The following is a 214,195-nucleotide window of genomic DNA, read 5'->3' as shown; positions in this document are numbered from 1 at the left end:
GTATTAGGATCATACATTACGAGGAGAGTGAGAACTATAATCAGTGGAGGTTAAGAAGGTGTCCTGGAATTAGAAAGAAAAGCTTCCCTAGCTTTAATAGCACACATTTCTGCTGCGTTTGGGCAAGAGGCTTCGTTTCTATGAAGAGTCTCCCTGTAGTTTTTCTAGAAGGCCTTCCTGAAACAGTCTGCAGGGATCGATGGGCTGGGACACGGATGCGTGACGGGATACCATTTCCCACCCACTTTGGAAGTGCAGCAAACGGTCCCTCTCTGGCCCAGAGAGGACCCCGTGTGGAGCCAACACTCGTGGGCGTCCGTTCGAGCGTAGCGACAGAAACACGGCCTGGGGCACGCCGTCCTCAGCCTGCTCGGTTACCAGGAGCCCCCGTGGCTCACATTTTGCCCTCTGTCCCTCTCAGTGTGGATGTGGCAGCCCCCGTGCAGTTTGGGGGTGAACCCTGGTACTGAGGGCTTCAGGCAGGGTCTGTGACCTTTGGGGACTCTCTGGGCCATGCTGTTCTATCAGGCTCACCGTTCTGCCCAGAGCTCTGCCAGGTACCCTGAATTGCACTGGCCCTGTGGCCTCCTTGTCTGCAAGAACTAATACCCTTCGAGGGGCTGGTTCATGGCCTGGTTGCAAGAAGGCAGCATCGGGAGAGTGGCCCCGGAGCAAATGTTACTGCGGCCACCATTAGACGAACAGAATGGACAGATTGGTGGGCAGGTGAGCTATTTCCCCTCCCCAGCTGGGATGCTGCCCATCCTGGCACAGAGGGCACTGGTGCCTCCTGGCTTTCCCGGGTACGTGGGAGGATCAGGGACAGTCGCCACGGTTCCCTCCGGCATATTGGACCTGATGACACGCAGTGACCACCAGCCCGCAGCCCCCACAGCAAATGTCCTGTTGCGGTTCAGTTTTAGAGAAGATATTAGCTCCGGGGCCGCACCCCTCACCGTCCCAGTCCACCGGCCTCATTGCCCACCTGGCCGGGGCTGGGATGACGGGTGTGACCCTGTGACCCTTGAAGGCGCCACCCCCCGCATGGCCATCGTTTCTTGCTCGCCACGGCGTTTGCGTGTCTGTTTTGTGACACCTTCAGCACTCTTGCAGGAGGCGGTTTAATGTGTCGAATCCCTTCCAGGGATGCGGCGACAAGAAGCTTGAGAGACGATTGTTGGTGGGAGGTCCCATCAGCACAAAGCTCGTGTCTGCTTTTGCTTTCTGTTACCTCTCTTGGAAGTGTTTCGAATCTTCCTCATTTGGAAGCTGCCACCACTCTCTGCGCCACTCGGTTCCATTTCTTAGCCTCCTCAATTGCTCCTGCTCTGAATTCGCTTCCTGTCTTCAGAAGAAGAAAGTGTCTGCGGAACAGCGTGGTGGCGCTCCAAACCAGAGTCTGTGGCCCACGGCACCTTCGTCAGCAAAACCCTTTTCCCAGGACAGAGGCTACCATCCGGCTCTGGAAGCCCTCCCCTGAAATGCCCTGGGAGGGCAGCCGCCAGAGGTCCCTGCAGTGGGGGCCAAGTTCAAGTTCAGGGTCAGTCTACGGGTGGCCCTGCCCACCAGGCGAGGCCCATCACCCCACACATGTGCTTCCCTAAAATGCTAAATCCCGTGTCACAGGCTAGAGCCCATGTTGTCAGCGAGCCGAGACCAAGGGCAGGCCGACTGGAGGCTCGGGGACGCACTTGCTCGCACCCGTTCCTGATGGCTCCCCCGTGACCTCAGGCTCTTTTCTGTATACATGCGGCAGGTCCACAGGCCCAAGCCTCACCAAGCAACAGGCCCGGCTGCCAAGGACCATGCCAGTGTCAAACCAGGAGTCTCGGCATCAAACCTGTCCCCAGTCCCAGGCAAACGGGTCAGCTGGTCACCCTCCACACCTCCAATGGGTGCCAGATGGAAGCCAGATTTGAGACCTCAGAAAGCACACAAAATTCATAACCGGCAGAAATAACTGGTGCCAGTAGAGCCTTAGTGACAGGAAAGAGGCCAAGTGTCCTGGCTGCTCAGACTGCAGTCCTTCATCGCTGCTGGTGGCGGCCAGGCTCCCTCCTGAAGGTGCTGGGAGCTTGCTCCGTGTGTGCGACACGCGTCAATGCAGACCCAGACGGGGGGACAGGGAGATTCGGGAGGAGGACGGAGAGACAGAGACAGGCAGAGAGATGGGGTAGAGGACAGAAAGGCAGAGAGGGACAGACACAGAAACAGAAAGGGAGACCGAGGGACAGAAACACAGATGACAGATGGAAGGATGGATGGATGGATGGATGGACAGACATGAGTTCACAGCCTACTTTTTTCAATCACTGCAGTGATTCCAAAATACCTGATGCGTATGAGACATAGGTTTGGTACTGCATGGACAGCACTCATTAGAGGAAAAGCACAGGGGCCTGGTGTCCAGAGGTGCCAGGTCTGGCGGGAGCTGCCCTCTGCTGGACCAGCACATACGTCACACTTCCATAGCACTACGCATCTGTGCTCCCAAAACGGGGCGGGGAGACATTGTTCAAGCTGCACGCAGTAACCGTGCGTGTTTCCAATGACTCCTCCCTGTATTTACATGTCCGAAGACCTGGTGCAAAGCAGACTTCTTTATTGTAAGACTGTGGGGACTCCTGCCGATGTATCACATTGTATCCACACAAGTATGACGACTCCAGTCGACGCCTGGAGTTGCCCAGTTAGACTACCTCTGCCCCATCTCGCTCTCGGACTTGGCCTGTGAACAGGGGGATGACAGGTGTAGTAATGGGAGTCACTCCACATCTCAGACCGGGACCCAAATGATGAGCACAGACATAACAGCCCCTCCCTATGTCATTGGGAGGGACAGTGAAGGTGCCCTGAAGAGGTGATGTGGGAGTTGAGATCTGAAGCGCCTGACTGGGGAGGAGTGTTCCTGGAAGAGGAAGCTGCATGTACAAAGGCCCTGAGGCCAGAGGGGCCGTGAGCATGGGAAGAACGGAAAGAGGCCAGGTGGCTGGAGAGGAGGGGAGAGTAGGCCAGCAGGGCAAGCCATGGCAAGGCTTTCTTGGACACAGAAGTTTCTGGGCCTTGTTCCTTGGTGGAAGCCTCCGGAGGCTCTCGAGTGGGAAGTGAGGTGGTCTCCATGCTCTGTGTGGAGACAGACCAGAGAGACAGAGAGGACTGGAGGACCTGGCAGGAGGTGAGTGCCTCAGGCTGGGAACAGGATGTCACCCAGAAATGGAGGAAGGAGTGGGCTCAGTGGGAGGCAGGAGGCGGGAGTTGGGGGTGAATCTCAGCTGGAGCGGTGCCTGATTTCCAGCTCACCTCAGGGGAGCAGCAGCACCACGGAGGGCCGGCTACTGGCCGCCCTGCGCTTGGTCTGCAATGCTTGAAGCCCACCTCTAGCACAGCATCGAAACAGAGGTTCTGCGGAGTCACAGAGTAAGGTGGGACACGCAGGGGGCTTTTCTAAATGGTCATTCCTGACCCCAAACACAGCTACGTGAAACAAGAGCTCGCCGCTTCTCGCAGGCTCTTGGTGCCTCACCCCAAATCTCCATCCAGGGGTCTCGGGAAGGCGGGAGGACGGAAGACCGCGCCACCTGCGTGTCCTGAGTGTCCGTGGTGAGGGGAATGTATGTGTCTGTGGGATCATCTGGGGCCCACCAGCTGCTCCTTTCACACCTCAGACCTACATCTGTGGAGAACCCCCATCGCTGGGATTGGGTTCCTCACAAGCGACAGACTCCAGACATGTTTGCTTCCCCCCTACCTCCCAGGGAGAGGCTGATTTCGCTCACGCATGAATCCACCCATGTTCCAGAAAGCAAGAAGGAGACAAGACTGAAGACAGCACGGCCTGTGTGCTGCTGCATCCTAAGGAAGCCTCCAAGACGGTGAACAGAGCTGGAGCCGTGGGACACCCAGAGTTGCAAGGGATGCTGGGAAATGTGGTCTTCACTCTGAGCTGCAAGCCCCCCTCACGGTCCCCTCCCTCAAGAATGGACCGCCAGTCGTGACAAACCCTGACTTCGTATGGCACCTTGTCAGGTCCCAGTGTTTCAGATTCTCCGCATCACTTAAATTCCGGTGATGATTTTGATGCTCTCCATGGGTTCATTTCAACATTTCCAAAACACTTCAATGGTTGATGACCACCCACGGTGGATTCTAATTTTGTATTTCATCTACCTCTGTCCAACATTCTACAAGTTTAAAAATATTATCGATAAAATTTTTTTTTAAATATTGTAAACTAAACATTGGCACTGAATTTGCTCATCTTCACGATACATATCTCAGTCAAGACCGTTCAACGCAACAACTAGTGGACCGCCGCGCTGTTGGCCGTCAGTCACCGCCATTCTCAATGGCAGGCATTTTTGAAATGTGTTTATTTTAGCCTGAATGTTGCTTCAAATTTCTACACCAGGAAGACACTTCCCTCTCAGTAGCCCCATCTGCTAATTGAAATTTTGTTTTAAGAAACCATGGTAACACAAGCTTTGCCATAAACACAGAGTGCAGGAATGAATTCCAGGTTCTTTGGGTAAAATCGAGCCTTCTGTGGAACACGAATGACATAACGTTATCGGGAGAGAGATTTCGTGCAACTTCTCCACTCAGATGCTTTGTGCTGAGCAGACCACCATCAGGCAACAAGTCACAGGCTAGAGGACCTTGGCAAAATGCTGGTTTTCAACTGACGTCAAGTGAATTGAGTTGATCACACACTCTCGTTTGTAGACTATAATCAGCATCAGTCTGTGTGTGCGAGGAGCCCTTCTTGTCTGCAGTCCTCGCCGGGCCCCTCGCCCTCCGGTCCCCACCTGTCAGGCTCCCGTGAGGTCCTCCCATGGTGGTGTTGTGCAGTGTGTGTGTTGGAGGGTTGCACAAATGGTTCTGTGCCTTCTCCCTTGCGTCTCCCCGCTCCTGCAGCATGTTTTAGTGCCCTCCGCGTATTTCTGAGCACGCCCTGACGCCTTTTTCATGATCCACCCTCCGCCAGATCAGCGTGCCGGCTGCCGGACTCCCCGCCACATCCCGCCACCAGGAGACTGAGCCGTGTGTCCTCTTGTCAGCCCGCATGGGGGTTCTCCAGGGATGGGGACGGAGGCATCTCAGAGACAAAGCCCAGCGTGATCCCACTCGTGTGACATGCCTAGAGGAGTCAAATTCGTAGAGACCGAAAGTAGAATTGCAGCGCCCAGGGAACAGGGGAGGCCCAAAGGATCGTCGTCACTTAGTGGTCTCTAATGTGAGAAAGTTCTGGAAATGGACGGTGGAGGTGGTCGTGGTGGCAGAACGCGAAGGTTGTTAATGCCACAGAACTGGACACTTAAAATGGTAAAACGGTACATTTTATGACCTGTACCTGTTACTGCCCCCACAAGAACAGAAGGAAGGGCAGCAAGCCACAAAGAGAGGCTCCGGCCTGCTGTCCCAACGGCATCACGGCCCTGGGCTGCCCGAAACACCCCTTTCTCCAGTCGGTTTCTGTTGCTTGCAGCCAGCCGGATGCTAAGATCCCCCTACTGTGGTCACAGAGGAGGTGGTTCCAATTCACGGTGGAAACGAGATGATTGCGGATGAAAAATAAATGGTATGCAGGCGAGCGCACAGAAGGACGCCATTCCCGCAGGCTCTCCGCGCCGCACGCACGTCGGCGCCGCGGTGGCTGCAAGGGCGCCCTTGCACCCGGGGAGAGGCAGCGGGCAGCTTAGGCTGTGCGGCAACACATTGAGAGCTCCCCAAATTCATCAAGGTGAGAAAAAACCGCTTTCCCTGGAAACTAGTTCCTGCGATGGAGAAGTAAGCCAGAGACCGAGCGGAGGGAACAGAGCACATCTGCAAGTTGGCTACCTGGACCCTTCTCAGTCACCATGGTAACTCCTCATGTGGGTAAAAATGAAACAAAAAGGCATTAACTTTTAATGCCTGTGTAGCTAGTTTAATCAGTCTTTGCCTGAGCACCAGCCATTTCTACCAAAAAAAAAAAAAAAAAAAAAAGGAAGGAAGGACTGAATCATAGAATTTTCATGAGGACATTATGAATTACCGCAAAAATTAGAAGCTGTGGGTAATTAAAACTTGTATGTTCCAGCCTCAAAACTAGCCAGTCATGTGGACTGTGAAGTTGACAAAAATGAGATGTTTTTAAGGAGCTGACTCATCAGAGCGTTTTGGAGAATAAGGAGCCTGGACGGGAGGACACAGACGGGAAGTCACATGTTGTGTTAAAGTTACGGGGCCTCCTGGAGAGGGTCTAACTAATCCTACGGACCCTAAAGCAGCTGAAACCGAGCAGACATGTAAAAGCCCCACAGCCCCCACGCCCCCGCCCCCTGGCCTCTGTCTCAGAATCCAGACGCTGGCAATATCCTCCTTCCTGATCGGGGGTCGGTTTCATCTCTCACCTTTTAATGTCACACATGCGTTGAGTACTGTCTTTTGCAATTTCACTTATTTCGTAATGAAATTTTATGGTAGAAAAAAACAGTGGGGGGGCGCCTGGGCGGCTCAGTCATGAAGCGTCTGCCTTTGGCTCAGGTGATGGTCCCAGGGTCCTGAGCCCCACATCTCCTTCCCTGCTCAGCAGCAAGCCTGTTTCTCCCCCTCCCATTCCCCCTGCTTGTGTTCCCTCTCTCACTGTCTCCCTCTCTTTGTCAAATAAATAAATAAAATTAAAAAGCAAAACAAAAACAAAAACAACGGGTGGGAGAAGTCCGCATAGGGCCTGGGGCTCAGGCCAGTCTAGACTATGGAGAACACAGGTGACCACTCAGACAGGAAGGAAACAAACCTTGTTGAAACACATAAGCCCTGGAATTTCTAATCCCAGGGGTCCAGGGTGGGCCTGAGAATCTGCATTTCTAGCCGGTTCCAGGGGCTGCTGCCCCTCCTTGCTCTGGGCCACCACTGGCTTCCCAGCGTTTTTCTGCAAACGACGAAATTCACTCCGTCTTCCTCTTGCTCCAACTTCTTCCCTTCATCTTCATTTTGTTCTTGTTTTAACTTTTACCTAACCCAGTTAGTGGGCTCAAATTACTGGAAAGTCCAAGAATTACAGGATTTTCCTTTCCCGCTGGGGTACAGGAGACATGGTGTTTATACCACAATACGAAATATACGTAACATACCACACTTAAACAGTCATTCCAGCCTCTGGCCCTGTGCCGTGGTTTCAGCGATGCATTGAACCGGTAACTTAAAGTCCACAGCAAACGTCATTATAAGAAGCTAAAACAGCGTTGTATTTCCATAGAGTCCGCATTCAGCGCCGTGATCCGAGTTCTCAGTGTCCTTCATTCCTAGGAAGGACGCATCCTTTCCTGGGCAGGAGATATAAACCTGGATTCAAGAAAGGCGTTCTCCTATTTTCTGCTTTCCTGCTGCCTGTTAGTATTATTATTTTTTTTCTGCTCATTTGCTAGTTTAAGAGATGCTCATGAGAAAAGCCCACACTTCAGGACAACCCTTTCCCAGCTACGAGCCCTGGGCCATGGAGGCTTTGTCCCGGGGGTGGCCAGTCTCCTCCCGGAGCCCCAGCCTCCCTGTGCCCAGCACTGCCTCCCCGCCCCTCTGCCCTCCTGACTTAGCCCTAGGAGAAATGGGGACAAGAACCGGTCACAAGCCACCTTGTGGCTGCCGCCGGAATTGCAGAGGAGACCATGGTCACGGGACAGGGAAGGCTTTAGAAGCACTGGCTGTGGGGATCGCTCAGGTCAAGGTCTCCCGCTTCTCCCGGGAGCGCCTCTTGAACACACAACAGTGGGAAATGGCTTCTTAGAAGAGTAGGCTCACCCTCTATGCGTACAGAAGGACAACCTGATTTCTTGATTTCTCTAAGAACGTGCGTTTTCTGTGGATGAGTGTGGGCACGTGGGCAAGGTAGTGTGCCCCGGCGTTCCCTTGTGCACCTTCGCAGTCCAGGGGCCCAGTGAGAAGTGCAGACCAGGCATCACCGCCCCATCGGGCCACCCCGCTCCCTGTCACCCCCACCCAATGGTCTCCCACTGGATCTACAATAAAACCCAGCTCCTCTCTGAGCCCCACTAGGCCCTTGGGGACCTAGATCTTACGGTTCCCATGCTCTGCTCTGCCCTCCTCTCCCCCACAGTCCCCTTTCTGCTGTCAGTGCTCAGACCTATGGCCGCTGCCCAGTGGGGCCTCTCTTGGGGACCTGCTCTAAGCCAATGCCCACCCAGCCACCCACCCATCCATCAGGCACCTCACCAGCCCGGGGTTCCCGCCAACCACTTACCTCTGTCCGGAATCAGCCCCACTGGCTCCACGTTTGCCATCTGACAGCTCCGTGGGAACAAGGTCCACGTCCTCGTTGCTCTCGCTCACAACATTTCCCCCAGGGCAGGCCCCTGGCACGACTCATGGGGAAGGCTACAGACATCCACAGACGAGAGAGCCAGGCCCCTGTGAGCCTCCCGCGGGGGTGTAGGGTGACCTCGCCGTCTGCCTCCCTGGGGCTGTCCCTGTCTGAAGCATTGAATGTCACCATCCTGGAGCACTGGTCCACTTGCTGATACAGTTATTTGGGCTGACTTAGAATAAGTGACGTCCCGATAATGTTGACGTACGTAACATCTCCTCTGAATAACAGACTTAAACTTGCAGATTACCCTGCTCGAAGAGAACAGGCGCTTGAATTAGCGGAATTAGCCACCTCAGCTTCTCCGTTTGTTTCTGTCTTCCCACTGAAAATGCATCCGCAACATATTATTAAAAACAGGATCGCATTGCGTTTCACAGGTAGTGTTTTTAGTCTGAAATGTCACTGCCGATATAAAGTGTTGCAAACACTGCGTGCGTGACTCACGCCAGCAAGGCCTGAGACTTCCCACTTGAAGTCATTTCGGTTCCTAAAATAAGTTCATTCGTGTGCTCTGCTTTCATTACATCTTCCTGGGAGAAGAACTCCAAATATTGAGGTTTTCGTGTTTTATTTTCAAAAGACATCTTCTCCGGCATTTCGATTCCTCCTTGACGTTGGAGGGGAGACTACTGTCTGGGGAAGTCACGGTGATGACGGTGCTGGGCTGGCCGCCGGCGTCACCGAAGCCGAAGCCGAGGAGGGATTGGGTGGCCTGTTTACATCGCTCAGCATGACTCCCTGAAGGCGCCACGCGCTTCCCAAGATCAATCTCACATCTCTATTTGGTGAATTTGGAGGCAGCTGCGTGCACTCTGAAACCACCCACCATGTGCCAAAGAGCCTGTGACTCCTCTCCCGTGGCTGAACACGTGTTAGAAGCCAGCCAAGGTGTCTGACCATTGTTCGACCGGTCCTGTGGGCGCCACGGCGGTGGGGCAGGTGGGAGTGCCCCGGAACGGACGTGCCCCGGGGGTGAGCCTCAGATCGTGGCGAATTTCCCCAGAAGATATGGGTCCCCGGCAAACAGCCATCCTTGCGGTCCCCGTGAGGAGGGCCCTCCCGACCTTCCTCTGGAAGGAAAACTATCATGGGTCCTAAGGATGTGGGATTAAACACACACAGAGTGCTTCCCCGGCCTCATCTCCTAAAAGGCAGAAAGTAGCCCATCTGCCTGGAAACGTCCCGTCTGCGCAGGACCGGGGCTCCCAGCACACCCGCAGAGACCAGACCTCACAGTAGCCAGTCCTCGAGCCCGTTTTGCTCTGGCAGACAGAGGACGGGCTGCCTGGCAGGTGCGCGCTCTTTTTTGCACAAGGTGCCCCCCGGGCCGACCACAGACACAAAGCACATGACTCTGAGGCCGTTGCCCACGCTTATCACTTTGGCAACGTCCTGGACGTGTTTTTAGAAGCAGGGATTCACCGGACACTTGGCAAGAGGAAGCCAAGAAAGTGTAAGTGAGTCAGCGATAACTAATTTATACCCGTAACGGCAGTAAGGAATAAGGCCACGTACAATGGAATGATCTAGAGCGGTAGATGTTAAAACTGCCCGCGTGCAAATAAATTTTACAATAGATGTAATTTTAAAATACTTTATAATGATGACGGGTAGGAGTTAAGGGTTGATTTTTATGGATGGTTTCTGCTTTGTCTTTTGTACTCCATTCTTCTGGAAGTTTCTGGAACTGCAAAATCCCAACGAACCAGCAGGCTGGTAGAGACTCAGAGTAAGAGGCGCCTGGGGGTCCCAGTCGGTGAAGCATCTGCCTTTGGCTCAGGTCATGATCCTGGGGTCCTGGAATCGAGCCCCACGCTGGGCTCCTTGCTCAGTGGGGAGTCTGCTTCTCTCTTTGTCTCTCACCCTGCTGTCACAATCTCTCTCTCTCTCTCTTTCTCTCTCAAAAAGCAAAACAAAATAGACACTCAGAATAAAGGTATCTGGACGGCGACAATAGATAGCACAGAATTCTTGCAGTCAACCCGGAAGCCTCTCAAACGGTCCACAGACCACGCCAACTCTGCCGCGTGGGTTTCCGCGCTCCCCCTGGTCGCAAGCATAGACGGTGCAGAAGTGACCTCTTCTGTTACAGAAAAATGACTCTGCCCATGGTTAGACAAAGCAAAACCAGGAGCGGCTCGGTGCCCGCCACACACCAGGGGATGTATCGGCCCTGGGGACACGAACATGAGTGAGACCTTGACCTTGCTTTGCGACTTACACACACTGTACATAAGCGATTAACTTGAATGTTGTGAAAACAAAGTGTAAGGCACAGCAGTTGGGAACAGGTGTCAAAGCCCACCTAAGTCCAGCAAAAATGGCACTTGCTGGAATGGGATTGGGTGACTCACAAAATTATTGGTCAACCTGGGCAACCAGGCCTCAAAAGGGACAAAAATTACAGCAACCCAAAGGTCTCTGTGATGTGATTCCCACGCCACCACCAACGGTCATGGTCACTCCAACTGCCTTCCGTCCCTGGGGATATCTGTTCCAGATTCACATTCCTGCAAGAGAAGATGTTTTTATTCTAACGTGGGGTATTGAGCCCTGTGGCTGGGGGACAAAGCCCCATGGGCTGCGGCCCAGGAACTGTGTGGACGGAGGGCTGAGGCATGAACGCCCTGCCTTCCAGCGCCCATCCGGAACTGTCTTTCCACACACACGTCCAAGGGGCCTCTGACTAGCATCTTGCAAATACCACAAACGCCCTCGCCTGCTCCCCATGGAACCCCACCCGAAGTGACGTCTGGCCACTGCGTCCACAGCAAGACATGGTGCCCTGTTGGGGCCGTACGTGGGTGTGTGGCTGGCAAACTGGACACATGGCTGTGGCCGGATGAGCTGCATGGATAGACTCTGTGTTTGGGGACCCCAGAGAGCAGAGACAGATGTTCGGAGCCGGTCCTCCAGCCCGTGGAACTGGTGTGTCTCTGCTACAGTGGGAGACTCACGGTGAGCCTTCTACTGAGTGCAAGTAGTCCTGGGTCCGGGTCTCTTCCAACAAGTGACTCAGTCTCATGTGCCTGCAGAACTCTGGTCTGGGTCCCTCCAAGTCCCTGGCCGCTGGCAGGCCCCGTGCGAAGGAGGCAAACAAGCAGGACGGAGGCGTCCCACTGCTCCCTTGGCTTCTGCCTTAGCCCCTTCCAGTCCCTGTGACGGCCTCCTGCCCTTTACCCCGCGGCCACGGCTAATCGACGTGCTAATGGTCGCCATGATTGTCCCAGGAATATGGCATGAACAGAGCCACGGCAGCCCCCCTCCAGCTCTGGTTACCATAGAAACAGCTGCAAGGGGTACAGGGTGCCTCGCAGCTGGGTGGGAAGCTAACCTCCACCTACCGTTGTGCTTTCTTCCTACCAGGAGCGCACACGGCTCTGGAGCTCGGGCCACGTGATCTGCAGGCTAAGAGGATGTTAGGCCTTCTACTCAAACCTCTCCTCCTCCAAGTGTCCCTGTCTGCTGTCCCCCAGAGCCCCTAAAACAGAGGCAGCACCCAGCGGTCACTCGTCCAGGGACAGCCACAGCCTTACACCAGGCTCCCTGCTGTCTCTGTCCATCCCGGTCAGCCCATCACAAGGCTGTCCTCACGTGGCTCTGCACAAGGAGAGGCAGAGGGAGGGGGCCACGTGGCTGCCCCAGCATCCCGGGACTCACAGGTGCTTCCTGTTGTTCTTGGGGGTTGGCAGGCCCAGTTCCCCACTGACCACAGCCACGTGGTGTGGCCGTGCCCCAGGCACAACACCACACCCTACCCAATACCATGTGCTTCCCACACTCATACCCATACCGTGCGCACACTGCGCGCACACACACACACACACATACACACACACACTTGAGGCAGGTTATGTGCTCTAAGTGATGTGGGAACAAAGGCAGAAGAGAAATTATTAAATGTCCTTACCACGTACAGCCCAAGACAGTCCTTGAAACAGGCGGAGTGACCTTTCTCTAGGGACTCAACTGCCTCGATACTGACACGTTGCTGAAGGCAAAAGTCCATTTTAGCCTGACATATAAGATCCTGTAAGTCTACTTTAACACAGAAAAATTCTTTTAGAAACTTCCTTTATCTCTAGTCCCCCCTCCAAGATATGTGTTGGCAATCACCCCTAAGCATATGGCCCAACGGTATACATCTGAAGGGTCTCATGACTAAGGTAATAAATAACCTTCTCCCAACAACAGCCAACCCCTCAAAGTCCTGGAAATCTTGCTTTCAAATTCTTTAGATACTTATGCTCTCCCTAACCCCCTTCCACCTTGAAAGTATATAATGGGCCACTCTTCGCGACCCCAGTGCAGCCCTTTCAGACCACTGGTCCCGTCCCCGTGCTTTAACAAAACCACCTTTTTGCATCAAAGGCATCTCAAGAACTCTTTCTTGACCATCAGCTTCAAACCCTGACATCTTTCCTCTATCACTTAGCCAAGTATCAACATCGAGGCAGCTGGGGTCCCAGAGGAAGGTCAGTCTGTCTGTCTCAAGGACGAGTCAATGGGCTGTGAATTGTAAGGAAAGCTAATAGTTTTCCTTCTGCCTTTGTTTTCCACATCATGGGTGATGTGCATTTTGATCACTTGGTTAAGGTGTGGTCCAGTTTTCCTTTTATCATTATGATTTTTCTCTTTTGTAATTAATTATTTGTGTGGGAAATTGTCACACATCTTACCAAACTATCAGAACAGGGAGAAAACACTTCCCGCGTGTGCTTTGGCGCACGGACATTACCTCCCTAAATACTTAACAGGATCCGAGGTGGCAACGTCACAGTACTTTGCAGGTGAGTGACCGAGGTCTGCCGCTCGCGGAGGCCCCAGGATGGTCAAGTCTTAGCTTTTGATCCAGACTTTCCTTCCTGTTTGGCAGATTCCCTCCCTTCCCTTGAGAAGCTCCAGGTACCCAGGCACTCCCTCCAAGGGCTTGTCTCTGGACAGGCCTCCCTCTCCTCCAGTGAAATTAATTTACTCCCTTCTCCCACGTAAAAATCTAAACCCACAGAGCAGTGCATTTTAGCTGTGAGCTCGTAGTAATGTGGTTTGCAGTAGGGTCTGTGAGCCAACCACCCAGAATTCTTTCTTGAGATGTTTTTCGGTGCAAAAACGGTGGTTTATTAAAGCACAGGGGACAGGATCTGTTGGCAGAAAGAGCTGCCCTGGGGTCACGAGCAGTGACTGATTGCTTAAGATTTTCTGGAGAAAATCCCATGGAGGGACCCTGGAGGCTGGGGGGATGATGTTAGGTCTCCAGGAAATTGAGTCTACAGATTTCTGGAGATTGCTTTTTTCTCGTAAATCCTTAAGACAGTTGCAAACTTATGGACCTGTGATCTTTATCAGTTGGCATTTTGTTTTTTCCCCTTTCCTTTGTTTTAGGGCCACCTGGAGCACCTGAGGAATGTCGCACTTATCCCACCTTGGGGGATGGGGCGGTTTCTAGGGTGTCAGCTTCTGCTTTGTCCTCAGCTCACCTTCTGCTCCCTCGTAAGAAGCAGAATGATTAAATGGAGTCCGTTCCTCAACCCTCCAGCATTTGCATTCTTCTAAAACTTGACTTTTCACCACGGACATCTCTGGTCATTAGGACTCTGGGTGGAATGTTTCCCCTTTGGGGGAAGGTTTGTGTGGTGTGCAGCGGAGGCAGCCCGAGCCCCTGCTGACAGACAGCCTGGCATCCGCCCCCCTCCCAGAGGCACTGCCCGTGGGTGGACGGAAACCTGCCTGGCTGCTAGGGGGGGGGGGCTGCCCCCCATGGTCTAGTGAGCTTCAGGCCGAGAAGAGTAAGATGGTTTGTAAATCTCCCAGATCCCCTGTGTTCACTGCACATCCATAATAGTGGGGAAAAAATCCCCCCATTTTCATTATAATGTTACTTAAATGGAGACAAAACCAGAGTAAGATTTATATCTCTTAAACAATTAAAAACAGAAGCATCGATTAGATTCAAAATACAGGAACTTCAGTTTAAACACAAACAAGCTGACCTACATTTCATGTGATGGGTGATGTTATTCTGCTGAAACCGATCTGTCAACACAGAGCTCGTGAACCGGCCCAAGGATGGGCTTTCGGAGGCTGGCGTGACTCACTGGCACCACGGGGCTCTTCGATGCTTCAAATTGTGACATTGTGATTTACAATTAAAAAAAATACGTATTTGGTCTTTTAACCCAGTCCTGGCACCGAGCTCCTAAAATTCTAGGAATTTCCAAAGTGAGGAGGGTGCCAAAGGTGTCTTTTGTTTTGTTAATGGGACTCTTGGAATGCCCAAAGGTCGCCCAAATGTGTGTGGGGGTGTCGTTGCCAGGAGGACCAACAGGTGTCCACAGGGTGGGGACTTTCAGCTCCACCCCCGGACTTCTAGGGAGGGGAGAGGGATTGGAGGTCAGTGACTTAATCAGTGGAACCTGAGTAGCGAAGCCTCCATAAAACCCCTCAAGAACGGGGTTTGGAGAGCTTCCGGGTTGGTGAACTCGTCCGTGGAGATTCCGGGAGAGGGAGGGAAGCCCCGCTCCCTTCCGCGTCGCTGGCCCCGTGCGTCTCTTCAGCGGGCTGCTCCTGACTTGTGTCCTTCTTGGATAAACTGGTGACCTAGTAAGTGCCACGTTCCCCTGAGTTCGGTGAGCCGCGCCAGCAAGTGAAGGGACCCAAGGAAGGATGGTGGGAGCCTGGGATCCGTAGCCCCCCGGCCGGGAGCGCAGGGGACAAGGGGGTTGTGATCCCCTCCGGAGCTGGAGGAGGCTGTTGTGACCCGCGTGTGAAATGTGGGGCACGCGGTGGTCTCGTGGGATCCGACGCTGCGCCATCTCCTGGTGGGTGGCGCTGGAACCGAGCTGACTTGTCCGATGTCCAGCGGGCGTCCTCCCGGCAACTTCATGCTGGAAAGATCCGAAACAAAGACACACCTCTTCCAGCTTTTCCTGACAGCCGCCAGCCTGCCCTTGGCACACCTGTTGTGTTCGCTGGACACACTCTAACTCGGGGTTCTGAGTGGCCACAGCAGTTCACGAGCTGCCGGTGCAGAGTCATTCTGTGGCTCCGCCTCAAATGTGAGCAGTCTGGGGGGAACCCGAGGACCCCTCAGAAAGTGGAACCTGATTTGAGAAACACTTCTCTTGCATGGCTTCTTCTGTTCACACACGTAAGGAACTTTTATAAGAAGGATTCCACAGTCCTGTGGAATTACTTTATTATGTAATTAATACAAATCCTTAGCAGAATTCTATTTCTCATCTACAAAAAATTAACAGAGAATTAACAGAGAATGTTACAGTAAGAATAGTAATAACTTGGTCATGTAGCCAGACCTTCAGTTTACAGAGCCGGGGAATGTGTCTGGACCACACGGGAAGAGAACTGAATTAATCGCGGGTAGAAAACTGAATTAATCACGCTTCTCAGGTGATGGGGTAGTATTCTCACTGGCCCGTGTAATTCCTGGATTGTACTCCCCTCCATTCGCCCTCTGTGTTCGCACGTCATTCTTTCGTATGGGTACCCACGAACGTGTGTTACAAATAGGACCTGGGGATATGGATACAAATCACATTTGTAAAATACATAATGTTTTCCATATATTTTCTGTATGGAAAAAAAAAATTCTGGTTTGCATTTACATAAATGATATTGAGTTTTGATTCTATCCTTTTCCATTTTTTTAAACTATTTTTGCTTAATGTTGTCTAGATCTAATTGTGTTGGCATGGAGAAGGACAGGTAGTAGATACATAGCTATGGAAACCTGAACCTTATGAATCTGGGCAAGCTGTGTTCTGGGGTGTAGAATGCATGGTGGGGTGCTGTGTCAGAGGGAACACACATCCGTAATTTCACTAAATACTGCCAGCCTGTTTCCAGGAGGGATGTATGAGCTTAATACTCCACTAGTAGACCGTGTTCCCATGCTCTCATGTCCTTATGACCACTTCCCTAATATTGGACTTGTTGACTTTTGCCAATATGATGGATATAATAAGGAAACAGCTATGGTGGTTTTAATTTGTATTTCTCTGATTACAAATGAGTTTGGTCATATCTTCATACACCATTAGCCTTCCAGATGTTTCCCTTTTGTGAAATGCCTATTTATACTTTGGCCAAAATTCTGTTGGATTTGTTTTTTTGTTTTTGTTTTTGTTTTTTTTTCTTATGCTTCTATAGATGTTCTTAGTAAAATCTTGATATTAATTCCACATTGGTATTATTTTGCAAATATCTTGTGTCAAGCACCTGATAGAGTTGATTGTAAACATATCTTGTCTCCCATCAGATATTGTGGTCCAATCTAGGTGTCTCTGTTGAACGGAATTCATCACTCTTCGCGTAGTCAAATCCATCAATGGCTTGCCTATGGTTACATCATGTAGCATAAATATTCTGCCTCCTGTGGGCCCAAGGTCATAAAGACCTCTTCCCACATTTTTTATCTTTAGTCTCGTAGTTTGATTTTTTTTCCCCACATTTTCTCCCATACATTGGGATTGTTCTCTCAGCTGTGCACTTTCCCCATGGATATATGACGCCATGATTATCAAAATATGCACTCCCACTGTACAGAGATTTTCTTTTCTGCCCCATTGTTTTATTTGTCCCAGGGCCCCTTATCATTTCCAAAACTAATTTAGCTAATTGTGCATCTTTATTCCTCTATATGAGTTTTAGAAAAAGTTTTTCAACTTCCTTAAAAAACCCTGCCACTTTTATCGGGATTGTGTTGACTGTACACATTTACTTGGGGAGCCCTGACATTTCCCCGTGTTACGTGGGCAGCCCCTCAGTTGTGGTACTTTCCATTGCTGTAGATCTTGCATTTGTATACACCTTCTCTTGCCCCCATAAAGGCCCCGTGCATTCATTGTTAGGCTAAGGCTTAGCTACTTGGGTCAGGTTCGCAACTTTTCCCCATCACGGTACCCCTAGGAAATGACCCGCAGGTGATGATGGTGGGTGTCTTTGTGCTCTTTCCACTCTTAAAGGGGACATATCTAAAGTTTTTCCATTAAATATGTGTTTCCTGTTTTGGTATGTAGCTTCTATCAGGTAAGAAAGTTGTCCTCTGTGCGGATAATGACTATTCTAAATTAGAGCTCGACTTTATCGGATTTTTTTTCTGCATCTGTTAACATGGCATTTCCTTTCCCTTTTGTCCATTGTGTGTGAATTGCGTTGTTGGATTGGCTCACTGCCATTACACTCGTTGCTATTTTGTTTTCGAGACAAATTCTCCTTGATGCCGTTTTTTAAAAACACGGGAGTTTCACTCAGCTAAATTCATGTCCGCATTTAAAATGGAATGACTTTTGCTTTCATTGTTCTCTTATCACCCTTCCCTGATTCTGGTATAAAGATTGCAAAATGAGACCGTTTTCCTTCTCTTCTGGACCAACTTGCTTAAAGACCCATCTTGCTAGGTTGTCAGGTTAGTGTGTAGTTCGGGATTGAGTCGCGCTCATACCGAGCCCAACGTCCTCCCGGTGTGGCGGAGGCTGGAGAACAACAGGCGCGTCCAGGGTGGCTGTGATGCTGTGTGCAGCCTCCTCTTCCCTGGTCAGACTTCCTGATGTGACATGTAAATCTGAAACAAGACGGGGAGCCTGTCAGTTGACTGTCTTTGCAAAGTAAACTACCCCCGCCCTCAGATTAGTGACTGGGGACAGTGATTTATTTTTTCTCACGATTCTGAGGGCTCATTGGCAGTTCCCTTCCTCGTTTTTGTTGGTCTCACTCAGATGCTGCATTCGGCACCTCAGGTACATATTTGGTGGCTGGTGCCAATGGCTGGCTGGTTGGCTGGACAGATGGGTGGGTGGGTGGCTGGCTGGCTGGCTGGAAGGATAGATTGCTGGGTGGATGGCTGGATAGATAGACTGATGCCCAGATTGGATGGCCGGCTGGCTGGCTGGATTGATGGCTGGATGGCTGGATAGCTGGCTGGCTGGGTCCACCTAGTTCTCTCCCTGGCCTGTGGACCCAAAGATCCAGGGCGGCATTCTAAGAGGAAGAAGCAAAAACTGCAATGCCTCTTAAGAACTAGCCTGAGAAGTCTCATAATGTCCCTTTCACCACATTTTGCTTGTGAAAGCAAGTCACCAGGCCAGACCAAGGGTGGGGAAGAGGACTCCATCTGTTGACGTGAGTGTAGAGCCACACTGTGAATCAAGGGCATGTGTCCTGTGATGGGAGGTATTTCTGTTTGTAACTTAAGCTTTATGGTGTGGTGTGCAAGCATCTAATTTTGCTACTGCAGATGGTAGCAAGAGCAAAGCGATCGTAGCAGACTGTTCTGGTGATGGGTTCTTAATCTTCTTCAACAGCCTAAATTTACCAACAGCTGCAAGGATTCAGTACCTTGGTGTGTACTCACTTCCCTCTGGTCCTTCTATTCCAGTCGTGCTGGCTGTTGAACGGTTATGTCTTGTACCTCCTCCATCGATGTACTAAGTTACTTGCTTTGCTTTACAAACTACATTGTGAATTTCCTCCCGCATTGATTTCTTGTCCTCCCATCAATACTTCGTGCAGCAACGCGTGTGCTCCCTGAACCCGGCGGCTCTTCTGGGACAGCCGCTGTCCACCTCCTGTTGCTCTGGAAGTGCCATCTGATTTCTCCCTGGAAGCTCCCAGAACTTTGCTCTGTCTTGGTGTTCGTGAATCGCGCTGGAATCTCTCTGTGGTTGTGTTTCCTGATACATATATCAGACGGTGCTGGTGGGGAGGGATTCACAGCCATTTTTTGTGCTTGTCTTTCTTCCTCTCCTCTGCGTATTTTTTCTCTCCCTTTGGGACCTCTCGTCAATGACAGTCGTCACTTGCCTTCCTAGCCTGTGTGTCTCTTTACTCATGTCTTCTTATCTCTCTGTCCTTGCTGGCGTTTCCTGAAGTACTGCTCGGGCCTAGCTCTGAGCTCGCCGGTCAGTCCGTCGTTAGTGCCCACAATGCTTCCAGTTTATCACATTTTTTATTTGGCGCATCCTGGCGACTGCAGTTCCTGATACCTTTTCATCTCTTACGACATTTACGACTTATGTTCATAACTCAAACAAAATCAAACATAGGTGCAATTAAAATCTTTGATGAAGTACAGTGTCTATTTATGATGAACGTTTAGTGAGCTGGGAGGGAAAGGGCACGTTCTTGCACGGAGAAGGGCACCTGGGACAGCCACAGAGCCACGGCGAGCGCTACGCTGGCCGGGCTGCCACCTCCCAGGGGCAGCTTGCCCGTTTCCTGCCGCCTTATCTCAGCTTCTACAAGCCCCTGCCACAGTCTTCATTAGGACCATTTCTTCACGAATCATGATCTCTGAGCAGATGACAGAAAAACTCTCGAAGGGCCTGAAAGACAAGGGAAAGCCGTTTTAGGTTTTCCAAGTCAGCATGACTGTACATAAACCTTGTTTAAACCCAAAGCCCGATTTATGGCCCGTCAAGCATGCATCGTCCATCTGCTTTAGGAACGAGGAGCCTGAAGGAAAACATCTTGTCCTTAAGAAACCGATCCATGCTCCTGCTTTCCATGACATTAAAACGTGTGATTCCTGCCTACGTGTTCATCTACGGTCTTTTGAACTTTTACAAGAATGGACTTCTGACATATTGATTGAGGGCTCCTGATGTAAAAAGGCGGTAACTCCGTAAAAACCGTTCGTGCTCCAGTGCACTTTGGTCCCTGTGAGGATCGCATTTCCCAGACAGCGGTCCTAACCGGGGCTGAGAGAAAACAGTTTGCTTCTTAGAGCGCTTCTGGCCAGTTCGCGATGACACAGTCCAGGGAAGTGTCTCTGCTGTTCCAGGCCCTTTTCTCATCAAAGGAACTTATTCCTCAAATGTGGTGTTTTATTGCAGTTGGACTGACATTATGATGAGTTCGGAGGGAATTTGTATGTTAACCGTGTCACGGCTTCCCAAGCACGAGCACAGTATGTCTCTCCATTCGTGCAAGTCTATGCCTCCTTAAGGTTGACAGTTTTGCTTTTCAGGACTTCGTGTATTTTTTCTTGGGCTTATCCCCAGTATGTGACATGTGGTGCTGATGTAAGCATATTTCTTTTTGCATACGTTTTCTAGTTATTTGTTCCCAGTATGTCATAATGCAATTGATTGGTACATTGATCTTATGTCCAGATGTGAAGATTACAAAGGAGCTTTACTTCTTCCTTTCCAATTATCATATCTTCAATTTCTTCTTTATTGTGTTGGTTCTGACTTCCAGCAGATTGTTCAATATAATTGGAGATAATAGGAAATTTTAAAGAGAATACTTCTGATGTTTCTGCATAAGAATTGTTAATTTTTTTTTTAGCTGTCTTGATGAGGTTAACAAAGCTTCCTCCTACTCCTATCACGAAGTGTGCTATCACCAGTGGGTGGCGGGTCCACAGTGTTTTGTATTCTAAAAGAATGGTGAATTTATCAATGTTTTTTTCTGCTCTTCATCTTTTTTTCTCCTTTATGCTGTTCATGTGGTGTATTACTTTAACAGATTTTCTCATATTACACCATCTTTGCATTTGTAGGATGGCATGCCATATTTTAAAAAAACACAATGGACGGGGCGCCTGGGTGGCTCAGTGGGTTAAGCCTCTGCCTTCGTCTCAGGTCATGGTCTCAGGGTCCTGGGATCGAGCCCTGCATCGGGCTCTCTGCTCAGCAGGGAGCCTGCTTCCCTCTCTCTCTCTGCCTGCCTCTCTGCCTACTTGTGATCTCTCTGTCAAATAAACAAATAAAATCTTAAAGAAGAAAAACCACAATGGGATGCAGCTGGCCAGCATTTTACTTGCGTGTTTGCGTGCTATCTGTATGCATGAAAGGGGCATTCCTTTTCTTTCTCCTTTGTCCATGTTTGGTTTTTGAATCAACATTATTCTTGCCTAATAAACTCTTCTGCTTTTGGTAGAAGTCTTCCACAAGGCCTTTAGGTCTAGTGTTTTCTTTAGAAGACTTTTAATTACTGCTTCAATTTAATGGATATAGGAATCTTCAGTTTTCTACTGGCTTCTGGAGCCCCATACAAGAAGACAGTAAAGGGGAAGTAGAAGTTAAAACAGAGACTGAGCAGAAACACAGAAAAATGCCAGACTTAACGCCAAACATCAATAATTATAGTCAGTGTGAAAGGCCTTAAGTACCAATGAAAAGATGAAGATGGAAAATAGATAAAACTAGTTTACCTATGTGGTGCCTATAAGAAATTCACTTCAAATATAAAGATCGAGGTGGGTTAGAGGTAGAAGGATGGAAAAAGCTGTGGGATACAAACTCTAATGAAAAGAAAGCTTCCGTGGCTACATTTCTATCAGACAGCGCAGACTTCGGAGCAAAGAGAATTCCCAAGACAAGGACAGACATTCCGTAACAAAATGTTCTGCTCCCAAGAAGACGGCCTTCTTACGTGTGCCAGGGTAACAGCAGTAGAACCACAAGGAGAAGCTGTCTGAGGGCTGAGCCCGGTGGAGCTCCCACGTGGAGAAGAACCAACAGGGACCAGGAGAGGTCAGTAGAAATGGAAGGAGACCATCTCAGACATCCTTGCAACACAACACTGATGGCCTCGGTAAGACCCCTGGAAAGAGCATTCATGTTATTGGGGCCCCAGGAAGAGAGTGAAAAAAGCAAGCTGTAGATTATTTTATGAAGTAAGGAAGTACATACGCATCCCTAGTTCTGACAGTGATGTGTCTGTATTGAACACACAAAGTCCAAGTGGATAATGCACCATAGTGGTTAATTCTGACTTGGGATTGTTGAGAAACAGAACGGGCAAGCATCTTATTTCTTTTAACAAGGACTTTTTATTTCTGTAATTTTCAGACATAAATTGAATAAAATGTACTACGAAGGGTGCTAGGAGTTTGGTGGGAATTAAACTTTTAAAATAATTATATACAGAAGTACATGAAACTGGCCAGCACGGGCGCGCTCACTGAAAATGGCGTACACAGTCTGATTCTTCCTCAGGCACAATTAGTAGCACAACGTCAAGAGGAGAGTAACCCTCTGGAACTCTAACTCGAGCTCTGTTCTGTGTGCTCTTGGTTCCAAATGAGTTCATGACCTCGTGCTCGTATTAGTGGAGCAGAAACTTGTATTTTAAGTTACATGCTTATTCATACTTCTTACACATGGAATGGACGGTCAGAAATCTCTTCCACTGACACAGTGAACACATGATTTTTGTACAATAGGCACATTCAGAAATGTAACTTGTCTGGAGTAGGAACTGTTGGTCAAGGAGGGCTTTGTAGCTGAACTGCTTTTATCTACGCTGCCATCTTCACAGGATTGACGTGGGAGCCCAGAAGCGACAATGAAGAAATGTTTATGCCAAACTTAAAGTGCCTCCTAGACAGGCAAGCTTATCACTGGAGTGGGACAATCAGTGCTGCCCCCAGGGGTAAGGCTCTCCTAGCACACTGCCGGTCTCCGTGACTGAATATGGACCAAGAGGGGCTACTCTTACCAGTGGCCTCTTTGTCGTGGGCCACTGGCAGGGCAGAGCGGTTCCCCTCATTCTATCAAGGGCCATGTCTTTCTAAAAGGGAGCCCCCCCGGGAAGGTGATGCCTCCCAGTCACCTCTGTCAGTTCTCATCTGACCTTGCTGAGGACATCTGCAGTCTCCCATTCATCAGAATGCCCGAACTGATCAGAAAGGAGTCAGAATCCCTTCCCAGTCCGGCCTAATTCACCCTTAGCTTCCTACTGCTGTTTTTACAAATTACAACAAACTTAGTGCCTTAAGACAACACAGATTTATTATCTGACCGTTCCAGCACTCAGAAGTCTGAAATACTAAGCTTTACCGGGGTAAAGTCACTGTGCAGTAGAGCTAGCTGTGTTTCTTCTGGGGGCTTTGGGGGAAAACCCACCCATTCCCTTCCCAGGATCAAGGGACCACCTGTGTTCACGGCACTTGGACCTCTGCTTCTGTTACAGCTGCTTCTCTGACCCTCTTGCCTCCTTCTCATAAGGACCCTCGTGATAACGCTGGACCCACCCTATAATCTAGGATCATCTCCCCACCTCAGATCCTTGGCTTTGTCACATCTGCAGAGTCCATTTTGCCAAGTAAGGTAACATATCCCCAGGTCCCAGGGATCAGGACCTGGACAACTCTGGGGGCTATTTCTCGGTCCATGACACTGATCCTCCCGGATTCCCTTCCCACAACTTCCTTTCCAACCCACTCTAAATCCCCAGCATATGCCACGTCCCTTGTGCCTTCACAAACCTACGACAGGTTCCTCTGTCGTAGGGTCCTCGACAGGACACAGCCGTGGGGAAGACACCTAACTCTGAAGCCACACTGCGCGGGCTTAAGTCTGAGTCTACCACTTACTTGCTAACTGGATTTGGACAAACAGATTACAAGGAAAAACAGTAAATTACACAAGGGAGCGTTACCCAAATGCAGACTGCAGGGTGTTCCACCGGCAGCAAGCCTGGTTTCTCGGAGAAATCCCTATTTTAAAGGGTAGTGTGTCAGGGGGAGGGGATTGTTTTAAAAGAATAAAAGAGACAATAACCAAATGCGAGGTGTAGGCCCAGGTTTGGATGTGGATTTGCCAACCATCAAAAGGCTTCTGTGAGACAGGGAAGTCTGAATGCAAACCGGCTCAGGATCACGAGGGATTATAAGTGTAATAATAGCATAGTGCTAAATATTTTTAAAGTTTCCTGGAGACCTACACCATAAATGCAGCGATATATGCAAAGGTACCCTTTCATAGCAAAATGACACTATATTTGGGATCTTCTTAAAGATGTGCTGGGGGAAAAGGAAGGGGGGAGTAGAGGAAACAAGAAGGCCAAACGTTAACTGCTGAAGCTCCGTGACTGGCACCTAGGAGGTGACATTACTCTACTTTTCCACTTGAAATTTTCCTCAATACGTCTTCGTAAAAATAAATCTCCTAGGAAGCTTTTCTCTCCCAGGCTCAGCTAGGTCAGTGGTCCCCCCTTTACACTCCCCACCCCCGCAACGGTTATCCCCTCTTTAGCCATCGCGGCATGTCATGCCGCCACCAAGCAGGTGCGGGGCTGGGCAGGTGGCGGCGGCAGGTAGGTTGGTGGCGGGGGTCAGGCGGGGCCCGGCAGGTGTAGGACCGGGTGGGTGGGCGGGGCGGCCAGCAAGCGGCGATGGCAGGTAGATGGGGGTCAGGTGCGGGGCCGGGCAGGTGCGGGGCCGGGTGGTGGGCTGCGGCGGCCGGCAGGTGCGGGGCCGTGCAGGCGGCGGCGGCGGCGGCTGGGACCAGACACTGCGGTGAGAGGGCTCCCGGCCCGCGCCCGCCGATGCACCTGTTCCAGCGGCGAACCCGGTTCCCGCACGTGGCACTCGCGGCCGCGGAGCGCGGGGACACACCACCCAGGCGCTTCTGACAGTCACCGGAAGGCAGCCGGCTCCCGGGTCGGTGTGCTTCTTCCTCCGGCCCCTCAGTCTGCTAGACGTGGGCTTTGACCGCGCCCCCCGGGGCCTTTCCACGCCCTCTCACCCGCCGCGAGCGCCGTCGGCTCCCGGACCTCGGGTACCCGGCCCGCGGCGGGTGGGAAGCCGGGCCCTCTCCCTCCCCCGACCCACGGTCTCACGTCCGGTACTCTCCACTCCCTTTCCCCGCCGCCGAGATTGCGCCTGCGCGGGGGCGGTCGCACAGCAAGCAGCCCCGCCCGCGCCTCGCCAAACCTCGCGATACTTCAACCCCCCTCCCCCCACGCAGGTCCACCCACCCCAACTGCCCGGTCGACCTGGAAAGTTCTAAAACCCTGCGCACGCTCTCTGGGGCGCTTAACGTCCGGGCTCCGCCCTCTTCTGACCACGCCCCTTTCCGTCCGGGAGCTTCCCTTCTCCCGGTCTTGCCAATCATCCACTTCTTCCCTAGGGCAACCCCGCAACAGCTCTCTGATTGGCTAATCTTGAGAGCCGGCGCCGAGGAGGGTCGGTGACGATAGGCTGTAAGCCGGTCCCGCCTACCGGCAGTTTGCGCGGGAGGCAATTGGCTGACGTCTCCGTCCAATCGGCGGTGGGCTGTCGGATTCAAACCGGGATCGTTGGGCCTGTGGTCGGTTGGTCGCAGTCGAGTCGTTTCCTTGGCGTGAGGCGGACGTGTGGCCCGCTGCGCCCGCTCTTCGAGCCCCGACGCTCCCGCCCGCCCGCAGGATGGCCCACAAGCAGATCTACTACTCGGACAAGTACTTCGACGAGCACTACGAGTACCGGTGAGAGCGGCCGGCGGGGCGGGCTCCGCTGCGGAACGGGACCCGGGTCGGGGTCGCCGCGCGTCGGCCGGGGTTCGGGTCAGGGCCCGAGGTCGGGGGTCGAGTCAGGGTGGCTGCCCGGGGCGGGAGCGCCGGGGCCTGCGGCCTCCCGTTCCCCGCCCTTTGTTCGCCGCGGCCGAGCGGGGCGGGGGCTGCGGGGTCGGCTCTACTTCCTCGCCCTCCGCGGTCCGGCAGGGACTCCGCCGGCCTCGGGGCGCGGCCGGGCGGCTCTAGGCCTCGGCGTCGCGGGCAGCTGCGTCGGGGTCGGGCGGGGGATCCGGGCGGGGGATCCGGGCGGGGGCGGGGACGCGAGGGCGCGGCCGCCGGGGACCGGGCTTTTGTGTGGCTGCGCTGCGCGCCCGGGGCGAGGCGGGGGAGTAGCCGGCGTTGGTGCGCTGACCGCGCGCTCGGCCGTCGCAGCCCGGAGTCCCCGGGCCCAGCAGGTGCCGAGGCTGCTCGTGGGGTGCGGGCTCGAGCCCCCGCTCGTGAGGCCCGGACCTGAGCGCGACTCCGGGGCGGCCCGCCCGCGGTGGCGCCGCAGGCTCTGCCTCCGTGTGCGCCTGCACGTTGGGCCTCGGGTCCTGTGTTCCTCGGCGGGGGTCCTCGGCGGGGGTCCGCGTCGGTGAGGTCTGTTGAAGGCCCCGGGTCGAGTAGTTGGGGGACGGCGTGGACCGAGGTCCTCAGAAGCTGTACGTGAGCTTTTTCCAGGCCCGCTCCTCCGGGCACCGTGCGCCCTCCGGGGCGGTGTCCTGCGGTCCCCGAGCAGCGCCGGTGTAATCGGCCTCCCCGGTCGCCCTCCCCAGAGGCTGGCTTCGTGTTGGCTTGTTGGTTCGGAGGAGCGCGCTGGGCCGGGAAGCGCAGTGCGCGGAGGTGGGGTCGTGTGAGCTTGAGGCTGCTGAAAGCGTCCCCTTTGGCGTCCGACTTCGTGAAGGTGGGCCTGTTTGCACGATCGAAGGGCGAGGAGGGGTTGTGACCCCGGAGGAGCACGCGGGCACGTTTATGCGGCTGCAGGTGATCCGAATGCAGGCGCCGGCCTGCGCTCGATTCTGAGGCCGGGGGAGTCGGCGTGGGCGCGGGAGCAGCAGTTCCGGGTGACTACGGAGCGCGTGCTGAGCGGCTGCTGACGCGGTCCGCAAGGCTCCGGTCAGAGGTTGGCGGTCAGTCACTAAGTTTGGCGGAGGCAGACGTTGCGCGGTGGGCGCCCCTGTCGCAGTGCTGTGGGAGGTCAGCTGGCGTTCCGGCAGTTAGTGGAAACCGCGTGATGACCTGGGGTGGCCTCGGGGCAGACCTAGCAACCTGGCACAGTCGTTCTGGGGCGGACGCAGGCTGACGTCTTCTGTGGGAATAACACCAGGTGGGTGTGTAACTCACCAGCCGCCGGCCAGTTTACCTTGACGACTGTTCAGGGCTCGTTCTGGGTTATGGGTTCAGTTTGGGATTAGCCGTATTCGCGCCTCGGATGAAGCTCATGGGCGACGATCCCGCCACTGTGCAAAGCTTGGGTTCAGTTTTCTTTTGTGCCAGAAAGTGTACCTGACCAGAGTGCGCATTTCTCATCCCCACAGCCAACTGACTGTCCGGTAGATAGAGATTTCTATCCGTCCAGAAATTTGGTTCGTGCTTGTTGATGGCTGTATAATTTACTGCTACTGGAAATGGTAAAATGCGTCTGGGAATTGTGATTTGTAAAGAACTTTTTAGTGCTGTTAAGAGGGGTGCAGACTTGTCTTTTAGAATTTTACAAAGCTACAATTGTATATATTCTTGATGTTTTTGACATTGAAGAGTATTACATATCTTCCTAAAAAGAAACTTAATAAAGTTTTGGATATAGGTCATTCGGATAGAAGTCAGTAACTTACTGGAAAACTCAAAGTCTTTGTGCAAGGTTGCCAGGTACACATACATACGTGAGACTTGGGTTTGTTCTTTTGCTTTTTAATTTGAACAGAGCAACTTGTAGAGTATGCAAGGACTCATCTACTACAGATCTAGAATGTTGAGTAATGGGAAACCCAAATTAACAAATTATTTTTCCTCTTATACAGAAGTCTCGGTGGGTCTGGGATGTACGTTTTACAGTCAGGGTTCAGCCTCAGTTTAGGCTTCTGTGGTCTTAGATGGCTTCTCTGGCTCCCTGATCACATTAGCGGCTTCATAACCCATCAGGAAAGACTGAGAAAAAGAGTTGGGTATGTCTTTCCTTTTGAAGACAGTTTTATAAGTCGTGTATTTTTTGCTTATATACTGTTTGCCAGGATTTAAGTCACCAGAGGTTAGCTGTAGGGGAGGCCGGGATGTTTTGGATAGCTGTGAGCCCGACTTGGATTTCGGGATTCTATTCCTGAAGAACATTGAAACAGCAAGCAGTCTCTTAGAGAAGAAAAGGCAAATCCTAAACAAAGTACTTTCTGCTTTTGGACTGTTTTGAACATTAGGCCATAAAAAATCAGAATTAGAGGTAGTAGTCAGTCCTCAAGATTGATGCCAACAGTAATGTAACAAGGGTTGCTTTAAAGATTTTTATTTTGAACTCAAATGTCACACGTCCTAAAAATGCATCTCTGAAGTGACCATATTTGTAGGAAAGGTGTATTTGCTAACACTTGGCTATATCTTTTTAACAGGCATGTCATGTTACCCAGAGAACTTTCCAAACAAGTCCCGAAAACCCATCTGATGTCGGAAGAGGAGTGGAGGAGACTTGGCGTCCAACAGAGTCTGGGCTGGGTTCACTACATGATTCATGAGCCAGGTAGGGGGTGCCATTTCGGAAAGCATCCACCGAAACCAAAGAAGTAGTGGTTGTGGTTGTTGAAAATTAAGTAATACTGACATTCAGTGCTATTCCCAAAGCAACCCTGGTAAGTTTGACACTTCTTGAATAGCTGATTCCTTTCTTCCCTAGGAAGAATTTACATTTTCTAGTAAATAATACCACATGAGTGAATGGAATGCATTATTCTACCTGCAGAGAGGAGTTAAAAAAAAAGTCAATTCTTTTACTTTAAAATGTGCCATTAATAAAGTATTTTACTGTAAGTATAAGTAATTCTGGTGACCCATCTCTTTAAAAACTAAGGACTTACTTTAAGACACTTTTAAGTGTCCCTAAGTTCTTTGCGTAGAAGTTAACGCAATTTGGAGTGATTTGTTTTTTCCTTTAGTATTCTATTAAAGGATGATTGGGATCTGCCACACCAAGGCGAGATAAGGTAACCTAGTGAGTGAACCTTGCTATGCGTTTACGAGTGTTTTATTGTGTGGATTTTACCAGAGTTTCCCGGATATGAAATGTTAAACTAAAGCTCACAGGGTTCAATTCTGCTTTTGTGGTATCCTTAAATAAATCTAACTTAAACAATTATAATGCTTTGAGCAAATTTTGAGGGCATGATATAGAAACCGAATTAGGTGGAACAGAGCTTGTTTTCTGCTCTTAAAGAAAAGCAGCAATAGCATCAGAAAGTGACTTAAAACTTTTTTGGGATTGGGGGCATCTAATTGTACTGGAGTTCAAAACTCTGGAACCCAGGGCTCCCACCCAATGAAACAGATCCCAGGAGCCGGCCCCTGGGATCTGTGGTTTTTGAATTTGGTGTTAGGGGTCTTTCCTTTTCACCGGAATTGAGATCCTAAAGGTAGAAACTGTTCTCCTCAAAGTGGCTTTCTCCACTTGACATCTCTTTTTCCAGGGTAGGTAAAACACTGTGGGGAATGTTCTTCTCCATCAGGTGGTTTTCTAATGTTTATAGTTGACAGTGACTTTTTTTTTTTTTTTTTAAGATTCTGTTTATTTATTTGACAGATCACAAGTAGGCAGAGAGGCAGGCGGGTGCCGGGGGGGGGGGGAAAGGGGCCCCGCTGGGGAAAAACCCCCCCCCCCCCCACCCCCACCCCAGTGAACTCTGGGATCATGACCTGAGCTGAAGGCAGAGGCTTTAACCCACTGAGCCACTCAGGGGCCCCGACAGTGACTTTTGAAGCAAAGTTTATTTCAGATATTTTGATAAGTGACAGTTGTTCATAGATTTATTTTGGTTTGAGAATTTCAAATTTTGGTTGAATGAATGAAAATTAACCATATTTTAAAATTATATATTTTGTTTTCACAGAACCACATATTCTTCTCTTTAGACGACCTCTTCCAAAAGAGCAACAAAAATGAAGTCTACCTGGGGATTGTCAATTAAGTCTTTCTCAAATTTAATGTATATGTGTATATAAGGGTAGTATTCAGTGAATACTTGAAAAATGTACAAATTGTTGATCCATACCTGTGCATGAGCTGTATTCTTCACAGCAACAGAGCTCAGTTAAATGCAATGGCAAGTAGGTTACTATAAGGTGTTTAAGATAAAATTTCTAGTCGGTTTTTCTCTTTAATATAAATGCCTGTTTGACTTTACCTGTTACTTTTGTTAAATAAAGTTTGTATGTTGCATTTATCATTGAAGTTACTGGGGTTTATTTTCTAAGGATGACTTGTGTCTATCAAGGATAGATGATTTCAGCTCTACAGTTTTGGTCTGGAGGAAATAAATTTAAAGAAATGGGATTAAATGGGTTTAAGATAGCTGTGGTTTGGGGAAGGTGTGACTTAATTCACTTTCGAAGAAACAGCTTATAGAGACAGAGTTCATAGCTCTATTGCTAGTTTAGTGTCTGGAGAATTGTGCAGTTCTAAGGACTGCCACATCTGGTGGCCTTGAGGGAAACCACTTATCCTTGCTTCTGTTTCACTGCATGTGCCAAGTAGTGGTAGTGTTTCCTATAAAATAGCAGAGCATTTTAAAATGTAAAACACCATTCCCTACGGAGTTGGTGTCTGTTTGTAAATTGTCTTTTTAGCTGCTACAGAAATATTCCTGAGCTAATTTGCTGTGCTGGGGAACACTTTGAAATGGAAGCCCCCGAGCTCGGTGGTCCTCCATATGCTCCTCTCCCGAGAAAGGGGCGTCTTTATACAGGAACGGGACCGGAAACGCTACAGGTGGTGCTGCGTAGCCGCCCAGATCCTACTTGTGCCCCCAGGGACCCATCCTGTAGCCAGCCCAGGAGACTCAGGGATTGCCAAGTAAAGGGAGCAGTGACCCCGCGGCAGCCCCCCGCAAGGGTAACTGCAGCACACCAGGCCTATGCGGGCGCGTTCAGGCGTGTTTCCTGCGCCTGCGGGTTGCCCGGGAGACCACCTGGGCGGGGCGGGGCAACTGGGCGGTGCCCGCATTAGCCGCTGTGAGTAGTACCTGGTAGTGAATGAACCCAGGCTCCCCTGCAGGGCAGCTCCAGATTGCCAGCCCCGGTACCCTCACCTAGCTCCCAGGCCCCACCCGCTCCCGCGCGGACCCGCCCCTGCCCAGCCCCCGCCGGGCTGTTCCCAATACTTGAAAGGACTGAGCAGTCTGGGAATTCTCGTCCTTGCTCACTGCCCAGTGCTCCAGCCCCTGGCGCTTCACTGCGCCAAGTCCTCCCGGCCTCCTGGGCCTGGAGTCCACGTCCTCCGCTTCGGGTGCCCCCGGCCAGGCAGCGTCCCGGGGATGACCAACGTCTTTTCCTGAGGGCAGCTGCCGCCATGCGGGACCAGGGCCGCTCGCGCGCCCACTTCCGGTGGGAGGCAGGGGCCGGGGGGCGGGCCTGGGTGCGTTTCTGTGACGCACTTCCTGGCGTCTGCTCGGAAGGCGGAAAAGCGGGGAGTCCGAGCGCCGCGCGTCCGTGCCGCCGGCGGACGGGGCGGCTGCTGGCCTCCGGGGCCGGGCCTCCTCCGAGCTGCGCGCCATGGCGTCGGAGGGGCCTCGGGAGCCCGTGGGCGAGGTGAGGACGGCGCCCCGGAGTGGGGGGCGAGCGTCGGGGCGGGCGCGGGCGGGGGACAGCGCGGGGCGTCCGGGCGGCCGCGGTTAGCCGGGGAGGACCGGGCGCCCGGGAGTGCGCCCCCGCGCAGGGTCGCCGCGCTCGCGCCGGGGAGCTCCCGCAAACGGTGGCTGGAGCGCGGGCGTCCGCTCGGCCTGCTCGGCCGCACCGCTAGATGGAGCCCTGGCGGCCGCCGCGACCCGCGCTCGGACGGATTGGAAGGCGCCGAAGTCAGTCTCGCGGGGCGGCCGCGGACGCGGGAAGAGCCGCTGCTACGGTCACATCCCAGGGCTTGGTGACAGCACAGTGTCCTTCTGGCAGGGCTGGCTTTGGCTCTTCAACAGAACAACTCTTGGCGGTTCGCTGAGGGACAGGAAAGGGTTTATATAACTTTTCTTTGAGAAATTCGATGGAATAAAGCTCCGCACTGCGTTTGAGTGTTCGAGGCCGCCATGCAGCGGCCGGGCTTGCCCTCGGCGGTTCTCGGTTCTCTGTGACCGCGGCGGAGACGGCGGCACACCCGCACGCAGGTCGAGGTTGTCCCAACTCCGTCAGCTGGCTTGGATTTTATTTCCACTTTCCCCGCTGGCTCTCCCCCGCCCCCACCCCGTCTTTAATATTTAGTGGACCGCTTCTTTTACTAAGAAAGGACTGGGGGAGAGGTTGTTAGCCGCCAGATTCCTGCTTTTATGAGGCCGAAGTATTTGAACAATAGACACTCCTGGGACAGGCATTTCTGGGGCTGCTAGAACCCAGCGACTTTCCGTGGGTTTTTTGTTCACATTTGCTTTACATCCAAATGTTTGGAGTCAAACCCCTCCCCCCACCCCCCGTTTTTTCCTCAGGGCATCAAGTTGTCAGCAGATGTGAAACCGTTTGTCCCCAAATTTGCTGGGCTCAGCGTGGCATGGTCAGAGCCTTCCGAAGCTCGTGTGTTCCCTGGCTGTGCGGCCGCCTACTACCCGTGTGTTCAGGAGCTCCCGGTGCCTGAGTACGTATCCTTCATGTCTTGCCCTCCCCCGGGGGACTGAGGGGATTCCACTTTGAAGTCGCTGCAGCTGACATGGCCAGTGTTCTCAGTACGAGGCTGCTTCTCAGTCAGGAAGGGCCTGAGGCAGTGGCACAACTTAACTGCATCCTACCCCAAAAACAGAAACCTCAGCTCTCCATACTCACGGTTATTTTGGGCAAAGGAAGTGTGGAGGTTGCCTTGCATTCCCTAGTAGGAAATGCAGTTTTCAGGGTTCATTTGTGCATGGGGTCTGAACTGTATCACGTGTCCAAGGAGAGATGAGATGGCTGGGGGTGCAGAGAGGACAGGGGGCAAAGGCAGGCCCAGAGAAATCAGTGTGCGCTGTGGGTGTAGGTTGTAACACTGTGAAATCTTGCTTGGGGCTGGAGCGCGCTCGCAACCGTGGCTGCTCTTTTTGTGGGGTAGTTCTTTGGGAATTGCTGAGTTTTGCTTTCTACCACTTTTCTTTATAAATGTCCTGGGCAATGTCTAGAAGCTTGGGTTATAAAATTCTAAATCTGTATTGAAAGAAGGCTTACGTTGGTTTGGCAATTTTCCTTTTTCTTCTCAAGTTTCATTCTCTAGGTATTTATACAGTGGTTCCCATTAATAGCTGAATTTAGAAACCCGTGCCTTAAACCCTGCATGTAATTGTGTAGACTACCTGACTTTTTAACGGTCTGCATCACCTTTGTGCTTATGTAAGAGTCCTTGTCTGTATGTCCCTTCGCTGTGGGTCGTACTTGTTTCTTTTCCGTGCCTGCGTAGAGTCGGTTGTACACTTCATACAAATTCTAGGCTTGTGTTCACAAGGACAAAGCTTGGAATGAATAAGAAACCATTGAGTTGTTTGCTATATAGAGGTTGTATCTTTTGACCAAGTTGAAATTCTGCCTCTCTGCTTTGCTAGGAACACTCAGGTTTTCCACGGTGATTTCATCCTTCGTTAGAGGAAGGTTGGCATGGGTCTCATTCGAGCTGTTGCCTACCTTGGGTGGTTCACAAAGTAAAGTATAAAATATATTTCATTCAGTGACAAGGATTTGAAGCCACTTGTTTCGGGTGGGACTCCAGTTAGCCTAAGTAAAGGTGGGAAACATTCCTGCAGCTCACGTAATGTTCTGGAAGTAGCATGAATTGAGAAGAATCAGAAGCTTAAGGGTGTGCACTGTTGAATTTGAAAACTAGGTTTTGTTTTTTAAAGATTTTGTTTATTTATTTGACAGGGAGAGCATGAGAGCAGAGAAGGTCAGAGAGAGAAGCAGACTCCCTGCTGAGCAGGGAGCCCGATGCGGGACTCCGGGGTCATGACCCGAGCCGAAGGCAGTCACTTAACCAACTGAGCCACCCAGGCACCCTAAGAATTAGGTTTTTTAAACTCTTATCTTTTTTTAGGTTTAATTATTTTTCTTTTAATTACATATAACCAAGGAAAAGATTGGCTGACAGTATTCCTGCCTGATGAGAAAACAATTAAGGACAAAAGAGGTGTGAAAGCAGAGGGGCAGGGTTAGGAAGGAGAGGAGCCTTTGAAGGGGACAGAATGGGGATATTTTACGCATCTGAGAACCTATGACCTCGTGCATTCTGATGGAGGCTGAGATGTCTGCCCGAGCCGGGTTTCCTGTGAATGGGGCTCTCCCCTGCGCGGAAAGAGCCGAGTGCGTTTTTCCGTAGGGAGCAACGTTGTCTTTCCTGCCTTTCCCGTGCCTGTGCCAGTCCACAAGGTGGGCAGGTGGTGTCGTGTTATTTTTACACCTGAGAATCTGGGGCCAGAAGTGTGTGTTCAGTCATTCAGGTAGGCGGTGCCCGAAGCAGAATGACCGTCTGTGCCTCGGGCCTGTACTCCTCGAGCTCCCCAGAGCTGCCGCTGCCACGGGGACGAGTGTTTGCTGGGCACTTCAGCTGTTGCGATCCGTGGCGGACTCTGGGCACTGCTGAGGGAGTCTCGGCTGTGCCAACTAGTAGTCCTGGACGGAGTGTGGCTGGAGGAGCTGCTGGCGCCTGAGCACTGCGCGACGGCGGGGGCGACTGGAGGGCGCAGGAGCAGGCGCTGTGCTGGGAGCAGCCCCCGGTATGGCTGCAGGGAGCAGGCGTGCTGGGCCGGAGGTGGGGCATGGCTGGCCGTGTCTTACGCACTTTCGGGGCGCTCACTCCTGGATTCTTTCCGCTTGAAGGGAGAGGGGCTTGAAGCCTCGGGCTGGGTTCCAGGCACTGAAGCTAGGGAAGAAATACACGGAGCCCCGTGGCCTGGGCAAGGCCTCCGGGGGGCCCGGGTGGTGTCGGCGGGAGAGAGGCTGTGGCAGTTGCTGGCTGAGTACCTGCAGGGTCAGGGGTGGGAAGAGGGGCCATTCGGGGTCCAGCAGCACAGCCTGGACTCCGGTGCCCGTTAGGGGACAGGGAACTGTTGGGTGGGAGCCACCTGGGGCTGAGTGAGGCCTGGGGCTGGCCAAGGTGTGCGACTGCGAGTCCGTATGTGAAGTCGGAGCTGGCCGAGGAGGGGTCTGGGCTCAGTGTGACTGGAGAGGAAGGGGGCGTGGGGGAGGGTCCTCCAGGCGGAGCCTTTGGAAGGGGGGATGGGCTTGCGAGTCCAGGCTGGCGGGATTTTCAGGGGGTGTGACAGAAGGGCCAGTCCCGCAGATGCTGTGGTGAGGAGGCGGCGGGGCTTGCAGGGAGGATGTCCTAGAGACCCGGGAGCAGTTGGGAGGGGTGGGGCGGGGGGGGGGGTTGTGTCAGCAGTTGTTGTGGGTGTGGGGAAGGCAGGACGGAGTTGCTGCAGGAGAAGCTGCTCTTGTAAAGGGAGGCGTGGGCCGGCGGGAGGGCGGGCGGGTGTGCGTTGGTGCTGGGGGCCGGCTGCGCAGTTTGTGGCAACTGGAATTTTACACACAGGCTGCTGCGAGCCCCGGTGGGTGCTGGGAGTTGTTGCCGTGAGATTTTACTGGGTGTCGTGCTCTGCATATAACTGTTTTGGCCTTGTTTGGAAAGCAAAAAACCAACTTCCCAGAGGAAGAGACACCAGTGAGCACTTGTCCAAAGTCGAAGACTAGATTTTGAATCGAGCCAGGACACACGCCCAGGGCTTTGGGGTCGCGGACGTAGGGTCGCTGGAGGACGCAGCCTTCACAGCCGCTGGACCCTGCCTCCCTTTCCTGCTTGAGCTAAACTTCATCGGTCTGTTCGTGTATCTGGCGTCTGGAGTTGGAATAGCATCTTTTTTGCCGTGTTTTGCTCTCAGCCCCTCTTTGCCCACCTGCCCTCATGAGGAAGAGATCCCCCCTCCACCCCCCGCACCCCCCTCACCCCCGCCCTTAGATCTTCTGAGCTTCAGATAGTCAAACAGGAACTCGCATCTGGGAGCAGGACGATGCTTTAAATCGTTTTCTTTTCTGCAAAGAGCAGCGCTAGGGCAGGTGTGCTGAGAAAGGTGCAGTGTACCGGGTTTTTCTTGGGTTTTCGTTAGGAAGAGTTCATTACTGGAGTTCGTAAACGGTCTTCCTGGGTGTGAACTTCCTGTAAAGCGTCGCGGGTTCAGAGGCGTGACAGCAGGCCGTCCAGTTGGGCACTGCATGCAAGTGGATGCAGGGAACCTTCTGGCAAGTGTGTCTCAGGGGTGGGTGGTGACTCCTTCCCTGCAGTGCAGGCTGGGCCCTTCCTTGCCCCAGAGCAGGATGGTGACTGCGCTGGAGGGGGCTGCCTGTGTGTGCGCCTGCCGGCGGCCCAGCTGGGAGAGGGTCGCCCTGGTGCCTCGTCAGCATCTCTGGTTTTCCTGCCTTTCTGTGGGCCAGCGCGCTTTGGGATTCTGTTGATTTTCTACAGGAAGATTTTCAGCTCTGGGAAGTCCCAGAAACATTGGCTGGTGCTCATCTGTGGGACGGGGAACAGTGTGCTTTGTGTCTCCGCTCATCTGCTCCGTGTTTGGCCATTGTATCGTCTCTCGTTGCTGGAGGATTGAAGCCTCTGGCTGGATACCAGATTTGCTCACAAAATCAGTGTTAAATTATGTTTTGGCCTCGCCTAGCAGTTTGAGCAAACGGGGGCACAGTGGTGTGCACAGACGGCGCCCATCTGGCCGGCGCGCTGCAGCTCCAGGGCTAACGGGCGCAGTGTCCCCTTCGCAGCTCTGGCCCTGCGAGGCCGGAAAGCACAGGATGGGTTGGTCGGGCTGGAGGTTGGATGGGGGCGGCGGGGGCTCTGTGAAAGCCCCCTGTGCAGGGAGAGTGGTCTGGGTGGCCCTCTGGGCCCCCGGTGGCTGCCGGAGGCTTTTGCAGATGTTTGTCAGTGTGGCGGTGCGGAGCTGCGGAGGCGTCCCTGGGCTTCGCTGCTGCCTGTCGTGCCGCCGTCGAGCTGAGGGCGTCAGCCCAGCAGTGAGCACGCGGCGCCGGTGAGGAGGCCGGAGCCTCTGTTCACTCTTCGAGGCATCTCCGTGCCAGAGCGAGCGACCTCAGAAGCACTTGAGGGTTTAACGGTGCTTCTTACGGAAGAGCTCCTTGATCTGTGATTGAAACCCTCACCTCCAACCTACCTCCTTGTTTAGGCAGAAGCTGTATCCTGAAGATGGGGCCTTTGGAGCTTCCACTTTTCCTCCTCAGTATCTGTCTTCGGAGCTCGCTCTTCATCTGGGCAGCCTCTCTCCCTGCCCCACCGAGTGTTCACAGAGCGTCTGCCCGGTGCCCGGCTCACCCTATGCTTACGGCCACCCTGGCGCCTACCGAGCTTTCCAGACCATGAAGCCGCGAGCCGAGCAGATGTACCCTCTCCCACAAGACCCGAGAGCCCCGTTCAAGGTCAGCTCACCGCCCTGGTGGGGGCACCGTAGAGTTTAAGGTGGAAAGAGCTGGTTGGCTCTCACGTGGTATTTAAGTATGTTTATCTTTTTTGTATATTTAAGAACTGATTTTTGTTTATCCGGTTTTGAAATGGTTGTTGTGGATACTTAATAGGGATTTCCTGCTTTAAGCCTTTTCTCATGGTGCTGGTTTGCTTAATTCATGGGGCTTTTTAATTCTCCCCGCAGAAAAAAACGTTTGAGGAGCAAAAGTTTGACAGCAAGAAGGCGGACGGCTCTCTGTCATCTGATACAAAATCAGTTAGAGGTTCACATCCTGTGTCCATTCACGCGGATGCGACCTTGAAACCAGGTGAAAACGACATACTGTCTGATGTTCTGTTGTCCTTCCCCGCCCGCCCCAGAAGTGTCACTGTTCTTTGTACACCTGTTTCTGAGGAGACCGTTGGACTCTGGTCGATCCTGGAGGCCTCTCCGCCCAGGGAAGGGCCTCTCGGGGGGGGGGGGGGGAGTGCTCTGTGGTGTGCCCTAGCGTGGTAGGACCTGGCCCAAAGCCACATGGCAAGTAAGTGGCACCCACAGGCCTCAAGACATGTCCTTAAGTAAAACATAGGCGCATCCCTTGGACTATATTTGACTGTATTCTTTCCTGAAGTAGCTTCTCTGGTGTTCTGTTGGGACGCTTTTTTTTTTTTTTTTAAAGATTTTATTTATTTATTTGACAGACAGGGATCACAAGTAGGCAGAGAGGCAGGCAGAGAGAGAGGGGGGAGCAGGCTCCCCACGGAGCAGAGAGCGCAGTGTGGGGCTTGATCCCAGGACCCTGAGACCATGACCTGAGCCGAAGGCAGAGGCTTTAACCCACTGAGCCACCCAGGCGCCCCCGTTGGGACACTTTTTAACAGGTGAGAGAGTTTGTATTTTGAATCCCATCCTGAGCAGCAGCCAGCCTGGGGCAGTGTAGTTACTCAGGGACATGTCTGCTCCGGCCTTGGAAACTGCTGTTCCAGGCTGTGGCTGAAAGCTAGCGGCTGCAGGGTGGCAGGTATGGACTAGTGCCGTTTGATGGCTTATTTATGAATAAATAAATCTTATTTATGCAGAGAGCTACAACTTCTGTAATAGTGTAGTTACTAGGAATGGCCATTTTATTTACATGTATAACTTACATTACTTGGTATATAAGTTTTTCTCTTTGTGTTGACTTCACTCAGAAACCATTTGGCACAGGGCAGTTTGCAAGGAAAGTTGTACAGTTAACCGTAGTGACTGGCTTCATGGCCTTACAGCCCACATCAGGATTCCAAGTTTACTTCTGCCTGCTTGCTTCCAAAGTTCCTCTCACGTGCGGGAGAGGTATCACTGAGAAGAAACTCGTTGGCGTCGCTGTAAGTCTGCAGAACTCTGCAGCGTGTGTGGAGGGTAGTTAGATCAGGCTGCAGTAACTGGTTCGCGAGCTGCAGAATTCCGCCTCAGAGCTGCAGTGCGCTTTGCTTTCTCCTGCCTGCGGGCCCGACCCCAGCCGCTGGCGCTTCCGGCCCACGCTGCTTCCCGTCGCTCCGCAGGTGGCGTCGCTGGCAGATGGCGGAGGGCCTCGGACAGGCCCGTGTGGGTGCGTCGGCAGCGAGAGACGTCCCACCCTGTGGCTGAGGTGTGCGTACAGGTCTTCACACCACACCTAATTGTCACCCCTTTTGATTCTGTTCATACAGACAGTCACCGGAAACGAACAGACAGGAAATCCAGAATCGTTGAGAAAAGTGTGTCTGCCTCCAAACCCGGGTTTGAGTTTACCAGGTTGGACTTTCCTGAACTGCAGGGTGCAGAGACCAGTGAGATCGCAGAGACACAGAAGCAGCCCAAGTGGGGCCCTCTGTGCCCCGCCTCAGCCGACCTTTCTCTTCTCCGAGAGGTGGTGAGGCCTGCCGAGGTGAGTGCGGGGCCCCCGCTCTGTTTCCCTCCTCGCCTTCTCTCCTTTCCTTCCTTCTCCCCACGCACCTTTGCAGGTGCCTCTCCATCTTGCCGTGGGGGCCTGGCCGTGCACACAGAGGACCGTCTGCTTGGACTCTTTCCAGCCTGGTGTGGGCCCTAGTACAGCTGATTCTAAAAGAATCGTCGAATGCGCCTCCTGGTGCTTGCTCGCTGCGGGGGGCAGGGGGCGGGCTCCGGCACGGTCCGCTGCATAGACGGCCCCCGGTGGTCCCCTCACTCCCAGCAGTGCATTCCGACAGCACGTTTGCAGTAGAGACAAACGGATTCTTTCAGTCCGGCAGTAGTATGTCAGACTGCGCAGGGTAGCCTCCGATTTTTCCAGGCTTTCTCTCCGTACCGCTCTCATTGACGCCATCACAAGCTCAGCAGAAGCATAATCACTGTGTGTTTTGTTTGCCATTTAATGATTTTTAAAATACGCCGTGCTCCGCATTTGGTCTTGGAGTTTCAGTCCATCCAGCTTCTAGGAAAAAGCATCCTGAGGTTAGTAGTCCCTAAGGTGGCTTCTCACCAGTTTCTGCCAAGAGAGGGTGGGAGGGCGAGGAGGAGGACACGTGGAAGGAGCCCCACGGCCACCTAGCGGTGGAATGGTGGGGGCTCTGCTTCTTCAAATGCGCTTGGGTGCCGGGCCACTGACACCCAGCGGCGGGCAGGGTGGCTTGCCATGTGCAGAAGGTACCGCATCCTGCACGCATTGACTATGATGCTGTGCGCCGCGGCGCGTGTCTCTGTGGCTTAGCCGTGACGAGGGAGGCAGGCCGGCCGGCCGGGCTAGAGGACTCTGGTTTGGCAGCTGTGTGACCCCTTTGGTCCTGCTGCGTGTGTGGAGTAGCTGAGGCTCGAGGGGCTGCCCGTCTGCATCCCTGGTGGTCAGTGCGTAACCCAAGCCTGTGAGCCTGTGGGGAAGTAGGACAGGCCGGCAGGGAGCTGTTGTATCATGGTCACCGGCCACACACGTGTCCGGACACGAAGTGAGGCACGTGGCACCGGGAGGAGGGGTCCGTCTGGACTCCTTGCCTGAGGATGCGTTCACACTCTTGAGTTATACGGGGACTTCTAACTTCTTCTTGTAGAACAGACTTTTCTCACTATTTAAGGGGTATCTTTGACCATGAGAAATTTTTAAAACAGCTGACCCTGAACAGCAGGGGTTTGAGCTGCATTAGACATGTGTGTTTTTGATAAACACAGGATAGTATGTAAACGTTTTCTCTTCCTCGTGACTCTTAGTGATTTTCTCTTTCGCTTACTGTACTGTTAGGATACAGGATGTGTGCGCTGTGGTGTTAACTCTTTATGTGGTCGGTCGGGGTTCTGGTCAGTAGTAGGCTGTTAGTCATTTTGGGGGGTCAGAAGTTCCATGTGGAGTTTCGACTCTCCAGGGGTCAGCACCCCAACCCCCATGTTGCTCAAGGGTCACCTCTAACTGTGTGAAGTTGTTCAAGAGAAAACCATGTTAATCACCTAAATCTTTTTTTAATGGTGCAATGTGGGGCCTGAGGGGATCCCCTCAGTTTGAAGATAGGCACATGTAGGACTTTGTGTTTGAGTTTTTAAGACTTTTGGCATTTTTCCATGTCATTAAGTAGTTTCTGAAAACCTGTAGCACTGACCCTTGATGGATGTGTGTAATTTCTGTAACGCTCTCGGACAGGTGAGCCATGGTGAGCAGGTAAGTTGTATTCAGAGAACGGGCTGTTTCAGTAATTTTACTTCTTGTTACTGGGCTCCGATTTAATGAATCGGACAAGTGGGAAAAGTTTGGAAGGCTCTGAGCTTTAGAATTGAAGCCCGTTCAGATCTGAATGGATCACTTTCCTTTTGCCCTGAGTGCTGTGCTCACCCCGAGCTCACCCCGACGTCTGTCTTCGTGTGCTCACCCGCCCGTGTGTCATTTGCTGCCTCATGTCCTTGTACATTTGTTGTCTCTGTGGACCTTCTCAGGGATTTTTTGGGACTTCGGTGCATGGCCATGGTGCACGGTGCCCCCCCGCCGCCAACCCCAGGCAGGGGCCCTGTGGCCTCACATGGTGGAGGCACACTTGTGCTGATGCAGAACTTGTCTGTTATGTAGTTTAGGAAGTTGTGTGGTGCGCGTGCTCTGATCCCCTCCGTGGGGCCTGTTCTCCCACTGGCAGGGAAGTAGGGCGACACTGCGGGCTCAGCTGAACACTGTGGGTGGTTTCTCCTACAAGGAGTGAAATTTGATGTTACATATGTTTTTACTTTTTTGGGATCTTTTTTTTTTTTTTTTAGAGCTTGAGAGCTGGGAGGGGGCGTGATGGGACGGGCAGAAGGAGAGGGAGAGAGGGAATCCTAAGTAGGCCCCACACCCAATGCCGTGCCCGACGTGGGGCTCAGTCTGACATCCCTGAGATCATGACTTGAGCTGAAACCAGGAGTCGGAGGCTCAACAGACTGTGTCACCCAGGCAACCTGGAATTTTTAATTAGCATTTATTTTGGAGATTTTACAAGTGGCAGGGGAAGCTGTATTTAAAAATTAAGTGATTACTTTCAGTTTGAAATAGTTAAGAAGATGCTGGTTTGCCTTTTAGGGTGAAGGGGCGGTGAGAAGCACGGGCGCAGCTGAGTCCATGACCAGCCGCGCTGTGGCCCGGCCCTCTTCCTGCACCAGAGGTAAGAGGGGCTGCCGCGGCTTTAAGATAGCAGCACCCGGTTGTGCCGGCCCAGTGCCTTAGAAGGGGTTTTGTTCTGAAGCCTTATCTAAGACAGCTGATGGGTGCGGACAAAGTGGTCTCACCGTGAGAAGCTGTGAGTGATACATGAGATCCCACATCGTTGGGCGAGGAGTGTAGATTGGGAGCGAAGAATTCCAGGTGAAACGTCTGGTTTGTTCAGTTAAGGGAGAAATTTTATGAACCCAGAAATGACTATTTCCCGAAGTGTAGCCTGCACCAGTGGTTCCCATAGTTCTAGGTAGCAGGACCCCTCAGCACCCTTTAAAAAGCCCCAGAGAGCTTCTGTTTATTTGCACAATAGTGATTCGTAGTCACAGTATTCAAAGTTAAAACTGAGAATTTCTTAAAATTACTTCATTATTCTCTTACAAGTAACAATGATAAACCATTACCTCTTAATGTAGCATTTTTTTTTTTTTAAGATTTATTTATTTATTGGAGAGAGGAGGAGAGCGGCAGGGAGAGAGAATCTCAGGCAGACTCCCTGCCAAGCACAGAGCCCAGCACGGGGCTCAATCCGAGGACTCCCAAGACTGACCTGAGCGGAAGTCAAGAGTCAGATGCTCAACTGACTGAGCCGCCCCGGTGTCCCAACATAGCATATTGTTATGAAAAATAGCTTTTCCAAAGTTAGACCGTGGCGAAGAGAGCAGCATTTTTTATGTGTGCAACTCTGCAGCCGGCCCAGGGAGGCCTCGGGGCGTGGTGGTTTCACTGTCGCGCGTTGCGCGGCGTCCTGGAAACCCCACTGGACACTCAGGAGCAGGAGCGCGGGGCGGTGCAGGGCCCATTCCTCCCGTCGGGGAAATGGTTTTGACCTCGGACCCCTGGAAGGCTCTTGAGGGCCTCAGAGCGTACTTAGAGATCTGGCCGGGCTGCCCCAGAGTGATGTATCAGAGTGCGTTCAGTTAATCTGCCATTAACCTTTCTGAGCAGCTTGTCCTAACGAGACATTTTTACAGAATTATCCGTGATGTGTCCACAAGTGTGTGTTCTTTTCGGTTCTCAAGTGTGGTACATGGATGCTTTGGTAGAAACCTTCATATAAAAGGGGACTTGAATGGTGTGTAGTTCTGGCACAAAAGTGTTCCATCTCGTCCACTGGGGGGACACCACTGGCTGCCCAGGGTCGGCCCCGGTCCTCTTCTCTCCGGGCCGCCTGGGGAGAAGCGTGGCTGTACTTGGGCCTGAGGTTAAAAAAGAAGTTACCACTTGTTCTGGTAGCTGAGGACCATGATCTTTGACTTTCGGTGTTACTGGTACACAGCAAGGTTAGTAGGGCCAAAACTTGATCTTTGCCCTATTAATTTTTGTGTGTTTGTCATGTGGACCTAATTGTGGATTGTTACTTTTTAACCAGAACTATGGTTTGTCTACCCACCAGCACCCCCAAATTAAAGAGCCGGTTGCTAGGAAAATCACGCAGCCTGCAAGTTAACTCAGCACGCGTGCTCCCAGAAGAAAGCTTAGCAAATGCTCTAGTTTCCAAGAGAATGTTTTGAGCACCAGTCTGAATTTAATCATGCTCTGAGTAATGACCTCACGTAATGTGTGTTTAGAATTGCTAAGCGGTTTTATTTTACCGTTGGGATGGCTCACGCACTTTGGTTATCTTCGAGCAGAGCTCTCTTGGACACCAATGGGTTATGTTGTTCGGCAGACGCTCTCTGCAGAACCGTCTGCAGCCCCTAAAAACGTTGCTTCCACGGTAAACCTGGAGACGGTCGCTTCGTCAGCAGACCCTCAGAGCGTCAGTATGTCACGTCCTGAAGTTTTATCTTCGGATCCTTCCTGCAGAGAGAAACACGTCCACTCCGCTAAGAAGGTATGTGTCGTGTTGGCTTACGTTGGTCTTCTGTGCCCCCGGCTACAGATTTTTTTCTCCGATCCTAACAGTGTTGCATTCTGTGCTGTAGTCGCTAATGTGAGTCGGTTGTACTCGTGTCTTGAAGAAAGCAGACCCTCCGTCAGGGAACACAAGTGGTAGCTTTCCGAGTAAGGGGCGGCGTTGCTTTTCCACCCGTGCTCTTAAAGCACCTGTGACCCCGTTCTGGAGTCTTCAAAGGAGGGATGCTGCAGAGCTTCACACCGGCCTGTGGACCCTGCTCTCCGCCCCCTAGTCTTCCATCTGTTGTATTTAAATTGCTTTTACTTACTAGGGTGAGGCCAGCAAGACAGCTGAATTCCACCTCTTGTGGTCGCCTGGTGTAGGATACGGATTTCTGGTTGACGGAGCTGTAGTAAGAGCGCATCGCAGAATCCTTTTTCCATTTCAGTTCAGACGTTAAGCTGCCATTTTCATCGGTCGCTGGATTTATTTCTCCACGAGCCTTTCTTGTCTAGATTTTGTTCTTGGTTTTCATCGTGTGTGGGTACATTACTTTAGGTGGGGATGTGGCCGTGTTTGTTGACGTGCAGTGATGCCCTTTCTAAGAGAACAGTTTCTGCTCCCCAGAGTGTCACAGATCACCCCGAACAAACGGGGGCTGTGCTGACGGAGGGGAAGTGGCTGCTGACAGAACGAAGTCAGACCTGGGAGCCTGTCCTCACAGCTTATGAGCAACGTGAAGGACATGGGAGCCGCAGGCGAGACCCTCTCTGAGCACACGTGGAGCCACCAGCTGTGGGCATGTGGGCATAGGTGGCACGGCAGGGCTCAGGCTGGGGCTGCCGCTTGGCTGCCGTCTCGCTGTCTGAACCAGGCTTCCTCATGCACGGTTCAGATTCTCAGAGTTAATATTAATGATTTTGTTTTATTTTCCCATAACCTTTTTTTTTTTTTTTTTTTTTTAAAGATTACATTTAAGAGAGAGCGAGAGCACAAGCAGGGAGAACCAGGCTCCTTGCTGAGCAAGGAGTCCGATGCGGGGCTTGATCCCTGGGCCCTGGGATCATGACCTGAGCTGAAGACAGACTTTTAACCAACTGAGCCACGCAGGCGCCCCTAAAATTGACTTTCTAAATATAAGTGTGAGGAAAGTTTATTTTAGGAAAGTTCTAAGATAAAAATTTAGATCGCCTGTAGTCTTCCAACCCAGGGGTATGGTCTCCTGCGTAATGCGGGTGGTAGGGTCAGGATGGTGTTTCCCTCGGAAACTCTGTGTTGTGAGCTCTTATTACTGGAATAGCAAACGTAAGCCACAAAGAGCGACTTAGGACCGAGGCCGTCTTCCCTTTGTTGCCCGCTCCGTGGAAGCCTGTGTTAACGACAGGATATATATTCTACCTCAGGCTTCTCAGAACATCAGCACAGAGAGCTTTGTTTTTTAAGGTTTGTTTTTTTTTTCTTTTAAACAAAAATGAGACCATATGAGACCATTCTACACTCTCATCTTTCAGAGTTTACCTTTTCACTTCACAAGATGTCAGGGGCAGGTCCTCTAGGTCAGGAGTGAACGTTCTTAGGGACAGTCCCCGCCAGGGATAAAGCAGGGCCCCCGACGAGGAAAGGCCCTGCTCTCTGGTAGACCGGCGTGGCGCAGACTGGTCGCGATGAGTGCTCCGGAAGGCATGGCGGGGGACATGGAGACGGGCCGGCTCTTGAGCTGGAATGACAGCGCAGCCCTGGCCGGGTCCCGGGGTGAGGCCGAGGTGTGTTTGAGCTGACAGAGAGAGGGGGTGGGAGCTGTGGGGTCACATTCAGCAGGTGGGGGAGGGGCGCAGACGTTTTTCTGACTTGAAGGCTCCACAGGGGATGCAGATGTGTGATCGGGTTTAAGGACCACCAGGCTGTTAGGAATGGCCCCGTCCGGGTTTATTTTATTTACTTTATTTTTAAAGGCTTTGTTTATTAAAGAGCACTCAAAAGTGCGCATAAGCAGGGGGAGCACAGAGAGAGAGAGAAGCAGACTCCCCGCTGAGCAGGGAGCCCAATGTGAGACTTGATCCCAGGACGCTGGGATCATGACCTGAGCCGAAGGCAGCCACGGAACCCACCGAGCCACCCAGGCGCTCCCAGCACACCTGGATTTATGCCAAGACTTCGGGTTGGTATTAGAGATGGTCAAATGATCTCTTCCGGCCCAGAAGTAGGTATACCAAGTCTGCCAGTTTCAAAGTAATTGGATAGGACCGCTTTTTCAGCAGATTTCCTTTCCTTGAGAAATACTGTCCTGAGTGCTGGTCTTCGGAAAACAGAGGTGAGGAGCCCAGCTCTGAACAGAGCCGCCTTCTGGCTGAACAACTTGGTATCTCCAGTTTGCTCCGGTTCGTGGAAGGAAACATTCTAGCGAGCGTCTTGTAAACCCATGACTTTGCTGTGTTTTTTCTCTCTAGTCCAGAGCATCCCATGGTGGCGATCCTGACCAGAATGAAGCCTCCAGAAAGCACAAGAAAAAGAAAGAGAAGTCTAAATCAGAGTACGAAGTCCTGACGACGGTTCAGGAGCCGCCAAAGATTGAAGTACGCTTCTCTTTATTACGCTTTCGTGGTCTAAGGAGCGGGCCCGGCCCAGCAGACGTACAGACCGCACGGGCTTCCGGAGCGAGACTCTCCAGAGCCGCCTTCCGTGCTCCTCGCCCTGTGCTAAAGGGAATAGGTGCCCCCCGTGTTCCCCCCTTGGGCGGCCCCGCACGGCGGCAGGGTGCGTGCCCAGTCGAGAGCCGCGTGCCTGCGGGGAGAGCTGGTGCTGCGGGTGCCGTGGTGCTCACGCTGGCTCCTCGGTGTCTTGGTCACCTGTTTCTCCTTGCTTTGGCATGCTGGCGTTTGCAGGGTCTCCTTTTCTATCCAGAAATGTGACTGTAGCGTGCTTCACTCAGGAGGAAAATTAGAATCCCATAACTCCATCGTGGGCCCCGGCCGAGAGAATTCCACAGACCTGCAGAAGCCCTCTGGGCACTGTTCTGCGGTACCACAGGACAGCCCCTGTGCTGCGGGGAGTCGCCCCGGGTGCACACTCCGTGCCAGGCTCAGCCTGACTCCCGGTGCTCGGCGCTGCTGCCTGCCCTCCGGCTTAGGGCCAAACATGAGACTTTCCCACAAACCTGGGGGCTCCCAGAGCTCTTGGCGCACTCCCTTGAGGACACTAGGGTCGCGTGTGAAGACCTGTGATCCTGGCAGAGTGTTAATGATTTGGGCCCACAGATAATTCATGGAGTTCTGCTCCCCTCTCTCACGTCACTTCTCTGAGTCCTGTAAAATGCTAACAAAAGCATCTAAGGTGTTTTTAAATGACTTCACCATTGTCATTAGAGGGCTGTTGCCCTATTTTCTATTTCATTTCTATTTTCTAGTCTGGGAGCAGCGCACGGGACTAGGGCAGCACTCCCGAGACTAGACTGACGGGTAGTCTAATGGAAACGCAGTTGAAGGCTGGGTGCTTGAACACTGTGCCCGGGGGCCCAGGGCCCCCACAGCCTTGGGGCCCCCGCCCACTTGCTCTCTAGGGCAGTGGGATCGGAACTGTGGTCTTTAAATCAGTTTCTAAGAGTAAAACGGTTTGGGGAGGTTTGAGGTCCCCTTGTGAGCTCTGTGGGAGCTGGTGACAGAGAGCCCGGGCAAGGAACAGCTCGCACGTGGGCACACTTGGGTCTCGTGATCTGCAAAGAGCTCAGGGGTTTGTGGTTTACTTAGGATGCCGAGGAGTTCCCCAATCTGGCTGTTGCATCTGAAAGAAGAGAGAGAGTAGCGTCTCCGAGATGTCAGGCCAGAGAGCAGGCACAGGTAAGTTTTAGATTGACGCGGTCTTTGCTTTAGGCTTAACTCTTCCTGCTTAACTAAACTCTTGAGAAAAAAGTATCTTCCAGACTTCTTTATGTGCGAGAAAGGTGGTTTTGTTTTGATTTCTTTCTTCACTGGAGACTCACACGCAGGGTGTCGATGCTCTGAGCGCGCACGTTTTGTCACCGTCGTGAGAAGACTGCGGTACTGCCACTGCTGCATCAGGAGGCGGCACAGACTGCCTGGGGGTCTCCGACGGAGAGTGGGAAAAGTGGGCTGTTTATTTGGGAAACAGGAATTCCGTTGTGAGGTGGCAGAGTCTGACAAAACAAAAAGGAGACCCCCCTCCCCCCCTCGCAAATTTAACCCCGAGCGCTCAGTGCCAGGTGAAGAGGGGGCTCTCCTTGAGCCCCTGCCCCGCGGGGGATTCGCGGATGAACTTGTGATTCGTCATCCGGGTGGAGAACTCGCACACTTGGCCCCATTTCTTCTCGAGTCTCCAGCACTTTCATGTCATTTGGCCTTCTGGAGTGGGGTGGGATTTTCACATTTGTGAGCAGTAAGACTGAACATGGTGCAGATTCCCTGGGATTCCCGTGGTCCAGTTCGGTCCTCTCCTGTCCCTGCCCGCGGAGTCTCCGTAGCCACCTGTGTGGCACGTCGCGCTCGCCTGGTGACGTGGGCCCGCGGCTGGGCAGGAGAGGACGTGCCGAGGGCAGGTGTGCTGCGGCTGCCCGTGTCCTCAGACCCCTTTCAGAGTAGCATGTGTTTCCAGTAGAGCACACTTCGTGCCTAAATTCCACGCCCGCCGCATGCATTTCGGACTTGTGTAAATTCTTGGTCCCAGCCCTCTGATTTCGTGGCATCCGATTGGCTCCCCGAGGCAGTCGGAAGTTGCGTGGTGCCCGTGAGTCAGTTACAGCAATCAGTTGGCCTCACTCACGGACTCCCGTTGCCACAGACTCCGCACGCGTCCTGGTGTCCTACCTGGAGGTGTGCGCCTTTCACCGTGCGGGTGCAGACCGAGACCTGGGGCTGGGAGGGGAGGGGGAAGAAACCACCGCAGTCACCTTGAAAGATGATGTGGGATTATCTGGATTTTTTTTTAATTTTTAGATTTCTAATGGTTGCTATAAATAGGTTTCATTTTATCTTTTATGACTTTTTGTTGTGAAGTGAAAAGCACGGTTTGTAAAATACGCCATCCTAAGAAAACTTCCGACTCTTTGATTCTTTAGAACAATTATAAAAATAGTGGAAAGAAGAGCCAGATTCCAGTGCAGTTGGATTTGGGGGGCATGCTGGCGGCCCTGGAGAAGAAGCAGCACTCTCAGAGCGCAAAGCCGTCCTCCAGACCCGTGGTGTTCTCAGGTAAGTGCAGCTTTCGGTCTCCGAGGGATGGCCGGGCGTCTGGCCGGCAGGCCGCTCCATGCCGGTCTCTGTAGTCAGAAGCGTGTGTGTGGTGGGGTCCGAGCGGCATGGCACTGGGGTAGGGAGAGAGATACTAGTGGGATAGCTTGGGAGTCCAGAAATAAACCGACATAACCATGGCCAGTGAGTTTTTGACCAAAATGTGTTCGTTAAAAGAAGAAGGAACAGTTTTGAAAAACGGTGCTGGGACAGCTGGATTTCCACCTGCTGGAGAAAGCCAGGCTCCCACCTCACCCCGCGTGCGGCGGTTCCCACGGAGCGATGACCCGATTCAAGCACAAGGCCTGCAGAGGCCTTAGAGGAACACGGGGGGGTGCCTGGGCGGCTCAGTCGGTGAAGCGTCCGAGTCTTGGTTTTGGTTCAGGTCGTGATCTCAGCTCGGGCTCGTGCTGGGCGGGGAGTCTGCTCGGGACTCTCTCTCAAAACAAAAAGTAAATTTCACGACCTGTGCTTAGGCAGTGGGTTTTTAGCTAGGACGCCAAAAGCACAGGCCACAAAAGCAAAAATAGATAAACAGGATTACATCAAAAACAAGGATTTTTGCGTAGTAAGGGACATTATCAAAAAAACGAGAAGAATTTACTTACAGAAAGCGAGAAAATGTTTGCAAATCATATACCTGATAAGGATTTGCTGTCCAGAGACCTACGAAATCCTCCTACAGCTCGACATTAAGCACCCACTAAAAACAGGCAGAGGACTTGACGGTGCTCCGCAGGAAGACACTCGCGTGGCCGGTAACACGTGAGAAGCTGCCGGACGCCCTCAGTCTAGACGAGCCGAGCCAGCGCCGCAGGGAGCTGGTTCTTCGTGCCTGCCGTGGTAGCTGTCGTCGGAAATTTGGAGAAACGGGGGAGGGCGAGACCGCTTTGGGAGGCCGTCCGGCAGCTCCTCAGGACGCTGGACCCGGCCCCTCGCAGGCCCCTGCTCACAGCAGCAGCCTCCCGAAGAGCTGAAAAGGAAACAGCCCCTGGTGTTTTCGGCACAAACGGGTCACCAGGGTGCGGCCCGGCCTTCGTGCCGCCTGCCGCGACCTGCATGACTGTGCTCTCGTTCTCCGAGATGAGCCCGCAGCCACGGGCCCGCGCTCCGGGAGAGATCCGGAGTAGATAGTCCCCGAGAGGCCTGCAGGGTTCCTGGGCTGGAGGCTGTGGGGAGCTACTGCTCCGTGGGGACAGACTTGCAGTGTGGGGCCCGGGAGCCGTTGGGGAATAGGAGGGCATGGTGGTCGCACAGCACTGAATGGAGTTGGCGCCCCTGGACCGGGTGCTCAGGGCCGGTTACAGTCCGGATTCTTGCCGGCTCCTTCCTGTGACGGTTTGAGACAGGGCAGGGGAGTGTTGTGCACTCACGTGCTCACGAGCCTAGAGTATGTACCACGTGGCCCCTCAGGGAAGAGCTGGCTGACCCTGACCTGTCCAGCCGCGAGTGTTTGATTTTTTCCGCTGCATTTCAGAGTTGCAGACCTGGGTGGATACCACCGCGCGGTGCTCCGCGTGCGTCTCACCGACCCGAGCGTGCCGTGGACTAGTCTTTGTGGCTCTTCCCGTCTTTGGAGGGGAGCCGTGTATAGTGCGACGCACAGGTCACAGGCCTGTCCTCGCAGGGGAACCCAGGCTCCGTCCCCACCCTTGGACGCTCCCTTAGCCCCGCCCGGCAGGTCCCTGTGCATCCCAGTTCCTCTTTCCCGTTGACGGGCTCCTACTGCCTAGGCTTCCTGTGAGGCTTCCTTCACTCGTCCGGTGTTTTCACATGTACTCCTGCTGTCTGTATGTGTCCGTAGTTCCTTTTGTTTTTTTGGTTTTGCTTATTTAATTTTTAAAAATTTTTTATCTGTTAGAGCGAGCGCGTGCTCAGGAGCAGGGGCAGAGGGGGAAGCAGGCTCCCCGCTGAGCTGGGGGCCGCTGTGGGACTCGGTCCCAGGACCCGGGGATCGTGACCTGAACTGCAGGCAGAGGCTTTGCTGACTGAGTCATCCAGGCACCCCCGTTTTTTGTTTCTCATTCAGGTGAAATTCAGGTCCCATCAGAGGACCTGTCCTGAGGCGGGCCGGTCAGCGGCGTGAGTCCGTCCGCAGTGTCGCGTGGGCTCGTTTTCCTGGTTCCGCGCTTCCGTCCTGCCAGGGGAGCCCACCTGCTAAGCTCCCCGTTTCCCCAGCTCCTGGCGACCCCCGGTGTGCATTTTCTCTGCGGATTTACCTCTTCTGACAGGTGGAAACGGGACGGTGCACCTTGTGACCTTTTGTGTGTGTGTGTTTCCACTTGGCTGAGCGCCTCACACGTTTACCCGTGTTGGCGCGTCCGCGCTGGGCTCGCGCTCGTGGCTGACTCGTACTCCTTGGGCCGCGGTGCGTTTACCCAGTCGTCTTCTGCTGATGGACACGGAGGTTGTCTCCACCTCTGGCCGCTGTGACTGGTGCCTTTGTACCTTTCAGGTGACAGCATTTGAGTCCCCGTGTTTGATTCTCTGGGAGCGCAGCGCTGGGGCGTGCGGTCGGGATCTGTTCACAGACTCGCGGGGCCTGTCTCGGAGCCTGGTGCTGCGCCCAGCAGTACCGCAGAGCCGGCCGGTCCCGCAGCCTCGCCACCATTTGGTCATGTCGACGTCAGTTGTAGCCTTTCTGGGGGATCGGGGTGGCGGTGGCGTATTTTTGAAGCTGAAACGTCGCAGTGCCATGGGTCATACCGTGCGGGCTGCCGGCTGGTACGCAGCGAGCATTTCTACGCGTTCCGTGGCTGCGGCAGAAGGAAGCTCGCGTGGCAGCCCCACGGTGGCGTGGACCGCTGGCCTTGCGCCCGGCCTTCCAGCTCCGCACGCGGGGAACTGAGCCGAAGCACCGCGGGTGGGGCAGCCGTACGAGCGTGGCCCTTGTGCCGCGTCCCCGGGGCCCCGTGGTGGGCCACGGGCAAGTGCGCGGAGCGGTCAGGCTGCGGGCCCATCTCAGACCTGGGTCCCTGGGGATGGGGTCAGGGTTGGGGAAGACATGTTTTTAGCAACGACACGAGAGGATGTTTTGTTTTGTCCTTGTTTCCATCACGGAAACTAACCGAAGGTGGACGGAGTGCAGGGCAGCCTGCCGCGTGGCCGCTCCGTAGGTCCGGCCGTTGTCAGCTCTGTGCCACTCCCGTCACGTCTGTGACCTGACTTTTTGTTTCTCGGGAGTGCTTTTCAGCGACTGGTAGATGTTAATGGCATTTCCTGCGCAGGTACCTCGGTGGGCCCGTCTGACCGACAGTGGCTGCGTGTTGCCCGGACCCCGCGGCCATCCTCTGTCGCTCTTAGGGCGCATTTCTCACCGGCCTCCACTGTCCGGTCTGTATTTGAGTTTCCCTGGTTGTCTCCGTGACGTCGGTCGCTTTATTCCCGGCAGGACCCGCCGCTGGGAGCCCGCGAGTCTGAGTGCCCACGCGCCGGAGCTCGGGACCGCGGCCCTTCTGTGGCCTTGCCTGCACGTTGCTCTTCTCCGCTGCTTTGCGGAAGGCCCGTAGGGGGCCGATCGCGCACGGGGTCGTTTTCAGACCAGTCCAGCTGCCTTGGGGGCGTGGGTGACTCCTGCATTGCCTGTTGGCAGAGGCGGCTTTCCTCGGCAGATAGCAGGGCTCGTTCTGTGTGCTCTGGCGGGGGCGAGGCGGGTGTGGCCACAGGAGACGGAGTCGTGCAGGCCGGGTCCTCCAGGCGGGCGCAGCTGGCGGGTCAGCGCCAGTGCAGGCGGCAGGCCGAGGTCGGGGGGGGTGGGGGGACTGTGTAGGGCTGGTCCGCGTGCTACTTGCACGAGCTCTGGGCTGGAGGCATCCGGCGCTGCCTGGCCCCCGGGCACGGGGGGTCTGGCTCGGGGGGTGGGGGGGGCTGGCTTGCGTGACTGGACCCTCAGGTGACTCTAAGAACCGGCCGGCCCAGGAGGGCCACTGTTCCCTTTGCTGAAAGCTGTGAAGATGTCAAAGCAGCATGGTGAACGGAGAGCGCACGAACCTCGTGCGGGGCCTCGCTCGTGGGTCAGGGCAGGAGTCCCTCAGCCTCCTGTTTCTCAGAGCAGGTCCCTGAGTGCCTGCAGCGGCGTGGAGAAGTCTGGAAGACTTTCAGCCACTCTCCGGTTCTGCGGGGTGCAGCCTCCGGGGAGCCCGCGGGGGGCTGTGGGAGCTGTGGACCGAGCCTTCCAGACCTTCAGCAGAAGGAGAAAGCCGGAAGGCAGAGGAAGGGTCCTGTGAGGGTCCGGGATGGCTCTTTTGGGGCTAGGTTCAAGCTGGACCTTTTAGGTGGGCTTGTGTGTGAAATAGCAGCTGAGCAGAGGCGGGAGCCCTCCGTCAGATCAGAGTTGTTTTAAAGAAGCATCTTCTGGTTTGGTTTACAGACCCCACTGAGGTGGAGGAGAAATAGAAACTTTAAAATTGGCCAGTCAGGGGTGCCTGGCGGGGGGCTCAGTGGGTTAAAGCCTCTGCCTTCGGCTCAGGTCATGATCTCAGGGTCCTGGGATCGAGCCCCGCATCGGGCTCCCTGCTCAGTGGGGAGTCTGTTTCCTCCTCTCTCTCTCTCTCCGCCTGCCTCTCAGCCTGCCTGTGATCTCTGTCAAATAAATAAATAAAATATTAATTAAAAAACTCTAAAAAATTGTCCAGTCAGAAACTAAGAAGATAATTCTAATTACATGTGACTAAAAATACATAATACAGATGGTCATATCATTCTAAAATATTTTTAAGAGGCAAGTTTTATATTTTCCAGTTCAGGTCACCTTTTTTTTTTTTTTGTAATTGTGTTACGTTAGTTACTGTACAGTACATCATTAGTTTCTGATGTGTTCCGTGTTTCCTTGTGTGCATAGAACACCCAGTGCTCCATGAATCCTTGCCCTCCTTAATACCCACTGCCAAGCCAAGCCATCCCCCCACCCCCGCCCCTCCAAAACCCTTAGGTTGTTTACTGGAGGTCATAGTTTCTCGTGGTTCTTCTTCCTCCCTCTCCAGTTTCCTCCCCTTCACTTTTCCCTCCTTTCTCCTAATGTCCTCTGTGGTTTTCCATGTGCTCCCCAAGTAAGTGAGACCATATGATAACGGACTCTCTCTGCTTGACTTTCCACTCAGCACAGTCTCCTCCAGTCCCGCCATGTTGAGGCAGAAGTTGGGTGTTCATCCTTTCTGACGGCTGCGTAACACTCTGTTGTATATATGGACCACATCATCTTTATCCATTTGTCTGTTGAAGGGCATCTTGGCTCTTCCCACAGTTTGGCGACCGTGGCCATTGCTGCTATGAACATTGGGGTGCATGTGGCCCTTCTGTTCACTACATCTGTATCTTTGGGGCAAATACCCAGTAGTGCAATTGCAGGGTCATAGGGAAGCTCTATTTTTAATTTTTTTTTTTTTAAGATTTTATTTATTTATTTGACAGACAGAGATCACAAGTAGGCAGAGAGGCAGGCAGAGAGAGAGGGGGAAACAGGCTCGCTGCTGAGCAGAGAGCCCGACGTGGGGCTCGATCCCAGGACCCTGGGATCATGACCTGAGCCAAAGGCAGTGACTTTAACCCACTGAGCCACCCAGGCGCCCCCCTATTTTTAATTTTTTAAGGAATCTCTCCACTGTTTTCCAAAGTGGCTGCACCAACTTGCATTCCCACCAACAGTGTAAGAGGGTTCCCCTTTCTCCACATCCTCTCCAACACACGTTGTTTACTGTCTTGTTGATTTTGTTCAATCTGACCGGTGTAAGGTGGTATCTTAGTGTGGTTTTGATTTGAATCTGCCTGATGGCCAGTGATGATGAACATTTTTTCATGTGTCTGATAGCCATTTGTATGTCTTCTTTGGATAAGTGTCTGTTCATGTCTTCTGCCCATTTTTTGACGTGATTATCTGTTTTGGGGGTGTTGAGTTTGAGGAGTTCTTTATAGATCTTGGATATCAGCCCTTTGTACTGTCATTTGCGAATACCTTCTTCCATCTCAGGTCACATTTTTAAGTAGTTTCAGGTTGTTGCATTGTGAGGCTGGGATTTTGATAATATTGAAATGATGTTTTGGCCAGAGTCCCAGGAATGCCCAGATCCTGATGTGCCTGTCACCTTCCCTTTTGACATTACTAATGGAATCATCTTTCCCGTGAAAAGTAAAAACCAGTTAAGAGGAATTCAGGGTTTCTCTTCCTTCTTAGCTGAGCCAGTGCTGAATAGCTCCCGGCAGAGCTTGCTGGCTAGAACACAGCTCAGAGGGCTTTGGGCTTGAGTCTGTTCTCGACCCCAGATCAGGTCTGCCCACCTGGTTGCCATGGTGATGAGGAGAGTGGTGCCTTTACCAGCGGCACAGGGAGGACTAGCCCTGGTTACTTAGCAGATGGTGCCTTGAAATCTACAGTGTGTTTCTTTTAGACAGCAGATGGCCACATTGTTCTTCCTTATGTGGTGGGACAGTCTCTGCTCTTGAGTGGAATGGCTCCTTCATTCACATTTAATGTAATTGTTACTGTGGTTGGATTTACATCTGCTGTTTTGCTGTTTTTTTTAATTCTCGGTTCCTCTTTATTTATTTATTTTTTATTTTTTTAAAGATTTTATTTAGTTATTTATTTGACAGAGATCACAAGTAGGCAGAGAGGCAGGCAGAGAGAGAGAGAGGAGGAAGCAGGCTTCCTGCTGAGCAGAGAGCCCGATGTGGGGCTCGATCCCAGGACCCTGGGATCATGACCTGAGCTGAAGGCAAAGGCTTTAACCCACTGAGCCACCCAGGTGCCCCTCGGTTCCTCTTTCAATTGTCTTCTTTTATGTTAAGTGAATAATTTTATTTTTATTTATTTATATTATTTATATATTTGTTTATTTTTAGCAGGGAGAGGCAGACAGAGAGGGAGAGAGACAATCCTAAGCAGGCTTCATGCCTGGGGCTGGATCCCACGATCCTGAGATCATGACCTGAGCTGAAATCAACAGTGTGACTCTTAACCGACTGAGCCACCCGGGTGCCCCAAGTAAATACTTTCCGAGTACCATTTTGAATCCTTCATTTATTTTTTCTTTACTTAAAAAAAATAATTTTCTCAAAAATAGGTAAGCAAGCGGTTGCTCATGAATAAGGAAAGTGATTGATTGCTCTAGGAATTACAGTATCCGTCTGGGTTTCTGCACTGGAGAAGCTTTACGCCAGTGTAACTCTTGTCTCCCTCTCTCTCTCTGGGCTGTTGTTGGCGTCTGTGTCATGCGTGGGTATTCATCAGAAGATGGTGCTGTAAACATTGCCCGATGCTTTCATGTCTTTTGAGGAAACTAAGACAAGTACTGAGAGAAGGATTTTATGTTTTCCAGCTTTATTCACGATTGTTAGTGTTCAGGATCTGTCCCTCTGGGGTCAGATACCGCCCATTGGCACTTCTTCAGCATTTCTCCAGAAGGCCTTCCTCTTGTATCGTACAGGAGTTCTGCTGAGCAGCAAGTCCTCTCATGCTTTGTCTGTCTAGGAACATCTCTATTTTGCATTCGGTTTTGGAAGGATAGTTTTGCTGGATATAGAATTGCTTCTTGGTAGTTTCTTCTCCCTCATTACAGGCATTCCTTGGAGATACCACGGGTGTGCAATAAAGTGAATATCGCAGTAAAGCAAGTCAAATGAATTTTTGGTTTCCTAGGGCGTATAAAAGTCATGTTGACACTGAACTGTAGTCCACTAAGTGCAACAGTGTTGTGTCTAAAAAATAATGTACATATCTTATTTTTAAAAAATTTCTAAAAAATGCTTACCATCATCTGAGCATTCAGGAGCCATAATCTTTTTGCTGGTGGAGGGTCTTGTCTGCTGTTTAAGGCTGCCGACCCATCGGGGTGGTGGCAGCTGTGGCCGTTTCCGAAAGTAAGACAACCCTGGAGTTTGCTGCATGGACTGACTCTTCTTCCAGGACCAGTTTCTCTGTAGCCTGTGATGCTGTATGGTAGCGTTTTACCCACAGCAGAACTTCTTTCACAACTGGAGTACAGGATGCCTGGGGGGCTCAGTCGGTGAAGCGTCGACTTTGGCTCGGGTCATGATCTCAGGGTTCTGGGATCGAGCCCTGAGTTGGGCTCCCTGCTTGTGTCTCTCCCTCTGTTCCCCACCCCACCAAGCTTGTACTCTCTCTCAAATAAATAAAACCTTAAAAAACCCCCCAAAACTGGGGTCCATCCTCTCCAACCCTGTTGCTGCATTACAGCTGCATTCGTGTGATATTCTAAATCCTTTGTTGTCACTTCAACAGTCTTCACGGCATCTTCAACGGGTGTAGATTCCATCTCATGAAACCACTTTCTTTGCTTGTAAGAAGCAAGTCCTCGTCTGTTCAGGGTTGATCACGGGATTCTAGCAGTTTCCCGTCTTCAGGCCACACTTCTGATCCGCTTCTCCTGCTGTTTCCCCCACATCTGCAGTGACTTCCTCCACCGCCGTCTTGAACCTCTCAAAGCCACCCATGAGGGCTGGAATCAACTTCTTCCAAATTCCTGTTGATGTGGATAGTTTGAGCTCTTCCAGATAGTGAATCATTTCCAGGATGTTTTCGGTTCGCTGTTCCCTGACCCATCGGAGCAGTCCCTGTCTGTGGTAGCCACAGCCTTACGAAATGTATTTCTTTAAAAATAAGACTCGAAAGTCACGATAACTCCTTGATCCATGGGCCGCAGAATAGATATGTTCCCAGCATGAGAACAGTGTTAATCTTGTTAATCTTCCCAGAGCTCTTGAGTGGCGAGTTGCACTGTTAATGAGCGGTTCTCTTTTGAGCGGAATCTTTTTTCTGAGCCACAGGTCTCAACAGTGAGCGTAAAGCCGTGAGCCGCGTGGTAAACAGACGCGCGGGCCCCAGGCTCTCTCCTTCCATGTAAAGATGACAGGCAAAGCAGATGTAGCATGATTTATTCCCCCTCACTTCCTGGAGGCTTCCCGTGGAGCGGCCCGACACTTGTTTCAGGTGTGCGGTGCAGATTGAGCAGGCCGGTGCGTCGCTCGGTGCGTACGCTTGTAAACCCCATCGCCCGTTTCACCCGTTCCCTACCCAGCTCTCCTCTGGTGACCGTCCGTTGGTTTCGTATAATTAAGAGTTTGTGTCTTCGTCCGTTGGTTTCGTATAATTAAGAGTTTGTGTCTTTTCTTTTCCTTTGGCTCTTAAATTTCACATGAGCTGAGTGAACTCATATTATTTGTCGTGGTCTGCCTTATTTCGCTATTGTTACACTGTCTGGATCCATCCTCTTGTTGCAAATGGCAAGATTTCCTTTATTTTCTTTTCATGGTTAAGTAATATTCCAGTGTATGTATGATATACCACGTCCTTGTTCATCTATCAGTGGACACTTGGGTTGTTTCCGTATTGGCTATTGTAAATAATGCTGCAGTAAACATTGTGGTGCATATATCTTTTTGAATTAAGTGTTTTTGTCTTCTTTCAGGAGCTACCCAGTAGTAGAATTATTGGATCACAGGGTAGCTCTATTTTCAACTTTCTGAGAAGCTTCCATCCCGGGTCCCTGGGCACCAGCTCGCACTCCCACCACCAGTGCACGAGGGCTCCCTTTCTCCACAGTGTATTCAACACTCGTTTCTTGTGTTTTCGGTTCATGCCGTTCTCACAGGTGTGAGGGGCTCTTTGTGGATTCGATCTGTATTTCCCCTGGTGAGGAGAGATGTTGAGCCTCTCTTCCTGTGTCTTTTGGCCATCTGGGTGTCTTTTTTAGAGAAATGTCTGTTCATGTCTTCTGCCCATTTTAAAATGGATTATTTGTTTTTTTAGGTATAAGTTGTGTAAGTTCTTTTTATAGATTTTGGATGCTAACCCCTTACTTGATAATGTCATTTGCAAATATCTTCAGCCTGTTCGATAGATTTTTAGTTTTGTTGGTGGTTTACTTCATTGTGCAGAAGTTCTGTATTTTACTGTAGTCCCGGTAGCATGATTTTGCTTTTGTTTTCCTTGTCTCAGGAGACATAAAAAAAAATGCTGCTGTGACTGATGGCAGAGAAATTACTGCCCGAGCTCTCTTCTAGGATTTTTATGGTTTCGGGGCTCAAATTTAGATCTTGAAATCCATTTCGAATTTATTTTTGTGTGTGATGTAAGAAATTAGTTGTTTCATTCTTATGCGTGTAGCTGTCCAGTTTCCCCCCATTTGTTGAAGAGACCAGCTTTTCCCCATTGACTATTCTTGCCTCCTTTGTTGAAGATTAATTAGCCATATAATTTTGGGTTTATTTTTGGGCTTTCTATTCTGTTCCATTGATCTCTTTATCTGGTTTTGTGTGTGTGTGTGTGTGTGTGTGTGTGTGTGTGCGCGCGCGCGCGCGCACTAGTACTGTACTGGTTTTTAAATTTTTTTTAAAGCTTTATTTATTTTAGAGAGAGGGAGAGGGAAAGAGAATCGGAGGCAGGCTGTGCACTCACGTGACCCTCAGATCATGACCTGAGCTGGAACCATGGGTGGGACACCTGACTGGGCCACCCAGGCACCCAGGACCATACTCTTGGGGACTGCGGCTTTGCAGTATAACTTGAAGTCTGGGGTGTGACACCTTCAGTTTGTTCTTTTTTAAGCATGCTTTCACCATTTGGGGTCTTCTGTGATTCTATAAAAATTTAGAAGTGTTTGTTCTCGTTCTGTGAGAAATGCTGTTGGTATTTTGAGAGGGATTGCATTAAATCTGTAGATTGTTTTGGGTAGCATGGACATTTTAATGGTATTTGTCTCCCCCATCCGTGAGCATGGACTATCTTTTTTTTTTTTAGGATTTCATTTACTCGACAGAGAGAAAGAGCGCACACACAAGCAGGCGGGGAGCGGCAGGCAGAGGGAGAGGGAGAAGCAGGTTCCCTGCTTGTGGGGCTCCATCCCAGGACACTGGGGTCATGATGGGATCATGACCCAGGCCAGAAACAGAGGCTCAGCTGACAGAGCCCCCCCAGGCACCCCGACACGGAGTAGCTTTCCATTTGTTTGTGTTGTCCTCAGTTTCTTTCGTCAGTATTTTATAGTTTTCACAGTACACACATCTTTTACCTTCTTGGTTCAGTTTATTCCTAGGTATTTTATTGGTTTTGGTGCACTTGTAAATGGGTCTGTTGTCTTAATTTTTCTGCATGGTATTTCTTTATTGGTACTTAGAAATGCCGCGGATTTATAAATATTGATTTTGTATCCTGCGACTTTAGTTTTTGGTGGAGTCTAGGGTTTTCTCTGTGTAGTGCTGTATCATCTGCTGGTAGTGAAGGTGTGACTTCTTTACCAGCTTGGAAGTCTTCTGTTTCTTCTTGTTCTCTGACTGCTGTGGCTCGGACTTTGGCTACCGTGTTGAATAAAAGCGGTAACCTACTTGTCTTGTTCTTGATTTTAGGGGAAAACCCATAGTTTTTCACCGTTGAGTGTGAGGTTAGCTGCAGGTTTGTCATCTATGGCTTTTATTACGTTGAGATACAGTCCCCCTCAGCTACTTTGTTGAGGGTTCTTATCAGGAATGGGTATTGTACTTTGTCAGGTGCTTTTCCTGCATTTGTCGAAATGAGTGTATGATTTTTATCCTTTCTCTTACTGGGGTATGTGTCGTGTTGATTCGTGCATATTGAACCACCCTTGTATCCCAGGAGAAATCCTACTTGATCGTGGTGAATGATTTTTTTTAATGTATTGCTTGATTCAGTTTGTCTTTTTTTGAGGAGTTTTGCATCTTTGTTCATCAGAGATACTGGCCTGTAGTTCTCTTTCATTGTCGTGTCTTTATCTGGTTTTGGTATCAGGGTAATGCTGGCCTCATGGAATGAATTTGGAAGCTTTCCTTCCTCTTTTATTTTTTGGAATAGCTTGAGAAGAGTAAGTATTAACTCTTCTTTAAATGTTTGGTAGAATTCACCTGTGAAGCCGTCTGGTCCTGGACTTTTGTTTGTTTGGAGTTTTTTGATGATTGATTCAGTTGCGTTGTGGGTGATTGGTCTATTCAAATTTTCCATTTCTTTCTGATTCAGTTTAGGGAGGTTATATGTTTGTAGGAATTTACCCAGTTCTGCTCTATGTCAGTTTGTTAACATACAGTTTTTCGTAATGTTTTCTTACAGTCCTTGGTGTTTCTGTGGTTTGGATTCTCTTTCATTTCTCATTTTGTTGATTTCAGTCATCTTTTTCCCATGAGTCTGGCTAAGAATTTATCGGTTTTGTTGATCTTTTCAAAGAACCAGCTCCTGGTTTCATTGATCTGTTCTGTTGTGATTTTTTGTTTTTGTCAGGCTCCATATTATTTATTTCTGCTGTAATATGTATGATTTCCTTGCTTCTACTGGCTTGGGGTTTTAGTTCCTTTAGATACAAAGTTAGGTTGTTTATTTGAGATTTTTCTTGCTTCCTGAGGTAGGCTTCTGTTGCTACAAACATCCCTCTTAGAACCATTTTTGCTGCATCCCCCCAATTTTGGACCTTTGTGTTTTCATTTGCATTTGTTTCCTTGTACTTTTTGATTTCTTAGTTGACCCATTCATTGTTAATAACATGTCATCAATCTCCATGTGTTTGTGTTCTTTCCAGATTTTCCCTTCTGGTTGATTGCTAGTTTCATAGCACTGTGGTCAGAAAAGATGCACGGTATGGCTTTAAGCTTCTTGAATTTGCTGAGACTTGTGGGCTGGTTGGTATGTGATCTGTTCTGGAGAATGTCCCATGTGCACTTGAAAAGAATGTACATTCTGCTGTTCTAGGCGCGTTCGGAATGTGTCGTTAGATGCGTCCGGTCCTGTGTGTCATTCAAAGCCACTGGTTCCTTGTTGATTTTCTGTGTGGCTGACCTACCCGTTGATGTCAGTAGGGTTACAGTTCCCTCCTGTGGGGTGTGTTACTGTTGATTACTTTGTTTGTTATTAAATGCGTTATGTATTGGAGTGCTCCTGCTTTGGGGGCACAAATATTTACAATTGTTATGTCTTATTGTTGGATTGTCCTCTTTTAAAATTTTTTTTCTTTAAAGATTTTATTTATATGTCAGAGAGAGATAGCGAGAGAGAGCACAAGCATGGGGAGAGGCAGAGGGAGAAGCCGGCTTTCTGTTGAGCAGGGAGCCTGATGCGGGGCTCGATCCCAGGACCCTGGGATCATGACCTGAGCTGAAGGCAGAGGCTTAACCCACTGAGGCACCGGGAGCCTGGACTGCTGTCTTGGTGATGGTGTAGGGTCCTTCTGTGTTTCCTGTCTCTGTCTTGAGGTCTGGTGTGTCTCCTGCAGCATTGCTGCCCCAGCTTTCTTTTCACTTCCTTTTGCACAGAAATACTCTTCCGTCCCTGCACTCTCAGTCTGCGTGAGCCTTTAGGTCTGAAGCGAGTCTCCGGGAGGCCAGCGTGTGGACGGGTGTTGACTTCCGTCTCCGCTCCGTCACCTGCGTCTTCTCTTCAGAGCCCTTAGTCCATTATGTCGTGGAGGGAGGACGAGCTTGCTGGCATTTTGTTACTTGTTTTATGGTTGTTTCTATAGTTCTTCTCTGTTCTTTCTCTTCTCGCGGTTTGCTGGCCGTCTTGAATGACCTACGTGGAATCCTTTCTCTTTGTTTTGGAATATCTGTTATGAGTTTGTGATTTGTGTGGCGCTTGGTTGGCGTCTCACGTCTCACGCACCGAGCCGGCTGTGTGGGATGTTGACGGTCGCCTGCATTTCACCCGTTCCAAAAGCACCGCATTTTACGGTTCCCCGCTGGGTTGTAGGGACATGGTGTCCTACTTTACATCCTTCTGTTTTGTGAATCTCTGGACTGATTTTGAGAGATAGACTTAATTTTACTGCATTTGTGCCTCTAACCTTCCTCACTCCTGCTTATGGTCTTTTCCACTCACAGATACCCCTTCAGTGTGTGGTAGGGCTGGTTTAGTGCTCACGAATTCCTATAACTTTTGTTTGGGAAGCTGTTTCTCTGTCCTCCTACTCTGAATGACAGCCTGGCTGGATGGAGTTTTCTCTGGCACAATTTTTCCTTTCAGCACCTTGACCCCATCCCGCTGCTGTGAAGCGTCTGCTGGAAGACCTGCTTGCAGCCTTAGGGGGATTCCCCTGGATCTCTCTCCGGTGGCTTTTTTTTTTTTTTTTTTTTTTTTGGGAGAAAGAGGGGGGGGAGGGCGGGGAGGGGGCAGAGGGAGGGAGAGGGAATCCTCGGAAGCAGGCTCCACGCCCTGCACAGAGCCTCCTGTGGGGCTCCATCCCGCGACCCTGAGATCACGGCCTGAGCCGAAGTCAAGAGTTGGATGCTTACCTGACTGAGCCACCCAGGCGCTCTTCTTCTACTGCTTTTACAATTCTCCCTTTATCAGTATTTTCTGCCACGTTAATTCTAAGTATTTTGGGGAGGGCCTCCTTCGGTTTATTTTGCGGGGGACGCTGTACCTCTGGCATCTGGATTTCTGTTTCCTTCCTCAGATTTGGGAAGATACATTTTCTGCCCCATTTTCTCTCTCTGCGCCTTCTGAGACCCTGTAATGCAGATGGTACTGCTCTCGGTGCTGACGGTGAGTTTCCGAGATGCGTTCTCGGCTTCTCACTCCTCTCTCTGCTGCTCAGCGAGCTTGTCTTCCGTCCCTGTCGTCGGGGCCGCTGGGCCGCTCTCGCGTCTCGTCTGGTTGACCGTCCAGCGCGCGTAGCGTATTTCTAGTTCCAGTCACTGAGTTCGTCGTCTCCGGTGGTTTTTGTGTTTTCTGTCTCTCGTCAGGGGTCTCGTCAGGGGTCTCGCTGACGCGACTGAGGCGTCCTCCGCTCCTCTCACGCCGCGAGTATGTTGACGAACCAGTACGTTACGCTCCGCGTCGGGCGGGTTTCTTAGGCCGATTCTGTTCAGCCGCTTGTCTTGCTGGGGTTGTTCCCGGTCCCCCACGTGGACGCGCTCTTCCGCACTCTCCTTTTGTCGAACTCTGTGCGTCTGCCTCCCCGTTTTGGGAAAGTCAGCCGTGTCTCCCGCTCTTGAGAGCCGGGGCCCGGGAAGAGGGGCTCCGGTCGTGTCCAGCGGTGCAGTGTCCCCTGCTCCCCAGGGCCTGGCGCTTCAGGGACCGTCTCCTGTGTGGTGCGTGTGCCCTGCTGCTGTGGCCCGGCCCCCTTCCTCCTCAGTCCTCTCCCCTGCAGAGGTGCGCTCTGCCTGGAGAGGGCAGGGTTTGGCCCGGGGGTTGGTAGCGCACCAGGCTGGGGCCACCTTAGCCTAAGTTGAGTCGGACCAGCTGCACTGTCACCGGACCCCACTGGAGAAGCTTTTGTGGTTGGGCGGGCCCTGCAGTCTGACCAGATGTCTGACGCCAGCCCGCTGCTGGGGCCGCAGTCAGACTGGTGTGTGTGGTTATCTTCCCCTCTCCGGGGTCAGGAGTCACCGTGGAGGGGTGCAGGCCTCTCTCTTGGGGCTGCTGGCACCACTTGGGATGGGCTTGGGCCTAAGGCGTATCGGAGGGGTTAGATTGCAGGAGAACGCAGGGAGGGGGCTCCAGGAGCCAGCAAGGTGCGTGCTGGCCCACTGCCATCAGGGACCCGCAGTGCACAGGGACAGCTCCTGGGGGGTCTGGCCACGCCAGAGGGGACAGGGCGCAGGAGGGGTGTGGGAGTGAGGTGCCCAGTGCAGGCTGGGCCCCCGTGGGAAGGGCGCTGTAACTGCCCCGGAAGACCCTGCAGAGGCTGGGATGGGGGTGGCGGGCACGTGCTCTTAGCACTGTGCTGCTCCTGCAGGTTTCTGCGTGTCTGGGCTGGGGGTGTGCGGGAGGGAAATGGCGCCTGCCAGCTCTTTCGTTCTCGGAGGGGTGTCCCAAGGATGCCCGCCCTCCCGGCACAGGCTCTGAGGTTCGCAGACAGCCTGTATGTGCTGGGCCTCCTCCAGCCTGCGGCCGCTTCGCCGTGGCTCAGTGAGCCTGCCGTGCCGTTTCCTGTCACCCTCCAGCTCCCTGGGGCGGAGCTGCTGGTTTGGAGTTTCGGGTGCTCAGCCCCACTGGTTGTAAGAACCCGCAAAGTTCGGCCAGTCTGGTTTTCAAAGCCCTGTGTCATGGGGGCTCGTCTTCCCAGTGCAGACCCCGGGTGCCTGGTGTGGGGTCTGCTCTTGCCCCCTCTCCGCACCCGGTGCGTTTCTCCCTTCTGCAGACGGCCTTTGGGTTCGTTGGGCTCCAGACCATGCCCGCCCTTTCTGTCCCGCTTGGATGTGCGTGTCTCTACCTTTAGCTGTGGAAAGTCTGTTCTGCCCGTCTTTGGGTCCTTTTCTGGGTTATTTACACTCATGTCAGTGTTATGTTAGTGCAACCATGGGATGAGGTGAGCCTAGGCGCCTCCCACTTCGCTGTTGTCCCCAGAAGTAAGATTTAGCATCATTCTTTTTTTTTTTTTTTAAGATTTTATTTATTTATTTGACAGACAGAGATAACAATTAGGCAGAGAGGCAGGCAGAGAGAGTGGGGGAAGCAGACTCCCCGTGGAGCAGAGAGTCTGATGCGGGGCCCGATCCCAGGACCCTGGGACCACAACCCACGCCGAAGGCAGAGGCTTTAACCCATTGAGCCACCCAGGCGCCCCAAGATATAGCATCATTCTTAAAGGCCGTGAGATTTTCAGAATGGTTCGGGAGCATTTAGCTGAAAGTCACCCGTCGCACTGGCCCCGACCAGACGATCAGCCTGTCCGTGGAAGCTGTGAAGGCAGCACTGACGACTCCTGTCTAGCCGGGGAAGCCCTCGATGGCACCTTCTTCCCGTGGGAGTCCCTTGCATCCCCCCTGAAAATCTGCTGGTCAGTGCAGCCGCCTTCGGGAACGATCTCGATCTTCCGGATCTTCCGGATCTCCTGGTCACTTGCTGCAGCTCCCACGGCCGCGCATGCTGCTTCGCCTTGCGCTTTCGTGCCACGGACGCGGCTTCCTTCCTGAGACCTCAAGCCGGATCTCTGCTCGTGTCAGGCTTCGCTCCTGCAGCTGCCTCCCCTCTCTCTGCTGCACAGAACCCAGGGAGTCAGGGCCTTCTGCTTTGGCTGAGGAGAATGGCGTGGCAGGTTTGAGCTTCCGGCCGGATGACTGGCACTTTCTCCCTCTCCGCAGTGAGGCTGTCACCCCCTTACTGCCCGTGTGGTCACGGTGCCCACGTGGTTTCCTTCAGAAACCACCTGCGTAGAGGAACTTGGCCGAGTGTTTGACACAGGAAGCTTAGCTTTCGGCCAGTCTCTGCTGTCCGCACGCCTGCCTTGTGCTCGAGCACGGAGAGGCCGCTGGAGGGATGTTACTTGGCCTGTCCGAGGGGAGGGGGGAGACAGGACTAAGGTGGCCGTCTCTGTAGGCACGGCTTGTGGTGCCCCAAATGATTACAATAGTAGAACTGAAGGTCTCTGGTCCCGGGTCGCCGCAAGCAGTAAGAGTAACAAGGAAGGAGTTTAAGAAGTGATGAGAATTGTGACACAGGGACAGGAAGTGTGGCCTGGGTGGGAAGACGGCACCAGTGGATGGGCCGACACGGGATGGCCACCAGCCTTCAGTGCGTGAGACACCCGTGTCTGTGGGGCGGGCTAAGACGACGCGTGCCTGTGCTCGGGCCTCCGCTGGCTCCCGGGACACGGCGGGGCCGCTGGTCCCACGTGCGCTCTCCGTGTGGCCTTCAGCGCTTGCACCGGGCCCTGGATCTCTGTCTTGCACTGTCTCTGGATCTCCACGCACCCCACCTTGGCTGTGCGCAGGCCCCAGAGTCGTGCTTTCGTCAGATTTGGGGAGTTTGGGCCTTTCTTTCTCTCCCTCCTTCCTTCCTTCCTCCCTTTCTTTTCCTTGCTTTGCTTTTCTTCCCTTTCTTTTCTTCTAAGATCTTATTTATCTGACAGAGCACAAGCAGGGGGAGTGGCAGGCAGAGAGAGAGGGAGAAGCAGACTCCCCGCTGAACAGGGAGCCTGACGCGGGGTTCGATCCTGGGACCCTGGGATCATGACCTGAGCTGAAGGCAGAGGCTTTAACCCACTGAGCCACCCAGGCACACCCCCCCGCTTTTAGATATGCCCCCGGGGCCTTTATTTCTTCTGAAGCCTTTTTGGTTTCCTGTGTCCGGGCCGCCCCCTTACCTGTGTGGTCTGCTCGCTGATGCCCCGGTGGTCTCCTGGGCTCAGTTCACTTTTCTTCGTCTCTTTTAAGTGTTTTCTTGGAACCGAGTAGTTTGTATTTATTTTCGGCTTCATCGGTTTCTGTTCTGAGCCGCACCTCCCCAGCCCCCCGGCTTGGGCTGTGTCCTCAGGCTGCCCTGGAATTGAGGTGTCCGCGCCCCCAGCCCGCACCGCTGACGCAGTTTCTCGGAAATTCTGTTCGCTGAGTGTGGGTCACATTTCCTCGTTTCTTTGAAAGGCTCGGAATTTGTCGTTGAATATGCCATATTTCAGTTAATACGTCATAGCAGCTCTGGTTTCAGGGTGTTGTTTTCTCCCTGAGAGTAGCGACGGTGATGGTTTCCCTCGGTGATGGCCTTGGCCTGGCTCACAGGCCGTCCTGCACCTGCTGGCGGCTTCGCGCCCGGGCTGCTTGCTCTGGCTCTCGGGGGCTCCCGGTCGCGGCCTGCGCGGCCTCCGCTGTCTGCGCACAGGCGTGTGCGGGCTCGGGGAGCCCCCGCCTGCAGGCTGTGCCAGGGCCTGCCCTGTTCTGCGTCCTGGGCCTCATGGACGCCTGCACTCGCACCCGGGCCCTGTCGCTGCAGGGATGTGGGGCGGAGGTCCCCTGGCCCTGGGCCCACAGAGGGCCCCAGCTGGGGCTGGCAGGACCACCTGTTGCCCGATCCCCTCTCTGAAGGGCACGTGCGCCATCCCTCAGCCCTTCTGGCAGAAGGCGGGAGCTACAGGTTATGGCGGCATCTCTGCCGTGCTCCAAGCAGCAGCCGTGAGCAGGGAGAGGGCGGGCGCAGCTTGGAGAGGACGGCCGGGCTTGGATGGGTGCACTGGCTGTGCTCCGCAGTTCGTCGGAAGCCCGCGGTCACTGTCTGGAGGGCTGCCGTGATGGTCGAGTGTTTCATCCCGCAGTGTAGCTGCTTTTCAGGACGGAGGGGGCCGATCTCCCTGTGCGTGTGCCAGGGCCTCCTGGGCGCAGCGCTGATGCCGTGTGGAGAGTCACCTGGCATGGGGCAGCTGGGAGGGGCCCAGGCAGCAGGAGTCCCAGGTGCCCAGCTGAGGTCTGACCCTGGGAGGTGGCATCGGAGCCTGTGTGGGCTGCTTTCTTAAGACGAGCTCATCCCACGTCCGTTCACACGTATCCCGTGGGTGCACAGGTCCCGCCATGCGGGCCACCGTGTGGGGCTGTGGCTGGAAGCGGCCCAGAGCGAGGCTGCGGGCCTGTCGCACCCTTAGGCAGGGACCCGTATGCCCAGCTGTGGAAACGCCCATAGCTCAGCGTCCGTCAGAGCCCGTGAGCGCCGGTCAGCTAGCGCGAAAACACCGATGTCGTGGAAGCCGGATGGTGGGGACGTGGGGTTTGTCATTGGACGTTCTCTTTTCTGGGCGTGTGTTGGGAAATTGTCCTAACGAAAGGGCAGGGAGAGGAAGCAGGCTAGACAGACTGTTTCTCTGGGCGAGAAGAAGGCGGGAAACAGCGCCAGATGGAAATGCTGGGCCGCGACTGTGATCCCGTCATGGCGGGGGCTCGTCCCGGCGGCGTGGGACAGGATCTAGGCCAGTATCTTTCCGCCTGGAAGACGCAGAGAATCTTACAGGCTAGTGAGAGAGACCACACGAGTTTGGAAACCGGTAGCCTCCTCCTGAGAGATGGAGTCAAAAATGGTGGGGAGGGACCGGACCCCGTCACTAGGGCTGTCGTAGGTGTGTGCTGCCTGGAAATACCTCGCTTTCAGAGGGTGGGGGTCCCCCACCTCACGCTTTGCTGAGCCACATGGAGATTGGATCACAGGGAGGGGACACTGGTTGTCCCCAGCTAAGTGATGGTGTTTTTGGATCTCTGCCGGATGATCTGAACTTCCTGGGGTTGTCATTGAGCCCGCTGTGTAATGGTCAGTCCGACGGGGGTGAGGGAAGTCATGGGCTGGGCGGCGGGCGCCTGACGCCCGTGTCTCCCCGTGTCACAGTCGGGGCAGTGCCGGTCCTCTCCAGAGACACCGCGTCGGGGAAGAAGGGCCGCCTGAGCCAGGTGAAGACGCCGCACAACCCCCTGGACTCCAGCGGCCCGCTGATGAAGAAGGGGAAGCGGAGGGAGGGCCCCAAGGCCAAGAAGCCAACCTCGTTGAAGAAGGTACGCAGGGGAGGCTGGTGCTCGAGACCCGACTCCGCCGGGTCTGTGTCACGTCTAACAGCTTGTAGCATTTTTGGATCTGGTATTCACTCTGCTGGAACGTGCGCCCTCGGCGTGTGTGTGTGGCTGTCTGGCAACGACGCCCTCCCTGCGTGGGGCGGCAGAGGGCACGGAGCAGGGCGCCTCCGCTCCTGAAGACGGGCTCGTTTTCTTATAATGCTGGGCAGGTGTTGCGGACAGAGAACCAGGAACGGGAGCTACTGCCCGCACCCTCCCTGGGGTGATCTGGCTGGTGTGCAGATTCTGGAATATGGGTTCTGTTGGGGCTGTCGCGGCGGTGCTGTCTGGCCTGGTCCTGCGTGCCCGCCTCTGCACATCTGGGGGACGTGGGCCCAGCCCCTGGGGACAGAGGGCATGTCGCTGCCATGAGGGCGCAGGAAGGTACCATGCCCACCTGCCAAGGGGGGGCGGCTTGTTCAGCAGAAGGGCTCATTCGTAAGGACAAGTATTTAGGTGTTTTAATCGCTTGTTTCATCTTAAAGATTATTTTGAAAGAACGGCAGGAGAGAAAGCAGCAGCGTCTCCAAGAAAACACTGGGAGCCCCGCTCCCGCCAGTGACGCCGCGCTGGGTGGCGAGAGCGGTGGTGACGATGGGGCCGCGGAGCAGGCTGTCCCCTCAGGTACCCATGTCCCGGTGGGCCGTGCACCGCGCCAGCTCAGGGTGGCAGCAGTCGGGGTGCTGGCCGGCCAGACGGTGTTCCATGGGCCGGCAGTGCTCCTGGCCCCTGCGCCTCTTGGGGGGCGGGCCGAGGGACAGGGGCGAGGCCCCCGAGGGTGCGCTGTGTGGCATCGGATGCTCCCCGTGAGAATGAACAGCACGGACGGCGTAGCTGCCTGCCCAGCAGCGTGAGGGCCATGGGGTCACGGCGGGCACGTGTCAGTAAGCCTCTGACCGAGCTGTGCCTTCAGAACGGCCCGCAGAGCATCGGTGCGGGGCCGGAGCACTTGTCACCTTTGTCCTTCTGCGGGGAGGGGCCGTCCCGGAGATGCCGCCCTGTGAGGTGCGCTCGGGCCTTCCTGCCCTCGGCCCGTGCGCCCAGCGTGGCCCGGGCTGTGTGCTGACTCGCTTCTCTGACGTTGCAGAGGGGTCCGACGTGTCCTCGTCCTCTGCGCCCGCGCTGGAGGGCGCGTCGGAAGGGTTGCCGAGAGCTGAGCTCCAGAAGGAGGTGGGGGGCTGCCACCCGGTCCCCAGCGGCACAGGCGGCCCCAAGATCCACAGCAGGAGGTTCCGGGAGTGAGTGACCGCGGGCCCCGGGGCGGGCTGGGCTCACTCTGATCTGGAGTGTGGGGCTGTCACGCCCCGATGTCCTCAGGGCACCAGGCCGGACCCTGGCTCTCCTCGGCCGGGCTGCCTCTTCTGCTTCTGTGAGGTCCTTGTCCTCACGTGCTGTCACAGCGGGCCGGGTGGAGAGGTCTGGGTCTCCGGGGATGTCGGAGGGAGCGCCGCCTGCTCCCGGGCCGCTGCTTTCCGCGGCGCGCTCTGGCTGTGGCTCTCTGTGGCCGGTGCCGCCCCGGGGCCCGGGCCGGGCAGAAGGAGGCTTTGCCCCTCGCGGTTGGGAGCCGAGAGGACGTGCGGTCCGTCGGCCGGGGGCCCGGTTCGGTGTGGGCCGCTCCCCGCGGGGACCCCGACAGGGCCGCCGCCAGCGGGCGCCTCCCTCAGTTACTGCAGCCAGATGCTGAGCAAGGAGGTGGACGCCTGCGTCTCGGAGCTGCTGAAGGAGCTGGTGCGCTTCCAGGACCGCACGTACCAGCGGGACCCGGTCAAGGCGAGGACCAAGCGGCGGCTGGTGCTGGGGCTGCGGGAGGTGCTCAAGCACCTGAGGCTCAGGAAGCTCAAGTGCGTCATCATCTCCCCCAACTGCGAGAAGACCCAGTCGAAAGGTAGCGAGCCGCGCGGCCTCCCGCTCCCGTCAGCTGGCCCGTGTCTGCCGCTCGCCTGGCCGCCCGGCGGCCGCGCTCTGACGCAGCCGGGCCCAGGCCGTTCCGGCGGGCCTCCGGGGAGGTGGGGGCCCCCGAGCCCCTGCCGTGGGGCTCCTGCCGTGGGGCCCCTGCCGTGGGGCCCCTGCCGTGGGGCTCCTGCCGTGGGGCTCCTGCCGTGGAGCTCCTGCCGTGGGGCCCCTGCCGTGGGGCTCCTGCCGTGGGGCCCCTGCCGTGGGGCTCCTGCCGTGGGGCTCCTGCCGTGGGGCTCCTGTGACCGGCTGCGCCCCAGTCCCGCTGGCGTGTCCTTGCTCGGTCGGGGAGCGCCGGCGGCTCGTCCCGGGGCTCGGCTGTCTCACCAGCCCCGGCAGGTTGGCTGTTTTGTGGGATGCAGCGGGCTGGGCCCATGACAGACGGGAACGGGCTGTGTGTTCGGGGACGGGTCGTGGGGAACCTGTGACCTGTGTTTTCGTCCGCCGGGGGCCGAGGGAGCCTTCAGAGCATCTGTGCCTGTTGCCCGCGTGGGTCGGGTCACCTTGCAGGGAGCCGGTCTGGCTCCTACGCGGAGCTTCCCTGGCTGCCGTTGCCGTTGCGCAGCCGGAGACGGGAGGTTTCCTGACTTGTGTGGGGTCCCTGGGGCCCGAGAGCAGCGGCTCAGGGCAGGCCCTGACCCCGGAATGGGACAGCCGGGGACTTCGGGCCCCTGTCCTCTGGCTGTGTGGTCACTGCGCCCCATCCTTAGATCCCGTCACAGCACTGGGTTTGAACACGAGTCCGCCCCCTCCCTCCCGGCCCGCGGCCTGAGCCTCCCCCGACATTGTTGGTGCCTGGGACGTTCCGCAGCTTTGCCTGGGCTCCTCGAGGCTCTCTGCACCCCCTGTGGCTGTCCTAGGGGACGGCCCCCAGCTCCTGCTGGGCAGCGGGCTGGGCGGATGCCGGCAGGAGTGCGAGCCCGGGCCGGTGAGAAGGCAGGTGCGAGCGTGCGTCTGGCAGATGGGGCTCGGAGCCCGGTGTCCCTGCACCACCCGCTCTCCGTCCTCCTTCCTCTTCTCTGGAAGTGGGTGGGCGCTGCCCGTGCGCGGGGCTCTGTGAGCAGCAGGGTGGGTGGCGCGTGGGCCCTGCTGTGGGACGCTCTGTGCGCCGGGCCTCCTGCGCGGCCGTCATCTCGGCCGTCCCCTGGCTCTGTGTGCTGGTGGCGTCCGCTGAACGGCCGCAGGGTTTCCCATTCCTCTTCTTCTGGCTTCCGGGAGCGGTTTCTGCTGTCCTGAAGTCTCCGTGTTTGTTGCCGCCCTGCTGCTGCGGGGCCGATCAGTAAGTACCCTGAGCTGCGCGCAGAGAGGATGTGGGGGGCGGTGCGCGCCCCCCCCCCCGAGTGCCTCTCTTGCCGCTGCTGGGCTGTTTGGGTCTGAGGCCGCAGGCTGGTGTGGATGTCCGCCGGCCGTCGTCGTCTGCTCGTCCTCAGCCGGTGTGGCTGGTGCATTGAGGCCGGGAACCGTGTCGCAGGACCGTGTTTGCCCACCTAGCGCACGCCAGCGTCACCCCGACTCCCTGCCAGAGCGCGGCCACTGGACCCCAGAGATGCGGTTCTAGCACGTTCTTCAGTGATGCTGTTGCTGTGGGGCCACACTAGGCTGGCTGCTGGGCCGCTGCTGTGCTGGGGAGCCCCCCCCAAGGGGATGTCTTGATGCCTCCGGGCAGACGCTCAGCCTGGTGCGGGGCCGCAGCCTCCACCCTGCCTGTGTCCTCAGATCCCTCCTAGAAGTCGGGGCCTGGCGTTGCCCGGGTGAGTGGGTGTGTCCGCCAGCCGCCCTCAGGTCCTCTGAACCTCCGCTCTGCGCGGAAGGTGCACGCGGCCACCGGGCCCTGGGGAACTGGAACGAGGCCGTAGAGGGCGGGCTGTGGGCTCCCCCCACTCGCCCTGCTGTCAGGTCGGCGGGCTCAGCCTCTGCTGGCGCTCCAGCTTCCCGCCCTTGACTTGTGCTTGCGACTTGTGTCTGTAACGAGCACAGCGAGCAACGGGTGTGTGTGTGCAGTGGGCACTGCCAGGTGCATTTCCCCCGACCCGGGGAGGGTGGGCCTGGCCGGCAGCAGGCTCCATCGCTGGCACGTCCAGGTCCGCTGTTTGCTGTCCGCGCCCGCGCGGTTCTGCTTTGAGGCTGAGGGAACTTGTCACTACGTCTCGTACGTGTCTTTGCTGGAAGAAGCTAGCCGACGGTTTGCAGTGTATTACAGGGAGGACTCAGCGTCCTGGCCTTGTGGGAGCACTGTGTCTGCGTAGGTGGCGATTCGTCTGGGAACTCTGAACCTGAAGTTTACATGGTGTTTGTTGTGAGCGTTTTGCTTGTTCTAGGTTGTGTTGTCCAAACCCTGAACTGGGCCCGTGGAGGTGCTTGTGGCTCTCACTGAGTCTGCAGGCTGGGCGCTGGGCTGGGCGCTGGGCAGGGCAGAGCCATCTAGACTTGCCGCTATGTCAGACAGACAGGTGCAGCCACCCAGTCTCTCCCAGGGGAGTCCCACGTGCGGTGTCGTCTGCAGGGACCTGACCGGCAGAGGAGGCGCTCGGCATGAACCTCCTCATTCCCGCCCTGTTGTCCCTCTTACCAGTTAGCGTGGCGCGCGCCCTCCGGAAACCCCAGTCCTGGCGCCAGCCAGGGGCCGCCTGGAAAGGAGGCCTTCGACGGGCCTGCAGCTGCTCAGACAGCATCTGTGATGGGCCCCGGGGATGGGGGACACGAGGCAGAGCGCGACCGCGTGGCTGGCACCCAGGGCCATGGAGTGTCCGGCGGGCGGTGGGGAAGGACCGTAGCTGTAGCTGAGGACGGCACGCCTCTCCTCGGCCCGCTCCCCTCGTGCTCTCCCTGCTGGCTGGGGACACAGGCCTTCGGCCAGGAGCGGAAGCCTCCGTTGAGTGTCTCTGTCCGCAGAGCTTGCTTCCTCCTCTCTGCCCTCAGTTTTTAGGTGGGTCTGGGCCAGGGCCTGGGCAGAACTGAGGGACACGGGGCCTGAGTGTTAGTCTCTGAGCAAACTGGCCACCGTGACGCCCAAGTTCCCAGAGCAGCGGGATGTGCTTTCGTTTTCTCGTGAACGAAAATTGAATGTTCCTGTAAGTGGTGCCAAGTGACAGGGACCATGGCAGACGTTTTCTTCTCTGGCAGAGGTCGTGGACCCCGTCTGTGAGTCCGTCCATCTGCCGATTTGCTGGGGCGGTGCCATGACACGAGCCAGGTGCTGAGTTCCCTTAAAGGAGTCAGCCCCCCAGATGCCTGCCGCCCCCCAGAGGCAAGTGGCATTGCCCCATTTGACGGGTCCTTGGTAATCAGGGTGTGACTGAGAGAGAGACGGAGACCTGGCGTCCCGGCGCTGTGGGCCCCGTGCGTGTAGCCGTTGGTCTGGGGGCCCAGCTGGGAGCACCCACGGCGTGGACAGCCCCTGGGTCTTTCCAGGCATCAACAGCTGAGAACAAGGACTCACTGTGCTTGCTGTCTTCCTACTTGTGGGAGTGTCTCTGTGGGCCCCGCCGCGCTCGCGAGGCCCGATGCGGCCGCGGGTCCTGTGGGTCACGCCGCTGCTGCTTGCCCGAGGCCGCCGCTGTGCCCCCAGCGGCTCGGCTCCGGGGGGCGTGGGCGTTAGGCCCCCATTTGTCCTGGGGGGGCGGTGAGTAGCTGCTTTCTTGTTGAAGAGCTTGGGGGTTTCAGTGAACTGATGGTTTATGTTCTTTTCCCGTTTGTGCTTTGGGTTTGCCGATCTTTTCCAGTAGGGACACGTGCCTTTTTATGTAGTAAGTCAGCCCTCGGGCGAGAGTGCTGAATGTTGTTTTGGTTTGTCTTTTGCCTGTTTTTTAAACGCTTTTTGGCCGGGCAGAGATTTTGGGTGTTATACTGAGGCTTTTTGCTTCGGTGTTTTCATTCATTTAGATTTTATGCCATCGTCCACCTTAATGCTCTAAGCCTATTACTAGGTTTTTAAATATTGGTTTTTCTGGTACTTCCACGTTTCTGTTTTTGTTTGTGTCGGTAGACTGTATTCTCGGTGGGGTCTTTCCAGAGGCCGACCCAGTGGCCCTCTGCCCACCGCCTCCCGCGCTCCGCTCCGCCGGGTCACTGCCGGGGCGCCCGCTCTGCACCCGCACTTGTGCTCTCGGACCCGGATATGTGGGCCTCGTCCTATTCCTTATTCTTCAAAGAAAATCCCCGTTGTAGGAAGAGTATTTCAGGGTTTTAGGTTGACACAGAATTGTTCTGCTGTCCTTGGGACGAGTGTGGCCGAGGGCACAGGTGCCTTCCTGTCGCTGTTCTGTTGTGTCTCCGAGCGCCTTGAAGCCGCTCTGTGCGTCTTTCGTGTTGGGCGAGTGGTCTGGTCCGTCGGCAGCGATCTCCATGCCTGTCCCTACACGTCCTCGCTGCTCCGCTTGCCTGCGTGACTTGTACACACACACACACACACACACACACACACACCTCTCTTGTAGTAAGATTCGGGACTGCTGGGTCCCCCCATGTGGCAGGCACGTCACCCACACACACAGCCGCCCTTTGCCCTTCTCAGCGTGCCTCTCCTGCACCTCTCCCCCGCCCCCCACGCCCGGACCCTGCAGGGTGGGTGGTGGAGGGCGGGGAGTCTGCCGCTGGGCCCTGGCGTGTACTGTACTCGGTGACCTTTCCGTGCCCCAGGGTCCCATCCGTGTGGGCAGGGCCTCTCCCTTGGTGGGTCCTGTGCACACCCAGGAGCTCCTGCTCCCAGGCAGTTAGCCAGGGGCCCGGTGCACAGTGCAGTTCTGATTACTCCCTGGGAGCCATCCTGGCCTTGCAGCAAACGCCCGCGGCCGTTCGGTGACCGAAGTACAGTTCTTCCTGTTCGGGTTTTGTGCTTGGCTTGTGGCTCACACCTTGGAATAGTGCTGATAACTCCCCAGCGGTGTTATGTAACGAAGGTGACCTTCGGAGCCGCCCAAGGCAGGGGCTGGCTGCCAGGAGGGTCAGCCAAGTAACTGGGGGCCGGGCCAGAGCTTGGTCCCCTCCCCGGCCTGGGCCTCCAGGGAGGGGAGGGGCCGGAGGTGGAGTCCGCCAGCGGCCTGTGCTGCGGCCTGCCTGCTGTGGGGCGCCTGCTAGTGGGTGCGCGGGGCCTTCCCCACCCCGCCCCCGCCCCGTGCCCCTCTGCTCTGGCTGGGGATGGCAGTTCCCGGTCATGGCCTTAAAGGACTAGGCAGACACGGGGCTGTGCTTCCCTGCGGTGCGTCCCGGGAGCCTCTAGCAAATGGAAGAGCGCGTGGGAGGTGGCAGCGCACAGCCCTCTGGTTGGAGCTCGGGGGTCCCTGAGGCTTGGGGGCGCCTGACATGGAGATGGGGAGGCCTGGCCCCTGCCGGCGTCTGAGGTTTGCTGGGTGTTCTGTGTGCCCGTCCCCATGTTGGGATCGGGAGCGGGGACCCTGCGAGAAGGCGAAGACCTTCCCGTGCCCCACGTAAGGCCAGGTGTTTTCTTTGGCGGAGGACGCGTCTCTGCGTCTCTTCTGGGAGCGCTGCGCCTGCGGGGGCGGCCTTGAACTGGTTGCGGGCACGGCCCACGCGGGTGTCGCCCTGTGGAGGTGGAATCCCTTTGTGGCCAGGACTGCGCCAGGCTGCGTGTGACGCATCCCCCGTCGCTGCCCTGTCCCTGACCAGGCGGGCTGGACGACACGCTGCACACCATCATCGACCACGCCTGTGAGCAGAGCGTCCCGTTCGTGTTCGCGCTCAACCGCAAAGCGCTGGGGCGCAGTCTGAACAAGGCCGTGCCCGTCAGCGCCGTGGGCATCTTCAGCTACGACGGGGCGCAGGTGAGCTCGGGGCCGGGCCGGGAGCCGTGGGCACGCGTGCAGTGTCCCCCGCAGGGCCACTCGGGGGCGGCTCTGTGCTTGCGCTGGCAGGCAGTACCCTTGCTGGGGTCCCCCTGCTTCACCCCCGCTCCCCGGTGGGCGGGGACCCGCGTCCTCTGGGGTCAGGGGAGTCATCCGTGCGCCCCGTCTGCCGCAGGACCAGTTCCACAGGATGGTGGAGCTGACGACGGCCGCCCGGCAGGCGTACAAGACCATGCTGGAGAGCGTGAGCCACGAGCTGGCTGGGGAGCCCGGCCCCCCGGCTCCCGGCGGCTCGGCACAGGACAGCCCCGCGGCTCCCGTGGCCGGGAGAGAAGAGCCGCGCTACGGTGAGTGCTGGGCAGGGCGGGGGACTGCGCGTCCTCGGGCTCCGCGTCCCCCTGGACGGACAGGCGGCAGAAGGCCGGGTCGGTCCCAGCTGGGCTCACACCTCAGGTCACATGGCGCCTGCAGAGCGTGGCCTCGAGCCCTGTGGGCCCCTGGCGGGAGGCTCTCAGACACAAACAGCGGGGGTGACGGGGTGGGGGCGGAGGTCCTCCCCAGGCTCCTGTAGGGACCTGGGCTCCCCTGGGCAGCCGCTTCCGCCCGGGCAGCAGAGACGGCCCCAGCTGTCCCCGCGTGTCCCTCAGCTGTGCCCCTTTGTGGTTTGTAGTGGAAATCTGGAGGCGACACCTGGAGGCGTACAGTCGCTGCGCGCTGGAGCTGGAGGCTTCAACCTCGCAGATGCGGAACCTGAGTTTGTAGCGCGTTGTGTGTCGCGTGCGGTAAGGAAGGGGGGCCTGAGAGACTCGGGGGCCCCTCTCTTCTCAGGCCTCCGCGGACCTGCTGTGCTGTGTGGCTTTTGAGTCGGGAGGTGAATCCAGGAGGCGTGTCCCGGGACCCCGGGCCCCGGGCGTGCTGGGGGAGCCTTGCCCGAGAGGCAGCTTTGGGTCTGAGCTATGCAGTCTGGGAACAGCTGGAAGGCGTGGCGCCCCGAGTTCTCTGCTGTGCAGACGCCCCCCACCCCGCAGAAGAGCTGAGCCGTGTCCGTGGGGGGGGGGCGCCGCTCTCGGGACCCGGCTTTTTGACTGGAAATGGGGGGATGTTTAGAGGGTCTGCTAAAATGAGCCTCGAGGAAAATCACTTCTCTAACCTGTGACCTTTTGACATGAATTGTTCCTTTTTGCTTCTATTTTTCAAAGAACCAATGTATGTTGACGTTTCGGGATTTGTCTCGCTGATCTACGGGCGTTTTCTTTTTTTTCTAAACGAATGTATTCTGAATGTGGCTTCTGTCGTGGAGGCCAGTGGGATAGAAGTTTGCTTTCATGTTTTGCTGTAGGTAAAAGGGTTTATTTATTTTGAATAAAGAGCGATGATTTGATCAGCCCGCGGTCTTAGGCTTGTGGGCACGTCCTGAGTCCGGGTGTGGCCCCTCAGGCACGGCGTTTAAGGGGACGAGGTTTGCTGGGGGGGCTGCTGCCTCAGCCCCATGCGACCTGGTGTCATGACGGGGCAGGGGCAGGACAGAGCAGAGCTTTGCCGCCCGGTGCGCGTGGGGCGAGCCGCGGGGCTCGTTGGCCTTGAGCGCACTGTTAGGGGACCTCGGTGGCGTCGGGCGTGGTTTGTCAGAGGTGAGTGGCCTGCGGGAGCCGTGTGACACCGCAGCTTCTCCCCCAAGGGGCAGGGCTCTCTCGCCTTCCTGCGCCAGCAGGTGCCCCGTCCCCTGCGGGAGGTTTGAGAGAGATGACAGGAAAGTCCTCAAGTTCATCTACAAGGAGAGCGGGACGTTTTGAACTGGCAGCAGGGCCCAGGGGTGCACATGAGCCCAGCGGGGCAGTGTGAGTGCCGTGTCGGGGCCACATGGTGCTTCGCGGGGGACTTACTGCTGGGGTTGGCCTGGCCACTGCGTCCCTCTGGTGGCAGAGGCTGCAGCTGCTGGGGCCGCACTGGCCTGTGCCCTCGGGGCCGCACCTCCCAAGCACATGCTCTGCTCACTGCGTTTATTCCCGTTTATTTTCTCAGCAGTGCAGACAACCCAGACGCCTAAGCTCGGGTCCAACCAGACCCCCACCCCCCACCGCGCTAGGCTGGGGGCACGCGTCTCATTGAGGTGTTGGCGTGAGGCATCCCCCACGTCCAGACCCGGGGCGAGTCTCCCGGCCGCGGAGAGCTGCCCCCGGAAGGGCCCAGGCCTCTGAGCCCGTCCCAGGGGAGCCCGGACGCGCGCACACCTCGCTGAGTGGGCGGCGCCTGCGTGCGGGCCCGGGGGCGGGGTGGGCAGGCGGACCCCGCCGCAAGCCGGTCCCCGCTGCAAGCCGGTGGAGACAGGTGCGCTCTCAGGGGTCCTCGGCCTCCGAATCGGGGGCGGGGGGTCCGGACACAGGCTGTAATCGTCCGTGTGCGGGGGGTGCAGGGAGGTTCTGGGAGGGGTGGACTGGCTGCGGGTTACCGTCATTTCATTAGCAGAAGGTGACCAGGGTCTGGGCTGTGCAGCGTCAGGCCTTCGGGTCCCGCACAGGGTGTAGCCCCGTCAGCAGAGGCTCCCCCGTGGCTCCGGCACGGGGCACGCCAGCTCAGGGCACGCACAGAACATACTCGGAGGAGCCGTGTGCCGAAGCCCGCGGAGCCCTCAGTGCCCGGAGCTCCTGGGGGGGGGTAGCTCCTGTCACTCAAGGTGTCAGGCCAGTTGCTTCCATTGGTCTCACTGGGCCTGTCCCTGGCACGTGGGAGCTCAGTGAAGGTGGGAGCAGCGGCAGGCTGGGGACGGGGCTGTTGTGTGGGCAGGGAGGAACAGCCGGGGAGCACAGCAGCGGCGTTTCTGGAAGAGGAGCCATCATGCACGCCGCTGTCTGGCATCGAATCTGTAGCTTAACGGTCCTGGTGTCCTGTGTCCGCCAGACAGCCTCTCCTGTCCCTTGCGAGCAACTAAGTCTTTAAAGTTTTGGCTGCTGTCTCGGCGGTTGAGGTGAACCCCATCTCAGCAGGCCAGGTGACAGCTCACTGTCCTGGGGCCTCTCCGGGGGCGGCGTGGCAAGGGGCAGCGGGCTCAACTGCGGTCTATAAGTTGTCCTTGTCACAGTTTTCCTGAAAGAACAATGCAGGCCCCTTTGAATTCCTGGCAGAACAGAGGCCCTCCCCCCAAGACGCAGGAGGTGGCCTTTGGGGAGGGTGTCCTGTGCGGGCTGAGTTCAAAGGCATTGGTCAGAGAACCTGAGCCCGTGTCGGCAACAAGGAGAGGCTGTAGGTGGCCACTGCGGCCAGGACGGTGGAAGCCTGCCGTGGAGCTCCAGGGCGCCTGCCCGGCCGACTCCCGGGCCTGGGGGCCGCCTGTCCTGCCGCCCCTGGGTGCCTGGACAGGACTCCCTGCGGGCTCAGCGAGAGCCTGTGGCCCTGCCGCCACACGTGCCCCCCAACTGGAGTCTCCAGAAGAGGCCCTCCTCGCCCCACCGTGCTGACACTCCCTGGGGATCTGCCTGGAGTTCAGAGCCCGAAGGTTCCTGAAGGCAGAACAGCTCTGTGGGCCCGCCCTGCCGGCCCCTGCCCGCTCTCAGCGCGGCCACGTACCCACGCCTTCCTCCAGCTCTGCATCACGCGGTCATGCTCCCCGGCCACAGCCCTCCAGGCCGCGAGCTCTCTGGTCCACTGCTCCTGGTGGGTCGCCTCTGCAAGACAAGGGGTGGGCGATGCCGGGTGTCAGCCTCACTGGCCCTGGTGGCTCTTGGGTCCATGCTGTCCGCTGAGGCCGTCCGACAGCCGGGTTTCGGGCGAGGCGTTCATGCCTCCAAGCCTGCCTTCCTGGCTGTGGGGGCTTCCTCAGGCCAGCGGCCCCAGGAGTGGCTGGTCCCCACGGTCACGCCGGCCCTGTCCTCGTCTCGCAGGCAAGAGAGGGGCTAGTGCCCCCCGTCCTGGGGCTGGTGCCACCTCCCCTGGGAGGCCTGTCCCGAGTGAGGCCGGGGAGTCCGCGGCGCAGCAGGCTGGTGCTGTGGCGCGCTCGGCTGCTACCTGCTCCACGTGGCTGCCGCGGCAGCTTGAGCTGAGGGTTCGGAAGCCAGTTCTGCGCGGCGCTCTCGGGGCGGCACGAGCCCAGGTGCTGCAGTTACCAGACCGCGTCCCTGATCAGGCCCGCGACTCCTGCTGCTAATTTCAGAAACGGGTGCCAGGGACCTGCGCCCCGAGATACAGAGCAGAGCTCCTTCTGTGAGCAGAACTGGCAGGGCCGGGGCAAGCGCTGCAGAGGCGTCTTCGTGGGTCCTTCACCCCAAGGGCATCTGGAGGGACTTCGGCTCCCACCCTGCAAGGAGCCCCGCGTTCTCCAGGCCCCACAGCTTCAGGAGACACCGCGGGCTCGGCAGACGGGCAGAGACTGGGCTGTCCCGGCCGGCGTCCCTGCCCCCCGTCGCGTCTGTGCAGCGGGTACACCGGCCCGCGCTCGCGTTAGGTCCTGCTGCTCCCACACCGGTGCGCTGGTGACCGCGGGGCAGGGGTCGGGGGAGCAGGATCACCTCGGGGGCCCTCGCGACTGTGCCGCCAGTGCCGGTCTCGCGGTTTCTGCAGGACACCTCGTGGCTTGTGAGTCAGGCTTACGTGAGGAGTCCGAGTGTCCGGACGGTGGCGGGGCGGGGGTACTTAACGGAAATGGGAGGACCAGGTTGTGGGCGGGGCAGAAATTTGCAGTTTTCTCTCCCCAAACTCTCACCAGAAGGATGGGGGCCTTTCCAGCATCTCCTAAGCATCGATGGAAACTGTTGAGGACGGACTGGAAACAGGAGGGGAGCACAAAACCTGGAAGCTGGAAGCGGAGGCGCCGGCGGGGCCAGAGCAGACCGGGGAGCGCGGCGCCCTAGGCTAGCAGCAGGGGAACAGGCACACCCTCCCCGAGACGCTCGGCGCCAGGACAGGCCTCCAAGGCTGTCTGGAAGCAACCTGTGGCTCCGGGGCCCCTCCTTGCTCCACACCATGCCAGGCGGTCCCACGTTTGGCAGGAGAGTTCCAGAAAGAGCACGGGACATAAAGTGGAGCAGAGGATCTCTTGGAGGAAAGGAAAGGGCAGGCTTCCTGGTGCCATGGGCCTGGCCAGGCCTGGAGACACTGTGGCATGAGTGTGGATCATGTGGATGGGGGTCTGGGAAAGCCACATGCAGAGCCTGCGGAGACATGGGGCAAACCTCCACGGGGCACGCGAGACCTTTTGGGCCAGCACTGTGCACCCCGCCCGGTCCTCTCCGTGTGAAGCCAGAGCTGGGGCCTTTGGGCTCTCAGAACGCGGCCTTCCCAGCACCGCCCAACGGAAACCCGGAGTGCAACCTGGCAGGCGTGTGCGCGGGGTGGGTGTGTGACTGGGGGTGTGGACGCGGAGGGACACCACTCACCGTGTCTCATGACGGTGACCCGCACGCTGGAGGTCCTGTTGCCTGCGGAGGAGAGGATGGAGCAGCGGTACTCGGCGCTCTCGCTGACGGTGTCCCGCAACCAGCTGAGCGCGTGGGTCCTGCCGTCGAGCAGCGCGTGGCTCTGCGTGGGGACACACGTTTCCAGCTCACGGCCGTTCTTCTCCCAGATGAAGTGAATGTCTGCAGGACCTGGGGACACAGAGACATCTCACCGGACCTTGCTACCCCCACCTGTGACCAAAAGGCAGAGTGGGGCCACCCCTGCTCTCCCCAGCACTGAAGGGGGGGGTCCAGCCAACCCGGGGGGCAGGATGGGTGCCGGGGTGCCGAGCGAGACTGAAGGCCCCTCTCTCTGCTGTCCTCTCCCCCACACTTGTGCCAGGTGTGGGTGGCACCAGCAGCCGGGCTGGGTGCCAACCCAGATCCGGTCGTGCCTGAGAATCCATTTCGTGAAGCAGGATTCTACCCAGCCGCTCCCCCAAGCTGGGGACGACATAAGCGGCGGTGTCGTGGAGGACGCCGGGCAGAGGATGGACGCCGTCTGTGGCTGTAGTTCCCCGAGCCCAGCAGGAACCTGCAGCCCAGCGGCTGCACCCAGGACACAAAGCTGCGGTGCGGGAGCAGGTTGCATGGCATGGGGCGGTGTTGGCCACGGCTGGCTTGAGGAGGAAGAGCTCCAGGACTGCCTTCCCGCGATTCCTGCGTGACTGGCGTGGCCCCGCCCCACCCTCGCCCGCGAGGCACCGCGCTCAGCATGTTCGAGGAGCTTCCTCCCGAGGGAAAGTCAGACGCGGACCACACAGCCCGGGGACGAGCCCCGAGGCCGGGATGAGAGCGCGGCCGGGCCGGGCCCGCAGAGCTGTGTCCGTAAGACGTTGGAGACGAATGACGAGGGTCACAGACCCGATGTGACGGACACCCGTGTTGTCATCTGCGAGTCACGTCTGAGACCGTACCCCAGGGAAATGCCATCGTGTCACAGGAGACAGTTACGCATCAGTGTGTGCATGCGCGCACAGACGTGTAGGCGCCCGGAGAAAAGGCCTCCACGGGCCGTCGCGCTGCTGGCAGCTGCCTGTGGGTGGCGCACGGCGAGGCGCTGCGATCCCGCTCTTTACGCTTGCCTGGAGTCCCAGACCCACAACAGCAAATACTGGTTTTGCCGTGAGAACAAGGCACTTTGAGGAAAGAAACATGCCGAGGCCGTCAAGGAAATTCTGGAAGGCTTCGCTCAGAAGTGGTTCACACAGCAGCTGCCTGGCCACATCGGCCGCGGGGACACAGTGGCTTCTCTCGTTTTCTGTGTGGGCTTCCGGGACTTCAGCCCGTTGCTGTACCTTGTTTTCCCTCAGCGTTCTGTCCTCCGTCGAGGACCGCATATGTGTAGCACCCATGGCACGCCCGTGCCGGCGCCCCTACTGTGGCTGCTGGGCCGCCGCACGCCAGCCCGCCCGGCCGCGGATGCAGGTCTGGACAGGGATTCCCATGAGGCACCGTGATCGGGAAGGGAGGTGGTCCGTGTCCGTTCCCAAGAGCCCGGGCTCCCGCTCGCCCCCGACTGCCCCGTGCCGCCGTGCGCGGGATCCTCCCAGGGCTGGAGCCACCAGGATGCGTCGCAGGAGCTTCCGGAAGGTTCTCACGGTCAACTCGGACAAAGAACTGGGGTGGCCTGAGCTGGCGCCGATTCCTCACCCTGAGCCGGGACCCGAAGGAGCGAAGCATTCAGCTGACCACACTGCGGGGCCCGGGCTGAGCACAGACGACGTGCCGCTCGGTCCTGAAAAGCTTCGTCGTCAGAGCTTCAAGCGCGTGCTCAGCCCCAAGAAAGCTTTAAAAACGTTAAAGGGGAGCTTCTGTTTTACTTACTCTGTTTAAAACTCTGCAGCTCCTTCCGAATGCAGGGAAGAACAAGGAGGCAAAGTGACCGTTAAACCCATTAGCAAGGTCCGCACCCCACTATCAGGCCCAGACAGCAGGCCGTACCCCCCTACCCCGGGGGCCTCGTGCAACCCCGCAAGGCCACGCCCTCGTGCCCTGGGCATGCGGCATCTCTTCTGGGCCCTAGGACGGTGCCCCTGGCCTCAGGTTCCAGTACCTACCGCGGGGTCAACGAGGTGCAGGGGCCATTGGCTCCAGCCTGCCCCCCCAGCCCCTCAGCCTGTGTAACAAAACCAGAGCCCCTCAGAGCAGTGGCTTCTCACCAAGGGAGGATTCTGGAAGCAGGCCTGAGAGCCCCGAGTTGGAGGGGAGTGTGATGGGGTCCACTCCCAAGTTCCCGGGCCACATTTGTGACAGGCGTCCCCACTTGGCATCCCCATGCCTGTGGTCTACCCTGACCCTGGGGCCAGCCTGCCGCTGTGGCCTCCCACCGGCTCCTGGCTGCACCCGGGGGCGGTGCTCACACCGGGCCTCCGGGGGCCGGACGCTGTCCGGCGTGGCCAAGTTCACAGCTGCGCAGAAGTCGGGACGCTGCCGGGGTGGGGGGTCCTCACCTCCCCAGTTGCGTCAGCCTTCCTCCTTGAAGCGGCCAGTGCCCTGCGGTTGGCTGAATAGTGGCCCCAGAACGCGCAGGTCCTAATCCCTGGAGGCGCGTGTGGCTAAACGCGCTTTCCAGACCCCATCGTGGGGAGGGGGGTGGTCGCCGGCTCGGGTGCACAGCCTCACGGGGTGCCAGGTGCTTGGGACCGATGACCGCGCACGAGGACGAGCCCAGCAGAAGGGAGAGCAGCTTCAGCAAGAGCGCCCCGCGGAACCCGCTGAGGATCGAGACCCCACAAGGAGACCGGTCAGCCTTGCCCACCCATGGAGGGGTCTGTGCCCTCCTGGGAGGCGACCCGCTCGCGAGTCGGCTACCCCCACAGCCCAGCCTTGGCCTTTCCCGAGCCCCCGCCCTGAGTCACGCCAGCACCAACAGCCACCACGGGCGCTCACAGGATATTTCGGCCGCGCACCTTCTGCGGCCCCCGCGGCACCCGGGGGCTGCAGGGACTCGGGTGTCCAACGTCACGGTTAAAACATACAGGGCCATCAAAACCCCAAACAGCCAAGCGTCACCTGTAGTGCAGCGGTTCTGTTCTTAGCTTTAGAGGGGACGAGGCCTAAATGAGCGGGAAGCACAGTCCCGCGGATGCGGCGGCCCCTGGGGCACACAGCTTGGCTTTCCTTGGAAAGGAGAGCCCGGAGCTCCGGCCTGCGGGCGCGGCGTGGTCTGCACGTGCAGGAAGGCGGACACGTACGGGTCCCTCGCTACCGTCCCCGTGTCCGTCTGTACGCGCCCTAACACAGCTACGGACGACCGCTTGTCCCGACTCCTGCCACGAGGGCCACGGGGTCGTCATTCTTGAAAAGTCTGAAACACGGCCACACGCCGACTTCCATCGCTCCGGCCCAGGACCCGTTTCCTCGACTTGCCAGTGTCTTCCCGACCGCAGGTGCACGCGCACGGCTCACCGCGGGGCAGGCGGCAGCGTGGACGTTCCTGGAAGCCGGACTCGCCCCCGGCACGCTCGGGCCTGGGAACGGAGGCGCGGCCGCTGAGCACAACCCACAGCCCGCCACCGGGGCGTGGCTTGCACACCCGGACACACGCACACACCCGCGGGGCAGATCAGGAGACGGAGGGAAGAGGGTGGGCAGAGAAGCCCTGAGAATCACTGGGCGACGAGCCACGCCTGTCACAGGCTGGCCACCTGGCCTGGGTTGGGTCACGGCCCCAGGCTCTGTGAAGTGGTTTAATAGGGACAGCCCTGTGGTGGCCCCGGGCCTGCGGCCAGAGCGGCAGCTTGAAAAGGCCTTAAGCTGTGGTACCCTCCGTGACTCCCGAGTCGCTGTCCTTTAGAACACCACATACTTGGACCACCACTTGCACGGTGGGCCAGCCCCGGCTCGTGGCCGGGGCTTAGGGGAAGAGAAACCCAGATGTCCCCGTGTAGTCAATGAGGCTGGCAGGCTGGCCTCAGGGCGAGGACTGCGGGGGGCCTCCGCCTGCTGGGCTGCTCTGGCAACAGTGGTCTCCCAGTGTGGACGCGAGCGCCTCCACGTTGGCTGGGTCCTCCCCCAAGGGCCGCCTCCTGGCTTTGCCTGCTGGGCGCTCAGGTGAGGGTTCTGGAGGGTGGGGTGAGGGCACCGGGATGTGGCCGCTCCCCGCCAGTGCTCTCCAGCACCCACTTCTCAGTCACCACTGCGCGGCGGGGCGGCCTCCCTCGGGGCCACGGCACTCATGCCTGCCTCCGGGAGCCCCACTGTGGCGTGTGTGCACCGTGTGCGGGGTGTGTACTGAGCCCGCTCTGGGCAAATGCGGGGCCCTCTCCCTTGGGTGGAACAGCACATGCGGGCTCCTTGGGAAAGATTGGTCCTTCCTGGGCCACCTCCCAGCCTCAGATGGGGCCACACTGGAACAATGGGAGGTTCTAGGTGGGCCAGTGTCCCTGGGAATTGAGCATGGGAGGAGGGCGGGGGCCATGGGCCCTCCGCTCAGTCCATCCCGAGCGCTGCCCCTCCACGCTGCCCCTCCACGCTGCCCACTTCTGCCCCGGGCCACAACGCCACCAGCCACGGTCCCCATCCTTGGCCCCCAGCAGAGGTGCATCCTGCTGGCGCTGTGAGCGGGATCCCACCCCTTCTCCCCGGCTGCCTGCAGCTCCACCACTAACGGCCCGTGCTGGGTCCCTGTTGAAGCCCAGTGTGGTTCCTGCTCTGGCTGACGGTGGTCTCTGTCCCCCAGTCGCAGGGACAGCACTGCTGCACGTGCACACCTGCGGACGGGTGCCTGAGAAGCCACGTGTAAGAGCGTTTGACTCCCGGACACATGACCCTCCTGCCCCTGTGGGTTGTATGACCACACGCTTTCCCTGTGACAGGGACGATGTCCTGCCCGGGGAGGCCGCAAGGGAAATCGCCAGGCCCCGGAGCCACACGGGGGCCCAGCACAAACCAAGGCCAGGCATGGAGCAGGCGACCCAGGACCACACAGACCTGACCCCAAAGGTTTCTCCACAGCGTGCCACACACAGGCCACTTCCCCTGCAGCCGCGCAGGCAGTCCGCGACCCCCACGGGGCACGCCACCGCTCGGAGCCGGCTCCACAGCCCGAGTGGCTTCTCGCAGTTTAAAATCTCCAACAGAAACCGCCTGTGCCTGTCCTCCTCCTGTGCTCTAGTCGTCCCCTCTGGGCATGGAGGAAGGGGCCCTGGCCAGCGGCTTGGCCAGACCACGGCCGTGCAGCGGCCCCTCCCAACATCTCCCGGGCCACCAGGCTCTCAAGCTGTCCCGTGTCAGCATCACCACCCAAGTCACAGCGCCCCTTCTGCAGGCTCTGGAGTTAACTTCTCCGGCCACAGAGACCGAGCCCTGAACGGGCGGCACTCACACAGCCCCACGAACGGCTGAGCAGCTAACCGAGGTCTTGGGGCCCGGCGCAGCCCGCCTGTGGGTGGCCTGGAGGCTCGGAGGCAGAGCTGGGCACTCGCGACCGAATCCATGGCCGTGAAGCCCCCGGCAGGGAACACTGGTCCTCAAAAAAGCCACTAGCCCCTGTCGCAGGAGGGGCTGCGGGCCGACACTGCCCACCCCACCCAGCCCGGCGCCCTGCTTACCTGTGGCCTGACAGAGGAGCTGGAAGGTCCCCGGGGCACGCACGTGCTGGGCCTGGTCGCTGAGGAGGGGCGGCAGCAAGGTGACGGGCGGGCCGCTGTCAGACCCCGAGGCGGAGGCCGGCCGGGGGCTTCGGGGAGAGGAAGCGGAGCCAGGGCCCCGACAGGACAGGGAGGAGGACCCCGGAGGAGGGAAGGGCACAGACGAGGCTGCGAGACAGAGGACAGAAAAGAGGCCGCTGAGGCGGGCGTCGTCAGGATCCCACCGCACACCAGAGGAAGGAAGCAAAGCACCGGAGAAGGGCGGGCCCCGGGCGGTCCGGAGACCTGCCCCTGGTCAGCGCCCCACGGGTGGGAGGGACGGGCGGGGGCCTCCCGGCGGCCGCGGCAAGTCACAGGCCCACGTCAAGGATAGAAGGTTCTTGTTTATTCGGTTATTTTTCAAATGTATACAATTCAAAGTAGAAAAATAAAAACAAAGTAAATCTTATAAAACACAAATGTTTACACCAAAACGGTTGAGTCTCATGCTGAAGAGGACATTGTCCACGCAGGCACAGAAATCCGTGTGCTGCTCCCCACCCGGCAAGTGCGCCGCCGCCTCCGCGCACGCAGCAGCAGGTGCACCGAGACGGCATCACGGCCAAACCGTCCTTCCCGTGCGTGCCGTGACAGACCGCGCCAGCCACGTGGGCCGCCCTGCGGCTCCGCAGAGTGTGTTGAGACAGGCCTGTCCGGCCGCCGCCGCCCAGCTCACGCACAGGTGGGGCCAGGCTCTGGTCAGTGGAGCGGGGCGTCCCGTGGGGAGCGGCCGTGCGCAGGAGCCGACAGTTACAGAAGCCGCGCAGATGGCAGATGGCGCCCCAGCGGAGGTCTGTCTGTCCGTCCGCACAGGAGTTTTCGAGCAGCAGCTGTGAGCATCCGATGGCAAGACACGCACCCCCTCGGCCCTGGGCCGGGCGTCTCCTTTGATCCTGGGGACCCCGCCAGGCTCATCGGACAGCCACCCACTGGCCTCTCTTCTTCGAAAGAATTTAAACAGAAAAAAAAAGTACAGAAAGAAAATCTCTGAGTAGGACGCTTCCCTCAAGGAATAAAGTTAAAGAAAAAAGAAAAAATACTGGTGTGCTCAAGAGATGGTTTTGTCCATGTGTCTGGAAGCAGAAGGAATGCATTAGCCAAAGCAGGTTTATCCCTGAGAATCATAAGCAACGTAAGCTGGAGCCTGTCCTCGCAACCGAAGCTGGAAGATGTACGTCTTCTAAACATTAAAACATCTGCTTTAGTGACTTAAAAAACAAACGACCCAACACAGAAAAAGTAAAACGCTATAAGATAATCCCATGGAAGGAAAGGTTCGTGCCAATCTGGACAACAGGCGCTAAGTTACCAATCTGATAAACAAAATGTCGTTTCCAATCTGGAAGGAAACAATCTTTCAGTGGCTGCTGCTCTGGGGCGGGGGCTGGGGGGCACCGGAGGCGCGAAGGGCCGCGGAGAGCTGGGGCCAAGGGGAGCCACCACCGCAGCCCGCGGTCCCCTCCCTGCCCATGGCCCACCACAGGAGGCCGGCGCGATGCTCTCCGCTTTCCAAAAGGACAAAGAAACCAACTCACAAGCTCAACCCGAGGGAAGAGACACAGAAGCAGGTGCACAGACACGGGCTCCCCACACCACCCCGGGCCGGGCACGCGACGCCGACCGGGGGCCTCCGCACAGCCGCCTCAGTCCACGTCCGCATCCGAGTCGGCGTACTTGAGCTCACACTTGACGTCGAAGGGCCTGTCCCGGCCGGGGAGGTCGTCAAGCCGCTGCGAGTCCTCCCTGTCGGTGGGCGCCCTGCTGGCCGTGGTGTCCTGCTCCGTCTCGTAGCCGGTGTCCAGGGCCGGCCGCGGCTGCGCCCCGTTCTGCTGGGAGGAGCTGCCCTGCTCCACCAGCGTCTCCTTCACGCTCTGCTCGAACTCGGAGAAGTCGGCCGCGGGCTGCTTCTTGGCCAGCAGCACGGCGGAGCGGAACTTGAGGCACTGGCCGGGCAGGTAGCCCTTGTAGCAGTTGTAGGAGAGGAGGCCGAGGCAGAGCAGGAAGCAGAGCAGGAAGAGGACCATGAGCGGGCGGTTGTCGCCGGACTTGAGATACACGGTCTTCTCCGAGTGCACCTGCGGCACCGTGTTCACCACGGTCTTGGGTTTGCACGACGCGCTGCTGGGCGCGGGGCTGGGCGGCGGGGCCACGGCCCCCTGTGCGGGGCCCAGCACCGCCGGCGTCTGGGCTGGGGGGCCCGGGGTGGGCTCCGTTGACACTCTGAGGGGGGTCCTGTCCCCTTCAGCGTGGGTGGCCGGTGCGGTGGAGGCCGCAGGGGTCCGCGGGAGCACCCTGACCTCCAGAGCGTGCCTGGCCGCCACCTGCAGCACCGTCGTGTTCCGGAGCCTCTCCTCCGACAGGCACCGGTACACCCCGCTGTCTCCCTCCGACAGGTTGAAGACCAGCAAGTCCTTCCTGCCCACCAGGCCATACTTGGGGCCCTCGGCCTTGAGCTCGTTGTTCTGGAACGTCCACACCACCCGGGCCAGGTTGGACTTCGGGGAGCATTTCAGCTCTGCCGTGCCGCCGTGCTTGAAAAAATGCTGCCGCAAACTTCCTTTAGTTTGATCTGGAACATCAAAATAAACGTGCACAGTGTCAACAGCCCGCTGGCCGCCTCCCTCCTTTTACAAACAGGTTAACACGCACGAGGACACAAGCTTTTCACCCACGGAGCAACACGGGATCTTCCAGGACGACTAAGGAGATAAAGACACGCGTGACAGAACGGCAACGACGAGCCCCGGTGGCAGCCCAGTGGGACACGGCACCCGGAGGCCACCGGGCGGCCGGGATGACGTCTGGAGCCCTGGTTTCCTGGGAGGCCGAGTGGCCGCACCCGAAGTCGCACACCACGCGCGTGGCCGGTGGCTGCAGGGCTTGCGGCCTCCTGGTGTGCCCAGTGCCCCTTCCTGAAGCTGCCCCAGCTGATGACAGCCATTGGGTCAGGGACAGGAGCGCGACTGCCTTCCAGGGGACACAGGGATGAGCCTGACCCGGCGGTGGCCTCGCAGAGGGGCTGAGGACTCTGCTCTCGCCTCCCTCCCTTCCACTGCCAGGTTGTCTGGGCCGTTGAAGCAGCCCCGAGCTACGCGGAGGAGAGCAGCGTCTCGAGAGCTGATGTCCTGGGTTGGACAACACATGTCTTTCTAGGAAAAGACCCGCTATGTGGCTTCAAACACCCTTTTCTGCAAGTCAAAGGGAAGGCGGGCCAGTCCCAGTATCCTCATGGATACTCGCCCTCCGTTCTGGGGACAGAAGGGGGAACACGAGGTACAAGATGGCCCAGCAGTACAGCACTGCGGCCCGATGATGCCCGGTGCCTGGGAGCAGCGCAGCGACAGGGACCCACTTACTCGGGCAGCCAGATGTGTCTCCGCTCATGCGCTGGATCAGATCCCTGCAACACAAGCAGGCACGGTCACACGTGGGCACGCGTGCAGTCGGTCATGCACGCGCCTACCCCACCGGCGGGTGAGCCGGCTTGCTGCGTCCCCTGGTACCTGCTGCGGCTGTCCGGGTGCAGGGCCACGCAGGCCTGGCCGGCCGGGCTCCAGGCACAGTACGGGTCCCGGGCCAGCACGCAGTCCTCGCAGGTGGCGTGCTTCTCGCAGAAGGCCACGGGGGCCTGCACCACGCCCGAGCTGGAGCCCGCGTAGATGAACTTGCTGCCCTGCGGGGGTGAGAGGGGGCAGGCAGGTGAGGGGGCGGCCATCCAGGCGCACCACCAGGGCTTTTCTAGGGCGTGTGTGCGTGCATCTGCTCATCGAGGAGCCTCCAGAACCATGAGCAGGCGGGCATCGTGGGGTCTCCCAGCCGCGTCCACTCATGGACTCCGCCCTCCGGGCCCCCGCGCCCTCTTCCTCTCATCCAGGGACCTGCGTGGATGCAGGTCTCCCTCTGTGCACAGAGCCCCTCCAGCCGCGCACTCCCCGCCCCACCACCCGTCAGAGATCAAACGGCACAACTCGGAGCCCCAAGTCAGGCCTGCCCAGCCTGAGCAGCCGTGCGCCGACGGCTTGAGCGGGTCCCAACCTGGCGGGGCCAGGAAAGGTGCCCAGTGGCAGGGGAGCGTGCAGGATCCCAGCATGTGGGACCAAGGACGTGCCAGGCGCTGTCATGTCCAGGTTTGCGAGGGAGGAGCACGCGGACGGCGAGGCCAGCAGACCGTGCGGCGGAGAGCCCGGCTCAGGGCAAGGCTGACCGCTCTCCATGCCTTGGGGATGGGGCTCCCGCACAGGGACGCTGCCTGACAGGCAGCCACGGCCGAAGGACTGCAATTCCGCACTTGCGTCTACACTCTCCTCCCCGCGACCCCCACCCAGCACCCCATCTTTTGGTTAACCCTGGGATTTGCGAGCTTAACAGAATTCAGTTTCAGACCCAGATGGGGCACAGCCCTCCCCTGGGGAGACCGAGTCTGGCTGGTGCTCCTGTTCCTGAGGCCGGCCTCCGTTTCCTAGCCTGTGACCCTCCCCACCCCCGCTCTGCACAGGCACAGCTGGAAGGAGGTCCCCTCTGCAGCCGACCATCCTGTGATAACAAGCTGCAGGCCCAGGGCCAGCCCCTCCCTATCGGCAGGGACCGGGCAGATGAAGCCACGTGCCTGCTGGGAGGACCGAGGATGCCACACTAGATCACGGTCCAGGAGTCACGTGGCTCACAGCTGAGGGCTTCCGGGAGGGCCGAGCGGGCAACTTCGAGGGACCCTGGGGGCTGTGGGCTCCCATCTCCGCATACATCCCCTCCCTAGGGCTGGGCTCCCATAAAGCACAGCCACCAAGTACCCGATACCGAGAGAAGGGGCAGGAAAACACCTGCTGGGGCCGCGATCGCCGGCAGGTGCACGAGTCTGGGGGCCGGAGGAACAACACAGCAGCCTTGAGGTCTCCGCACAAGCAAGCATCAGGCACCACAGGCTGAACATAGGCCCATGCGCCCCAGCCAGCAGCGTCCCAGACCCTCAGCCCCGTCCAAGCACGAGGAGACCGCAGTGGTCCGCAGAACGCGGGCCAGTTCTCTGTAGTTAACCGTGCCACCAAGACAAAGACCGATGGGGACTGGCCCCGGCCACAGGGGCTGAGGAGTGAGGCGTCCCAGGCCAAGCGAGGCTCCGGAAGTGGAGCAGATGATTGTTCGGACTGGCGTGGGGGTGGGGGGGACGACCAGACGTCTGGGGTCCCGTGGGCGCTGTGCCCACGGAGCCCCTCCACATGGAAAGAAGGCCCAGGGTCCCCGCCCCTCATCCCAACACCTCTGTGGACCTCACACTGCTGCATAATAAAAGGTGTTTAAAAGGATAGAAAAACCACCTGACCAGGTGTGAGGTCTGGTGCGCGCGCTCGTGCCCTGGCCCTCATGGGTCCCCATGGCCCTGGGAGTCCAGGGCTCAGGCCCTCCCAGCTAAGTCATGGTGTAGACAGCCTCGTCCGACCTGTGGTGGGGTCTGGAGCTGAAGGAGGTCTGCAAAGAACGCCCCTAACACGCGGATGCAGCCCGCCGCCTGGCTCGGAGGGGACCAGACAGCACATCTGCCACCTATTTCCACATGACCCGAAAGCAGGACTCCGATGTCCGTGCACCCCGCTCAGGGCAGCCCAGGCTGGAGGCGGCCTGCGCGCCCGCCCGCAGATGGCGGGACCCAGGATGTGCGTGTGCGAACTGCGGAGCGCTCCTCCTGGAAGAGGAAGGAAATCCTGTCACATGCTGCACAGCTGACCCTCGAGGACATCGCTCAGTGAGCTAAGCCAGTCACAGGACAACAAATACTGATCCCACTTACATGTGGTCCCCGGGGTCCTCAAATCCCAGAGACAGAACGTGAATGGTGGGTGCCAGGGGCTGGGTTAGTGCTCAGTGGGGAAAGGGTTTCCGTTTGGGAAGCTGAGAAGGTTCTGGAAATGGTAATGCTGCTGCGCTGTGCACGTGTGAATGGTAGAAAGGGTAACTGATCCACACGTCTTCACATCAATAAACCACGAAAGAATGCGCGTGTCCTCGGGCAGCATGGCCCAGCCTCTCTGTTCCCACAGTGGTGGCCGCCCGCTGGCTTCCTACTGCCAAGACCCGCCTGACTGCCCGCAAGAGCCTAAACTCGGCTGGCGGCGGGGGTGGGGGGGCGCTTTTTTGCCCTGACATCCACTTCCTGCTGCCGTGGCTGCACACCCACCATTCCAAGCCCCCCGAGCCCGCCCACCCTGGGAGAAGGCGTGGGGGTCCGGGCATGCACGCTGCCTTCCCACTGGTCTAGGCCCAGTGCAGGGGCCCCCGTGAGGACAGACACATGGCCCCCAACGGCTCCCTGTGTGGCCTGCCCCCTGGGCACGGGCACATGACCAAGTCCTGGCCACAGGCAGGTGAGCACGTGCTGAGCCATAACCACCTTCCCCACCCCTCATCCCTCTCACGGGACGACTGCCCTCGCGCCCAGAAGCCCGACTGTCTGCACGCCACTGCGGAGGAGCCGTGGTCTCCCCGCACCTGCCCCGGGGAGCCCAGCCTTTGCTCTGAGGCTTCGGACAACCTGGAGGCCTCAGGGTCTGGACCGCTGCCTGTGAGCAACATGCCCCGGGGCGGGCGGGAGGGCTGCCCGCTTCCTGTTTCCACAGCAAAGCCGGGGATGGGGTGGGAGCAGGGGAGGCACCTGCCGCTGGAAGCTCGCCTAGGCTGTAGGGTCATCTACCCCTCAGACGCCGAGACAGAAGGCACACACAGCAGTGGCTGGGAGGGGACGGGACCCTGTGACGGGAGTCGGGACACCAGATGCAAGGACGTTAAGCTCACCATGAAGGGGACCCGTGGGTGCCCGAGAAGTTGGCTGCTTCCCTCGTCTCCTGCCTGGCGGCCAGGCCCCTTGCTTCCTACTGTCCCCACCGGAGCGCAGGCTACAGGGACACACGGAGGGTCTGTCAGACCCCCTCCTGCAGTGGGACACTGTCCGCACCCAGCGAGGAGGCTCGGGAGCATTCTGGGTCAAACTGGGAGGCCTCAGCAGGTGAGCAACGCCCTCTAAAGCAGGCCCGGCGGAGCCAGGCTGCACACATGGGGCCAGGCCGGGCCCAGCTCTGCAGCTCACGGAACAGGCACGCGGGCAGCCCCTCGGGCTGGGGCTCACAGCACGGGGACGCCCGCACGGAGAGGTGAGGCCTTTGGCCGCAGGGCTGGGCCACTCACAGGGTCTGCTGTCCCCCAGGTACACCAAGAGACTAAGGCAGGACTGGCCTGCTGGGCTCATGTGCTCACGGTCCTGGACCAGGCCTGCTCTGCCCCTCCTGCGCCCCCCAGCCCTGTAGGAAAGCGGGAGGCCCGTGTCCCAGGCCTGGGGACAGATGGCAGCGGGCGGCCTGCGGAGCCAATCCAGCCCCTTGGCTGTTTCTGTGCTACTCCCCAGCTCATACCAGATTTCACGCTCTTAATGGCAGAGAAAAAAAGTCAAAAGCACGCTATTCTGTGACCCTCGGAAGTTAGGTGAGCTCTGGAGCTTGGGGCCCGTAACGAAGGCACTGCCCGAGTGCGGCCAGCGCACGGACACTGCGGCCCCCGAAGCCTCAGACACCCACTCCTAGCTTCTGCGGGAGGGCGAACCAGATCCGGACCCCGACCTCGACCTGACGCAGGAGAAGGGGCCGCGCGGGCACCACCACCACGGCTCAGAGCCGGCTCTGACACCGACCGCTCACCTGCCGACAGGCGCTGACCCCGTCCAGCCCGGGGCGCGGGAGTGTTTCCCTGAGCCAGGATGCCCCCACGCCCCCACTGGGGGCCCCAGGGACACGGTGAGGCTCCGCCAACCCGAGGCGACCATCCCATCACTCGGTTCACTTTCCACCCATCCCAAAGCCCAGGGTTCCCAGGACCTTCTGTAAGAGCCTGGAGGTCAGGCCCTCTGGACCAGACAGGTGGGTGCCGGCCCGGCCTGGCCGGTGACGCGGACGTGTGGGGCTGCCCGCCCAGCCACTCTACCTTCTGAGAATTCAGCAGCAGCGTCTGCACGGGCTCGAGGTCCTGGAAGAGCCGTGTCTCCTCTATGATGTGGGCCTCGTTCTCCAGGCTAACTGCTTTGTGCAGGGTGCCCTGGTCTGCAAGGGCAAAGCTAGAGGTCAGAGACGTGCCTGGGAGGGCAGGACAGAGCCGGCCCTGCCATCGGCCATGGAGCAAATGGTCCCTGCTCTAACTCTCAACTCTGCCTCGATGGGACACGTAGAAACCGGTGCTCTTTGCGCTCTGGAAGTGGGAAAGGAAAGACCAGTAGCTAACGCACCGCGGCCTCGTGAGCCTGGGTCAGCCTCAGGGTTTTCTGAAAAACCATCGCTGACTCCAGTGGACGTCAGTGCAGTGAGATGGTGCCGGCAGGTAGGCGCAGCGGTGGCTCCCAGGCTCCTCTGGCCCTCTGGGGTGCCATCCCTTGCGGGGTCCCAGGCAGGCGAGGGCAGGACCCCCCGAACCTGGCTCAGAGCATGCTAGAACGCCCCCAGGGCCGAGGTGGGGCCCACCAGCTGCCGCTGGGCCCGGCCACTAGTCCTCTCCCTGAATGGGCTCTCACGGCAGGTCGGGACAGGCTCAGCTGGCCCCATGGGCAGCATGTGGACTCCCCTTGTGCGAGCCTCAACCTACCACACCTGCGCCCCTGACAGGGACCAGGACTTGCGTGGTCGCAGACCTCAGACGCCAGTGCCGGAGACTCTTCCGTAAAGCACTGTGAGCACCGTGGGCACTGTGGGGAGGTGCGGGGGCCCCCGCAGCAAGGATGAGCCGGATCTGCTGGGGTCCTGACCCTGAGGGCGGGACCCACCTGTGCCCACAAACATGACGTCGTAGGGGGTCCCATCCAGAGCCCAGGTCCGGTCCACCACGAGCTGTGTGTAGTTCACGTCGCTTCGGATGAGCCTGGGCCTGTTGTCTATCGGGGTCACAGAGCCGTCCATCAGGGGGTGGTCCTTGACGAACTGCAGGGTCTTGTCCGGCAGGCTGAGGGAGCTGGAGAAGTTGGCCGCCCGCGCCTCGCGGTTGATGCACTGCAGGGAGGAGAGCGGCTGGTCCGCGCGCACACACTGCCCCAGGCTTAAACACGCGCCCGCGGGCTCCTCGCCCCAGCGGACGGACAGGCCGCCTTGCCTAGCGGTCGGAAGGCACAGCTCTGCCGCTGGTGGGAAAGGCCGCCAGCCGCGGTTCTGCTGGCGACACACATCTGAGTCATCTGTCCCTGTCCGTAATCCAGAAACGCATCAAGCTCCTGACACCCAGAAAAGTACTGAACCCGGCCCAGTTCCAAGCGCACGACGGTCAGCGCGGGCGGGACTCCTCTGTCCCCGGCTCTCCACGGGTCTTGCAGCCCGTGCGAGGGTCTGACCGAGGTCGGCTGACGGGCGGAGGGAGGAGGAGGCCGGAGCCGGCGGGGCGGGGCGGTCCAACCGGCCCAGCAGCCACACCGGCTTCTACACAGATTCACCAATTTTAGGAAAAAAACAAAACCAAAAACATGACTCCTGTTCACGGGTGGGGAGCACAGGTCCTTGACAAACACTGCGTTTGTGTGCGGGAAGCACGAGATCAAACAGACCGACTTCCCGGGCTCGGAAGGGGCGCCTGCTCGCCGGCCCCGCTCCGGCCCCGCCCCACCGCGCTCCGGCCCCGCCCCACCGCGCTCCGGCCCCGCCCACTCCGGCCCCGCCCCACTCACCGCCCCGGGCCTGGGCGTGGGCACCGCGCCGTTGTAGCGCACCCACTTGGTGTGGGACTGCTCCACCGTGGTGCTCTGCATGTACTTCCCGCGCGAGAAGACCTCCTCCGCGGCGGACAGGTTGTAGGCGCACACGGCCGACAGCCCCACGTTGTTCCTGGGGAGCAGGGGACGGCGTGACCACGCGGGCGGTGGGCCCGCCGACGGCGTCCCCCTGCCCGGGCCGGCGCACTCACAGCTGCGGGGTGAAGACCCCGTAGATGACCGGCTCCTTCAGGCCCTCCGCCCGGAGCACGAAGACGTCCTGCAGCACGTTGAAGACGAGGTTGCTGTCCGGCCGCGAGCAGATCAGCCGGGCCTTCAGGAAGGATGTCCACTTCTTCTGCAAGGTCCGCAGGCCGCCCTGGTCCCCCTGAAACCAGAAGGACGTGCGTGGTGGGCAAGGGCAGCTCCACCCGGAGGGACCGAAACCGCGCTGACCCCGGGCCGCACACGCCGGCGGCCACCGTGTCATCCTCTCCCATCTGAGCATGAAACCCAGAGAGGCCTGTCGGCAGTGGCCTTGCCGCAGCCGGACCCACAGGTGGTCCCCACGCATGCGCCTCACAGCAGCAGATGCCCCGCCGGCCTCGCACTGCGGACCCCTGGAGCGGGCTGCTGACCAGGGGCTCCCATGGGCCTCCGTCCTCCTTGCACAGGACCAGGTCATCTCAAAGGACTTTGCGGGATCCTCCATAAACATATTTTAGTGAGCTGGCCCCAGGGGACGACGCAGACACGCTTGACGTGACCTGCTTGGGAGACAGCCCTGAAACACAGCAATCTGGACGCTGGAGACCGCGGAGTGGAGCGTATTTACGTCGGACGTGAGAAACAGCCCCCGACTGCACGTTGGAACGCCGAAATCCCAGTTTCCACAGGCTCAAGCTCACACAGTGAACGAAAACCAACTTCCTATAACCTGGGACGTCTGGGGATGGTGTTTCAGACACAGGCCTGCTGACACTCCTGGGGTCTGCAGGGGGACCCCCCAGGCTTCCCCAGGGCAGGCTGAGCCTGTGGCAGCCCGTCCACACCCGTCTGCGGCATGAAGGCAAGGTGGTGGGCAGACCGACATTCCAAAGGAAGCTTCAAGCCTGGCCAGGCGGCGAGGCCTCCAGGCACGGGAGCGCCCTGGGGCAGGGGAGCCGGCGGGGGCACAGGGCCTGGGCTCACCTTGCACACCCGCGCCACCCGCGGGATCATCAGCTTGAACACAAACTCGTACTCCACGGACACCTCGGTGAAGAAGAAGTAGACACGGTCATCCCCGCTGTCCATGCCGTCTGGACGCTCTCGCATCACATCAGCGAAGACGAAGCTTGGTTCTGCAAGCGACAGACATGGGGTCACCCCTCTGCTCAGCCGGGCTGGGCACCACCCCCAAGCGACGCAGGAGGGGGCGTGTGTCGTGTCCCTCCCGCGGGGCCTGTGAGAACGGACAGCATCCCAGCCCCGGGACCCATGGAGAACGGCGCTCAGACCCCCGGCCAGCAGATCCAGGTGCCTAGCGCCCCCCGCCCACAGCAGCGGAGCAGCCCGCGGTCCCGGCTCCCCCAGACTCCCCGCGTCCAGGAGCCCGGGGGACTTAAAGGCCACAGCCCGCTGGCCAGTGCCCACAGGAGCTGCAGGAACCCGCTGGGCAAACGTCGTCCCAAGGGGAGTGGCCCGGTCAGCCCGGGTCAGCAGGGACCATCAGGCCTTCACATCCTGAAGGACGGTGACTGCATCCGTCTTCAGGGAGGGGAAGGTGGCCTCAAAGCAGCATGGGCTCCACAGGGAAGGACTGAGCTGGGAGTCCCAGCGGCTCCAGAAGCTCCCCGTGTGGGAGCCACCATGAGCCGGGGGGTGGGGCAGGGAACCAAGCGCCCTCGGGGAGACTCAGAGCCCCGCGGCAGGGGCACCTGCGTCTCACCATTCAGCCACGGTATCGCATACTCCGTCCTCAGAGGGCTGTGGGACGAGTTTCGGGAGATGATGGGCTCGCTTCCCAGAAAATTGTAGGAGGTCCCGGAATACAGCTCCCCGTCTTGAGCGGCCCCGGACGAAAGAGGAAAGGGGGTCAGCGGCAGTGCTCCTGTCACAGCTGGGCTTGGGCACCCCGCCCCCCAGGGAGGGGACAGACCACGGCCCTGCTCCTGGGCGCATGGGGCTGCTGCTTCTGGAGCCTTCCCTTGCATTTCCGAGACCAGGACAATCGTGTGCTCCATGTGAAAGGTCCTTTTCGGGGCTTGGGGTGCTAACACCAGGTGACCCTGCCCCCGGGGAAGTGACAGACATAATGGTGGGCGCACGGGGCTCCTGGCCTGAGGCTGCGGCACCTCAGGGACCTCCCTCAACAGGGGCGTGCACGCCGTCAACTAGAGATGCCTGATTTGCATCTCATGAGCCCCTAAAATAACTCCCTCCTGCAAACTTGACTTGTGGCCCCGGGGGGTGGCCGGTCACCCTTTTGCACAATGAGTTCAAACACTCACGTGGGGGTCTGCGGAGAGGCCCGGGTGCCTTCTGTGAGGACAGGGAACATGGAAGCAGATGGAGGGAGCCGCGCTAACCTGGGGGAAGGACTCACCAACCATGACAGACGTGTAGCTCTGTGCGGGGTCAAAGGGGCACCTGCCCTTGCCATCCTCGCTTCTCCCCAGAAATTTAAAGGACGTCAAATCCTGCAATCAGATAAGAAAGAGTGTCAGGAAACGTCTGAATTTCCGCGCTCGCAGCAGCTGCGTGCTGCCCCGTTGCCCAGACGTGCTGTCGGGGGCGTGGGGGGAGGGAGGAGAAGGTGCACGGCCCTGCAGGTCCCAGGGCTAAACGCCGGCGCCTCGAGAGCCACGTGGGGTTGAGGAGCCGCAGTCCGCTCGGCGGTGAGGTGCCGATGGCTCCGGGGTCACAGGGCAGACCCGGGGCAGGAGGCCAACGGTGAGTGACCAGAAGCCACGTGTGGGATTTCAGCATCAAACTAATGGCCATTCTGCACTCACACCAGGCAGGGGTGATCTCAGGCTTGGGCATCCCTTCTGGCCCAACCAGGGAGCCCAACACCCCGAAGCGTAAAGAACAGGAAAGCTTTGTACAGGGACACTGAAACCGAGCTTGATGACAGGTGACATGATGGGGAAGGGCCCGCCCGAGGATGGCCTAGGTGCTTCCGTGCCTGCGCGCACCCCGGGAGGAACGTCAGAGACGAGACGTGTCTGTGGGGACGCATGGCAGGGAAGGACTTGTGAGCGGCAGGAATGGCGGCCGGCGTCACCTCCCGCCCTCCAGCTCGCCCGAGCTGAACACCACACCCTGCCGCGGAGGGTGGCTGTGCCTCCTGCTGCCCATCGGGGGGTGGGGGAGAACGCATGCGGGGTGCAGAGGGCTCACGGGCCTGGGGAGGCTGTGGGCCCGCCTTCAGCGGACAGACACCCCGTCAAGCCAGGGAGCACGAGCTGGGGTGCAAATGGCCCGCAGGGCCAGGGGAGGTCGGGGGCCGTGTGAACGAGGGGTCGGCCCGGAGGAGAGCCGTCAATGGAAATGACTGCATCTTCCCAGGGGACGACAGGCTTGGCGTTGGCCATGTACGGAAGTGTGGCTGTTCCTAGGCCTCTGGGGGCCGCGGGCTGCAGGGCCGCACGCCCCCTGCCCTGCTCCCACCTGTGTGATCAGCCTGTTGGCGTCAATGTTTTTTATTAAAAATGCTGGGAAAAACTATAGGTCTGGATTTCAGGGAAGCCGGACTCCCTTACCTAACAACGGACAGGCCCATGGGGTCGGAGCCTACATCCCGGAGCCAGAAGCTCCGGACTGACCAGCACGCAGCCAGCAGACCCCCAGGTGTGCAGACATGTCTTAACACGACCTGGCACACTGTCCCCTCGCACAGGAAGAGGCCCAGCCTCTCTGAGGACGGAGGTCCAGCCCTTAGCACTCCGCTTCCACCACCACCAGCGTCTGTGGGCCCAGACCGCCAGGTGACCAGGCCCCATGCCCCCGCCCTGGGGTTCTGTGCGTGCAGTCTCCCTGCAAGTCCTTCACTGGCCCCTACTTTGTGCCATCGTTCATCTCTGACTCAGGTTGGAGACTCTTGTTTAAATTCTCATTGCTTTGGGGCTCCAGCAAAGGACACCCTCCATGGCAGTGCCCTTCCCTCCTAGCCGGTACTAAGTCAGGGACGGTCACTGGAGGACGGACCTGGCCATCCACATGTGCATTTAAAATACTTCTCTCCTCTCTCTGTGGTCGTTCTCCATAGCTCAGCTGTGCCTGAGTGAAAGGGGCTGCTGCCCTCTGCCCCGTGTCCTTCCAGCTCCCGGTCAGCAAGGGGCCAGGGAGCCAGGGTGGGGGCCCTCGGCAAAGCCCCTCAGGCAGCACGAGGCAGGCCAGGGCCAGGAGGACTGCAGTGGGCTGGAGCGGGAGCCGCTCACACACCCAGGCTGTTGCTCCTTGAGGGCGTGTGGTCCAGCACCCTCGTCAGCGGGCTCTGGCCGCAGCAGACACCACGGGGCAAGGCCCCAGAGCAGAGTAGCCGCCGCACCCTCTCCCTCCAGCTCTGGAGGTCGGAGTGCCAGCTGGTCGGTGTGCGGTAAGGATCTGCTCCCCCGACCGCGTCCCATGGAGTGCAGAGAGGGCTCCGGAGGCTCACAGGCCCCCTCTCTGAACACCCTCACATTGGGGGATTAGGGCTTCCCAGGGGCTTTGGGGGACACATTCAGCCTGTAGCACAGGCGGGCCCACAACATGCCCGCCAGGAGCAGAGTCCTGACCCACCCACAAGACCACAGCAGGCCTCCCCACAGGCACAGAACGTGGCAAGAAGGGCGCAGGAGGCCGGACCACGGCGTGCTGGTGCTGTGCGGGTCAACAACTCACTTTCCAGGGGGCCCCCCCACTGCCAGCTCCGTGCCACCAGCCGCTGGTCCCGTGAGTCCTGCCCTGCCATGCCCTCGGCGCCAGTGGGCTCCCGGGAGCCTGGCGAGTGGGCCGCAGCTACCTGAGGCACCCCCGCTGCTGGCCATCAGAAAAGCCTACTGCTCTGAGGAGCGGGGAGCCCCGCCGCTGCGCCAGGAGGGGGTGCCCAGCCTTACCAGGTGGTCGCAGGCCGGCTGGAACGCGTTGGTCCCACACACGTACAGGGCGCCGGGGCCGAGAGGCTGCAGCACTCGGATGTAGTTGAGGCACTCCGTCTGCGAGGGGACACACGCACGCATCAGCTGCCCGCCGGCCCCACTGCCACCCGGACCTCAGGGCACCGCTGGCCACGACCAGCACCCTTTGCTGTCCCCACCCCCGGCACCTTGGCTGGCCCCCATCTCACATGCTTGCTCGGCCCTGCCTGGGCGGTGGGGATGGTCCCAGACCCGGCCCCCTGAACAAACCCGTCTGCGGTGTCCCCAGGCCGGCCATCGGGGGCCAGGACCCATCACTCCGTCACTGATTCACCCTCTGCCAAGATGCCCACCACCGGAGAGACCCATTCACTCTCACTCGACACTCGGCATGTGCCTGGTGCGGCCCGGATGGTGGGTGTGTGGCATCCCGCCTGCCGTCCCCATCCCTGGGGATCCCAGCCCGCTGCCCCAGTGCGCGGGGCCAGAAACAGCGTGTTTCTGGGAACAGGCTGGGTGAGGGAGGGGCCCGAGGCTGTGCCCACATGAGAAAACCTGATGCCATAGAAGAACACGCTATTTTAGGCTGAAATGAACGTACTGGGATCATATGTGCTATTGTCTGAAATTATCTCTGCTCAGGGAAGATTTTCTGGGTTTTTGTGTGTTTGCCCCCAGGATCATTTCTAACTGGTTGGCAGTAAGTCACCCTCCCCATGGAAGCCGGGAGAGACTGCTGTCCCTGAGCGGCCTCCACATCGGGCTGGGCGGGCACTCGGCCTAATTTAGATCTCGGACAACACCCTGTGACACCAGTGATTACCACGCAAAGCCTGCATTTTCCCCATTTCCTAAAGCAACGTTGGATCTACTGATTTCAGCAAAAAAATAGTGCAGCAGAAACATTTTTTTCCCCATCTGTAATGATTTTGAAGTCAGCCGACCACTGAAATCTACCTTAACTCAGCTGCCCTGCCCAGCTACCAAGGAAGACAGAGGTCCTATGCTCAGAGACTCAGGCACGGGCCCGGCCCCAGATGCGGGCAGGAGGCCCAGCCGGTGGTGGGGTAACCCGGAGCCTTGGGGGGAGGCAGACCCTCGGGCCAGTGCGCCGAGGTGCCCAGTATCTCCTGGGGAAGTGGCAGATTCTCAAGGGATGGTCCCTGCCCCAAATCCAGAAATCCTACGGCAACCCTTCCAGGCTGCTGGGGTGCTGGGGAGGTCCAAACCCTGCATTTCACACCTTTAGTCAACAGGCACGGGAAACGATTTTCCCTGTCAAGTTTGAGACCATCTGAATCAACGCAACTAAGTTAACCTTTACCGAAGGGTTTCCCAAGTGCCCGCCCTGTGGGCTCCTGCGTTGAGAGACCCCGCCTCAGCATTTGGGCACAGAGGGGAACCCCAGGATGGGTCGCAGCCACGCCACCCAAGGGTCCTGAGACCAAAATTACCTGTCTTGACTTCCCCTTCTCGGCACATTTTGCTTTTTTATCTTCTGAGACCTTCCAGTAGGCCTGTTAGGAGAAAGGAGAGCCCATTCCAGTGCACAGGCCCTGATCCAGAGGGGGTGCGGCATTAACATGCCGGTTTGCAGAGCGCGCTGCCACGCCGGCCTCAGATACTCCCCCGACAGCGGAAGCGACTGCACAGCCAGGCCTGGCCAGCAGACGCAAAACCGAGGTCCCGAGGGGGGCTTCGAGGAAGTCCCCCCCGAGACCCTCCCCCAGAAGCCAGCGGTGCCTGGCCTCCCGGATTCTTGTTGTTTGCTAAAAACAGCAGCAAATGTAAAGGGCTATAACAGTGAGGTTTTTGATGGTTTATCAACTGGCTAAACCACAGGTGTTTTCAAGCAGCAAAGTGGGTTCCTGGGACGGTCTGTGGACAGCAGGACCCGGCTCCTTTCGGTCTTCTGTACCCACAGGCGTGGTGGTGGGAGAGCAGCTCTGTCCCCCACCCCCACCCGGCCTCCCACGACCTGTGCTCCTGCTCCCTTCACGCCCGAGGGATGTGATGAGAACAGGGCAGCCCGCGGGGGCCTCACCCCCTGCCCTCGAGAGGACCGGCAGCCACAGGCCCACACCACAAATGGCTCCCCCATTCCTGCCTTGCCTTCCCTGGGGTGTTTGGTCTCCCCCTGTGACAACCCACGATGGACGCCCAGAGAGTCGCAGCCACCCAGGCGGTGCTCAGCGCTTAGGAAGAGCCTAGAGCTGCAGCAGTAAGCGAGTCCCCGTGCACGTGGTCCCACGCTAAGTGTCCCGCATGAACCCGCCTCCCAGAAGGCCTGGCCAGCATACGCGTCAGAGCAGTGCGTTTCTAGGGAGACAGAGCTTGTCATCAGAACACGTGAAAGCAGAACCAAGTCCCCGGCTGATGGCGGCGTCCCTCAGAAGGTAAACTGCCAATGATTTTGTCGATATAAAATGCTTAAGGACACGGGAGCATGAATGCGGATGGGCCCCGGCCGTGCTTGCCGGACCCCAAAGGGACACAGGACGCAGTGAGAGAGAGCAAGAAACCAACCCCAAGTGCTGGGCTCGTGTGTGAGGACCCAGCGGTCAAGGACAAGCTGGCACTGGCTGCGAAGGGACAGTCTGAGCTCTGGGCAGGGCTCGGGTGGCAAGGGAAGGAGCCACATCCCACACACTCAGAAGCGTCTCTCCAAAGCCGTTCTGCAGATCCAAATGGCACAAACGCCACTACCTCCCTTCAGAGAGAAGGAGCTCATCAAAAACAGGCTAGCGGAGGCCACCATTTCAGGTGCTGATCCAACTATTTCCACAGGAACTGGCCCCAGGGAAGGTGACCCCGTTGTGGATGCCTTCCTGCTCCCACGTGGAGGAGAGGCCAAGCCAAGAAGTCCTGGGACACAGCTCTGAGATGCACCAAGGGCCACAGCAGGGGCCTGCCCGTCACCAAGGACGTGGGAGCAGTGGCTCTCCCAGAGACAGGCCAGGGCAGCAGTGGGACGTGGACACTTGCTGGGCAGAGTGCCCAGCCGCACAGACGGTCCAATTTCAACTGCATTCAAACATCATTTATGACTGTGGAATCTGAACACCAGTGATTTGATGACATTTTTTGGATGTGATTGTGGTATTTTGCTAATTCTGACAAAAAGGAGTCCTTTCCTTTAGGGAGGGGACACCTCGGGAACCTCTCGTGGATGAAAAGTGTATCTGGGAATTTGCTTCGAGTAGAGGGAGCAGAGCACTGGGACGTGGGTGGAGGAGGGTGACCCCGGAGCCAAGCGGGACAGGCCTCCTCGATCCCACTTCCTCTACTCCTGTGTGTGCCAGAGATTTTTCATAATGAAAAGGCAAAAAGTCCAAGAGGGCAGGACAGAGGCCCCTGGGTGAGTGGCTGGCCCAGGGAGGACAGAGACTGTTGGGAGGGAGGGTGAGGAGGTGCCTTCACGGGGACGGGCCCCTTGCTGGCTGGAGGGCAGGAGGCTGCGTGGCCAGGAAAGGGCTTGACGCCCCAGGAGAGGCCCAGGGCAGAGTCAGGGAGAAAACGGTGGGCAGGTCTGCGGCCACGCCCTACCTCATGCTGCTTCTCGGAGACATTGTGCGCACTCAGGGCAAACACGGCTTCCCGGGCCCCCACGTACAGGGTGGTCTTATCCTCGCTCAGCAGCAACACTGAGTAGTTGAAGATGCCTGGCTCGTGAAACTTCTCCAGATGCACCTCTGGGGAGGGACGAGAACATCAGACATTCCTGAGCCTGGACACGGTGAGCATCCCGTCCCGCTTTAACGCGCCACCATGTCGCGTGGCTGCACGTGGATCCACTCCCTAGAGGCAGCCCCTGCCCGAGGCCAGCACTCAGACCTGCTAAGACAGTCACCAACACCATGCAACCCTGCAGGGCCCCGAGCCACTGTGCTCGACCAGTGCTGTGGCCCAGCGTCCCTTCCTGCTCCCTCCAGTGGGGTTCCAAACCCTGCACTCACATGGCCTCCCAGGAGCATGACCTCTGGGGGCTCTGTCCTCTGAGGGGCATGACCTTCAAGCATGCGATCTCAGGCTGCTGACCACTATGCTGTCCACACTCTCGTGTATGTATGTTTAATCTTAACACAGATTAAGTATATGAGAATGTAAACTAAGCTTTTCTTATTTAGGAAAAAATGTGATTTAACTCAAAATCTTAAAAAAATCCAATCCAGTAAATATACCCCTTGACTCAAGCAGATTTCGGAGTTAAGCACCACGAAGTTAGAAACAAGTGACATTTCCTCTCTCAAGAGGGAATTGCACGGTCAAGCAGGACGAGAATCGGGCGGACTGGCAGGGACAGAAGCGTGTCGGGCGTTTTCCCAAAGGGCACTTGCTTCGGTCTGACCGTCCCAGCGTCCACACGAATGCACGAGTGCCGTGAGCCCGGGTTTTGTGGACCGCTGGTTCCACGTAAGGACCAGGTGTCCACACACTCTGCTGTCTGGATTCTCCCGGGCTGGACACCGCCACGCAGAGAAAGGCTGACCCGGCGCACAGGGCCTGGGACAGCCCACGAGATGGCTCAGCCCCGCCAGCAGCCCTCGCTCCTCTCGCCGGGGAGGCCGGGGCTCTCAGGACGCAGATCCCAGGAGAGGAAATAGGCAGAGACTGCGGACAGCAAAGGAAAGCAGCTGGCCGGAAGCCTGGCCCTGTTAGTCCCCAGACAAGCATCTGGAGTGGCTGTGCCCGGGGAGCGCACAGCACCTCTTCAGGCTGCCAGGGCCCCGGATTCAGAAACCTAAGCAGCAGTCCCTGAACGCGCCGGACACCGTCCCACGTGCCCCAGGCTCCTGCCCACCCGCGGGAGCAGGGCTGGCCCGTACCTCTGTGCTCCCAGGTGATCCGGGGCTTGGGTGCAAAGGCCACCGCCATCCCGAACACCATGGCCAGGGTGGCAAGCAGCCCCCCGACAGGGGCACACATCCTCGCACAATGCAGAGCGGGCTTGGGCAGCAAATGCTTGTGGGCTGGGGGGCTGCCGTGGGTGTCCCGGCGGACGCTGCTCAGGGCCTGGCGGCTGTGAGCCGTGGCACAGCCCGGAGCTGGTGGGCGCTGTAAACCTCGAGGACCAGCATTTCCCAGGCGCCGGGCGAGGTCACCACCGCCAATGTTGAAGGTTGCCCGGATCTTAAGCGGAGCACTGCTTTTTGGCCTCACGAAGAAATTCTGGAAGTGAGAACAAAGGTCAGAGGTCAGGATGCCTGTAGTAACACAGCTTCTGTTTCCCTCTGTGCCCAGGGCTCTGTCCACGCCAGGGCGGGGGTGGTCGGGGCGGGGGTGGTCGGGGCGCAGGCTCACGCTGACACTGCAACCCAGTCACCAGGAGCGGAGCTCCAGGGCAGATGCCAGAGCCCAGACCAGGACGAGCGCCCACCCAGCTCCCCGGCCTCCCCCGTGCGCAGATGTGGCCATGCCCCGCTGGTGACGTCATGCACAGGTGCAAACCAGGCAACAGGTGCCCCCTCGGACCCTGGCTTCCCAGCTCCCGTAGCGCCCGCCGGAGAGGTCAGCTGGGCGAAAGACTGGGAGCACCGCGTGGAGGCGGAGCCGTGTGCGCAAAGGGCCACTTCGCACACACAGAAGCACACACACACACGTGACCTTGCCGTGGGGGACAGCCGGCCTCCTGCCACACACAGGCCCTGCCCCTCCAGCCACACCCGAGAAGTCCCCGTGCCACAGAAAGCACAGCTAGGGGCTCTCGGGGTCCCTGGGAAGCCGTTCGTTGGAGGGCAGAGGCTGTGGGCTGGGGGTGTGCTGGTGCCATCCCCAAGGTGCCTGCCCTGCGGTGGGGGGCAGGGCAGCCTTGCTGTGGACCACTGAGGCAGGGCCAACGCCGGAGCCTCTAGCCAGGACGCCAGTGGGACCGTGACCTGGATTCCTTCTGGCTTCTCAGGACGGGGCTGCAACCAGAAGCTCTTGGAACAGAGGCAGGACCCCCGTCCCTCCCAGACGTGCTGCCCCAAAAGGCCGCACCGGAGAGCCACTGGTACGCCCCACAGGGTTTCCTCTACAGTGAGACAGCGGAGCAGCCTGCCTCTCTCCCCCAGGCGGGCCCTGCTCACTCTTCTCTTCCTTCCGTTCCAGCAAGCCAGCCCCTGCAAGGCTCAGGCCAGTGGGCCCGAGCTCCTCTCTGGAGCCTTCCCTTTGCCCTCACCATCACCACCACGCGGACGGCCAAGAGGCAGCCCGCGCCACACCGCCCTCAACAGTGCCCCCGCTCAGCCTCCCCAGGGCCCCCGCAAGCTACATGTACCAGCTCGGGCTGCTTCCCGACACCGCAGCCAAATCGAACCTCCCAAGAGGGTGTGAGGGGAAGTTCTCACTTCCGTTCACCTAGCCAAGCCACTATCTCCAGGAAGCCCTCCTGGGCTGCCTCCCCATCCTTCCCAGAGGTCACCTCTCATGCCGCTGGAATCCTATCATGCGGCAGGGCTCGCCCTTGGGGTCACTGTGGACTTCGCGGGGTCTTCCCTGCATCTCTGTCTGTTTCTCATGCCTGTGCCCTGGGCGCCACTGCCCCACTCCACTTAGTAGAGAAAGGACTCGTGGGGGGCCTTGGGGGAGGACTGACAGTGGGCACAGCCAGGCCTCAGCTGCCTGCCCCCCTTTCTTGTTGGGGCGCTTCTCTGCCTTTCCCCTTCCTGCCAAAGGTGTGCCGGCCAGGCCTGTCCTCACCCCGATGCCACTACGAGGCCATGAAGCCAGGGCAGCACGCACTGTCTGCGGGGACGGGCTCGCCCTGTGTGGGGGCCAGCACCCTGTCCCACCAATGGCCGGAGGGCCAGCCTTCTTAGGTTTGGGCTGTTTGGTCTCTGTCTCAGGTACTCCAGTCCCCGGGGCGGCGCAGAAGCAGCCCCAGACATGTGTCATGGGACACACACGGCCAGGCGCTGGTCTGCAAGCTGAAACCCAGTCTGGGGTTCAGGGGAAGGGCCAGCCCCGACACCCCACAGGGAGGGTGGGACTGGAAGCTAAATCCAGAAGCAGATGGGCCAGTGATGGAGGAACAGAGGGATGGAGAAAGGGAGGGACGGAGAGAACAGAGTGAGGGACAGGGAAGAGGGATGGGGAGGGATGGGGAGGGAGGAGGGAGGGATGGGGGGAGGGAGGGAGGGAGGGGGACTGAGAGAGGGGGCATGGGGAGGGACGGGGGAGCGAGGGACGGGGGAGCGAGGGACAGGGGGACTGGTGGATGGAGGTGGGACAGGAGGACTGGGGGACGGAGGTGGGAGGGGGAAGGGGGACAGGGGATGGGGGAATGGGGGAATGGGGGATGGGGGAGGAAGGGGATGAGGGATAGGGGGAGGAAGGGGATGAGGGATGGGGGGATGGAGGGGGGAGGGGGAGGAGGAGGGAGGGATAGGGGAGGACGGAGTGGGGAGAGACGGGGAGGGACGGGGTGACAGAGGGAGGGACGGATGGAGGGACAGGGGGATGGTGGGAGGGTGGAAGGAGGGACAGAGGGAGGGACAGGTGAGGGACACACACCTGCCACAGCTGCCCCTCCTTCCTGCCTGCCCCCAGGCTGACCCCTGGTCCATCTTCATTATCTCGGCTACGCCCAGGCTGACTGCCCCCCACGCCCATCCCTGTTCCCCGGTGGGCCCACAGCCCCTTGGCTGCCCTTGTCACCAGACTGACCTCCCACTCCACAGCCCCACCTCCCTCGCCTGCCCCCAGGCTGGCTTCTGCCCCTGGGCTCCTTCCCCTGATGCTGGCTGTGGGGTTGATATCACCTTGCAAAACAGCCCCCTCCCGCTCAGGACGGGCTTCAGGAGCTCCCAGTGTCACATGTCACGTGCCTGATAAACAGTTCACTGTGTGGACTTCAATTCCCCCAGAACTCAGAATAGTCCCCTGGAGCGATGCCCCAGCTCCATCGTGATTCGTGTGCTCAGCCCTGAAGATGGACGGCGGGACAGGGGGACAGTGGCCAGGTCACCTGCTTACCCTCCACCACCTCGCAGAGACAACCAAGCCATCAGGGGGTGGGGGGTTCCCGACATGCCTCAACCTCATTCCCGCACCTGAACGTAGGCACGTGTGTGTCATGCATGCGCTGACGGGACCCAGGATACGGATAGCAGCAGGGTGATGCCGTTAGACAACCAGCCTGATGACCGGCGGGTGCACGGGGCAGCAGCGAGGGGCCAGCCGTGCTGCCCCAGCAGGGAGGCCCACAGAGGGAGGAGTCGGGAGTGCCTCTGCGGCATCACCAGATGTGCATGTGGCCATAAACAACGCTGTCTCCTGCTGGGGAGGAGGGCTGTGTGTACCTGCACATGCCCCTGACCCCCTGCTTAGCACCAGCCTGGCATTTCCAGGGCAACCACTACACTGTCCAGGCTGGATGCTGGCTCCTGGGGGACAGCGGGGCTACCCTGGAATGTGGCTGGCCTGTCCTGTCATCACGGGGAGCTCGGCCTCAGACGCAGGAGACCCAGGCAGCCCCAGGAGATGGGCTCGTGAGCATAGTGTACCCCGACCACACGCCAGCGGCCACATGGTAGCAGGTGGGACGACCCACACTGTGTCCAGGGAGGGTGCCGCCCCCCGGCCCCCACGGACACACATGTAAACATATGCGGACGCGCATCCAGCTGTGAACAGTGGTTACCGCTGGGGAGGGAGGCCAACGGCCAGGGAGTGCGCTGTTGGTGTCTGTCTTGTACACAGTGAGTCACACATTTACACTGCTGTGTGCAAGACTGACAGCCCCCGCCCCACCAAACCAAGTCCTGCGCACACGCTCCATCCAGTCCGCCCGGGTGCGGAGCGGCGCGTCCCAAAGTCGTCTGTGTGCCGGCCCCTCCCCCAGGGCCACCGGGCGTCCATGACCTGTCTGTCCCATCTGCACGTACATGAAGAAGGGGACGGGGCCTCGTCTGCTCTCTAGGCTGCGTGACTGTTAGCACGAGGCAGGTAGGAGGAGGGCCCGTCCCCGGGGCATTACCTCAGAGACCTCCAAGCTGCTCACCCAGCCTCAGTGCACGGACCTGGTCGTCCCTCCCAACTCTCCCAAGATCCCCAACGATTTTTTTTGTTTTACATAAGGAGATCAACAAACAAAATCAAAGATCAGTGACCCGAGGGGAAAATACTGGTAACCCAAGTGTCAGGGCTTGGAATTCCTAATCTGTGCGTCACCCACACCAGCCAGCAGCCCGGCCCAACGGGGCAGGGAACTGAAAGCACATGCGTGTGAGCCCACGTGTAAACACAGACAGTGCTAAGGGCCCTAGAGGTAGAGCTGCATTTGCTAACACGGCCCCAGCAAGCTGGCCAGGCAGGTCCCGGGGCCGGCACCGATGCCAGCACAGCACGGCGGATGTGGAGGCCAGTGGGGCTGCTGGAGGCCGGCCAGAGCCACATCCGTGCAGGACAGGAATGACTACAAAGAGAAGTGGAGCGCAGGCTTTCCTTCTGCTTTTACATGAAACTGACGTTTCTCTTTCCTTTTAAACTGGAACTACATGGTTGACATGAAGATTCATCACAAAATGGCCCCAATCCAGAGCCAGGGTGACACAGAGACCACTCCCTGCAAGCCCACTGACAAGCCCCCGGCACCCCAGGAGAAGCTGGAGCTTTGTAGGGCCCCCAGGGGCTGGCCGCCCAGAGACCCGGAACAGAAACACGGCGGGTAGGGCAGGGGTGGGACGGCGAGAGGCAGGCTGTGCGCGGGACTCCAGGCGCCCAGCATGGACAGATGCCTGCATGGCAGCAGCCGCGTCCCGACCCCGGCCCCACAGAGCACACAGGCAGCTGGGACCAACCGTGTGCTGGACCCCACTGAGGCTTCTACAAGGTGTCGGCGTTGCTAGACTGGGACGCCCGTGGAGAAACCATGTTTTTACCTGTATCTTGCGCCTCCAGAAACGTCCCTCAGTTGTTTCCAGGACGGAGTCTTCAGAAATCTGGACTCTGAAAGTAACAGGAAAGGAGACTATTTCAACATGTAAGTCCTCCGTCCATGTACCCACAGCATCACGAGTAGAGATACACTGAAAAGAAACTCTTGCATTTTTTTTTAACCTCCAGACCCCAGGATGCGCGTGGCATTCATGCACTTGTGCAAACGGGAGGGAGGAGTGAGTGTGCAATCGCGCCCATAAAGGAAGTGTAACCTGGTGGGTCCCCAACTGACCACAGTCACTTCCCTGCAAAGTAAGGCCGCCGATACGCCCCACGGTCTTGGTTCGCTATTTGCAAAAAGAGAATCAGGCCATTAGTTTCAGATCTGTATCCTTGAGAACTTGTCCTCCCCGAAATCCAACAGTCGGGGGAGCCCCCAAAAAGGAAGCCTGAGTCCAGAGGGACGACAGACGATCAAAGAGAATGGGAGTGACCATCCCAGCAGGCACCGCGCAGGTGCGCAAAAGCGTCGAGGGCATGGGTGCCGGTCCCCTCGCGGTTGTGAGTGATCCGCCAGTTTCTAAACCTCAGAATCAAACACTAGCAGTTTTTGGTGGTTGGGATATAGTAATGCATGCATCGCAAGAGAACTGCACAAACAACCTGAATGCCAAGAAATCTGAAACTGAAAAACTTCTCTCTGCTGGAAATTCAGTTAAGCCTTTGTCACGTCCCTAAATACAAGCCCAGAGCTGCTTGCTCTGTGGTCAGACAAGGCGTGTCTCGCGTTCCCCCGAATTTCACGGCGCTGAGCACCGAGGGCAGGTTGTGGGTCTGTGAGCCTGAGCCCCCTCTCACCCCGCCTCACCTCTACCCTCCGCCAAACAGCTCCGAGCCCCACAGTTCCGGACTAAAAAAAAAAAGACACTTCCGGCCCCGCGGACCGCCGCGTCCCGGGCCCCAGCTCTCTACACCTGTCTACACTGGTTTCTCGGCAGAGCCCCCGCGCTGTAGTTCAGTATGGCCACAGCGGAGGGCAGGGACGTCCTCACACAATTGCTCAGCACCCTGCCGAGCTCCGTGGCTCCCTTCACTGTGCCTTTCTTCTCAGATGGCGCGGGAAAGAAGCCAACAGCCCTTGTGAGAAACCGGAGTGAAATTAATCAGGAGAGAGAACGTCTCCCTCTCCCTCTGACAGGCTTGGCCTTGCCACCCCTCCACGCCCCACGGTGCAGCTGAGCGTGGGAGCTGCAGCCCACGCCGAAGGCAGCGGTCCCGTGGCCGCTCTGACCACAGCAGAGAGCGAAGGCGGGGCTCGTCCTGCACGTCCGGTCTCTCTTCTGCAGATGTGACCTCACCTCCCAAAAGCCCCGGACCCTGACCGCGGTTTGCACATCAAAGCGAGAGGCTCCTCCCCACCTCTGAGAAGGGCAGCCATGGGGCCAGCTGCTATAAGGCGCAGTGACGAGGGGCCACAGGGCAGCACCGGCCCAGGATGCTGACCCAGTTCCCCACCAGGAATTCAGGTGGGTGCACCCCACCCATGTGAGGTGCCCAAGCAGGGGACCATTCGGACTCTGGAAACGGTGGACGACTGTGCTGCTGGGGAAAGAAGCACGAGGCGAACGGCTCCCTCATGCTCTCCTGGTGGGAGTGTGAACGCGTGTGGTCACGTGGAACACAGGACGCAGCTTCCTCAGAAAGATCAACAGAACTACTCCACCATCCAGCAATTCGACGGCTGGGTGTCTACCCATGAAAACAAAACATGAATTTGAAAAGACACCTGTATCCGTACGCTCGTGGGCATTACTGACAATGGCAAAGACATGGAAGCAGCCCAAATGTCCCTTGACAGATGAATGGATAAAGGTGTGGTGTGTGTACACGTGTGTGCACGCACACACACGCACACGCACGCACACACAGAGGAATATTATGCAGTCATCAAAAAGAATGACATTTTGCAATTTGCAAGAACATGGAGGGACCTAGAAACTACCACGCTAAGTAAGTCAGAGAGAGAGAAACGCAGTTGACTTACACGGGTATCTAAAAAACAAAACAAATGAACAAACAAAAAACCCAGACTCTTAAATAGAGAGCAAACTGGGGTCGCTGGGGGCAGGTGGTGGGAGAAGGGGGGAGATGGGGATTAAGAGGTACAAAGTCCTAGTAATAACGGAAGGAAGTCTCAGGGATAGGAAGTAGGGCACAGGGAGCATCACCAGTAACCCTCACAATGCCACGTGATGACAGATGGGGACACTTAACGGTGACGAGCACCGAGTAATACAGACTTGCCGAATCGCTACATTGTACGCTACTCACATAAGGCTCCCAGTTTGAAGCTCACTAAACGATTCCATCAAAATACAAGTCTCCACGAACAGCAGACAGACTTCCCATCATTTCTGACTGTGCATTTGCTGGACCTCCATCGAAGGGACTCTGACACCGAGCACAGAGGTCCAGGGGCTGTGAGCGCAGAGAAATCCCAGCTCAGTGCCCCAGGACAGGAGGGGCAGGCTTGCAGCCACAGAGACCAGGAAGTCCAGGAAGAAGCGGGGGTGTCCCTTGTGGGCTGGCCAGAGGGGAGGACAGGACCTCTGAGTGAACTGTGGGTCTCCTTCACGGCGCTCACCCGTGGGCGCCACCCAGCGCTCCCAAGCCTCCTCCAACCCTCCAATCCTATAATTCACAACCCTATAATTAAATAGGATAATATTGGACATTCATATCTTTGCCAATTTCTCACTTAAAATTCATTTTTAAAAAAGCAGGCTCCACACTCACCACAGAGCTGGAACGCACGACTCCGAGATCAAGGGTCCCACACTCTACCGACTGAACCAGCCAGGCACCCCTTAAAATTTATTTTTAAAGACTGATTTTAACTACCAGCAAACTCAACCCAGGAGCTCTTCTAACCAGAGCCTATCTGCAGAACGTATTTCCTTCTGGCCCCGCTGAAGTCTTCTGTTACTCGAGGCGCACATTTTTGCCATGAAAGAGCTGATGTCCGCTACCCTTCTTATACTTGTTTCCAGAACAGTCCATCACCCTGGGGCTGGAGCGGGCCACAGCTCAGCAGGCAGGGAGGGAACCACTCTCTGTGGAAGCGTCTGGCTCCACGGTGAATGGATGCTTCTCAAGGAGCTCAGGGCAGAGATAAGGGGCACCCCAGCCCCACAGCAGGCATCTCCTCCTCTCTGCCGTCAGCCAGGGCACGAAGGGGTCACAGAATTGTCTGGAACCGTGCCTACCCCGGGGCTGGCTCAGGACTATGCTCCAGGCCACCTGGGGCAGTGTCCTGCCTGCCAAGGGCCCTCAGGGGGAGTGTGCACAGTCTCACAGGGGACCCGACTCCTGCCCCTTGCACAGGCCCAGCCCAGCTGCAGAGCGACCAGCAACCCTCTCCACTCAGCCACAGCGGGAGGACGGGCCTTGGAGCCCTGACAAGCCCAGGTCTAGGCGGACAGTTCTTTTTTAAGTCTAAAAACCACAAAATGCCACTCTCTTTGCCTTCATCTTTAGTGACTCCTTAAAAATACACAGCAGGGTCCCAGAGCCAGGCCAGCTCGACCGCAGGCCGCCATCCAGCTCGAGTCTGCGAAGGCTGAGCCAGAACAAGGCCCTCTCCTCGCACCGGGCCTCCCTCCGGGACGTGGCCTCTGCTCTCCACTCGGCAAAAACCCATTAGAGAAGGCACGTGCCGTGGGCGAAAGCACTGTGAGGGCCCCCGGGGCTGGCCCCCAGCGGGACATGGGGTCCATCACCACGCCCGGTCGGCCGCCATGCCAGCCTCTCTGCACAGCCACCTGCACACAGGCGTCTGCTCTGATTCTCCAGCTTCTATACCTCTTCAAGGGGTCCCCCGGAAACGCCCCCTCAGGCCCCACAGCCGCTGACAGAGTGCCTGGCAGCCAAGCTTCTCACGTTGAGCCTGGGCCCCTATGATCCGTGTTCTAACAGTGCCAGCCCACGCTCCATCAACCATGGGCCTCGCGGCGGCTATGGGCAGGTAGGAGCTGGACAGCACCAGGGTCTCCATGGCTGCCAAGATGACCCCCGCCCGGTCCCCCGCACACGGCTTCTGCCCCGAATCTCCATCATCTCTACTTTCCAAACAACACGCAGAGGCACACCCCGGTGTCAGCACCGCCACAGCCTGACCTTTGAGGGGAGCGCGAGGAGCCCCACGCTGGACCTGACTCACCCATCCCACTGACCCTCCCTTGTGGTCCTTCTCGTCTTCCAGATGCTTCCAGGAGCCAATGCTGCATGCGGGACGAGGGCCACGTAAAACGGTGCAGGTTTGGCCTCGAGCAAACCCCACGCTCAGGGTGGTTGAAACAACTGGACCGGACCCAGCAACCGCTCTCGTCCCTCCCAACGGCAAGTGGGTGTCTGGAGCGACCTCTGCTGAAGTCCCAGGTCAAGGGAAGCCCAGCCCCCGGATTCCAGGAGAGGGGTCTACGCTCCGACCGCAGGCCAGGTTCGCTGGGCGCTGGCCCTGTGACCTGCCCTGCAGCCCAGAGCGTCCAGCCTTCCCACAGTGTGGATGCCGCAGCAGGCAGGCGTCCCCTTTCTGAGGCCCATGTCACCTCCCGGGTGCCTCAGGAGGCACGAAACACGGAAACATGGCCATGGTTCTGTCCCTGCCCCATGTCATCTTCTGGGTGGGAGGATGTGGGCTGGAGGCTGGCTGCCCCTCACGGTCCCCAGCCGGCCTGAGGAGCCATCTTCCCTCCTGGGGCCTGTGCTGGGGAGTGCGGGAGAAGCCAGGCGGCATGGACACAGTGGGGTCTCCTCATCGCTCACGAACCAAAAATCAACAGGAAGATCTGCAAGAGCCTCTGGAACCTTCCTGCACCAGTATAAGCTAGGCCGCCCCTCTGTCCCCACTAGGGCCTTGCCACTGCATCCCTGGAGAGGACAGAGGCTTGGCCCCGGCCGGCTCCCGCTTGTGGCAGCCATGGCAGGGCCATGGTTGTGCCATGCAAGCCTGAGAGAGGCCTCCAGGTGCTGCCCCCAGGTGTCCCCATGCGAGCTGGGCCCCTCATCCAGTGACAGGGACCTGGGGACAGACCAGGGGGAACCCCAAACGCGGTGCAGAGCATCACCAGGCAGAATACAGGATTCCTGCCTCCCTTTCTGCCGGCAAGGGCTGAGGAAACGGCACTGCATTCTGCCACGGACTCAGGAAGCAGGGGGTGTGCGCACGTCCACGGCCCTGTCTACTGCGGGTGCCGGGACCCGAGGTCTCATTTCCTGCAGAACTGGTCCCGGAGCCTGGCCTGCTGGCTGTGCCACCCGACAGGCAGAGCTCGGGGCCACCCCACATGCCACCCACTCCCAGGTGTTGGGCTGCCTCCAGGGAGCACAGTGGGTATGTCCTAGCACAGAAACAGGCTGAGCAAGGCCCCCGCCTCAGGGACGCATGGTGGCCCTGAGCAGCGAATTCAGATCTCGGCCGGTCCCTGACGGCCATCACCTAGGACTGAGCTCTCCAGAGCACTGCCTCTGTCCTGCCATCCTCACCCCGAGGACATACAGGGCCGGGCTGGCCGGCACAGGGCCCTGTGGGGCAGGCTGCAGCTGGGGGGGCTGGTCTCCGTTCAGGAATGGCACCCCTCTCTTCACAAAGCACACGTGCAGCCGGCCCGCCTAACTCCGGCACTTTGCCTCCTGTGACCACACACCGACATGGTCCAGACACCCAAAGGCGGCACCACCGCCACGTCCCTACTGGGGACATAGGAGAAACTGTGTGCCAGACACAGGGAGGGACCTGGGCCTGGCCTGCAACTCTCCCCCAAAGGCCACGTGCGGGCAGGGCCGTCCAGGATGCCATGGGGCAGCAGCGAGGGGGCAGCCCTGGGCCAGGCCCCGGGCACGGCTCCCCACAATGCACACACGTGAGCTGGTGCCGGCGAGAACCCGGAGTCTGGCCCCTTCAGTGCAGATGGGAGAAGCAGACAGCCCCGCGCCCGCCCTGCACCAGCACAGCCTGGTCCCTGCACTGGACTGCCCTCCGTGCTGGGACCCCAACAGCACCCGGCCAGCCCTACCTCCAGACACGGGGCGGGGGACACCCCTGGAGAGGAAGTGCCACCCGGAGAGCAGAAAACCAGATCCCACCGGGCTGGCTGCAGGGTTACAGAATAGCAGAAGGCTCCTCCAGGCTTTGACCTTGCAGCTTCCCTAAGGGCTGGTGCTGCCCCGCCCCACCCACCTCCGTGCGGCCTCGCAGACCCTCCAGGCACCGGAAGCTCTGGGACCGGAAGCTGATGTGTGGGCTGGGGGAGGGGGTGGAGCTGCCCTCCACACCCACCACATCCGCCCCATCCACCCCCCTGGGCACAGACCACCTGCCACTGGTCTGGAGACAGATCCCATCCTCACCTTCCCCAGCAGCCCCCCACCCCCAGGGATGCCCCCACCCCCAGCCACCCTCCCAGAGACGCAGCTGGGGGCCCTGTGTTCCCATCATCCCAGCACAGCCTTTTGGAGGGGTGGGGGGGGGAGGGGAAGAAGAGCTGGTCAGGTCACCTCGTGCCACCAGGGACATGTGGGCTTCCTATAGAGGCTCTTCCAGCAACCGGACCGGCCAAAGACCATCCTCCTCCTCGTTGTCATCCCTCCTTCACACACAAGACAACAAAGGCCCAGACACTTCCAGAAGTCACACCAGGGGCTAGCCGTGCATGGAGAGCCCGAAACCCAGTGTCTGCCCCCCTGGCCCAGTCCCCAGCACTGCCTTCTGAGTCCTTAGCACTGGAGAGCCAACGTTCCCCCTACGTGGGTGACCCTGACCCAGGGGCCTCATGGAGCCACTACACACAGCTGGCCCCATCTGGGTCAATCCGGTTCCTCACCAACATCTCACATGTGCTCCAAGTGAGGCATGCAGCTGGCGGTCCTAAGTCTGGCAGGCATGGGCCTCCCCAGATAAACCCGCTTGGCTGACTCCTCCCTGACCAACTGGGGCTTGGCTGGGCCCCGCAGGAGGTGGGCACACCTGGCTGTCCCGGACGGGCTCCCAGCCTCAGAAGGCAATCCTGCCCAAAACGTCCCTGTGGGGGCTGAGAAAATTAAGACCATCCCACCTCAGGTTTAGCTGATGTGGGAAACAGAGGCAGAAGAAAATCATTAAAATTCCTTACCTACTGACAAGCCCTTGAAACAGACAGAGTGGCTGTCCCCTGGGGACTCAACTGCTCTCACCTTGAGGTTTTGCTAAGGACAATCCTAGCCTGACCAACGCCCTACCCCGACAGGTCTGACCAGGATCCTGTAAGTCTACTTTAACAATTCCTTCAGGAAACTTTATCTCTAAACCTCCGAGATAGTGTCGAGAATCATTCCCAAGCACATGGCCCACCGATATACATCTAAAGGGTCTCACGAGAAGATTTTTATTATTGGTAATAAATAACTTTTCTCCCAACATAGCTAGCCCCTCAAGGTCCTGGAGACCTCGCTTCCAAAATTCCTTAGTGACCATCCCTAATCCCCTTGGTCCTCACCCACCGCCGAGGCCACCCCTACTCTGCCTTTAAAAACTCTTGGACTAATCTGGTTCCGGGTCCAAGTCCCTACTCTGCTGCGTCGGGTATACTTGGGCCCAAGCTTGAGCTTGTCCAATAAACCCTCATGTGACTGCATCGGTGTTGGCTCCTTGGTGGTCTCTCAGACGCGAAAACTAGGGTACAACAGTCCCGGGTGACAGAAGGCTCTAGAAACGTTTCAGCCACAGGGAGAATACTCCTCACAAAATCTCAGAACCGGATGTTTTTTTTTCTGAAATACAGATGCGAAACTACACCTGCCGAGCTTGCCCGAGACCCCCCCCGGGTCCCAGGGGGCCACCTCTCTTCTATCCCAGCTACGCTGGGCAGCCCTCACACACACCCCTGCACAGACCCACCGTCAGCAGGCTGGGGACCCTCCATCTTCAGTGGGAAGCGATTTTCTGCCTCCAGGGGGTGCTTGCCGCCAGCTGCAAACCCCCACCCCACCTCGAGCTGCAGCACCTGGGCGCCAGCACCGGCCGGGGGAGTGGGGGGAAGCCAGCCCGGCTTTCCAGAGGAGTCCAGCAAACACGCCGCCTGCTTGCTGCCCCGGCCTCAGCAATCCCGCCCATTCAAATGGATGTGCGTGTCCACGCCGCTTCAACCGCAAGGACTTAGAGCGTACGTGTGCCCCGGTCAGGACCCGGCTAAATAAACAACGTCCCGGCCCGCCGGACAGGCAACGCAGACTGCCGGGCCAGTGCTCACCGACACGCTCAGATTGACGCGTATATTATCAAGCGCAGCGAGGAGGGGCTAAAACAGCCCGTGCAGGTAGACTCACTCGTGCCAAGGGCCGCCAGGGACGCTGCGTCCAGCAGGGCCGGGGTGGCGTCCGCTCCACGCCCACGGCCGGCACTAGCGGCTTTTCAGCTGAGCTCGCCAGGGCCAGGTGCACCCGATCTCCGAGGCCCGAGCGCCGCGCCGTGACCTCCGTGACCCCAGCCCAGGTGGACGAGGGGCCCCGCCACGTGCGACGCTGGGTTCCGGGCCAGGGGCTGGAGGGCCGTGCGGCACCTTCTGACAGTGTTCCCGTCAGAAAGTGTGCTTTTTTGTGTTTTTCTTATAAAAACATCACGATGTTTCCGACTATCAGTAGCTTCCCCAGATTCTCTGGCTCTCAGGCCACCCAACGGGAAGGGGAAGGCAGCCTAGTCCCCAGGAGTGCATTCCCACTGTCCTTGGGGGGCACTTGCGCCCTCCTGGCCCTCTGCCAGACAGGGCCACCTGTGGCTTCATCGTCCTGGTGTCTACGCCTTGTTCCTCTCTCCGCGTGTGTGCCCTGCCCCGCCGGGCCTGGCCGTCCACTTACCCCCGGGAGGGGCACACATGAGGCAGGGTGTCAGGGCTGGATGCTGGGGTTCCAGCGGTGTGACCGCGGTGGCTACGTCCCCCCTCCCCTGAGGGGCTGAGATGGGAGACAGAGCTGGCCTCAAAGCGCACGTGGGCTTTTCCCCCCACTGACAATGGCTGTTTGTGACAATGGGATTAAAACAGGGAAGGGCTGGGGCGTCTGCGGAGCCTTTCCAGAGATGGGTCCATGGCGGCGAGCCCTAAAAAGACCAGGTTTCCTGTGGTGATCCTTCTACACCTTCCCCCCTGGGGAGACACTGGACAGTGGAGAGGAAGAGCTGGCCTGCGGCTCGGAGGAAAGCCACCTCCCCTCCGCCCCTCGGGGCTCTCCTGCTTCCGCCTCCGCCCCTCAGGTCCTGTCCTAAAGGACGTCCCCGGGCGGAGTGGCACCTGCTCCCCGAGAACAGCTGAACACGGGCCCACGCAGGGACCCAACGTTCACGCTCTAACGCAGCAGGAGGGGAAGACCCATGGAGGGCCGGCGGGAGGTCGGGTCGCACAGAGAGCCAAGGCCAGGAGCGGCGTCCTCTGCCGGCACAGCCCACGCTTCTGAGTGCCCGGCCGCCCTGGGTCCTCACCCCACTCCTTGCCTCCAGCGCCCGGAAGGGGGGGCCGGAGCCGTGATGGCGGGAGCAGGGCCCAGGCCGCCTCGGACACTGCGCTCCCCGGCACTGAAGCGGCTGACCGGTGCCGTCCACCAGCGGCGTGACTCAGCCAGGCTCGCGTGCCTCTCGGAGAGTATAAAGCAAACGGCCCTCCCTGCTCCCGGGAGTCTGTAGGGGATGGGGTGAGCCTCCGGGGAGATGAAGTGCCATCAGCGCCCACCCAGCGAGAGGCTGGCGCACAGCCGCCCCCGACAGCCAGGCGCGAGCCGCTGAGCCTGGCCATGCACAGCTTCTGACCCCGCCTCAGTCTCTCCGTCCCTCCACGCATGTCGCTGAGGCCCATGCAGGTCACCCCCGGCGAGGCGGACCCGCCCCGCCCCACAGCACATGCAGTCGGGGGAGGAAGCCCCGAGTGACTGCCACAGTCCTGTGAGCCTGTGACCCAGTGCCAAGAGCACACGGGGCTTTGCGAGGACAGCAGAAGCAGGGCTCAGGCGGGCGGAGTGGGCTCAGCGCCCACCAGGCGGCCCCAATCTAAGGGGAGGCTGTTCCCATGGGGCACAGTCACCGCGCCCTAGTGAGAGCCTGAAACGCTGAGACCCAGGCAGCAGGTGCCCTCCAGCACTCTCTCCCAACGACAGCCACGGGAGCCACCACACGGAAAAGCCAAGCGGGCTGACGGTGCCCTGTGACGGGTGAGCCCGGAAGCGCAGAGCCAAACACACGCCCCAGACCGCAGCAGGCGCGGCCTCGAGACGGCAGCTGGCAGGGCTTCCCCTCCGCAGCCTCTGCCCCCATCAGGGTTCGGATCCCCGCGTCCAGACAGGCTGAGAGCCCGGCCAAACGACGTGGAAGCCGGGCCTGCGACAGGGATGTGCACACCGTGTTCACGGCAGCAGGGCTCACAGCAGCCGAAAGCTGAGAGCATCCCAGGGTCACAGAACACACTGCCCCAAAACGTGCACCCCGTCCAGTGTGGAGTCGTGGCACGTGAGAACGGCCAGCACCGCTCCGCCGGGAGCAGGAAGTACGTCCCCAGGGAAGCATGTCCCGCTTGCACCGGGAGCGGAAGGCAGCCTCGGGGACAGAGGTGCAGAGCAAGGGCCTAGAGCGTTGTACAGGCCGAGACCTCCCTACTCCACTGATGCGCCACTCCAAGACCAAACCCCTTTGTCCTGTCCACTCCTCACAAACAGATTGTTTTTTCAGTGGGCACGTAGGAAAACTGCCCTCTGGTCACTTCTTACCGTTTTTTATCTTTGGAACTCCCGTAGGTACAAAGTTAAATTCACTTTTCTCCCATTAATATCTTATGTTAATTTAATCAATAGACCAGCCACAGGACCCAGAAGGGAAGATGGGAGATGCTCCCCCCCCGACCCCAAGTGTCCTTTCAGGCCTGAATGGATAAAGAAAGTGCAGCGTATCCACACGACGGAGCACCACGTCCCTCCCTGCAGGGAAGGGCCGACCTTCTGAGCCCTCCGAGGTGACCAGGCCGCCCTCTCCGTGACCAGCACACGGCGGGGCTCGGGAAGCCAACAAGGTGGTCACACCTACTCTTAAGAGGGTACTCAGCCCTCGGCCTCTCCACGGCTTGTGTGGATGTCATGCAGGAGCGGCCACAAAGTTGCATAGCTCCCCGCACGTGGAGTGAGGGGCAGGGGCCAGCAGCATGAGACTGTCCCAAGGCCTGCTCCCTTCCAGAGCCTTCTGTCCCTGATGACCCTGCCCTCCCGCCAGGGCCAGCCCCACAAGGGCACCTCTCCAGGTGCACAAAGTACCTGCGTTCCGTAGGCACACAGCTGATAAACCCATCTTCCAGCCTTTTGAGATTCAAGATGGGCAGAGCTTGGCTGAGGACACAGCAATACACGGGAGAAGTCAGCTCCAGCTGCCCACCCGGCAGGTGCGGTCAGCTACGTCCACCTGGTCCCCGCTCTGTGCTGCCCACACCCCACCAGCTACCAGAGACTCCGAGTGGAGGGCGGGTCAGGGGTCTCGGTCCCGGGGGGGGGGGGCGGCAGGGGGCAGGCTCCAGGAAGCTTCAGGAAGCGAGGACGTCAGAAGGGTGCTGGCCACCTCTGGACTAAGACCCACCCTTCCCATCAAGATTCCTAGCCACACACTCCAGGCTGCCGTCTAGGAGAGCCCTGAGGTAGGCCTCAACACATGTGCATGGTGCGTGTGATGTGTGTACACGATGTGTGTGGCGTGTGCACGTGGTGTATGTGGCGCGTGTGAGATGTATATGTGGTCAGTGCATGCGGCGTGTGTGGCGTGTGTGTAGTCTGTGTACGTGGCGTGCATGACGTGTGTATGTGGTCTGTGTATGTGGCATGCGTGGCATGTGTATATGGTTCCTGAGCAAAGCTCTGTGACAGGCAAGGCCACAGGAGCCTGTGACAAGTCACGATCCAACGAGCGGCGACGCAGGAGCACCGTGGGACTCAGGGCTGGCACAGGATCTTGCACCTGGAACCCACAGCTGCCCTCATGGGCACCAAGGAGTGGCAGCCGCCTCTGCCTGGATCCGCCACTTGGCCCGGCCTGCTCCATGGGCTGGGGCCCCAGGGAAGGCGCTCTCCCACGCCCTGGTCACACTGCCCTCTGCGTGTGCACATCAGGGCCTGCGGCTGCCGGCCCAGCCGTGGAAGCATGGACATCCCGTGCCCAGTGGGTGCCAGGTCCCCGGGACAGGAGGGGATGCTGGACAGGGCAGAGGCTGAGCCACGGAGGACCCTCCTGCCCCAAGCAGGGACTCCTTCTCAGTGAAGCTGAGCCCAGGGCAGAGCCCTCCACATGTCTTGCTCTGACCCTGTGTGTCCCAGGATCATCCTGCGTGTTTCATCCTGCGGGTGCTTTGCCAGCCCCTCCAGACCAGCTCCCTGCTCTACCGCCGACCACGCCCGTGGTCTATAGGGAGTGACGCGAAGCCCGTCCCAGACCAGAGGCCGGAGAGAACGGTGTCCCAGGCGCGCACACGGTCACCACCCCCCCCCCGCCAAGTCTACAAAAGCCCACCCAGTGACCCTCACACTCAGTCTGAGGCCATTTCAGGTGGATGTTACGTCCCCTGCCACAGACACATTCGTTAGCCTCGTCCCCCTGTAAGTGGTCATGAAGACCCTCTGGGCACACGCCCACGTCTTCAGGGACCTGCACTGGCTTCCTAGGGCCGCTGTAGAAACTCACCACAAACTCAGTGGCTTCGAACAACATAATGTGTTATCTCACGGCTCTGGAGTTCGCAAGCCTGGTGTGGGACTCCCTGGGCTCACACCCAGGAACAAGCCGGTTCCTCTGGGAGGCTCCTGTGCGGAACCCACTTCTCTGCCTTTCCAGCTTCCAGAGGCCTCCTGCATTCTCGGGCTCCTGTCCCTCCCTCTGGCTTCTAAGCCAGCGGAGAGGATAAGAACACGCCGTTCCTATACAAGCCACCCTGACAGGACTATTTTGAATTAAAGACAACTGAGAAATAGTGGATATGAGAAGAACTGTCTGCCCTCCCCACGTGCCCAAAAGCAGGACTCAGACATCCCTCTGTACAAGTGTCCCTGAGAAGGCACCAAGATGAGTCTGCATAACGAACCTTGCTAAACATCCCTTACTCACCACAGCTTCCTACTCACCTTCCCACAGTTTACTGCTCCTACAAGCCCAAACCACCTTTCCTTTCTCTTACTGCCTCCCAATTTATTGCTCTTGGTTAAAATGATACATAAGCCCCAAGTCTAACTGCTTTTTTGGGTTTTTCTTTTTCCGCAAGGCTCCTGTGCATGTGACAATATTAAAATTTGTGTGACTTTTTTCCTGTTTATCTCTTATTTGTCTGTTTAATTCGCAGGCCCCATGGATGGAACCTAAGAGATTGGAGGGAAAGTTTTCCTTCCCTAAATCCGGCAGCATAGCATGTTCTCTCCTCTCTGCCCTCCTGATGCTCTCATTAGGCACCTGTGATTGCACTTAGGCCCCACCTAGAGAATCCACAATGATCTCCCTATCTCAAGATCCTTAATCATACCTGCAAAATCCCTATGATAACATACAGCTGACCCTTTGACCACACTGGTCTGAACAGCATTATGTTATATTATTATATCATATTACGTACAGATTTTTTTTGTTAGTACAGGAAACACTGTAAATGGACTTTCTCTTCCCCAGGATTTCCTTAATGACATTCTCTCCTCTCTGGCTGACTTTACTCTAAGAATACAGCATATAACACGTACAACATACAAGACACATGTTAACGGACGGCGGATGTTTTAGGTAAGGCTTCTGGCCAACAGCAGGCTGTGAGCAGTTAAGCTTTTAGGGGCAACAAACGTTGTACATGGATTTTTGATGGTGCCGGGTCAGCGCCCCACCCCCACACCGCTCAAGAGTTGACTGTATCTGCAGGTTCCAGGGATCAGGACATGGATGTCCACAGGAGCCCTTCATTATTCTGCCTCCTGCAGACCCCATGGCTATCTGTTATGTGGCCCAGCAGGGGCACAACTCCTGTATTCTTCTTCCAGAAAAAAAATGAGTTTTTAGATTTAATTCTCCAATTTCTTGAAGCTGAGAAGTAATTCATAGGTAATTGTTAATTCTGGGAAGTCCAAACCAAACCTGTCTGCCTTCTGAGAGCTCCGAGCCCACCTGGGTGCCCTGCAGGATTGGGGAGCCCAGGGGGAGGGGCACTGCCTCACCCTTTCCACAGGGGCGGGAGGGGGGGCACGGAGGGGCCCCTGCGAGGAAGGTGCGCGTGCAGAAGTGCACGCTGGGAAATCAGGAGCAAGGCGACAGCCAGGTAATATTAGTTTTAAGAATGGGGGGTGGTAAATAAAAATGTAAATGACAGCTAACAAGGAGTGCAAAATGACAAGAAAACCAACACATTCCTTGGCCAGATTTGGCGTGATTGGTCATTCAGATGCAAATTCTACCCTGATTTTTGGAAGGCTTACAAGCACCCCGTTGAGAGCCAGGCCTGTATGAATTCCAAGCTCTGAACAAGCCCTCACAGTTCCCAGCCTCAGGGCTCTCCCCCCACGGGGTCTTTTTATGTAGTGCTGAAACACCAGCGGCCTCTTCAAGCAGGCGCTGCAGGGTCCCTGGTGTTTTGCACCCCCCCCCCAGGGGCAGCACTGGCCACTTTCCCGGGCCAGACTGGCCAGAGTGCCTGGTATGCCCCTCACTGTGCCAACTACAATTCAGCCGCTCCCTTGCGCAAGCCCTCAGGGCCTGGGGCCTTAGACCCCACACACCCCTGGACCTCCCACTGCCATCCCTGTACAGCCAGGCCTAGGTGACCCTGGTCCCAGCCACTCCCTCGGTGCCCCTCGCCCTCAATGACTTCCTTACAGAACCACAAGACCTGGAGACACATATGCTGTGACACGTCCCTGGGACCTGAACCAGCCGCCCAGGCAAATGCCCTGGGAGCTCGCCCAGGCCTGCGAGTGCTCCCCCAGAATCATGCCTGCTGGCCAGCTGGACAGACCGACTCCTCCAGTCCTTGAGAAGGGGAGAAGGCCATTCGTGCCTCAGTCACTCAGGGAGAGAAGGACGCCCGCCTGCTTCCTCAGCTCATTCCCACTCAACTGAGCCGTGAGAACCAGGAGCACTACAGGCCGTGCCCCGGAATGGTGAGAAATGCAAGGACATGCCACAGGGCCCTCCCTGGTCAGCCAGGTGGGGATGACCCACGTGACCCCCGCTCCATCAGGGGACTAAACTCGATCGCACATGGCGAGCACTGAGCACAAGATCAAACTCGGATGTGTACATGCTCTTGATTCTTCTAGGAGAAAACCACAGCGTACCGTCCATACAGAAGGAATGAGGGAGAAACACTGGACCTCTGGTAACAAGCCAAACCCTCACCACCCAGCCAGCCAGCCTCACCTCTCCTGCAGCTGCGCTCACCCGCCGGAGCCTGACCCACGCTGCTCATGGGACCAGGGCGCTCAGGACCCCGTCTGGCCTGGCCACCCCATTCTCGTGGGGACCTGTGCTGGGGGGGGGCGGGCGTCTGTCCTGACACGGCGGGGTCTGCAAGGCACAGCCTGGGCGGGGCCACGGGGACCAGCCACAGGCACAAGGCACCCTTCAGCAGCGGGACAAGGCCCCGCGGCGAGCCTCCCTCGGGCTGTGGAGCACGATTGCCCCCCATTCTCGCCCCTATCAATGGCAGGCTGTGCGCGATGTGGGCCTGACTGTTCTCCTGTGTGGGCTCATTCAGGGCGTGGGGTGGGAGGCCGAGGAAGGAGGAAGGAGCTGTGCTCCCCCAGGAGAAAGGGGCCGTGGAACCATGTGAGGACAGACAAGGGGTCCCACCGAGGGCCAGGGGCTCCAAGATGAGGATGGGGGAGCTGCCCCCTCGCAGGCTCTACCAAAGGGCCGTGGACGAGCTCCTCCGAATGCTGGTGCCCAGCCTTGGAAACAGAGAGAGCCGGGTGCCCAAGTTCCCAATGAGGCCAGGTGAGGCAGGGACGTGGGCAAAGCACTTCCACGCTGCTGGCCACAGCACAGCTCGGCAGAGCAAAACTCAGCCGGGAGACCAAGGCACGTGCTGGGCTGCCTCCTGACCCCCAGCCATTAGCATGGGTCCCCGTGGGTGCACCTGGGCTGGGGACTGGTGCTCACAGTCTGTGCGGGGCGGGTGACCCTGCAGGCCTGGAAAGGCGCACAGGGAAGGGACAGCAGCACCCACACCTGCTCATGGACAAGCACGAGCGGACGGGCAGCAAGCAGGGAGGCCCCACTGCTGCCACGGGCTAGGGCACCCTCCACGCTGGCAGGATGCAGGCCTGGGACACTGCAGTGCTTGGTGACAGCGGGCACCAAGCTCTCTGTGCTGCCCATGATGCCGCCGGCTCCTGCTCATGGTAGCCGCGGGGGCGGAGGGCTGGCTGACCTGTGCAGCACTGAGGGAAGCGGAAACATGACCCAGGCGGGAGCAGGTGACCGCCGCAGCGCATCAAGTGTGCGAGCCTCGGGTACAAGCAAGACACGGACTGGCCGGCCCGCGTGGCAGCCGGACGTGGGGCTACAGGTGCCGTGGCCACCCTAGTAGGACAGATGCTTGCTCCGTCCCAGACCCCAGGCCTACACCTCCTACCCCCAGCACACAAGGCTCATGTCCCCCACCCACACACACACGAGGTCAGCAGTGCCAGGCAGCGGCTAGAAGCACAGTCCCCGTCCCTTCGAGTGAGATGCGGCCTGGGAATCCACAAGGCAGCAGGAGCGAGATGGTAGGAGGGAGCAGACCTGCCCAGAACGGCCCCCCAGATCCCCCAATTTCAGGCACCTGCTCCAGGGACCTCCCAGAGCCTTTGGTGACAACACCGAGCTCCAGGTATGGAAGGCAGCAAGCGGGCAGGACAGCCACAGCAGCTCGTGTGGGCTCCATGGGGGCGGTGCACCCCGTCCACCTTGGGCCATCTTTCGGGGCCTCCCTGGCCTCCTGGTGGTGCTCATCAGAAGTGGGAGAAGGCGCGCTCAGGGTGGGGGGCATGGAGCCGGGGGACCAGCAGGTCAGGACCCTCGAATGAGGGCTGATGGGGGGCAGGGAGCCGGGGGACCAGCAGGTCAGGACCCTTGACCGCGGGCTGATGGTCCTCACCATGAAAAACGCCGTCTTCTGTCGTTCCTAACAAGCATGACTGCTTCTGGCTTCAAAGCCGCCTCGAGGCCGTGAACTCAGTATTCTTTACACGCTGAGCCTGCAGTCGTATGTCGTATACGTGTCTGGAGACTTTTCTCAAGCTGGCAATGCGCTCTGCGTTTTTGGGGTGTTTTCACAGACCTGCAGGAACTAGCGGTCTGCCTGAAGAAGGGTCTTCAGAACTTCTGAACTGGGTCCCACTTCTGATGCAAAGCTGCTCTTTGCTCAGTGCTCCTTCTGCAGACACTGCTCGGGGTCACCACGGCCCGGCCGGGCCCCAGGCCCCACAGTCCACTCAGGGGTCCGTGAAAAGCAAACGTGTCCATTTCTAAAAGCCTATTGACAGGTACTGTAAGGTAGCAAAGGGCACACATTCCCGCAAATGAAAACCAACGGACTCACGCTCAAGTTCACCACATCTTGGTATCAATTTTAAGCATTAGTTCAACCTGCTCAGCCCAAGGACACGCCCTGTATAATTCTGCCACAGGGACCTGGCCTTGGTCACGGCTCTCACACCAGCAAGGGCGCCGAGGAGCACCGAGGGACACAGAGCAGCAGCCTCTGTCCCACCGAGAACAGTCGTCACCCTCTCTGGACCTGACCACGTCATGTGGCCCACGCAGGACACAGGCTTGTCTCCCGGAGACCCTCCCCTGCACAAAGCCCGTGCAGCCTGACTGCCGTCCTCAGCCATGCTGAGCCCCTTGTCCCTGCCCTTGTCCCTGCCTCGGCGCCTTCCACATATCAGCCACACGAGCCACGCTCCACACCCTTCAAATAGCCCAGGCCCTTCCGGGTCAAGCGCCCCTGATCTCCCAGGAAAAAGGAGATGGATAGGCCTCTGTGGGGGCATTCCCCAAGGGGTCTGTATGGGGGATGGGCCATTGTGGGGCTGCTCTCCAAGGGGTCTGCGTGGGGGAGGGCTGTTGTGGGGTGCTTCCTGAGGGTCTGTGTGGTGGGCGGCCATCATCCAGTGCGAGGAACATGGGCTCCACAGGCCGAGAACCAGCAGGCCCAGAGGTAAGAGCCTAGCACACGAGAGGCACAGCTGCAAGGCGGACATGGCCAGGGTGCTGATGTCAAGGGGGACCCTGGCCTGGGCACAGCGTGAGGCCAAGCTGCATCAAGGTCCTGGGCTGAGAAGGGGGCAAGGGAGCCCAGAGGCAGGAGAGCACCAACCCCCTCAGGCCTGGGGGTTCCTCCTCTCAGGGCTGGTGAGTCCCCAGCACCTGGCTCCCGAGGCCCCCCAGCGTTCCGGGCTGCGTCCTATCCTCACTGATGGCTGGACCCATTCTCATCTCAGACTTCACACCAGTCTAGGGCTTTCTGGTCCCAGCCCAACCTCCTAGGCCTGTACCAAAACCTCCTTAGTTTGGGTTCCACCTGCCCGGCAGGGGCTGGGGACCACCACCCTGGAGCACGGCGAGAAGCAGACACGGGGGGAATGCTTCCCGGGCCCCCCGTCTGTGTTTGAGTGTGTCTCTTTCCCACAGCCAGGCCGCTCTGCTTACCTGCACGTGCTCAAGTCCCTCAGTTTACAGTGCCGACTGCCGCAGGCCAGGCTGGGGCACCGGGAGCTCGGTGAGGGATCCTTCCTTCCCTCTAGCCACAGCCTCGGCCCTTGGCTTTGTGCCCCTCCTCCCCAGGGGACCTGGCCTGGCCCTTGTCCACCCCTCCTGCCCACAAGGCCAGCTCCCCATCATTCTCCCACGAGGAAGCTCCCGGGTCACCTCCCGCTGACCTTGGAGCAGACGTACCACAGTCTGTTCCTCTGGCGACGCCGGTCACACCGGCATTTGGGAAAGAGAGGAGCGTGCCTTGTGATGTGTCCCCTGGACCCGGCCGCCCACACCTACCAGCTGAGAAGCAGGCTAGGCCCCGGCAGCTGCCAAGGGAGGGCCTGTGTGGGGCGGACAGCCGCAGGCCACGGGGCCTACACCCTCCCCACCCCACCCCTGCCAGGTCGACTTCCTCCTGAGTCTGCTGGCTCTCGGGCCTGTGTGGGGAGCAGGGCAAGAAGCCCAAGGCACACCTCCACCTGCTGTGTGGGCGGGGCTGGGGTCATGAGAGGGTAAGTGAAGGTCCTGCCATCCCCAGCCCCCCGCGTGGGTGGGGCCCTCCAGCTTGGGCAGCACAGCAGGAGCCCGGGCAGAGACCAGCTGTAGAGAGCACAGGGGCATGTGGAGGCCACAAAGGATGTCAGGGGGACACAGAAGGCACTTGGGGACACAGAGCACTGTTTCTCGGAGGGCCTGAGTCAGAGACTGGGTGTTTCTGGCAGCCTGAGTCAGACACACGGTACCTGACGATAACATCTGCACACACCACATGCACACGTACCCCTGCCAGGCACACACATGCCCCACTGTGCACACACACCCCACCGTGCACACGCACCCCCACTGTGCACACACACTCACCTACCATACACACACACCCCCATGCACATGAAGCCCCCACTGTGCACACACACCCACTGTGCACACGCACACACCTACGGTACACACACACCACCCCTGTGCACACCCCCACCATGCACACGCACCCGCACCCCTTCCATGCAGACATACCTCCTCACCATGCACACACACACCCCCTGCTGTGCACATGCAGTTCCCCCACCGTGCTCACACACGCCCCACCGTGCATAAAGAGCACCTGTGCCCAGAGGAAACCCATGGCAGGGCATGCCCCTGGCACAGTGGTGGAGCCAGCAGCATGTGCTGTCTCATCACTCCCCTGTGACGACGCTGCTCAGTGCCTGATTCCTCAGATACCACCACCTCACTTATTTTATAAGCTCCTTAAAACTCTCCATGCAGCAAGAGGTAACTTTACACAACGTGACAGTCTCGAGTCCCTTCCTGCCAAGCTCCCCCTCCCACCTACACCGTACCGTCCTCCCTGCTGCCCGTAGCAGTGCAGCTCTCCTGCGTCCACCCACATCGTCCTCTGCCCAGCGGCCACAAGAACACGCCAACATGCACACGCAGTCCTACGTGCATGCACGGATCACTGCCTGAACGTCTCCCCGAGTCACAGAGCCGGGGGCGGGAGGGGTCCTGCACCTGCCGTGGAAACACACCGCACAGCTGCTACCAATGAGACAGGCCAGTGGGATGGGAGTGACAGCCCCCAACGGGCACTAGTGCACGTGAGCCCAGGACACCTTGCAGAATGGAAGCTCAATTCCCTGGTCAGAGGGTGGATTGCTGAGTTACCGGGGCCGGCGCACAGAGGGCATAAAATCAGACTGCCCCACCCTCAACAGTCTTAGTCCACGTTACGCACACGCATTCTAGATGTGCTCAAGAGCGGGGTCCAAGAACACCAAACGAGACAAGCCCGCCAGGTAACCAAGAGACAGCCCAGGTCACCTTCCTGACGGACACGGGTAACAGAGTCATAATAAACAGAGACACATTCAGCTGCAAAATGACCTAATCCCGACGGCCAATGACACCAGAACAAGCAGCAGAAAACAGAACAGGGTGGGGGTGGGTGGTCAGCATCTTCAAGGCAGGAGACGATCACCCACGTCCGTACACACAGCCGCTACAGGTGGGCGATGAGCACCCGCCCGAGAACACAACGGCCCAGTCACAGCTCGAGGCGCCTCTGTCCCTGTGCGCGAAGAGCCTGGCTTACCAGCGCGCGAGGGCACGGCGTCCCACAGCTCTGCCCTTGCGGACAGCCGCGCTCCGGAAGCCCCCGTGGCCCCTGCTGAGAAAGCGCCCCGCAACCAGAAGCACGGCCTCGCAGAGGAGACATCCACCACGGGACCGTCTCCCAAACAGATCTGACGTGGTCTACGGAACACAGAGACCCACGCCCCGACCCAGCACGACCACTGCCTGAAATCCACACGCTCAGTCACAGCCCCGTGCATGTGGCCACAGTACTGCGGGCAGCCCTGTTTGCACTGGCTGTGCCTTCTTGCTCTGTGGCCACTCTAACATTTCAATGACCACAGACCGGGTGGCTTAGAGCAACGGCGATCTGTTCTCTCTCCCTTATGAAGGCCCCACGTCCAACATCGCTTTCGCCGGGCTGAAATGACAGTGTCACCAGGGCCGCGCCCCCTCTGGAGGCTCTGGGGCAGGGCCCTTCCCTGCCTCCTTCAGCTTCTGGTGGCTGCCGGCAGCCCTTAATTTGTGGGCACTGCATTAGTTAGGGTCCCCAGGGGCAGAATCAATAGAATGTAAACATACAAAGAGATTTAGTATAATAAATCAGATCCCACAGTCCTGCAGGCTGGAAGCCCTGATAGGCGCACGGGCGAGCTGGAGACCCTGGAGAGAGGATGGTGCAGGTCCCAGCTCCAGCCTGGACCGGAAAGTGGGAGAAGACCACCATCTCGCTCGGCACAGCCTGGCAGAGCGGGAATTCTCCCTCGCTCCACCTTTCTGCACGTTCAGGCCTTCCACTCATTGGGCGAAGCCCACCGTCAGCCAGGAGGACAGTCTGCTTTACTGTCCTCTGATCTGAGTGTGAATCTTGTCCAGAAACACCCTCACAGACACGCCCAGAATCCTGGTGGACCAGGTATCTGGGAGCTGGAGGCACGCCAAGCCACCACCTAAAACCAGCCACTGTGCACATCCAACTCTAACCTCTGTCTTCACGACCATCACCTTCTGCTCGTCTTCCACCTCCCCGACCCCTGCCTTCCTCTTGGAAGGTTGCCGGGATGGCCTTTGGGTAACCAAGGAACACGGGACCCCCTCCCACGTCAATGTCCTTAACTGACTCACACGGGCACAGACGGCTCCAGCCAAGGCGGCACTCAAAGTTCCAGGGACCGAGCCCGACCTGTTCGGGGCCACTCCTCAGCTTCCCACAAGGGACCACAGGACCAATCCCACTGCCTGGGCGGCAGCTCCAAGTAGGACCTAGTCTAAGCTGCAAGGGAAACCTGTTCAGTCGGGAATCACCTCCCCGACCCCCACATTCAGCCGGGAAGACAAGAGGCACCGTCTCCTCTCTGTAATGAATGCTCCCCGGCCTCTCTCGGCTTACAGTGAGGCGGTGGGCAAACACGGGCCACTTCGTGCCGGCAAACATGAGTGCCCACTGGGCTGAGAGTGGGGCTGCTCCCGACCCAGATGGGTAGCCTTGCCTTTCCCGGGAAACACTCCCAGGCATGAGGACTGTCTGTGCAGGTCTGCTCAGGAGGAGGGAGGCGCCTCCCTGCTAAAACCATCCCTGCTCCCACACCACGTGGGCTGCAGAGTCCTCAGGCCGGCCAGGGCTCCCCATGGTGAGCTTGGCCTCGTCCACACTCCCAGTCCTGCCTCCAGATTCATCAGTGCCCAGGGCTCGGCCAGGGAGCACCCCTCCTCCCTGCACAAGCACCGCCGACCCCCACTCCTGTGGCACAGCCCTTGTCCTTCCAGTGGTGACCAAGGCTTCCTGAGGAGTCCCGCCCAGCCAGCTCCACTGACAGACACGGACAAGGCTCTTCCTGGGCAAGCAGCCATCCCCGGGAGACCCCTCACCTGGTCTACAGACATCTCCCCAGCTCTGGGCTTAGGGCCCCAGCCCGTCCACTCCTTGAAACATCACCTGTCCCCAGGCCTGCCTCCCTGCCTCCTGGAGAGCTGGGCTCATCTAGGACCCTCCATTTCTCCAGTTGCTCAGCCAAAACTTGCAGTATCCTCGACTACCATTCACTGCAGACTCAACCTGTCAGCAAGTCCTCTCAGCTCTGCTCCAAACAAAGGCCTAGTCGGGCTATCCCCCCACCTTGGCTGCTGCACCCCAGGCCTGTGTCACCACCCCCCCCTCCAGACCACACCGCAACCTCCTACCGGCCACCCTGCGCCCTGCTATGCTCCGTTCTCCCGCAGAAGGCTGTGGGTCTATCCAAACCCCTGGCTCCAGGGCTCCCATCCCAGCATCCCCAGCGCCAAGAAGCTGCCAGGCGCCCCAGGTACCATGAACACAGGAGGCACAGTCCTGTCTCGGAGCCTTTGCAGCTGCTGTCCCCTCTGCCTGGGGAATATCTCCCCAGACCCAGGCACCGCCCTAACTTCCCTTCCCCAGCCGCCCTTCTCAGTGAGGCCTTCCATCCCGGTGCCCCCTCTCCCGGATTTCCCTCCTGTGCACCCAGGACCATCTCACTGCTTCTGACCAACTTACTGATTCCGCGTATGCTCCGTCCTCCCCAACATCAGAGCACCTCCCCCGCGTGGAGACCCTGGTGCCCAACACGGGAGTTCAGCGCAGAGATGGGGTCTGCAGGGGCCCGTCCTCCCCTGGGGGTGGTGGGGGAGTTGGGGCTTGCCACCCTGGGCCAGCCATGCCATCCTGACACCGCACCCCGTGCATGGGCTCACTCGCCAGCAGCAGCGGAGATGTGACCCCCAAGGCCGGGGCACGTGCCGGAGACCGTGTCAGACACCCCAGCGAGTCGCGAACTGAAAGGCTCAGTTCACTGGCTTCACTGTGTGCATGACAGCCCTGCCATATGCCCGCCCCGTCAGAGAAAAACGGGCCTTTGTGCGCTATAAATAGCCTGGCCAGATGTGGATACGCCTGTGGGTTTGTTCCCGGGACTCTGGCTCGGCCCACCACTGCCCCCACGACAGCCCCTGGCAGCAGGACCCCGGGAGGCCGAAGGCACGGTGCACCCAGGGGTAGGACGGGGTTACCCAGTGGTCCCCCCTCCCGCCAGAACGCAGCCCACGGTTCCCAACGCCATCACGAGCAGGTGGCTGGCTGACCAGCGTGTGCGGGAGACGGCTGCCGGTGGAAGACCAGGCTGCTGGTGCACGGCATGCTCCTTTATGCACAGAAAACAGGGACACGGGGACTGGGATTGGGGAGCCGGGGGGCCCTGCAGGGACGAGTGCGCCCACAAAGCCGAGTGCTGGGTCTCTGTGCAAGAGAGATGCCCTCTGAGTGCGGAGCCCGCGTCTCTGATGAGGGCCAGCCACCTACGAGTCAACGCCGCGGAAACGCAGGGGCAGGCCGCTTAGGGCGGGTCTCACGTGCTCCCGAAGCCCCAAGGACCCGCCACTAATCGGGCCCACCTGATGGGCACAGGCACTCACAGCCGCAGTCCAGATGCCTGCTTCCAACAGAAACGCCCGGCGAGCCACACATTCAGGCCACATGTGTCAGTTCAGACATCCCAGGAGTCACATTTAAGAACAAACAAATGATGTGAGGCCTTAAGGTATGTTTCGTTGTGTCTGATACAAATCCAAAGCACAATCACGAGTGTCCCCCAGAGTCACACAGGGTCCTCTCCAGCCCCTCCTGAACCCGGGTCTTTTCGGCCTGCGGTGCGCACCGCTGGGACCGGCCACTGTGGACCGCTGTGTGCCCCTGCCGTGTGAAGCACGATGACGTGGTGTCATCCACATGTGGCTCTGCTGCAGGAGCCCGTGCAGGACCAACTGTGGCTGTGGTGTCCGGCCTCTGGTCACCACGAATGGGCCAGACGGGGTCAGGGCTGGGTGGCTGTTTGGGTCGGAGGTCCCACACGGCCGCCCTCTGCCCACCACGGTCCTGGCTCCGTGCACCTGGTCCTCGGCCAGGCGCGCACACAGCTGTGCACACACCTCCTCACCAGTGGCCTGTCGCCCCATCCGACAATGTGCACCGCAGGCCTGGGGCTGTCCTTTGGGGCCGATGACTGTGCACGGAGCAGCGTTAGGACTCAAGTCAGTCGTGCACACCTACGTTAGCGAGGAGTGACAGTCCCTCATGTGGTCTTTGGAGACTACAAGTCCAGACCACTCACCACCAGATCAGTGCCACAGGACCCGGGCTGTCTCGGGGGTGGTCCTGGGCTGCTGTGCTGTGATGGCCCCCAGGGATGCAGCCGGAAGACCACACAGGCCCTCCCAGGACTACTGACCCTGGAGAGTACAACGAACCATGTTCTCAGCACTGCAGAAGCATGTCTATGGAAATCCCACGCTCTGCTCCGCAGGCCACGATACATCCCACAGGTGGCACTCCATTGCACGGCCCCAGGGCCCCCGGGGTATCCGGGCAGCATGCGCCACACCTCGGCAAGGGCAGGGGGCACAGAGACAACAAAGGTACTCGGGGGTCATTCGCTTTCCGTACAGAAGGCATCCTGCCAGCGCGTCCCGGCTGCACGAGTTTGGGTCTCACAGAAAAATTGCCGCTGGGATCCCGAGACCGAGCATACCCTCCCCAACAGGCGGTGCAGGCAGAGGACGGGTTTCCTGGGGAGGACGCGCTGGATGACTTAAACATCCCGCAGATGGCATGCTTCTGGAAATCCGTCTCAGGATTTCTGCACACACGTGTGCAACAGCCTCTCACCCAGGGCTCCCCACTGTCAACAGGAAGCCTTCTCTCGAAGCAACAGGGCCGAGGACCACACAGCACCTTGCAGAGGCCTGTGCTAGCTCCAGGGAAGGCCAGGAAACGGGGCGTTCACAGCCCAAGGTCCCATCCCAGCAGACCCTCAAGAGCATAACGCTAACAGTGTCCCCAGAGAAAGCACTAAGTCAGGAGGGGACATTAAGGACGAGGCTGCAGCAAACTGTGGGAACGTCCTTCTGGACTGGGCAGCTGTGTCTCGTCCATGAAGCACGGGGGGCCACAGTGATACACACCACCCCGCCCAAGATGTGTCCACACACGAGGAAAGCTGTCAAGACTGCACGGACCTCAGGCTTCCTCCAGCCCCGGAAAGCGGTGCGTACTTGGAAATCAAAGTGTCCGCCGCATCCCTAACCTCGGAGTCCCGAGCAGCCTGGGCTGAGGCAGCGGATTAGCGGCTGGATTTAGGAGAGGGTGGGGTGGGTTTCAGCCCCCCGCCTCTCCTGGCTGCAGAGGGAACTTGGTTTGGTTCGGACGGAAGCTGTCAGTCGTGGCCGAGACATGAAACACTCAGAAGCTGAGGGTGCGTCCCCTCCACCTGACTGTCTCTGCGGTGCCTGGGACGAGCGCGGCCACGCGGCAGGTCCCGGGGTCTCAGTGTCTCGCCACCACAGACACCGGGATGTCCCACTACCAGTGCTCCAGAGCTCGGGTATGGTGCAGAAACAAGCGTCCCAGGCCATATGGGATCGATGACAGGGACGCGGTCCCTACGGCGCCAAGAGCAGTCACGATACCACGTGGAGACAGATTTCCTCGTGGCTCACCTATGTGGTATGAGCCTTGCTCTACGTACAACACGGAATTTTCTAGAAGATGATGGGACATAGCACCCTGCAGGAACAATCATGCTCCAGAGACCAGGCTGCAGAGCAAATACGACAAGCCCACAGCGCCCTGCACCGAAGGCTGCCCACACTGTCCACGGGAGCACCTGCAGTCCGCGCCTGCACCTGCCAAAGCTCGCACGGCCCCCCACCCTCCGAGCAGACAGGCCTCGCTCCCCCCAGAAAGTTAAACCCATCCAGGGGGCTTCTCTTTCTGCTCCACATCACGACTGCCCGTTTGGTGCTGCTGGTTTTGGGGAGCTGGGGCAGGTCTGTCCCCACGCAGCTGCAGGAGCAGGAAAAGCCAGCATCCCGATGACACACTTCAAACCTGCTGGTCCTGCTGGGCCGTGGGCCCACGAGCCAGACGAACCGTGCCTCGGGCCACTTGTGCGTCCAACCCCCACAAAGCGGAGGCTGCAGACAAAACCACACTTCAATTTTCCGTCTGCTGGGAGCTCCTGGGGACAGGCCCGGCCAGGTTCCGGCCACCACCACAGGGGCTGAGTGCGTTCCGTGGGAGGGGTCCTACTCCGCTCAGTGGGCGCTCACGATGACGGTGCATGCCTGTGGACTCCTAACCATATGGGATTTCTGGCTTTTTCCGAATATATTTCTGTTCTTGGCACGGAGCCCCATCCACGGTTACCCACGTCTCATGTGCTCCACACAGGAAGGGGGACATGGAAATGAACCATCACACCCTGACTGGGGGAGCTGGGGGGTGCGGCCAGGATGCCTCATTTCCACCCAAAAGCAAGACTGAGAAAGCCCACGTGGGCAGCTCGCGTGTGCCCCATGGCCTGATTCCCGGCCTCAGCATCCCATGGACAGCAGGCCACAGACAGCGTCAGACCCACTGGAAACCATGGGTCAGTCAAGCACGGGACAGTTGCTAAAAGGTCATTTAAGAAAAAAGACCACATGTGAAAACCATTTCACTCGCTCCTCATGAGGGGCTGACAAGGTGTTACAGCCTCTTCAAAGCAGACATCAGAGGGCTGGGCAGCGATGACCACCTCATGGGGACGCGGCTTCCCCTGGGAACGGGCTGGTCTGGGACCAGACGCAGGTGGCAGTTGCACCGCAGTGGGGACGTCCTCAACGCCACCGTACTGTGCACCGTCCCGTGGTCTCTTCCACGTTATGTGACTTCAGCGCCACGAAACATCACGTGGAGGAAAGGAACATAGGAATGAATGTCCGCCAGATGCAACGTGGCTCCCCCATGGGAGGGCGTCAACCGTGCGGACAGACTGCATCGCGTCCCTGCCGAGGACGGCCGTCCGTGTGGCTGTCGATGTCGTGCTGCGTATGAAACAGGACCGACCCCAGGGGCTCCAGCGCCTCTCTCTAAGGCTGTGCCTTCCCAGTCCCGCATCCTCAGACCTCCGTGTCAGCAGGTGACATGAGTTCCCACGTGGGTACCCCTCGAGGCAGCACGCGGGCATTCGGTGCCCATGCGCCAGGCCCCAGACGAGGGCTGTGAGCGCTAGAGGAACGCACACCCTCTCGGTCGGCGGGCTGGCCCAAGTTCCCTCTCTGGACTTCCTACAGGAGGCACATGCTACTCTCAGAACAAGGCCGGAAAGCACGCCCAGAAAGGCTCCGTGTCTTCCCCGTACGCCGCGCTGCCCCCAGGGCCTGCGCTACCCCAAACCTGAGGGACCTCGCCCACAATTCCCCACCAGCCACACTGTGCACACAGCCTGCGGCTGAGCTGCCTGGGTCAGCGAGACCAACGGCGGCCCCACTGAGCGTGAGGGTGGTCCCCATGCTAGGCCTGGTCACCCCAGTGCCCCGAGATCACGTAGGACAGTACGCACCCCAGACGCGTACCAGGGCCCTCACGCGCAGCCCGTCGCCATACCTATAACAGGTCTGTCTGTGTCTGCAAAACCCCACGGTCCCCCAACGTTCGTAACCCTCCCCTCTTCTAGATCCCCAAGCGACACACATCTTTTAATTAAACGGAGCACAGTTTCCTTGCTGTAAGAATTCTTGAGCAGCTCTGGCCTCTCCCTCACAAGGGAAGATGCTGCAAGACCAGTGTCTGCACGTCTGTGTCCCCTCAAACTCCAGGCGGGATGCTCCTGCCATGGGATGGCCTTAGAAGCATCTTCTCTTGGGAGATGACTGGATCAGGAGGGTGGGGCCCCCGTGAATGGACCAGGCCCCTTCTAGGGAGACCCCGGGCGCCCCGGCCCCCTCCACCATGTGAAGACACAGAGAGAGGTCTGTGATGTAAAAGTGGGCCCGGGCCCGGGCCCGGCGTGGCCGGCACCCTGGTCTCGGGCGTCCCACGTGAGGAACAGCGTGTGTTTTCAGAAGCTGCTGGTCTGTGGTGCTGGGTTCCAGCAGCAAGAACAGACTAGAACAGGAACCAACATCCACAGCTTTGGTCTTCCTAGAAACGTCGATGTTAGGACTCACGACGTAGCATATGTGTGAGGACGTGCTGACAAGTGTCTTGCGTTTCCAGTCCTCCCATGTAAATGCCAACCAAGTGATCTCTGCTTCGGCCTCTATAAATACCAGCAGCTCCATGTGGACTTACTTTGGGCTCACCGGAACAGCCCCTGTGAGCATCAGGAAACAGGCAGAATCCCCCCACCCTTGTCCCCGCCGGGAGACGCTCCCCATGGGAAAATGCTCCCTGATGGCAGCCTCGCACTTCTGCAAAAACACGGAGACGTGTGGGTCACTGGGGCGCACGGAGTAGCTTTCCGCCCAGCAAATGCTGCCCCCAGGGATACATTGAGAACCCAGGGAATCCCACTTAGGGAGACGGGCCAATGCCTTCAGCCACCGTGATACCCTGTCCCGGGGCGGCATTTTAAACCACACCCCAGTAAAGGGTGTCTATGGAGAAACCCACAGCCAACAAGATACCACAGGCTGGGAGACGGGGCACCCTCCCCTAAGTCGGGGACAAGGTGGGTGTCCCCTCTCTTCGCTCCTGACTCTGCACTGGAGGCCTGGCTCGGGATGGAGCAAGAGAAGCAGGAGAAATAAATAAAATGCGTTCAGATTGGCGAGGAAGAAATAAGACGGCTTTTCAGACAGCAGGATCACTAATGGTAAAAACCCAAGGACCTTCTAAAAACAAAGGTCCTCTTGGAACTAGTAAGAGTTCAGCGGAATCACAGGACACAAGGTCAGTAACACAAAATGAGCCGTTTCCAAGTATTCTAACAACCGCACACTGAGAAACGGAGCTTGGTCACAATGGGAACATACGCTCCGTGGAAGGTCCTGTTCTGAGAACGAACAGACAACCTACAGACAGAGGACACTTGCGCGTCGTGTATCTGACAAGGAACGTGGGTCAGGAACGTTGTGGAAAACTCTCAGAACTTGACAGGAAGAAAACAACCCAATTAAAATATGAGCACAAGACCTGAGCAGACATGTGGCCAAAGCGGACGTACAGACAGCAAGTGAGCACGTGGGAAGGTGGTCAATGCCACCAGCCACCTGAGGTGCAAGTGACAGCCACAGTGAGAAACGCTACCCGCACGTCGGGACGGATGAAAGAGCAGTAACGAAGGACACCAAGTGTGGGTGAGGATGGCGAGCCACTCGGACAGTTCCTGGGTCTGTGTACTGAACAACTATGCCCTTGTGATGTGAAATGTTGCAACCACTCCAGGAGACATTCTGGGACTCTCTAATAAAATAAATAAGCCCTTGCCCTGTGCCCTGGTCACTGCACTCACGAGTATTCACGCCAAGGAGAAGGTGTCGCGCGCTCACGGGAGAGCTCATGCGGATGGCTATGGAGACTGTTGAAGTCTAGGATGGGGAGCTACTTCACAAGCAGATTGTCTGGCCACCATGCAGCCGCACAGGTACGATCCTGAGTGCGAGGAGCCAGTGCGGAAGGCTACCCACAGCGCAGTGCTGCTTGTTAGCCGCTCCTGGAAGGTGAACTCGGGGACTGAGAAGATGAGCAGCTGTGGCTGGAGATATAGGAATAAAAAGGGTGAGTACGGGGCGGGCTGGGGGGATGGGCTGTCATGGATCCCTGCCGTGGCGGTGCGGACACACATCTATGCAAGTTCTAGAACTCATAACAAACCGGTACACCCAAGGGCATTTTCACTGTTAACGTACGATGTAAAGACAAAGGAAGAAACGGACTTGGGCGGACTGCGGAAGACGGGCCGCTGGGTTTCAGACCACAATAAAGCGAGCGTCTCTGAGGAGTCTCGTAGCTGCCCCAACACACGTCCAAGTTACGCGTCTACGTAACTGTCACGTACTGAGTGTCCGCAGCACCGCGTCTGGGGCACGACACACATACCTTAACTACCAATCCCTCAGCGCTAAAGCCTGCTGACCGCCCTCTGAGCGCAGGCGTCGGCACCGATCCCAGATCGCGTAACACACAGCACAATAGCGAGGACGGCTGAGATACTGGGAGAATGACCAAAATGTGACCCAGGGACTCGAGGTCAGCAGCAGCTATGGGAACAATGACGCTGACGGGCTCGCTCGACACGCGCACGCCACAAATCCCCCGTTTGTAAAAAGCGCAGTGAAGGGAAAGCACAGTAAGATGAGCTGTGCCTGCGTACAAACCGGGGGAGAAATGGTTTTTTCAGGATGACGGAGCGCTGCGGGGGAGCGGAGGGAGAGAGAGAATATCAAGTAGGCTCCTACTGAGCGCAGAGCCCTGTGCAGGGCTGGATCTGGGACCCTGAGGTCACGACCTGAGCTGAACTAAGAGTCAGATGCTCCAACAACTTAGCCACCCAGGCACCCCTTGACTGCAGTGTTTTAAAAACACTTGGGGTGCCTGGTGGCTCAGTCGGTTGGGTGTCTGCCTTCAGCTTAGGTCCTGATCCCAGGGTCTTGGGGCTGAGTCCCGCATCAAGCTCCCTGCTCAGTAGGGAGCCTGCTTCTCCCTCTCCCACTGACCCTCCCCTTGCTTTCTCTCCCTGACAAATAAATAAAATCTTAAAAAAACAAAAAAGAAAGAAAACAAAGAAAAGCACTTATCTTTAACTAGACAGAGAGCACAAGTACTTTATAACTCCATCTGTCTGGGGTCCCCCATGGAGTCACCCTCACAGGGAGTAGAGAGGTGGTGGGCGCAGGGGCTGGGAGGGCCTGGCGGTTAGAGCGGGGACAGAGCTTTCCCTCTGGGAAGCTGAGAAAGTCTCACACACAGACTTGCTAAAGTCCCGTGCACAGATGGCAGTGCTGGTTGCGTGACAACGTGAATGACTTAGTATCCTAACAGGGCTTGGGACGGTCAAGTTTAGGTCGTATGTATTTTATTGCAATGAAAACCCTTTACCCCCATCAGAAAAGCGGGCTTACAAAACCCTGTTTGCGTAACGTAGAGCCAGCAAGCAAGCTGTAAAAGTGAGCAGGGGAAGCTGGACGGCAGCTCGCCAGGAAGACGTGTCCCCGTTGGGTTTGGCCCGCGCCGCTCAGACCTTTGCCCGCGCATGCCGGGCACGCGGGCTCCCGTACGCACGGGCACAATCTGCTCCCGGTGTCCTCAGGAACACAACTGAGACCGAGAGTAGCTCTGTGCACCCCTGGATTTTCAGAGTCACCACGCTCTGCATCCCACACGAGGCCCCCGAAAGCCCGAGTAGAACCCACCTGTGGTCTGCAGAGCCAGCTCGCGTTTTAGCTGGACCTGCACTGAGCACAGCCTGAGCCAGAACCTCACTGCACAGACAGCTAGAGACTCTGGGCGAGTCAGCTGGGGGCAGACGGGGACCCTCCCCCTCCCCGTCTTCTCAAGGGGCCCGCGGCCGTTCTGGGTCTCCGGCAGCTGGCGGAGCAGGCCAGGCTCCCGATTTAGAACATCTCCAGCCACTTTGCGGATGCACGGGCACCAGCTCCTGGGCACGAGTCCTCCTGCCGCCCCGTTGACTGCCAAGAAGCGTGGCCCCAACGATGTCCAAATGCAAATCACAGCTTGTAGACACCTGGCACCAGCAAAGGGCCCAGATAAACACAATATGACTCATTCAGACGGCTGTGTGTGCAGCAAGCCCTTCGCGGGAATTAACCCTCCTCCAAACTCCGGGCTGCTGCTGGAGTCAAGAAATCACTGTCATTTTAATCCAAATAAGAGCATCACGAAGATTACACTGGGCAGATAAACATAAACCAATCTGAACGTCTCCACGTCCCTAATCTCCAGCGGTATTCCCTTGCATACACAGACGAGAGAGCCAAGTCAATATTCTCTGTAAACTGCTTGGGTCTCTCCCCTTCCCGGCACTCAGGCCGCCCTCCGTTCTACTTCCCAGCCCCGACCAAGCCTGAGGACATGAGGACCAGCATCTGAGCACTGTGTACGCTTCATTAGCTCTTCCAAGCTTTACGATTCCAAGCTGGTGGGGGCCAGCAAGGACGGGGCCGAAAGCAGACTTGCTCCCCAAGTCTCCTCCTGACAGACCTGTGTCCCTCAGAGATGAGAACCAGCCGAACCTTCTCACTGCGAAACATGGGGCTGACGTCCAGTGTCAGGGCTGTCTCAGGGGAGCCCTAGAGGTCCTGGCTGTGGAGGCCCCAAATGCCCCATCAGGCCACCCCGGAAGGTTCTGGAAGTTCCCTCTGAGAAGAGCAGTCAGTGCGTTAGACCCTGGGGACGGGCCTGGAGCTGTCGTGCCGCCCGTGCACCTGCTGTCACCACGAGACCCTTCTGCACCTGCACATTCTAACCACCCCCACTCCGAGTGGGCAGGGTCAGGCTCAGGGCACCCAGAGAGCCCTCCATAGACCCTGCAGGAGCACCGGGGCCAGCCAGAAACACAGCTGCAGCCCAGGCCGCGGGATAGGCCATGCTTCTCTAAAACAGTGAGACCAGAAGCTTCATAGGACGTCTCTGAGCAGCCTGGGGCTCACGTGTGTCCCCGTCCCCACCAAGAGGGTTGTTTCCAGACCCGTGTGCACGGTGGGCCAGCCCGCCCTAGGACACCACGCCGCTTTCCTCTGTGGCCGTTATTATCTCTCAGGAACGGATCAGGACAGCCGAGGGGTGCGATAAGAGTGGGCCAGACACCCAGCAGGCCAGCCTTGGCCACGTGGAAGGGCAGGGACGGGACAGCAGGACCTGGACCCCAACCAAGGCTTTTCCCAGAAAAGATACAAGGAGGCAGAGAACCACGACTTTTGGTGAGCACACACCTCCTCCAAGCGCAAGCTGGAAGTGAGGCCTGCTCTGGAGGGGACTGAGGGACCTACCCCCGGAGTGCCCAGCAAGGCCCCGAGGCTGTCGCACAGGGCCAAGTGGTGGTGGGAATGAAGCTCAGGCCCAGGGAGGTCCCAACCAACGAGTGTGGGCTCCCCTTGTACAAGGTCCAAGCACCATCAGAACCCACGAAATGTCATGTTCCTCCAGGACAACGCTGGCCCCGTGGTATTGGGGATGAGCTGAGAGTCCTGACTGCCCATCCTGACACTGTGAGCCAACTCACACAGTACCTGCATCCTGTTGGGGGCTGAGGCACATGGGGACGTTGATGGGCCCAGTGGCTAAGTTTACATGTCAAGTTGGCTGAAACACAGTGGCCAGATATCTGGCCAAGCTATTCTAGAGGTTTCTGTGAAGGGGTTTTTTCACTGACATTAACATTTAAATCAGGAGGCTTTGAGTAAATCGCCCTCAATAATGTGTATGGGCCTCGTCTAATCAGGTGAAGGTCTCAGTAGAGAAAAGACAGACCCTTGGGGAATGGGGGTTCTGCCTCTAGGCGTTTGGGGCCTCCACCTGCTGGCCCAGCCTGCAGATTTCAGACTTGCCAGCCGCCCCGATCACGTGAGCTAACCGCTGAAAATACATCTTTCTCTGTGTGCACACGTGTACACACATCCCTGGTTGGTTCCTCCCCTGAAGAATGCTGACTACGACGTGCAAGACAGCTTCTGAGTGGCCACCTGACCTGGGCCACCCCCACGTCTGAGCAGAAACCTCACTGTGGAGAGACGGCGGATCCCTTGAGCATCCAGTGCCCCATGAAGGGCTCCAGGGAAAGCCTCATGGGTGAATGAATGGGGACTCACCACCCAGCGCGCAAAGCGTGCGGTCAGGAAGACACACTGTGTCATGTAGGACATCACAGTGAATTCTCACACATGCTTTACCTTTCCAGACAAGCGAGAGGCATGGAGGGGAGCCAGGGGTAGGGGCTGAATTTTATCATTTGGCTAAAAATACAACGAAGCGGGACGGAAACAAGTTCCACAGGCCTCCCCACAGGCAGACGCTCCTTAGTCCATGAAGGCCTTCTGGAATGCAGTCCTCGAGTCGGCTGGGCACTATTTTCCAGGAACACACATGTACACATGTGCCCACACGTCTACACACCCACAGCCAAGAACAAACACCACCAGTTCCTTTTCCTGGGCCCCACCCTTCCAGGGGCCAGGCTGACACAGCCGAAGTCCACCGGAGAGTGGCAGACGCAAGGGGCTCTGGAGCCAGGGGATTCCCCCACCCCGAGGGCCCCAGGAGGCAGGCGACAGCCCCCACTGGTCTCTAGCCTGACTGCGTCCACACCTGTTCAAGCACTTACGTGCAAACCACCTTCAAGCAGGCTGTGTTTTCCCAGAAGACGCCCCCTATACAAACACGATGTACCAAGAGAGGCAGTCAAGGACACAGTCGACAGGGAAACACTGGGATTTCCACCACTGGGTGAGGGACACGGGGCACATGGACATCACGGAGCCACGTGCGGAGTCATGGCCCAGTGCCGGGGGAACAAGCCCGGGCCCCACAGGGCATCGCCACACCTCCAGGGAACTGCCCGGGGCCCTGGCCGCGTGTACCTGTGCGCACACACGTGTGAGAGGACGGCCACAGCCCGGAGCTCAGAAATGCCATGGTCCATGGTGCACCCCCTCCCCAGGGGCGCAAGGAGGAGGTGCGCCCTTCCTTCATTCTCCACATAAGAAAAACACCGTTAAAATAAAGGAAAATTTAGTCAGCATATCTGACTTCCTGTTCACACTAAAGATTAGCCAAACACCCTTGCAGAAATGCAGCTTAAAAGAAAAGGCCCCACCGGCAGAGATAAAAACTCACATGAAAAGACAGGAGGCCCCTTCCTGTTTCCCCTCTGAGTCAATGAAAAATTATTTCCCCGAGCGGCAAGTTTCCACTGCGCTCACCTCTATAACTTCCCATGAGTGCGGAGGGCGGCCGCGGTTTCCGTGTTCCTGCTGATAAAGCCTCTGTGAGATACATCCTGCGGAGTGTGAGGGCCAACCGGCCCCAGGGCCTGCCCGCCGGGCCGCTGGCCTCCCTCCCACCCCAGGCACGGTAGCTCCCTGGCCTTTCCCTGTGCCACAAAAGGTCCCACAGCCCGTGGACACTGCCCTATTTGGAAAAAGGGTCCTTGCACGTTTAATCAGATTAACATCACAGAGTTAGGACAAGATCATCCTGGGTCATCTGCGTGGTCCCTTATTCTAGGGACAAGTGTCCTCACCAGGGACACGCAGAGGAGAGACTTAGACACAGAGGAGGCGACTGTCTGAGGTTGCAGCCAGAGACCAGGCACAAGGAAAGGGACATCTGGAGCCCCAGACACTGGGAGAGGCAGGAAGGACCCCCCACCTGCACCCCAGGTCCTCGGATGGAGCATGGTCCTGCCCAGGCCTTGATTTTGGGTTTCTGACCCTGGAAGTGGGAGAGCATCAGGTCCCCTTTCTCGAAGCCACCACATTCCCGGTGCCTTGTTGCGGCAGCCCGGGGTCACGTGTGCACACGTGAGGTGTCAGCATGCTTCCTTCGCCGCTGGTTTACCAGAAGGCAGGAAGGCCTCCCTGCTGTGCAGACCGTGAAACGTGTGGGATGAACTCAGGGTCATGTTCACAGCACCTGTTGGGGCCACACTCCACAGTTCCATCCAGCACCATGTCGCGGACCACCTGCTCCACGTGGACGGCGGGCACGGCATCTCAGTGGATTCACAACCACGGCCTTTCTCCCCACGCAGCTCCTGTTCCTGAGTTCCACGCGCCGGCCCCAGCCATGCCATAATGGCCCAGGAGGAAACCAAGCCATCCACGTGGCAGGCACGGACACTGTAGTGCATGCCCATGGTGCGGCGCAGGGCTGGGAGGGGGGCGATGCCCCATGGGACACGCAGGGGTGTGCACTGCAGAAGCCAGGCCGCACAAAAGGAAACCCAGCAGGCGGCCCGTCTGCGGAGACCGGCTGGGAGTGGCGAGCTCAGGGGCGCGGGGCCATCGGTGCTCTGGGCCCCGCACGGCTGGGCTCCGTTGGTGAGCATGTTACTAGAGTGTGCAAACATCTCCCCAAGAACGGAAGACAGGGAGAGAGGGAAGCAAGACGTGCGTGACGTGTCTGCTACAGCTGCTGTTCTGATGGTGGTGACCTTCCCTTGTATTTCAAGTCAGAAAAGGAAGTGGGGACAGGCTGCCCCCGAGCTGTGCAGGGGACCCACTGCAAAGCAGCATGGGTGGCCGGAGGGCAGGGGGCCTTAGAGGGTGGAAGCGACTAGAATGTGCTCTCTTGTCACCGCACTCACAAGGCAAGTCACCGTCCACAGGTGGCTTCTATGTCCTGCTGCCCCAGGACAGGATGCCCAGTCTGAGGTCATGTGCGGGTCACTCGGTGGGCGAAGACAACCGAGACACCACAGGCTGCGGCCACATTTGCTCCCTGAGCAGACAGGCATCTGCACCTCCGAAGGGCAGAGACCAGAGGGTGCTGACTGGCGTGGCCCCGGCTCCGACCTCCCAGGCAAGCACCCTGTGCCCCGCGGCAGCTTTGCGCCACACCCCCAGCAGACACCCTTGCAGAGGCCACTGTCTGTGCCCCGGGAGCCAGGCTCCGGCTCCTTACACGGCCCGGCGGTGAGGGGAGGCCGGCATGGGCGGCAGACGGTGAACGGGGCTGTGTTTCCCACCTGGTCCTGCTGGGAAACAGCTCTGGCCCCCACGGCTCAGCGGAAACCTGCTGCCTGGGGGGCCTCACCTGGGAGAACACTGGTGCGTGTGCCCGTGGCCTCCTCTCTCACCCGGACGGCGCTCCTTCTGGTTCGCCCTTGGTCTGGAAACACGGTGACAATGCAGAGCTGACCACCGGCTACATGACAAGACGAGCCCACTGGACGTGACACTCACCCCTCCTGCTCACGGCAGGCCCGCGCCCCAGGCTCAGGGAGTCTCAGGTGGTCACCCCAGGTGACATGGGTCTGCCTTTCCCTGAAGGCCGCGCTCCAGGACCTCAGCCCTCAGAATCTATTTTAAAAATCACATTCCCAGGGTGGTCTTGTCCACTGAGCCAGAGGACTGTGGGCGCCACATGGAACGCCCACGGGAGCCGGCAGTCTGCAGGGTCCCACAGCTGAAACCCAAGCCACTCCCTCGGGTTTCAAAGACACTCCAGCCATCCTGTTCTGCCTGTTTAGCTCAGGGACTCTGCCGTGACCCAGTTTCCCAGCCCTGTGGCCCCCGAGCAAGCAGTCCCAGTGGCTGGCGGGCCCTTGTGCTCTAGGCTCCCCCTTGTCCTGGCCACAGACAGACAGAAACCAAGGAGGAGGGCACCCCCGCATGAGAACATGAAATACATAGCTCACATCCCGCCACAGTGTGCAAACGTCCCTGCAGTGACACAGAGCCGGACGTCATGGCAGGGGGTGGGGGATTCAAACTGGGGGGTGCATAGAAACAGCTTTTAAATTAGATGCGACTGAACATATACCAAAGTATTGTATGCAGGTAGACTGCTCTACTAAGGAGATCTGCAGCTTTAGGGGTGTGTGTGTGCATCTGTGTGCACATGTGTATGTGCACACGTTCCCGGTTACCGTGTGTACGCATGCGCATGTAAGCTGTGTGTATACGTGTGTGTGCACAGGTGTTGCATGCACACATGTGCGTGTGTGCTGTGTGCACACGTGTGTGTGTGGATCGGTGTGTGCACATGTGCGTGTATGCTATGCGTGCACGTGTGCATGGGTGCTGTGTGTGCATACGTGTGTGCATGGGTACGGTGTGTGCACATGTGCGTGTATGCTATGCGTGCACGTGTGCATGGGTGCTGTGTGCGCACACGTGTGTGCATGGGTACGGTGTGCACATGTGCATGTGTGCTATGTGTGCACGTGTGCTGTGTGTGCACGTGTGTGTGCATGGGTACGGTGTGTGCACATGTGCGTGGGTGCACACACATACACACGTGTGCTGGTCACGGTATAAAATGCACATCTTATCCATGAGTCACTCTCAGGGTCTGAAAGCGGCCAGGCTTCCTAACTGCTATGAAATTTTAACATTCTAAAAAAAAATGTTTTAGAAATATTATAAATGTACTGAGATCTATACAGAATTCCACGTGCATCCCAGATCTGTGTTTGCCAACAAGGGATCTGTCACTGTCCTCTCAATCCGTGATTCCCCAGTCCCTGCCTCCTCCAGCCGCTACTGGTTGACCCCACCGCCCCCCGGGTGGGGCCGGCCCTGCTACAGTGACAGGCCAAGGTGGGGAGGAGAGCCTGCACCCACCACCGGGCCTGTGGGCCCCCCTCTCATGAGCACATCTGGCCTCCACACACTCCTGCCCTGGCCCTCACCCGTGTTGAGGGGGCGCGAGGCAGCAGCAGCCCTACTTCCCATAGCATGTTTTCCACTTAAAAGCACAACAGACAATAAAACACCCACCTGCTTGTTAAGCAAGGCAGGGAGAAGAGGCCTCAGAGAAGTCGGCCAGGCTCTCGGGATGTCCGTGTGTGTGTGTGTGTGTGTGTACATGTGTGCGTGCTCAAGAAAGTTCGGACATAGGAGACAAGCCCCATGGACCCCCCGGAAGCCACGCTGATGCCCACCAAACAGCCACGACTCCGGGACTGTGGGTGAGGGAACGAGGACAGCAAAAGATCCCTTGTTGGCAAACATGGAGTCGGGACGCACGAGGAATTAAAACCATGCTTCAGAAGGACTTAGGTGCACAGTTTTCTCAAAAGCACCGTGTACTCCTTTCCAGGTAAACACAGGCCCCTGTGGAGCCCACGGCCTCAGCGTGGAGCGGCCGGACCGCCTGCTGCACTATGCTGACTCCCTCGCACGGTCACGCTCCACACGGGGCCGTCGGGAGCCTGCTGCCCCACCCCGTGACTCCCCATCTCCGGCCCTCCCTCAGACACAAGCCTGTATCCGGGCTTTCTACCTACAAACACCGGCCAACACCCTGTCCAACAAACACCTCCCTAGACCCATGATTCCTGCGGATACACTTCTAGGCACCGAGCTACACTGGCCAGAGGCACGTACATCTTTAAAATCTTTAAAACGCCCTGACGGGCGCACTTGAGGTGCTGCCCAGGGAAAGCCTGCCTCCCTGCGGCCTCAGGTCAGAGCTCCTGGGCTCCCAGGCCCCGGCAGAGTGACCCCATGAAAGAATTTCTAATTCCCTCCATTCACATCCTCACAGGTCGTCAGGGACTCCATGCGACAGGGACAGATGCATCTGGTGAAAATAGCCATGTCATTCCTTCCCATAATGGCCTCCCCGTGCCCACCCCTGCCTTCCCAACGCATCAGTAAGGGCGCTGGGGTCGCCCCTCCAGCTGGCTCTGAGCACTCACCAATGGTCCCCCGCCTGCACAGTGCAACTCGAGGATTCCACTTACGTGATGCTCTGGGAAAGTCTGCAGGGATGGAAAATGGATCTGTAGTTGCTGGGGGTGGGGAGAAGCCTCTGGCTCCAGAGGGCACAAGGAAGTCTGCAGAGTTAAGGAAATTTTCCACATCCTGATTTGGAGGTGGTTTTAGGACTGTGCATCCGAACTCACACGGCAGGACCTCACGTGGGGTGACTTCTGCTGTAGACAGAGTTTGTCAGTAAACCGGACTTCACAACACGAACCACCACCCAGCCAAGCAGGCCTTGTCCCCTGCTCTGCTGCACCCCAGGGTCAGGCACATCCTGGGACCTCCATAGCCGTGGGCCCCACTGAGGCTGGCCGGAGCCCAACATCCCCATCGAGGTCTCCGCCTGCTGGCCTTATCCGGACAGAACCTGCATCCAGACTGAGGGCCTCATATCCTGCTCGCTTTCTCAGATCTGCCTTCTCCTGCTCTGGGACACCTGCTGGGACATCTGCTGGGTCACCTTCTGGGACACTTGCTGGGACACCTGCTGGGACACCAGGAAGTATAGCCCAACCTCTCCCTCAACCTTGAAGGTTCTCAGGTCTGGCTGCAGGTTACAATGACCTGAGCAGCTTGTCAGAACCACTGGTGTGTGGCTTCCCTCCCGCGCAGAGCCCGGAGTTGACTGGGTGGCTGGGGGCCGGGCACTGTAAGACTCCAGGCTCAGAAGGAAGGAGGGAACATCATGCAGATTCCGCAGACGTTAAGAGTGTATTAGAAGAATATTATGAGGCAACTTCATTCCAACAGGGTTGACACCTCAGAGGAAATGGACAGATTCCTTGAAACACACAGAACACCAGGATCAACCTACAGAGAAATTTAGCAGCCCCATGTCAAGACATTGAATTCGTACTTGAAAGCCTCCCCATAAAGAACACCCCAGATGGCTTCACTAGTAAATTTGATCACACACGTAAGGAAGAAACAACACCGCTCCCACACAAGCTCTCTTTAAAAAAAAATAATAATAAAAGGGCGCCTGGGTGGCTCAGTCAGTTAAGCATCTGACTCTTGGTTTCAGCTCAGGTCATGATCTCAAGGTTGTGGGATCAAGCGCCGTGTCAGCCTCCGCACTCAGCGCAGAGCCCGCTTGAGATTCTTCCTCGCCCCGTCCCTCCCCCTGCTCACATGCTCGCATGCGCATTCTCTCTAAATTAAGTAAATAAATCTTTAAAAAAATAATAAATAAATGAAGAAGGAATACTTCCCAAATCACTGTGTGGGGCCAACGTTGCCCTGATACTGAAAGCAGACAGGTATTACAAGACCACAATAATCCTCATGAATATAGTTATAAATGTCCTTGGCAAAACTGCAGTAAATTAAATCCAGCAATATGTAGGACAAATAATACTTCAGGGCCATCTGGAGTTTGTGCCAGGAATGTGAGGTTCTTTAACATGAAAAAGATAATCAACATAATTCTTTTTTATGAAAAAAATCATACAATCATCTCCATAGATACAGAAAAAGCATATGACAAAGTTCAACGTCCATTTAAGACAAAAACTTGCAGCAAATGTGACACCTCCCTTGCCCTCATCAAAGGGATCCAGACAAGATCTTCACCTAACACCGTATTTCATGAAAAAGCATTAAGTTCTTTCTTCCTATGATGGGAACAGGCAGGAATGTCCACTTTCACCACTTCCGTGAAACATTATGCTAAAGGTCCTAGACAGGAGAAAAAGAAGAGAAGAAACAGACAGCATTCCGATTGGAAAGAAGAAGTAAATGGTCCCTACTCATAACTCTCAGAGTCATCTATGTATAAAATCTTAAGAGACTACAGGAAAAGCTACTCAAACAAATAAGTAAACTTAAAAAGGTCACGGGATAAACAAGCAATAAAAAAATCAACTATAAACACTTGCAATAAACTGCAAAATAAAACTTTAAGAAATCCATTCATAACAACATTCAAAACCATGAACTACTTATGAATACATCCAACGGACACACACAAAACCTGTACGGGGGCCTCTGCAAGTCACCGCTAGGAGACACGGGGAAGATGGACAAGGATGGGGGGATGGCCCATGCTTGCTGGCTAGGAGACTCCGTGTGGTGAAGTCGTCAAGTCTTCCCAAAATGATTTAAAGAGTTGATGTGATCCCAGTCAGAACCCAAGCAAGTGTTTTTACAGAAGTTGACAAGTAGATTTTAAATTCCCATGGAAATGCAAAGGGTCTACACTAGACAAAACCATCTCGGAAACAGAGCTCAACTGGGAGGCTCCCGCTACCTAACTTCAAGACTTTTCATAAGGCAACAGCCACAGAGACGCCGCGGTTGGGGGGCTGACGAGGAATAATACAGACCCGAACCAAGCCCAGAAACAAAGCCGCACCGATGAGCTCGGGTACTTTCCAAATACGGTGCCAAGAGAGGCCAGCGGGAAGGATCGTGTCTTTAAACAAGATGGTCTTGGGACTGATCACGCAATACGGAAAACAAGGAACCTCAATCCTAGGCACTTTCTAGTTAAAAGCAAACTCAAAATGGACAAGAGATCTCAGCATAAGGGATAAAACCATAATGTTTTCAGGAGAAAATCTCCATGACAATAGGCCTTAGGCAAGGATTCTGTGAATAAGACCCAAAAAGCACAAACTGCTAAAAACAGTTGATAAAACGGGATTTAATCAGAACCGGAAACATCTGCCCTTTGAAGATGTCATTAATAAAGTAAAACGGCGAGCCACAGACAGGGAAAATAATTGCGATACACAAGTCGGACAAGGGACCTGAATCCACAACATGGGACTAGCTCTCAGAACCCAAACGGAAGAAGACAGCCCCACTCAGACATGGGCAGAAGACGTGAACCGGTCCTTCACAGAGTATTTTCACATAAACCCAGGAAAAGCTGCCCAACTCGAGGATACAGCAGATAAAATGCATCAGAAGAGCTAAAAATAAGGACGGTGACAGCAAGTGTCAGGAGGCTTGGGAAACCGTCTTTCACACGTCAGCACGGGGACAGAAAGTGATCCAAGCTCTGTGGCAACAGGCTGCCAGTTTCTTAAAAGGTTAAATAATAGACGCTTGCAGCATACCCTACAGGCGCACTCGCTGGCAGCTACCCAGGAGGAGGAGAGCCCACGTCCACACCGAGATGTGCACACGGACACACACGCTTTATACTACTTTTTGTCATAAAGCACACACAAGGCAACATTTACCACGTTCAATTGTACCATGCGGAGACACAAAGGACAGGCCTAGCACTGTGGAACCATGACCAGGACGCAACTCCAGAGCCCTTTCTTCAGCCCAGAAGGAAACCCCGCACACATGAACCCCCCCGTCCATGCCCCCAACTCCCCATCTCACGGACATGCTGATTCCGGACACTTCCCGTAAATGGAATCACACCACACATCCCTGTCTATGCCTCTGTTCACTCAGCACAATGTTTCCCAGGCTTCATCCCTGCGTGGCGGGACACGTCCACCAGGCCACGCATCCACTGAACCGCATGGCTCCCATTCCGTGGCTGTCCCCGGCAGCCCATCTGAACAGTCCCACACAGCTTCCAGCTCGAACGCCTGTCTTTTGCTCTTCTGGGCAGATCCCGCAGGGTGGAACTGCTGGGTCCCCGGGCCACCCTACACTGAGCTCCTCGAGGACTCTCCATCCTGCGCGACGTCCCCTTCCCACCAGCAGGGCAGCGGGCTCTCATTCCTCACATGCTCCCCAACCGTCTTTCTGGGCCAGAGCCCGTCTGGTGTGTGGGAAGCAGTATCTCATCGTGGTTTTGCTCCCTGCTTGCCTGGTGACTGATGATGGTGACTGTCCTACCCTGGGCCTCTCCATCCTCTCTGCGTCTTCTTGGAGGCGAGGCCATGTAGCCCAGGGCACTTTTATTCCCAACATTGCCCAACAGGTGCACGAATCATTAAACCCCGGGACACCCAACCGTTCAACAGAACTCAGCCCTAACAGACGCGGAGTCCCCCCCACAACAACAGTGAGACTCTCAAAACCACCGCGCTGTGTGGGAGCAGCTGGGCCCATGGTCCGCGGACAGGCCTCCTTCTGAAACTCTTGAGGAAACGCCTCGGTCGACCACAGTGTAATCTCAACAGGGCACTGCGCGGGGGGCTGAGTGCAAAAGGCAGGAGGGAACCTGGGGAGTGCTCACAGGCCCAGGGGTCTGGGTCGCCCCCAGGCAACCCTGCCGTGAGAGCGCCAAGCCCCCTGGCATGTGGCATGTCCGTGAATGGCTGCGTGGGTGTGGCACGTCCAACCCCAGGGCTGACGGCGGACGCCAGGCCTGTGTCACCATGACGGTGACAGCCGCGTGCCTGTGCCCTTTTCTCGAAACACCCCGCGTGCCCTGAAAACGAGACTACTGCTCTGTGACAATCACACCTCATTAGAGCTGGTGAAGGGAGAGCCTTCCCAGACCTGCTCTCAGTTGGCGGTCAGGTGCCCTGGGACGAAGTCGCTGTCCTAGACGAGACCCAGGTCCTCACTGGTGGCCAGGGCCCACCTGCAGGAGATCCCAGGTCACACCTGGAGGGAACACTCATGGTCCCCCTGCGGCCACACCGACCCCAGGACGGGGCCCCACTTCCAGACTCGGTTTCTGGCCAGACCCCCCCACAGTGGACCTGTCCCTCTCCCTTCTCCAGCCCGGCGCAGCCCACCCTGCCAAGGCACCCGGGAGACAGCTGTCCAGCCACCTCCCCCACTTGGCCCTGTGCGCACCCCTGAGCTCCTGCCCCTGCTCACAGACATGGTGTCACCCGCTTCCACAGCGCCCTCTGGCTTCCCAGCCCCTCCTGTGCGTGTGGGGGGGGTGTGGGGGTTGTCGGGGGAGTGGTGTAGGGGGGTGGGAGTGTGGGGGGGTGGGGGGGTGGGGGTGTGGGGGGTGGGGGGTGCACAGAACAGGGGCCGCAACCCCCCTCCCGCCTCCTGAACTCTTGGCTGGCCACTCCCCCAGGCGCCCTCAGGTCCCCAGTCTCGTCCAGGGTGCGGGGGTCAGCTCTCAGCCCTCACCACACGGACCCCTCGGCTGCCCCACTCTCCCCACTCCCTGGCCGCCGCTCAGGGTCCCTCCGCGTGTCCTGTCCTCCCCCTACCTCTGGTGTCCCGGGCTGGCTTCATCCCTGGGGGCGTCCGCGTGGCTCTGTGGCTTGAGGGTCTGACCCGAGGGTTCAGCTCAGGCCAGGGTCTGCGGGTCGCGGGGCCGGGCCCCGCGGCGGGCTTCCCGCTCAGCGCTCGCGGGCGACGCTCTCTCCGCCCCGCCCCTCCGCGCCCACGCATGCGTGCTCGTGCGCTCGCGCCAGAACGTCGGGTAATAGCGGGAACCGGCAGACAGACCAGCGCTCCACGGCTGCCCCCGCGGCGGGCCACACCCCGCCGCGGCGCCCACCAGCTCCTCGCGCCTGCTCGGGTCACAGGCACGACCTGGACCGTGACCGTCCTCGCGGCGGCCCCACCTCCGGACGACGCCAGGGCACCCCTCGGGTCGCCGAGCCCAGAGTCCGGGGGCCCCCCGGCCTCCTCCGTTGCTGCCCCTCCGTGAGCGCCACGGTCCCCGCACGCGGGGAAGCGGCCCGCACCCCCGCGGCGCCCCACCCCGCACCTGCGGATCCCAAGCAGCCCACGACGGCCCCACGGCCGCGCCAGAGCTGACTGCTTTCCCCGTCGCGTGCCTGCCCTCTCCCGCCGGTGCCCGAAGGGGAGGGCACAGCCGCCCCCGCAAACACACAGGGCTGCCACCGACTCCCCCGAAGGCTGGATCCAGACAAACTCTACTCGGCCGAGTAAAGCTTCCAGAACGTCTTGCACTAGGAAAATGGGGGGAAACCCTTAGGGTCCCAGGCAATTGGTGCTCTCCGCTTCGCAGACTCACGGTTTTTACGCTTTTTAGTGAGTGTGGCTGGAGGTTACTTAACATACCCGCTACTAAGTGAAAAGAAAAACAAAGGAACCACCAAAAATGAGCGGAACTGCCCACAGGTGGCTGGCCCCCGCCCAACGTGGGAACCTGCCAGCACAGGCTCCGACGAGGCTTGTGTTTGCTGCTGGGCCGTAGAGGGGGACATGCTTCTCCCCCTGAGCCAGGACCGGGGTGGGTGGTGCTGAGGTCCCCTTGCCTCAGGCCCCAGCAGAGCACAAACCTCTGCCGAGCTCTGGCAACCCCGGACGACTCGCGGCGCTCAAGGCTCAGGGTCTGGGGCTGGTCTCCCCAGCTGCTGAGAAGAAGGCACCCATGTCTGTCTCTTCACAGTCCACAGAGCACTTATTCAGAGGCCGATGACCTCTGACTCACGAGAGCCTCATGTAAACCACACCATCCCCCTTACATTGTGCAGGAACACGGATCTCTACACATCAAGTCCCCTTTATAATGAATTTAGATTTAGAGAGGCGCTTGGGGGGCTCAGTGGGTAAAGCCTCTGCCTTCGGCTCAGGTCATGGTCTCAGGGCCCTGGGATCCAGCCCCGCATCAGGAATCTCTGCTCAGCAGGGAGCCTACTTCCCCACCCACCCCCACTTGTGATCTCTGTCTGTCAAGTAAATAAATAAAATCTTAAAATTTAGACTTAGAAAACTGGAACATCTAGAACAGGATATTATATTACCTAATGGAGACACCCTTCTTAAAAATTAATTTTTAGACTGAAAAAACAGTTCCATTATAAAAGCAACTAACTGAACAGAAGCACATAGAAGGGGAAAAAGTAGAAGTTCCCCTTCCTCTTTCATCCCTTCCCTGTGCTTCCCCCAATGCACAATGCGTCCTTCCTCCTCCAACACACACGCACACACTCATGCACACACATGTACGCATGCATGGACACACACACAGCACATACACACACTTGCAGACATATGCAGGACACACACCCAGATACACAGCACTCACACACACATACGTACACGCACACATGTGCACACGCACACACGGACACAAGGCACAGCACGCACACTCATACATGCACACACATGCACAGCACGCACGCAGCATGCGCACATAGCACTCGTGCACACCCATGCATACGTATGCACACATGTGCACACACATACACAGCACGTGCATGCACACACACACATGCACACACACACACATACACACACTCCTGCCCTGGGGCCTGGAGCAGCTCCCGCTGTCCACAGCAGGCCCTCCACAATTATCTGTTCAACAGACACTGTGTGCCTGTCCAGGTTGCTTCGGACATGTGCGCACACGAAAACCGGCTCCTTCTATGGGTTCTCCACAAAGAAGTGCAGCTCCACTTCATGTGTCGGCACTTCTTTTGAAGGAAGCCTCTCTCCACACTGTGCCTTGAACTGAGGGACCTCTGGTGTGTTTCTAGGAGGGGACATGCGGTTCTTAGTTTCCGATTAACTTTACTATGGAGAATTTTGAAAATAAAGGGAAGTGAACAGAACCGAATACAGAGGGTTAACAAGGTACCTTCCCTCAGACCCTACCAGCACCACCCCCATAAGGCCTCCCCTCCCCACCTCCCCACCTCCCCCTGTGCTGCTCAGAAACAGACCCCAAATGCCTTCTCACTTCCTCTCTACACACTCCCGTGTCCACAGCTCATGGGTCATGTCATCAACTGTCTCATAAATACCATAATTTTTTAAATGAACAATTCTTGAGTCAAATCAGGTGCTGGTCTGACTGCATTTTGTCCAGAGCCTGCAATCCCAGGGAGCTCCTAAGAAGTGACCCAGGCAGAGGGTGCAGTCTGTGCTCTCCTGGACAGCATCTGAGACTCAGACCGCAGGAGGGACCCCTTCCCGTGGCAGGTGCACACAGGCCTCAGATGAGCCAGGCCGCTGCAAAGCCCCGGAGAGGCAGCAGGCGCAGAGAGCCGGCCCTGGCATGGCGCTCTGGGAGGGTCAGGCAAACTGAAGGTGAGCTGTTCGAGGAGCTGGGATGGGCCATCTGCTCAGCCCCCAGATCACCTTAATTGTTGTGTGGACAAACGCCACCCCTGCTCGAGGCGAGGCCACGCGCCCTCCCGAATCAACAGTTATTTCCTCCTAGTTAGTCCTGGTTTCCCCGTGTTACTCCCACCAACAGCGGGCAGCCTGGAAATTGCTGCGAGCTGAGCCCTGGTTCCAGTGCCAAGGAGCCTGCCTGACCGGCCCTGCACTCAGCCGACGCCCCAAGACGTCCCGAGACATCCCCAGACGGCCACAGCCTGGTGGTGCGGGGGAGCTGTGGCGGCTGCCAGAGGGGAGGGCCCGGAGGCCTGGGCCTGTCTACACTGGGTGTGGGAGAGGCAGAGGACCTGATCTTTGCAATGCGTTATTGATTTTGTTATGCACTGGCACCGGAGCTGGCCATTAGCGTGCACTCCCAAGACTGGCCAAGACATCCCTGCCTGGTGTGGGAAAGGCTCTCGAGAGGAAATCAGCCTCAGATAACCCACATGGTGGGGATCTCAAGTGAATGATGTCATTAAGGTTCATCTCCCTGCTTCCCCTAACCCCCCACCCCACCCCAGAGCCACTGGTCAGCTGTGCACCCCACACCCCAGCTCGGGTGTGTGCACTGCCTGCCGGGGCCTGAGCCAGGCCAGCAGCCCACCCCAGTCCCCAGGGGAGGGGGCTCGGCAAAGCCGCCTTTCCCAACAGACGTGTGCTGGTCTGGGCAGAGGGTGGGCAGAGGAACTCCACAGTACTATTTCGGAGGCAGACAAACAGATGGCAAAGCCCATCATGGGGAGTCAGCCACTCCCCCCACCCCAGTTCGTGGTCCTGCAAGGAGGGACCGAGCAGAGCTTCCTCTCAGTGTCACCGATTAGCTTTCCTTCTTTTCATTCCCCTGCTGGGTGTACCGCAGACCCTTCCAGCCTGAAGTGAGGGTCTGGCTCCCCGAGAGCCAGTCCTTGGCCACAGATACAGCCAGTGAGGCCCTCCCCACGCCCTCGTTCCCGAGGCTGACCCCTGGTAGCACACGGTGCCGGGGGTACTCAGAGCAGGCTGGCTTTATGCTTCTCTGTTTTTGCAGACAATCTGCACAGACACCAACCGTTCCAGGGACAATTGGGGCATTATCTCCACCAGAATCCTGGCCCCAGCGCCGGCTGAGGCCGCCTGTTTCTGGGACACAGTAAACACTCGCAAATAACAGTGCCCAGGACGCCAGCAGCTGGCCCTGGGCTGGGGGCAGATATGAGGTGACGGCCCACGATGTCACCTCACCGGCGGCAAAGGAAACTTCCGCTCCATGGCGCCCGGTGGACCTGAATAGACTCAGAACAGGAGGGCCGGCTGCTTGGCCACAAGCCCCAGGTCCGGCCTGGCTTGCAGCGGCCTGGCCACCCCGGCCCTGGCTATGCTCAAGGTAAGGGCAGGCTTTTTAAAAACAAAAACAGAGCAACTTCAGGAGACACAGGACTGGCCAGCAGGGCCCAGCCCTTGACAACAGGCCTTATTTTCCGTAAACTGCCCACCTACAGACTCACGTGCATCCCCCCAACCCCAGCACTAAATCCAATAAACCAAGAGAAGGACCGCCACCCAACTCTCCTGTTCCTGGCAAGGAACAGTGTGTGCACTGGCAAAACCCCGGTGGCTTCAGCTCCGCGCCGCTCAGCAGGCGGCCGCAACAGGTGCAGCCCCAGCTAAGGCGGTTCAGTCTCCTTGGCTGCTCCGGAATCACGCAGCCGAAAGAAACCCTGAAGGAAGCCGAGGCCTGCAGCACTCCGCGCCAGGGCCCTGACCTGCCCCACCTGTCTGAGTGCGCGCCTCCGCTCCGGCGCACGGTGGCGGCGGCCTCCGGACCAAAATAGAAGCCCGCGGAGCCCTGCCAGGCCCAAGTGGCCGGAGCCGGCTGGGGCCCAGCGGCCAGGGGCGCGGCGGGCCTGGTCAGAGCGCCGCCCCCCGCTCGCAGACGGGATCGGCTGCGCGCCCTGCGCCCCCAGGACCACCTGCGCGCCGGGCCTGAGGGGTGCTCTGGAGGGGAGGGGTCCCGAAGGTACTGGGAGGGGCCCGGGGGCTCCCAGGAGGATACGCCGGGAGGATCCAAGGAGGGGACTCCTAGAGGGTCCAGGGGTCCGGGGAGGAGTCGGTGGGGGGTGTCCGGGGCGGAGACTCCGGGAGGGTCTGGCAGGGTGGAGGCTCCGGGGACCTACTGGGGACCCGGGGCGTCCGGGAGGGTCCGGCCGCCCCAGCGCACCTGCCAGGCCCGCGCGCTCCCGCCGTCCGCCGGCCCTTACCTGGCGTGGCGCGTCCTGGCCGCGCGTCCCGGCACTGCCCGGCCCCGTGAGCGCGGGCGCAGGAATGGCGGCGGCGGCGGCGGCAGCGGCGGCGGGCGGGGCGACGGCTGCGGGCCGGCTCGGGCCGGGCTCGGAGGGCGTTGAGGCCCGGCGGCGCGGGGATGCTGCGGCGCGCGAGGGCGCGGAGGCCGGCGCGGGAGGGAGGACGCGGGGCGGCGCGCAGGCCCCTCCTCTGCTCCCGCCTCCCCTTCCCGCCGCCTCCTCCTCCCCGCCCGACCCTCGGTCAGACTCCTCCTCCCCCACGTCTCATTCCCTCCCCTTTGCCCTTCCCTTTCTTCACCTTCCTCCACTACGCCTCTCCCTCTGCCCGCCTCCCCGCTTTCCCTCCCTCGGCCTCTACCCACAGGGCCTCAGAGGTTGCCCCCTGCCCTGGCAGGGCCTTGCTGGGTCCGGCACCGATTCCATGAAGGACCTAGTTACCGCCCTTCCTCACCACCTGCTAAGGGACCAGCTTGCCCTTCCTGGGAGCCTGGCCGACTGCAACCTTTCGGGGCCCCCAGATCTCCAAGGTCTCCTGCACCCCTAGGCTCCTTTGCCGGCTCTGCTGGGAACCTGCCCAGCACAAATGTGTGGACAGACCGTGTGGGCTCTCAGGATGGTTGCTCCTTTCCTTCTTAGTAAATCTGACTTCAGGCCAGAACATTCCAAACAGACCTCCTGCCTTTTCCCAGAGTGCGGTGGGCAGGTACCTAGCCCAGTCTAGGTTTGTCTAAGCCCTTCTGGGCCTCCACGCCAAGTGTTTGACAAGTGTTCGCTGTCTTCTACACCAAATGGCAAAACATTCCCCAGTGCGGTCCCTGGTGACCCGTTTGTACTAACGCAGGGTGTGAGGGGCCCTGGGTCTCCTCCCAAGACCACTCCCTTCGTGCTCTGGACCTTGCGAAGGTGGCCGGTTGGGCCAGCAGGCCTGCTGAGGGGTGCTCCCCAGAGAAAGGAACAGAGTTCCCCGTGAACCAGTGGGGCTATGCCCCGTGTAGGAGTCGAGGCTCCCTCTCTGGGCCTGGCCCTCATGGCCTGGGCCGCAGCACCCTCCAAGGGAACCCGGACTGCTTTCCTGGGGACCACTGCTGCTGAGAGCCAGAGTAGGAGTCTAAGAATGGAGACTTTCCTAACTGGTCCATAACAGCTCAGGAGCCTCAGTCCCCTTTGTGGGCTCTTGCCTTTCCCCACTGGAGCCCCACAAGCCAGACCTCAGGACCCACAAGGGCCAAGACAGGGGAGCTAGTGCTCTCCTTGTGTATGCTGGTGGTGGGGGTCATGACCTGGAATCTCGGAGGCTCCAGTTCCTCTTGCCTTCCCTGTTTCCAAGGTGACCTTGGGAGCCCCATCCTGCTTCCCCAAGGAGAGAGGATAAGGTACTGGCTCCGAGCGTGGCTGGGCATGGCCGAGAGAATGGTGGGTATCTCTCCGGCGCTGTGTGGCCCAAGTTTGGAACTGATGACTGTATAGGAAAGTGGGGAGACATCCTTTCCAAGCTCCTTCTGGTCAGAGGAGCCATGACTCTGGTTTCCCATCGCATTGGGATTAAAACCTGGTGCGAAAAGATTAGGGCAGGGCTGTTTTCACATTATCCCAAGCCCCAGAGCAGGGACCCACTCTCATGATCCAGACTTGTGAGCATTGCAGAGGTGGTGGGGGGGATGCTCCCCTTTATTCCTGACTCACTGGACCCCCCTGGAACACGGTGCCCTTGCCTGGTGCCCGAGGACAGCCACAGCAGGCCATGGGAGGGTGGTCGACACATCAGGAGACGTCAGCCTGAAAAATGGGTGTGTGTGGAGTGCAAGATGGTCGGATCCAAATATTTGCAAAACTGTCTGGGAAGAAGGATTACCCTGTGGGGTTGTGAAGGGCAGAAGGAGGACAGATGGGGGGAAATCAGACTGGAGAGTAGATTTCCGCTCCCTGGGAGCACTTTCTGGCAGACCCGCCTGCCTGAGGAGCGGCCGCCCCAGGAGGAGCGTGTCCTTCAGAGCCAGTGTCTAGACAGGTCCTGGGGCCACCACAGGAGCTTGCTGCAGGGGCCTGTACCGGGGTGACCTCAGGAGCCTCTCCCAGCTGCTAGACCCACGCCCTGCACTCCGTTCCACTCCCTCTGAGGGGCAGAGGGCGGCCCAGCAAGCAGAGACTTGCTAGTGCCCAGACTTGGAGCCTCAGCCCCTCACACCCTGACCCTGGCCGGCCTGTTTGCTTCTTCGAGAAAAGGCAAAGGGGCGGCTTCAAGGTGACTGCCGCTTGCTTCCCATCCCCCAGCTCCTGCAAGGCTTTCTGTCCCTGAGGCCTCCCCGGGCCACACCAAGTGACCCACGTTGTCTCTTCGTTCTTGTTGTCACCAGTTTCCATTCCATTGTGGGACATCTTAGCACGTAGGTCAGAGCGGTCCTGTGAGCCCAGGGAGCAGGATGGCAGTCTTGTGTCACCTCTGACCCACCTCTGTGCCCCCCCATGCTAATCTGACACACATCAGTGACAGCTCCTCCCCTAGTCTGTCCTGGAGCGTCTCCAGAAATGCAGAGTGATTGGGTTCCTAAGTCACGCTTCGCGCGGGGTGTCTTTGAAGGTCTCCAACACCGTCTCTGTGCCTTGTGCACGGGCAAGATAATCGCACAGATGGTATTAGATCCACGACGTGGGGAGTCTCCGTGCGGCAGCCCGGGTGCCACGGGCTCTGCTCAGCTTCTGCCCTCGCTGCGCGGACTCGAGGAGGGACACCCACTTCTCCATCTCCGTGCCTCCCCGGGCCATCAGAACATGGACGCAGTTGGCTGGGAGCGGCTTTAAGGCAATCCTGCAGGGAGTGCTTGAGGCCCGGAGGAAGTGTTTTCTAGAAGAGCTGGTGCACTGCCTTCCACAGGCTCTAGGAGGTACAGCCCCAGCCCGCGCCTTAGCATGCGGGCTGTCGAGCAAAGGGAGGCAGCAGCCCCTGCAGAAACAGGCCCTCAGGGGCCGAGGCAAAGTCTGGGAAGCCCAAGCCCAATTCTGGGCAGAGGTCTTCTGAATGTGACCCCAAAGTACATGATTGCCCCCCAGCCGGTCACGGGTCCGTCCCCTGCCCCAGACAAGGCCCGCCTCCTGGCAGCCCCCCCTCCCCCATCAGAGCACCCTCTTCAGGGCCCTCCTGGGAGCACACCGGATGGAAAGGCTCTTTTCTAGAAGGCTGCATTCCAGCAGTGGCTTATAAATGAAGGCCTTGCTGAGCCATCACCATTGTTCCCAGCGCCCCATAGTGTTTTAGCTGTCAGACCACTAAGCGCAAACTTCCTCTGGAGTATAATCTAGCCTTCATGCTCTTTCCCAACTCCCCGAAGCTCCCATTCCAGCTGAGCCGGCCTGCCTTTGTCGAGCGCACACGCACGCGGAGGGCGAACCTTCCCCAGAGCAGGGCTGGCAGCAGCCGCCCAGTGCTTCCCCAGCTGGAACCAGGGGAGAGTGGAAATCGGGGACAGCGGGACAGACCACTGGCGTGCTGCCCTAGCTGACCATTAGCTTCCCCAGAGCTGGTGTCCTCAGTTGACCTGCACCAGTAAGGCCTTCCCGGTGCTCCCACCCCCCATCCACCTACCCCACCAGCCGCTGAGCCGTGACACTTCCCTAAGCCCTGCCTCCTGGCAAGGCTGGTCAGGCATTACCTCCCACCCAGACTGGCCCCTGCAGTGTTTTTCCAGCCTGACCCACGCCAGGGGCAGACAGAGCGCCCCTCCCCCGGCCACGTCGCCTTGCACACCTGTGGGCCACAGCCCACACGAGGGGCGTAACTGTTGCTCCCAGGTTCGTTCCCTTTCAACCTTGTCTTTGTTTTCAGCGTCTAGAGCTTAGTGACCTCCATTGACCTCTTTCCAGAATAATGGTTTTAAACATATAAAATAAAGCATGGGATTAGAAAGCAAACCTGTTCTACTGAACTCCGGTGGTCAGAATCGGTTAAACTGTGATCTATTTGCTCCTTTGTTTACATGTTGAGTAACACACTGGAGCAGCGGGTCTGATAACCAGCAATTTGGAAGCGGGAGCGAGCTGCCTGGTGTTTTGAGATGCGGGTGTATCTGTGTTTTCTGCCGGCGGGCAGGTCACAGATCCTGCTGACGGGGCTGGGCTCTGTTGCCTCACTGACACTTGAAGGAAATGCTGAATTTCAGGTCGAGGCTAGTGGGGGGTGAAAATCTTGCTCCTTTTCCCCATCCATTCCATCTAGATGGAACCTCCAATGTCTCCCCAGTTTATGAATGACTGTTTTAAAGTGTATCCCTGGACTTGAGATCCCCTGCACTTAGCACAGTGCTTATGGAAAATCACTCCCAAACATGTTTATTTTATTATTAATGGAGGGGTTGGGGCTCTCAGTTGCAAATGATGGAAGTTCATCTACAATCTTGGCTCACTTAGCTCTAGAGGGACTGCAGGTATAGCCAGATCCAGGGTCTGAGAAGCCATTGTTGGTCTTCCTCTTCTCTTGACTCTGCTTGCCTTCGGTTCTGCTTGCATGTGGGTTTCACTCTCCTGACACAATCCACAGGAGCTCTTTCTCACCGTACTGAGCCTCCTGGAAGGACTTGGGTGGGGTCTCATGCCCAACCCATGAACTTATAACCCTGAACAGGCCGGGGAGCCAAGACCGGTCAGACCTGGGCCACCTGCCCATGCTTGTGTTGTCGGGGTGTGGTCCCGCATCTTGAAGAACCTCAGGGCTGGGTGGGAGCCGGGCCCTGGTGAGCAGATGGTCCTGAGCAGACGCGACCCGCAGACCGGCACGTGTCCAGCGGTGTTAGGGCCAGAGGGCAAATGTGTAATCACAGCACATTCCTTTGGAGGCACGGTTTCCTGCCATAATAAGGAGACCTAAAATACAGTGGCTTACCCAAGGTAGCCGTCTATTTACTTCGTATTTAACACCACCTGTGGTAGCCAGGTAGACTGTCCGTGGCCAGCGTCACCATGCTCCACCTGCAGGGACGAGGGCCACGCTCACAGGCTCAGCGGGACAGGAAGGGGCACACACCAGCTCTGTCCCATACGTCGGCCAGAACTTGGTATGGGAGCTGTGGGTTCCATCAAGTTGAGACCCCACCCCGACTGGAGCAAGTCCAGGGGGCAGAGGCTGCCAGCAGGTGGCGCTGTGTCCCTGACGTACCCCCCGACCCCACCCCAGGGCTTGAGCTTCCCCTATAGGAACCTGCCACATGCCTGCCGGGCGGGCGTGCTGGCCTCATTGTCCAGGAAGGTGACTGTTCAAACCCGTCCGGTGGGTTGTGTTCACTCTTCAGTGGCTGTGCCAGGATCTGCACCCAGGCGTTCGGACTTCGGGGTCTTGCCTCTGTGCACACAGACTTGTGAGAGGTTTTGTGCAGACCCGGACGAGGATGGGACCACGGGCTGGTAAGCCACCTGCCCCGGGACCATGGGCCGCCTCTCAGACTCGTACCCCCCCTTGCCACCACTTTGTCAGCTGACCCTGCAAACAGGAAACTCATTGACCCAGACTCCCCTCTGGTTAATTGGGGATGGGACAGTGCACTGAGCTGGCTTCTTCCAAGAGAAAACCTGAGGCGTCGTCGCCTGTACCATCACCCTGAGGTTGCCTCGTCACCGCGTCCCCAACTTTGTCGGCTCAGGCCTCTGGCCGGGGACAGCCTTCTCCTTGCGCGGCCGAGCTCACCCAGTGCTTGGTGCAGCGGATCTGCGCACCTGCCTTTTGCCTTCTTCCAGTTCTTCAGGATCCTTAGTCATGCTTGGTGGAGGCGCTGGCCAGGCGCTGGGGCTGTGTGGGGCTTATTTCCCAGGCGCAGCGGAGAGGAGATGGAATGGAGATGAAGGAAAACTCCTTCCCACTAAGGACAACGGCCTACCTGTTAGGATCCAGTTCTGGGAGAAAGTGTTCTGGAGAAGTCTGGCTGAGCGATTGTGCTTTCTAAACCTGGAATTGCTCGCAGAAACAAAGTATTTCAGAGCCAGGCTGCTGTCTAGCATGGGAAGACCATGGTCTTTCCCCCTGCCCGGCCCCCTGCCTGGCTCCCTCCGGGGACGGGACCCCCTCCATAAGCTCCAGCTTGCTTCCCTGCTCGCTTGCAGAGCGCTTGTCTGGTATTTTATTCAACGGAGCCAAAGTCATTTTGAAAGAGAGTATGTTTGCAAAGATGGAGATTCCAGCAAAATTAAGGTGAGTTTTTCTATCGTGCAAACAAAATACAAGAGTGAGGCAGACATCCAGAAGGAGAGTCTAGGGAAAGCCTCGGTTCCAACAGGAAGCCTGTGTGTAGCATGTAGACCTCGTCTGCGTGGGCTTGAGAGCGATCACAGACGCACAAGAGGTGAACCCAGTGGGAACGGCCAGTCCTCCGTCCCCCTCCTTCCAGGGCGTGCAATCCGAGCTCCTTGGTGCTGTCTCCTCTGGCCCCCGCTCTCCCTCAAGACAAGCATGTAAATACACACGTGCCCTGTACAAGGTCTGGTCTCAATTTCGCTCTCTCTGTCTGTTATTTATTTGGATTTAAACTTTATCCTGTAATTTAGCTTTGAGTGTGTGTACCCAGCTCTGCTTCATCCCCCCAAGAATCATGCGCACAAGGGGAAAAATGGTTCAACCCAACAATATTGACGTGCACTTAAAAATACCCCTCATCCTGCCTCCCATTCCGAGCTCCGGAGAAGCCCGTGCTCCGTGCTGAGGACTGTCCAACAGAAGGCGCCCTGTTTCCTGCTTCATCAGCCGCAGACGGGAGCGGACAGTGTCTCCGCCTGAGACACGACTTAGTCCCCAGCTGCCACACCTCTGATCCCCTACAGCTTGGAGAACACGCATGCTGTTGTTGTCCAGCGCTGGGCCCACCAGGCCTTCTCCCCTCACCCCCAGCAGTTTCGCCGAGTGAGATGAGAAACCAGCATCCCTCGACACCCCGTGCTCCCCTCCAGCCTGTTCACCTTCTCTCTACCCCATCTACCGGCGGCGGGCGGGGGGCTGCTTCTTCCACTGTGGCGTTTCTGGGTTGGTGTCTGTAAAAGCAGCACACAGGAAGAACATGTGTCTGTGTGATTGCTGGTCGGCAGTTATCACGCCTGCAGTGTGGGGGACGGCCAGAATCCTCCTGCAGATGGAGTGGCATCCCGAGCCACAGATGTGGACTGCAGAGGGATGTGCCCAGGCCAGGGCACAGGGCACAGGCGGGCTCTGCTGCTGTCCCTCGCTCACGCCCCTGTTGGAGCCACGTTCGCGGTCGCCCCAAAGCTTTCCCTCTGTTCTCCCGCACTTTCTAAGGCTCATCCTCTGGAGCCCATGCCTCCACCTGGCAGAGGTTTTCTATCCGGTCAGTTTGAGGCCATTCCTTACTTCCCGGAGACATGCGGCCTCCCACCCGGCTCCTGGCCCTGCAGTCGTGGGGCCGTCTGATGTCCTGAGCCCAGACTACTCTGTCCCGGCTTGATCCCTGTTCCGTGGACCTACATCTTGCCCGTCCTAGTTGGGACCCTCATTTGAGGGGAGCATCCCATCCTGAGAGGTCCCCGAGGCTCTGTGAGGTGTGCTCAGGGTGGAACTGGGGTGACACTCGCTGGTGGTGTGGGGATGGCCATCCAGTTCGCGGCTGGGACCGGTCAGGGTTATCTCTGGCCCCTGGGCAGTCTCGGGGCAGGTGCCGGGCGGAGGGCTCTCCTCACGGTCTTCTCCCCAGGCAGACCACGGGGCTTGCCCCCTTCTCTCCCTGACACCTGTCCTTCCGTGGCTGCTATTTGCAGACGCTGCTCTCCCAGCCGACCACTTTCTCCCGTGTTCTCCTGGAGTTCCTGTGCCCCCTTGTCACTCCGGGGACTCAAGCCTTCCCTTCCAGGAGCCCTTGCCGCCTGTCACTGCATCTGCTGTCAGTGTCACAGAGCACTCTCCTCTCCTTTCCCCGAGGGTCTTCATTTCCCTTTTCTGGGGGATTTTTTTTTTACTTCTCCGTGATTTCCTTCACCCCCTCTGCATTCCTACCCATGCCGGTGCATTGTTTGGGTCTCTCTGGCTGTGGTAAGTGTGCGCCGGGGCAGACCCTGGGCTCACGCTGAGCATCCGGTGTGAGCCCGGACATCCAGACTGGTGGCCGAGAACCCAGACTGGGGCGCTCCGGCAGGGGCCCACCATGCCTCTGTGCCTTTTCTCCGTGGCCGTGCATTTGCCTGGGGACAGAGGTGGGGGACAGAGGCAGGGGTCAGAGGTGGAGGTCAGTCTGCCATCCGCAGGCAGGGCAGGATGGGACACACACCTTGTCCCCTCCACGCCCCTGCCCCTGCCCCTGTCAACTCTCTCACGCCCTGACTGATCGTTTCTTCCCCAACATTTTCGTATGGGAACTTCCGGACAGACAGAAAAGCTGCAGGGCTTGGAGAGCGATTGCGGGAATATCTACCAGAATCCCACGTCCACGTGCCACCACGATCGCTGGGGCACACCTCCAAGCGTCCGTGTCTCCAGCCATCAACCCGCCCCATTTAAAAAAATGCATTTCTAATAAAAATGCATTTTAAAAATGCATTTCTAATTACGGATACGGCTATGCTGCTTCTGAATACTTAATTTTTCCATTGCAGCTTGTTCCCCTTCGTGGTTTCCGTAGCACTTCCATATTGAGGAAGCTGGTTGGAGTGCCCATGACGCTCTCTCCCATCCCTCCAGCTGTCGGGGTTTCTCCTCTCCAGTGGTGGATGGCCTTCTGGGTGTCCAGTGAGACTCGGATGTCTGTCGTCCATGGGAATGAAGGTGAGGGCGGCAGGTGCAGGGGGCTGGCCGGGCCTCCCTCTGTTCTCCAGCACGTCAGTCCCTGCTCCACAGGGAAAGGGTCCTGGGCTAACTGTAAGTGTGGCCTCACATGGGCCAGGAGTGGGTGTGCGAGCATGAGAAGCGGCTCTCGGCTGGGCTTGCCCAGACTGCAGGACGGGGTGATGCGGTGGAGTCCCCAGGTCTGGGCTACCCTGCATTGTGTGGGTCGGCGCTGGCCACGCTGCTCCGCAGGCAGGGGTGAGGCACAGAGATTGCCACGTTTGCAGGGGCGAAGATAGGGCCGGTGGACACAGCTGCAGCATGCCTGCCCTCACTCGTCTCGCTGCCTCTGCGGGATCCTCCCTCAGCTTCTCCATCCCCAGCCCAGGGATGGCCCGCATGGCCCAGGCCGGCAGCTCAGAGGTGGGAGGGCAGGATGTGGGTCAGCCCATCTCTGGGTGCACCCTACTCCCCCAGTGCTGTGGTCCTGATGGGACCACGCCAGCTCCCTCACCAGCCCCGTGCACCCACCAGAGTAAAGTGACCACAGCAGAGTTTAAGTTCATTTTCACGGGGATACCTCTGTGTCCTCTCTCGGTTTCCACGTGTTCTCATTTGGACATAATATGATGGTCTCGTGCCTGTGGTGTTTACAGTTCAGTAAATTAGATGTACCGAAAATACTACTAACGACTCCAGACCTTTGCCTGCCAGGTGGAGCTGGGACTTTGTTTATGGAGGGGCTGCCCTCCGTAATTCTTTACAAACAGGAGTCTCGGCCCCAAGCTCAGAGTCCCAAGAAGCAATACCTCTCCCTGTGCCTCGGTCACACGCTGACCCAGGTACCTCTTAGTTCCATCTAGATTCGGGAGCCGTGAGGACCCAGACCCCGGGTTCTCCGGAGAGTCTGCAAGGGCTCAGGTGGTCTGCGCACTCATTCATGTGCGTTGAAGGACAACCCCTAAATGTGGAAGCCGTTTCCACCAAGCACGTGTGGGCTGCCCATGCCGGAGTAAACTGTGTGCAAATATTTAATTTCAACACTAAGTACGTAAAACAGATAAAATGTATTTCAGGAGGACACAGCCAGTACCACCTGCAGGAGGAAGGCTGTGGGGAGGCGAAACCCAAGCCCCCTGCCCCAGAGCCCCTGCAGGCCCCGCCTCCTTGCCCCCCCCCCCACCCCAGGTCACGGGCTGGGATCTGTGCCATTGGGGCAGAGGGTCTGTGGCCCCGGAGGAGGCTTGCGTTCTTGGGCCGGTTTGTAGAAACAGTTCATGTGCCCAGCTCAGGGGCTCTTTGGGAACTTGGGCCGGACCAGGGTGTGGAGGGCGACCGGGTGCCCTTCACAGGGTTCAAGCCTCTTGGACCCTCGCCGAGCCTCCCGGTTTGCGGACGGCCTTTTCTGGCTGAACGCGGCCTCTCTCACGATTCGTCCCCTTCCATTTCTCCACGTCACGCCAAAATCAGATGGTGATTTTTCCCCATCTGTTGCCACAATCTGTTCAAACTGTCACACTCCGAGAGCACTCGGGAAACTGCGTAGCCCAGAATGGGGAACGAGCGTGCTCCCCGCCACACGTCTTGCGGGTTTGGCCCTCGGCGCCGCGGTGCGATGCGGTGGGCGCCCGCCTCTCACGCCGCGTGCGCAAGAGTCGCTCTGTCTCTGATGCCCGTGGTGAGTGACACAGAAGCGACCAGACTGGGGCCGGGTGCAATCCTGAAACCTCAAAATAGTCTCCCCTCTAATACAGGAATATTTAGTAAAGAAGTTTCTCTTCCAAAGCCTCCCTCTCTTTTTCCGAGACAAATATTTTTTCGCAGATAGAGAAAAAATTGAAGTCGTCACTCATGCCACCTTTCGGAGGTTCCAAGTGCCCCACGGTTGACCCTGGACGGGCAAAATCCTGCCCCTGAGAACGTTTCAAGGAAGAGAGTGGGGCTGTCCTGCGGTTGGGCTGCTCCTCTTGCGAAGGACACTGTTTGCCTTCTGGCAAAGAAAGTGTTTGCAGAGCTGCCCCGCGGCTGTGCTGACCGCCCGAGGAATCGGCGTGCCGCCCCGTGGATGTGCCCATGGCCCGAGGTAGCGGGGTACCACCGGGGACAGTGGGACAGTGGAGCCGGGCTGAACCAGGAAGTCCTGTGGCGAGCCCAGCGGTGACTTTCGTCTTGGGTACAGCAGCAGGTGTGTTCCATGCAGACGGATGGAAGGCAACAAGCTTTGCTCTGGAACAGTTAGGTGTGTTTTCCAGGGGACACATAGGGCAGTCTTCCTCATGGCTTGGGTACCGGTCCCAGCCCCGATGGGCATTTCACTAGGACGGCAGCCCGCGGCCCCACCCGACCAGCCCTGCCAGTGAAGAGGGTCCCCAGAAGGCCCCCATGAGGGTGTTGCTCACTTTGCAACGGTCACCTTGCAGCAGCCTGCTGGTTCTGCTTCCCGAGCAGAAAACAGATTCATCCTGTGTCTGTAAAGAGCACACTTTCTGCACGAACTTGCTGAGAGGGTTTCCACTGGTGTTTTCACTGGGTGGTGACCGATGCTTGCCCGTGGTGTGTGACACTGCAGCCGGCCCGAGTGGGACCCGCAGCCGCACCCCACTTCTGTACCCGGAGTGTCACTGATGCGAGTGTGTAGAAACCCTTGAGACTGAGGGCGCGTGCCGCGTGGGACTTGTCCTCCCCGGTTCTGTGAGGCACGATTCCCTTATCTGTGACTTTCCTCTTCCTCCTCCTTCCCCGGTACACAGACCAGAGCCTGTTGGGGCTGTTCTGCCCAGGGCCAGGGAGCAGCCCTGGGCGGGGGTGGGGGGGAGCTGGCTTGGAGGAGCCGGTTGTAGGCGGGCAGCCTGCTCCCCTTAGCGTGCCACTGCCCCTCCACCGTGAGGAGCTCACGTCCTCTGAACATTCTCGCAGGAGGCTTTGGTGGGGTGCGGGGTTCGTATTTTTGTTTGTTGTGGTGGTCAGGCCAGGCGAGCCCTTCCCTCCAGAAGCTGCTGGATGCTTCTCTGCTCTCCGGAGCATGGACGCGCACATCCACACACGGCGTTGGCTGCCAGGCCCCCGGCCAGGTCCGTCTGTGTTGGGGCTGAAGCCTGAGGGGCTGCTCCTGGCATTTCCCAAATGTATCGGGTCCCGGGAAATTTCACTGTTCCCCTAGAAGAACCACGCCGGCCTGGGAAACCCTGCTGGACGGGGGGACCGAGTCTGAGACAGTTCTGTGCGGGCTTCTGATCAGGATTTGCTGGCCGTCCTGTGTGCAGGCCGATGCCCAGCTTGGGCAACTCCCGGAGAGTCTGTCCCCTTCTCCCGGGCAGGGGTGTCCACACACGGGGCTGCGTCGGGGGGGACAGGCATGTCATGGCGCTGAGTCCGCAGTCATGCAGCTGGGCTCCAAAGTCGAGGGAGATCCTGGAGGAGCTTACAGCCTCCACGGCGTGAAACCTTCAGGGGCTGAAGGGCGTCCAGGGCGGACATCTAGACTCAGCGAGTGACAGTGCCAAGCAGCTCCGGACACCACGGCCGCACACTGTCAGCTCTCAGAGACCTTGCAGCTGGTCTCAGAGACCCCGCCTGTGCCCCCTGTGGCCGCTGCTGGTCCTGCCTGCCTCTGCCTGGCCTCACCTCCCCTGCTACAGAGGAGAGGGTCATCGAGGCCAGCGAGGCCTCCGTAGGACCCTGCCAGGGTTGGCTGGAAGGAACTCCTTGGATCACTTTTGTTTCAAAGAGAAATCGTGGGATGCCAGGTTCAAACGGCGGACGCCATCGGCTTTGATGCTCACGCGTTCATGGTCTTCCTTCTCTCATCTGAACAGAATCGAGATGTGAGCTCCAAGCACAGACCCTGCCTGAAATAGGGAAGCAGTGAAATGTCTGGGACGCTCGCGGCCCGGTCCCAGACTCGTGGGACACACTATCCTTTCCTCCTTGGCAGTCCTCACCTCTGTTCTTGCCAGAAGAACCCAATCCTGCATTTATGCAGCAGGTGACCAGCGCTCGAGCTCCCAGAGAGAGGGTTCTCATGCCCCTTTGGTCTAAACTAGACACAGCAACAATCCCCCTTTCCTTTACCACTGATTGTTCTGGTGGTGTATGGGACCCTAGGAGGCAAAAAAGAAAAAAAAATTTAAAAAACCCCCAAAACATGTGGAAACCCCATAGTTCTCCCCACCCCTTCCTCCAGTCTAGGATGTTGGGTGTCGTGCCCAGAGCTCTGGTAGCTATTTTGTAACCAGAAGGCCACCAGCACGTGGGTTAAAGGGAACAGGAGGGTTAATGGAAACAGGAGGTAAGGCCATGGAACCGGCTCTGACCATTTCTTCTGTGACCCCACTAAAGGTGTTACTACTAAGCACCTCTAAGACAGACATTTCTTGTATCTCAAACCACTTGCTTGGAGATATCTACAGGATTTCAGCCCGAGTAGGCATTACTTCACACAGGCATATTTATTCCTTTCCAACCAAGCCGAACCGATGTGAGTTTCATCCCTCGTCCTGTAAACACTGTCAGCAGACGGGGCAGGTGGACGAGACCTGGAGGGCATCACCGCCAGATGGAAGAGGAGGTCGGAAGCTGCCCACGGGCCCTGAGGATTGCAGAGGCCACATGCAAGCGGGAGATGATCTGGTCAGGTGGCTGTGTCCTGGGGCGGGTGGCATGGCTTTGAGACAGTGGACTCTTCCTGGGGACCCCTACGACTCCCCAGGTGGGCTCCGCGGGCCTCTGGGATTCCTAAGGCTCCCATCCAGGAGGCCACATGGCTGTGCCAGTTTCTCTTGGGACAAAAGCTAGATTCTGAGGGCAGGCCTGGGAGGGACCACGTGGAGAGAGAGAGGTGGAGACAGCAACAGAGAGATACAGACAGGGAGACCCACAGAGACAGAGGACAGAGGGGCAGAGAGAGATGGAGAGACAGAGACAGAGAGACAGAGCCGCACACAGACACACAGAGACACAGGGAGCACCCCCTGTGGTGTCCACCTGGCTGTCCAGCCATCCAGCCCAGCCAGGGCCTGACCTGTATGTGGCAGGTCCTTCAGGGCCACACTCCACCCTCTGCAGCCTGGTCTTGGCCACCGCGCCGAGGGCTCTTGGGCCTGACTACTGGGAAGTGGGGAGGCTGCCCCTGCTGACCGGGGGCCTTTGGGCCTTGTGTCTCAGGGGGCTGCTGGGACCGCCACACAGAGACATCATCTCGGGCTGTGGGGAGTGCTTGGGTCTGGCAGAGCCAAGAAAACAGCCCTATTGCCCTGCCCTCCAGCCTCAGCTTGCCCTCCCAGCATCTAGAAGCTTCTCTGTGGAGGGCAAGGCAGGTGAGAGAGCCAGAGGGATGTCTACCACCAACGTCAACTGAGCCCGAACCACGATCCGGACTTCTCTGGACCCACCCTCATCCAAACCCACCGAAATTCTCAAATGGAAGCCACAGGCTTGTACCACTTTGCACGATTCTGTACCTGGCAAAGAGGTCCCTGCTGATTTCTCTCGGGCCCAGGCAGGCTCTGGGCGGGGGTGGGCATGCCAGGGGGTCTGAATGCATAGGGAAGTGCCTGGGCTCTCCCCACAAGGGGTCTTTCATTCCAAGCTTCCGCACCCATCAGAGGGCTCAGGCCACGCCCCCTAGGCCATCTCCCACCTGAGGAGGCGGGTCTAGAGACCAGCACAAGTGACGGACCTGGACGGGATGGATGGGACAGGGGTGTCCGGCTCCTCGCTGTTGCCCCCACCCCCAGCCCAGCAGGCAGAGGCTCGCAGGCGGCTTTAGTCCCAGCAGGTGAAGGCCCTGCCTTTCTGTTCACCCACGTCTACCTGGCTGCCTGCACACCTTAGGTACAGGAGTGAGCCCTGGAGACACACACGTTAGGACTCGGCACCCTTGCCCCTGAAATTACCACCCAAGCTGGCTGCTTCAGTTTATTTTAAAACCTAGAACATTTTAGTAAGAACTGTATCTACTTAGAGTGCCGGGCACGGCGATGGGAGACACAGGTGCCAGGACCTGATGGCTGACGGCAGCTCCGGACCCGCCTCCTCCCCACCGGTTCCCGTGTGCGTGTGCGGTGAGCGCTCGGTGCGGGGCTGCGGCTGGTCCCGTGCCGCGCAGGTCCTCCCGCGTGACCGTGCCGAGTGCGCTGCGCCCCATCCGCCCCCAGCCCCCTGGTCTCCTGTGCTCGCTCCTGCCTGTCCAGATGCCCCCCGTGCAGGAGCCCACTCAGGGACGTCACGGGGGAGGAGGCCAGGACCTCCGAAGTCAGGGTGTGGCGAGCCTGTGTTGGCCACCCACTTCACCGCGGCTGGAACCCGGGCTTGTAGGGACCCTCGGCAGGAAGCTGGGGACTGAGGATAGACGGGCGGCAGGAAATGGACATGGAGAAGGCAGGGATGCAGGCGCCGTGCGGGGCAGGGCCGGCGCAGGCTGGAAACGCGCGCCTGCGGCCCAGTCTGCACCGACGGACGGGTGGGCGAGGTGTTTCCACCATCTGTGTGATGGGGGCTGCCTTCCCAGCCGGGGGAACACCGACGGGAGCGGGGCCCTTAAACGTGCGTCTGGGGAGGGCCAGCTCCAGGCCCTGAAACTGCAGACACGGTGATTACGCCGACTGATTCACGCCGACAGCCTTGTCTTCCGTGGGTGTTGCCTTTGCCCACGCTCCCAGCGATGATTTCGAATGTGTCCCCATGACGATCCCTGGCTGTTCGCCGATGCCGTTTCTGCCGAAGATTCACGGGTTCTTCCGTTTCTCCGCTTTCCTGAGTCCCTGCAACCAGGAGACAGGCCGAGGCGTGGGGCAGGGACTGGCCTAGAGCAGGGGGTGGGGCGGTGGGGACTGTGCCAGCCCTGGGCTGGCTGCCCCACAGCCTCCGAGGCAGCCGCCGCCTGACCTCACTCAGGCGTGGGGCGCAGGTGGGAGAGCCTCCCACAAAAATCCCAAACGTGTCCCTATGGAGGTGCCACGTCAACTTCACGGGAATTTTCACCCAAGAATCATCTTGTCCCCCATTTAGACTATTTCCAATCCCCCCTCCCCAACCAGGGAGAAAGTTAAGGGAAAACAAGCCCTTCATGTGCTTTTTACCCTGGAAAATTTCCCTTCTTCCTCCCTGGGAGGTGGGGCCCAGGGTCTGTCCCTGCCGCTGAGCTGGGTCTCCCCGTGAGCACGGCCTCCTCTCTTCCTTCCACCACAACGCCCTGAAGTCGGGACTCAGGGGGAGAGCACCTGGCTCCAGGGGCCCAGACGGACCAGGTTTGGCCCCTCAACGGTGACAGCATTGAAAGGCAGAGACAGGTGGAGGTGGGATTAGAAAGTAATTTATTGCAAGGAGGACGACCCGGGGAAGACAGCAGGCCACATCTCCAAGATCCCACCCCTCTGCCAGAAAGGCAGGAAAATGTGGGGAGGGGTCGGTGGGTGCTCAGTGTGGGGCAGGGCAGCTCAGGCGGATGGCGGCCGGGGTCTTGCTGGCTCAGCACAGTCCCTGCTGCTTGAGGGCGAAGTTCGGTTCCCAGCAGGGGATGCTTTGCCTATGAGGCCTTTCGGTTGAGTCCATGGTGTGCCCGAATGAAAAATTAATTAGAAAGTGCAGACCGAGGTCAGAAGGGAGGCAGTGAAGCCCTCTGTCATTCCGGGCGTCTTCACGGTTGAGACTCCGCCTGCCACCACAGTGTCCCTCTAGGGAGGCAATTTGGCCACGGGTGTACCTCCACGGCGCAGGCCTGGGCCCGTCACTGAGCCCGCCTTGGATCATCCCTGCAAACACATGCGGGGCTACAAGGGTCCCCATGGAGCACACGCTGCCCTCTGTGAGCCTCGGGGACAGGGAGGTGACGGAGGGCATCTCCATGTGCCCATCAGGGACAAGAATGCGCTGTGGCACCACCATGGGGGCCATGTGTGGCTTTCAAAGAGAAGGGCGTGCACAAGCCCAGACACAAAGATGCTGACATCAGTGATACGGACACATTACAACACGGCGGCCGACCGGTTGGCTTGAAACGGGGCACGTCCCCTCTCTCACTATGTCCGTGGCCGGCAGTCTGGGCGTGGCTCGGCGGGGTGCCCCCAGACAAAGTGGAGGCTGGGGCCGCGGTCCCATCCGAGCCACCCCTGCCTGCCCCCTCACTCAGGCCCGCGGGCCGCTGGGTTCCGGCGCCGTCAGACCGAGGTGTCCTCCCCGCGGCCACGTGCTTCCTCAAACCAGCTGCGGGGACGGGTCTGCTGGAGACACTGTCACACGCTTATGGGACATAATCACACACATGGTGGCGCCTCTGCCGCGTTCCCGTGAATCTCAGGACTCACCTTGAAGTCTGTCTGCCACGATGCCCCGGCTGATGTTCTAATTTTAAAAAGCGAGAGAGTAGGAACACGGCCGAGATGGGTCGCAGACCACGAACACGGCGTGCAGTCATGCTAATGTGGGCGGGGCTCCGGGCTGCTTCCAGTCTCAGCACTTGGGTCGGGAGGGGGGGCATCAAGCGTCACTTCGGGTCCACAGGGTCAAGAGGTGGATGTGACCTCTCCCGGTCTCTGTCCCCACCATCCCCTGATTTGGGGAGCCAGCAGAGGATAGGTCACGGTTCCATAGACCCTGCGTGGAAGAGATCCATGGACAATGGCACTCACGCCCACCTCGCTTAGCTGGGCAGGTTTTAGGATTTCTTTAAGATGACAGCTGGCATCAGCTTACATGATATGTGTGGCTTGTATGTACAGTCCTCTGAAGCGTGCGTGGGCATGGATGTAGATGACGATCTGGACAGTCCTTTCTCACCATCAGGTGACAGAATGCCTCAGCTCCTTCCTCCTGCCCAATGCAGTGTGCTCCAAGACTTAGTCACACACAGTAAACGTGCATGATCTCTCATGGTTTCTGGGGTCAGCAACGTGGGAGCAGCTGGCTGGGGCCTGGGTTGTGGTCTCATCTGAAGGTAGGAGGGGTGGCTCCCTCACACACTGGGCTGTTGGCCTCTCTCCGTATGAGGCCCTCCACGGGGCTGGGTGGCATCTGCCGAGTGTGGTGGCAGGACTCCCCCAGACAGCCTTGTCACTCACAGTCAGGTCTGCAACATCCTGTTGTGACACGGGTCAGTGCTGCTCAGTGTGGGAGGGACCGCACAGAGCACAAGGACCAGATGGAGGGGAGGCTGGTGCCGTGGGGGGAGTCCCGTGATGAGATCCTCGGGGTGGGGCATGGAAGCCTGAGTTTAAACCAAATGAGCCAGCCAACGTGGTAAGTGGAAAGGTAAGCAGCCCAGATGAGAGCAGAGGCACAGCGGGACCACGATGGGGCCAGTGTGGGGGACAGGTCCGTGCGGAGTGCCAGGGGACATGCCAGGGGCACAGCAGACTCGGGGAGGCTCAGCGAGGGTCAGAGATGGCTCTGCAGGAGCAGAAGTGGGGGCATAGGCAGCTGCACACACATGGGCCCTCAGCCCACGGAGCCACTAGGAACCAACATGCCCTGTCCTCACGGGAGCTGGAGCTCGCCTGTCTGCAGCGAGAACGCACGGGCTCAGGCAGTCTGCTAGGTGGCAAAGAGGCCCCAACAGCATGACCCACGGAGCATGCCACCCGGTCCCCTGAGCCTGCTGCCTGATGCGTGCCTCTCTCCACGGGGGCCAGCTCCCACAGGGTACTCTCCACTCCCATCACCAGTTTATCTAGAGAGTAAAAGCCTACCCCGTGTGTGCCCACCCTCAGGCAGTGCCCGGTGGTGCAACATCAGGGACTGCACGCCTGTCCACCAGCTTTCACCCATGTCCCTTCTGGCCAGGTCATTGGGTGGATCTCAGGAAGCCCTCCACCCTGCAGACCGCAAGGCCTGCCACCCGCTCCGGGATCCCTCACCCTACGATGCTGTCCTGAGCCCCTCTATCCCGGCATGAGTGTGCCCTGGAGGAAGCTGCAGCAGGGGCTGTGTATCCTGGGGTCAGCTGGCACCTGCCATCCCCCTGCTGTGCTCACCAGTCCTCCCCACCCTAGCCTGGAACGCGCGGATGACCTTGGAGCCCTGGACCGCAGCCCGGCCGGAAGTTCCGTGTCCGCTTCTGACGATGGGTGGGGATGTGCGGGTGCCCCTCTGTCTGTCACTACCAACTGCCCGCTCTAAACAGGGGAGCTCAAGAGAGGAGGCTCCTACACCCCCATGCCCCAAACCCACAGCCCAGCCCTCCTCCGGGCTGCAAGCCCTCCCACAGATGCTACTGGGGTGATTATTCCATCTCCGCATGTCAGTACGGACGACTGGGTGGATCGCTGTCTCATTTCCCCCCAGCCCCCGAGCAACCTTCTGTCTTGGCCTCCAGAAGCCGGTGGAGGGCTGGGCTGCCCAGGGGATGACGTTCAGACAGTGAAACTGTGCCCCCAGCCCCGGGACCTGCGTGCCAGCACGGCTCTTCTCTGCGCACCGTGGGTCGTCCCCGGAGTGTCTGATTTTTGTCTGCTCATCCCCGGTCAGGGGTCTTTGGGAACGGGGGTGACCTGGGATCATCCCGGTCTGTGTTTCCTCCCAAGCAGGAATTTTCTCATGCTAGGAACAGAATGGGACCGGGAATCCACGCATGAGAAAGCCATTCCCAGGGCCCCTGCTCTTGGTTCCTGGCCAGGAACCCTTCTTGCGCCGTGTGTGCAGCTTCTGCTCTCGAGGTTTGAAAGACACACACAGTGCTGGGTGTCTGGACACAGCTCGGGGTGTCCACACCACTTCCCAGCTTGGGGTGTCCACAGCCATCGTGAACCGGGGCACTGGTGCCTGGTGACCAGGAAGGAGCGTGTTCCCGGGGCCCACTCACAACTTCTGCCCTGGAGTTCCAGCCCGTCCTCCGTGGTGGGGCACACCGCCAGGAGCAGCCAGCACTTGGGGCGTCTGCGGCTCAGGCCCGCCAGCAACCGCATGAACATCCTGGCCCGTGGGTGGCTCCTTGCTTTAAATGTGACAGAGTCACCAGATACGGCATTTAGAAGTAGTGTCTCATGCCATATCTGGGATATACTTACACTAGAGTTACTCATTGTGTGTCTGAGATTGGACTTCAAAAGAGCCATCTATGTATAACCTGACTTCCCTAACCACGAGGGCTTTGAATCTGGGTTCTGTGATCTAATGCCCCAAGACTCAGTTTTGCCACCTTTGAGATGGACAGACAACTCATCTCATCAACATCTCTGAGCGGTCACGGGGATAACATGGGGGCTGCCTGAGAAGCCCCCGGCTGAGTCTGGGCTCCCGGCACGAGCGTGCCGCCGATCTCAGTGGCCAGGAAAAGAACTGAGGTGGCCCAGGATGGCTTGTTGTGGTGCTGGTGACAAAGGTGTCCACTTAAACTGGAATTCCCAACCAGGGACTTCTGCTTGGCACACAAGACCTCCGTGGGCATGGGACGTTCGTGTCATCCTCACCACCATGGGCTGTGGGTGTGGACAGGCCAGGGAGGGCAGCTGAGCAGAGCTGGGGTCCCACGAGAGCCGCTCTGTCACCCCCCCAGGGGCCCTGTCCCTCTGGGCCCTGTGGGTGGGAGTGGGGGGTCACCTTCATGTTGGTCTCACGATGCTCTATGAACAGCAGCTGGCGGTGGTGATGCTGAATCCTTAGACGGCTGGCCACCGCCAGGCACTCTCTGAGCTCGTGACGCCAGGGACCCTGTGTCACCGGCATCCTGAGGCGGCCTGGCCAGGGAACTCGCCCCTGGTGCCATGGCTGGCAGGTGGCCTCCCCGTGCCCTGCAAGCCTGTGTGGTCAGCATGAGGCACCTCTGCTATCTGGGAGATGCTGCCTTTCTATTGGGAGATCCCAGAAGGCTGGCTTTTCAATTGCTATGGTGACAGATCAGCCAGGGATGAGCCCTCAGACGGCTGACAAGATGTCACGGGCACGACAGGCTCAAGGCTGGTCCCACTTCAGGGAGCGTGTGTGGCTTGGTGCCTGGAGGGCAGGGGCGGGGAAGACCACGGCCCAGCACCAGCCCCACGTCTGGCGGTACCTCCGGGCCGCAGGCTGGGGTTCCCAGGACCTGTAGCACGCCCTGCAGGGGCAGCTTAGTGCAGTCAAAACCCACCCAGTGGACTGGGGAGGAGACCGGGGCAGAGAGGGTGGAGCCAGGCCCTTGACCTGCTTTCCTCTGGGATTCCTGACTGCCCTGCTCGGTCAGGAATTCAGTCCTTCGGGAGCTGACGGACTCGCTTCCTGCCAGCTCCCGCCTCCCCTCCTCCCTCCTTGTGGGGCCACAGCGGCCCTGCTCTTCTTTGTGGCTCCTGGAACTCAGCCTCCCTGCTTTGACTTACTGCCATTGGGGGATTAGTAATGTTTATCTAGTGGTTTTATTGATCAGTTAGAAGATGCTTGTTGAGACGCGAGCCCGGTCACCCCTGACCCGCATGCGCGCGTGGGTGCCAGACCCTCAGAGGTCACCACCACGAGCACCTGTGCCTGAGGGGAGCGAGCGCTCGGCCCCGGGAGGGAGGCCCGTGCCGCAGAGACCCCGAGGGGAGTGAGGTCCGAGTCCCCTGAGAAGCTGACCTCCCCCGTGAGGCGGCTTCGGTTAGGATGGGGTGACAGGCAGGGGCTCGGGGAGCTGAAAGACCCCCAGGGTCTTAGCGTTCAAACTGTCTGGGGATGCTTCCCACTGACCAGCCAATGGGTCAGGAAGTTCTCCTGAAGAATAAAGCTGTTTGCCTGGGTCATGGCGTCTTGGAGTGGGATGGGAGGGAAGCAAAGCCCCGCTCAGGTAGAGCTGAGCCCTCCGTGTGTGTGTGTGTGTGCGCGCGCGCGTGCATGTGTGAGTGTGCACGTGCGTGTGTGCAAGTGTGTGCACGTATGAGTGTGTGCAATTGTGTACGTGTGTGGGGGGTCTCCCAGGACCCACCTGGACAGACGTTCGCATTGTCACTTTGACGTGCTGGCGTACGTTTGCGTGTGTTACGGTGTGCGGCGGAGCGGACGGCACCGAGACAGCACTGGAGGTTGAAACCGCCCCGTTCGCCGCGGCGCAGTCCTTAAACATCTCTAGGGCTGCGTTCCGACAAGCTCTCTGTCCCCAGCGGGCCCTCGGGGGGTCCTTGGGCCCCCAGCACCCACCCCTGCGTCAGGCCAGGGCTGACTCAGCACCCTCCCCCGCCCGGTGCCAGCTGTGTCCCCTCCTCCAGGAAGCCTCCGGCTCCCTCACCGGCACGGTCACGGGGAGCACGTCAGTAGCACTCAGGCCCACGGGCATCTGCTGAGGGTCCTGGGTGCTGCGGAGGCGGCATGGGCTGCACTGTCACTCAAGCCGAGGAGCCACGCGCCTGGGACGAGCACACAGGCGTGTAGGGCTCTGTGTGCGTCTGTGTGCAGAACCCCGGGTGTGTCTGTAGTTTTACTGGAGTTGGCCGTCGAAATAAGTTCAGAACACTTGACAGGAATCGTGAAAGTTTCAATTATCTCTTTGGATGAAAAGTGACGATCTCCATGCTCTCCGACAGGCACAGCTGTCATGGATTTCACAAGGACCCAAGCTTTGACGCATCGTTGACAGTCGCTACATTTCTAACTGGCACATTTGTGTTCCTGGGGAGTGGGGTCTGCGTCCTGGCCATGCTCGTCTGGGGCCTCGGGGAGGCACAGGGGTGGGGAAAGAGGAGCTCTGGGCGCCCCGTGGTGGCCGGGGGAGGGGTGCAGGGCTGCAGGCTGTGAGCCCCCCGGGACGCCCATGCCCACTGCCCCAGGGAGTCCCACATGGCCCCAGGGGTCAGAGGAGATGCCCGTCGCCTTCCACACAGCAGGAAGGAAGCCGTGACCATGACCGCCAGGACATCACCAAATGCTGGACCTCCGAGAACCACAGGCAGATGCAGGCTTCTGAGGTCTGAGATCTAAGGCAGTGGGGAGAATCTGGGGTGGGGAAAAGGCTAGCTCCTTGGTGTCATGTCCCCACGGTGGGAGCACTGCGGCCCTCGATCCAGCATTTCCGAGCTCTGACCTGCCTCATGGCTGCAGGCTGTGCAGGCTTCCGGAAAGCCCATGGAGCCTCCGCAGGGACCGTCCGCCTGCCTTCTCCGTGGGGCAGCTGAGGCCTTGAGTGCAGGGCTCCGTTCTGGCCAGAGGATGACTCTGCCGTGACCGACTGTCTGAGGTTGGAGTCGGTAGTTGGGTCCCAAGCAGGGAAGAAGCCGTGGGGGAGAGAGGTCCCAGCTTGGGGGTGGCGTTGAGCTAGAAGCCAGATGTGCCTCTTGCTTCCTGTCCTCAGAGCCGAAGAAAGGGCTGGGCCCTTAGCTTGAGAGCAGACACTGCTTGTGGCCAGGTCTGGAAAGATCCCGGGCTCTGGGCCACTTCCTCTTTATTCTAGTGCTCCCGGTGCTGGGGCCAAGCGGGGGATCCCCGCCCTTCCAAAAGCACGTGCTTGTCTCTGTGCCCTAGAGTAATTTATGATGCACATTTTTACCTGGTCCCTAGAGCTGCAGTGGGTTGTGTTTGAGACAAAATCGAGTCAAAACCGGCAGGCTGGGAGTGCCCACACGGACAGCGCGTTTCCCTCTTGAACTCTAAATTCCACGGTTAATGGAATATTGTTGCGACGGGGGTGGGTGGGGCCGTTTGGAACAAGAGGGGACTTTCTTGTTAAATTCAGCCAAAAGGGAGCCCTGAGACACCTGGGGCCTTGAGCAAGTAGCGGCAGGACCCTGGGAGGCCAGACGCCTTGCCCACGACAGACTGCCCGGCACTGCTGGACATGTGGTTTCTGCTGCTGTCTTGCTGCTCTGGGCGAGGACCTTCTCTTTCTTAGACGCAGAGCTCCAGAAAGCAGAGTTCCTATGGTCCCTCCTTACCCCCAGGGGCCAACGCCTCCGAACAGAGTAGATGCAGAGAGATGGTGCCCTTGACGTTGACCCGTTGAGTGCCTTTTAGAATTTTTCTTTTTAATTAGTTTATTTTTACCAATGTGAGAGATGCATGAAGTTTTAAAAGCCCGAGGCCTGGCAGGAGAACCAGCAGACTCTCACCCCATTCCTCTAGCTTCCCGTCTGAGAATGTGGCCCTCGGTGGGAGAGCATGACGGCAGAGCTCTGCGGAGCCCCCTGGCCCCTGGCTCCTGTCACTCCGCATCGTGGGGTGCCGGTCACCCAGGCTGGGGTGGGAAGAGTCGGGCCTGTTTGTTCTGACCGCCGCCCGGCACGTCACTGTGTGGACATAGCCCGGGCACAACATACTTCATGAAGACCGAGGTGCCTCACCCATTTCTCTGTTGGGATGCCTTCTCTTATTGACTCGTCACAGTTCTTTACAAATTGGGATACAAATCCTTTGTTGGTCGTGTGCAGGTGTATCCCTGTCTGACCTTTGTGGCCATTATAGGGGCGTCCTGGGATCGCAGATGGTCCCGCCATGTTCCCCTGGAAGTCTGTCCTAACTCTCTGAGACCTAGAAACCAGGCTTCAGGCCCCCCAAACCCAAGATGGAAGCGAGAGGCTGCTTCTTTTTTTCTTTTCTTCTTTTTTAAAGATAGAATTGTCCTTCCCGGGTGGAGGGCTTCTTTTCCATCTCTGGCAATGTGGGGGTGGGGCGGGGCGGGGCTGCTGGTACCTTTGCTCTGGGAATCCCCTGCCCGGACAGCTTGGTGAGCTGGGGCTGGAGACACGCTGCCCACTTCCTACGCCACCCCTCCTCCTAGGGAGGTTAGTGCGAGCGGAGAGTTCTGGAGTGCCTTTACTATGACAATGTCGGGGACAACACTGGGTCAATTATTCACACTCTTAAAACAGATGGCGTGTTTCCAAGGATCACCGACGGGTTGCTTCATTTTTTAAGTGTATATAATCCACGTGCTTCTGCTGTTGGTGCCCGACCCCAACTTCCCACGACCCACCTGAGTTCTTTTTTTTTTTTTTTTAAAGATTTTATTTATTTATTTGACAGAGATCACAAGTAGGCAGAGAAGCAGGCAGAGAGAGAGGAGGAAGCAGGCTCCCAGCTGAGCAGAGAGCCCGATGCGGGGCTCGATCCCAGGACCTTGAGATCATGACCCGAGCCGAAGGCAGAGGCTTTAACCCACTGAGCCACCCAGACGCCCCCCCCACCTGAGTTCTGCTGCTGCATGGGGTGGGCAGCTGGGGCTCCCGTCCAGCATCACGGGGATGTCCCCGCAGGCAGGTGCGCCCTGGAAAGGCAGAGGCATCTGCAAACATGGGGCAAGCCCGCCTATCATGTGTGGAGGACAATTCTGGGTGTCCTCTGGGGCCTGAGCCCCCTCACTTACATGGTGACTTGCCCGCAAACATCACTTCTTTTTCCTCCTCACTTGTGCTTCCCGGAATCGTCTTTCCGAAGAACTCCTGCTTGCGGAGGAACCCAGATCAGGACAGCTGCTTCGTTCCGGGGAGGACTGAGGCAGCTCCCAAAGTGTGTTTAACGTATAAATTGTCATGCGGCCATACGGGGAAAACCCCGACTTACGTTTGATATCCTTTCTTCACATGCCTGTCCATTGCTTTTCCAGTGTCTGTAAAAACTGTGTGTGTGTGCGTGTGTGGCTGTGTGTGATGGTAACCATGTAGTTAGGGTGAGGACCAACGGCTCGACTGGCCAAGTCACATGTGTGTGTGCCCAGCTCCTTTGATGATGGGGACAAACGGACACAGATGTCATCCTGAGTTACAGGGCTTCGGAGGGAAACCCTGTGCCCCAGGGTGCCGGGTGGGGGGTGCACGAGGAAGGAGGCTAGAAATGATGGAAACAGCGATCAGACCTGGCATAGAAGGTCGGGCAAAAGCCCCTGAGATGCGTGGGTTACCACTCGGGTGAACATTGACTGAGAGTGTGCTGATGCTTGTAATCGTGACAGGGCCTGTGGAAGGGCTTCCCCTGCTGCTTATTTAAAATGCTCAAGGCCAACCGACACCGTCGTCCACGATTTTAATTGTTTGGAAGCGTTTGAGTTTGCAGTCTGTTTCCAGTCGTGGGGACACGTGCTTTTTCTTAGAACATGATGCCCCAGCCAGAGAGTGGTTGAGTGTTTAGGGCGGTGGTCTCCAAGTCCGTCTCAGGACCCACAGCCTCAGTGTCGCCTGCGAGCACTGGGAATGCGAATTCCCCTGTTCGCCCCAGATGCGCGGACTCAGAAACCCAGCAAGTGTGTGAGCCCGCAGGGTTCCGACCCCCGCCTGGGCTGGAGAGCCACGGCGCCACGGGGACGGTCGATCGGAGTGTGCAGGGAAACGGTGGCCAGATAAGGTACCCAAAGCAGCGGACGGTTCTCTCAGTGCACTAAGTCTCTGGATGTTAATGGGTCTCCCCTCACTCGTTTGGAGTGGCCCCCCTCCAGCCCGTGGTCCTGTTAGCCCTCATGGCATTTGTCCTTCTGCTGTAGAGCGCAGGATGGAGAATGTACCCCAGCTCACTTGTCCCCTGACACTCCTTGGGGGGGGTGGGGGAGGCAGGGATCAGACACCTTCTGGCCTTGGTCCCTCCCCACCTCCCTCACCCCCTTCTGAGCATGGCGAGTCCCTATTTGGCCTCAGCGCCTTGTGGGGGCCGCGAGCACTCTGGAAAGTCAGTGACGTACTGTGTGTGAGGTTGTGCAGCTGTGCTCCGAGTGCGTGCACGTGTGCAGCGTGTGTGCACGTGTGTGATGCACGTGATGTGGCATGCACACGGGCTTGTGTCCGGTGTGTGTTTAAACCCCGTGTCCTTGCAGAGGTGCCACTGGGTGGACTGGTGTGAGGGAAGACCCAGGACGGTAGAGGACACAGCGGTTTTGGGGGCCATAATTCTATGACCGTGGCCCACGCCCTGAGGACGCCCTGCAGAGTGACACAGTCCCCAGGGGAGTGGCATGTGCCCCAGGCAGATGTGCTTCTGTCCTCAGTCGGGAGCCGGGGTGGGTGCTGGGCAGGATGTCCGTCTGTACCCGCAGTGTCCCTGAGACCCGGATGTGGCCCATGTAGCGGGGGAGGGAGACCGACGGCCAGTCCGGGGCCAGGGCCGGGCAGCTCTGGGAATACGAAGAGGTGCTCTTCCCTGCCCATCTGAGAGGGGATGGTGCCTTCTCCTGCCAGCTCTGGCTGGTTCTCAGGCCCTGGTCTTCCTTGTGGCCGTGAACCCATCCTGCTTCTCTGCACACAGACTCAGAGTCTCTCTGTTCCCTCTTGTCCCAGTCTTCAGACAGAACGCTGCAGACTCGGCTGGAGCGGGGAGGCCCATCGCCACGGCAAACCGCGCCCTCTGAGAGGTGCTGCAGCTTCCTGAGCGGGTCCCTGCAGGTTGGGGGGACACAGCCCTAATCCCCAGGGCCAGGGTATCCGAAGAGCGTGGGCACCCCAGCCAGTCTCCCTGGAGCTCAGGAACACGGGCTGCCCCGCTGTGTTTGTGCGGGAGACACTGGGCCTGTTAACACTTTCCTTATTGATTCTCACACTTAAACATTAGAGAAATGAATCCTCTGCCGTATTTGTGGCACAATTCTATTTTTGGCCCGCACTTTGTCTTCTAAGTGGCTTTGCTGTACTTTGCCTGCCTATTAGCACCCGCCAGAGGTCAGCCTCGCTCTCCCTGCACCGCCTTTCCCTTGCTCTTGTCCTCGCACAGCTTTTCCCCACATGGAAACCGGTTATCACCGCCTCCAACCGTCTCATACTTCGGCTAATAGATAGGTTTGTTTCGGTGAGTGCATCTCAAGCTAGAGCTTAGACCGATCTCCTTCCCCAGACCACGTGGCCAACAGCTCCGGATTATTTGTGGAATAATCCATTCTTCATTCATCCCTTTACTGTTTCTTTTCCCCCCGAATTCAGCTTTCTCGAGGCATAACGTACACACCACACAGTTCACCCACATCGAGCATGACGTTTGGTGCATGTCGGTAAGTCTGTGGAGTTAGGCAACCCCACCGCGAGCCTCCCTGTGTCCTGACTGCCCCCACCGCACCCCCAGGCGACCATGCTCTCGGTGTGAGCCGGTCCTCCTTCCTGGGCATTTCACGCCTGCATAGTCACGCCCTCCGCTGCCCTCCGCTCCTGGCTTCTTTCACGGAGTGTAACGTTTTTTAGGTTTATCTGCGTGGTAGCGGTCTGTTCCTTTCAAATGCGCCGTAATACCCCCCAGACCGATAACCCCGATTTATCTCTTCATCGCCTGGCGGGCAGCTGGGTGGGTTCTGCCTTCTGGCCGAGCTCGCTGCCGTGAATGGTCACGTGCAAACCTGCCTGTGGTCAGATCTTTTCATATCTCTGGGGCCCGTTCCTAGGGGTGAAATTCCTAGGTGGAATGGTGAGTTTATGTTTAACTTCTCAAGGGAACTGCCAAGCCGTGTTCCCCACATCGGTGCCGTTGGTCTTCCCTCCGCGGCGCGTGGGGTCCTCCCTGGCACCTACTGCCGTGTGCCTTTCGAAAAACGTTGGCTCCTGTTCCTCCTTCATATTTCCCGTTGGCGTATATGTGCGTGTACCTCAGGTGATGCTCCAGGGGCTCTGAATCTTCAAATGCCCCTTAGCAGGGAGATGTCCACGGCCCCCTCCCCGCTCCCTGTGCTCTTGTCTCAGTCACGGTGCCTCTTGCGGGAGGTTATTTCCCTTAAAAGATAAAGACATGGTAAGTATTTCTTTTTCATCCCTTGCTTAATGCCTAAAAACATAATTTGAATTCAGAGCCAAGTGCATTGTGACTCTGACCCTTGAGTGAGCTTCTGTGGGTGTTGGAGAGGTTAGAACTATCCACGTCCTTGAGACCCCATGGGGCAAAGCTGCAGCGTCCTTTTGGACACAGGGGCTGGAGCAAGACGTTTGTCCCTGTTAATCATTCGAGTGCTTTGTTCTGTGACCTTTAGCCCAGCTTTGGAGCTGCCTGCGAGGACATAGGGCTGCTCCAAACAGTCCCTGGGTGCCTGGTGTGGGTGCGGAGACACGGGGCACCCTGTCCGCTTGCTGCCCCAGCCATACCCAGCTCACGCGCCTCCCCGGGGCTCACAGTGTCCTTGAAAACACCGTTTTCCCAGGGAGGAATGTCTTGTTCCCTGCGACCTCCCCCTTCCACAGACCATGTGCCGCCTGACTTCAAGAGTCAGGCGCAAGGGCAGAGAGCACCCTGCTCGGGTGAGTGTTCCCAGGTCACCGCTGCTCGCCGAGACACGTGGGCGTCAGTCACGCGGCAGGCTTGCGAGTGCGGGGTGGAGCGGTCATGAGCAGGCTTGTCGGACTTCGTAAGCCGCTCGCTCTGTAGTTCTGGAAAGACCTTGCAAAGAGCAGGTGGGGGACCTCCAGGGGGGAGAGGAGTGAACTCTGGGCGCTCCACCTGCGTGGCCCGTGCAGGAAGCTGCGGGGAGTGCACAGAGCGGGTGGCCCCTTCTCTTTGCAGAACTTCCCGAAGCTTTACCAATGACCAAGAACCTTTTCTTCTTTTAAAAATATAGCTTTCATGTCATCAGCTTCTACTTATGACAATAAACTGCTCCACCCCTGGTTGAGGGATTTTTTTTTTAAAGATTTTATGTATTTATTTGACAGAGATCACAAGGAGGCAGAGAGGCAGGCAGAGAGAGAGGAGGAAGCAGGCTCCCCACGGAGCAGAGAGCCCGAAGCGGGACTCGATCCCAGGACCCTGGGATCATGACCTGAGCCGAAGGCAGAGGTTCCAACCCACTGAGCCACCCAGGGGCCCCTGGCTGAGGGATTTTTGAAAGTTAAGTATCATACTGCTCACCCTTGAACCATGTGGGCTTAAACTGCACGGGTCCGTTCATACAAGGAATTGCCTGGAGACGTGCAGGACGTCCCGTAAATGTGTGTTCTCCTCTGAGCCTCCTAATACCATTCTCTTTCTGCCAGCTCACTCATTGTGAGGGCGCCATGTATAATACACAGACAAACTAGGTGTTCATCGACGGTTTCTGTTCATCAGTGAGGCTTCTGGTCCACAGTAAGCTGCTCCTGGTTGAGTTCTGGAGAGGCCAAAAGTGGATTTTTGACCACGTGGGGGCAGTTCCCCAGGCCCTGGGTGGCTCAGTATTTTCCCATTTTTTCTATTGCACAATGTGAGACACCTTCAGAAAAGTTCAGAAAATGCATTGCTCCTTGTAAATCAGCCCTCCGTGCAAACATCTCCAGCACAGGAAGCTGCACATGGCCAGCCTCTGGGTGCCCCCTCCCGTGCCCCCTGCTCACCCCCCGGCTCCTGTCACCCTACAGGAGGCTCCCCCTGTCAGCGGCCACTGTCTCAGCACTATCGGCAAACAGCATCCCTTCCTGCTGCCTGTTTTTGCTTTCCCTGTGGTCCCTACTGATGCCCGGAAGTTCTTAATTTCTCAGTATTTTCTTGGGGGGTTGCTGCTGCTTATGTTTAAGAAGTCCCTGTCGACCCAAGGTCTGGGAGGCCGCCTGTGTGACTTCAAAGAGCTCCACGGCTTGGCCCTTTATGGGTAGACTCTTGGCCGCTGGCAGCGTGTGATGCAGAGACCCCGGCTGGGACTAAGTCCAGCCGCCCCCGGATGGCCTCCCTCCCGGCCGACGAAGACGGGCGTCCGTCTGAGCTCTCGGGTTGTGCTAACGTCCCGTGGGCTGCGTTGCTGTGACCTGCTCACACATCCTGGCCTCCCTTAAAACAGGTTCTTCCACTGCCCTGAGGTCGTGGCCGCTCTGCTTCCCCGGATTGTAGAAGCAGCTCGCTGAGCCCCGCACACATGCAGGGAAACGGGGGTGGACTCACACCGCATCCCAGATCGTGAGAATTGATGTCTTTACAATATTGAAAGTTTCAGTCCACAAAAGGGGTCTATCCCTCCACGTACTTAGGACGTCTTCAAATCCTTAGTGCTGATTCTTGGCCCTGGGGCCGTGCACACTGGCATTTCCCCAGGGGGCTGCGTGCTGCCCCAGAGGCCCCCACCCTGCCCCGGCGGTGGGCAACCCCTGTACCGCAGCCTTCTCCCTGCCCCACCCTGATCTGAGCATGAATCCTGACAGTGTAGCTGGAGGATGGGGGCAAATGCCTCCCCCAGCCTCAGTTTCCCCATCTGCAATTTCTCCAGAACGTCAGTGCGGGACAGGTGTTGAGGGGTCTGTGACATGGATGCTTCGGGTTCCAGGTAAGAAATCTGGCCTGTGGTCAGTGTGACCCCCTGAAGTGGCACTGGGAATGCAAGTGACTGGTAGAGGCAGAGAGGAGGGAGGTCGTCTCAACACATTTCCACGGACATGTTTACAGCCCGATTCCGTCGGAGGCTGACTCAGTGTGAGAGACGGAATGCAGAGACGTTCAGCGTTTGGAGAAAACTCTCCAGGTGGGACAGCTGGCCTTGGATGGTGATCCCTGTGCCAGAGAGGGGCCGGGTCGCCCCGTGTCAGGCAGTCTTCTGAGCCCAGGATGGACCTGAGCCCCCAGGCAGATGGCCGCACCACGCCTGGTCTTCTCACAAAACCAGGGAGTGGGTTAGAGAGTGACACGGCAGGACGGTCAAGGACAGAAACAGCCAAGGGAAGAGGTGCGGGAAAGCAAGGTGCTGTTTCAAGAGCCCAGGAAGGGGCAAAAGTGAGGCAAGTACATGCCCTTGAAACAGAGACCCGAGTCTGCCCCTGAATCCCCAGTCCTGGGGCGTCTCTCCCAGGAGAGGCTCCCGGCCATACCCTTCCGCCACCTGCCGCGGGAGCCGGACGAAGGTGAGGGCACTTCCGTGTGCTGGTGACGGCAAGGGAACGCTCAGGCCGCTGCTGAGCACGGATAGTCCGTCTCCTGCCGCAGTTCGTACCGTAAACAAGGGCCTCTTTCACGGTCGGTTCAGTGCCACGTGTTTCGCAATTTTGTGCTTTTTGTGGGCAACGCTTCAAGTGCTGTGTCATGTCCCGGAGCCCCAGAAGGCTGTGATCTGTCCCGCGGAGAAACACGCGAGCCGGCGCAGCTCCCCGTGGGCGTGAGTGGTGGTGCCGTTGGCCCCGAGCCCCAAGCTCATGAATCCCAGCAGCATGAGATCAGGCGTCTTGAAACAGAAACATAAAAGGAGGTTGTGTGTCGATCAGCTGACGAGAGTGTGACCAGAGGCTCCCAGGCACCTGTTCCACTCCCCTTGACAGCGACGTCCCTGCAGGCATTTGCACATTCAGCTGTGGGGCGGCGTTAGAGAACACCGCTGTGAAGACACTGAGAATGGACTGTGTGTTCCCAGCGTTTTCTCCCCGCGTGCAGCTTGCTGGGCGTCCCTTGCTGATGCCTCTTGAAGATCAGGAGATTTGGATCTTGAGGGAGGCGGATTCACCACTATTTTCTTGTGCGGTTTTGCTGTCTGTGTCCTAAGGAGCCTCTATCTACACCCGAGTGGGGAAGATATTCTGGGTTCTCTTCTAGAAGCCTTACAGTTTCAGTTTTACTTGGCGTTTAAAAGACGTCCCACAAGTACCCCTGTGTGGGTGCGAGGCAGGGTTCGCACCGAAGCAGAAGCCGACCATCCTGTCCTTTTCCGCTGAGCGCAAGGCAGTGGGCACCCCCGAGGCATGAGGACGGCACCGGCTGTTACCGGCCTTCTCTGACCACGGCCTCTGGGATTCTCCGCAGGGGCCTTGGGAGCTGGGCTGCATCCATACCTCATGGGCAGGTTTTGCCCGCCCCTCCCCGTCCTTGGAATAAACGTCCCATGAAGTGGGCCCCGGGTCTGCAAAACATTCAGTTCACGGCTTCAGTTACTCTGCATTAGGGGAGCAACACCCTCTTTGCCAGATGTTAACATCCCTCAGACACTTCGTCATGTCGGAATCAAGCTGTAAACTTGTTCATGGACCTAACTGATATTTATTCATCTCCCACCACGTGCCAGGCACTGCCCTCATTCTGGGGGTCCTCTGGGAGTTCCCATTCTTATGGGAGAAAGAGACACTGCGCAGTGGGTGATCTGACTCATTATTTGCTGCCCTTACAGCTGCAGTAAGTGCTTTGGAGAAGTAGGAGGAGCCCTCCGATTGTCCTGCAGGGAAGGCGGGGGAGCCTCAGAGGCAGTGGCACCAAAACAGCTCTAAAGGGAGATGAGGAAGTAGATAGATAGGGCAGAGCATGTGCAAAGGTCCTGGGGTGGGAAGGGACCCTGGGCATTAAGGATTGGAGGGCTGAGGGTGAGTGATGGTTGTGGGGATGGGGAACACTGCGGGAGGTGGGCTCATGAGGCCAGGGCCACCAGCAGAGGGGACATCGATGATGGCCAACACGGTCGTCATCAGCCATGCCAAGTTATTGAGCCCTTGATGTGTGGTTAATGGGACCAACATGCTGAGGTTTTAATTTTAATTAAATAAAATTTGAGCACCACGTCGGATGCTGCTGCCAAGTTGGACAGCGTGGCTTCAAGCGATGGAAAGCAATCAAGAACTGAGAGCGGGCAGATGACAAATCAGATCTGCATCTGTCACTCCTTGTTTGCCCCTGTGGCGCCAATGTGAGCCGTGTGAGGACCGGCGGAAATGTCACCACGGTTTCCCAGGGGATAAACGGTGGTTTCCCGACCTTAGCAATGGGGAGAAATAAATAGATTCAGGGACGTAAGGGGGCAGCGTGGACCTGGCCCGCCAGCTAAGCGGCAAGAGGAGGGGCTGTCCAGACTCCTTGCCAGCTGCTGACCACCGGGACCGGGAATCCCCGTCCCCTTGCTGGGGGGATGCTCGGGGTCCAAGGGGAGCAGGAGGTTGGGCTCACAGGCAAGGCTCCGGCTGCAAAATCTCTCAGAAAGTCAAGAGGAAGCTGGGTTGTGATGCCTCAGTTTGGGAATGCACATGAACATAAAAAAAGGATGCTGTCAAACCCGAACTTTCTTCTATTCCCGGGATTCCTGTGCAGCACGGCAACCTCCTCCCCCCTCTTGGTTGCTGACCTTGCTCCTTATCGTAGCGGGGGTCTCCTGGGGTGTTTGGAGTCCCGGTGGCAGCAGCTCTGGGCTCCCAGTGACCAGCGCCCTGGAGGCAAAGAGCTGAGAATGGGAAGACATCTTGCACTGGGACCCCCCTGTCGAGGTGGTGGGGGGCAGCTTATCTCAACGGTGGACAGCTGGGGCCATCCCGCTGGGACGCTCTGAGAGCCTGCTGACCCCACTTCAGGATGTCCTGTCCACAGACTCCCAGCTGCCGGTGAGAAAGGTCCCCTGGGGGACAGGCTTTCCTGGCCAGAGGGTGCCCTGGGGAGGGAGGCGGCCTGGGCAGAGTCTGGAATCGGGGGCAGACTTAACCTGCAGCCTCCAGGCGGCCCGGGTTTTACTCATGCATTCATTCCCTTATCCAATTACTCCTTTACAGCCAGCTGGTGTTTGCTTTGAAACAAAGTAACACGATGGATGCTTCTGATTCATACTATCAATTACAGGTACTTAAAGTGTCCAATTTGGTGCATTTGACAGAATTACACACCTGTGAGACCACCTGTGTGCCCCAGGACATTTCCTTCACCCCCAAAGTCTCCCTGTGTCTGCTTCAAGGAACCCCCCTACCCTTCCCCAGACAGTGATGCATCTGCTTGCCCTCGTTGGCTCCCGTTCTCGACGTGGGTGTCATGGGACGGGACTCCCTTCAGGATGTCTGAGCATCACCATGATGCATGGGGGGACGTGGGCCAGTGGTTCGTCATGTCCATGTGGTCTCTCGTACGGATGGTCCATCTCTCTGTCTGTTTACTAGTGGGTGGACGTACAGGCAGTTTCCATGTTTCTGATGGTTGCAAATATGCCTTTAAAAGAGGGTAGCACAATTCTAGAAAGAAAAAAGGATGTTCATTATTTTCTGAAAAAAGGAAATTATGCTCGTGTTAGACACAGAAATTAGAAGAAAGGATAAAGAAGTCAACTCAGTGTGACCACAAGGGTATTTTGCTGTGTTTCTCCCTGAACTCATTCATGCCCCTGCATATGTGTTTCCACACATAAAATTGTGAAAATTGGGATCATGCTGTAAATGTGATTTTGATTCTTGTATTTGTTAATGAACACGCATGACTTGGCGTGGGTTTTCCAGAGAAACATTCACACATGCCTGCCGGGGATTGGCTCACACAGTGATGGAGGCTGGAAGTCCTGAGATCAGCAGCCCGGGGGCTGGAGACTCAGAAGCCGTTGGTGTGAGCTGCAGCTTGAACCTGAGTCCGGGGCGGGAGAAGACCGCGTCCCTGCTCAGCAGCCGGCATAGGGGGCTCACCCCCTTTCTGGCCAGTCCAGGCCTCCATGGGTGGGGTGAGTCTCACCCAGACGTGCCCAGAACCCCATTGGGCTGCACAGCTGGGTGCCCATGGTCCAGCTGGTGGTGACACCAGCCCCCCGTGGGTCTTCCAGCTCTCAGACTTCCGTGGCGCTGTCTGGAGCAGTCATGCTGGCATCAGTGCTGCGGCCCCCAGTTGCCCAGAAGACTCTTCAGGTCTGGGGCCATCACACTGTCAAAAGCTTTGTTCTAGAACGTTCTGATGGGGTGTCCATGTCTTCAGTGAACACACTTGGTCATCCAAGGAGTGATCTGTGGCTGCACAGATCTTGGAGAGGGCAGGATGGATGTGGGGCACATGCCGACTCAGGGCCCCCCTCCACCTGCCAGGCACTTGACAACTGCCCTGCGTTGTGGGTGTCATGGGAGAGGCCTCCCACTTGGCCACCGTGGGCAGGAGCAGGTGGGCCACTAACTCCTCTGCTAGGCTTACTGGTGGCCCCTGTCCCTGGCCTCCTGCCATGGGTTCAGGTCCCTGGGGAGATCGTTCTACCACAGTCCTACGGTTCCTTGGGCCGTGGTGCTGACCCACAGCAGCTCTGTGCTTCCAGTGTTGCCTGGCCTGTGGGGAAATCAGGGACCAGATTGTGAAGGGTGTCGGGGGCCAGATGCCGGCTTGGAAAAGCCTTTGTGTGTCCTGGGCTCTGTGGTCACAGCAGTCCTGAAGGTCATTGTCATTTTTTTGGTAAATTCTCTTTTCCACTTTGCTAAATCCTCTTTTGTTCCTGGAAGGAGGCCGGGCTAAGCATTAACCACATTATTAACGTTAGCATTAACCGTGGTATTTAAATCCCAGGCCGAGTTACTCATCGCGGTCGTAGTCCCCCACCAGGATGACTTCTTTCTGAGCTCCTTGCTTGTGTTGGCAACATGCACTCATTTAACTTTAAAAATAATTAAGATATTCGTTAGAAATCTAGACAGAACAGTCAGAAAACCTACCGCTCTCCAGCCAGATCACATCTTCCACCCACCTGCTGTTTTATGGGATTCACGGGCCTGCAGGCCTTTCTTGTAACCTTTGGAATTAGGTTTTTATTTCTCCAAAAGGTGAGTGATTTCATTACTCGCAGGATATGGAGCTGTTGTCTGCCTTGTTTTCCGGGATCGCTCAGCCCTGATTTGATGGGTGCTGGTCTCACGGCATCTCGACGCAGAACATAAGGGCACACGGCCAAGGCCAGAGTGGGGCTGTTGGGGCATCGGTGCGATGGACACTGTACCTCAAGGGCAGGACCACCCCCCCAACCCTTGACACATCTGTGCTCGCTCATTCTCCCTCTACATGTGTGTGCTCCCGTGCATAGATGGGCACACACACAAACCCCAAGTGGGACCTTCTCATGGCATGGTCCCAAGTCTGACTGCTGGCACGGGGACAGGCTGTGGGTCGTGTGCTGAGTAACCTGTCAAGCTCACTTCTTTCTTTCTCTGAGAGAGAGACGTGTACATTCTATAAGTTTCTCCATCAAGAGATGATAGATGTCTCACCATAAATGTAGAATGTGTTTATTTCTCTCAGTCCTGGAGGCTGGGGGTCCTAGATCAAGGTGCCGGCAGATTGCGTTGTGGCTGTGAGCTCTCCCAGCCGCAGACAGCCGCCCTCTGCCGCGTGCTCACATGGAGGAGAGAGGAAGCCAGCTCTCGGGGTGTCTCTTTCCGTAAGTGCACTGTCCCCACTCTGGGGCCCACCCTCATGACCTCCTGTCATCCCGATCACCTCCTAAAGGCCTTGCCTCCAAATACCATCCCACTGGGGCTATGGCTTCCGCGTGAACTTGGGGAACACAGTTCAGTCCATGGCACGTATTTAGCCCTCAACGAGCAGATATTTGCAAGGCTGGTGTGCACTGGGAGGCTGAGCAAGTACATGTCAGGGGCCCAGGGGGTCCGCCCTCAGACGCGCACATCTGTGCACCTGTCAGATGGTGCACGCATGCGCCTGGAGAAACGAGGCGTGCTCAGGGCTGCACTGTCCGTACGGAAGCAAATGTCCACCTGCAGGGGCCTGGATGGGCTGGGGGACATGCCTACAATAGGGTACCACTCACAAGCCCATGGATGCTTCTCAAAATGGTGATTTTTTGCACTAGATGGCAAGCTGCAAAAGTTGCATTTAGTATACAAAGTGAAAAAAAAAGGGAAGGCGATGCAATGTGTTTATGAGCATATAGATATGTAGTGTTTAGATTAACGTGAGTTGTATGGAATTTCAGTCAAAACTCATTACAGTATTGCTTTGAAAGCTTGTACATATGACTGAAGTTAATCTGGGAATTACCTATGTGTGTGACTGAAGGCCCATAAAATACATAAGATAAACTGAAGAGAAAGGACATATATGTTCTGTAACTTTCTCCGTCAAGAAATGATAGGTGTCTCACCATCTCCATTCAGTAAAAATTGATAGTTTTCTTCCATGGGCACGAGGCTTTGCCTTTGGGATTATCTATGGGCATTTTATAGAATTTTGTTGTTGCTACTTTCACTATTAATGGGAATTTTCCATCATTTCAGCATATGGTCTGTGATTGCTGTTATAAAAGCTATTACTTTCAATCCTTAATCTGGTATCTGATCACTTAATGCATTATAAGAATTTTAAGATGATTCTCTTATGTTTTAACTTCATTGTTCCATTACCTTCCAATTGCGATCATTGTATTTCCTCCTTTTAAATAATTTTACACCTTGTTTCCATTTTATTAATCTTTAAAACTTAGGCATTGGCTAAAACGTCCAGAAAAATATTAAATAATAGTGGCAGCAAGCAGTTTTGTTTTGTTTCTAATAAAATGAGAATGTCTCTGAAATTTTATTTTGGTTGAGCTCAAAGGTAGGAAATACTTTTTTTTTTTACCAGTAGGTATAAGATGTTTTTATATTACTTTTGGTGAAATTTTCACTAGGATCACTTTTTATTAGACCTTTACCAGAATGGAAGCGTCAGTCTACCACTTCCAGAAGCGTCACCATATTAAGGTAGTTTAAACACATAATTGGGCCACTAGGTGGTGCTGTGTCCCCAATTTTTGGATCCCTGAGCCTCAAATTACTGCAGAATCATTGTTCCAGTGGAAAGGTTTCGTTGACCTTTCAAATTTAATCTGACCATCAAGCTATTGTCCTCTTTTCCAACTTTCTCCAAAGTGGCCGTAAATGAAGACTATGTTTTAGGGGCTCCTACATGGCTCCGTCTGTAAAAGCACGTGGCTCTTGATCTTGAGGATGGTGAGTTCAAGCCCAACATTGGGCATAGAGATTATTAGAAAAAAAAAAAAAAGAAAAAGAAAGGAAAAAAGAATATGCTTTAAAAAAATCTGTCTTTTCTTCTCCTTACTGGGTCGGTTATATGGAACAATATACCCACAATGAGATGCACCTTTTTATTTTAAGATTTATTTTTATTTTTATTTTTGGAGGGGGATGGGCAGAGGGAGAGGGACTCTCAAGTAAACTCCCTGCTGAGCGGGGAGCCTGAGGTGGGGCTCGATCCCATGACCCCGAGATCAGGACCGGGCCAAACCCAAGAGTCAGCATAAGCGACGGAGCCACGGGGTGCCCGAGACGCACCGTGTAAATGCCGCGGACAGTTCCGACAAGGGTGTTAGCCTGGCAGCCACCCTGTGGTTGTGGTGGAACATCCCCATCCCGCCCGCGGGCCCCCCCCCGTCCCCCCGTGCCTTTCTGCAGTCAGTCTGTCTGCGACCACTGGCCACGGATTTGCTTCGCGGCTAGCTTCTCCTCGTCTGTGAGTTCAGGACGCGCAGGTGCGTCCTGCGGAGTTCGGCGTAGCCTTGTGCTTTTACGCTTCTCTGTGGCGGCCAGTGATTGTCTCTGTACTGGGGCCGGCATTCCAGTGCAGGGAGGCAGGACGGTTTGTGTACCCATCCACCGCCCGATGGACGCGTGCGCTGTATCTAGCTCTCGGATCTTAGGAGCAAATCCACTCTGAACATCCACACCCAGTTCTGGCCCTGACAGGTCCTCACATCTCTCTCTCTCTCTCTCCCGGCACCGCGGTGGGCTTGCTGGCTCAGCCCGTCAGCCTGGGTTTTGTTGGGCCCCGCGCTGGGCTCCTTGCCGCGCCTTCCTCACTGTGGGGCAGACAATGCAGCTCTCAGTGTGGGAGTGTCCCCTCCCTCCCCACAGTCCACCGGCGGACGCTGCGTGTACAGTGCACGCGCTCTGGGACTAGGGGGGCTTCTCCCCTGCAGCTGAAAGGGGTGCTGACTCGGGACAGTCTGGTAACCGACAACCCCCTTTTCCAGTGGTTTCCACACCGGCAGATGTGCTCCACCAAATCCCAGCTCTGCTCCTGCTGTTGTGGACGGCCCCGAAGAAGAAGAAAGTGTCCCCCATGAGGGCCTTCTCGACTCGGGGAGGGTCTGTCCTGGTCTGGATTCAGGTGAACAGCCGCACACCTTTCCCCAGTCAGACCCGGTTCAATGTTGACATCAGTGGAGCCGCGACCCAGGAGCCCCCGTTCTGGGCTGGGATTTGCTGTCGACAGAGTGAGAGGTCCAGGCGCTCGACCCCCAGGACAGCCCGGGGTCCTGCGGCAGCCCCGCCTGCTCGGGCTGGCTTGGAGACCGTGCCCAGCGGGTGGCTGTCTGGGGTGCAGGTGACCTCGCTGCGGGAGTGGGGACAACGATTCAGAGCAGACGCTACTACGGACACACGCGTGTGCATCACACGTGGAAACACACTTCTGTGCTTTCACAGAAACCACCTGGGATGCTCACATTCTGGTGTGTCTCTTCTCTGCCCCGCAGGGCCCAGGCGCGTAGGCTGCCCGGTCTGTGCACCCTAAATTAAATACTGCTCTTGGATGTCACCACGGTTCAGGGTGGAGAGACCCCTGCTTCAGTGGAATCCTTCCAGCACTGAGGACGTAGGAAGGTGCTAGAGGAGACTTTGTCTTGAATGTCCACAAGGTCTCCTCCCGCCCCCCCACCCCCCACCCACCCTGCTGAGCCTGGGCGATCGAGCGGCTAGCCCTACCCTGGGGAAGAGAGGCACGGAGGGCGGCAGCCGGCAGCTGGCCTCAGCCTCCGATTGTCCCCTGAGCCTGACCTGAGCAGCTGACAAGGGGTCACCCTGTTAATTCTGCTGAGTTTGGCCCAATTTCTAACAAGAAAAGTTCCACCAGAGCGTGTGTTGCACTCGGGGTGAGGGCTGTGTTCTGGTGGTGACATCTGGGTCCTGAGTAGGAAGGGGACTGTGGGGGCGGGGAAAGGGACTCTGCTTCCCCTCTCTGCTCTGCGCATTCTCTGGACAAGCCTCAGGCTGCGGACGATCCTGGGCTTCTGGTCATGTTCCTGTTCTGACGTTGATGTTTGCCGTCCTCACCCTAAGGGAGGAAGAGTCTCTGTCCCTGCGTGGCGACAGGCTTTTTCCAGGTCTGGTGGTGACCGGGGGGCCCTGCGTGGAGTCGGGGGGGGCGCTCCATCACCCCTGGGCCTGGCCGCGGGGCCCCTCACCCAGCGGCCACCAGCTCCAGGGTCTGCCCCTGAAATCCCTTCACTCCTGCTGTTGCCTTTGGGACCCTCCGTCCCAGAGCCCAGCCTTGACGTCAGAGGGCATCAGGATTGGGGTCAGGCTCCCCAATTCTCATGCTTCTCAGACTGGGGCAGCGGTCAGAATGCCCTGGAGAGTGTTATGATCCCAAAGTCCCTTCAGGAGCTCGGGGCACGGACTCCTCCTTGAGAAGTGCTGTCCTCTGCGAATGAACCCCTTTCCGTGTTGGGGCCAGAGACTCTTCGGACATTTGTCCCCGCAGCCCGTGTCCCATGGAACCCAGACGTTATGGTCCATGCAAAGGGTCGGTGGCCACATACATTTAATACCCGTGACATGCCAAAACCTCTCTCTCCCAGAAAGCCGAGAAATGCTGCGATGAAGTAAAAGCTTCGTGAAATCCTGTAGGACCGCTCCGGGTTTCTTCCCACCCAGCATGCCCAAACCTGTCTGAAAATGGAGCAGGTCTGTGGCTACCATCCCTCCTGCCCTGGGCTGCGGTTCCATCGGGCTCAGTCTGAGAAGCTGCCTGGGACACGGGCGCAGTCTGACGGCGGGCGCACCCCTCCGTTCACGCGCTCCCATGAGCCTCTTGGCTGTGGCTCATCTAACACACGTGTGTCTCCCAAACTCTTCCCCACCCCTCCCAGGCCGCGTCCTTGGCTTTGGGGAGCTCCTGCAGGGGCCGCATGAAGAGGGGGCAGTGATGACCGTTGGGGGTGGGAGGCACTCAGTGGCCTGTCTGCTCCCACTGGATGCTGGACTTCCAGGAGTCAGAGTCTACGCGCACGGCCTTGCATACAGTAGGTGCTCAACTAGTGATTGTGACCAGGCTGAGACTGGGCTGCCTGACAGCCCTTCTTCCCCCTGAACACGGGGGAACTGGCCTTCGGAGAGGACGGTGTGGACTGATCATCCCTTAGGAAATGCTTGCTGACCTCTAGACTTCGGCCACGGCAGGGAGGACCCCGTCCTGGAAGGGGGAACCTCTGAGCTGACCGCCCTGGGTGGCACTGGCTTCTGAGGACTGGAGAGGGTAGCGGTCACGCCGGGGACAGTCACACCATCTCCGAGACTGTTCTTGTTGGCTCTGGCATATGCTGTTCCCCGCACAGCCCCCAGGGCTTCTGGGTCATGGGGTCCCAAATGGGACTGCGCTCCGAAGGGGACAGTGTTTGCTCAACTACCTGGCAGATCCGTGTGGACTGGGGTGCCAGCCTCCTGCTGAAGTGATGTGTGTGTCACAATAACACACACAGCCAGAGGCAGAATACCCCTGGCAGAGAAACATGGTTGCTCAGGCAGCTGTCATGTCCCTGGAGGGGACCTGTGGTTATGGGCCCGGGGCTGTGCCCTGGAGGAGACGTGGTGGGGGGGGGCAGCTTGGGTCACTCGATTTTCCCTTCCTGCAAGAACCCTGGCGGGATGTCTTTGTGGGCGGCATGGCCTCCGCATGGGCCCCGGGGGCTGCTGGCTGTCCAGGGACAGGGCCCCTCCTCCTGTCCCTGCTGACATCTTTGCTGGTGACATGATGTGTCCTGTGAACACAACCCAGGTTTGTTAGGAAGCTCCCTATGTAGAGAGTTCGGGGGAAACTTCCACCTGCATTTCAAGGCTTCCTGGTGACGCACATCTGCAGAGCATGGAGACGAGGCTTCATGCGCAGGCGTCTCAATATAGTGCGGGAATTGGGAAATTTGGGCAAGGTGTGTGTGCGAATGGCCGTCTGGGCCGGGCCTGAATGACGTCAGGCCCACCTGCACAGGCTCTGGGCCTCAGTCAATGCAGGACAGCACGTGGACAAGCCAGGCACCATCTCAGTCACAGAAGCAATTGCTGTGCGTTTTCAGAGATAAGCCAAGGCGACCCTCATCATGGTGCACACATCTGACCACGGGTCGGGGAGAAGGTTCGCTCCCTCCCCTCATGGAATTCATTCCGTTTACACACTCACTCCTGGAAACTGCCCTGCACCTGTGGGAGCTGGCCTGGCACATCAGGCACCCCCAACAACTTCCTCTTCCGCCCTGGGTCTGGTCCGAGTCACCCCCGTCCAGGGCCCACTGAGCAAGGGTCCCTGACTTGCTCTATGGAGGGAATTCCTCTCTCCCCTGGAGTGAAGCACTTTCTTCATCCGGTCCCTTTCTTGGGGGGCGGGCAGCGGACGGGGATGTGACCGAGGGCTGTGTGAGGGATGAAGGTCGAGCTGCTTGCCCTGGAGATGGTGGTCACTGTCAAGAGAGGAGGGAGCTCAGGAACCCCCTCCCTTAATCTGAAAATAAAAAGCTTCTGTGCAGCCAAGGAGAACATTAACCAAATGAAAAAGCAACTTAGTGAATGGGAGAGGGTAATTTGCAAATGAGATAACCGATAAGGGGTTACTATCCGAAATAAACAAAATATACAAAAGAATGTATACAACTCAACACCAAAAGACCAAGCAATCTGATTAAAAAATGGGCAGAGGACCTGAAGAGACATTTTCCCTAAGAAGACATCTAGATAACCAACCGACGCATGAAAAGATGCTCAACAACACTCATCATCAGGGAGATGCAAATCCAAGCCACGAGGAGACCTCACTCACACCCGTCAGAATGGCTAGTATCGAAAAAACCCAAGAAATTAGTGTGGACAGGGATATGGAGAGAAGGGAACCCTGATCCGCTCTTGGTGGGAATGCAGACTGGTGCAGCCAATGTGGGAAACAGTATGGAGGGTCCTGAAAAACCTAAAAACAGAACGACCATATGATCCCATAATTCCACCGCTGGGTATTTACCCAAAGAAAATGAAAACATTATTTCAAAAGCATATATGCAGCCCTGTGTTTATTGCAGCGTCATTTACAATAACCACGATACGGAAGTAACCCAAGCGTCCATGGATAGATGAATGGATGAAGAAGAGGTGGTACACACGCACACGCACACACGCACGCACACACGCACACGCACACACACACACGCACATGCACACATGCACACACGCACACACACGAATATCACGCAGCCGTAAAAAAGGATAAGATCTTGACTTTTGTGACACGGAGGGTCCTGGAGGGTATGATGCTAAGTGAGATAAGTCAGACAGAGAAAGACAACTACCACATGATTTCACTCATTTGTGGAACCTCAAAAGCAAAGCAAATGAATAAACAAAACAAAAAGCAGAACCAGACCCATGAAGGCAGAGAGCAAGCTGACAGTCGCAGGAAGGGAGAGGGTGGGGGATGGGCAAAGTGGGGGAGTGGGGAGGGAGGTCCTGGCTTCCAGGGAGGGGATGATTGTCTCGGGAATACAAGGCACAGCCTGGGGAGCAGTCTGTGGTGCTGGGACAGTGTCCCACCATGACGGCAGCTACACTTGTGGAGAGAGCAGTGTAATGTGTTGACTGGGGTTGCTGTGCTGCACGCCAGACATAATGTAACATTGTGTGTCAACTACACTCAAATAAAACAATGTTTACAAAGCTTAATGTGGTCCCCGGGGAACTAGTGAACACCCTCTGTCTATCCAGAAGAGCGGGGGAGGGTACGAACGGGGAGCATGGGTAACTGCCATCCTCAGTCAGAGCGCTGGGTCTGCAGCTCGGTTTTCTCCAGCAGACGCAAGTTTGCACCTGTCACTGTGCGCGGAACGGCGGCATGACCCCCAGCATGCACCTGCAGAGCCCTCACTCGTCGGAAAGGACAAACTAGTACCTTTATGTTGGAGAAGGCTGGCAGACCGCCTTGGTCAGACGACCACCAACTTGGGGCCAGGGATAAGGACAGGCCCATCAGAGCCGGTGGGACACCTGTCCGGGAGGACTCAGCATCCCCAGAATCGAATCCCGAGGGAGCATCAGATGGACCCGTGTGGTGGGAGAGTCTACAGTAACATGTCAAAACATGTCTGTGTCACAGAGCAGACCTGGGAACTGTTTCAGATCACCGGAGACAGAAGAGTATGTGGCCGTGGCCCGGGGCCCCCCGGCGTTGGCACAGACATCTCCAGGACAAGCTTGTAGGAAAACTGAAGTGCTTGAAAGCCATTGCTGTGTGAGCCAGGACCAGGGAAGAGCCCTCTCTGCTGGCCAGAGCGTGTCAGGGGACTGAGGGAGATCGGGAATTCTGGCCCACAGAAGAAGTGGAGAGTGGGCTCGAGGGCAGCCTGGCGGTCGGGGGTAGGGATGGCCAGAAGTCCCAGCTCCGTCATTAACTGTGTGACCCCGACCCTCACTTTTCCCATCTGTATGGTGGGCAGGAGCACCACCACGGACACAGCATTCCCGGGGTCTGTTCTGCTCCCCTCTGCTGCTGGATCACATGGCCTATGTACTGTGGCAAACCCTCCGGAAGCGTCTTCCGGGTCTGCCTGCCTTCTCCCCCGTGACTCCACAGGTGGGTTCCTGAGCAGGGTCGGAGCTCCTTGCCGCTTCTCCCTGCTGTTGGCAGCATATGGCCAGAGCCTGCCAGCCCCCCCGGTGGCGGGGGACATGGAAAGGTCTGGACTTCTCAGAGCTGGACGCTGTATTCTTTTTGACCACAAGATGGCATGCGGCAGTCATGGTATCCCGACAGGCACCGCTGGATGGGGCTGAGGAAAGTCAAACAGTTTTTTTGGAATTTTTTTTACTTGGTTAATTTCCTGGTCCTTCATGGACCTGATGGTTTGCCCCAACGGCTCTAGAAACGGTTTTACAGAAATGTTTGTCTCTCCCTTCTTTGTGACAAGCTCCAGAGCTAGCTGCTCTGAGTTCCAAGCCATGCTTTGGCACCTCCTGGCTGTGTGACCTCAGGTAAGTTGCTTACCCTCTCTGTGCCCACATTTCCTTATCTGAGAGTGTTGACAATCGTACGGACCTAGCAAGGTCATCATGAGGATTCAGTGACTTTATAAAGTGCTTGGAGTCGTGCCTGACATATAACAAGCATTATAAACATCTGGTAAATAAAACCATACCACGAATACCACTAATAACGGCATACTCAAGGTTTGCTCTGTTCTTTTCAAATGGGTGCAATCCAGAACTGAAAAAATGGAATGGAGCGCCTGGGTGGCTCAGTGGGTCATGTCTGTCCTCGGCTCAGGTCACCATCCTGGGGTCCTGGGATCAAGCCCTGCGTCGGATTCCCTGCGCCCGGGGCGGGGGGCAGCCTCTCCCTCTCCCTCTGCCTGCCTCTCCCCCTGCTTGTGCTCTCTCATGCTCTCCCTGTGAAATACATAAATGCAATCTTTTTTTTTTTTTTTAAAGAAAAACAGAATTGTACCTATAAGAGTCTCAAAAACAGGTTGAGTATACTTAAATATTTTTAATTTCTAGAATTCCCAATTACATAAACAGTGGAAACAATTTTCACAATTTATTGCTGTAATTCACTTCCGGGAAGTAGACTTTTCGCAAAATGGCGGGCAGGAGAATTTTACCCATTGCTTCTGGCTAAAACGCACATCTTGGTGACCTGCACACCTCTGGGAAAGGTGTCCTCAGGTGTTTGGCGGCTGTGCCCTCTTTGTGCCTCTCCTGTGTCGTCCGAGATCTTATCTTGGCCATTCCAGAGTTAACCTCCCAGGGCAAAGCAGCCACTGCCCCTGGCCCCGAAGAGACCAGAGTCAAACGGCAGAAGGGGCAGCTCAGGAGCCAAAGGTCACGTTCCTGCCTCTCCCTCCCTGGAAGCAGAGCCCCAGGGGTGTCGGGCTTCTTGGTCTGTGACCACACGGCCACCGATCGCTCCGCGCCATGCCCAACGCTTGCGTCGGGTGGATGCTGCCTGGCGCTGAGGCTGTCGTCCGTGAGAAGTTTGAATCTGTCTTACAGAACAAGTTGTAGAAACTTTAATCACAGAAAAGTGCAGAGAAGAAGATAAACAATCTTGTGCGATCTCAGCCCTCCACCTTCCAGCCGGGATTTCGGGTTGGGTGTTGTATGTAGTGAGGCAGGGGCTCTGAAGGCTTACGCACTCCTGGAATCCTACCATTTTGCCTCTTGCTTCTCCGCATGGTGTCTGAGGCCTGATCTTGCCACAAAAACATAGGTTTCCTTTAGGGCTACTCCACGGCCGACCACCTGCCTCTGTGGTGGCTTCCGATTTGCAGTATTAGGAAGAAATGTTGCAACAAACATTTCCTTATAATACACACTTTGGGGAATGCACGTTTTCTTAAAGATTTTATTTATTTGTCAGAGACATAGAGATAGAGAGGGCACAAGCAGGGGGAGAAACAGAGGCAGAGGGAGAAGCAGGCTCCCCACCGAGCAAGGAGACCAATGTGGGGATCAACCCAGAGACCCTGGGATCATGACCTGAGCCAAAGGCAGATGCTCAACTGTCGAGCCATCCAGGCGCCCTGGGGAATATGCTTCTTTAGGAGAACTTAAGGAAAGCGGATTTAGTGTGTCCAAAGCAGGACTCCCTTCACCTTACACTTTAATTCATGCACTAACTTTTTGCTCAAGGTCAGAGCTAAGCATGCAGCAAACCCCAGCTCTGAGCCTGTCCTGCTCACCACACCTCCGATGTCATGCTCCCGTTTCTGGGTATTTAGACATTTACTCTGAATTATCTTTCAGAACCTAAAGGGGGACTTTCGGATCGGAAGTTCTGTGGTTCTGTTCGCCTATCACACGCTGTCTGTTAACGACCTCAGAAGGGCAACCACAGCCTCTAGGCTCACCGCATGCTGCTAGAGGTGAGGCTTAAGTCTAGCTCGAGCCCTTCAGAGACTAGGCGGGGGGCTCAGCGTGCCAGCGGGCCAGTGTGACATTTGGGACGTGTCTAGGGTGACATGGACAGTGCATAGCTACCACCCACTCCCACCTACACAAACAAGTCGGACCAACTTTGCAAGCCATCTTAGCCCGCTGCCCACCAACTCAAATGAGTGGGGGCCAAATGGTGACCTGGTGTGACCTTTAGAAACTCCCAGCGGGGCTCATGAAAGGCAAAGGGCAAATCTTCTCTTCGTGTGTGGGGGGGGTGGGAGCCCAGGCTCAGAAGACTTGGCGCATAGCCCCTCAGGGAAGGATGAACATCTGGGCTTCTCGGGGGTGGGGTGGGGGTTTGAGGCCGCAGTGAGAGCAGCTGAGTTAGGACACATGTCACACATCACGCTGACTCGTGGTGGAGAAAGTGGCAAGTGCAGAAATGATCTGCCCACACCCCCTGAGGGGTTGCAGGGGGTTTCACCGAGCCAGGAGTAAACTGCTCCTTCCAGAAACCCCTCTCAACCCAGGGGCTGCCCACAGATGTCGGGCTTGCACCCTGTGGGGATTTCCCTTTCTCGGTTTCCCATCCCTGTCTCAGCTGCCCTCTGACGCCTCCCCATCCACTGGCCTCACAGCTCCTCAGGTGTGGCAGTGTGTGTGTGTGGGGGGGGCGGCAGCTCTGTGCCTGTTAGGTGCTGGGACACACTGAGGCGCTGCCACTGGGTTTTAGGTCATCGGTGTCCGTCTTGCGCAAAGATGTGGTTTCTTGTTCTGTGTTAATGTAGTATTGTCACCAGCTCATGCCCACACTGCCCTCTGTGAGTTCCAGAAAAAAAACCCAACACTGCTTGAAACCCAGGAGGCCTGTCCTGCCTCGTGGAGGGACAAAGGGGTGGGGCTGGGGTAAGAGGAGGCATGGGACCCTTCGCTGCTCTGAGCCCTGGGCCGACATCGGAGAAACAGCCCTGCACAGTATGGGACACGAATGGTGCTTCCCCTATTTGAGCTCATCTTTTAAGAACCTGCCCCCACCTTTTTTTTGCAAAAAAAAAAAAAAAAAAATTTTTGCAAAAAAACCCTCAGGGGACAAGCAGGTGATGAAAGAGCAGAGTGGCTAGGTGTCCTCAGAGGGGTGTGGTGGGGACCCGAGGAACGCTGCAGGGGAGTTGCAAGTCTGGGGGTCCCTGTGTGTCTCCCCCCAGCTGAAGGTTACTTGTGGCAGGCACACGGTGGCCAGATCTTCCCATTTCCCAAGAGGAGCTGGAAAGGCAGACTTTTATGGAAGAGCTGCTGGTGTTGAAAGGTGGCTCTGCCTCTGTCCCCGAGATAAGCCAGAGGCCAAGGGGATGCAGCCCGCAGGCGGCACAGAGCTCTGGGCAGCCCCGCCCGCGGCCTGCAGCTCTGGTGGGCTGCTCTGCAACCACACTGGGCTCGCCCCAAAGGCAAATAGTTTGAGAAACCGCAGCCGGGACTGTCTCCTAAGCCTTCCTGCTCACTTGAAGCCACGTCCTCCCATCCCCCAGGGAGTGGCAATTCCACCAACATTCTGGCCGCGCCGTGAGAAAGAACGAGTTAGCAAAAACAGTTAAATAACATTCCCAAAGGGTTTTTAAAACAGAGCTTCCCTGAGGATGTGTGTTTAATAAACTCGATACCACCTGAATTTTTAAGGCTCAGGGGAAGGTTTAGGGGTGTGGTCCCCGGGGATTTGGGTGACATCACAGCATGCAAAGACTTGGGGCTCCAGCAGGCTGAGACGCTGGCTGAATGCAGTTTGGGGGTGGGGGACATGTGGCCTAGCTAGGGGCAGGTGACTCTGGACAGGGTTTGGGCATTCCATACTCTCTCCCTTTAGTCTGCTCAGCTCACCGGAATCACCATCGGCTTCTGCGTTTGTCAGACTGAAGGTGGTGGTGGTGGGGGTGGTTCTCCTGGAGGCCGATTTTGCTTCCAGATAAAATGTTTCTTTCCCTATTGACATGAGGGCTCGGGCTGCCTTTCAGACTGACCTAATAAGCCATGTGAAGCCGTCTCCTATGTCAGAAAGGTGGTTTTCCTGAAATTGAATACCTTAAAAATGTGAGCAAAGCAGAATAACACAAGGGTTGTCAGTCAGCCGGCCTTCTGCAGGTTGGCTCAGTGCCAACTGGAAATGCTGCCCCCTGTCCCCCTCCCCAGTCAGGCCTGTCCGGTGGCCTTCCCGCAGGAGAAGGGGCTAAGACCTGCTGAGCCCCCAGATTTGTATTGTTATAAATGTCCAGGCGCCCTAAGATGTGAAGTAAGTCCTATTTGCAACCTCTCCCGGGACCAGAACTAATGCACTTTAGGGCAATTTGATACATAAAGAACAGCAGTACCACACCTCAGTCACTTAGAAATAAACGTATTGATTCAAGCACTTCCTGAGCCACCAGCAAAGACAGAAAGGAAGCAGTAGCGCATGAACGCGACAGGTGCACCTGGGAAGCGGGGACCAGGTGAGCAAACACCTTCTGGGATTCCGGGAAGCGGCCCTGACTTCTCCGCTGCTACGTCCACTGGAGGGAGCAGGACGCCGACGCCCTGGGTCCTCTTACCCGTCCCGGTGGCGCAGCCGGGCCTGGGCTTGCCGGGGACACCCTGCGCTGTCCTTCCAGGCTCCAGGCCCCCCCGACGAAACGGGGCCATGAAGGGCACCCCGGCGGGAGTTTCCCGGTGGCGCGGAGAGATGCGGACACCCAAAGTGAAGCTCTCCGTGGGCACATGGTCTGAACGCGCCGGCTCACGGGGTGCGGAGTGGTGACCTCACAGCACTGTCTGTTCATAGCTTCCAGTTTTATTATGCTATAATCGGAAAACAACTTTTATATATGTATATTTAGGTAATTCGGACATTTCAAAATAGCGTTTAAGAAGTACGGGCTCTGCCCCCACCAGTGCTGGGACCGAGTCCCCTTCTGTCCTCGCCTCCTTCCCGGGTAGGTTTTGCAGCCCTTCCTCTGGCTTCCATGAACGCGCGGCTGGGGTGGGTCAGCGGACCCGCCAGGGCCTCTCGGGGACCGCAGGGCGCGAGGCCAGCACCCCAGACGCCCGCGCAGGTGGGGGCGGGGGTGGCCCGAGCGTTCCCGGACAGCCTGTAGATGGCGCCCCGGGAAAGGGATTCGGAGCGGCGCTCTTCGTGCTCGGGGACAAGAGCCCCGGGTCTCGGCGCAGCGCACCCGGCTGCGTAGACTGGGCGGCAGCCGGCGCGAGGACCCGGGGGCGGCGACGGGGGCGGAATTACATACAGACGGGGCGCGGGTGCAGGGGCGCCCGTGCAGGGACGCGCACCCAGGGGGGCAGGAGTGGCACGTGGCCCGACCCCCACGCGCCGGGCAGCCGCGACCCCCACGCGCGGCGGGGCCCTACCCACCCCACCCTGCGGCAGGTGGACAGTGTCGCTCTGCAGAGAAAGCCGCGATTGTCCCTCCTGCAACCCGCCACACGCCAGACCTCCGCTATTGTGCGCTCTCCATAGAAATGCAAACGAGCCGCGTGCGCCGGCCGCAATCTGCTCGCGCGTCCCAGCGCCCCGCGGCGCTCGGCTCCGGCGGGGAGGTCGGCTCGGACCCTCCAGCGCGGCGGGGTCGGGGCGCTGAGCGCGCGGGGAGGCCTCGCCGGCGCGCCGCGGCTCGTGCTGTCGCTGGACGGGGCGGCGGCGCCAGGCCTTCTGCGAGCCTGAAGCCCGCGCAGGGCGTTTTTACTTTGAGTTCCGGTTCAAAAGCAACAGTCTTACAACTTCCAATTAAAAGTAAAGAAGAAAATAGAAAGGTAGCAACAAAAATAAAGGCCCAAAGAAAAAAATCTCCAGTTTCCCCAAAGGGGCATTTCATAAATTGCAGCGTCTCTTAGCAAGCAAGGTGTTTTTTTTTTTTTTTAACTTTTTCCTTTTAAGGACTTAAAAAAAACAAAAAGGCGAGTGAAATCTGCAGGCTCCAGTCTGCCTGGTAACACCCCGACAAAAGCGGCAGATTTGAGGCATTG

At 57.7% G+C, this 214,195-nt stretch overlaps 4 protein-coding genes across 4 annotated transcripts; 3 read left to right on the top strand and 1 right to left on the bottom strand.

The window, feature by feature from the left end:
- The first annotated feature begins 25,431 nt into the window (after positions 1-25,431).
- On the top strand, positions 25,432-30,069 carry CKS2 (CDC28 protein kinase regulatory subunit 2). The gene is made up of 3 exons (XM_032866419.1): positions 25,432-25,579; positions 28,246-28,373; positions 29,734-30,069. Exons 1-3 carry the CDS (start codon positions 25,521-25,523, stop codon positions 29,784-29,786), a joined length of 240 nt encoding a protein of 79 aa, XP_032722310.1. The 5' UTR covers positions 25,432-25,520; the 3' UTR covers positions 29,787-30,069.
- Positions 30,070-31,295: 1,226 nt separating this feature from the next.
- SECISBP2 (SECIS binding protein 2) lies at positions 31,296-77,936 on the top strand. Its single transcript, XM_032866418.1, has 17 exons — positions 31,296-31,429; positions 32,311-32,456; positions 37,012-37,261; positions 37,492-37,615; positions 38,976-39,193; positions 41,813-41,894; positions 43,579-43,781; positions 46,232-46,357; positions 47,528-47,617; positions 48,853-48,985; positions 69,060-69,223; positions 69,766-69,904; positions 70,368-70,518; positions 70,945-71,165; positions 76,859-77,013; positions 77,210-77,381; positions 77,705-77,936. Exons 1-17 carry the CDS (start codon positions 31,394-31,396, stop codon positions 77,794-77,796), a joined length of 2,502 nt encoding a protein of 833 aa, XP_032722309.1. The 5' UTR covers positions 31,296-31,393; the 3' UTR covers positions 77,797-77,936.
- A 1,763-nt stretch (positions 77,937-79,699) lies between these two features.
- SEMA4D (semaphorin 4D) lies at positions 79,700-163,119 on the bottom strand. Its single transcript, XM_032866417.1, has 19 exons — positions 163,019-163,119; positions 112,768-112,834; positions 107,731-108,073; positions 106,451-106,596; positions 104,359-104,421; positions 102,884-102,982; positions 100,387-100,480; positions 99,730-99,843; positions 98,991-99,142; positions 98,012-98,187; positions 97,776-97,932; positions 96,888-97,110; positions 96,059-96,174; positions 91,600-91,769; positions 91,453-91,496; positions 88,019-88,225; positions 82,404-82,613; positions 80,599-80,696; positions 79,700-80,118 (listed from the first exon to the last, which is right to left on the bottom strand). The coding sequence occupies exons 3-19, from the start codon at positions 107,828-107,830 to the stop codon at positions 80,092-80,094; spliced, it is 2,196 nt and encodes a 731-aa protein (XP_032722308.1). The 5' UTR covers positions 107,831-108,073; positions 112,768-112,834; positions 163,019-163,119; the 3' UTR covers positions 79,700-80,091.
- Positions 142,998-158,355, top strand: LOC116873056 (proline-rich protein 2-like). Its single transcript, XM_032866709.1, has 5 exons — positions 142,998-143,145; positions 149,905-150,017; positions 152,149-152,314; positions 157,460-157,611; positions 157,771-158,355. The coding sequence occupies exons 1-5, from the start codon at positions 142,998-143,000 to the stop codon at positions 158,353-158,355; spliced, it is 1,164 nt and encodes a 387-aa protein (XP_032722600.1).
- Positions 163,120-214,195: the final 51,076 nt, after the last annotated feature.

This window comes from Lontra canadensis, unplaced genomic scaffold (genome assembly GCF_010015895.1).
Source record: "Lontra canadensis isolate GAN:19392208 unplaced genomic scaffold, GSC_riverotter_1.0 scaffold31, whole genome shotgun sequence".
Lineage (NCBI taxonomy): Eukaryota > Metazoa > Chordata > Mammalia > Carnivora > Mustelidae > Lontra > Lontra canadensis.
The sequence above is the reverse complement of the archived record's forward strand: the minus strand, read 5'-3'. Positions and strand labels throughout refer to the sequence as shown.

Excerpts from the sequence above, each read along its gene's own strand:
- CKS2 (XM_032866419.1), top strand. The coding sequence starts at position 25,521 with ATGGCCCACAAGCAGATCTACTACTCGGACAAGTACTTCGACGAGCAC. Across the intron at positions 25,580-28,245 it reads GACGAGCACTACGAGTACCG|GCATGTCATGTTACCCAGAG; the intron begins GTGAGAGCGGCC and ends TCTTTTTAACAG. Across the intron at positions 28,374-29,733 it reads CTACATGATTCATGAGCCAG|AACCACATATTCTTCTCTTT; the intron begins GTAGGGGGTGCC and ends TTGTTTTCACAG.
- SECISBP2 (XM_032866418.1), top strand. The coding sequence starts at position 31,394 with ATGGCGTCGGAGGGGCCTCGGGAGCCCGTGGGCGAG. Across the intron at positions 31,430-32,310 it reads CTCGGGAGCCCGTGGGCGAG|GGCATCAAGTTGTCAGCAGA; the intron begins GTGAGGACGGCG and ends TTTTTTCCTCAG. Across the intron at positions 70,519-70,944 it reads CACAGCAGGAGGTTCCGGGA|TTACTGCAGCCAGATGCTGA; the intron begins GTGAGTGACCGC and ends CGCCTCCCTCAG.
- SEMA4D (XM_032866417.1), bottom strand. The coding sequence starts at position 107,830 with ATGTGTGCCCCTGTCGGGGGGCTGCTTGCCACCCTGGCCATGGTGTTC. Across the intron at positions 97,933-98,011 it reads GGGGTCTTCACCCCGCAGCT|GAACAACGTGGGGCTGTCGG; the intron begins GTGAGTGCGCCG and ends CCTGCTCCCCAG. Across the intron at positions 80,119-80,598 it reads AGAGCTGGAGGAAGGCGTGG|GAAAACTGTGACAAGGACAA; the intron begins GTACGTGGCCGC and ends TTGTTCTTTCAG.
- LOC116873056 (XM_032866709.1), top strand. The coding sequence starts at position 142,998 with ATGCAGCCGCACAGGTACGATCCTGAGTGCGAGGAGCCAGTGCGGAAG. Across the intron at positions 143,146-149,904 it reads GAGATATAGGAATAAAAAGG|GCAAGCACCCTGTGCCCCGC; the intron begins GTGAGTACGGGG and ends CCGACCTCCCAG. Across the intron at positions 150,018-152,148 it reads GCTCCTTACACGGCCCGGCG|GTAAACACAGGCCCCTGTGG; the intron begins GTGAGGGGAGGC and ends ACTCCTTTCCAG.